General features: G+C 38.8%; 2 protein-coding genes across 12 annotated transcripts; both read right to left on the reverse strand.

Annotated features, from left to right (window-relative positions):
• Positions 1-57,011: 57,011 nt before the first annotated feature.
• Positions 57,012-87,768, reverse strand: GCNT4 (glucosaminyl (N-acetyl) transferase 4). Of its 8 annotated transcripts, none has more exons than XM_012462156.3 (3): positions 78,107-84,217; positions 62,223-62,281; positions 57,012-61,824 (listed from the first exon to the last, which is right to left on the reverse strand). In XM_012462156.3, the coding sequence occupies exon 3, from the start codon at positions 61,821-61,823 to the stop codon at positions 60,462-60,464; it is 1,362 nt and encodes a 453-aa protein (XP_012317579.2). In that variant the 5' UTR covers position 61,824; positions 62,223-62,281; positions 78,107-84,217; the 3' UTR covers positions 57,012-60,461. The 8 variants fall into 8 exon arrangements, with proteins under 8 accessions (XP_012317579.2, XP_012317577.2, XP_064232125.1 ...); XM_012462154.3 differs by lacking the exon at positions 78,107-84,217 and adding an exon at positions 68,906-75,139; XM_064376055.1 differs by lacking the exon at positions 78,107-84,217 and adding an exon at positions 69,382-75,138 and having other exon boundaries at positions 62,223-69,168.
• Positions 87,769-103,904: 16,136 nt separating this feature from the next.
• ANKRD31 (ankyrin repeat domain 31) lies at positions 103,905-243,067 on the reverse strand. 4 transcript variants are annotated; one of them, XM_064376056.1, is made up of 22 exons: positions 243,030-243,067; positions 236,998-237,041; positions 233,378-233,656; positions 230,430-230,710; positions 229,791-229,900; positions 226,652-226,807; positions 216,662-216,804; positions 183,092-183,236; positions 178,205-178,257; positions 175,634-177,155; positions 173,638-173,805; positions 168,588-168,725; positions 167,677-167,819; positions 155,972-156,131; positions 154,312-154,427; positions 152,246-152,333; positions 147,437-147,533; positions 145,152-146,142; positions 138,432-138,572; positions 126,888-126,990; positions 123,473-123,544; positions 103,905-104,265 (listed from the first exon to the last, which is right to left on the reverse strand). In XM_064376056.1, the coding sequence occupies exons 2-22, from the start codon at positions 237,004-237,006 to the stop codon at positions 104,120-104,122; spliced, it is 5,061 nt and encodes a 1,686-aa protein (XP_064232126.1). In that variant the 5' UTR covers positions 237,007-237,041; positions 243,030-243,067; the 3' UTR covers positions 103,905-104,119. The 4 variants fall into 4 exon arrangements, with proteins under 4 accessions (XP_064232126.1, XP_012317574.2, XP_021528893.2 ...); XM_012462151.2 differs by having other exon boundaries at positions 233,087-233,656; XM_021673218.2 differs by lacking the exons at positions 236,998-237,041; positions 243,030-243,067 and adding an exon at positions 233,087-233,289 and having other exon boundaries at positions 233,378-233,392.
• Positions 243,068-286,196: the final 43,129 nt, after the last annotated feature.

The following is a 286,196-nucleotide window of genomic DNA, read 5'->3' on the forward strand; positions in this document are numbered from 1 at the left end:
CCTTTCTAATAAATGTTACCACTCTAAAAACAAAAAATTAAGATAATCATTTACATAAAAATATCTTATTGTTTTAATTAGAATTTCTTTGGTTCTTGCCAAGAATGAGACCATTACGTTTATTGCACATTTGTTTTTCTTCTATACATTATCTGTGTCCTTTGCCATCTTTCTATTAGATGGAAATTTCTTATTGATTTGTATAGGCTTTTTATTTACATGGCTATTAATCCTCTATGTAATTTCTCTAGAGTGTTGTTTATCTTTTTTATTTAATTAAAATGTAAGGGTAGGTAGTATATTTTACAAGATTCAAAAGTCAAACCTACACAGAAAGGGAAACACAGAGAAGTTGCATTTTCACCTCTGTCCCTCCCCCTCCCTTACATGAAACCATTTTCCTGTGCTTCATTGTGTAGATATAAGCAAAAATGCCTGTATAGTCTTTCTCCCCTCTACTTTTACAACATAAAATGTAGCACATGATAAAAAATCTTCTGGAAGAAACCTAAGTGTCTATCAACAGATGAATGGATAAAGAAAATGTGGTACATACACATAATGGAATACTATTCAACCGTAAAAAAGAATGAGATCCTGTCATTTGCAACAGCATGGATGGAAGGGAGGTCATTACATTAAGTGAAATTAGCTAGGCACAGAAAGACAAACATCTCAAGTTCTCACTAATTTGTGGGCACTAAAAATTGAAATAATAGAGCTCATGGAGACAGACAGTAGAATGATGGTTACCAGAGGCTGGGAAGGATAGTGGGATGGTGGGGAGTGGGAATCGTTAAAGGGGACAAATATATAATTAGATAGAATAAATAAAATCTAGTCTTTGACAGTGACCACAGTCAACAATTTATTGTACATTCAAAAATAAATAAATGAGCATAATTGGATAGTTTGTAACATAAAGAAAGGATAAATGCTTGAGGAGATGGATACCCTATTTACCCTGATGCGATTATTATGCATTGTGTCTGTATCAAAATATGTACCCCATAAATATGTACCTACCATGTAGCCACAAAAATGAAAAAGTTTTAAGAAACTCTGCAAATCTAACCAAAAAAAAGGGACAGGAAAAAGATCTAGAATGTTTCAGGATCTCCTCTAAGAAAAATGTTTCTTGACTCACCCCCAACCCAAAATACCATGTATATTCACCTATCTAACAAGTGGAATTATACTTACCATGTCCAATAGAAATTTTCTGGCTTTGTTATTCATAACATCATCCCATTCTTATATTTATATCTATTATATAATTATATCTATTATAAATACATAACTCCACCAAAGCTGCAGTTTCATTAGAGTCCATCCAATATGTACTGAACTCTGTGTTTTGAGTAGTGTGTAACAGTAGCAAGTGGTGGGAGATATTTTAGTGAAAACATAAACATGGTCCCTGTGCTAATGACACTGAAAGTTTAGTAAACAAGACAGACACTAAACAAGAAAGGAAACAAAATACTATAATAATTATGAATTTCTAAATTATATATTATATTTATGTCTATTACATATTTATGTTTATTATATAAACATTATATAATATTTATATCTATTATATAATTATATAATCTTTATATCCATTATATAAATATATAATCTTTATATCTATTATGTAAATATTATATAATCTTTATATCTAATATAATTATATAATCTTTATATCTATTATAAGATAGATTCCTGAGAAGTGAAATAGATACAAAGATTATATAATAGATATATTATATCTATTATATATATCTTACATATGATAGATGTAAAGTTTTATCTATAATCTATAATCTATAATCTATTATAGATCAATTGTTTATAACATAAAGACAAATATATACAATAGATATAAATATAATTGATGCATAAAGGTGTTAATCTCGGAGTGGGCAAGATTTCAGGTGATTTCTACTTTATCAGGTACTTTTCATATTGTTTAAATGTTTACAAATTAAGAATATAAAATCTACAAAGAAAAATAAATTCACAAAAGAGAAACAAATATTCTGATATTATGTTTTTCACTTAATATTGACTTCATATAAATTACTGATATCCAGGTAATTGCTCCGTATCAGTCCATAGGGATCTTCTTCATTCTGTTTTCAGCTGCATGGTACTCTGTTGGGTGGATGTACCATACTCTATGCTGGACACTTGGTTTGTTTACAATTGTTTTATCATTATAAACAAAACAAATCAGTTTTTGCTTATTTCAATTTGTGTCTGTGCAGTATAGTCTATTTGTAGGATAGATTCCTGAGAAGTGAAATTGCTGGCTTAAAAAGTTGTCACCTTTCTTTTTACTTTGTGATGATGCCTTTTATCATCACATATAAAGAAGTTTTTAATTTTTTGTGTTAATTTTTTCTACTTATTGGTTTTGGATTTTGTAGTGCCTTCTTCAGGAAGGAAGGCCTGCTTGGACTATAAATTATAAAGGCATACTTCGCTGTTTTCTCTCAAAGGACACTCACACACACAATCTTCACTGTGTATGGATTTCATTTGTCTGTGATGTGAGAGTCTAATTATCTTCTCCCATAAGGATATTCCATAATACTTTATGCCTCATTTGAGGAACTTATCACCTTCTTCCTCTTTTATGCCTGGAAAGATAAATTTGTATCAAATATTACCTCTCCTACTAGATGGTGAGCTCCTGGAGAGCAGATATTATGCCTTACTCATCTTTATTACCTGATAGTTCCTCCCACGGTCCCGGCTTATGACAGATGTCAAATACTTCCTTCTAAATTTAGTAGAAAGTCTAGAATGCCGGCCAGCTTTCCAATTTTCAGGCATGATAGAATGATAGAAAATGAGCTTATATTGCTTTTAGAGATGATGAAAACTGTGTTGGGATAAACTTCTAAAACTCCAGTAATATGAGACATTGGTGTGATGATAAACAAGAAAGGAATTCTTGCAAGTCTCTTCCAGTCTATGCAAATTCTGGGTCAAACAAGTCAGAAATGTGCAAAGGCAGGACTTATAATACTGGCACTTGACAAAAACATAAGTATATTGAGGGGAATGTGTTTCTATGCTGTCTTTACAAATTCACCTTATGGAGTCATGTCCAGACATTTGTTATTTGTGCCCCTCTACATTTTATTTGAGAAAGTTTATTCATTTATTCAACAAATATTAGACTGGACTATATGAAACAGCTCATATTCTTTCATTTATTTATTTTTTTGAGACGGAATCTTGCTCTGTTGCCAGGCTAGAGTGCAATGGCGCGATCTCAGCTCACTGCAACCTCCACTTTCTGGGTTCAAGCAATTCTCCTGCCTCAGCCTCTCAAGTAGCTGGGACTACAGGCATGAACTACCATGCCCAGCTATTTTTGTACTTTTAGTAGAGATGGAGTTTCATCATGTTGGCCAGATGGTCTTGATCTCTTGATCTCGTGATCTGCTCGCCTCGGCCTCCCAAAGTGCTGGGATTATAGGCGTAAGCCACTGCGCCTGGCCTCATATTTAATTTTTATCCACCAGAGCTGCAATTTCATTAGGTTGCATCCAGTATGTACTGAACTCTGTGTTTTGAGTAGTGTGTAAATGTAGCAAGTGGTGGGAGATATTTTAGTTAAAAATATAAACATGGTCCCTGTCCTAATGGAACTGAAAGGTTAGTGAGCAAGACAGACACTAAACAAGAAAGGAAACAAAATACTATAATTATCAATTTCTAAATTAGCATGTTTTTCTGATACATGAATCAATAAAAATATGTTGAAGTTACTACATATAGTTAAATAAAAATGTGCTCTTTGGATTATGTTTTGCTTCACTCTTAAGTCTATATCTTTTCTAAGTGTTTTTTAATCTTATAAACATTCACTCAAATTGTTTTAAATACGTATATTAAGTCAGTTCTATGGAGGCATAACTTATATGCACAAAAAATTCATTCCTTTTAGGTGCACGGTTCAATGCATTTTGACAAATGGGTATAGCTGTATAACCACATCAAGATATAGAACATTTCTAAGTTTTCTCATGCCATTTGTAGTTGATTGTTGAACTGATTTTAACTGAACTGTTTGCTGGCGGGCTGGGCTCCTCCAGACCTCTGCCTCTTATTTTACCAAGAGCCTAGTCTTCTATGAGGACAAAAGGTCTGGCATATAGTAAGGAAGTTGCCAGGATCTTCACTGGATCTTCACCGTGCCCAGGAGATCTAGAGTTTATCTGAAGAAACAGGTTGGTCAGTTCTGCTGGAATCAACCAGCCTGCCTGCAGAACCTACAATGTACCAAACATCTCTGGGGACATTTGTTCTCAGCTAGAAAACTCAGACCACCAGCGTACATTCATCCTTTTAACTTATACCCACTCTTTTTAGTTTGTGCATTTTTCTTATCTTAGCTTTTCTGAATGACTGAGCTTCCTCTGAAGCCTTGAACTTTTTAGATCTGAAATTCATGGTCTCTGCATGTTTGTGGAGGATGGTCATGTATGCTGCAAGCTTGTCCTTCATTTGAAGGGTCTGAAATTGGAGAAAAGGAAAGATGACTCTAGCATATAAAAACCTCAGCAGAAAGAGATTCAGGGGTATTTGCTCTAATTCATGGAGAATTATAGTAAGGGACAAATCTTATGATTTAGTTGTGGACCCAGCAACTCTGCAGAGGTGGTGCTGAAACATTAGTTATAGCTTTATCTTCTTGCTAAGTATAATTGGATGAGAATAAATATTGTCATGAAGTCCTAGTCCATGTCACCAATGTGACAAAGAAATTCCAGCCACTTTAGTTTTCAGGGTTTACAGCCACACTGCAGACTATTTATTTTGAGAAATGATGTATACAAGTAAACCAAAGTAGCTATAATGTCTAAACCAAATCTTACTAATATGTATAGTATTAGATAATCAATAAATCAAGAAATAATCCCCAAACTTGATGGATTCTTAGAATTACCTTCAGAGCTTGCTGAAAATACAGATTCTCTGAAGATTCTAACTGAGTCATCTGGCAAGAGTCCAGGAGATTGCATTTTTGCCAAACTGCCCTGTTGGTTCTGATGCTGCCTATCTACGGTCTACCCTTTGAGGACATTGAATTTAAAATGAGAGGCCTGAATTTCCAGGATTCCAGGGGGGTTCCATTTCCTAGCTGTGTAGGCTTGGCTTAGATATGTCATTGCTCTGGGCCTCAGTGGCCTCATTTGGGAAATGGATAATGAGGTTTTTGAGCAGGACAGAAGCATGGGTAAGAGGCGTGCTTTTGAGAGATTCATCTGGTGGGTCTATATGGATGAGTTGATGCCTGACACATGGGAGAAGGAGGCTAATTAGAAGGTAGTTGCCACACTGCAAGCAGAGCTGTGAGGAGCAGGGAGGAAAGAAAAGGAGGGGTCAGAGGTGAGAGGCCACACAGAGTGGGAGTCACAGGATTTGGTGACTGGTTATGGAAGGTGAGGAAGAAGAGGAGGGAAACAGAGATTCACACCTGGGTGACTAGGTGAATGAAGGCGTCATTTAAAGAAATCAGAAAATCCAGAAGGGCAGATGGATAAAACACTTAATTGTCCCTGTAGAGATTCCTCCCCCTGATGGCACTGTGCTGCATTCTGGGACGTCCCCTCCTCTCTCATTTAAGAGGAGAATATACATATGGGTGACAGAGGCAGACAGCAGCACTGGGGCCACTGACTCCTCCCATCATCTTAGGCAAATCATCTCAACTCCAGGAACTTTGCTTCCTCATTGAGAACTAAAGTGGATGGACAGGGATTCTTGTGGGATCTCTGGACAACCTTCAAGAATTTCATGAATTTCCTGAAAGCATATGTAAGATTTTTATGAGTAGACCTATCTAAAATTTTCTATGAAGAGGGCCCAGAGCTGACATCAAATTCTTAAAGGAGTTCATGACCCAAGAGGAGCTGATAATGATTGCAATAGATAACTTCTTTAAAAAAAAAAAAAAATCTTACCATGGGTGTAACTAAATACCCCATGTTTCTAAAAATTATCTTTTAGCTTATCTCTTTTTCCCTATGTGCTCACCTCGTACTTAGCTCTTTAGGAATGCGGTTATAACCTCTACCTTCTCTCCTCCAGGCACTCCCTACGCTGCAAGCTTATCTAACTATGTTTCTTTCGAAATTGTAAGAACCAACTGTTGAACCAAACCAGGCCCCCTTCAGGATTCTCCTCCACCAGAAGATAGCCTTGAGGCAGCGGCAAATTTACAATCCAAGTACTGCTCCTAGGGAACTCTCCCCAGCCAGATTGCCGGTCAGTCTGCTACCTATCTCTGCCTGTGATGGCATCAGCCAGACTACCTGGCTTTGGTCCCAGTCCTTAGCAAGTTTTATACGGATAATTTGGGTCCTCTCTTTAGAATGTGTGGGTGCTAATAACCTTTGTGCTTAGTTTGTGGGCATCCATAAAAATTGAGATAATGGAGCCTGGGCACCATGACTCACGCCTGTAATCCTAGAACTTTGAGAGGCCAAGGCGGGTGGATGACCTGAGGTCAGGAGTTCCAGACCAACCTGGCCAACATGGCAAAACCCTATCTCTACTAAAAATACAAAAATCAGCCAGGCATGGTGGTGGGCACCTGTAATACCAGCTACTTGGGAAGCTGAGACAGGAGAATTGCTGGAACCCATGAGCCAGGATTGTGTCACCACACTCCAGCTTGGGCAACAGAGTGAAGAAAAAAAAAAAATCTCCCCTATTAGATAAGCCATTCAACCAGTCACTTCCTTGTCCCCTCCCCTCCGTGCCATTCATGCCAAGTTCTTCTTTAAAGCCTCTGCTTTCTGCCCTGAAAGTGTAAGCATACCCTTAGGGCAGGAGCCTGTAACTCTTCCCTCATCTAAGCTCTGGAATAAAAGCACTTTCTTTCTAGCAGACCTCAGTCTTATTAATTGGACTCTGTAAACAGTGATCATCAGGACCTGTGTTCAGTTACAGGGGGAATTTCAACCATACAAAAGAAGAGGATAAATGAGAGTTATTCACTTATTACCCAACTCTAATACTTGAAATGATTTAAGTCCTTTTTAAAGTATATTTCATTTATATGTTGGATTTTTTTTTCATGTATCACCCCTAAGTGGGTTTTACTCTTATAAAGAGAGGTGTTCAAAGAAGGAAATGGTAAAATTCACAGACCTCTATTTAGGGTACTCAGTAGATGCTGTTTCTTCTCTCTGTTAACCAGGTTGATGAATGTCCTTGCCTCTCTCTACAACACGTGAGCTGTTCTATTCCCACTTATTTAATTATACACTTACCAAAAGTCAGTTATGTCTGTTTCCAAACCTGTTTGTGCCTGTTGTACCAAGTGTTAAAATTATGTAATTTTATTAAATATGTACCTAGTGTATTGAATAAGTTGTAGGTATGTAAACTTTTTTTTTTTTAGACAGACTCTCGCTCTGTCACTCAGGCTGGAGTGCAGTGGTGCCATCTTGGCTCACTGTGACCTCTGCCTCCTGGGATCAAGCAATTCTTCTGCCTCAGCCTCCCGAAGAGCTGGGACTACAGGTGAGTGCAACCATGCCTGGCTAATTTTTGTATTTTTAGTAGAGACGAGGTTTTACCATATTGGCCAGGCTGGTTTTGAACTCCTAACCTTATGATCCACCTGCCTCAACCTCCCAAAGTGCTGGGATTACAGGCATGAGCCACTGTGCCTGGTCATAAACTTTTTTTAAAAGATCAACTTTATTCTTTTTCAAATGTGCTGCATTGTATTTTCCTTCCTACCATTGGGTGATCTTTCCAGCAGATCCCATAACATTTCCATTGAATTTCAGATCTTAATAAATGGCTTCACTTTTAATTGTTAAAAGATGGAGTCCAGTTTAATATCAAAGCTTCACCTCCTCCTCCAGGTGGGGGCCTGACTCAGGCTCAGAATCCCACTGGGGGCCTGGTCGGCTGTTTGTTATCCCTTCATCTTACTCCTAATGCCTCCTCCCCAAGGCACTGCTGTGTCCAGATATTCAGGGATGAAAGTGGGCAGTAAAAGAGAAAGGAACATATGTGACCAGTGACTTTGTAATGTGGTACCAGTGCCCTTGAGTGGCAAATGCCCTGAAGTTTGCTCTCTCTCTGGCGGGGTACTTTTGTAGGTCCTTCAGAATCCACCTGCCATCACTAACACCGCATGGACCTTCCCCTCCACCACTCCTCTATGCTGGAAATGCCCCCTCTGGTTGACTGTTATGACTCTCCTCTCCCCTCAGAGCTTTTTTTTGAGAGGGAGTCTCACTCTTGTTGGAGTGAGTATGATGGTACGATCTCAGGGTGGAGTACGATGGTACAATCTCAGCTCATGGCAATCTCTGCCTCCTGAGTTCAAGAGATTCTTCTGCCTCAGCCTCTCAAGTAGCTGAGATTACAGGCATGTGCCACCATGCCTGGCTAATTTTGTATTTTTAGTAGAGATGGGGTTTTCATCATGTTGGTCAGGCTGGTCTCAAACTCCTGATCTCACGTGATCCATCCGCCTCAGCCTCCTAAAGTGCTAGGATTGTAGGCATGAGCCACTGAGCCTGGCCATCCCCTGAGTTCTTAACCTGTGATGAGTACATTGGCCTGGCAGGCAGATCTCTTAGACAAGAGTCCTTTCAAAATGATAAAGTCCAGCTGCCTTCAGTGTCCACTCTGGCCCATGGGAAATACACATCCTTGCCCAACATTGCTGGAAGCACAATGGTGTTCTTACTGTACTACTCTCTCCTCCTCTGCAGCCAGAGGAAGCTTCTTACTTTTAAATCACTCTAGGTGCAATCCAGCTTCTAGTCTGGGTGACCTTCAACTCTAAGGACACACATTATGTTCTTCTGGCAACTCACATAAAAATCTCCCTGATCCCAACTTCAAAGAAATTCCTTTTATCAGCCTTTTTCATTGCTCTTTCTCTTATGTGGCCTGGGAGTTGGTGGCAAGCTAAATAATAAGGAAATTTTTGGTCACACTCCTTAGCAAGTTCTGTAAGGATAATCTGGGTCTTCTCTTTAGAATATGTGGGTGCTTAATAACCTTTGTGCTTAGTTTGTGGGCATCAGTCAAAATTGAGATAATGGCAGCCGGGCACTGTGGCTCCCACCTGTAATCCCAGCACTTTGGGAGGCCAAGGCAGGTAGATCACCTGAGGTCAGGAGTTCAAGACCAACCTGGCCAACATGGTGAAACCTGTCTCTACTAAAAATACAAAAATTAGCCAGGCATGGTGGTAGGCATCTATAATCCCAGCTATTTGGGAAGCTGAGGCAGGAGAATTGCTTGAACCCAGGAGGCGGAGATTGTAGTGAGCCAAGATCACATCACTGCACTCCATCCAGCCTGGGCAACAGAGCAAGACTCTGTCTCAAAAAAAAAAAAAAATTGAGATAATGGAAAAATGTTTCATTTTGACATCCACCTTAGAAATATCACTTAATTGGGAAAAATGTGAGTGTGAAAAGGAGCTATTTTTATGGAAGCTAAGTTAAATTTTAATGTTTAAAAATGACAAAAACAAATTCAACAACAAAAAAATCCCCCATAACAAAGTAATTGAAAAGATCCCATAAAATTAGGTGTAGAAGAAACAACTATAGATTTGGGGGATTGTAGAAACACTCTAAAGAGTATTTAAGGTTCTCTAAGTTCCTGCTTCTCTTTAAGGAAGCTAAAATGATGTCCATTTAGAGAATACAAGACTCCAAATGGCAGCCTCATTCTCAAAGAAAGTGATGAATGAACATACTCTGATATGTTAGAAGTTAAAACGAATATTTAAGGTTAGCATCATTAATATGTAATGTATTCTTTTGTGATTCCCTGCTTTAAAGGACATTTTAAATTATCAACCACCAGTTTTTAATAGAGTTAGCTAAGAAGTTTGCAGAGAATGCAGTTTTTCCTTCACTATCCATCCTTCTCTACTTCCATGTTAATAGAGCTGCAATTTTTAGCTGGACTCTAGTCCTCCAGAATAAAAGAAGTATTGCTTGGTCCCTTGCAACTCAGCATAATCATGTGACTAAATTCTGGTCAATATATATATCTTGAAATCCCAGCACTTCAGGAGGCTGAGGCGGGTGGATCATGAGGTCAGGAGATCAAGACCATCCTGGCTAACATGGTGAAACCCCGTCTCTACTAAAAATACAAAAAATTAGCTGGGCATGGTGGCACACTCCTGTAGTCTCAGCTACTCGGGGGGCTGAGGTGGGAGAATTGCTTGAATGCAGGAGAATCACTTGAACCTGGGAGGTGGAGGTTGCAGTGAGCAGGGATCATGCCACTGCACTCCAGCCTGGGCGAGAGAGTGAGACTCTGTCTCACCAAAAAAAAAAAAAAAAAAAAAAAAAAAAAAAATATATATATATATATATATATGTATGTATCTCTTTTGGCAGCTTCTGGGAATGCTCTTTAAGCAACAGCTACTACAATGTGCACTTTGCTCATTTCTTCTTTGCCTGTCTTGCGCCCTAGCACCTGGAATGCAGATATGACAGCTGGAACTCTAACTCTGAGCTAGAAGGAACTAAGTCTCTGAGGGCTTTGTGGAATCAAACTGCCAGAACAATATGGGAATAAATATTTGCCTTCTTTAAACTGCTTTTATCTTAGATCTTTGTGATTCAGTCAACCTAATCAAAAACTGATCCAAAGGGCTTGGACCTTCTTTGTTTCTGAACTGAAATGCAACCTGCCCTGCATATTATATTCTATTAAGAAACTTACAAACAACTATTGTCTCTGTAGACGTTATCACAATCCTCAGGAGCTTTATATAGAGGGGACACCTGAAGTAGAATCATCCTCAGTCCTTTTAGACTAAAACAAGATTCCACAGTACACTATTTCTTGAAGAATATTCTTTTAATAAAAAATTATCAGAAAGTCAATGTCTTGCCCTGAGATAATTCTAATAAAGTCAGTGATTTGACTTAATGTTTATGGTAAATATTTATATGTTCTGCAATTTCATCAGGCCATATTGATTTATTTTCCCTTGTCTAACTTGAGAGCTGGCAACAGACTTTCAGAGCCAGAACCAGCACGTTAACACATGGTGTCAGTTCCTTGACAACAGAAGTGCCACATTCCTTCAGTTCTGAGATTCTCTCTATTGAAGATACATTACTGGTTTCATAACAACTTTTTGAGAAAAAGAAAACTATATTAAATGAACCTTTTTGTCTTAGTAAATGTCAATAGTATATGCACACACACACACAAATTCAAATTTTTTTCTTTTGTACTATAAACAAGGTTTGAGTTTAAATCTACTCACATTCAGTCTAATGATTCCTTTGAATCACTTTTTGTTCCACAGCACACTGGCTCCCTGATTAACTTGACCAGTTCTTGTGCTTTTGGGGTCTTTTGCACCTGTGTTACCAGTACGAAGAATGGTTAATGCTATACACTTCGATTTAATTGTTTTCCAGTGCAATTCTTTTTATCCATGTCCCTATTTTTAGAGACAATAAAATCTTTTGGAGAAAATAAAATTGGGCTCTACAAGCCTGACTCCAAAGCTAACTAATGAAATTCTGGGACATGGCTTTAAAAATGCAAGATCTCATAAGGAACAAAAAGAGGCTCATAAAAAGATGAAGCTGTCTCTTTCCCCTGAAGCTTCAGTGGGAGAGGATCATCTATGTCACAGATAAGTTAACACAATCAGTACTGATAAGGAATTCGAATGTAAAATCTTCCAAGAACTTTTTTTTTATTGTCCTGTGCAATGTGAAGACTAATATGAAGGTGTATAATTGTAATTGGCTCTTGGAGGCATGATTTGAATAAAGGAATTTCTTACAAGACTCTAAAGACTTTAGAAATGTTTGCCATGTCCTGTGAACAATAATCTCCAAAGGAAACCTGCAAGTTTGATTGGTTGTTGTTATGGTTTGAATGTCTGTGTCCCTCGAAAATTCACATATCGAAAACTAACCACAAAATGATGGTATTAAGTGTGGGGCCTCTGGCAGGGAATTAGGTCATGAGGGGCTCTCTCCTCATGAATGACATTAGTGTCCTTATGAAACGGCTGAAGGGAGTTTGACCCTTTTAGCCCCTTCTGCCATATGAAGACACAGCAGCAAGGCACCACCCATGAGGCACAGAGCAGCCCTCGCCAGGCACTGAATCTCCTGGTGCCTTGATCTTGGACTTCCCAGCCTCTAGAACTGTGAGAAATAAATTTTTATAATATATAAGTTACCCAGTCTAAGGTATTTTGTTATAGCAGCAGGAACAGACTGAGGCAGTTGTCTTAATAATTTGCTGCCTTGGTACTAATGAATTGACATCTGTGTCCTTACCTGTATAAATACTTAAAAGATTGGTGTCAGGCCAGAGAAGCATTATTAGCACTTTTCTACCACATGCATGATAGAAATATCAAATGCTATGACTCATTTTAACAATGAGATTGAGAGTCTTAATTCATTTAAATTTATATCATAACTTCAAGGCACATTTTTAAAAATCAGGTTTCTGTATATCCTGATAAGATTTTTTTTCTTCTTTAACATATGTTGTGAGACTGAATCTGATTTCAGAAGTGCAGATATTTTCAGAAATGTAAATTTTTAAATAGATCTTAAGGAAAATTTGGCATTTAAACAAATGTAATTCTTGGCATTTCTGTGTGTCCGTGGATATTAAATTGTCAGAGTTATGTTTCTGTAATCTTGAGGCCACTCTTAACAGGGTATAAGGTTGAGAAGGAATTACATTGTACATCCCCTTCTCTCTATCCTCTAGTATTTTGTTCTGGGGAAATCTGTTTAAAATAATTATCAAGAGCAACTAAAAAGGTAAATTAAAGTACAGTGCTACAAGGAGGCAATAACCAGCATTCTGAATGGTGTATATGGAAGATACAGGAAGGCTTGATGCTTCCTGACCATAAGTCAGGTGACCCAGGACATAAGGAAATACTCTGTGTTAACTTTATGTAAACACCTTGGGTCTTTCAGAACACCATCTGCTTTCTCCTCCAGCTGGCTGGCTTCTCAAATCCTTGCAAAGCACTGGGCATCTGATTTCCTAAGCAGTTTAGGACCCCAAAAGATTGTTTCATTTTGCTCTGCCTGAGGGCAGTGTTCCTACCTTTATGGTTCAGCTATCTCTGTATTATTTACTTAATATTTTTAAGGCCTTGCTCTGTTTCCTTAAATATATTTACTTTAAAAGGACACTTTATATTATAATTTTAAATGGAAAAACTAGTGTCAGACAAAATTCCAACAAATTTAGTTATAGATCGAATTTGGCTTTTGTTTGTAATTGATGAATGGGGTGGCTTTCATTCTACAAAAATAGAATCAGAGTCCCCCATTCCCACCACCACCTCCACCCCTGGCAATGGCAGAATGGTGGGTTTTGCAAGGTGGGGACAAGAAAACAGAACAAGAAGAAAAGGTGATTGGTCAACTTCAGGTTACTTCTTTGGTAAGGGTTAAAGCAGAGGGGACTTCCTTATTATGCCGACTCAGGTAGACTGGAATCTCTCCTGTTTTCAGCAAAAATAGGTCTGTGGGGATCTATCTGTTTCCTTAAAGTTTCAGTTTGATTATGTGGCATTTAGCATGAGTGACTTCATTTTGGTTTGGTCTGGTCTGTTGGGGCCTATGCTAGAGCTCAGCCTAAAAAATGGCCTCCCATAATTTTTGCATAACATTAGGATCATACTATAAATGGAAAGCAACTTTAGGTCAGAGATGGGCTCACATCAGAAAAATCCAGAATTCAATCACATGCCCCAGTGTAAAACCAGTAATGTCTTTTGAAAGCCTTTCTGGGCTGACAAAGTTCTGTGATTGGTCTCTGACACCACTCTCTCTGAGTCACCCCTACAGTGCAGGCCTATTGACCTTGTAGGCCTTAGACTTGCCAAGCTCACTCTTCTTCTCTATTTGCTGTGACCAGCTTTTTCTTGTCATTCCAATCTCTGCTTAAATGTCGCCTCCTGGAGTGGTGACTGTTGGTGTCCTGGCCAGAAACTTAGGTACCTTTGCTAGCTCTGTTTGAACACTCCCTTTCCCCCAAAATTCTCCATGTCACCAACAGCATACTTTACATATTTTGTTCAAAAAATATTTGTTGAATAGAGGGGAAAACATAGATAAATGGCTGGATCAACACATTTGAGGAATTATAATGAATTGATTTGAATAATTAATTAATTGATAAGACAGAAAACTTGTTAATTATTGTCTACTAACCACAATAGTTTTCAGAATAACAGAGAATCAGCTGAGGGAATAAAAAGAAGACAGGATGATTTAGAGAGAATTCTCAAGACTGGGCATCATAACCAGAGGAGGTGTTCCGGTGAGTTAGCAGAGAGCAGGAGAAAGCTCTACATTTCTGGGGACTACCATAGGGACCATTAAAGACAAATGTATTTGCTGTTAGTTTCCATTAGGCAGACATAAAATACTACAGTTTGGTGTGCAAGGCAGACTGAGCCTTGAGATGACACAAAGTGCGATGCATGCCTTGGGTTACCATATTTGGCAGATTGGAAAAGGGCTGTCAATGCCACCTGAAGGGCCAATGTGACTGTTTTAAATGATAAAACTCTCACCATCCCCGATCCTTATATGACATGATTTCAGATTCCCTAGACTGATCAGAGCCTCCTAGCGTCAAAGGGATGTGAATCATTTGACTGCATGTCTTCCTGTTGCCCTCCTCCCAGCTCATTGATTGAGGTGAATGCTTAGCAGGCATATTCCCATGGAGAAAACTGCACGCATATTTACCGTTCACTCTCCTGTTCTTTCAGACACAAATGCACAGTCTTCATCAAAATAGGAGATAAGCTCCAAGAGTTGCAGCAATAATCTTATTAATGTTACTTTTCTGCTTGCCTTTTCTGAGAAGACACGTTACTGTGATGCAAGGTGTGAAAGTTGCTGATGTTTATAGGAAACAGATTGGAACAAGATGTCAGCACAGACTGAGCTACCATGTTGTGGGGAGCCTGCCACTGCTTCCCAAGCCCCCCTGCCACCACTAGCCCATTGGTGGCCTACCCATTTGGGGTTTTGGCTGGTACCAAATGTGTATTTGCTCACTGTATCACACTTAGAGTGCTTATAAAGAAACTTTGACACTGTGAGTGCCAAGGCAGGAAAGGGGAGGGAGGTGGGACTGGAGGATTTTGCTCACTTCTACATAGCCTCCATTAGCATCCCCCAAAGCTGCCTGAAATAAACATTCAATCTATATAAAGATTTGTTTCTTGATACATAAATGCAGCGAATAAGTCCCTTTCACACCTCATTAAGCCACAAGATTGTCCCTGAACCTCTTCTGGAAGGACATTTTGAACTCAGAGACAATTTGATACAGAATTCTTCTTTAAGACAAGTCTTGTGAATTAAAGTAGTATGGTCAATATCACTATATTTACCAATATCTGTTCCTTCTCCTATTCTAGGCATATGGAAGACTGTACTTCTCAGTTTCCTGGTAGTTAGATAGAGCCATGTAACTAGTTATCATGGCCAATGTAATGACACACATTATTTCCAGGTGAGACAGTGTGATTCTCCCAACTCTTTCTTCCCTGACTTAGGCAACCATGGAGAAGACCATATGCTGAGACAGAAGACTCAAAAGATTGAAGCAGCCTGGATAACTCAGGTACCACACAGAGGACAACTGCCCTAGAGAGCTGCCTTGACTTACAAAGGATATTGCATGAAGGGAAATAAATTTTTATTGTGTTAAACTTTTTTGATTTGACGCTTGTTTGTTACTGCAGCATAACTTAGCCCATTCTTACTAATATAAGAAGAAATGCCCAGTGCAGTGCCTGTCAATTATTCTCGGATCTCATCCTTCCTTTCTTCCAGCCAGATACTGTCTTCCAAGCTAGTCCTCTCTCCTCTAATACTCTTCCACAGCCAGCCCATCTTTAGCCTCTCTAATCACCCAAACCTTAGGATAGGTTTGGGTGCAGACTCAAGAATCTTTCTCAAGCCACATTTGCCTAAGCAGTACATTCTTCTGAGAATTTATCCAGTGGCTTCATGAAACAAATAAAGCCTCATGGAGAATTAGTCTGAGTATCCAGGGAAGAGAGAATATTTGTCTCTCTTCACATAATGTATTTCTATATGACTAAATTAAAAAGTAGGTCAAGTTTGTCTTTACTAGATGAAGATAAGAACTACTTTCCCCTCTTCCTGACACTTCTAAAGTTAAAATGTTGGTGTAAAAATAATTGCTTTTTCCTCTTCTGTAAAGTTAACACTTAAGTGCCTAGAGACTCTGCCAGTGACCCAAACTTAAACTCCAACCATTTGCACAGAATGATACTTCCCTGGCCAAAGAAAATGTCTCCTTGGGTCTAGAAGTCAGGCTTGCTGTCTTTGAACTGCTCCATCACTCTACGTGAAACTTTGCACTTCTCTACTATAACTGCTAAGAAGAATGCTAGAAACCACTGGATCTGTATTTTCTCCAATCACCACTTAGTGAACCCGGCAGAATAAATAAAGCAATGGACATTTAGATGTGCTTTACTGAGTTGACCTTTCAAGTTAGTGGCATAGAATTCACTTGGAGTCTATGTCCACTTGCTCTTTTAACTTTAGTTAAAAGCAAATAACAGAAAATCTAAATACAGAGGCTTAAACAATTAGTTTAATTGATTATTTCTTTTTGGTTTGATATTTTAGAGCTTCAACTCCCTGAAGGTGAGAAGTAACTTCTAGAGGGCATTAGAATGTTATCCCTAGCCCTCAGGACACAGAAACCCTTATCAAATATAGAAAGGCTGGAAAGCAGCCAACTGTCAGAAAAGCCAGAGTGGACTGTACGCCCGGCAAAAAGAGCAACTGGGGAGAGAAGCTGGTCTTACTTTCTGAAGCGGACCTGGTTGGTTGCCATGGTTACAGAGCTCCAGTATCCTGTATCCCCCACCGCCTCCTTCTCTAGTTCTTTGGGGATGGCAATATGCCAGTGTTAAATGACACTTAAACATAAACCAAGCGTGACAACACTGTTTCCTGTTTTCCCAGACTTCCTTACAGATAAGGATGGCCAAGTGACCAAGCTTTAGTGGCCAATGAGTTATATGAGCAAGTTTGTTGGTGAACATTTTGGAAAAGATTTTGCATTTATACTGACATGGACAAGCATGGTTAGCATTAAATCTGCATTAAATGTAAATATAATGCTTAGTGATATAGCAGCCATTTTGGGATTAGTTGGCTCTAAGCATGAAAGCTTCAAGAGAAGGATTAAGATGCTAGTCCCCTCAGGGACTTCTGTTTCTGGCCAAAGTGGGACTAGATTCATCCTTCTGCTTGACGTGAACATAAAAGATGACAAAATATGTGAAATGACAGATTTTTAAGACACTGGGACATCAGACAAGAAGAAGAGAGATACAAAAGAGTTGGGCGGCGGGGAATGGTGAGCCCTATGATTGCCCTGGATTACCTCCTTGAAAGAGTTTTCAGGCTGTGGAGGAGGAGGCAGAATCCAGGCAGAGCCCAGCAGGCTGAGTTGAGATGATAGAGACAAGCATCTGAGAACAACACAGCTAAAGCTTGCAGGACAGGGTACCACAGGAGAGATTGCTGTGCACAGCCAGCAACCCAAAGATCTGCAGAGCGCCCTCCTTGAGCTTCAGCCAAGTACTGATCACTGCACACATGTGAGGAAACCACCTAAGACCAGGAAGGGAACCACACAAATGGATTATGAGATGTTGCCTGACCACAATGGAATTAAAATAAAAATTAATAACAGAAAGATCTCTGAAAATTTTCCAAATATTTGGAAACTAACTATGATCGAAGAAGTCAAAAGGAAAATTACAGAGTAGTTTGAACTTAAAAAAATTAAGGAAAAAACATAATACATTTTATGATGCCACTTAAACAGTACTTAAAGAGAAAACAATAGCACTGAACATCTATATTAGCAAATAAGAAAAATCTTAAAATCAATGGTCTCAAATCAATGGTCTCAACATCCATCTTAAAACAGAACAAAACAACAAAAAAGGCCGGGCGTGATGGCTCATGCCTGTAATCCCAGCACTTTCCGAGGCCGAGATGGGTAGACTGCTTGAGGCCAGGAGTTCGAGACCAGCCTAGCCAATGGCAAAACTGCATCTCTAGTAAAAATACAAAACTCAGCCAGAAGTGGTGGCATGCACCTGTGATCCCAGCTACTCTGGAGGCTGAGGCAGGAGGACTGTTTGAACCCGGGAGGTGGAGGTTGCAGTGAGCCAGGACCGTGCCACTGCATTCCAGTCTGGGGGACAGAGCAAGACTCTGTCCCAAAACCAAAACAAAACAAATCAGAAGAAGGCCAATGAAACCCAAAGTAAGCAAAAGAAAGGAAATAATAAAGATCAGATTAGTGAAAGAAACCAAAATATTTTACCCTAAAATAGACTTCTTCAACATATTTTGAAATGCTGTTCAGAGGGCCTGCAAACAGAAGTAGCCCAGCGGAGCTGTGTTTTGTAGGGGTGATCTGCATTTGAAAAGGAAGTAAATGACAGATACAAACAGGCTTTCTCTGAAGGCCCCTTGTCCAGATCTAGGAAATATTAATGAGAGTCTGAAACCATTAAAGTTCTGATGGGAACATTTCCCACTGGCTACCATCTCTTCTTTCCGAGGGCTGCTATCTGTGAGGTTAATCTGCCTAGCAAGACTGCCCTTGCTAGCCAGGGCTTTCCTCTTCTCTCTCCTGTAACCTGTCTGGCCACCATAACCTGTTTTGCCACGCTCCAAGCCCCTATTACTTTTGTAATCTCAAGATGGTATAAAACGCCAACCATCTGGCCATTTGAGTTCTCACATTTGTATGACAACTGTGTACATTAATAAATTTGTATGCCTTTTCTCCCATTAACCTGCTTTCTGTCAGTTGATTTTCAGTGAACCTTCAGAGAAAGAAGGGAAAACCAAAACAAGGGGAAATTTTCCCTTGGCCCCTACAGTAGAAGTCAATAAAGTAGAAAACAGAAAAAAAATAGAGAAGATCAATGAAATAAAAAACCAGCTTCTTGGAAGATTAATATAATTGAAAAATCTTATCAGGAGAAAAAAAAAGATGCTGGGCTTAGTGACTCATGCCTGTAGCCCAGCACTTTGGGAGGCTGAGGTGGGCAGATTGCTTGAGCCCAGGAGTTCCAGACTAGCCTAGGCAACGTGGTGAAACGCCATCTCTACAAAACATACAAAAATTATCCAGGCATGGTGGTGTGTGCCTGTAGTCCCAGCTATTCAGGAGGCTGAGAGGTAGAAGGATTTCTTGAGCCCAGGAAGTCAACGTTGGGGTGAGTTGTGATCACGCCACTGCACTCCAGCCTGGATGACAGCATAAGACCCTGTCTACAAAAAAAAAAAAAAAAAAAAAAAAAAAGAGGCCAGGCACAGTGGCTTACGCCTGTAATCCTTTGGGAGGCTGAGGCAGGTGGATCACCTGAGGTCAGGAGTTTGAGACCAGCCTGGCCAATATAGTGAAATCCCATTTCTACTAAAAATACAAAAATTAGCTGGGTATGGTGGTATGCGCCTGTAATCCCAGCTGCTTGGGAGGCTGAGGCAGGAGAATTGCTTGAACCCGGGAGGCAGAGGTTGCAGTGAGCCAAGATTGTGCCATTGCACTCCAGCCTGGGTAACAGAACAAGAGTCAGTCTCAAAAAAAAAAAAGAAGGATGGAAGGATGGAAGGAAGGGAGGGAGGGAGAGAGGGAGGAAGGGACAGAGGGAGGGAGAGAAAGAGAGAGAGAGAAGGAAGGAAGGAAGGAAAGAAGGAAGGGAGGGAGGGAGGGAGGGAGGGAGGGGCCAATGTCAGAAATTATACAGGTTTTATCATTTCTACATGATTCTACATGTAGATTCTACAAGTTTTAAAAGGATGCAGATTCTACAAATATCACTACAGATTCTACAAATATTAAAAGGATAATGGAATATTATGAATAATTGTATGCCAATAAAATTGACAGCTGAGATGAAATGGAAAAATACCTTGAATGACACAAATTGCCAAAGTTTACTCAGAAAGACATAGATAGCCTGAATAGCCCTACATCTATTACAGAAATTGAATTTGTCATTAAACATGTTCCAGTAAATAAAACTCAAGGTCCAGATGGCTTCATTCATAAATTCTACCAAACATTCAAGGAAGAAACAATACTAATCCTATACAATCTCTTCCTAAGAAATTGAAAATGAGGAAAATACTTCCCAATTAATTCTATGAGGCCACTATTACTCATACTAAAATTAAACCAAAATATTATAAGAAAAGAAATCTATAGCCTAATGTCCCATATGAATACAGATGCAAAAATTTTAAGTGGATAATAGGAATGCAAAGTTGGTTTAACATTGAAAAATCTATCAATGTCTTTCTCCATATAAACAAACTAAAAACCAAACAACTCCACATGATCATCTCAATAAATGCAGAAAAAGCATTTAACAAATTCAGCATTAATCCTGATACTGACTCTCAGCAAACTGGAAATAGGAAGACTCCTCCATAACCTGATGAAAGGCATTTGCCAAAATGTGGTTAACAACGTATTTAATGATGAAAGACTAAATGCTTTCCTCCTAAGATCAGGAACAAGAAAAGGATAACTATTCTCAACACTTCTACTCAACATTGTCCTTGAGGTGCTAGCTAGGGTAATCAGGCAAGAAAAAGAAATATAAAGCATCCAGATTGGCAAGAAAGAAATATAACTGTCTATTCATAGACAGCATAAACTGTAGAAAATCCAGTGAAATCTACAAAAAAGCTACTATAATGCATAAGTTAGTTTGGCAATATTGTAGGACATTTGTACAACATTAAAAACTCAATTGTATTTCTACTCATTAGCATGGAAATATCAGGTATTGACATTAAAAAATATAAATTACAATAGCATAAAATACATAAAATACCTAAGCATAAATCTAACAAAAAATCTTCAATGTCCATATATTGCAAACATTATTGAAAGAAAATTTTAAAACACAAATGAACAGGTAAAATGTTTTCATGAATTTAAAAACTTAATATTGTTACAATGTCATTCCTCCCCAGTCTATAGATTTGATACAATCTAAACCAAAATCCCAAGAGGCTTTGTGTGTGTGTGCATGTGTGTAAGTTGACAAGCTAATTTAAAAATTCATATTGTAATACAAAGGATCAAGAATAGCTAGCCATCTTTAGGAAAAAAAAATATAGGGCTTACATTATTGGATTTCAAGACTTATGATAAAGCTACAATAACCAAGACAGAATACTACTGCCAAAGCTAGACAAATAGATAAATGGAACAGAATAGAGAGACTAGGAATAAACTCACACATGTATTGACAACGGATCCTTTTTACAAAATTGCAAAAGTAATTCAGTAGAGAAAGATAGTTTTCTTAACAGATGCTAGAACAATTGAATATCCATGTGGAAAAAAAAAAAAGTGAAGTTTGGTCCATACCTCACACTAGCTACAAAGTTTAATTGAAAATGGATCATAGACACACATGTAAAATCTAAAACTACGAAATTCTAGAAGATAGAGAAAACATTTGTAACTTTGGGTCACAAATACTTCTTAGATATATCTCTAAAAGCATGATCCATAAAAGAAATAATTGATACACTGAATTGTATCAAAATTAAAAACTGCAGTTTGAAAGACACAGTCAAGAGAATGAATAGATAAGCTGCATACTGGGAGATAATATTTGCAAGTCATACATCTGGTAGAAATATAACTCTCAAAACCTGGTAATAGGAAAACAAACAACTCAGTAAAGAAGTGGGCAAAATTTTGGACAGTCACCTTGCCAAGAAGCGTACTAAAACAAACACATAAAGAGAAGCTCAACATCATTAAGGAAATGCAAATTAAAACCACAATGTGCCGGGGTGGTGGCTTACGCCTGTAATCCCAGCACTTTGGGAAGCAGAGATGGGCAGCTCACATGAGGTTGGCAGTTTGAGGCCAGCCTGGCCAACATGGTGAAACCCCATCTCTACTAAAAATACAAAAAATAGCCAGGTATGGTCACCTGTAGTCCCAGCTACTCAGGTGGCTGAGGCAGGAGAATTGCTTGAACCCAGGAGGTGGAGGTTGCAGTGAGAAGATATTGCACCACTGCACTCCAGACTGGAAGACAGAGCAAGACTCCATCTCAAAACAAAACAAAACAAAACAACAACAAAAACAAACAAAATCCACAATGAGATACACGATACAACTTTTAGAATGGCTAAAAATTTTCTTTTTTAAAGACCATGCCAAATGCTGACAAGGATGTATGAGAACTGAAACTCTCATTCACTGCTGGTAGGAAAGTAACATGGTAGAACCATACTGAAAACATTTGGGATTTTTTTAAAACAAATTCAGTATTTATTTACCATATGATCCAGACATCCTACTCCTTGATATTTACCCAAGAGGAATAAAATGTAGTTCATACATAGCATTTTTGTTTGTTTGTATTTTTTTGGAGACAGAGTCTCATTCTGTCACTCAGGCTGGAGTAAGTGGCAGGATCTCAGCTCACTGCAACCTCCACCTCCTGGCTTCAAGTGATTCTCCTACCTCAGCCTCCTGAGTAGCTAGGACTACAGGCACCTGGCACCACACTCAGCTAATAGTTGTATTTTTTTAGTAGAGATGAGGTTTCACCATGTTGGCCAGGTTTGTCTCAAACACCTGACCTCAAGTGATCTGCCCATCTTGACATCCCAAAGAGCCGAGATTATAGGCATAAACCACCATGCACTGCCATACATAGACTTTCACACAGATGTTCTTAGCAGCTTAATTGTAATAATCAAAAACCGGAAACAACCCAAATGCCCTTCAGTAAGTGGGCAACATTTATGGATAAACATAATATATCCATAAATGAGATACTCTTTAGTAATAAAAAGGAGTAAGCTATAGATATACACTACAACATGGATCAACCTGAAAATAATTACGCTGAGTGAAAGAAGACAGACAGAAGAGTACATACTACTCTATAATAAATTCTAGAAAATTCGAATGAGGTTACAGTGACAGAAAGCTGGTCCACGGTCACCTGAGGCATACAGGAAGAGTTGGAGGGGGAGATTATAAAGGGGAACCAAGAAACCTTTGGGGGTGATGGACATGTTCACTATCTTGATTGTTGGGTTGGCTTCATGGGCATATACAAATGTCAAATTATCAAATTGCACACTTTATGTGGCATTTATTCCATATCAAGTATACCTCTTTAAAGTTATTTTTAAAAGAAGAAAAAAAAGATGCTATCCCTGACACTGTTGAGCCACTTAACCAATGGACTGCCTATCCCTAAATCTTTTGATTAAGAAAAAAAATGATAAATGAAGTCATAGTAAGTCAGTTTTCCTGTTACTTGCAGCTGGAAGCATAAATTACTACCATATCTATACAACACCTTGGCTTATATAATAAAAATCACAGAATATTCAAGCTTGAAGAGATCTTGGGGATCAGCCATTCAAAGCCTATTCTGCCTGCCACACTCCACCACTGCTCCCTACCCTTTCTTTATAGATTAGGAAACAAGTTCAGAAGTGTGGAGGAACTTGCCCAGACTCACACAGCAGATCTGCTAGGAGCTGCAGGATGAGAACCGCAGTGTCCCGATGTCCTGACTTGGACAGCTGGGCTCTTTCCAGCGCGCCCTACTGCAGTCTGCCTTTTCAATTTTTAATTTCTAAATTTTATTTCCTTAAAACAGCAAAGAGAAAAAATACAGAGTGGAATTTAATGCTTACAAGTAGAATTATCTAGAGGAATCATTGTATGTTTTATAAATGAGGCAACAGAGCCTTGGGGTGCAGATGAGAAAGGGATATTTTCTCTTAGTCACAAATCCAACATTAAACACTGGCCTCTTGAGACAAGTAAAGGAAAATGACACTACTTGCCTTAAATGATTCTCAAACATATGACTTATTTCTAGTAGTCAACACCTGCCTTTGTGAAATAAGCACTCCTCTATGTGTGTGTGCCTGGAATAGCAATCCTGATGTTTCTAAGGGTATTCACATTTTAAAAGTGAAGTGTAAAAATTCAGTCATTTTGTGTTAGTTCACATTTTTTAAATGGCATGTCTTTTTTTATAACTGAAAACTAAATTTGGTTTAGATTAGGCTTACACATGAAGAGCTGAAAGGTTGTTTTATTCCTTAAATGTTCCCATCTTTGAGCAGAGGCCAAATAATGAAAATTTTAGCTGGGATAGAATAAGAATGTTATTATCACCAAGTCATGGGGAACTGAAATCTTCCTGGTTCCACATGCTGTTAATATCCTATGTGTCAAACAAAAGTTAGGAACTGCTAAAGAAAAGATTATTCAATGCTTCTTATTAAAGTACAGTAAGGAAGACTTTATTGAGGCCCTCACTGTAGGTACGGTGACCACCGCAAGGAGGTTTGGAATGGGGGAGAAAGATTGAGTTCAATTCTGAATACAGCATGAGCAAGTGGAAATTTACAGCCAAGGAGGAGGGTGGGGACCAGTGGATGGAAAATTACTAAGAGAGAATATCAAGGGTAAGGGGGATTCTGACTAGACCAGCCTAACAGGATTCTTGCTGAAGACAGGCCAGAGTGATCAGACCTCACCTAGGGGATGGTGGAGGATGAGAAACCCGATCAGATATTGGAGGACATCAGATATCAAGAGTGGATGGTGGGGGGGATTCTTGTGAAACTGATTTAGCAGGGCTCTTTGGTAAAACTGGATTTTCCAAGGAAGTACATTGATAGGTTCCAAAAGGTTTAGAAGCCTAAAATTTGGCCAAGCAAAGAATCTTTGTCAGAATACAGCATCGACCTGAAGAAAGAAACTGAGGCAAATTAATATAGGTAGAGAGTTTATTTGGGCCAAGGGTGGGTACTGCAGACATGGAAACTCTTCCAAGTTGCTTTGGGGAGTGCTCCAGAGAACAAAGAGCAGGCTAGAGTTTTTAAAGAAAAAAGAACAAATCAGCAGAGGAGGTGATTATGAAAGTTGTTTTTCAGAATTTTCATTGGTTCACAGAAATAACATTCATAAGTAAGTGGCTATGTACATTGTTAAACTATAGGGTATAAGTTATCGTATTCAGAGTATGGCATTGCTAGGTTAATTTGTAGCTGTGGGTAGCAACACTCAGTTTAGAGTCCACAGGGCAGGCAGTTTCAAGAGATGATTAGTCAGCTCGAGGTGGGGAAATGGGACATGACTGATGCCTCATTCATATGCTTTGCTGGGCCTGATAATTTTAAGGGGACTGCATTACTCAGATATTTTGTTTCTTTCTTAGTCTCTCACCTGTGTGGGTTATTTCACTTTGCTTTCCTAGAGCACAGCACCAACACATGTACCTTACAGAACTTCCCAGAGGAGGGAGGCTGAGATCTATTATCCTTCCTTTATAAGAAAGGTGACTCCAAATCTGAGCTCACAAGGGATGCTGGAAAGTCAAAGTGACTTGGGGAAAAGTTATTGAAATGACTACATATTTGACAAATACGAATGAATGATGAAGAAAGATGAAAGGAATTGAAATCACTCAGCCTCAGACAAGTTAAGAAGATATTAAATCTCCACTTGATATTATTTTCAAGGCTTCCTGTCCAAGTTCTGCTGAAATTGTTCATGACATTACTTACACAGTAAGGAAGACACTGATATTTGCCTCTCTGGCATCCATTCTAGCTTCTTGTTCACAAAGCAGAAACACAGTTTTGTTTAGGAGTGGCACAACACAGTTTCGTTTAGGAGTGACAAAAATCCGCTCCCTGACCAAACTCTAGCGAGGCTCCTCTGAGCCCTCTTCTTGGCTAGGCCTCAACCTTGGCCTATAAGAATTAGACTCTTGGCACAAATGATTTCCACCCTTTGCCCTCCATGTATAGTAATATACATATATATATATATGCACATATATATAAATAATATATTTGAGACAGCATCTCACTCTGTCATCTAGGCTGGAATGCAGACGCTCAATCTCAGCTCACTGCAACCTCTACTTTCCAGGCTCAAGTGATCCTCCAGCCTCAGCTTCCCAAGTAGCTGGGACAACAGGCACGAGCAACCGATGCCCAGCTAATTTTTATATTTTTTAGAGAGAGAGGTTTTCGCCATGTTGCCCAGACTGGTCTCAAACTCCTGAGCTCAAGGCAATCTGCCTACCCTCAGCCTCCCCAAGCGCTGGCATTACAGGCATGAGCTGCTGCGCCTGGATAACCCTCCATATATTTTTTAAAAAGGATTTTACTATGTATTTTTACTTTTAATGCATAGTAGGTGCATATATTATGGGATACATGAGATATTTTGATATTGGCATACAATGCATAATAATCACATCATGGAGAATGGGACATACCCTCCATACTAAAAGACTTGAACAGATACTAGCCTTGTTTCTAACAGCTCCAGGCTGCATCCCGAGGATGACCCTAGGCCCCCTTAAAGTACCTGCCTGAGAAAAGCAAAGGCTTCGAGGAGAAGTCACTGTGTGTTTTTAGCCAGCCTCTGAGGATAAGGCCCACCACCCTCAGAGCATTTACTAAAAAGGGTTTACGACTGAGGATCCTCCTGCTGTCCCTTTGAGATGTCTAGATATCACATACAACTCAGGGATATCTTTCTCAAGCATGTGAAGGTAATTCCTTTACAATGATAACCATCAGGAAGGAAGAAGCCTCTGTTTCCCAGCCTGTGTTCCATCCCAACTTTGATAAATGCCAGCTGGAGGATACAGCTGCCTCACTGGCATTTACTTTGACCAACCCTTGTAATTTTTCACCCTAACTCTACTGAGCCCCACTCACCTCCTCCCTATGGCCTCACTCTCCCTTTATTTTTTTATGGAAACAGGGTCTTGTTTTGTTGCCCACAGCCCTGTGCCACCACACCTGGCTTTTTTTTTTTTTTTTTTTTTGATAGCAACAAGGTCTCAACTCCTCCTGCTTCCACCTCCCAAAGTGCTGGGATTACAGGCATGAGCCACAGCACCGGACTCATTCTGCCTTTAAAATACCCACTCCCTTCTGTACAAATCAGAGTTCAGTTCACACTGGACCCTCTTCCCTACTACAATTGTATATTAAGGGCTAAAAGCTGTCCTTACCACTTTAGTGTCCAGCTTTGTTTATCTTGGACTGTGCTAAGTGAAATCGCTCCCCAACCCCATACGCTGCAGCAAAGGATAGCCATGGGACACTCACCTGACCACTGAGACATACGCTGAGCTTCTGGGAGGGCGTTTTTCCCTTGTCCTCCTGCCCGCCTCCCTCACACCTTCTTTTCTGATGGCACAAGGAAAGGCAGGAAGCCTGGAGATGCAGCTGCCCCCTAGAGATATGAGGTCACAAGCATGAGGAAGACATAGCAGGTAGCCAACTGCCTCCTGAAATTCTACTAAGATGTTTCTTGGGCATTTCAGTCACAATGTGCCCAAAAGGGAACTCTAGGTCTTTCCATTTCTACCTTTCGATTTCCAATTTTGGTAAATAGCATCGCTACCCATGTGTTGCTATTGTCAGAAACTTGGCGGATGTCACTGACAGACTCTTCTCACTCCCAAGTCTCCACAATTCTGCCTACCAAATATCTCCTCACAGGCTCTTTGCATTCATTTTTTAAAAAATTGTGGCACAATACATATAACATAAAATTTACCATTTTAACCATCTTATTTTTTTTGTTTTTTGAGACAGGGTGTTGCTCTGTTGCCCAGGCTGGAGCGCAGTGGTGCAATCTCAGCTCACTGCAACCTCTGCCTCCCAGGTTCAAGAGATTCTCCTGCCTTAGCCTCCCAATCTTTTTTATTTTTCTTTTATTTTTTGTAGAGATGGGATTACAGGCATGAGATGCCACACTTGGCCATTTTAACCATTTAAAAGTATACAGTTCAGTGGGGTTTAGTACATTCACAGTGTTGTGCAAACATCACCATTATCTAGTTCTAGAATCTTTTCATCACCCCAAAAGAAAGCCCCATATTCATTAAGCAGCACTTCCTATTCCTCCCTTCCTCCAGCTCCAGGCACCAGTTTGCTTTGTGTCTCTGTGGATTTGCCTATTCTGGATATTTCATAAAAATGAAACCATATGTCACCTTTGTGTCTGACTTATTTCATTCAGGATAATATTTGCAAAGTTCATCAATGCTGTAATGTGTATCAGTACTATTCCTTTTTGTGGCCAAATAATATTCCATTGTATGGATATACCACATTTTGCTTATACATTCATCAGTTGAGGGACATTTGGGTTGTTTTAATCTTTTTTGGTATAGTGAATAATGTTGCTATGAACATTTGTGTATAAGTTTTTGTTTGACCATCTCTTTTAAATGTTCAGGGTTACATACTTGAGAGGAATTGCTGGGTTATATGGTAACCCATGTTTTTAACTTATTGAGGAATAATCAACAATTTTCCACAGTGGCTACACGATTTTACATTTCCACCAGCAACATATGAGGGTTCCAATTTTTCTGCATCCTCACTACACTTATTTTCTGGCATTGTTTTTGTTTAATTATAGCCACTGTAGTGGGCATGAAGTGGTTTCTCACTGTGGTTTTAAGTTATATTTCCCTACTGACCAATGATGTTGAGCATCTTATGTGCTTTGTTGGCCATTCTATACATTTCTTCTTTGGAGAAAAGTCTATTCCAGTCCTTTGTCCATTTTTATTTATTTTTATTTTCTTGAGACAGGGCCTTGCTCTGCCATTCAGGCTGGAATGTAGTGGTGTGATCATAGCTCACTGCAGCCTCAACCTCCTGGGCTCAAGTGCTTCTCCCGCCTCGGCCTTCCAAGTAGTTAGGGCTACAAGTGAATGCCAGCATGCCCAGCTAACTTTAAATCTTTTGTAGAGAGAGGGTCTAACTATGTTGCCCAGGCCTGTCTTGAAATCCTGGCCTCAACAGTCCTCCTGCCTCGAACTCCTGGCCTCAACAGTCCTCCTGCCTCAGCCTCCCAAAATGCTGGGATTGCAGGATGAGCCACCACACCCAGCTGCACATTTTATTTACTTTTTTAAAGATGGATTCTCACTCTGTCACCCAGGCTGAAGTGCAGTGGCATGATCTTCGCTCACTGCAACCTCCACCTCCTGGGTTCAAGTGATTCTCCTGCCTCAGCCTCCCAAGTAGCTGTGATTACAGGCATGCACCACCACACCCGGCTAATTTTTGTATTTTTAGTAGAGATGGGGTTTTACCATGTTGACCAGGATGGTCTTGAACTCCTGACCTCAAGTGATACACCCACTTGCCTCAGCCTCCCAGAGTGCTAGGATTACAGGCATGAGCCACCACGCCCAGCCTCCAGCTGCACATTTTAAATGGAATTGTTTGGGTTTTAGTTGTAAGAATCTTTTATATATTCTAGATACTAGACCCTTATCAGATGTGTGATTTGTGAATATTTTCTCCATTCTGTGAATTGTTTTTTCAGTCTCTTGGTAGTGTCCTTTGATGATGCAGGGGCCAAGGGAAAACCTCTCCTTGCCCTCAAGGTCCACTGAAAATTCAACTGACAAAAGGTGGATTAATGGGGGAAATAATATGCAAACTTATTAGCATGTGTGGGAAAAAAAATCATAGAATGATTGCCCAACCCCACAATGGGGCACAGATAGTTACATACCCTTCTTCTTAGTGCAGAAGGGAGACAAAGAATTGTGGATAATTTTAGAGGGGACAGTAAAAGATTTTCATGGGAATTCAATGGGCTTGAAGAACAAAGACTGTTGAACCCACAGAGCTGACAATGGTTTGTGACAAAAGTCTGTCTAGGTGTTTTAATAGATTTCAGTCTTTCTGCGATATGAGTTCAGTTAATGAAAACCCAAGGAAGAGACCAGAGGTAATTGCTTTCTTCTTTGGTGAGTCCAGACTTTAGGCAGATTTGAGGACTTCAGAGAACTTCATCCTGTGCTTAGGAAGAGACAAAGGATTGAGAGGCAGGAGGCAGGGGGAGGGTCAGAGAGAGCTTAAGCCTTCTTGCTCAGTTCAGCATGTCAAAGCGCCATACTTTGGGGTATTGGTTTCTGAGCCCCAACAATGTATAAAAGTTTTTCTCTGTGTTGAAGTCCAATTCATCTATTTTTTCTTCTGTTGCTTGTGCTCTAAGTGTCTTACACCCACTTGTGAGTGTTTTAATCCATGTACAGAGCATAAGGATGTTTTAAATACCTACATCTGATCATGACTCTCTTGCTTAAGACCTTCAATAGTTTCCTGTTGCCTTTAAGATATTCCCAGCTTGCGAAAGGTGGAATTTTGCAAGCCGAATGCTAAACACAGCCATTATTATAAATTAAATGGCATATATTTACAATTAAATTATAATAAAAACAAATGCAATAAACACTCAAAACTTGTCATGTTTCAATTATTTTATTATATTCTAGTTTGTGCTCCTGAGGTCACAATAGAAATAGAACGGAATGTGTGGTGGAAACAGAACAGGGCCGCCTGCCACTGTGTGTGCATCTCGTGCTAGCTAGCCCTGCTGTGGTGGCAGGAGAGCTTGACGTCAGCCACAGTGAGGATATCTGAGCAAAGACTACAAATCAGGCTGGCTTAGTGAGGCTTTTTGGAGAGCAGGGGCTAACATTTACACTGCCAGTCAGATTTCCCATTACATGCTGACATGGCATCTTGCACTTGTCTACTGGGGTCCTTTCCATGCTTGTAATCTTTCCATTTATTATTTGAAATCATATATTTAATCATGTTTCTCACAAGAATGTGAACTCTGGCAGGGAGTGCGGTATACATTGTTCCCTATTGATCTCTGTATCCCCAGCACCTAGCGCAGTTCTTGGCACTTGATAAATAATCATTTGTTGACAGAATGTCAATAAGGCCCAAGAAGCAAAGTCCAATGTTTTAAATACAGATGGGTTGATGGCAGGGATTCATCTTGGAAAGTGTAAGATTTTCCATTTCACTGATTGGCTATCTTGAGGGTTTAAATATTGATGATCATTTAATTATATTCAAAGCTCGCTAGGTTTAAACATCTCTTTGATACCTGTTTAATTAGATGATAGCTAATGATGGCCACAGGCAAGTTGACCTTGACTATGTATTAGTTTCCTATGGCTGCCATAATAAAGTAAGCCACCTAAACTGGGTAGTTGAAGGCAACAGGGACACATTCTCTCACAGATTTGGAGGCTAAAAGTCTCAGAAATCAAGGCATTCACAAGGCCATGCTCCCTCTGAGACTCTGGGTAGACACCTTCCCTGCCTCTTCCTAGCTTCTGGTGGTGGCCAGCAGCCCTTGGCATTCCTTGGCTTGCAGCCCCATCACCCCAGTCTCCACTTCCATCTTCACATGGTCTTCTCTTGTATTTTCTCAATATCTTCTTATAAAGAGTTCTTATGAAGTTTCTAAGTCAGTCTTTATAAGTTTTATATACTTTTATACTAAGCAAAACCAAACTTAGTATGTAAATAAACTAATGCTTAATCCACTGCTCTGCTAGATTGGATTAAGAGCCCTTACTCCAGCAGACCTCATCATTATAATTAATTAAATCTAATTACCCTATTTCCAAATAAGGTCACATGCTGAGGTACTGGGGGTTAGGATTTCTTTTTCTTTTTCTTTTCTTTTTTTTTTTTTTTTGAGATGGAGTCTTGCTCTGTCACCCAGGTTGGAGTGCAGTGGCATGATCTCAGTTCACTGCAACCTCTGCCTCCCAGATTCAAGTGATTCTTCTGCCTCAGCCTCCTGAGTAGCTGGGATTACAGGCACCCGACACCACACCCAGCTAATTTTTCTATTTTTAGTAGAGACGAGGTTTCACTGTATTGGCCAGGCTGGTCTTGAACTTCAGACCTTGTGATCTACCCGCATCAGCCTCCCAAAGTGCTGGGATTACAGGTGAGAGTCACCATGCCTGGCCTTGGGGGTTAGGATTTCAAGATCACTTTTTTGCAGGACATAATTCAACCCATAATACCCTACAAGTGGCCTGTTTCATACGCTGCATGCCTGGTGCATTACAATCAACTGGACCCAGCAGGTTCCAGCTCATCTACACAGCTTCATGTGATTTGTCTACGAGGCTGTTTATCTCCTCTAGCTCTAGACCTTGCCTTAGTTATGAGTGGGGAGCATCTCAGAACCTCAAAATGACCTCAAGTCCAAATATGATCATTATCTTTTGTTTTCTTTAAGGATTGAAATAAAACAACCCATAAACCATAGCTGCCAGGGAATGGAAGCTGGCATAAAAACTCAAAGACATACTTTTAGCCCCAGGCTAGGATGCCTGAGAAGAGGGAGCAATATTTGGGGCAATACTATATAAGTATTGAAATGCCAGAAGTGGTCACTACCTTCAGTACACTACCAGTGAAAGAGGCAGTCGGGGTAGAGCTGGGCCCAGCCCTTCTGAGTCATTTCTCTATAAAAGCAGATTATGTTTCTACATTTATTTTCAGTAAGAATTGATACAGACAATGTTTGTCAAGCTAGAAAGATCCAGAGAAGTTACCCAAATCACCCCTTTATTCAACAAAACCCACAAGGCCAGAGAGGGGGCCTGTCTTGCCCAGGTTAGAGAGTGGCAACACCCTGGCTAGAACCCAGGTGGTCTCCATCCTGGGTAGCTGCTGAATCCACTACTCTGCTAGTTTGTGGTGTGAAGTCCATGGCTGCAATGACCGGCATCTTTTCCTCTGGCTCAAACTTAAGGTTAAAAACCCAAGGGAAGAGTATGGTGAGTGAATCAGTACAGACACACTTCTAATATCCAGGAAAGGACATGCTTACTGTGACTTTCTAATGAGAAGACAGAAAGTTACATATTCTAATTTTTTTTTTTCTGGTCAATACAACATAGTAGGATTGCTACCATTAGTGGCATCATGGGAGAACAAAACACGCGAGTTAATGAGGCAGGCTTAACTCTTACTAACAAAATGTGATCATCTTTGCAATCAGTTCTAAAAGCACTAGATTTGGAGTTCTGCAACCCAATTTCATTTTATTTAGAGTTGTAAGATTGTGAAGTTTCTTAAGGTGGAAACTGAGAATACTAATTTTTTTACACTGTTTTCTAAAAGCAGCATTTAATGCTAAAATAATCTTAAATAACTGTTCTAGCTGCATCCCACAAATGTCGTTATGTGGGCTTTCACTTTTGTTCTGTTCAAAGTATTTCCTAATTTCTCTTGTGATTTTCTTCCTTGACTTATGGGCTATTTAGAAGTATGGTTGTTTAATTTCCAAGTACTTGGAGTTTTTCCAGATATCTTTCTGTTATTGGTTTTAAGTTTAATTCTGCTGTGGTCAGATAATATGCTTTGTGAAATTTTGATCTTTTTAAATGTATTAAGACTTGTTTTATGGCTCAGAATATGTTCTACTTTGATGAATGTTTTTTGTTCACTTAAAAAGAATGTGTATTCTGGCCGGGTGCGGTGGCTCACGCCTGTTATCCCAGCACTTTGGGAGACCGAGGCAGGCGGATCACCTGTAGTCAGGAGTTCAAGACCAGCCTAACTAACATGGTGAAACCCTGTCTCTATTTTTTTTTTTTTTTTTTTAAAAAGAATGTGTATTCTGTTGCTGGTTGGAATGTTCTGTAATTGTCAATTAGTCAAATCAGTTGAGAGTGTTACACAAATTGCCTATATCCTGACATTTTTTTGCATGTTATTATTGTCATAAATTTTACTTTATAGGTATTTTAAACCCTGCAATACTTATTTTTAAATTTAAATAATTATATTCAAAATAAAATTTAAAATAATAAAACTGTCTTCTATAATTAGCTACATATTTATAATTTTAAGCATTCTTAATTCCTTTTTGTAAATTTTATTTTTATTCATTTATTTATTTTAGAGACAGGGTCTTACTCTGTCACCTCAGCTGCAGTGCAGTGGTACAATCGTAGCTCACAGTAACATTGAACTAGACTCAAGGGATCCTCCTGCCTTAGCCTCCTAAATAGTTAAGACTATAGGTGCATGTCACCATGCCTCACTAATTTTTAAATTTTTTGTAGAGATGGGATCTGGCTATGTTTCCAGGCTGGTCTTGAATTTCATGGCCTCAAGCAATCCTCCCTCCTCAGTCTCCCAAAGTTCTGGGATTACAGACATGATCCACCATGCTTGGCCAGCATTCTTCATCCTTATGTGTAAATCCAAATTTCCATTTGGTATCGATTTGCTTCCTCTTGAAGACCTTCCTTTGTTTTCTATTGCAGGCCTGCTGGCAATGAGTTCTCTCTGCTTTTGGTTGTTTGAAAAAGCCATACAAGCAGCCAACAAACACATGAAAAAATGATCATCATCACTAATCATCAGAGAAATGCAAATCAAAACCACAATGATATACCATCTCGAACCAGTCAGAATAGCCATTATTAAAAAGTCAAGAAATAACATGCTGGCAAGTGTGGGGATCACTCCAGTGTAGAGACCCCTAAGTGTCTCCGCCATAATGGAGTTTAAGCCCAGACACGTTTCTCCCCCCTGGAAGCAGTCGAGCTAAGGGAAAGAAGGAACTGAAAGGAGTTTGATATTGCAAAAGTCTATTTCTGGTTCACTGACTTAATATTATGGCTGGGTGAAGGCTGTGTGGTTTTATTAGACATTGTGTTTCTTGAAGTTTTTGTACTGGGCTAGTTTTATCACTTTGTTTACCAAGTATTCACTGAAGCTTGTGACTATTTGCATGCCATTTGAAATTGTCCTCAAGATTTATCGCTTGCTTTGACAGTTGTAAAATATTATCTTATTCCTGTAAGTAGAAAAGGTCATCTGTTTGTTTTATGATTTTTTGGATCAATCTTTATGTACTAGTTTTATCTTGATCCCCAGGCTTGCAATGTTCTGTTCCCCTTTGTTGTAATGACTTGACATCAGCCACTGCAGGCTGAAAGATATATAATGAGACCCTGTGCATGAAATAAACTGCTGACTGGGGCATTGCCTCATCAGTCCTCCAGACCCCAGCTATCTGTCATTCTTTTCTTCTGCGCACTTTCTCTTCCAGGTATTGGGACCCTCTTGCAGGTCAAGAGACCCTGGCAGACATGCCGTTCTCACAGACCACAACAGGCAAGGCTGTGGAGACAAGGGAACACTCATACACTGCTGGTGGGAATGTAAATTAGTTCAGCCACTGTGGAAAGCAGTTTAGAGATTTCTCAAAGAACTTGACTGAGCAATCCCATTACTGAGTATATGCCCAAAGGAAAAGAAATCATTCTACAAAAAGGACACATACACTCATATGTTCATCACAGTGCTATTCACAATAGTAAAGACATGAAATCAACCTAGGTGCCCATCAACGGTAGAATGGACAAAGAAAATGAGGTGCACAAACACCAGGGAATACTACACAGTCACAAAAAAGAACAAAACCATGTCCTTTGCAGCAAGGATGCAACTGGGGGCCATTACCCTAAGCGAATTAACACAGGGACAGAAAACCAAATATTGCATGTTCTCACTTATAACTGCGAGCTTAACACTGAGTACACATGGACATAAAAATGGGAACAATAGACGCTGGGGACTACTAGAGCATGGAGGGAGGGGGATGTGGACTGAAAAACTACCTGTTGGGTACTATGGTCACCACCTGGGTTATTTTGAAGATATCACTTCAGTGTCTTATGAATTGTACAGTTTCTACTGAGGTCTATGTACATTTTTATCTTCAGTCTCTGAATGTAAATTCTGCCCCCAACCCTAGTTGCTTTTGTGATTTTCTGTTTATTATTGATTTTTGACCATTTGTGATTTTCTTTATATTTCTTCCACTTGCAATTGAGATTTTTGGATTGTATATTCATAGTTTTAATCAAATTGGGGACTTTTAAAAAAGCCATTCTTTTCTCAAATATTTTTTGTACTCCACCCACCCACTCCTGGCGTTACATGTATGTTAGAAAGCTTGCTATTTTCACACAGTTTATTGAGGCTCTATCGAATGTTTTCTGTCTTTTTGTCTCTCTGTGTTTCATTTTAGGTAGTTTCTATTGCTACACCATCAAGTTTATAGATCTTTTCTTCTGCAGTATCTAATGAGTGAATCTTATCCAGTACACTTTTCATTTCAGATATGGAACAAAATATATATGACCTGATGTTCGTAGAGCAATTTTAGGTTTACAGCAACATTAAAAGGAAAGTACAGAGACTTTTCATATACCTCCTGACCCCACACATGCACAGCCTCCCCTATTATCAACATTCCCCACCAGAATTACATTTGTTGCAATTGATGAACCAACATTGACATATCATAATCACTCAAAGTTTATAGCTCATCTTGGGTTCCCCCTTCTCCTACAGATCCAGGAAAAGCTGTTTTTTCAGCCTGCTTAGCTTTGTACTTGTTAGGACAGAGTGACAAATTCCAAGCTCTGTACATGTGGAGTGGAATGGAAACTGGAAGTATCCATTTCAGATACTTTTCATGTCTAATAATCTCCATTTGATTTTTTGTTCCTACCATTTCACTTCTCATCATGTCCATGTCCTTGGGCATAGAAAGCACATTTTTAATAGTTGCTTTCATGTTCTTGCATCATCATTATCAAGTCTTTTCTGGGTTTTAATGACAGATTTTTCCTCTTGTCATAAGCCTCTTACATTTCTGCTTCTTCGCATGGCTCATGACTTTTTACTGAATGCCAAACACTGTGAATTTTATATTGTCAAGTTCTGGGCTTTGAATTCCATTAAAGAATATCGAACTTTTCCTGGCAGGCAGTTTAAGTTACTTCTAGATTAGTTTTATCCTTTTGAGTTTTTTTGTCTCTTTTAAGACAGTTCTAGACTCTGCTGTCCTAAAGCAATTTAGTTCAACTTTTAAGTCATACCCTTCCTGGGGTCTCAGTTATTCAATAAGACCTCTCTACTCCAACTGGTGGGAACCTCAATGGTTTTCAGCCCTATGTGATATCTGCGATTCATTTGTCTCAAAGCTCCTTGCAACTGTTTTCTTCTTGGAGGCTGTTCTTGTCTAGTCTAGTGGAACTTCACCACATGCATAAACAGATTCATCTTCAACCTTAATCTCAAGAGAGTCAGTCCCCATGTAGGTTTCTAGAACTCAGTGAAACTTCTGTATTTTAGGTATTCTGCCCTGAAAATTTTAGGCACTTTGACCTCTCCAAACTACAATCTGTTTAGATTTCTCCTCTGTATTAGTCTGTTTTGTGTTGCTATAAAGGAATACCTGAGACTGAGTAATTTATAAAGAAAAGTCATGTATTTGGCTCAGAGTTTTGCAGACTGTATGAGAAGCATGGCGCCAGCATCTACTCAGCGTTGGGTGAGTAGAAGCTTTTACTCATGGAAGAAGGCAAAGAGGGAGCAAATACATCACGTGGTGAGAGAGGGAGTACGAATGAGGGGAGAAGATTCCAGGTTCCTTTAACCAACTAGCTCTCAGCGTGAACCAGCAGACTGAGAACTCACTCATCACCAACGGGATGGTACCAAGCCATTCATGAAAGGTCCACTCCCAATGACCCAAACAACTCCTGCTAGGCGCCATCTCCAACACTGGGGATCACATTTAAACATGAGATTTGGAGGGCACAAATATTTAAAGCATATCACCCTCCATGAACCTCAGTCTAGGCATTATCTCCAGGCAGAGGCCTATGTGATGGAAAGCTTACCTCACTCTTTCCCCCTTTCTTCATGATCACAGCCCTAGGCGTCCCACTGGCCTATATCCAAAAAAAGTTTCTTCCTTTTCTTCTTTCAGTTTTCTAATTGTTTATGGTGAGACGGTACTTCCATGTCATCTTACTTTCTTATCACTGGGAGAACAAGTACTTGCTTCACTCTTTCCAGCACTAGATTAGTAGATTGTGGGAGCCTCCCAAAGGAAACACAGAGACTAAAACAAAGGAGAAAAAGGAACCAAACAAAACAGGTAATACAGGGAATAGATGAAAACATTTTAAAATTTATAATTAAACAGGAGGCTGAGGCAGGAGAATTGCCTGAACCCAGGAGGCGGAGGTTGTGGTGAGCCGAGATCGCACCATTGCACTCCAGCTTGGGTAACAAGAGTGAAACTCTGTCTCCAAAAAAAAAAAAAAATTTATAATTAAAATCCTCAGAGACCTAAGAGAAAATATTGCATATCTGAAAGAAGAATAGGATGTCAACATTTTCTTTTTACATGCAGATAATGTTTTTAAATTAAAAATGTTAGCAGAAATTTAAATATCAATAGAAGGTATCAAATGTACAATTAAAAAAAATTTTCAGACACTTGAACAAAAAGACAGAGAAAATATAAAAGAGACAAAACCTTAACAGAATTCATCAAGAGAGCCCACATTTTCAATTAAAAGCGTCTCTAGGAAAAGAGAATAGAAAAAAAAATGAAGGGCAGAAACCATGTAAAAAGAAAAAAACCTCTCAAACTGAGGCTCATGGGCATCTAGATTTAAAAGGACTACTGATTGCCCAGCTCAAAGAATTTTAGAAAGATCTACACCAAGGTATTCCATGATAAAATTCCAGGATACCTGAGAAAAAGAAGATCTCAAAAGAATACAACAGATCAGAAATCAGAATGGCAAAGCAACACACGATACTAGAAGACCATGGCCTAATGCCTACAACCTCTAAGAGGACAATTTCCACCTAGAATTTCATACCCAGACAAACTATCAACCAAATATGAGGATATGATGAAGACAATTTCAAATACCCAGAGTAACAAAAATTTTACCTTCTATTCCTTCTCTCTTATGAAGCAACAGGAGAATACACTCCAACAATCAGCCTGAAACACACAGAGGAAGAAACAGGATCCAGAAAATCATAATCTTATAGCAGGAGATTGTGGGAAGACTCAAAATAATGCAGACGGGAAGCTCTAGGATTACAGCTGTGCAGAAAGCCCAGAAACAATCAGTGTAGGATGACTTCTAGGGGATGATTTCAAAAACAAAATAAATAAACTATTTTATTGTGTTACAAGTTTTGTTTAGCGTGTTACTTAGAATTATGAAGGCAGATTAAAAAAATAGTGAAAATGCTTGAAAATAGTTCCTCTGGGTAGTGAGAACTGGGGATCAGGAAGGCCATAGGGAGCTGAGTATATTTTTTGCTTCAGTCCTGTGCTTTTTGAGTTTTAAATCTTTATTCATGTATTACTTTGATTTTTTTTTCTTTTTTGAGACAAGGTCTGGCTCTACCACCCAGGCTGAAGTGCAGTGGTGTGATCTCAGCTCACTGCAACCTCCATCTCCTGGGCTCAAGCCATCCTCCCACCTCAGCCTCTCAAGTAGCTGAGACTACAGCCATACACCACCATGCCTGGCTAAGTTTTGTATTTTTGCAGAGATGGCATTTCACTATGTTGTTTAGGCTGGTCTTGAACTCATGAGCTCAAGCGATCTGCTGCCTTGGCCTCCCAAACTGCTGGGATTACAGGTGTGAACCACCATGCCCGACCAATAAATTTTTTTAAATTAAAAGAGCTAGAAATATTTTTTAAAAATGTTATCTTTTGTTTTCCTTAAAAACAAAACAAAAATCATAAGTTTAAGACTAATCCTTTGAAACATTGTACACCAAACAAAGCCACCTTACTCATGCAGCAAGTTGGTCTAAGTTCTCTCGTTTGCCAGATGATCCTCAATAATTTCTGCGAAAACAGTTTCCTCTTCAACAGATTATATGCAAGAGGTAAAAGCTGGCCAGCAACTTTATGAAACTAATGTGAGCCATAGCAAAAGAGGTCCATTTTCCCAACTCAAACCCCATTGCCATAATCAGATTCATTAGCAAACTGCACAAAAGTCATTTCCTGAATGGAAGCAAAAGCTTTTAGTCTTTCCTAATCACTTTCAGTCTCAACTATTGTCTTGCAAATTCCCTTGAGGTCAGTGGTATGAGGCCTAGAAATCTAAGTTCAAATATACCAAAGACATTCCTTGCACAAATTCTTTCCTGATCTCCCAAAGGATGCGAGTATAACTGTTACGTGAGGTCAGACCTCATCGGGCTTTGACTCCACAGGCACAGGTTTGGGGCCTGGTCTTTCAGTCCTGCAGATCTGCCCAACTGACAGCCTAATGCCAAGAGATGCTGGACTGCTGAAAACTGCAGTACCCTGTGTGAATTTATGAGACTGTACTGGAAACTCGATTTAGTCATTTACAGTGAGAAATCTAACTGTCAAGAATGATTGGAAATTCTTGTTAGTAAGTCTGCACATTCTTTTCTTAATAGGGAAGCATAGTTGAGAAACTCAAATTACATTCAGGGGTTTGCTTAATAAAAAAGGAATAAAATGGAAGAAGAGCATCATACAGTCCTCAGAAATATTTTAAGCAGACCATGGTAGCCTGATGAGTCACTTTTCTCCTTTAATAGCTATCAAAGATCAGCAACCTTTTTCTGTAAAGGATTGGATATTCCATGTTTTCAGATATTGTAAGCCATCTTTGTTGGAACTACTCAACCCTACAGTTGCAGAGAGCCATAGATGATATGTAAATGAGTGAGCATGGCTGCATTCTTACAGGACTCTCTCTGGATATCATACAGACTACAGCTTCATGGGGGTGACCAGATCTCTCTCCTGCACAGTCTGCAGATGACAAATTCTTACTCTCAGACTCTCTTTCTTCATTTCAGTAACTTTTTTATAATGCCTTTAAAATCTGAGACAAGAGAAAATGATCTGATTTTAGTGCTGAGTATCTGGGTTAGGTAAGGGAAAATATCTTAAAGTCCATAGTTAACTGGCTTCCAAATCACCCTGTATGGAAAGTTATTTGGGAGATTTTTTTTTTTTTTTTTTTTTTTTTTTGAGATGGAGTTTTGCTCTGGCCCAGACTGGAGTGTAGTAGCCTGATCTCGGCTCACTGCAACCTCTGCCTTCTGGGTTCAAGTAATTCTTCTGCCTCAGCCTCCTGAGTAGCTGGGACTACAGGTGCACATGGCCACACCCAGCTAATTTTTTGAATTTCAGTAGAGATGGAGTTTCACCATGTTGCCCACGCTGGTCACTAACTCCTAACCTCAGGTGATCCACCCACCTCGGCCTCCCAAACTGCTGGGGTTACAGGAGTGAGCCACTGCTTCCAGCCTGGGAGATTTTTTTCATAGAGGCGATGGGCATATGAATATGATTATAAGTTCTTGTGTCTTGTTAGAGTGTAGATAATGTTCCCTCCTTCATCCTTCTTCCCTCTTTCATTTCCTTTCTTTCTTCCCTAATTGTCTCCTTCTTAAGGCTCTGAATTTCTGGTCATGATTGCTAATGTCTTGTTTGTCTTTACCCTAAATGTTTTACAGACATTTTGAGATACGTTATTACAAGCACCTGGTAATATCCAGCTTTCCTTTGAAAAGTGGTTACAGAGTTTGTGATCACTGGGAGAAAAAGGCTGCCAGTATCAAGTATGCACTTGTGTTGAGCTGGGAGGGGCAACTGGGGAGCTGCCTGGTAGAGATAAATAATGTAGCCTCCATCTGTAGGGAATGCATCCTGTCCACCCTGAAGATGCCTGTGCCAACAGTTACTAAAATGCTTCCCAGACTCTGCTTTGACCCCATTAGAGGGCAAGATGCTGTTCCTATATGATAAAGTAAAATACTTTTCTTACCTGCCAGTGTCACAGAGCCCAAAACCCAAGACAAAGCAGATTTTCAGAGAAATATCGTATTGTCAGATAATTCAGGGATGGTAACTGCTCCTTTTTCTAATCCCCAGGAGTCCTCAGTATTGATTCCATAAACCTGCTTGCCTGGGATTTTTATCTTGGGATTTCCCGGGATATGTTTTTAAACTGCTTACTCCCTTTTAGAAATTCATGTCATATTGATCCAGAGGATTGGCTTCTTACAGATACCCAGCCCCAGCGAGAGTCATAAATCTGAAGGGGATTGAGACCACTCATGTTCTCATTGATGGGCCAGGTGCTCTGGACAAATGAAGTTTATTCATTGAAAAATATATATTTTATACTTGCTATGTGCCAGGTATTGTTCTAAGTGGTAGGAACCCTGCTGATAACAAAACAGCATGTTTTGCTTTAATGAAGCTAATGTTACGTGGAGTGGGAAATGAGGAATCACACAAAAATAAATATATAATGAGTCAAATGGTGATACAAGCTATGAAGAAAACTACAGCAGGACAAAGCGGGTGGCGACCATTAGAGGTAGGAGGGGTTTCTACTTAGTTAGCAGGGTGCTCGAGCTCAGGGAAGGCATCTCAGATGTGGTGATATTTGAGTGGAGACTTCAATGTACTGAGAGAAAGCTATGTGGGTACAGTGTGGATACAGGGGGAAGAGAGTCCTGGGCAGAGGAAACAGTGATCACAAGGCCGCTAAGGGCTGATCTGTCTCAACTGTACCCACAGATTTTAATTTTTGGTGACTGAGTGACAGACAACCTGGAGAGCCTACTGCCATTGAAAGAAGAATTTATTATTTATAGTTCCTGAGAGGAGGGGGCAGGCCAGGCCACACTGGGCCACATGGGGAAGCAATAGGTGTGGTCAGGAGGTAGAAGCAAGGGGAAAGCATGGTTTAGAGCCTTTACTGGTGTGTTTGCAAGCCAGGCAAGGCCGGGCTGGGGAGATTGCTTAGGAATGGCTAGTTTGAATAATGTCACTGAGCTTTGGGCTGTAAGGGTTGTCTTTAGTTGTCTGGTACCTGGCTCTGGGTGATTTAAAACAGGGGAAATCCTGGTGTGGTTTGTACAAATTAGATAAGAAGGTAGTTCAGAGTATGGGATCTGGATCACAGGGAAAATGGAAATAACTTTGGCCATTAGTCTGACACTGTTCAATGGACGCCAGACAGACAAATACTGAACCTAAAAAAGCACAGTTAGAATGTGATCATGTAGGGCCTTCCAGAGCTTGTTAAAATTCTTACTGTGTGCAAGCTGGATACACCTGGAAGGGCAGGAATATTTGCTCATCCCTGACTAGGCCACCAACCACAGTGAGTAGAGTGACAGCCAGGCAGGGGAGTGCCAACTGCTGGTGTTCAGTTTTTGTTAAAATTACTATCTGCTTCCTGACTTCTTTTATGCTCTATCCCTGTGGTAATTTGTACAATGAATTATACGTTTTATCTGAATAATTTTGGCCTCCCTTAACATGCTTTGCCTTTTAATTTATATCCTGTATATGTTATTGTTCCAACAAAAATAATACTGGGACTTGCACCAGTGAACTTTCTAGAAAAAGATGTCTGTTGACCAAGGTGTCAGGAAGAGCCTATTCATTTTGCTTTGTCATTAATCTTTCATTTCATGGAAGAATGTTTCATGAGATTGTTGCTTACTCATGCACAAGGACAATTTGAGGTTCTTTCTGTATAGTTACAGATGCTTTCTTAAACGTTGAGGGGGCTATGTCACAGCCTAGCTCTCTCTGTTTTCACGTCTTCTCACTACAATTGAAAACTACAGCAATTACTTAATGCAAGGAAACGGAACAGCAAGAACTGATGTTTGAGTCATAGAAAGTGAAAATGTTCCTTCCCACTTGTTACATTCTAGCTTATTTAGTCTGAAAGCTAAAATGGCAAAATAGACAATGTTTTCTAGGCACTGTCTCAGTTCAGATGACAAGGAAATGTCAGTTGTAGATTCAGTCACAGAAAGACTAGAATTTCATTCATTCAGCAAATATGTATTGGGTATTTGCTGTGTACCTGGCACACATAGGACATAGTGCAGAATAAAACAAACTTTGTCCTTGCCCTCATGAAACAGAAGTCTAGTGAGGGTGACTGATGTTTTAAAAAATGAAACAAAACACCTAAGCGCATATATAATTACAAGTTGTGACAAGTGTCATAAAAGAAAAGAGAGGAAAACATAATTTAGACCACAGAAGAGATATCTAAGGAGATGTCTTTGAAGACATGGTTTTTGAACTGAGCTTAAAAGAGGAATAAGAATTTCCAGTTACCTATTGTTGCATAATAAACCATCCCAAACTTAGTGGCATAAAACAATACCATTTTATTATGCTAAAACATTCTTTAGGTAAGAAATTCAATGAGACATAGTGGAAATAGCTTATCTCTGCTCTATAATGTCTAGGGTCTCAGCTAGGAAGACTTGAATGTCTAGGGGTAACTCAAACAGCTGGAGGCTGGAATCATCTCCAGGCTTCCTCACTCATAATTCAGGTGCTATAGTGGGGTAAGTAAATAGTGACTCCAAAATAATATGTTCAATTCCTAATCTCTGGTACCTGTGAATGTGAAATACTTCTTTGGAAAAAGGGTTTTTGCAGATGTAATCAAATCAAGATTCTCAAGATCATCTTGTATTAATGGTAGGCCCTAAATCCAATAACTGGTACCCTTATAAGAGAAAAGAGAGGGATATTTGAGTAGAGGAGAAATGTGGAGAAGAAGGCAATATGGAGACAGAGGTGGAGGTGGAGATTGAAGTAACATGTCTATAAGCCAAGTGTGGGGGAGGAAACACCTCTTCTACTCTCTTAGGTTCAGTAGCTGAGGCCTGCAAATCGAACTTGGAGAAGACAAGTTAACATGAGAAAAAAACCTATAGAGTTTGCTTATGTGTACAACATGCATGCATAAGGAGAACTCAGTGATAAATAACTCAAAGGGGTGATTAGAATCCCAGGCTTATATACCATTACCAACTAAACAAATGGCAATGGATTTATGGAGAAGTGACAAGACAGGAAAAGGGATTTGGGCTTCTAGGGCCAGTAATTTGTGGAAAGATAAATATACAGAGGAAACTTATGGAAGGGGAGAGCTGTGTTAGTAAAGTCTGTTTGTGCAGATGGAACTCCGTCTGATGTTCTGTCTCTGGTGATAATGGCTGTTCTCCTCCTGATACGGTGGTAGCTGTAGGGGGGAGGCGGTGCGGGTAGTAACACCTTCAGAAAGGGAAATTTATACCCTGCCTTTGGGCAGAAACAGGGAGAATAGAGAGCTCCTTTCGCATCTGTTGTGTCTCAATTGCCTCCAGCTCAAAATTATCCTTATGCCTAAGTGGCATGTTTTAGGTGGCACATTCTGATTCCCTGCTTAAGGAAAGTTAAAGATTACCAGCCACCACCAGAAGTTAGGAGGGCACAGAACCTGCTATCCCCTCCCAACACTTTGATTGCACACTGTGGCCTCCAGAACTGTAAGAGAATATTTTAAGCCACCAGGTTTGTGGTAGTTTTTATGGTAGGCCTATGCTGGGATGCAGCAACTACATGTGGTCTCCTGTGTGGCTTTGGCTGCACGCAGTGGGGTTGCTGGGTTCTGAGATGCAGCTTCTTGGGGGCAAGTGCCTCAAGAGTATGACCTTCAAGACCCCAAGGTAGAAGCTGCAAGGCTTCGTATTGCCAAGACTTGGAAGTCACGTAATGTCACTACCGCTATTCAGACCCAGATTCAAGGGGAAGGGATATAGACCCCATCTCTCAACGGGAGTCATGTCAAAGAATTTATGTTCTGATCCATAGCCACCTCAAGGAGTTAGCCATTTGGGAAAAGCAGTAGAGTAGAGCCACGTATGGCTACCTAAATTAATTAAAATAACAACTCAATGCCTCAGTCACGCTAGCCACATTTCGAGTACTCAGTAGATACATGTGTCTGTGCTGTCATGTTAGACAGCACAGACATAGAACACTTCCATCATGGCAGGCAGTTCTACAGAACATTGCTGCCCTAGACAGAGAGAACAGCACAGACGAAGGTTCTGAGTTAGAAAATAACTTGACTCGTAAGAGGAACAGAAAAAAGCTGGCTTTAGCATTATCCTGGTACCAAAATCTGACAGAGATACAAGAACAAAAAACTTTAGGCCAATATTCTTGATAAACATTGATGCAAAAATCCTCAACAAAATACTGGCAAACCCAATCCAGCAGCACATCAAAAAGCTTATCCCTCATGATCAACTAGGCTTCATCCCCATGATGCAAGGCTGGTTCAACATATGCAAATCAATAAATGTGATTCATCATGTAAACTGAACTAAAGATAAAAGCTACATGATTATCTCAATAGATGCAGAAAGGCCTTTGATAAAATTCAACATCCCTTCATGTTAAAAAACTTTCAATAAACTAGGTTTTGAAGGAACATGCCTCAGAACATAGGAGACATATATGACAAACCCACAACCAATATCACACTGAATGGGCAAAAGCTAGAAGCATTCGCCTTCAAAACCAGCACAAGACAAGGCTGCCCTCTCTCATCACTCCTATTCAACATAATATTCGAAGTTCTAACCAGGGCACTTGGGCAAACAGAAAGAAAGAAAAGATATTCAAATAGGAAGAGAGGTAGTCAAACTATCTTTTTTTGCAGAAGACATGATCCTATATCTAGAAAACCCCATTATCTCAGTCCAAAAGTTTCTTAAGCTGATAAGCAACCACAGCAAAGTCTCAGGATAGAAAATCAATGTGCAAAAATTGCTAGCATTTCTATACACCAACAATAGGCAAACCAAGAGCCAAATCACAAATGAACTCCCATTCATAACTGCCACAAAAAGAATAAAATACTTAGGAATACAGCTAACAAGGGAAGTGAAAGATCTCTTCAAGGAGAACTACAAACCACTGCTCAAAGAAATCAGACATGACATTAACAGATGGAAAGACATTCCATGCTCATGGATAGGAAGAATCGGTATCATTAAAATGGCCATGCTGCCCAAAGCAATTTATAGATTCAATGCTATTCCCATTAAACTACCATTGCCATTCTTCACAGAATTAGAAAAAAACTATTTTAAAATAGTTTTGTATGGAAATAAAATAGTTTTTTGGTTCATATGGAACCAAAAAAGGGCCCAAATAGCCAAGGCAATCCTTAGCAAAAAGAACAAAGCTGGAACCATCATTCTACCTGACTTCAAACGATACTACAAGGCTACAGTAACCAAAACAGCTTGGTACTGGTACAAAAACAGACATATAGACCAATGGAACACAATAGAGAAGCCAGAAATGATACTGCATTCCTACAACCATCTGATCTTTGACAAACCTGAAAAAAACAAGCAATGGGGAAAGAATTCCCTATTTAGTAAATAGTGCTGGGAGAACTGACTGGTCATATGCAGAAAATTGAAACTGGACCCCTTCCTTACACCATATACAAAAATCAACTCAAGATGGATTAAAGACTTAAACGTAAAACCCTAAACCATAAAAATCCTACAAGAAAACCTAGGCAATACTATTTAGGACATAGGCATGGTCAGAGATTTCATGATGGAGACGTCAAAAGCCATTGCAATAAAAGCAAAAATCGACACATTGGATCTAATTAAACTAAAGAGCTTCTGCACAGCAAAAGAAACTATCAACAGTGTAAACCCACAGCCTACAAAATGGGAGAAAAATTTTGCAATCTATTCATCTGACAAAGGTCTAATATCCAACATTTATAAGGAACTTTAACAAATTTGCAAGAAAAAACAACCCCATTAAAAAGCAGACAAAGGATATGAACAACACTTCTCAAAAGAAGACATATATGCAGCCAACAAACATATGGAAAAGAGTTCTACAACACTGATCATTAGAAAAATGCAAACCAAAACCACAATGAGATACCATCTCACACCAGTCAGAAGGGTGATTATTAAAAAGTCAAAAAACAACAGCTGCTGGCAAGGTTGTGGAGAAACAGGAATGCTTTTACACTGTTGGTAGGAGTGTAAATTAGTTCAACCATTGTGGAAGGCAGTGTGGTGATTCCTCAAAGACACAGAGGCAGAAATACCATTCAACCTAGCATTCCCATTACTGGGTATCCAAAGAAATATAAATCATTCTATTATAAAGCCACATGCATATGTATGTTCACTGCAGAACTGTTCACAATAGCAAAGACATGGAATCAATGAAAATGCCCGTCAACGATAGACTGGATAGAGAAAATGTGGTACATATGTACCATGGAATACTATGCAGTCATAAAAAGGAATGAGATCATTTCCTTTGCAAGGACACGAATGGAGCTGGAGGCCATTATCCTTAGCAAACTAATGCAGGAACAGAAAACCAAATACCGCATGTTCTCACTTATAAGTGAAAACTAAATGATGAGAATGCACGGAGGTGGGGAGGGAACAACACTGCACTGCAGGTAGGTGGGAAGAGGGAGAGGATCAGGAAGAATAGCTAATGGATGCCGGGCTTAATACCTGGGTGATGGGATGATCTGTGCAGCAAATCACCATGGCATACAATTACCTATGTAATAAACCTGCACATCCTGCACACGTATTCCTGGACTTAAAAGTTGGAAATTTAAAAAATAAATAAAATTTCGATGTGGAATCTGAAATTATATCAAAACAAAAAATTATATTTTGTTAAATTATAAAAATTTTAAAAGCTGGCTTTAAGGGCAGATTTTGTGGCTGTATTTTGCTGCTACATGCCCAGTGCCTAGTACATAAGGCCCTTATGAGACACTTGCGGAATGAAAGAATGCATGGAAAAGGCTCAAGCTATGTCTCTTTAGAGTTACATAGATGCAGGCTGGTATAGTGACTTTAAAATGATCAGAAACCCAGGCTTTTGGTTGAGGTTTCCACCTTATTATCCAAGATATTTGCTTTCCAGCCAGTGGAAAGGAGAAAAAGGAGAGCTGCCACCCTTTGTATCCAGGAGGATCCCTTCTTGAGATTATATTTAATTATATCTGCATGACCCTTTCCCCACCTAAGGTCATACCCATAGTTACCGGGATTAGCACTGGGACATCCCTTTTTTTAAGAACATGTCTCAGAAAGTTGCACAAAAAACTTCTACTAAATCCCATTGGCCAATACTTCTTACATGATGACACCTACCTTGCAAGAGAGGCAGGATATGTAATCTTTATTCTGAGAAGCGCACACTCAGCTTAAAAGGAGGGCTCTATTATTATGCGAGGAGAGATGAGACATGAGGAGCAGTAACAATTAATCTCTGACACAGTAGTTTGCACATATGCATTTCCCACTAGACTAGAGTTCCTGGAGGAGAGGAAGCCAGTCTTACTCATGCTCAATCCCCAGCATCTAGCGTGGTGCCTAGCCTCTAATAACTCACTGTCACTGATTGTGTGCTGAATTGCATGCTTGCTCAGTTTTAAGGTTGTTTTTGAATCCCAACATCTTTTTAAGAAATATTTATTTCTTGGAAGCCAAAGCTTTTTCCCCTCCCACTATTAGAAGTATGAAGAAAATTTTCTTCAATCTTCACCCTGAGAATTTGGTGGGGCCCCTAGAGATGAAACAAAAGCTGGGGTGTGTCCCCTAGAACTGGACCATCCGGAATTTTTAACTCAACTCTGCCCACAGTGAGCATCCAGGAATGTGTCAATTTCAGTTTCAGTGTCCCTACCTGTGTGCTCCAGATGTGGGCTTCCTTCCACTCTTGGTAAGCTGGGATCCTGTTTATTTGCCTGTGCTTCCAATATTCAGAGTGAGGTTTGTCCTGTGACTTCAATTTTCTGACGGATCTAAGAAAAGTATTGGTTTTCAGTTGGTCCAGCTTTTTTTATTGTTGAGAAGATGCTGTAGGAAGGGGGTGGACTGGCAAGGACGATAGAGAAAAGGGAGAGCAAAGGTGAGAGACAGCGAAGGGAGGCAGGGCATGCGGAGGAACAAAGACACTCCCGAGCCGGTACCTCCACTTTCCCGTGGCCCTTCCGCCCACCTGGGATTCATCTGCTGACCACACAATTCCTGCTGCCACTGCAGCCTCCAATGTGGTAGTTTTCACTGATTGTTCATTAGAATCTCCTGGGAACTCCTATGAATCCCTGGACCTAGGCTTTCCCTAATAAAAAGCACCTTGGGGGATGCTAATGCATAGCAGGTGCTGAGAACCAGTGATTAGATTCTTGCGTCTTAAAGAGGGATGGATCTATGGACCAGCAGAACTGACACCACCAGGAAGCTTGTTAGGGGAGGGTGGGGAGGGATAGCATGGGCAGAAATGCCAGATATAGTATGCACCTAAAGTAAAAAAATAAATAAATAAAAAAGAAATGCGGCACCTCAGGCCCTATCCCAGAACTACCAAATCAGAACCTTCATTTTAAAAGACCCGCAAGTAAGATTTCTATGCCCGTTAAAGTTTATGAAGTGCTGCCAAGATGATCCTCCTATCTCTCCAATTATGGCTGTTCTCTTGGAGCAGACAGTTCCCTCGGAACCGCTGTGTGAGCCATGTGATGACCACATGATGTAAGCAGAGAAACTCACAACCCAGCAGAGATGGTGTGCCTGCTGTGAGTCCCGGGGGTAGCATGTTTTAAGTGGAGCGAATTAGATCTTCTGACAGAGGAAGGGGATTGAATTCTTTAGTCTGAAATACTAGTACTGGGTTCATTAATCTGGACTGACCAGAGCAAAAAATGCTATAAATGAACAACCACCCAGAGTCGGAGTTAGTTTGCAGGCTAGGGTTCAGTTTAAAAAAACGAGTGGAAGAGCAGATAAAGCAAGAGGCAAAAAGGAATGAGCATTAGGAGTAAGGAAGTGAGAGGAGGAAGACCAGAGGCCAAGCCAGGTCAGGGGAAGAGGAGCACCACAGTGAGGGCTGGGGATGCAGAGGGAGGATGACGAGAGAGAGGAAGTGCAGAGCGTGGTCCTACACACTGACTTCCCAAGTCACAAGGATGCAGTTCCTCAACACTGACTTACTTTTATAAGCTCCTTTCCTACAAGATCTCAGTACTTCGTTGCTATAGACTATATGTTTGTGTCTTCCTGCCCCAAATTTATATGTTGAAATTTTAACCCCCAATGTGCTGGTAAGAGGAGATAGGGCCTTTGAGAGGTAATTAGATCATAAAGGTGGAGCCCCCATAAATGGGATTAGTGCCTTTATAAGGAGATAAAAAGCTTGCACTCAATGTCTGCTCTCAGACATATGAGGACATAATGAGAAGAGAGCCATCTGCAAACCAGAAAGAGAGCCATGACCAGCCACCAGATCTGCTGGCACCTTGATCTTAGACTTCCTGGCTTCTCACAAGTGTGAGAAATAAATATTTAAGCCATCTAGCCTCTATTTGTCATAGCTTCTTGAGCTGACTGAGATATTTGTGGAATAAAATATTAATATGCATTTGTCTGGCATATTACTGCTCACCAGGATCAGAGCAAAAAGCACAAGTAGAGCATAGCATCGAAGAGCTTGGACTTTGGAGCCACACAACTTAAATTCCAATCTCAGCTCTGACAATCATTAGCTGGTGACCTCGGCCATATCTGTTGGCTTCCCTGGGGCCCTTCCTCATCTCCTGGCATGATATTGGCAATTACTTCATAAGAGCAAATGCAGAAAACCTGTGAAGCAATAAGCACAATTCCTGGAATCTGTAAGATTATATATATCTATGTATATATAACATATTAATGTAATATATATGTATTTAGTAATATACACAAAGAGCTAAGACAGTTCTTCTAAATTTTGTTGATTGAAGATTGCCCACCATTCCATATTACCTGCCTAAGTTCCTTTTAAGTGACAGTGCTAAATGAGAGTAAGATCTCTTACAAAGTTATTTTCACCAAATTAGTGTGTAGACTTTGCTTGGATCCTGGTTTAAACAAATGGTAGATACAAAGACATATTTGATACAGTTGGAAAATTTTGAAAATGGATTCAGTGTTAGACATGAAGGAATTATTGTTAATTTTGTTAGATGTGATGACGGCTTGGTGATTATGTTAGGAAAAAAGAGTTTTGGCAGTTAAGACACTCATATTTGTAAGGTACATGGATGTGCTTTGGTCAAGGAATAGGCCAAGGCGAGCATCCAGGACAGAGTGACTCAGTGAGTTTAGGGCACAGGCACATACTCCACTTGTTATGTAACCTGTTTATGTAAGTTCATACTTGGCTCTGAGCCCCTACTGTCTGTAGAAGGTATAACTGCCCTGCTGATGCTGTACACGGGGCTCAGTTCGGCCTGGCATGGCATAGTACTACTCCGTTGGCATTCTGCTGCCCAGAGAGAGTAACCCTGCTGACCCCTGTAAGGGAGAGCCAGTCGCCTTGAAGGCAGATGGAGGGGGAGCCAGGAACCGGCTTGTGCCCATAGGGAATGAGTTAAGTTGCTGACACTGTCGCTGGCCTTGCAGGCCAGGGAATGCAGCTACAAGACTGGTGATGGTAGGAGTTGCAGAGCTGCCTGCTGGGAGGAGCTTCGGAACCAGAGCAGACAGCTCAGATAAAGGCAGACAGTGTAAGAGAGCTGCTGATGAGAGAGCTGCTGAATAAAACTACATTTCACCTGCTTACGGCCCCCCAGTGTTCTTTCCGCTATTCGCCCATCCACCCACTCGCCTCGGACCTCAGCTGGGGCTGGAACCTAACTGCAAGCAGGACATTTGGTGTGGTCATAGCCCTGGACGTGACACCATTGAAATATTAGGTCAGACCATAGAATACTGCCAATACTTGACCACTTTTGACCTATAAAAACAGCAGTTTCATATGGTTCAATCTATTATTAACGAGTGAAATAATTTGATATCTACAATTTAAAATATTTTTGGGTGAAAACGGGGTGCAGGGGTGGATAGATGAAATAGGATTGTCAAAATATTGACAATAGCGGGTCTAAATAATAAGGATTCATCATGCTGTTCTCTCTCTATGCTTGTGTTTGCTTAAAACTTTCCCATAAGTTTTGTTTGGTATCCAACTGTGTATTATGACTATGAGGTAGTTTTTAGGCCCACAAGTGAACTTTAATCTTGTGTGGACACACAAAAAGGAGAGATTTAATTGGGCTGTGTAAATGAACCTAAAGGCAGGTGGAGCTGGTGTCAGCAATGATTGATTGACTGCCTTGAGCACCTGGAGGACCCCCTCTGTCATTCTCTATTTTTTTCCTGTTCCTTTTGGAAGATTAATTCGCTGATAGAAACTTGTGCAAGTGGTGGGGTCTGGACACAGAGAGGGTTGTGCTGGGCTAGCAAGCCCACATCCTTATGTTTTGTGATTTAAAAAAAGGGACAAGAGGTTCTTATCCCCTAGCAGGAATGTGGAAAGTCCCAGGAGCCCTGATTAGCCCCGTTTAGATCAGATGCCCACTCCTTTGACCAATTACTGTGCCCGTGGCTGTGAGACACTGTAATTGGCCCAACTTGGGTCACCTGACCACCTCAGTAGCCAGGGAGGCTCCTTGTGCTCTGAAGATTCGGGGGAGAAAGAAGGTCTGAGCAGACAGAAACACTAGCCACCCTTATAAGGTTTCTGGTTGTTCGCACTAGCTATTAGATTACAAGCAGTCTGATCACAGATCACGTCTTTTTCCTTACCAGTTAATTGTTTCCCCGGTTTTTATTTCAAAGTTTAAAGAGCTAATTGCAAGGCTTGTTGCAGAACAGAATCAGCATTCCCCCTTTCCCTTCCTCGGAGGTGACTAGTTGTAACTCTCTGAAGTGGTTCTTTTGGTTCTGCTTCCACAAATTGGAGTGACACCTTTCTATCCTTCTATTTGGTAATTCACTTACAGGCACTGTCTACCTAGTCCCATCGTTTAGATGATTTTGATGTTTTTCATACCCACCCACGCTCCTTATCCAACATACTCGGCCATTTCTATCCCCTCGCGTTCCCTGTAAATTATATCAGTAGCATTGATTAGGTCAATATTTAACATTTACACGATATTTAACATTTATGTTAAATATTATAAATAAATATAAATAAATGTTAAATATTAACAATATTTAACATTTATGTAAACTGTATCTCTAGCCGAGCTATAGCTTCACAACTTTGTATTCTCCTTAGAGTTCATAGTTTTTTTTTCCCATGGAAATGTTTTCTTAGCTGGGTAGAGGCCATCTCACCAGCATACATCGTTGTTTTATAGAATTACACATAGGTCTGAACTCGGGATTTCACCCCCATGATTTCAGGTTACTCATACCCTCTAAAATTCGTTTGTTTTTATTGTATTTCATAAAATAGCATCAAGTATGGCAACAATGTGGTTGAAAACAATTTTAGGAGGACCTATAGTTAGAGAAATGCATCAACTTTGGTCATTATTTTAAAAATATAGATAGCTACCTCTTCAACAATGTAGAGAAAGCATATAAAACAGCACATAAAATGTTTCTGAACTTCTAACTATAGTGCCTTAGGATCAAGAGGTATGTATACTTATTGCAAAATTTGGTGCTTTCCAAATACTAAATCAGCCTAATGCTTGCAATGTTAAAATAATGTTCAGGAAAGATATCCTACCAGTGGTTCTGAAAGCATAGTTTAGAACAGCATCAATCTCACTTAGGAACTTGTTAGAGATGCAAATCTCCCTCCCGTTTAATGAGAAAGAAAAGGTGGGGAGCAATCTGTGTTTTAGCAAGCCCTCCAGATGATTCTGATGAGGACTGGAGTTTGAAAACCAGTGTCCTGGACAAACATTGTATAAGTTAGGGATCATGCCCAGCTGTTAGTAATAGAGACCTGAGATGACAGTGGCTTAAAGCACATATCAAGTTTTCCTTCCATAAAAGAAGACTGCAGATAGGTAGTCTTGGATGATCCAGATGTCAGATTTTCACTCTGTCCCTGCCATAAAACTCCCATCCTCATGGTTTTAAAATGGCTGCTGAAATTTCAGCTGTAACAAACATTCTAGGCAGCAGGAAAAAGCAAGGGAGGTGGGGAGAAGGCAAGCTAGGTACACTGCTTTCCAAGTGCACTGTCAGATACCCCGCCCAGTGACTTCGGCTTATAACTCATTTGCCCATCACCCCGTAGTTGAAAGGGGAGCTGAAAATTAACAGCTTGTCATAGTGTTGCTTCGAATAAAACCAGGGATGCCAGAAAGAATGGCTACTAGAAGGAACTAGCAACTTCTAGATCTTTCCTGGAACGGCATCATTCATCAAAGTTAAGCCTTTAAGAACATTATTCTGAAATAACTGTTTACTACCCATGCATTAAAACACCATCTTTTATTTCTTAGAGGAAAAACTACATCCTTGTCTTAAGGAAAAGTCTTTGCTTACTTTGAGACTCTGACTAGCTATTTATCAGAGTAAATGAATACAATTTATTTCACATAAGTAGAGGCTGTAGTTGTATACATCAACCAAGGGTCCTATACAGTTTTTGAGTGGTTGATTTATAACAAACATACATGAAAAACAATCAATTAAAAATACATTCTCTTCAGAATTGTAATTAATCTCATGGAAATGCATCATAAGGAAGTAATTCAAGGAAAAGAGAAGCTATATGTACAAAACTGTTCATAGCATCGTTATTTATGACAGTCAAAATAAAATTAGTTTACAATCCAAGGTCCTACAATAAAGGAAAGGCTGAGCAAATTGTGGTATGACCATTACATAGCCATAAAGACCATGTAGCAACATGGCAGAGTGATTGCAAAAACATTGGGAGTGGGGACGAGAGTCAAAACACGTGTATATAGATAAGAGCATTCAGGGAACTACAATGGTTTTGTCAGGATGTTAGAATTACGAATATAAGTGGTTTCTGTTTAATTTTCTTTATTGTTCTGTTGGAAACAACAAAGGACAAAACAAGAAACTGCAAGAACAAAAAAATAAATTTACCCAGGTTACTGGCCACGATTTTCCCTCAGATTCTTTTCTGGCTGTTTGTCTTATGCATGATTCAACTGAGGGCGCTCCAGGAGAGTGTGCTTTGCTGCTTTGTGGGAAGGCTGTATCTAAGACCCAGTGAAGAGTCTTCCTGTGGCTTTTGTGTGCCCACGTGGGTTGACACCCTGATCGTCTCTCTCTGAAGCCGTTTGTTTTGCATCATCATCGGAATATTTTTTTCCAGTACTGAGAACAAATTTACAATCATCTATTTATTCTCTCTTGCCACAGATGCCTCATAATCAGTTTCATGAAACTAGAAGCCAGTTGTCCCAAATTAGATGTAGATTTGTAGATGCCAAAGGGAACAAAAAAAATATGGAACTTACATAGGAATCAAATCTATCAGTCTTTAATACGACGCTGTGTATAGACCTGCCTTCCCACCACTGACACCAAAATTCCTGAAATTACTATGGATTCACATGGTTGTCCAGCTTGATAAGAGCTAGAATTAACCTTAGGTTGAGTACACTGTTAATTTTTTTCGGTTGAAGATTCTCCAAATGTCCTTACTCCTTAAGATGGATGGAGATTTATGAGTGAAATATGCAAACCCCTGGCTTATCTGCTTAGTAGGTAGGCTGGTGACTGTTAGATTTAGAAAGGGTGAAAGAAAAATGGCCAGGGAGCTTCTTGGAGGGTGTTGGTGATAACAAATGCTCAGCTCAGTAGAGCTAGGAGAACAGAGCAGAAGTTTATCAGGAATCCTCTACCAGCAAGGCCTGGGGACACTGGGGGAGCCAGGCCCCACGTGTCTGTACACTTACAACCAAGGCAGGAATCCTTCATAGAAAGGGAAGAATCTTGGCTGGGCTTGGGGGCTCACACCTATAATCCCAGCTACTTGGGAGGCTGAGGCAGGAGAATCACTTGAACCTGGGAGGCAGAGGTCGCAGTGAGCCGAGATCCTCCCATCGCACTCTAGCCTGGGTGACAGTGCGAGACTCTATCTCAAAAAGGAAAAAAAAAAAGGAAGAATCTTGATTTTCCAGGAAGTGAGAGACCTGAGATAAAGAAAACTACTTCCATAAAGTAATCAAGCAAACAAGAGTATTTATCTAATTAATCTTAGAGGAGAAACAAACCTGAAGGAGGATGAAGACCGGGGAATCCTGGAAGACTCTTTGAAATTTTACCAAACTAAATGGCTTCAGTTCATGTGCCTCTATTGTGCATAATACACATGCTGAATTTCTTTTACACTGAAGTGAAATTAACTCTGCTCCTTAAATACCGGGCAAGTGCCATAAACTGAAAGAATCTTTGTAGGGAACCAGCAAAACCAAAGAAAGGAAAGCTCATAAAGTCCAAGGGTTCAGGGTTTTGGAGCACATTTTATTTTACAATACCAGGGAGTTAACATTTAGTAGCAGCATAATACAAAATGAAACACCAATCTATTTAAAACTAATGTTACAGCAACTGTATTTTGAAAATGGTAAGGAAACAAAATAGGAGATTTACAGACCAGTCAATATAAATGCATTAAAAAAACCCAAAACTCTCATTTCATCATCAACACAAACAAAAATCATTTGTAATAACATACATAAGAATACATTCACTTACATTCACAAAGTAGATTATCATTTTTATTTTACATGAAATGTGTCAAAATATATGTAGGTATATCTTCCCATTTGGAAAGGCAAGATAAACCTTCAAATTTAAATATGTACATTTCACTTTAAATAACCAAAATATTAAAAATAGCAGCAACACTGGTCTTTAAATACATCTAATATTACAAGAGATTGTTCACATAATATAGGCTATTTGGGTAGCTCTTTCATTATTAATATTGTTTAATATCCACATACAATTTAGAAACTCTAAGGTTCTGGTCTGATCTCTGATTACTTAGAGTCTAGATTCAATAAATACTATACAAAGAATAATTATAAAACACAGACTGCAGGACATTCTCAAGAACAAGGAGGAAATCATACCCAAAGGTTTTAGGGAAGAATCAGATATGAAGGCGTACAGGAAATCTGCAGGATTTCCAAGGCAAAAAGGTGTGATCTGACAAGCTCCCTGAAATGTTAACAAACTGAGTCCAGAGAAATGTGTGAATATCTCGAAGGCACTTTCTCCTCTTCATCCTTCCATGTTCCCTTTGAATATGGCATTTAAGTGATGAACAACTTGGGAAGTTTCCCAATAAACAGGGAATAGAATAATTTCTCACCAGGAGGCAAGACACTGGATCAGGAGGTTATTTGTTTCTCAGCATTTACGTTTATTCTCATGATCAAAGGCATAAAAACCAAGATTTCATCTGGACCTCGTGTATTTCATCCTAGATGGTGGGAAAGTATTTCTAGCCCCATTCTCAATGTAAGCCACTGCACCAACCTACTGGCTTAGAAAGAAACCCCAAACGGGGTTCCAGGGATTTCCTCAGATCTGGATTTGGTTACAGAAGTTGCCCCTGTGACTGGGGCCTCTATTTATATTTCAGTGGTTTTTCAGAAAAGGTAAATGTTTAAGTCTTTATATGCAGTTGGACCTTTGTTTGCCTTATGTTACTACAGGTATCACCCTCTGACACTTCAATAGTTTGTACCTATTTTCAAACCACTTCATATACTATTTCAATCGATTCTCACAAAAAAACTTGTGAGGAAGTCAGGATAGGCATCCAAGTGCTTATTTCGAAGACCTGGAAAACTGAGGTTCATAGAGACCAAAGTGACCTACCTGTCCACAGTCATACGTGAGTGAACCGGTATGGATCTTTGGCAGAACTTAGCTCTATTCAAAGTTTACTCATTTTGAAGAATGCGGCTTGCTGATAGCTGTTTCTGAAAAATGAAGTAATTTGAAGGGGGTAAATAAAAACGAGTTCAAGAGAAGAAAGGCAGCGAGAAGTGGTGTCAGTTGGCAGTTAGTATCATGAACTTTAAAACGAGCAAAGTGCATTTCATGTTTAGAACACAGACATTTAAAAATATGTAATACTTAAATCTTCCAAATTGTCCTATGTTGGCCTTGATTTACTACATCTCTAAGTATAATACCTGAGGCTACGTCGCTATTTACTGAGGCTGCCATTGAGACATATGGTGACCAAGAAATTTTCACAAGAGTTCTACAATTTCCCAAGAGACTGGTGAAAATGTTATTGCCTATTCTCAGAACCCCATTCCTACCCCATTTCACTTCCAGAACAATTCCATTACAGATATGTGTGTGTATATCTGTGTGTGTGTATATATATACATATATACCACTGTTAGGATATCTTTCCTGAACATTATGTGTGTGTGTTTGTGTGTGTGTGTGTATATATATATACACACACACACACACAAACACAATTCCTACCCCATTTCACTTCTAGAACAATTTCATTACAGATATGTGTGTGTATATATCTGTAATGGAATTGTTCTAGAAGTGAAATGGGGTAGGAATTGTATGTATATACATATATACACACACACACATATATACACACACACACACACATAATGTTCAGGAAAGATATCCTAACAGTGGTTCTGTTTTTTATATATATACACACACACACATACACACACACACACACACATATATGACTTATTTGGTGGCTTTCTCAAATGTGAGTTTTAGAAAATATGCTTAATGAATATTCTTGCTGTGTCCTTAGGAAAATTAGCTTTTTTTCCTCTATGGAACTAAGCTGAGAAAAAGACTGCAAGAAACATACAGCTTTTATCACTTTATATCTGGATTCCAGTTGGACAGTTGCTGGAGATGAAAAAATTTTAAATGACTTTAAGAATTAATTTAGAAAGCTGTCATATTTCACACAACCTTTTCAAGAAAGTTTAGTGACTCTCAGCTTGATAGTTCCGTAAAACAAAATTATAATAATTCCATAGGGAGTATTCCATTGTAAAGAAACTTACCTAGAATGGTAACTTACGAGTTGAAGACTTAGGCTTAATGTTCTGGTGTGTGACACTTGGAGCTATTAGTTGGTTCTTATTTTTATTCAGTAAATGAATTTTAAAGAAACAGTTGAATTAAAAAGGAGGCCATTCATGATACTGTCGTGTAACATGATAAAAAATGTTATATAAATCTCTTCATCCTCTTTAGGCACTCCCTGTCCCAGCCCATATCCTCACCCCCTTCCTTAACTTTCACACACCTATAAATGCCCCCTCAACAGTCTCCTCAACCCTGAATTGACCAAGAAGTGCACCAAAAGGCAGATTATGCTTTGGCAAGCAGGAAATTGGACTATTCTTTTGAGATTTTTCTGAGGTAGTGAGTCTTTCCTCCTCTGCTCTAATGGTTAAGAAATGTTTTGGAAGCTGAGTTAAGAGACAAGTGGAGTGTTGGTCACAGTACTTAACACTACTCTGAAATGGGTGGTTTACATGATCAGATGATTACCACATACTTCAAAAGCTTCTTCAGTAGAATCCTGTTATGTGGAGAACTTAAAGATATCAAGGTTGCTATGATGAGGATAAGCCACAGTCTCTAAAAAAGTGCCTAGGTGCTCAATAATATTTGATGACTGACTGAATGTTTAAGATCTCTGACTTAGCTCAGTGAGATTACAAGCAAAAACAAACATTAAAAAAACCTAACCAACTGCGGATAATATCATCAAAGGCTAGATCACTTTCCCTTGTGCAAGGAATTCTGGACACCTTTTAAAGTCTGGGATGACTGAGTTTAAACAGTATTGGGCATAGTATAGTATTCAATTCCATACTGACTCCATTTATCAGGTACCCTCTTATTTCCATCCTGATTTTACTATCATGAGGTGATTGTGAGATTTCTATCCATAAATAACTTTTCTGAGGACAAAGTGATCCAGTCTCTCTGTTGTTCCTCTAGCTTTTCTGCCAAGCATTTAATCAAGATAGGGTCCACCTTAGAATCAAATTTATTAGCAAACCAATGTCCATCTTTGATAAGCCACCTCAATTCTGCAGCTCCATAAATACACACGCTTCGAAGGTGAGATCCGGTACAACTGGGATACAAAAAGCCTTCATAGTAATTCCACTTGACAAGGCGGGTCTTACTCTGCAGATCAGACACATCCTGGGCTGATCTGGAAATCTCCCCAGGTATTCCTGGAACCCGAATCAAGGTAGCCCAAAAGTGCTCATCAGGAGAGTATGTGTCTTTAGACCAGGCAAAAAAGTCTTGAATGATGGAGTTATTGAAGATATGTTTGACAAATGCTTGACTTAAAACAAAATAAGCACTGCCAACAAATATCTGAATGTTATGAGGGGGTGCTTCCTTGGAGATGTTTGTCCTTATTGGTAGCTTCACATATTCATAAGGCACCCGTCTGAGTTCATGATGGTAAGTGAATCTTTCCAATTTACTGTTAGGGGGTTTCACTGTCTCCAACATATTTGCCCCATTGAGTTTTTTCAACTCTGACACTAATTCAAAATTTGACTTCAGGGGAAAATCTTGCCCACACAGGTTGATAACGTATTTCCATTGGACTGAAGACTTCAGAAGGTCTGACAAGCAATTTAAATCAGCTTGGAGTCTGGAAATGTGGGCATATTCCACAGCCTCTAATTTGGAAGCAATGAAAATATTGGAGAAGCACTTAGCTAAATTGTTCATGGCAACTTTGAAGGTATCAGGTGCCTTACGATCATAATGGATGCAGTAAATATTGTGCTGGTTGTATATAGCATGAATAAGCCTTTCAACCATAATTGCATCTTTGTGGACAACCAGAGAATAGGCTATTGGGAAGCTTTTCTCCTCCTTTGAAACAAGCTTTTGAGGGTAACCTCTTAGGGTCTGATAAATGTCACAATCACTGGTTATTGCCACAACATCATCATCCTCCAAGTCAATGATGTCCCTTCTTCTTATCTCCAGACTCTTGCCAATTTCCAAAGGCTCCTGTTCATAGATACCCGAACAGTTAACTTCATACCTGACTTCATCCTTAACATGAGTGTATCTGTTTCTTACAAAAGGTGACGTACTCAGCGAGTACTCAACCAAGTAAATGTCTCTTTGCGGAAAGAGTCGTCTCACATTTAGAAGCTTTAACAGGGAGAACAGCCATAGGGTTAAAAACAGGATGAAAACTTTCTGCTGTAGGGTATGTTTAAAACAACATTTGAATATCTTCATTCTGTAAGAAAAGAAAGAAACAATCCAGTTGGAATATTAAGAGAAAATCAGGTCAGTTTATCCAAAATCTATTGAACGCCTACCACATACTACACAGAATGCTGGCCCCAAAGACGAATGAAACAAGGTTTCTATCCTTGAAAGAGTCCAGAAATAAGAAATGGAATTATGAAGAATGGTGGCATTTTGGAGTATTCCGTGTTAACTATACCTAATTTTGAGAGATGTTAGTTTCCAAATAGAATGGAAGGTAATGTAAACTTCTAAAATATAAATATAGCAGGTCTTATATTGTCTGCATTTCTGCTTAGCATATTTGAGGAGGGATTGCTCTGGTTTGGGCAGAGGTCTAGAGAACTGGATGTCATCAAGGGAGCCTCAAAGATGCAAAGGACTCACCTGAGGCCAAAGGGAACATCTGTCTTGATTCTGCCTCCAGATCCTGATTAGATCCACATCTGAAGTCAAACAAGGAAAGCCCAGTGAAACCCACCTTTAGAAAGAAGAGTGGTGGGCAGATACCCAAAGGAGCTATAGTAAGTATTAGAGATTATAAAATGTATAGATAACAAAATTGGGTAAACCTGCATATTTTCCTTATTTTTAATTTTGTTAATGCTCATTTTCACACAGGGATTAGCAATTTAGCCCTTAAAATAAAAACGGCCTGATTCTCACTGAGAATAGTAGGTGGGGGTATAATAACTACCTTGGGAGGCAATTTGGAAATAGCTGTCAGTTTTAAATGTACCCGCCCTGAAGATGCCCTGTGTTCCCTACGGTGTTTTGTATTCAACAAGGAGGTTCCCTATGTGCTTTGTATTCAGGCAAGACAGGAAATATCTCAAACATCCTTGAACAGTGCATTGATTAAATTACATTACATGTAATTTAATTACATCCATGTTATAATATGAGAAAAGGCCTGAGACCAATTTGCATGTACATGCCAATAGGGAATAATCTTTAAGATATACCATGAAATAAAAACAAGCAAAATGTAGAAGCATGTATAGTATGCCTATGTATCTACACATGCAAAAAGCATACACTACCAAACTTTTTCTTTTTTATTTTTTTGAGATAACGTCTTGCTCTGTCACCCAGACCGGAGTGCAATGGTGCAATCATGGCTCAATGCAGCCTTGAACTCCTGGGCTCAAGTGATCCTCCCACCTCAGCCTCCCAAGGAGCTGGAACCACAGGTGTGTGCCAACATGCCCAGCTAATTTTTTCTTTAGTCAGGACGGAGTCTCACTATGCTGCCCAGGCTGGTCTTGAACTCCTGGCCTCAAGTGATTCTCCCACTTCAGCCTCCCAAAGTGCGGGATCACAGGCATGAGCCACCACCCTCACCCTAAACTTTTTCTTAAAGGACCAGATAGTAAATATTTTTGGCTCTGTTGGCCATACTGTCTCAGTCACAACTACTCAACTCTGCCTGTTTTGGTGGGAAAGCAGCCACAGATTATATTTCAATGAGTGGGTGTGGCTGAGTTCCAATAAAACTTTATTTACAAACACAGGCAGCTGGCTGGATTCAGCCCACAGCTGTAGCATTTCCAAAAGGATACTGTATACACACAACACTGGTAACAGGAGTTGCTCTGCAGGGTAGAGTGGGAAAGGACTGAGGATTGGGGCCTGGGTAGGAGGAGGAATTACTTATCACTGAATATCTTTTAGTATGATTTGCATTTAGAAATGATTATACTACTTTTTCAGATGAAAACAGGCTGACTAGGAGGAGGGTATAGAGGTACTTATAGAGAGTAGCAAGAAAGTGGCCCAGGAAGTACTAGCCCAAGGCTCCAGGACAGGAAGGCTGGCAGAGCCCCTACGGCTGAGGCTCAGATACTGAGAACTGGTGGGGTCCAAGAGCCCACGTGCAATTTCCTAACACATCTTAATAAACCTTAAATGGAAGACGTAATCATTGTATCCAATTTCATTCAAGAGAATTATCAAGAAGTTGGAACCCAATTTAATTTTGTAGATTTCATCTGTACAGACCAATTGACAAAACTCTCCTCTGGGAATGACATCCCACCTTCCTCATTCACCTCCACTTAAATCCCTCTGTTTAAAGAACCGCACCTTCACCACGAACTGTACTGCAGAATCCCACGCTCCAGCCACACCTCGTCTCTCCTCTGTGGGCTACCCCAGGCGCCTATCCTCAGCTCACTTCTCTTCTTGTGCATACTTGCCCCCATCTCTGGATTCCACCTTCCACACTGATGCCTTTCCACCTTCCAACACCTTTCCCTCCAGCTCTCACCTCTTGCCTAAGCCTCAGAGGTGAACCTGCAATTGCTGGATGGACATTGCCACTTGATATCCCGCAGGCACTCAGCCTCCACGAGTCCAAGACTAAACTCGAAACTGAACTCGACATCCTCACTTCACCTGCGTTTTCTGTCTCAATGGCGAGACCATCCCTCCACTCATGCATGGCCCATGCTTGAAACCAGAGTTACCCAACTCAACCATTTCCCTCACACCCATGTTAACACACCACCTCATAAATGTGCCTCAAATCCATCCCTTCTTCTCCATCCCCACTGCCAAGTCCAGACAGCATCTTTGTTGCATCAGCACCCAGGTTAAGAGACTCCTAGTCAGGCTCATGGCCCTGGGTCCCTTGTCAGTTCTCAGCTTTCTGCTCCTCCAAAGCACACCGAACAGGGTCGCATCACTCAGGCTCAAGGCCATGAGCCAGAGTTCTTGCCAATTGTTCTAAAACCATGGAAAACTGTTCCCCCCGCCCCCTGCCCAATGCACAAGGCAACTCACTGCAACTCCAGAAGCCTGGGCATGTGTGTGGAATTGAGTGTTGTGGTACAATAGAAGACTAATCAATCACAAACATATGTGTGTGTGTGTGTGTGTGGGGGGGATCATTGTCTTAATTCATGGTCACTAGGCATAAATAGTATGTAGCTTACAGAAATGGCTAGAATTAGAACGGGTCTAACCCAAAGTAAATTTTGGCTATTTCTTTTCTCACTTTATTGGTCCATGGAATCTCTAATTAACGTTAATTAGCACTTTCCCCTGACACCACAGTGGTAAAAAGACCTCACATTTTAAAGAGATTTACCAAGTCTCCCAGAGTTGTCATATCATTTAACTATCATCTTCACACTTATATAAAAAGACAAAGGCCAGCTCCCTGCCTTCTTACTCATTTCTAGGGCCTCTTCTGCACCCAGACATCCCTGCCCTTCCTTAGAAGGCCTGGGGCACACACATCCTGACTCCGGCCTGGGTTGGGAGAGGCTGAGCTGGGCAGGAGGCCATGGTTGCCTGCCCACAGATAGACAGTCACAGGACATCCAGGGAAGGAAGAGGTTGGAGGCACCCAGTGAGAAGTCCTTTGGCATCTGGCTCTGGGGCCCACATCTGAGAGTCAGGAACAAGAGTGAATTTCAAAGGAAGAAGGGTAGGAAAATGGGACAGCCCAGGCAACTTGCTTTCTCATGCACCTTCTTGCGCCCAAGGCATCTTTAAGGGGGAGAGCTTGTCTGTCTTGGGGTCAGCCTTTGACATCCTTTGAAATGAGCAGCCTTCTCCAATGGCCAGAAATCACCCCCCTTTTTTTTTAAGTTCTGGGATACATGAGCAGAACATGCAGGTTTGTTACATAGGTATACGTGTGCCATGGTGGTTTGCTGCACCTATCAACCCGTCATCTAGGTTTTAAGCCCCGCATGCATAAGGTATTTGTCCTAATGCTCTCCCCCTTGCCCCCCACCCCCCAACAGGCCCTGGTGTGTGATGTTCCTCTCCCTGTGTCTATGTGTTCTCATTGTTCAACTCCCACTTATGAGAACATGTGGTGTTTGGTTTTCTGTCCCTGTGTTAGTTTGCTGAGAATGATAGCTTCCAGCTTTATCCATGTCCCTGCAAAGGACATGGACTCATTCTTTTTTTTTTTTTTTTTTTTTTTTTTAAATGTAGTTTAGTTCGTTACCCAGGCTGGAGTGCAATGGCGCGATCTCGGCTCACCGCAACCTCCGCCTCCTGGGTTCAGGCAATTCTCCTGTCTCAGCCTCCGGAGTAGCTGGGATTACAGGCACGCGCCACCATGCCCAGCTCATTTTTTGTATTTTTAGTAGAGATGGGGTTTCACCATGTTGACCAGGATGGTCTCGATCTCTTGACCTTGTGATCCACCCGCCTCGGCCTCCCAAAGTGCTGGGATTACAAGCGTGAGCCACCGCGCCCAGCCGAACTCATTCTTTTTTATGGCTGCACAGAAATCCCTTCAACTGAAAAGCATTCTTTTCCCCAAAGAGGTTCGTAGGTGCAAAGCCACTTGGTATGGAGTTTCTGTCAACTCCTAAAGGGGGGTGTTGGCTCCTCCCAGCTGCGGTGGGCACTAATAATAGTGAGGGGAATGGTGGCAGGAGGTTAGAGAGGCCCACAGGTCCCCAACCTTGGCTCTGCTGGCTTTGGCTTCCTCTGAAAAGAACATCTGTGTGACACCCTTGGGCCCCTCCCATCGGGCTCTGCAGGGGGTACACCCCCAGAGCAGCACAAGCCCAGGGGACACAAGTTACAGGGGGTGGGGGTAGGCTGGCAGAGGCCCCAGGCTTGGAGGAATAAGAACCAGCTCCTGAGTTCTGACCAGGTCTGACCAGAGTCAGCTGGGCTGAGGCTGGCTGTCACGTTGGCTCCTAGGAAACCAGACTAGCAATATCACCTTCTGCAAACACCACACCCAGCACTTTCTCTCTTAAAGGCTTATGGGCAGGAAGTAGGCAGGTGTTTTGCTGCCAGGAAGTTAGTCTTACAATGACATTACAAATAATGCCCCACCCATGGGAGAAGCAGTGTTTCCCCTTCTACCTGTCCAGGTAGACAGGGAGGTCCGACATGCCGTGGAGTTTATTGCCACATAGGCACAGGTTTCTAGTGATGACAGAACTGAAAAAGCTGTAGCAAGGTTTGGTGGCCATAACTCAGGTGAAGTATGGCCTATAATAAATACAGTAAAAACCTACTCCTCACTGAAGTCCCAATAGGGATGTGGAACAAAGCGTTTCCCTCAAACTATGTTCTTCTCCCAGCTCTCCCAGGCATTGTTGGAGCCTGCAAGGAAGCAGCAGGGGCACAGAGGTGGAGCCCAGCGAAGTTGATGCGACCACATTCAGGGACACCGCAGCGAAGTGGACGTGACCGCATTCAGGGACATTCCAGCTAGGTGGGCACAACCGCACTCAGGGCTAAATGGCTACAACAGTTAGCGGCTCTTCAACTAACTCTTCTTACCTTGGCAGTTTAAAAACCAGGACTGTCAAAGTACAGATGCTTCCCCTCCCAGGGTAGAAAGGGGAATGGTAAATCAAGAATGGGAGGAAGGAGACTGAGAAAAGGACTGAATAAGGTTGAGTTTAGGGACCAAGAATGCCTGCGCTTTTTTCAGTACCAGGTTGTGGGGCACTAGGGAGAGAGGAAGGAAAAAGCTGGGCTTCCGGATGCCACCAACCCTGGGCTTGAGTCCCTGGATGAACGTTTAGTAGCTGTAAGACTTTGATCCAACTATTTAAGCTCTCTGAAGGCCAGTTTTCTTGTTAAAAAGGGGGCTGGACTAGGAAATGTGGCCAGACTGCTTTTTAAAGCGGCTCCATGATCCTGTTCCTCTCACCGGGCATGACCTCCCAACCAGCGACTCCAGCTACCCTCGCGCCAATGCTTTCTGGCTGACAGAGGTTTTGAACCTCTCTGGGACGAAGCTCCCAGAGGGATGGGCAGGCTGCCAACTTTGCTGTTTCGCAGCTTCACTGTGGATACCTCCAGATACTGGAAAATCTGAGGTGATTAGGGACTCCATGGCTTCTTTAAAGACCCTGTCCAGACCTGTGGCTTACTGTCCTGTTTTTCAGTCTACCTCCTATTTCCCCACAAAGTCTCAACAAACTAAGTATTTTAGAATTAGTGCCTGAAGGCCTCCATGTAATATTCTTTATTAATTTTATGTATATTCATCCCTCAGTATATGCAGAGGATTCACTTGAAAATCTATGCACACTCAAGCCCCACAGTCAGCCCTGAGGAACCAGGTATGGGAAAAGTTGACCCTCCATACACATGGGATTTGAATCCTACAAATACATTTTCAATTTGTATTTACTTGAAAAAAAAAATCTGTGCCTAAGTGGACCCCCTGAAGTTCAAACCTGTGTCGTTCAAGGGCCATACTGTAGTTACGATTAATAGAGAATCACTCAATCAAGAGTTATCACTAGGGGCACTGTTTTAAGTACTCTAGGTTTTGGGTATAATGATTCAATCCCCTCAAGAGATCGACGAGGTAGGTACTACTGTTATCCCTCTTTTATAAGAAAGGAAACTGAGGCAATAAAAAACTGCCCAAGGTTACAGATCTAGAAAGTGCTTTAAATGGAACCTGAACCCAGAAAGTTTTGCTGCAGACTTCCACTTTTAACCCTTCGTGCATACCGTCTCTTGGACTGTAAAGAATTCTCCATATTTCCAGCAAGAGTTTTAGCCCTTGACTAAATTTTCCCATTACTGTCTTCTCCAAATGTCCTAAAACGGGAACAGAAGTCGACCCAAATTTGGTTTAACACTGTTTAAGAGATTATTTCCATGGAGATGAGCCTGGAGGAAGGCTGGGTGAGGAATCACATTCCATTTCTGTAGTCACAGGCTGGGACTGATCAATGAACTAATGAAGAGGTCAGTCTTCCAGCCCATAGAAGCAATTCAAGGAAGAGAAAGCAAGCTCGTCCTGAGGGATTCTGCCATCAGTTACTCCTGTCTCATATCCTGTCACTGAAGACTTTATCAATTCATCTGTTCTTGTAGTTATCTGTGACACAATTTAGGCACAGGGAATTACTAACTGTTTTAGAAAACTTTCTGGGTGAAATTTCAAGAATATTCCCACTTCAGGCCCACCTTAAAAGTTCTTACACTTTGTATTATTACATATCAGTTTGAAAAATAGGATATGAAGAGCTTATTGATTTAGAAATATCAGGATTTTGCTTGTCTAAAGTCTTACTAAGAAGAATCATCACCTAAGAAGATCAATATAAAGACGAACTCACTAAAAATCATCCTGATCTAGTTGAATAAGCTAACATCCTGCTACTGCAGCTCCTTGATTTCAATGAAGTCACTGATTCTCCCTTGGTGACTCGCTCATTGCCAAGCCCAGAGGATGTTCTGGAGTGAGACCATTAGGTGGGAGGATGACTCAGCCAGATGCGGTTCTTCAACACTCTTACAGCACTACAGGAGTCATGCAGAGGAGCAGAAAGACAAGTTTCTTGCCTGATGACCTTAGGTTCTTATTGTGCTAGGAGAAGGACTGCAAAGGCAAATAATGATCAGATTGTGAGAGGTAAACACAGCAACTATGCAAAACACAAGGAGGGACGTGACTAGGTCAGAAATCCCATACAAATTGAGGACAAGCATTGCTCAAATAATAATAAGATATGGTCTCTAAAAGGAAAAGAGAAAGATTTTCCATTCTCTTTTTATAAAAGTAAACACTTTCAGGCTGGGCACAGTGGCTCACGTCTATAATCCCAGCACTTTGGGAGGCCTAGGCAGATCAGCCTGGGTGCAGATATCTTGAGGTCAGGAGTTCGAGACCAGCCTGGTCAACACGGTGAAAATCCATCTCTACAAAAAAATACAGAAAATTAGTTGGGCATGGTGGTGCATGCCTGTAATCCCAGCTACTCAGGAGGCTGAAGCAGGAGAATCGCTTGAACTTGGGAAATGGAGGTTGCAGCGAGCTGAGATCATGCCACTGCACTCCAGCCTGGGCAAAGCGAGACTCAGTTTCAAAAAAACAAAACAAAAAAACAAAAAAACAGAGAAGTCCATAAATGAAGAGAAGTCCATAAATGAAGATAAGACTTACCAGTGACCCATCACCTGGCAATAACATTTTGTAGACAGTATGTCCTTCCAGAGTGGTTTTAAGAAACACATTTTTTTTGGCTTTGCTTTATAACAGTCTCACTATATAGGCACTGTCTTACCTGTTTCTTTCATTTCACAATATACTATGAACAAGTCCTAACCTAAAGTGGGTCTGTAAATTATTACAGAGTAAACAAATCCTAACAGAGGTAAACATACTTTTCTACAGGAAAAGAATCATTCAAATAATATAATTCATGTTTCTAGGTCTTCTCCACCAATGCCTAATTAATAAACCCACAGTTTCTGAAGGAGCCTAGAAGTGCAATCTCAAAACTGAAAATAATTTTAAAGGCCACTGAGCCCGTATTTCTTCTCCTCTAAATGTGCCTAGCCATCATTTAACCCCATCTCATTCCTGGGGTGCGAGAACACATTTCCCCCCTTTACATATGTGTCTTGGTTCATTTCTGCTGCTAATGAAATATCCTAGACTGAATCATTTAGAAACAATAGGCGTTTATTTCTTAGAGTTGTAGAAGCTGGGAAGTCCAAGATCAAGGAACAGATTTGGTGTCTGGTGAGGGCTGCCCTCTGCTTCCGAGATGGTGCCTTGTTGCTGTGTTCTCACATGGCAGAGGGCAGAAGGACAAAAGGGTGGGAGGGGTGAATGAGCTCCCCCAAAACATCGTTTATAAGGGCACTAATCCCATGCATTGGGGCTTTACCCTCATGATTTAATCACTGTCTAAAGGACCCACTTCTTAATACTATCACACTGGTGATTAAATTTCAACATATGAATTTTGGGGAACACATTCAGACCATAGCAATATGCGTCCATCCAACTGCTCCCCGTTGAGGGATTGGACAGAGGAGGGATGCCCAACTGCCCCTATTCAGGCCCCTCATGGTGGCATTTGATCCAGCCTGGCTCCACTCCCTACTCACTCCATGGAGCCTGCTCTGGCTAAAGTCAACACAGTCTTCATGTTGCCAGAGTCAGTGACACATACCTGTCGCTTCCTAATGATCTCTGCTGAGAGATAGCACTATTTGCATGATCTTATTCACTGCTCTTTTTTTTTAAGACAGGGTCTCACTCTGTCACCCAGGCAGAGTGCAATGGTGCAATCTCAGCTCACTGCAACCTCCACCTCCTAGGTTCAAGCGATTCTCCTGCCTCAGCCTCCCTAGTAGCTGGGATTACAGGCACCCACCACCACTCCCAGATTTTTTTGTATTTTTAGTAGATCAGTATTTCGCCATGTTGGCCAGGCTGGTCATGAACTCCTGACCTCAGGTGATCTGCCTGCCTCAGCCTTCCAAAGTTCTGGGATTACAGGAGTAGGCCACCACGCCCAGCCTCTTACTCACTGTTCTTATCTTATACTCTGTTCAATTATCCTATACACCACTCAGGATAGGTACTATCTATGAGCTAGGTACTATTATCATTATCTTCATTTTTCAGATTGAAAAATCAAGTCAGAAGATAAATAACTTATCTTAGTTCATATAGCTAGTATATTGGAGGAGCAAGGATTTTCTACTATGGTCCAATTTCAGAGCCTAAATTACTAACCACAGTTCAAGACTGCCTTTCTGATCTCCTGGCAGTAGTAGAACCCTGTTGGTTCTACATCCAAAATGTATTTCAAGTCCATCCACCTATTTCCACTCCGTGGGGACCACTGTAATCCACACTAGCATCAACTTTTGCCTAGATACAAAGTAACCTTACCTGGCTTCCCCTGCTTTCCTCTAATCCATTCTCTGTACTGTAGCCAAAATGATTTTTTAAACATACAAATCAGATCACTGCCCCTCCCTAATCCAACTCCCTACATCTAAAACCCTTCACTGAGATTTCTAAAAGTTCCTAGAACATCCCAGTCTCTTCCTTGCCTCAGGACCTTTGCACCTCCTATTCCCATGTCTAGCCTACTTTTCCTGGATCCTGGCATGACCAGCTGCTCCAGGAAAAGAAATAGTTTTTCCTCAGGTCCTCTCTGATAACCCTTCTTAAACCTCTCTCCTATCACCCTCCTCATTTTCTTCTGAGCACTTGCCACAAGGAATAGTTACTTTACGTGTTTATTATCTGTCTTGAGACAGAAGCGTAAGGTCTTTGAAGGCCCTGCTTACTACTCTACCCCCAGTACTAAAGACATCTATACCGGGTACAGGGTAGTTGCTCAATGGGATAAAGTCAGAAGACCTAAGTTCTAGTCTGGGCTCTGCCACCAAAAATTCTTCAAGTGACCCTAGCATGTCACTTAATCTTGGACAAGTCTTTCTTTCCCATGTGTTAAATGGGATAAAGCTTTTTCTTTTGTTTCTTTTTTTTTTTTTAGATGGAGTCTCACTCTGTCACCTAGGCTGGAGTGCAGTGGTGCAATCTTGGTTCACTGCAACCTTTGCTGCCTGGGAAGCGATTCTCCTGCCTCAGCCCCCCAAGTAGCTGGGATTATAGGAGGGCACCACCACGCCTGGCTAATTTTTGTAGTTTTTAGTAGAGACAGGGTTTCACCATCTTGGCTAGGCTAGTCTTGAACTCCCGGCCTTGTGATCCACCCACCTCGGCCTCCCGAAGTGCTGGGATTACAGGCGTGAGCCACCACACCTGGCCAGGATAATGGCTTTTCTATACCACAGTGCAATTGTGAAGGTCTTATGATATAATGCATGTGAAAGCCATGGGGAAAAAGACAACTCTGGTATAAAAATGTCAGGTACGAGGACCTCCACAAGAGGAATGGTTTCTTGGGAAAACTGAGAAAGAGTCAATACGTTATAAGTTGGTTTTATTTTTGTAAAACAGTACATTCATTATTCCCTTCATTCCGACATTCTAATTATTATTGGGTTTTCACTACTTGACAGCATTCTTTTTTGTTAATATCTGGAGTATAAACTGTTCTGAAACTAAAGTTTCAGAATTATGTAGACATACACCTGTCTTGAATTTTGAGAGACAGGAAGAAATGAGATGTAGTTTATCTTTAGAGTTGCTTTTTTTCCCCAGTATACTCAGTATTTTGCAAAAGATTAATAACCAAAAAATTTATTTAAAAGACAGCCAAGAGCATATGCAACCAGTTTCATGCAGAGTTATGATCGGCTAAACACTATCTGTAAGTCTATGTGTTGCAAAAGCTATAAATGTTTCCTATAAGTTCTTTATATATTATGGGCAATTCTCCTCCAGGTATTGCAAAACTACAATGACTTGTTCTTGCATTCCTGTTTGGCAACGTCATCCCTAAGGACCATGTGACACATAAAGCAGTACTGAGGATTCTGCAGCAACGTGAATACATAAACACACCCTCGCACTCGTCCTTTGCCAGTGTTCTGTCACTGAGCTCATACATCAATGAGACTGCCTCAGCTCAGTGAAGTGGGATGCCCTCCTCTAAAGGAGCTCTGTTTGAGGTCCCTGTAGAACATATGACAATTGACAGCTTTCTCTCTAGGCCTGCAATTATGAACGTCATCATGTTCCTTAAATAAAAGACTACTTAACCTGTAAGATTTGGAGAACAGAGACATAAAGGAAAACATTGAGCATGAAAATAATTCTATCAACCACCTTTATAGATTTTAATTCTTCTAGCTAGAAACTTCACTGGAGCCTCTCACATTTGGGCAGAAATAAGGGACCTACAAGATTACACGGGAAATGAGCAACTCACATCAGGACGTATATACCCAGGCACTGACTTCTCAAGGTCATCGGAAATCTGGGCTGTGGCAATGTAACGACAACAACAACAACAACGACAACAACAAGGTGGAGAATTCAGCCATGGTCACACCAAATGGGAAACAGTAGACTTGATGCTGGGCTTTATTTCAGCTGGTTCACAGGGCAAATATCAAAAGCTGATTGTGTGTGTAGCTAGCTGGGCAAAGCTACATGGCTAAAAAGTCTTTAGCAGGAAGTGTAAAGGGCCACACATGATGAAACTGAACGAAAAGTTTTTGTTTTGTAATAGATTTTGACCCTCACCAGGCAGTAAAACATTAACAGGTTTTCTCTAAAAAAATTCTTTAAAATATCAGAAGAGGGTGAATTTCAACAATACGTATGCCCTCAAATTTCAGTTTGATGAAAACAGCTCACCTGAAATGTTTGCTTCTTTTTAGATATAAAAGATTATGAAAAAGGGGTGAACGAATGCATTAGATCTTTACCTCTCAAGCCTTATCAAACAAAGAGGTATCATTCCTTCTTGGGATCCCCGTCTTCTCCACCCTTCTGACTTAGCTTGACACAACATCCAAAGCCAAACTACATTTTATGTTTCATGTTCTAAGTTAAAAAATATGGGTTGAGAATATTTTGGCTTCTTTTTCTATAAAGCAGAAAAATTGAACTGAAAAACATGTCTATTTTTGAAACTGTTATGTTTATTGCACTAGAAATAAAATAACTTTCTCCACCTAATGTCTACATGATATGCTTTTTTTCTCCCCCTCAGAAATTTCTGGAATCATTTATTTTGGTATTATATGGCTGACTCCATATTTTTTAACTGGCCAAAATTAATTCCTCAAAGATTCCAAGGCTAGCTGAAGAGGTATGGGTAACTGATCTCTACATGCGCATTTAAAGTAGAATCTCCAACGTCCACAAGTAACCACATCACAGAGGCAGCATAGGGATAAACGGACATGAATCAAGGGTATTGATGCCAGAAATGGCTTGAGGCCACACCACACTCTTCATGAATGGATTAGACACCCTGCTAAAATCATCGCCCTTAAAACCCTGAGTTTTAAATCATCAGAAGAGCCTCCTTGTTTGCTTTCTGGGTTCTTCCAATATGGTGGGGAGCTCAGCTGGGGACTTCAACATGCTTCTGCACTTCCACTGAAAAACTGGGGACTGGCAGATCTTGGCATGACTTCACCATTTAGCTAAGATCTGTGTTTCCTGGCTTAAAATGTACATATTGCTCTCAGATCTTGTGTGCATATTAGACACAAGAAAATGAAGACTCAGGAATTCAAAATTAGGTTAAAAGGATGGATGAAATAAAAATCTGCAGTGTTTGGGAAAATTCTGCCACAAGAGGAATTTCAAAAGCAGAGATTTCAAACTACCAAAATTCAAACCTAGAAATTATTCCAGAAAGCTCTCCAACTGGCATCTCCTACAAGGATATATTCTAGCAATGGTTTTAATTAAGATAACAGGTCTCTCTCAATATGTAGGTTTTATTTCAGGTTAATAAAAAGTAAAAAGATTATTTAGTTTACTAAGTATCTAAGCCAACTTACATGTCAACTGTATACAAAACAAAAGTAAAAACCAGACTCTTCAGAATTTCCAATAGATTCATGATATTGAAACAGTATGGTCTGGTGCCATACTGTTTTTTTTTTTTTTTGAGACGGAGTTTCACTCTTGTTACCCAGGCTGGAGTGCAGTGGCATGATCTCGGCTCACTGCAACCTCCGCCTCCTGGGTTCAGGCAATTCTCCTGCCTCAGTCTCCCGAGTAGCTGGGATTACAGGCACGCACCACCATGCCCAGCTCATTTTTTGTATTTTTAGTAGAGACAGGGTTTCACCATGTTGACCAGGATGGTTTCGATCTCTTGACCTCGTGATCCACCCGCCTCGGCCTCCCAAAGTGCTGGGATTACAGGCGTGAGCCACCGCGCCCGGCCCATACTGTTTTATAAACAGAGATCCGTGGGATAAAATCCAGAAACAGAGCCATAGGTAAGGATTTTATACATGGCTCTGGTAGAGAGCCAGTTGCCTTCCAACATCCATCCTCTCTTCTTTACTAAGAGAACCCTTTATGGTTGGTGGTCTCTTAAAAAGATTATTCTCTAACTTCTACTGTAGAGGAATAAAATATAATGTGAAATTCTGGGAAAGTTTTCCTAAAAGGGACTGATTCAGGTAGGAGGTATGCCATTTTGTTCTTTCTTTTCTCCTTTTTCCACTTTTCTGTCTGGAACTCCAACATGATGGCTAGACTTGTAGCACCCACCTTGAGACCATGAGGAACAGACCAAGAGAATATCAGAGACCTCAGCCCCCGCACCCTCAAACTGAACTACCACCAGCAAACACCCACTTTGAATTCTTGTTATATGAGAAAAGTAAGCCCTTGTATGTTTAAGGAACTTGTACTTTGAAAGATGACCACAGGAAAAGGAAATGCTTAACAAACATATACATACACAGGTCCGAGAGCCAAATTAAATTTAAACCAGATTAAAGTGGCTACTTATACAACAGTACATCCTTATATATAGCCAAGTGCGAAACAATGTATCTTAAATGATGCTGAACTTCTCATCCATCTATATTTAGAGGCAGATGGAGACTTTAGGTAAATATCTTAAGGAAAGCAGAAGCCAAGATTTACCAAATTAACCCTGATGTTGGCAAGAACTGTGCAGTCTGCTTGCCATGCCTCAGTTAAGCACTCTTCAGCTTAAGGCAAACCTCCTCTGCGTATGGCTTCTAGTCATAGGCAGGGGACAGGCCACATAATCCCTGAAGGTCGCCTTGCAGGTGGGCTGTCTCCTTGAGAGCTTGTTATGTAATAGGGGACTTTGGAACCAGCTTTTCAACAAATAGATATCAGTACCATGTAGCTATCAACTCAACAAGTACCACGTTGAATAGTTCTGAGCCATCCCCTGAAAGTACCCCTTTTCCCTCCCTTGCTGCCTGACCCCATTCCTCTTCTTTCTGCCCCACACTGGACCCCCTCCATGTGACCTTCCTGCTTTACTTCTGTGTACATCATACAGGTTTGCAATTTAAAGCCAATGGTTCTGAACTGAAGTCCTGAGTCTGCCGCTAGTAAGAGGTCATTAATCTAGTAGCCTTCCGCCTCCTCATCTGTGAAAGAGAAACAAGGGCACTGACTCATATGGTTAGTATGATGACTAAATGAGCTAATGCACTGGGCACACTCTGGCAGGAAAAACAGCCTGGCACAGGGCTGGATGATGGTAAGGGATCAAAAGCATTTGAACCAGCCCAGCGTCACTGACCAGTGGCCGCTCTGTAAACAAGGACTGGGCTTCAGCTTCAGCATGCTACGTGCACTCCTGCACCCAGACACCATCTCCAAAGGCAACAGCCACGGATTTCTGCTGGGCAAACTGGTGCAGAAACCACATCAAAGCCGTCCATGCTTCTCATGGTCAAGGAAGAATGGGACAAGGGCCCATTTGTTCTATTTTTACAATTTTTCTGCAGGTTTGACATTTTTCAAAATAAAAAACTGATTTTTTCAAAAAAGAGAATCATAGAGATAATGGAGAGAGGGCAGGATGAAAATGCTTTAAGTTTCTGCCTCATGTTAGGATTCAGGCAACACATTTTTAGTAGCACAGTTTTGAATATGTTTTTAAGTCTAGTGTTATTGCTTCTTCTTCCTATAACCTATACTTTCCAAGTATTATCTGGTTCACTTCTTTGTTATAAGAATAACTTTGCTTGTTTCTTATTTATGAATTAGTTGACAAACATATTCATTTTTTCTAATACGGTTGTGAAATACACATTTTATCACTTTCATCAGTTTTAAGTGTACAGTTCAGTGGCATTAAGTACATTCACACTGTTGTGCAACCAACTCCACCATCTGTCCACAGAACATGTTGATCTTCCCCAACTGAAACTCTATACCCATTAAACCCTAACCCCACAATCTCCCCTGCTTCTAGGCCCTGGAAAACAGCATCCTACTTTCCGTCTCTAAAAATTTGATTACACTAGAAATCTGTATAACAGGAATCATACAATGTTTGTCCAATATTTGACTGGACTATTTTACTTAACATGTCTTTGAGGTTCATCCACGTTATAGTGTATCAAAATTTCTTTCCTTTTTAAGACTAAATCACTTTCCATTGTATGCACACATTACATTTTGGTCATCCATTCATCTCTCAATGGATAGTTGTTCTGCTTCCACCCTTTGAGCTACTGCAAATAATGCTGCTATGAACATGGATGTACAAATACCTGTTTGAGTTCCTGCCTTCACTCTTTTGAGTATATCCTTATATAAACCTTATATTCTTAGATATCCAATTTCTGTCCTCCTTCAACTGGTTGCCCATCCACCCCACGAGCATTTACTGTGTGCCTACCATGTGCTAGGGAGGCACGGTGTTAGATTCTGGAGAGACACAACTAGAAACTCTACTGCCTGGAGGAATGCGGAGAACTGAACAGTGAGGTCCCAGGTGACTGATAACACAATCCAAGAAATGCCAGTTATTTTGTCACATTTGAATTTCTTTTCTATAGGGTAATTTTCGAGAAAAGACAAGTCACTATCTAGCTTTTGGAAATTTTTTTTTTTTATTCAGGGATTTTCTTACCATGATGTTGAATTGATGTTCAAGTCAATGTTCAACATTTGTTGAAGTGGTGATCCTCCTTTCTGAGGATCTCTTCTCCAGCTCTGCATCTCCTCTTTCAGCTTCACAATCATTCTATTAATGTTTTTTCCACATTGTGGCTTTGCAACCGAATTTGTGTCTACCTTGTGTATCATTCCATTTCTTTCCCCGACACATCTGCCATGTCTCTCTGAACTTACCAGCCTCAGAGGAGGGCAAGAGGGTTACTGGAAAGGCTGAAGGAAGAAGGAACCTGGTAGAAGGTGATGGCTGGGCAGAGTGAGCTCCTCCTTGTTCCACGAGGTGGAATGTGGGGGTGTAGAAAAAGGACACAGCATAAATACTGCAAATATGCTGCAGTGACAGAGAGCAGGAGAAGGAGCCTTGGCAAGCACAGGAAAACTCTGCTAGGTGTTGTTCCTTCTGGTCCTGGGCAGAACTGTCCACCCTCTGCTGCAGTCCAAATGAGCGGCTCTCTTGTGAACTGTCCAGATCTTGCAGATGACCATGAGAAACGCCAGGGCTTGCAGAACCTCTGGAAATGGCCTAACCTACCCAAGAGCAGACAGGCTGACTGGACAAGCCTGGGCACAGCCAAGAAGCAATTCTCCAAAGACTCATGCTCGCCAGTTCTCCCTTAACTAGATTAGAAAAAGCCCAGAAAACCAACAAGAGAAGATGGGGTTGCACAGGGGAGGGAAATACAAAGCAACAAAAGAGCTGGAAGCACAGAAGACTCTTGGGGAAGGAGTTGAGAATATGTCACTCCAAAATACGCCACTCTGATATTGACTTCCGAGTTAAGGCCACTTGAAAAATAGCAGGTACAAGACCATTCTGCCCTTTTTGCTGTTTCTTAAAATCAGGAGATGAAATCCTTATGTGAAATGAGAAAGTTAACACAGTCTAATTAACAATCTTATCAAAGAAAGTTATGCCCAAGGAAAATTTGTACAAATTTTGTTACACTAACCCTTATCATCCCAGCCACTTCTCCCAGTTAACTACCCTGGCCCAGGCTTCTTTTTGGCCTTGCTACATTTTCATAATTGACTACTCTTTGTCCAGTCCACTATATAAGTGTTCAATTCTCACTGCATCTGTGGGGCTTCATTTCCTTATGAGGGCTCCCCTGTCACATAAAACTTACATTAAATAAATGTGTGTGTGTGCTTTTCTCCTGTTGATATTTCTTATGTCAATTTAATTTGCAGGCCCAGCTAAAAAACTGTTAAGAAAGTAGAGATAAAATTTTGCCTTCCCTACAATATTTACTTGAGACTACAGAGAACTTTATTATCACCAGGTGCTTTTTCAATTTTATGTATTAATTATTGATTTGCTTACCATGACAAGGGAGCACATGGCATCAAAAGAGGTTTGGAAACATCCTGGAGCATCTTGGAAAAGGAGAGCAGGTTGGATTTTACTGAGATGTTGAGGTTTGGTTTAAGGCTGGAATTTCACTGTAGGTGGGGTTGCAGTGAGGCTTGACTAGGATTGGATAAGGATCATGATATAACAGTTTAGAATTCCAGGTACTTTTTCATGCTCTAGAAACCATGGCTAAAAGCATTCCTGCCACAACGTTTTTCTGCCTTTTAAAACAATTTTTTTTTTTTTTGAGATGGAGTTTTGCTCTTGTTGCCCAGGCTGAAGTGCAGTTGCATGATCTCAGCTCACTGAAACCTCCACCTCCTGGGTTGAAGCGATTCTTCTGCATCAGTCTCCTGAGTAGCTAGGATTACAGGCATGCGCCACCATTCCCAGCTAATTTTGTATTTTTAATAGAGATGGGGTTCCTCCATTTTGGTCAGGCTGGTCTCGAACTCCTGACCTCAGGTGATCCACCTGCCTTGGCCTCCCAAAGTGCTGGGATTATAGATGTGAGCTACCATGCCTGGCAACAATGTTTTGTAATTATATTACCTAACTGTACTCCTTTAAGAATCATGTATGGGCAATTTTTTTTTTTAATTAAATAAGCTGAATCTCTTGGTTAAATCTAGACTTTAGCACAAAACTCTTAGGTTTTAGAGCTTGGGGGAGAAGGTAAAGCAGAGAGAAATTACAAGGCACAATTTTTGCTTCCCATTGTTTGGAAACTTCTGAATCCCTCTTAATCTTACTGTCAATAAACTGAAACTTACCATTGTGTCACCTCCAAAGAAAACCCCAGGCTGATGGTAGAAACAGCATAGGGAAAGGAACATCGCCATCAGTTACTGAGGAGGTGCTATAGATGGGTGTGCTAGGACAGAGACTGAGGATGCAGTTCTAGAACACAGGCCCTATAAAGAGAAACCATGTATGGGAGGCCTTCAAAACAACAGTAATTTACATGCAAACAATGACTGGACTGGTGACAACTATTCCTGATATTAGTCCAGAAGGATTGCAAAAGATGCCAAGGTTTTGAGCCTGTTTAACTGTGAAGAAGGCCTCTAACAAAGATGCTCACGTTTTTCCTAACTCCTTAACCAGGATGTCAGCACCCAAACTGGCAAAGGACACAAAGGTGAGGCTCAGCTTATATGGAAGATAATAGAAATAGGACCCAAGAAGATGACTTAGATCTCGTAAGATGAATTTTAACAGAGAGAAGTACAAAACTAACACGTGCCAAAAATTAACATTTGTTAACGGAGAAACATGGTTTGACAGGAGCATCTGTAGAGGACAGTTCAGCGTTTTGGCTGACTGCATGTTTGGCATGAGTCACAGTTTGGTACGAGATTGCCAAAAAAAAACCAAAATGCAGCAAAACAAAAACGAAACCATCGTGGTCCTGGACAGCTTGAGAACCACAAAGCTGCAGAATGCAAAAGCCGAATGCAGAACATGAATCCCTGTTTCTATGAATAGTACCACCCAAACAGGAAAGTGTTTCCACAGTTTAGACCTTGGGACTGAGGAAGGGACCACCCCAGTCTGCTGTGTCCTGAGCAGACACCCTGAGAAATGAGTTTGTGTCTGGTTGCACCCCTCTGCTGGGATAGTAACTGATGGAAGTTAAGCAGCCTAGAGAGAAGCCAGTGACACAAGAGGGATATGGAAAGGTTAAGGCTAAAGAAGTAATGACTCAAAAGAGGAGTGAAAGCTGGCTCTAAATATTTAAAGAACTTATTAACAAATTGCTGAGTCCCACAAGTTCCCAAGTGATGCTGATGTACCTGGTCCTGAGGCCACACTTTGAGAACCGCTGCTCTAAGTAACAAAATTGTAATTGGTTTTCTTTCTTTCTTTTTTTTTTTTAGATGGAGTCTCACTCTGTTGCCCAGGCTGGAGTTCAGTGGCGCGATCTTGGCTCACTGCAACCTCCGCCTCCTGGAGTCAGACAATTCTCCTGCCTCAGCCTCCTGAGTAGCTGGCATTACAGGCGCACACCACCACACCCAGCTAATTTTTGCATTTTTAGTAGAGTCGGGGTTTCACCGTGTTGGTCAGGCTGGTCTTAAACTCCTGACCTCGTAATCCACCCCATCTCAGCCTCCCAAAATGCTGGGATTGCAGGCATGAACAACCATGTCTGGCCAGTTTGTTTTTTTTTTTTCAACTGTACTAAGTAAGATTCCACTAAGACCTGATGGCCTGTTTCTCAGTAAATCCACATTGGGAGGAATTTACTGGTTTTGAAGCCTCACACATTTGTAATTAAGATTGTTCTTTCTAAAATTTCATATCGCTTAGCAGAAATTCAATCTTTCCTTTCTGACCCTTAGTGTTTCTTATTAGTTCAGCTTCATAAAGCAGACTTCTGTTTGCACTTCATTTTCTGGCATCTTATACAGCAGACATTTTTCCTCTGGTTTTCTACCACTTTGGCTGTATTTTTTCTGTTATGTTCAGCAGATCAAGTTTCATAACATATTTAAGTCGTGAGCTACCTTTATCAAATAATATCTGGCACCCCACATCTAAAATAATACACATTGATCTAATCCTGTCCCCAAATGCCCACACTGAGCCCATCATCCCCAGAGATCTATTAGGATGAAAACAGCTGCATTCAATTCCTGATTAATTTTCTTTTCTCTTATATACTTGAAACTTCAGCCTTTAGATCCCACTAGGAAAATTACCAGCATATGGGAATGCATATAAATGACATGCAAAGCAATGCAAATTAATACAAAACATACATCTCTAAATTGCTTGAGAAAAGTCTCTAGGTCTCAACGTTGATGCTATTTGCTTTGCTTCACTACACTCTGGCAAGCAGTGACTGGATCCTTTTATTACAGTTAATTTTATACAGCATCGAGCACCTGACACTTGTTGACACATTAAGTGGAAGGTGCTTTTCCTGTGAGTCAGGCAAATGATATCCTGGCCTTAACTTTACCACTCTTTGGCTGTACAACCTTTGACAGGTTCTCAACATTCTCCAGGTTCCAGATGCTACAACCAGAAATGATAGAAATGGCATCATGATAATAAAACCACCAGCACTAAGATTTATTGAGCACTTACAATGTGCCCAGCGTAAGGCACACACTGTGCATGCATAATGCACACAGGCAGTCCTTACAACAGCCCACAAGGAGGTGCTATAGAGCATGTACCCCTAAGGTGCGGTGCCATTTCAGAGACCAGGAAACCGACAGAAAGGTCAGGAAGCTTGTATCGGGTCCTAAGCTAGAGAGTGACAGAGCCAGAACCAGAGCCTCAGCAGTCTCACTGCAGAGTCCTTGCTCTTAGCCATGCTGCTGCTCTGTTGCATGATTATCATATATTTTTCTCCTAAGCATTACATTTGTATGATCTGTGAAGTGAATCACTCAGTCATAATGTGCTTTAAAACACTGTTTCTGTAAGATGTTGACAGTTTACATTATATGAAATTGATATCAAAATAACATCACAATCCAAGGGGGTAGGATCAGACATCCTGTGTGCTCAACTTCTTCCAACTCACTCCATCGCATTCACACATGACTAAGGCTCTCGTATCTTAAATTACCTAGCCCTCTGTCCCACCTCTCACTCTGGGAGCAGCTTCCAGTCCTCAGCCACCACCGCCTCGCCCCCAACCCCATCCACCCAGGATTCAGACTCCTAGTACAGATGGCCATCTTTGGAGAGTCAGCCAGCGAACGTGCTATGCGGCCACTCAGGAACCTCGAAAGCTGCCCAGACTCAATAAAACCAAACTTGTCTTTCCTCCTCCAATGTTCCGTTTCTCTAAATAGCAGCACCCAAGCTTAGCGGGAGTCACGCTGCACTCTCACACCCTACACAAAACTCATCTGCACTCTCACACCCCACACACGACTCAGCCCCAAGTCACTCCAGAGCCGGCCCTGAATCCACCCACTATGTCATCCCTACTGCCACTACCTCAGCCTCAACCGCCAGGCCTCCTGCACCCTCTGACCCAGCCCTGTCTACTTAGGGGCTCCTCAAGTCCATTCTCCACGTGGCAGCTGGAGTTTTGTGTTTTTAATCCACATTTCATCTGCGTACTAGCAGGTGTGAAACTGTCCACTCTCTACAATGCCCCTTAGCACCACCTGGCCCTGGTACCTGCTGGCCTCCCCCGGTGCTATTCTCCATCTTCCTCTCACGTCATAGTGAACCTGTCTTTCTTCCAACTTTCAGGCTCTCCTCTCCTCTGGTCTCAGCACACACCATTCCCTGGAGTTGGAATACTTCCCATTCTCCCCATTCCCCTCCCTCATGGCTGCTTAGTTTACACAGCTCCTACTCATCCTGGAGCTCATCTTCAATCTCCTCAGCAAGGCCTCCTGCCTCAGCACAGATGCAGTGAGCTGCAGCACATCTGCGCCTCACAGCAGCCAGTGCGCCTGGTTTACAGCCAGTGCTCCACACAGGTGGACTGATGAATTCACTTTTCAGCCTTGCTTTGCTCATTTTTACTGTCTCACTGCATTCTTCCTGCCTTGTAGCCTAAGAAGGAAAGACTCTGAAGCTGACTCCGTTTTATCTCTCCTATGTGGTGCTGTGGTAAGCCCCAGGTCACCAGGTCGCGCTCCCAGCACCCGTGGCTCAAGGGTGACACAGAAACAGCACGGTCAGGTACAGAACCCCCTACCTGCCCTCTCTCCCTCTCCCTTCCTAGAAAACCACAGATCAGGCCGGGCGCGGTGGCTCAAGCCTGTAATCCCAGCACTTTGGGAGGCCGAGGCGGGTGGATCACGAGGTCAAGAGATCGAGACCATCCTGGTCAACATGGTGAAACCCCGCCTCTACTAATACAAAAAATTAGCTGGGCATGGTGGCGCGTGCCTGTAATCCCAGCTACTCAGGAGGCTGAGGCAGGAGAATTGCCTGAACCCAGGAGGCGGAGGTTGCGGTGAGCCGAGATCGCGCCATTGCACTCCAGCCTGGGTATCAAGAGCGAAACTCCGTCTCAAAAAAAAAAAAAAAAGAAAACCACAGATCATTCAAAGTCAGTTTGGGAAACACCTGTATTTATGGCCTACTTATCTTGAAGGCACTTGGTTAGGTGCCATAAAGTGCCAACTCTGACCGATTGCCCGATTATGCCATTCACCCCTACCTACCTCTGTGCAGGAGATACGACATTTAGCAAATAAGTGTAAACTTTTTCCCCCAAAGAAAAGAGTATAAACCTTCTTATCCCACCACCCCATAGCAGTTAATTCCTTTCAGTCCCCACAGAGACAATTCAGTGGACACACAATTCTTTGGCTACTGTTTCTCTCCTGATGCCAGTAAGAGACACATCAACATCTTAATTGGTCATTTCTCACACAAATTTGGATCCTTAGAAATTGCAACATAGGAAATGTCTCTATAATGATTCTCTTTTAAAGATTTTACTTCCTGAAGACACTATCAATAAAAGCTGTCAAAATGAACTGTTAGTTTCTAGAATGTCTTAAGCTGACTGATGCTTTAATAGGGACATGTTTTATGCATGCAAGATCAAAAAAGGCGACTTCGGTCTACTCACGAGACAATTAAATGCATTATATTATCCCCAAATATGTTAATTTCCTGGTTTGTTGTTCTACCATTTTTAAAGACCAAAAAAAAAAAAGGTAAAAAGTGCTCCAGGGCCAATATCGCGTCTCCGCCTGCCCAGCAAGGGGACAATTTTCCCAGGCTACATGACTTGGAAACCTCCCGGTCCGGGAAAGCTGAGTCCTTAAATTTACAAAACACCCACTCGCCCCGTTTGCCTAGCACCGTTTCCTACGTGAAGACTGCAAATGGACTCGAGCGTCCCGTTTCTCGGCTCGGATCCCAGAGGCGACACCACCTCGCAGGGGGACGATCCCGGCCCGCTCTGCGGCACGAAAACCTGACCTTAAAAAGCGCAGAAGCTGGTCACTGAGAAGGGCGCGGCCTGGGAGGCGCGGCCCGCAGCTTCCGCCGCCAAAGAACAACTCGGAGACCCCCTCTAGCCCCAGTTGCCCTAGCGCAGAAGCCCCGGGAGCAGTCCCTTCACGCGCCCAGCGTCCCTGTCCAGAAGCTCGGGGCTCGGGCAGCATCGCTCGTCCCCGCTGGTCCAGAGCTGCGGAGAAGCGGTGGGCGGCTCGGAAAGGCGAGGTCGGGAAGCTGGGCTCAGCAGCTCCTCGGGCCCCCAGGCGCCCTGCACAAGCGCGGGCCAGGCGGGGCGGCGCTGGGTCGCGAAGGGCCAGGACTGCGGGATGCCCCTGCTCCCGGAAAGGGCGCGCCCAGGAGCCGTGTTCTCGGCACTTGGGGAGAGTCCCGGGAAAGCCCGGGGCCGGCGCGCCCGCGACTCCAGCCTGGCGGCTCCGCTCCGCTCGGGAGCCCAGGAAGCCGGCGCCGTGGCCCGCGCCTGTTATCCAGGACACGGTCCTCGCCCGCCTCCCTTTCCCAGCGCTGGCTTCGGGGAACTTCTCCGCGTCTGGCCGCAGGCGGCGGCTGCCGCGGGGAGCCCCGAAGTTGCGGCGTCCACTAGGCGCGCGCCGGGGTCACCCACTCGGCCCGCGACCCTGTGTCCGCCCGCCGCGCGCCCTGATCGGCCCCCAGGACTCCCGCAGGCGCGGAGAGAGGCCGGGGTTCGGCCGGGGTTCAGCCGGGACCCCGCGCGGCTCCGGAAGGGCGCCCCCGCCCGCCGCCCGGAGAGGGACGCGGCGCTGAAGTTTTCCCCGGCGGGAAAACGAAAGTCGTGAGGAGCAGAGGGTCGGGGCGTCCCAGCCACCCCGCGAAGAAGACAGGGCTGAGACCGGGCTAACAACTCCAGCCCCGTGGCCAAGTCGACTTACGAGACGGAGCGGGGCAGCCCCGAACGCGGGGTCCGCGCGGCTGCGGAGGCCGCGCCGGCGGGGGCCGCGGGCTGAGCTCTGGGCTCCCAGGCTCTCCGCGGCGGCTCGCTCTCGCCCCGCTCCTCCGTCGCCCCTGCTAGGGAGCCGCTCTCGCCCCGCTCCTCCGTCGCCCCTGCTGGGGAGCCGCTCTCGCCCGGCCCGGGGTAGGAGAGCGCCGAGCGGCCCCCGTGACGCGCGGCGAAAGGAGGAGTGCCGCCGCCGCGCTCCCGCAGAGGGAGCTCCCCGCCCTGCGCTCCTCGTCCCAGCGCCGCGCTCCGGACAAAGTTCCCAGGCGCGCGCGCCGATCTCGACTCTCCGCTGCTGCCCCGAGCGCCATCCAGCCTCACTTCCCTCCCACATTAGACAAGAACTCTGAGGTCAGGAGAGCCAAGTGACTTGCCCGAAGTCGCTCAGAAGGCAGTGACAAAGCAAACTCAGATCCGCGGCTCCTTATTTCCCCCCGAACGCCGGGCTCTGCGGAGACTCAGGCCCTGCGGGAATCGCCCAACCAGGCAGAAGGCAGCTCGCTCTCATAGGTAAGATGAGGAATGTCCCACGCAGCCTGGAGAAATATTATCAGCAGCGTGGGAAGGTGGAGCTTTTTGCCCAATAACTAGAGTACAAAGTTGTTTTTCAATCAGCTCCCACATGCCAAATCGGCTTCCTCTTATATCCTCAAGTGAGGGAGAGCGTGGCGGCTGTGTGGACGCCATTTGGGATCACCAAATAAGTGCAGGAGAGAAAGCACACAGCTACTAAACCAATTGGCTGACACGGAGGACTGGGCCTTCGGAGCAGGTTCCTGGGAATATTCGAACTTTGTAAAGCGGGTGCGCCTCTCTGTGCTTGCTATTCACGCGCTTCCAGGAGTCTCCCGCGAAGCTCCACGCCCTTTTGGGGCCGGGGGCTTCCAGGGCTTACCTTTCAGGACAGCGAGTAACACCAGACAAGTTAATCCCAGTCGGTTTGTTCCTGACTCGAGTCCTTGCGTCAATCAGTGTTGACTGAGGGCCCCGCAATGTGCATGGCTGTTGGGTCGGGAGCTGGGTAGGACCCGTTGGGACCTAGGACCTAGGACCTGGTGACTCTCAAAGAGAGAGCGTCACATGAGACCCCATATACTTTACTCCCAGAACCTGGAGTCGGCCCCAAACAGCAGAGAGACTTTGAGTCTACCCCAGCCCCCACGCCTTTTAAAAACCATCCTGTGCTCAGAGAGCAAGTGTTTTAATATTCATTTTACAGACTTACTTTCAAGCAAATGGCCAGCTTTGCCTTCATTTCCTCCCCATGGGACCGCCTCTTTCTGGAAGAATAATTTACACTTCCTGGGTCTCCCTCATCTTTACATGATGATGACGGTAGTCATGATGATAAAAACAACTAAGGCTTCTATTATCCACCCTGGGCACTGTTCTAAGCAATTTATGCAGATTATCTATCTCTTTCAATCCTCACAACTTTATGAGGGAGGTGCTGTGCTATTGTTATTCTGATTATACAGATCATGAGAGGGAGGAAGGTGAGGTGAAATAACTTGCCGGTAAGTGGGTGGTCTGTCTGGTGTCCATGCTCTTAACCACTGAGGTCTCCAAGAATGGAATTCAAAGGGACCACCAGCCATCATTAACCACAGCTCACACATCTCAAACAAGCCATGCTAGGAAACACACACACTTCCTCCCAAAGAAGTCAATTTTACTATTTTGCATGTATCATGTCATAAAGTGGATATCCATTCACTCCCTTGCTTCTCTATTTCCAACTTCCAAATCAACTATTTTGTCCTAAAGCAAACTATTTCTTAAAAACCTATTCATCATCATAAAGTTTGCAAATTTTGTTTTGGATTGTTTTATACTCAGACCATACCCAGCTCTTTCCCTCTCTATTCACTGCCTTCAGTTACTCTCTTTCATCCCTTAAAACCTTGCTATAGGCTGGGCGCAGTGGTTCACGTGTGTAATCCCAGTACTTTGGGAGGCCAAGGTGGGCAGATCACCTGAGGTCAGGAGTTCGAGACCAGCCTGGCCAACAGGGTGAAGCTTCATCTCTACTAAAAATACAAAAATTAGCCAGGCGTGGTGGTGGGCACCTGTAAGCTCAGCTACTCAGGAGCTGAGGCAGGAGAATTGCTGGAACCTGGGAGGCCGAGGTTGCAGTGAGCTGAGATCATGCCACTGCACTCCAGCCCAGGCAACAACAGCGAGCCTCTGTCTCAAAACAAAACAAAATGAAAAACCAAACAAAAACCTTGCTGTAACCTGCTCTGCAGGTCTTCTGAAAGTGGGTTGCCCAAGGATGGTAGTGGCCTCCAGAATGGTCTCTGCCACACTGTAAGCATGCTTGTTGTGCTCAGCATTCCTGTATTAGCCTCCTAGGACTGTCTAACAAATACCATGGACTGCACCACTTAAAACAACAGAAATGTATTTCCTCACAGCTCTGGAAGCTGGAAGCCTGAAATCAATGTGTTAGCAGGGCTGTGATCCCACTGTGCCCCTTCCTAGCTTCTGGTGGTTGCTGGCAATTCTCGACATTCCTTGGCTTGTAGCTTCATCACTCCAGTCTCTGGCCTTTTCCTGTGTCTCCTCTGCAAACACATTTCCCTCTTCTTTAAGGATACCGATCATTGGACTTAGGCCCCACCCTAATCTAGTATGATCTCATTTTAACTTGATTACTTGGTAAAAACCCTATTTCCAAATAAGGTCACATTCACAGATTCCAGGTAGACATAAATTTTCAGAGAATGCTGTTTAACCCAGTGCAATCTCCAAAAGTCAAATAAAAACACACTACCTGAGCTAAGGATGCACAGCCCCTGCCCTCCAAGAAACTCTTAATTACAGAGGTAGTCCTTGCACTGAGAACATAAAGACAGGAGTCACTAAGAGCCAACTAACTGGACCCAAATGACAATCTAGGGACCAAATGGGGCACAGTTACTGAGGATATGGCTACAGGACTGCACTCCAAGGTGAGGGTGATTCAAGCACACCTGTGAGGGAGAAATAGAAAAAGCGAAGAGAAATAAAGAGAGCTTATAAGAAGCACAGCTCCAAGGGGAAGAGTGTGCCTGGCAGAATTTTACTTCTCGAGTTTCATGCAGAAATGAAAGACTGAAGGGATGCAAATACCTACCATACTGAGTATAAGAACACGGTAAATTACTTTTACTGTACTTTTACTGTACTGTAATGCCATAGCAATTACCATGCTTTAAAGTGCTCTCTTCACCGGGCATGGTGGCTCACACCTGTAATCCCAGAACTTTGGGAGGCCGAGCAGGTAGATCAGTTGAGGTCAGGAGTTTGAGATCAGCCTCGCCAACATGGCAAAACCCCATCTCTAGTAAAAATACAATAATTAGCCAGATGCGGGGGTGGGCACCTGTAATCCCAGCTACTTGGGAGGCTGAGGCAGAAGAATCACTTGAACCTGGAAGGCTGATGTTGCAGTGAGCCAAGATCACGCCACTGCACTCTAGCCTGGACGACAGACTGAGACTCCTAAAAAAAAAGTGCTCTCTCCTTTTAGGAATTTCATTGGATCTTTATGACAATCCTGAATGTCATCAGAGAAAGGGACATCCTATTTTATAACCAAGGATCCCAAGGCTCAAGGAGTCAAGTAACTTGCACAGGTCAAACAGCAAATCATTTGTAGAGTTGGTATGAAGCATATTGGCCTGGATATTCCTCAGTTAGGAATGCCCCCCTAATGTTGCCTCATGGGACAGCCTTTCAGTATTGATTGAATTGTTTTTGGTCCAAAGAAAGCATTTAAAGAAAAAGTGAATCCTGCAAGAAATCCTAAAAGCTATGTGAATCTCAAACTGGAATTGTGAAAAAACTTCCCCAAACATCTGAACTGATTTCATTGAATCTGCTGAGGATTTGCAAGTGTATTGAAGTCTCCTTTAGGCCTTCAGAGACTTAAAAGGATCTAGTGGGCTTCTGCAGAAATTCGCTGATTATCTTAAAGAAATAGGGGTTGATGGGAGGCGGAGGTTGCAGTGAGCTGAGGTCGCGCCACTGCACTCCAGCCTGGCGCCTGGTGACGGAGTGGGACTCTGTCTCAAAAAAAATAAATAAATAAATAAAAAAGAAATAGGGGTTGAATGAAACTTGGAGGGCACGAAGCTGAGTAAAAAAACAAGAAGTTCCATTACAGGATGGTATGCCAGCAGAAACTGACAATTGCAACTAAGTATCTGATCTCAGAAATGTGTAAAGTTATACACAGGTGACCAGATCTTGCCTGTTTTGAAGACTTTCTGATAAGGATCTGCAACTATGACTAGCAGCTGAAAGCAAGCAGGAAGTCTAGTGTTGGTCTGAGTATCTGATGATTTGATGTCTTTCCCTGGATTTTCCTTTGCTTAGCAAGCAGGTAACTTGCTGAAATCTTCTGCTGGCTGACTTTAAAAATATATTTAATCTTGAAATGCTTTTGATTCTAGTGTGATTCACTGAGTCTTGCTTGTGCAAAGTGCTACACTGGTTGCTATGGGAAAGTACAAAAATATAAAAGACAGTTCCTGACCATAAGAAAATCCCATCTAATTCAGGACACATGAGACATATAGAATAAAAATTATGTAAGTGTGATTGCAATGGAATTTGTAAGCAGTTATCACTCAGTTCTCTGTTCAGATGCAACTTCTTTAAAACAGGCCCTCCTTGACTACGCTTTTTAGAACAATGGCCTGTCCCACCTCCACATCACCTGTTGGCCTTTTTCCTGCTTTATGACACTTATTACAATCTGAAATTAAATTGTTGTGTGTTTACTCTGCTCTAAGACATACTATCTGTGAGGGCATGAGCTTTGTCTTATTCTCTGCTGTATTCCTCACACCTGAAGAAATGTTGGGAACATATTAGGTGCTCATTAAATAGTTGTTAAATAAATGAATAAAATACATATTAACCAACTGAAAATGGACTAAGATAACTTGGATGAATGTTCCCCACATTTGCCTGATTAGACTCACGTAGGCATTTGGAAAAAAAAAATTGCTGCAGATTCTGATTCAGTAAGCCTAGAGTGAGACTCAGGAATCTATATTTTTAAGACACATCCCAGGTGTACCTTTTAATGGGACAGTCTGGGAAATATGCATTACTACAGTAATTGAGGGTTGGTGGGAAAGAAAAGTGAGTTGATAACAGCAGGTTGCAGAAGTCAGTGGCTGCTCATTGCAATCATCTGGGGGAGATGTAAAAAATACTGATACCCACTCTGGACCAGTGAAATTAGAATCTCTTAGGTGGGGACAGACTTGGGCAGTCAGGTGATTCCACTGTGCAGCCCAGGCTGAAAAACCCTGAGGTTTACAGAAATATTTTATAAGTATCTGATAATACTGATATTAGCAATAAAATTGCTAGCAAGTAATATTGCTACATTGTATTACAGTGGCTTCCAGCTTCTTGGGTCCCACAGCAGGCATCCTTGATCTCCTATTCTGGAAGGACATGTGCAGTAACTTATACTATAACCCAATTTTAGGAAAACAGCAGAAGCTTCTTGCTATTGTGAAAAGTTGTTTAAAGCAACAACTAAGTGTAATCTCTTGTACTTTTTGGCTGAAGACACCTACAAGAATTTTTTAATGCTAAGAAAGCCAAAGCCTATATGGGCAGGGGTGAGATAGACAGCACCAAAATGCTATGGTTAAAATAAACTCAGCAGAAACAGAGAGATTCTGAATTCTTTCACAGCCTGGAGAAAGGTGATGGGTGGCCAAATAAAGAGGGAAGAATGGGAGATGGGAAGAGTCTATAGCAGTGGCTTTCAATTTGGTTTCATATTATAGTCCGCTGTTATTTTAGTTTTGTGTTGCTATAACAGAATACCTGAGACTGAGTGATTTATAAACAATGGGAGTTTATGGCTTACAATTCTGGAGGCTGGGAAGTTCAATAGCATGGTGCCAGCATCTGGCAAGCGTCTTCCTGCTGTGTCATTCCATGGTGGAAATTGGAAAGACAAGAGAGCTCAAGAGCAAGAGAGGAAGGGGGCTGAACTCATCTTTTTACTAGGAGCCCACTCCCTGATAATGGTGCTAACCCAGTCATGAGGGCAGACCCCTCATGATGTAATCACCTCTTAAAGGTTCCACCTCTCAACGCTGTTGCATTGAGGATTAAGTTTCCAATACATGAATTTGGGAACACATTCAAACCATAGTTCCTGGGAAGCTTAAACTACTGATGCTCAGACTCATTCTCAAAGATTCTGCTGTATTGGATACAAGGGAGGTGTGTTTGTGCGTGTGTTTGCGGGGTGGGGTACAGAGGAGAGAGAGACAGATGCAGCATTGTTGCTAATCAGAGATTTAGAGAGAAAGAGGAGAGCCTGGCTCACATAATCTTCATAATAACAACAGCTATCATTTATTGAGCAGTCACTATGTATCAGTGACTGTGATGCCTGCTTTGCACAGATTACCTCATTTAACCCCCACAAAAACTGTAGGAGGGAGGCACATTGGCAGCCCCATTTACAGACATAGGATGAGACTGGGGAGAATGACAAGGTTCTATGACTAGGGATTGGTAGAGGTGGGATGTCAGCCTAGAGCCTATACATATCCTCTGCCCTATGCTGCTTCCTCAGCCAAAAACAGGTCTGAAGAGAATGTCAACAAGGAGAAATTCTCTGTGGTAGAGGTCACGTCCAGTCATTTTAAGCTATTTGCTGTGCTGTGCTATTAATTCCTTCCTCTTTGCCGGCAAGCCTTAAGAGAAGCTTGGTCCACATCAACTGGGATGGATGGTGCTGTGGGGAAAAAGGAACCAGGTGGGATGAGGTTAGCATAAAGCAGAAGGATGGAGGAAGTTGTGTCAGCACTAGAGACTGACAGCAATGCCCAGGGACCAGCCTGACCGGCAGGCTGATAAAGTGTTTCATAGAAAAGCAGCCACAGTAGGAGAGTGTAAGTTCTTGGGAAAATGTAGAGAAATGGGGCAGAGGTACTAAAAGTGGGGTGTTGGTAGACTGTGAGGCTCAAGTCATCCCACAGGGCTTCTGAAGGAAAAGATGGTCCACAATTCCAGAGGGCTAGGGGCTTTACTACATATAAAGTCATTTGTGACACAGAGCTGGGCTCTTCTGAATGTGGCTATTTTTTAAAATTTATTCTGGATTTTAGGTGGTGGCTAAGATATATTTTCTTAAACCTTTTCATTTCCATCATCAGCATTTCTTTTGGAGCCATTTCTACACAAAGAAACATAGTTTCGACTTTGCTCTATTTAATTATTTCATGACAGTTACTGTGTAGGCAATAAGGAACAAAGAACAAAAAAGCTATGCTGAGATAAAGATGTGAGGTGACTGGTGAGGCTCACCCACCAGCTAGGCAACTTGCCTTACCACTTCCTTGCCTCCAGCTTTGAAGGATAAGATACAACCTCACATCTCAGCCAAACTGACATACGTCATGGAACTTTTAAGGTGTCTTGTAACAGCCAAAAACATAAATGTTAACTGCTTTTAACTTTTAGAAGTACCAGTATTGACATTACAGCTTCAAATGTTTGCATCTATCATTCTTACTTTAAAGCCTAAAAAGCATCGTAGCCCAAATGAAAAAATAGGAACTTAAAAATATGTCCAGGAATTGAGAGGTTAACCACAAATTCTGAACTAGGGGCTTAAGTCTGAGGCAAGTTGATTTGACCTCAAATTCTGTTCCTCTTATTTAGATGGTTAAAAAAAAAATAGGGACATTAAGAACATTAAAATGAAGTTTAAGCAGAAATGAACCACTTGGCTTTTACATGTTAAGAAAAATATGTCCCTGATTTCTTTAAAATAGGCTTCAAGAAAATGAGATGAGAAAAAAAAAGGAGAGGGACTCCAAAGAAACACATGTAGAGCTGATGTGCTCTTAGCCTTTAGCGAAGAAAATCCAAAGGGACTTAAAATCCAGGCCCACTGGGCACATGCATTCACTTAAAAGCAACAAGATAGTTCCCAATGCACATTGAATTTGAGAAATATCTCAAATGGAATAAGCTTTGAATAAAGCTTAATTTTTTTTTTAAGCTGGAATGCCTTAGATTGAAAAAGAGAGACTCAAGAGCAGGTACCAATGTGTTTATATTAGAACTTATCAGTGAGCCTTCTGCATTCCATTTTCTCCCAGTGAATTTATATTTATGTTTTTAGAGATAAGGTCTCACTCTGTCACCCATGCTGAAGGGTGGTGGTGCAATCACAGTTCACTGTAACCTCAAATTCCTGTGCTCAAGCAATCCTTCTGCTTTAGCCTCCTAAATGGTTGGGATAACATGTGTGAGCCATTAGGCTTTGTCCTCAATAAGTATTTCTGTCTACCCTGACTGCCTTTCATTCACCAAAGGGAGCAAATGTTGACTCCCGCAGCATGTATAAGTGGAAGGAATCAATAGGGCTACCATTACTCAGAATGATGCTGACACTGTTTTAATCACTTAACATATATTTTGAGGTAAATACTTTTGGTTGAGCAAGAGACATACATAGTGCCTAACAGCATGAGTGCTGATGCCAGATTATCATGTTTGAATCTCCGCTCTACCACTTGGTAGCTGCTATGTGACTTTGGGTCACATGATTTCATCCTACACCTGCTAACTCATGTACAAAATTGGGATGATAATAATCTCCTATGTCTTAAGTTGTGGTGAGGATTAAATGAGTTAATATATCAAAGATGCTTATAACAATGACTGGTATATATAAGTGCTCAATAAATATTAGCTCTCACCCCAATCTCCTCCTTCCACTCTCTCCCATTTTGTTTTTGCATGCTCATTTGTTTTTTTAACTGGCAGGGTCTGGAATTTGTACAGTGCACGGCTCACCTGCACATATGCACGTACTTCTCTCAACCAATTAGGGTAACACTACTTCGCTGGCTAGTGAGGAATGGTGGGTGGTACAATTCTGGCCAATGAGACACAAGTTTCCTGGGGTTAGGGTGTGTTCATGGAAGGTTTCTTTCCAAAATAAGTGTCTTGAAAAAAAATGTCTAATTCCTTATCCTAACGATGCTGTTTCTACATGTATAATGAACAATCTGTAAGAGCAGAGCCATCTTGGCACTGTGAAGGGAGCAGGAAGAACGGTGAAAACAATAATAATATTGTTAAGTTGACAAATTAATCAACCCTGCAGTTCCTGCTTCTGGATTTGTTCAATGAAATGATAAGTCTTCCTTATTGCTTAAGCCATTTCGAGTAGGGTTTTCTGTTACTGTATCTGAAAACACTAATTGGTTGATATTTCTCAAACACCTACTATGTTCAAGATATTTTATAGAGAATACAAAGTCTAAAACCCTGAACCTGATCTCAACAAGTTTTCCAGATACATGAGGTAGATAAACCATGAAAAGAAAACTAGTAATGTCAGTGATACGGTTCGGCTCTGTGTCCCCACCCAAATCTCATGTTCAGTTGTAATCCCCAGTGTTGGAGGTGGGGCCTGGTGGGAGGTGACTGGATCATGGGGTGGTTTCTAATGGTTTAGCACCATCCCCTTAGTGCTGTTCTCGTGATAGAGTTCTCATGAGATCTGGTTGTTTAAAAGTGTGTGGCACCTCCCCCAACTTCCTCCTGTTTCCACCACATAAGGCATGCCTGCTTACTCTTTGCCTTCTGCCATAATTATAAGTTTCCTGAGGCCTCCCTAGAAGCCAAGCAGATGGCCAGCATCATGCTTCCTGTACACCCTGCAGAAACATGAGCCAATTAAACCTCTTTTTTTTTATATATTACCCAGTCTTGATTATGTAATTTATGGCAATGTGAGAACAGACTAATACAGTCAGGCAGTAAATGTTAAGGGCTTGTATTGAGATGGTCTGAGAAAGCAACATAGTAGGTTTTATCTGAGGAGAGACCTCAAAGAATAAGAAAGATATAGATGGGCAGAGAGAGGAGGGAACATTCCAAGTAGGGGAAATAGTATAAACAAATGTAGGGGAGAGTTAGGGATTATATTTGTTTGCTAGGGTTGCCATAACAAAATACCACAAAATGGGTAGCTTAAAACAAGTGCAAAATCCAGGGTCAAAATGTCCACATGGTTGATTTCATTCTGAGGCCTCCTCCCTGGTTTGTAGATGGCTGCCTTTTTGCTGTGTCCTCACATCATCTTTTATCTGTGTCCATGTATCCCTGGTGTTCCTTTGTGTGTCCCAATTTTTTCTTCTTATAAGGATATCAGTCAGATTGGATTGGAGTACAATCTGACTGATACGCTTATAAGAAGAAACCTTATTATAATTTAATCATACCTTTAAAATACAGTCACAGTCTGAGGTACTGGGGGTTAGGACCTCAAAATATGAATTTTTGGGGTACACAATTCAGCCTGTAACAGAGATGAAAAGGGAGCTCAAGGTCAAAGGTCAGAGAGCATTGGGAGGTAAAGTTGAAAGGTTATGTTAGGGCCGGATGGTTAGGTAATCTTGAATACTGGGCCTAGATTTTGCTTTTTGCAGCAGCAGGGAAGCAACATAGATCTTTAAGAGGAATAATTTGGCAGCAATGTGTCACAGGTATATAATAAGGGAAAGAGTGGGAGTATGAAAAATGGGTTAGGATTGCTGTTGCATATAGTCCAGACAGGCATTGATAAGCACTGAACTCAGGAGAGGAAGTTGAAGGGACTGCATGAAAGTGAAACTGAGAAGAAAAGGACAAAATGTATGTTTTAGTCTGCTTTCTTTTGCTGTAACTGAATACATGAGAATGGGCTATTTATAAAGAAATTTGTTTCTTATCATTCTACAGGCTGGGAAATCTGTGGTGTCAGGGCCACATCTGATGAGTTCCTTCTTGCTGGTGGGGACTCTCTGGAGTCCCGAGGGAGTGCAGGGCATCATCACGGGGTGGGGAGTTCACCAGAGAGAGCCAACCTAGCTTTTTATATAGACCCGGTTTTGTGACAACTAACCCACTCTCATAATAATCTATTAATACATTAATCCATGAAAAAACTAATCAATTTATTATTCATGAGACCTCACCCTCATGACCCAGTCACTTCTGAAAGGCTCCACCTCCACCACTGCTACATTGGGGATGAAGTTTTAACATGAGTTTCAGAGCAAACCATCAAACCATAGCAAGGTATGTTTAGAATTTTCCAACAGTCAAGCCAGTGGAAGCTGTGCCATAATAATTCAGTTTGTAAAAAACAGTATTATCATTAGGGTTGTGAGGCCTGGGACATAGGGGTTCCAGCTTTCTAACACTGAGGACTACCTGTTTGAAAAGGAATAGGCTTCCTTTTTGGGTATGGAGTATTCCAGAGATATTCAAAAATCAGTTTTGTAAAAAGGACAAAAGTCCCATGTAGGAGACTGGATTATTAGATATTCTTCATCTGTGGTTTAGGGTTAGAAGCCTAAAGCTTTCGTTTAGAAACCTTTAACTACCAGAGTAGTTAAAACATGTAGCTAACATTCTAAATTGCCCAGTCTTCTCACAGAGATAACCTAGGGTAATGTAATATTCTCCGACCCTGGTTGGAGTAGACCCTTTGGTTGTTTAGTTTGCACAATACTCAGCATGCCTGAAAGGCAACTGATATTATTTCAGTCATCAGTCAGTATATAAAATAGAGTAAATGGGCTTGGAAAATTAAGAATTTGATCACCAAAATGAAAACTTAGAATTGTAAGATCTTTAGTATTAAAAACTTAGCATGTATGACTTTTGTAGATTGTAATCACTAAACAAAATGCCTGTTTTAAAATTATCTTAAAATTTTTTAATTACAAAAGAAATGTGTGCTTACTTTCTTTTTAAAGTTGGAAGTAAACTATAATAGTACCCTTTCATCCTCCTCAGTCTAGCTTCCTTAGGGACAGGCACTGCAAACAGTTTTATCTGTAGCATTCTAGACCTTTTACTGAACATACCCCACCTCCACCCCACATACATACAAACAAACACACATTTTCAGAGCTATATATTAAAAAGTATATATTACATAATATATAGAGTAGGCATATATAATAATATACTTTATCCACATATATACCAGTGTATGTGTATATATTATGCATGCAAAGGCATATGATTTTTCTTTAATAAAACCAGTATTTGCATCAAATATTGTCCAACAATTTGATTTTACTTAATTATATAGTTAGTAAATATTCTCAAATGGCCCTATTTTAAATATTTTCTTAAACAATAAAGCAAAATATGGAATAAAGTCTCATACAGACTAAGAATTAGAAAAATAGGTACTCCAAAGAAATTATAATGAAACAATACAATTTTCTGTTAGTTCTCAAATATTACGATATGTAGGGTTATTCTATCCTGAACATTTTCATTGTACTCTTAAAGGAAGAAAAATAAAATGATTTACACTTTTATTAACAGGTAAACATTTCCAGGTGTTTTCTTTTCAGATATTTAATTAAAAAAAAAAAATCTAAATAGAAAGAACACACACATAGTACCAATTTCAAATTTGCCAAATGGCACATGTAGTCAAAAGTAGGTCCTTTTCCTTTATTTCTCCAGACCCATAATTTTTTTCTCCAGAGGCCACTATTAAGCAGTTTCTTATATATTCTAAAGATGTACCTTAATATTCTACACATTTAAAATAAGAAAACATTCGAAAAGCGAAACTGTATCACCACCCACCAAAATGATTGCACTTGCATGAGTGCAGGGATACCTCATTTTACTGTACTTTGTAGATATTACTTTTTTTTTTTTAAATTGAAGGTTTGTGGCAATCCTGCATTGAGCAAGTCTATCAGCACCATTTTTCCAACAGCATGTGCTCACTTCGTGTCTGTGTCACATGTGGGTAATTCTCGAAATATTTCAAACCTTCTTGTTATTAAATATTTTATGGTAATCTGTGAGCAGTGACCTTTGATGTTATTATTATAATTGTTTTGTTCCAATAATATTGAAGTTAGGCCAACTAGTAACCCTATAATGGCCTAAGTGTTCAAGTGAAATAAAGAGTTGCACATCTTTCCCTTTAAATCAAAAGCTGGAAATGATTAAGCTTAGTGAAAAAGGCATATTGAAAGCTGGGATATGCCTAAAGCCAGGTCTCTTGTATCAAACTGTTAGGTAAATTGTGAATGCAAAGGAAGAGTTCTTGAAGGAAATTATAAGTGCTACTACGGTGAACACACAAATGATAACAAAGCAAAGCAGCCTAATTGGTGATATAGAGAAAGTTTGAGTTGTATGGATAGAAGATCAAACTGGCCACAACATTCCTTAAGCCAAGACCTAATCCAGAGCGAGGCCCTAACTCCAATTCTATGAAGGCTAAGAGAGGTGAGGAAACTGCCAAAGAAAAGTTTGAAGCTGGAAGATGCTTGTTCATGAGGTTTAAAGAAAGAAGTTGTCTCTACAACATAAATACAAGGTAAAGCAGCAAATGCTGATGTAGATGTTGTAGTAAATTATCCAGAAGACCTGGCTAGATTATTGATGAAGGTGGCTACGCTAAACAGATTTTCATTGTAGATGAATCAGCCTTCTACTGGAAGAAGATGCCATGTAGGACTCTTATAGCTAATGAGTAGAAATCAATGCCTGGCTTCAAAGCTTCAAAAGACAGGTTGCCTCTTGTTAGGGACTAATGAAACTGGTGACTTTATGTTGAAACCAATTCTCATGTAACATTCTGAAAATCCCAGCGGTCTATGCAAAACCGACTCTGTCTGTGCTCAAGAATTGGAACCATAAAGCTTCGACGACAGCACATTTGTTTACAGCATGGTTTACTGAATATTTAAATCCCACTGTTGAGACCTACTTCTCAGAATAAAAGATTTCTTTCAAAATATTACTGCTTTTGGCAATGCACCTAGTCGCCTGAGAGCTCTGATGGAGATGTACAAAGAGATTAATGTTGTTTTCATGTCTGCCAACAGTTTCTATTCTGCAGCCCATATATCAAGGAGTAGTTTTGACTTCTAAGTCTTATTATTTAAGAAATATATTTTGTAAGGCTATAGCTGCCATAGATAGTGATTCCTCTGATGGATCTGAACAAAGAAAATTGAAAACCGATTGATTTTTGAGAGAGAGATCCAAGATGGCTGATGATTAGCAGCTCGGGCACGTACCTCCCAGTGAAAGCGCAAAGAACGAGAGGACGCCACACTTTCAGACGAATATTAGTTGCTCACGGACCACGAGATTCCCAGTGGAGGAGCTCCACGGGTCGCCAGGGCGACTCTTGTGGCCGGCGTGGCGGTTTTGCTGGTGCCTTAGCACGCCAGTTCTTGGTGCAGAGTCCGGATATTCCCAGGCAGAAAAGCACCATCAATCTTAACACCGCTGTTTTGGCCGGCTCAGTGGATTGCTCAGATTTCGGCGCAGGGAATCAACAAGTTGGACGTCAGAGACCCAGTTAGAAAGTCGGTAATTATAAAGACGATAGACGGACAAATATATAATGAAGGGAAGAAACCAGCGTAAAAAGGTAGAGAATACTCAAAATCAGAATGCCTCTCCCTCTACAGGGGATTGCAATTCCTCATCAGTAACGGAACAAGGCTTAATAGATTACACGGGTGTTCCAATAACAGAAGCAGGTTTCCAAACGTGGGTGATAAGAAACTTCTGTGAATTAAAAGAACTTATTCTAACCCAATGCAAAGAAACTAAGAACCTTGAAAAAAGGTTTGATGAAATGTTAATGAGAATGGACAATTTAGAGAAGAATATAAGTGAATTGATGGAGCTGAAAAACACAACACGAGAACTTCGCGAAGCATGCACAAGTTTAAACAGTCGAATTGATCAAGCAGAAGGAAGGATATCAGAAGTCGAGGACCAGCTCAGTGAAATGAAACGAGAAGACAAGAATGCAGAAAAAAGGATGAAAAGGAATGAGCAAAGTCTCCAGGAAATATGGGACTATGTGAAAAGACCTAATTTACGTTTGATAGGTGTACCTGAATGTGATGAAGAGAATGAATCCAAGTTGGAAAATACTCTTCAGGATATCATTCAGGAAAATTTTCCCAACCTGGCAAGGCAGGGTAATATTCAACTCCAGGTAATACAGAGAACACCACAAAGATATTCTTCAAGAAGACCAACCCCAAGGCACATAATTGCCAGATTTATTAGGGTTGAAATGAAGGAGAAAATACTAAGGGCAGCTAGAGAGAAAGTTCAGGTTACCCATAAAGGGAAACCTATCAGACTTACAGCAGATCTCTCAGCAGAAACCCTACAAGCCAGAAAAGAGTGGGGACCAATATTTAACATCCTTAAAGAAAAGAACTTTCAACCCAGAATTTCCTATCCAGCCAAACTAAGCTTTATGTGCGAAGGAAAAATTAAATCTTTTGCGAACAAACAAGTACTTAGAGAGTTCACCACCACCAGGCCTGCTTTACAAGAGCTTCTGAAAGAAGCACTATACATATAAAGGAACAACCAATATCAGCCTTTCCAAAAATATATCAAAAAGCAAAGAACTTTAACACAATAAAAAATTCACATCAACTAATGGGCAAAACAGCCAGCTAGCATCAAATGCTGGTATTAAACTTATATATATTTTAATTGGATAAAAAGCCAAAACCCATCGGTATGCTGCATCCGGGCCCATCTTACATGAAACAATACGCAAAGACTCAGAGAGAAGGAGGAAGATTTACCAATTGAACAGAGAGTAAAAATAAACTAATAAACAAAAAGCAGGAGATGCAATTCTCACCTCTGATAAAGTAGACTTTAAAGCAACAAAGATCAAAAGAGGCGAGGAATGACATTACATAATGGCAAAAGGATCAATGCAACAAGAAGAGCTAACGATTCTATAGATCAACGAGATAGAAAATTAACAAGGATATTCAGAACTTGAACTCAGACCTGGAACAAGTAAACTTAATAAATATTTATAGTACTCTCCACTTAATACACAAAACATACATTACCACCTCACACCTATTCCAAAGGTGACTATATAATTGGAAGTAAATCACTCCTCAGTAATCGCATAGCATTTCATAGGTTTAAATTAAATATTGGTTGGCTGTTTGTTTGTTATCTTCTTCCCTTATTCCTTCCTGACTACATCATTAAGTATAATTATCAGTATAAAAGAGGTTTTCAATACCCATTACTAAATTGCATTCTAGCCTGGGCAAGAAAGCAATACTCCTATTCTCTCTCCCTCTTTTTTTTCCTTCTCCCTCCTCCCCATTCTCTCTCTCTCTCTTTCTCTTCCTTTTTTCTCCTTCCTATTCTTTCTCTCTCTTTCAAAAAAAAAAAAAAAAGAAAACTATTGATTTTTGTTTTCTTGTTGATTCTATCCTTCATTTAATTTGATATTAAGCAAAATATTTTTCTGTTTGTAACACAGCAAAATCCTAGGAAAACTAGGAAGTCAGGGCCACTTAAATTTATAAATGTCCTGCTGCTCTAAAAAAAAAAAAAAAAAAAAAAAAAAGAAAATTGAAAACCTTCTGGAAAGAATTCACCATGCTAGATGTCATTAAGAACATCTGTGATTCATGCGAGATCAAAATATCAACCTTAACAGGAGTTTGGAAGAAGTTGATTCCAATCTTCATGGATGACTTTGAGGGGTTTAAGACTTTAGGATAGGAAACAACTGCAGATGTGGTGGAAACAGCAAGACAACTAGAATTAGAATTGGAGCCTGAAGATGTGACTGAATAGTTGAAATCTCATGATCAAACTTGAATGGATAAGGAGTTGCTTCTTATGAATGAGCAAAGAAAGTGGTTTCTTGAGACAAAATCTACTCTAAGGATTTAGGGTATTCCATAAACTTAGTTGACAAAGCAGCAGCAGGGTGTAAGAGGGTTGACTCCAATTTTCAAAGTTTTACTGTGGCTAAAATGCTACTGAAAAGCAATGCATGCTACAGATAAATCTTTCATGAAAGAAAGAGTCTATTGATGCAGCAAATTTCATTGTTGCCTTATTTTAAGAAATTGCCACAGCAACCTTAACCTTCAGCAACCACCACCATGATTGGGCAGCAGCCATCAACATCAAGGCAAGACCCTCTACCACCAAAAAGATTACAACCTGCTGAAGGCTTAGATGGTCATATTTTTTAGCAATGAAGTATTTTTAAACTAAGGTACATACATTGATTGTTTTAAGATATAGTACTGCACACTTAATAAGAGTACGATACAGTGTAAACATACTTTGTTCCAAGACTTACCACAGCTATACTCCTATCTACACTAAATTTTATGAAACTTAAAACTCCTTCATAATTTTACATTTTGATTTTGAGAAAAACTTCAAAGGAAATGTTGAAAGGTATTAGGACTTTAAGTTCTTAAGGAATTCATTTAAACCTGGGCCTTTTAAGGACCAATTATCCATGGATTACTCTTATTTGTATCCTCATTTCCCTTAGGAACCAATTGTTACTTGTACCAAGGTAGAGGTGTTGATTGAAAAATTAGTTTTAAGTTTATGTTAGTAAAAAGAAAGCCACAGAGCCAATCAATATGGTCTAGTTCAAACATACCTTTATTTCAATGGCAAAAAACATTAATGTTACATAATTGTTAAACAGTTATATACATCTTAAGAACAGTAAACATACATCTTAAATAGCAACTTGTAAGTGTGTGTTAAAATAGGCCCACCAGATTATACAAGATGAAATATAAATGTTTGTTGATAATTTGAACAAATACCTAATAAAATATTAAGTAACCAAGGTTTTAGAGTGTTAGTTCCTCACATTCCACATAAAACTTCCAATGCTGATCCATTATATGGCATGGGAGAAATTCTTGATTACTGATTAATAGTATTTCATTTATTTGTAGATAACGTGGGATGCTTTGCATTGGCTCTCTGGAAGTTCCTGTTTAAAGAAGTATCAACAAATTAAAAACTGCCCTCTGAAATTTAAGATTTAAATTTTGCTATTACAAATCCTAGAATCCAATTGAGTCTCTGTGAAAGCACATATGAAAGGTTTTCTGATCAGGACCTTTTTCCCTCAACTTGTTTTCTGTACTCAAGACAAAGCTATGAACCAGCATTGGCTGATCTTGGGAAAGAGAGGCCTGTTTGAAGACTAAAACATCAGCAGAAAAAGGATGGTGGAAGCTTCTGAAGGTAGTTGTACAAGCTCCTCTGTGCCTCAATTTCCAATAAACTGAGAATAAAATAGTTGTATTAAGTGAGATTTTGCATGAGAAATTCTTAGCATACTGCTGGGCATATAGCAAATAATAAATACTAGATGCTACTATTATTACTAAAAAGAGTATTAAGCTGTAAGATTTCTAGTCCTGCCTCTGCCACAAACTTGGTGTGTGATCTCAAGCAAGTTATATGGCTTTTCCAGACTTCCATCTCTTGGAGATGTGAGAGGGGTGATGATCAAGAGAAGTCCTTTTGGCTCTGCTAGTCTAAGGGGCCAATGATCCTAAAACTGGTTTCTTCAAGCTCCCTGATAGTCTGAGAAACTTTTTTTCTCTGAGATTGGCTATATGAGCTGTACATCATTCAGAAAGTTGAATTTTATTGCACAGATAGCAACAATATGAGTGTGGCGTCTGTATGGCCAACCCTTTCCCAATACTTGGCCCACCCTTTCCCAATACTTGGCCCATGTGCTTCTGGTAGAGCTGTTTTCAACTCCTAATTTGCTTAGATCTATACCAATCAGTGAACAAACACTGAATCAGGAGTGAGAACACATCCCATTCAGAGGGTAGTGACATGCAATGAGTTTTTTTTTTTTTTTGAAATGGAGTTTCTCTCTGTTGCCTAGGTTGGAGTGCAACGGCCCGATCTGGGCTCACTGCAACCTCTGCCTCCCGGGCTCAAGTGATTCTCCTGTCTCAGCCTCCAGACTAGTTGGGATTACAGGCACCAACCACCATGCCTGGCTAATTTTTGTATTTTTAGTAGAGGCAGGGTTTGGCCATGTTTTTAGTAGAGGTAGGGTTTTGCCATGCTGGTGTTGAACTCCTAATATTAGGTGATTGGCCAGCCTCAGCCTCCCAAACTGCAATAAGATTTTTATTGGGTATTTTGGCAAAGAGTCACATACATAGTCTTCTTTTTTAGACTTGAACCTGGAAGCATGTAGGCCTGGGATGATGAAAAGAAAGGGTATTAGGATGGAGCCAAAATGAGGAAATGGAGCTGAGAAATGGAAAGCAAGAGAAACTGGTACATTATCATGCTCTTTGAACACTGAATGAAACCTGAAGATCTGTTCCTGGTCTTTCATGTACATGAGTCAATAAAATTCCTTTTTGAGGAGTATAAGCCAGTCTGATTTGGTTTTTAAATCATCACTTACAATCCAAAGAATTTAAACTTTTTTATACATGGTCCATATGTAAACATAGTAATTTCCTTATTAGGAGCTTTGTTTTATAGACTTCCTGAAACAAAGTATCTCATAAAAGTGAGAGAACATTTTTCTCTTAAAAAACCCAGAGAAGGCCGGGCGCGGTGGCTTAAGCCTGTAATCCCAGCACTTTGGGAGGCTGAGGCGGGTGGATCACGAGGTCAAGAGATCGAGACCATCCTGGTCAACATGGTGAAACCCTGTCTCTACTAATACAAAAAATTAGCTGGGCATGGTGGCGCGTGCCTGTAATCCCAGCTACTCAGGAGGCTGAGGCAGGAGAATTGCCTGAATCCAGGAGGCGGAGGTTGCGGTGAGCCGAGATCGCGCCATTGCACTCCAGCCTGGGTAACGAGCGAAACTCCGTCAAAAAAAAAAAAAGAAAACAAAAAAAAACCCCAGAGAAATAAATCTTTTACATATTAACGTAAATTCTTTTCATCAAAGTTAGCCTAGTTTCATCATTTAAAGACCATTTTTTACACTAGTCTTTTCCTCTATAAGATACTATCCCCCACTTTTGTTATGATTTGAAAAACTTAATGTATCTACCATAGTTTGTTTATAATTTGTAATTTATTCATCACTTTTCACTATTCAGCCATGTGCCAATACTTCTATAGAACTGATACTCAGAAGCAGACTTTAATATTTTAATATTTTATAATTTATAATGTAAAACATTTTACCTTTTAAAAGGCTCTGCCAGACAGATCCAAGATGGCCAAATAGGAACAGCTCCGGAGTGCAGTTCCCAGCCAGAGCGGTGCAGAGGGTGAGTGCTCACCGCATTTCCAAAGAAGTTTTCACTGCCCACAGACCAGGAGATTCCTGGGCTGAAAAGTGCCATGAGTTTTCAGCTCAGCAGTTTCAGACAGTGCTGCATCAGTGCACAGAAACTCACACAAGTCTGGGTTGCCTTTTTGGCTGGTGCCTGGAATGCCTGGGAGACAGAGCCACCCATTCAACTGAAAGGGAGGGGGCTAAGACAGGGAGCCAGGGGATCTGGCTCGGTGGGTACCACCCCTACAAAACAAGCAATCTCAAATGCTCTGGATTGAGAGTTTTGCAGCAAGCGCAGCTACACCCAGGACCATCCAGCTCAGTAGGGGGAAGGGTGTCCCCCACTACTGAGGCAGTCCGCCACAACCGAGGCAGTTCACACAGCAGCAGGGCAGAGCCTGCGGCAGCTCAGCAATGCCTCTGCTGGCAGACTGTGACTAGACTACTCCATGCGGGGCAGGGCATCTATAAAAAAAGGCAGCAGCACAACAGGGACTTATAAATAAAGCTGACCTTTCTAGGACAGAGCACCTGGGAAAAGAGGTGGTTATGAGTTCAGCTGCAGCAGACTTAAAGGTACCTGCCCAGCAGCTTTGCACAGAACAGCAGAGCTCCCAGCACAGCACTTGAGCTCCTATAAGGGACAGACTGTATCCTCAAGCAGCTCTCTGACCCCTGTATACCCAAAGAGACACCTCATAAAGGGGAGATCAGGCCGACATCTGGCAGGTACCCTTCAGGGACGAGGATAGCAAAGGAAGAAACCTGCAGCAACCCTTGCTGTTCTACAGCCCCCGCAGGCGATCCCTAGGTGAGCAGGGTCTGGAGTGGACCTCCAGCAGTCCTGCAGCAGAGTGGCCTGTTAGAAGGAAAGCTAAGAAGCAGAAAGAAATAGCTTCAACATCAACAAAAAGGACATCCACTAAGAGACCCCATCCAAAAGTCACCAACTACAAAGACCACAGGTAGATAAAACCATTAAGATGGGAAGAAACCAGCACAAAAAGGAGGAAAACACCAAAAACCAGAACGCCTCTCCTCCTCCAAGGGATCACAACTCCTCACCAGCTAGGGATCAAAGATGGATGGAGAATGAGTCTGATGAATTGATAGAAACAGGCTTCAGAAGATGGGTAATGACAAACTTCTCAGAGCTAAAAGAACATATTCTAACCCAATGCAAACAAACTAAGAACCTAGAAAAAAGGTTAGATGAGATGCTAACTAGGATAAACAGCTTAGAGAAGAATATAAACAACTTGACGGAGCTGAAAAACAGAGCACGAGAACTTTGCGAAGCATATACAAGTTTGAATAGCCAAATTGACCAAGCAGAAGAAAGGATATCAGAGATTGAAGATCAACTCAATGAAATAAAACGAGAAGGTAAGACAGAGAAAGAAGAGTGAAAAGAAATGAACAAAGCCTCCAAGAAATATGGGATTATGTGAAAAGACCTAATCTACATTTGATAGGTGTACCTGAATGTGACGGAGAGAATGAATCCAAGCTGGAAAATACTCTTCAGAATATTATCCAGGAGAACTTCCCCAAGCCAGCAAGGCAGGCCAACATTGAAGTCCAGGAAATACAGAGAACACCACAAAGATATTCCTCAAGAAGAGCAACCCCAAGGCACATAATCGCCAGATTCACCAGGGTTGAAATGAAGGAAAAAATGCTAAGGGCAGCCAGAGAGAAAGGTCGGGTTACCCACAAAGGGAAGCCCATTAGACTCACAGCAGATCTCTCAGCAGAAACCCTACAAGCCAGAAGAGAGTGGGGGCCAATATTCAACATCCTTAAAGAAAAGAACTTTCAACCTAGAATTTCATATCCAGCCAAACTAAGCTTCATAAGCAAAGGAGAAAGAAAATCCTTTATGGACAAGCAATTGCTGAGAGATTTTGTCACCACCAGGCCTGCCTTACAAGAGCTCCTGAAAGAAGCACTAAACAAGGAAAGGAACAATCAGTAGCAGCCACTCCAAAAATGTACCAAATGGTAAAGACCATTGACGCAATGAAGAAAATGTGCCAACTAATGGGCAGAACAACCAGCTAGCATCAAAATGGCAGGATCAAATTCACACATAACAATATTAACCTTAAATGTAAATGGACTAAATGCCCCAATCAAAAGACACAGACTGGCAAATTGTATAAGAAGTCAAAACCCATTGGTGTGCTGTATTAAAGAAACCCATCTTACATGCAAAAACACACATAGGTTAAAAATAAAGGGATGGAGGAATATTTATCAAGCAAATGGAGAGCAATGAAAAGCAGGAGTTGCAATCCTGGTCTCTGATAAAATGGACTTCAAACAAACAAAGATCAAAAGAGACAAAGAAGGGCATTACATAATGGTAAAAGGATCAATGCATCAAGAAGAGCTAATGATCCTAAATAAATACGTACCCAATACAGGAGCACCCAGTTTCATAAAGCAAGTTCTTAATGACCTACAAAGAGACTTAGACTCCCACACAATAACAGTGGGAGACTTTAACACTCCACTCTCAGTATTAGACAGATCAACGAGACAGAAAATTAACAAGAATATCCAGGATTTGAACTCAGATCTGGACCAAGTGGACCTAATAGACATCTACAGAAATCTCCACCCCAAATCCACAGAATATACATTCTTCTCAGCACCACATGGCACCCACTCTGAAATTGACCACATAATTGGAAGTAAATCACTCCTCAGCAAATGCAGAAGAACGGAAATTGTAACAGTCTCTCAGACCACAGTGCAATCAAATTAGAACTCGGAATTCAGAAACTAACTCAGAACCGCACAACCTCATGGAAACTGAACAACTGGCTCCTGAATGTCAACTGGATAAACAATGAAATGAACACAGAAATAAAGATGTTCTTCAAAACCAACGAGAACGAAGACACAACATACCAGAATCTCTGGGACACATTTAAAGCAGGGTCTAGAGGGAAATTTATAGCAATAAATGCCCACCAGAGAAGTGAGGAAAGATCTAAAATCGACATCCTATTGTCAAAATTGAAAGAGCTAGAGCAGCAAGATCAAAAAAACTCAAAAGTTAGCAGAAGACAAGAAGTAACTAAGATCAGAGCAGAAGTGAAGAAGACAGAGACACAAAAAACCCTTCAAGAAAATCAATAAATCCAGGAGCTGGTGTTTTGAAAAGATCAACAAAATAGACAGACCACTAGCCAGATTAATAAAAAAAGAAGACAGAAGAATCAAATAGATGCAATAAAAAACGATAAAGGGGATATAACCACAGATTCCACAGAAATACAAATTATCATCAGGGATTACTACAAACAACTCTATGCACATAAACCAGTAAACCTGGAAGAAATGGATAAATTCCTGGACACTCGCACCCTGCCAAGCCTAAACCAGGAAGAAGTTGAAACCTTGAACAGACCAGTAACAAGGGCTGAAGTTGAGGCCGCAATTAACAGCCTACCAACCAAAAAAAGTTCAGGTCCAGACGGGTTCACAGCTGAATTCTACCAGATGTACAAAGAGGAGCTGGTATCATTCCTTCTGAAACTATTCCAAACAATACAAAAAGAGGGAATCCTACCCAAATCATTTTATGAGACCAACATCATCCTGATACTAAAACCTGGCAGAGACTCAACAAAAAAAGAAAACTTCAGGCCAATATCCATGATGAACATAGATGCAAAAATCTTCAATAAAATACTGGCAAACCAATTTCAACAGCACATCAGAAAGCTTATTTGAATATCACCATCAAGTAGGCTTCATTCCAGGGATGCAAGGCGGGTTCAACATACGCAAGTCTATAAACATAATCCACCACATAAACAGAACTAAAGACAAAAACCACATGATTATCTCAATAGATGCAGAGAAGGCCTTCAACAAAATTCCACAGCCCTTTATGCTAAAGACTCTCAATAAACTAGGTATCGAAGGAACATATCTCAAAATAATAAAAGCTATTTATGACAAACCTACAGCCAATATCATACTGAACGGGCAAAAACTGGAAGCATTCCCTTTGAAATATGGCACTAGACAAGGATGCCCTCTCTCACCACTCCTATTCAATATAGTATTGGAAGTTCCAGCCAGAGCTATTAGGCAAGAAATAAAAAATAAAGGGTATTCAAATAGGAAAAGAGGAAGTCAAATTGTCTCTATTTGCAGATGACATGATTGTATATTTAGAAGATCCTATCATCTCAGCCCCAAATCTCCTTAAACTGGTAAGCAACTTCAGCAAAGTCTCAGGATACAAAATCAATGTGCAGAAATCACAAGCATTTCTATACACCAATAACAGACTAACAGAGAGCCAAATCATGAGTGAACTCCCATTCACAATTGCTACAAAGAGAATAAAATACCTAGGAATACAACTAACAAAGAATGTAAAGGACCTCTTCAAGGAGAACTACAAACCACTTCTCAAGGAAATAAAAGAGGACACAAACAAATGAAGAAACATTCCATGCTCATGGTTGGGAAGAATCAATATCGTGAAAATGGCCATACTGCCCAAAGTAATCTATAGATTCAATGCTATCCCCATCAAACTACCAATGACCTTTTTCGCAGAACTGAAAAAAACTACCTTAAACTTCATATGGAACCAAAAGAGAGCCCACATAGCCAAGACAATCCTAAGCAAAAAGAACAAAGCTGCAGGCATCACACTACCTGATTTCAAACTATACTACAAAGCTACAGTAATCAAAACAGCATGGTACTGGTACCAAAAGAGAGAGATAGACCAATGAAACAGAACAGAGGCCTTGGAGGCAATGCCACACATCTACAACCATCTGATTTTTGATAGACCTGACAAAAACAAGCAATGGGGAAACAATTCCTGTTTAATATATGGTGTTGAGAAAACTGGCAGCAGTGTGCAGAAAGCAGAAACTGGACCCCTTCCTGACACTTTACACTAAAATTAACTCCAGATGGATTAAAGACTTAAACATAAGACCTAACACCATAAAAACCCTAGAAGAAAACCTAGGCAAAACCATTCAGGACATAGGCATAGGCAAGGACTCCATGACTAAAACACCAAAAGCATTGGCAACAAAAGCCAAAATAGACAAATGGGACCTAATTAAACTCCAGAGCTTCTGTACAGCAAAATAAACAATCATTAGAGTGAACCAGCAACCAACAGAATGGGAAAAAATTTTTGCAATCTACCCATCTGACAAGGGGCTAATATCCAAAATCTACAAAGAACTAAAACAGATTTACAAGAAAAAAACAAACAAACCATTCAAAAGTGGGAGAAGGATACGAACGGACACTTTTCAAATGAAGACATATATGAGGCCAACAAACATATGAAAAAATGCTCATCATCACTGATTATTAGAGAAATGCAAATCAAAACCATATAGAGATACCACCTCATGCCAGTTAGAATGGCGATCATTAAAAAATCTGGAGACAACAGATGCTGGAGAGGATGTGGAGAAATAGGAACACTTTTACGCTGTTGGTAGGAATGTAAACTAGTTCAACCATTGTGGAAGACAGTGTGACGCTTCCTCAAGGACCTAGAAATAGAAATTCCATTTGACCCAGCATTCCCAATACTGGGTATATACCCAAAGGATTATAAATCATTCTATTATAAGGACACATGGACATGTATGTTCATAGCGGCACTGTTTACAATAGCAAAGACCTGGAACCAACCCAAATGCCCATTGACAATAGACTGGACAAGGAAAATGTGGCACACATACACCGTGGAATACTATGCAGCCATACGAAACGATGAGTTCATGTCCTTTGTAGGGACATGGATGAATCTGGAAACCATCATTCTCAGCAAACTGACACAAGAACAGAAAATCAAACACCACATGTTCTCACTCATAGGTGGGTGTTGAACAGTGAGAACACATGGACCATGGACACAGGGAGGGGAGCATCATACACTGGGGTCTCTTGGGGGGTGGCCAAGGGAGGGACAGCGGGTGGTGGGGGGAGGTCGGAGGGATAACATGGGGATAAAGGCCTGATGTAGGTGATGGGGTGGGGGGGATGGAGGCAGCAAACCACATGGCCATGTGTGTACCTATGCAACAATTCTGCATGATCTGCACATGTACCTCAGAACCTAAAGTACAATTAAAAAAAAAATAAAAAATAAAAGGCTTTGCCAGAATGCCCTTCAAGTGCATCCTCTTTTAGTACCACCAACAGTATTATGAGAGTTCATATGACAATATCTGTTCTTTTCTTCCACATCCTTGCCAATAGTGAATATTATCAGTCTTTTAAAGTTTTGCCACTCTGATGGTAGAAAAATTTGTCTACTACTTTCACGGGCATCTTCCTGATTACTATTTATCATAAGCATCTTTCGCATACTTAGCATCCATTAAAGGTTCTAGGACTAGGATAATGTCTATTAAAAATTTTGTCTAGGGCTGGGCATGGTGGTTCACGCCTGTAATCCCAGTACGTTGGGAGGCCAAGATGGGTGGATCATCTGAGGTCAGGAGTTCAAGATCAACCTGGGCAACATAGCGAGACCTTGTCTCTATACAAGAAAATTTGTCTGCATTGATTTGGTCAAATATTAATCAGAGCATGGAGCTAATTAGGTCAGGAATTTAATATCTGCATGCACCAAAATTCTGTTTCAAAATTGTATTCCTTAGTTCACTGGGCACCTTCAGTGGAGTGTAAATGTTTCCTTAAATCTAGTGTTCCAAGTAAAACACAGTTTAAAGCTCATGTTTTGGTAACAGTTCTGAAGTATCTATATACTTAAATATTTAACTCAGCCACTTCTTCAGAGAATCACTGCTTACAATTCTTATTCTATGAAGACTAAAATGAAGTTTTGAAGTTACTCATTTTTGTTACTTTTCAACGTATTAAATATTTTAATGATAAAATACACCATTATTTAGCAACACATTGAAATGACTGCTGGAAGTAGCTGCAATAATTCTTGTTATCACTTTCCACAATGTTATATGAAACTGCCAGGAAAATCAACAAGATCATAATGCCCAATTCAAGCACAGTTTAACTGACAACTGAGAAAAACTGTTTTTTTTTTTTGAGATGGAGTCTCGGTCTTGTCACCCTGGCTGGAGTGCAGTAGCACAATCTCGGCTAACTGCAACCTCCACCCGTCAAGGTCAAGCAATTCTCCTGCCTCAGCCTCCCGAGTAGCTGGGATTACAGGTGCCCACCACCATGCCTGGCTAAGTTTTTTGTATTTTTAGTGGAGACAGGATTTCACCATGTTGGCTAGGCTGGTCTCGAACTCCTGACCTTAGATGATCCACACACCTCGGCCTCTCAAAGTGCTGGGATTACAGGCATGAGCCACCGTGCCTGGCCAAAAAACGGTTCTTAAGAAAGCATAGCAGAGATGACTAGCAGTGGGTCAGGAAGCTATTGGCACCATGGCACTGGCAGTTCCTAGACGTGGTGCCAAAGGTGCAGAGCAGGGAGACCTCTAGCTGAGAGGGTACACACAAAGCCCCATCACTTTAAACTTGTGCTCCCTTATAGTCTTGACTCCTTCATAGTCAGCACGACTCCAACCACATTATCCTGTTGTTAATACATTGTGTGAATTTCCAAAGTGAAGTTTCCTGCAATGTGCCAAATTGCTCAATACAATTTACTATGCCTAAATTAACATTAACTATCATTTTATAGCCTCCTAAAAAGGACTTTGGCAGAAGCTGTTAGTTGCCTCCATTTTTGCCTTTTTGTTTTTCTCATTAACAGAATCACAGGCAATGTGTCATATAGAAAAACTATTTTCAGCCTTCCTTGCAGCTAGGTGTGGCCTATGACTAAACTCTGGCTAAAGAGATATAAATCAAAGCGTTGTGTTTGACTTCAGGGAAGGTTCCTTAAGGGGACAGACAGCTAGGAAGCCCATTTTTTGCCTCCTTGCTTTCCTTCTTCCTAATACCTAGAATGCAGATGTGATGGCTAGAGATTAACAACTATTTTGGACCATGAGTTTACCTCAAGATGTAAGCCAGTACTAAGGAAGATGGAGTAGAAAGCCTTGATGACTTTGTGGTGCTGCTATGCCTCATCTGGAATGTTATGGATCCAGACTTTTTAATGAAAGACTCAATCTTTGTGTGTTTAAACCACTGCTATTTGGGGTTTTCTGTTGCATGCAGCTGGACCTAATCCTGCATAATACAGAACTTTTGAACTCTAAGAAGTAGATGGAATATTTCTGCCAAGACCACTAGGTCTACCATGGGGCTTTTGGAGTCACAGAGAGATCATAAATATTTAGGTACATAGAGGATAAGATATGAAAAAATACAAGCCCACAAAATATGCCAATTTTGGTATCATTTTTACTAAAATAACTATATTATAAGAACTTCCAATACATAAGGGGAGATGAATAGATGGCTGAAAAGATGAATACACACAGGAAAAACCATACTTTAAGGTATTGGTATTAGGATGTCAGAGTGTAAGGCCTGATATGTAAATGCAGCCATCTTTATAACTGTGGTAATTCCTATTGTTCCACAGTGATTGTTTTAGGAACTTTTACATACATCATCTCATTTGATCCTCTTGAGATGATGCAGCCACATATGTGAACTTAGGGAAAGCTGGGGGAAATCAGAGCAAGGTGGACTTGTGGGCATAAAACCCTAGCATTTCTCTCCAAAAGATAAGTCTTGCTACAAAAGTTACAGGCCTAGCCAAGTACAGTGGCTCAGGCCTATAATCCCAGTTACTTGGGAGGCTGAGAGGGGAGGATCACTGGAGCCCAGGAGCTTGAGACCACAGTAAGTTATGATCCTGCCACTGCACTCTAGTCTGGGTGAGAAAGTGAGACTCCATCTCTTAAAAAAAATTAAAAATCACAGGCCTAAATAAAAGTGCTTGCTTTAAAGGAAGGGCCAGACACACTTCAAATAAGGTGAGCTTCATCTTATTTGTAATAAGAAACCATCACTATGTTGTTTACACAGATAAGATCACCGGACAGAATAGTAGGCAGTGGCTCGAGAGGCAGCAACGTGCCCATCTTCTCAAATGATATACTAAAATAAAGTGGCTTGAACTTGGGAGGCTTGAGATGATATAACAAAGTTGTTTGGAAAATAGTGCCTTTATGTGTACATTTGTTAGCTTAGTAACTTCTGGAAGTGGAGTTTTCAATTAAAAAATGCTGGGCTGGGCACGGTGGCTCACGGCCTGTAATCCCAGCACTTTGGGAGGCCGAGGTGGGTGGATCACGAGGTCAAGAGATCGAGACCATCCTGGTCAACATGGTGAAACCCCGTCTCTACTAAAAATACAAAAAATTAGCTGGGCATGGTGGCGCGTGCCTGTAATCCCAGCTACTCAGAAGGCTGAGGCAGGAGAATTGCCTGAACCCAGGAGGCGGAGGTTGCGGTGAGCCGAGATCGCGCCATTGCACTCCAGCCTGGGTAACAAGAGCGAAACTCCGTCTCAAAAAAAAAAAATGCTAATGTTAAACCTCTTCTTCCTTTTGCCTTATCATTCCCATCACTGATCTTTTTCAAATGAGAAAACACCACATAATGTGAAAGCTTTCAGTAAAAGTGTAAGGTGTTAGTCAACAATACTTTGTATTCTAAACTAGTTTTGCTTGGAGATAAACCTGGTCTCTCTCTGCCTTAAAGGCTACAATGAATTAACAGAATAGGGCCATTTTAGGCCCGCCTCCTCTTTTTTTTTTTTAAAGCAGGGTTGACTTTATTACTAAAGTCAATAGCGTATCATGGTTTTGATTTATATTTTTCTCAACAGGTTAGTTAGCCATGACTGGCTAGTACAGCCATAGGACTCCTATAGTCTATATTCCAGCTGGTTTAGTATTCTACAGGCATGGCAGTCAAAATCCCATCCCCAACTCCACTCAAGTTTGCTGTCAGCATACATATACTTCTCAATTTCCTATAATCATAGGACTTTAGGAAACTACAAGTGGCTGGCTCCTCAGTAGCAGAAGGCAGCACTTCCAGGGTAAACCCACGGAAATCAAGCTCTGAGCACATGCACGTCAGATCACAAAGCATAGTGTTAAGACTACCAATAGTTTCTTACAGAACAGTTTCCTTTCCATAGTGATAAGAATGGAAGAAAAAGAAAGATCATCCTTACAATACACTTGTTCTCATCATCTCAATCTCTTCTGCTCCTTCTCTTCTACTGCACTAGGTCTCCCTAAACTCCTTCCACCATTGCAGTCTCTGCTCATTTCATTCCAGCCAGTACTGCCCTATATTATGTACTTTAGCAGGATCTTGCACTTTTGGCTAACCACTATTTCTAGCTTCAAATTTTCTTTGTTGAGATCTACAAGAAAATACCTTATATGTCTGAGTGGAAAACCAACAAAACAAAAAACACACACATACAGAAAACTGAGCCAACTAGGGTAATCCCCAACTGAGCCAAATAGGGTAACCCCCATTTAAGTAAATGTAAGTATACAGTATCTGGTTGATGAAATAATCTGTACTACTAGTGAGGCTGAGGCAAAAGAATCGCTTGAACCTGGGAGGCAGAGCTTGCAGTGAGCCAAGACCACGCCATTGCACTCCAGCCTGGGAGACAGAGTGAGACTCTGTCTCAAAAAAAAAAAAAAAGCACAACATATATGCAGTTTACTATACCTACTTTACATAAATAAAATATATTATAAGTTCTATTATCAGTTTATTGGTAGATATATTATCTACTTTATGAGTTAGGTTAAAAGAGTGTTAATCATGATACCAGAGTGAAAAAAATTATGATTAAAAAAATAAAAAAGATTCGAGAGTTGTAAATAAGAGCTGAAATAAACACCCTATACACTGTTATCAGGTTCCCATCTTTGGGTGTTCAAGGTTTAAAAAGTTCTTAACCACATAAAACCGAAGCACCTGTGGATGTTTGTGCTCTGTTATGTATACTTTTACAGAGAAATGAACCATAATAACAGCACTGAAATGAAGAAAACTCTTGTCATTAAAATCATTTATTTACAACAGATTATTAGTAGGACTGTTTTATCAAATGGACCATTTTATTAGGAACAAAAAAGAGCCTATTTTTTTCTGGAAAAGCATGAACTATTTTCAAATGAACAAATGATCTTGGGTCCCCATGAAAGAAAATATAATTAGTAAATTATTATAATGATGGCTTGGGAAATAAAAGACTTCAGGGGATACTTTTATTCTTTTGCTTAAATGAATACATTTAGCATAATGTGTTTTGAGTGTCTTGGTACTATGGTGACAGGGAATATAAATATATAAAATTGGTTTTCCTGGTAAATAATGAAATGTGATCTATCTTAACAGAATTAAAAAGAAATAACTTTGTGAAAAATATGTCAATACATCCCTAGTGATAACAAATAACGTAGAAGTTTGGAAATGCTTATTTTTCCCTTTCCAATTTGTATTGAAATATCAGTGAAGATTCCCTCAATAACACAGAAGAGGAAATATAGCCAAAGAAGCAAAAAGGAGAGAGGCTTGGGAGGAAGTTATGACATTTCAAGGGAAAATGTGCCACGGACTCAGTTCATTTTAAAACTTAAAAAGACTTATAGAGATCATGGATGGTTCAGAGGTTTCATTAAGATTTCATTGACAGACTTTCATTTTTAAAGGCTTGTATTTTCTTTTTTTTTTTTTTTAACCATTTTATTTCTATTTTATTTTATTTATTTATTTATTTATTTTTATTTTTTTTTTATTGCATTTTAGGTTTTGGGGTACATGTGAAAAACATGCAAAGTTGTTGCATAGGTGCATTCATGGCAGTGTGATTTGCTGCCTCCCTCCCCCTCACCCATATCTGGCATTTCTCCCCTTGCTATCCCTCCCCAACTCCCCCCCCGCTGTCCCCCCCCCCCTCCCGCAACAAACCCCCGTGTATAGTGCTCCCCTCCCTGTGTCCATGTGTTCTCCTTGTTCAACACCCTCCTATGAGTGAGAACATGTGGTGTTTGGTTTTGTGTTCTTGTGTCAGTTTGCTGAGAATGATGGTTTCCAGGTTCATCCATGTCCCTACAAAGGACGCGAACTCCTCGTTTTTAATGGCTGCATAATATTCCATGGTGTATATGTGCCACATTTTCCCTGTCCAGTCTATCATCGATGGGCATTTGGGTTGGTTCCAGGTCTTTGCTATTGTAAACTGTGCTGCAATGAACATTCGTGTGCATGTGTCCTTATAGTAGAACGATTTATAATCCTTTGGATATATGCCCAGTAATGGGATTGCTGGGTCAAATGGAATTTCTATTTCTAGGTCCTTGAGGAATCGCCACACTGTTTTCCACAGTGGTTGAACTAATTTACACTCCCACCAACAGTGTAAAAGTGTTCCTATTTCTCCACATCCTCTCCAGCATCTATTTTCTCCAGATTTTTTAATGATCGCCATTCTAACTGGCGTGAAATGGTATCTCAATGTAGTTTTGATTTGCATTTCTCTAATGACCAGTGATGATGAGCATTTTTTCATATGTTTGTTGGCCTCTTGTATGTCTTCTTTTGTAAAGTATCTGTTCATATCCTTCACCCATTTTTGAATGGGCTTGTTTGTTTTTTTCTTGTAAATCTTTTTTAGCTCGTTGTAAATTCTGGATATCAGCCCTTTGTCAGATGGGTAGGCTGCAAAAATTTTTTCCCATTCTGTTGGTTGCCGATTCACTCTATTGACTGTTTCTTTTGCCGTGCAGAAGCTGTGGAGTTTGATTAGGTCCCATTTGTCTATTTTGGCTTTTGTTGCCAATGCTTTTGGTGTTTTGGTCATAAAGTCCTTGCCTACGCCTATGTCCTGAATGGTTTTGCCTAGGTTTCCTTCTAGTGATTTTATGGTGTTAGGTCTTATGTTTAAGTCTTTAATCCATCTGGAGTCAATTTTAGTGTAAGGTGTCAGGAAGGGGTCGAGTTTCTGCTTTCTGCATATGGTTAGCCAGTTTTCCCAACACCACTTATTGAACAGGGAATCCTTTCCCCATTGCTTGTTTTTATCAGGTTTGTCAAAGATCGGGTGGTTGCCAGCTAGCATCAAAATGGCAGGATCAAATTCACACATAACAATATTAACCCTAAATGTAAACGGACTAAATGCCCCAATCAAAAGACACAGATTGGCAAATTGGATAAAAAGCCAAAACCCATCAGTGTGCTGTATCCAGGAAACCCACCTCACAAGCAAGGATACACAAAGGCTCAAAATAAAGGGATGGAGGAAGATTTACCAAGCAAATGGAGAACAAAAAAAAAGCAGGAGTTGCAATTCTCATCTCTGATAAAATAGACTTTAAAGCAACAAAGATCAAAAGAGACAAAGAAGGACATTACATAATGGTAAAAGGATCAATGCAACAAGAAGAGCTAACGATCCTAAATATATATGCACCTAATACAGGAGCACCTAGATACATAAGGCAAGTTCTTAAAGACTTACAAAGAGACCTAGACTCCCACACAATAATAGTGGGAGACTTCAACACCCCATTGTCAATATTAGACAGATCAACGAGACAGAAAATTAACAAGGATATCCAGGACTTGAACTCAGACCTGGAACAAGCAAACCTAATAGACATTTGCAGAACTCTCTACCCCAAATCCACAGAATATACATTCTTCTCAGCACCACATCACACCTACTCTAAAACTGACCACATAATTGGAAGTAAATCACTCCTCAGCAAATGCAAAAGAACGGAAACCATAACAAACAGTCTCTCAGACCACAGTGCAATCAAGTTAGAACTCAGAATTCAGAAGCCAACCCAGAACCGCACAGCCTCATGGAAATTGAACAACTTTCTCCTGAATGTTGACTGGATAAATACTGAAATGAAGGCAGAAATAAAGATGTTCTTCAAAACCAACGAGAACGAAGACACCACATACCAGAATCTCTGGGACACATTTAAAGCAGTCTCTAGAGGAAAATATATAGCAATAGGTGCCCACATGAGAAGAAAGGAGAGATCTAAAATTGACACTCTATCGTCAAAATTGAAAGAGCTAGAGGAGCAAGATCAAAAAAACTCAAAACCTAGCAGAAGACAAGAAATAACTAAGATCAAAGCAGAATTGAAGGAGATAGAGACACGAAAAACCCTTCAAAAAATCAATAAATCCAGGAGCTGGTTTTTTGAAAAGATCAACAAAATAGACAGACCACTAGCCAGACTAATAAAAAAGAGAAGAGAGAATAACCAAATAGATGCAGTAAAAAATGATAAAGGGGATATCATCACAGATGCCAGAGAAATTCAAACCATCATCAGAGATTATTACAAACAACTCTATGCACATAAACTAGAAAACCTGGAAGAAATGGATAAATTCCTGGACAGTTGCCTCCTCCCAAGCCTAAACCAGGAAGAAGTCGAAACCCTGAATAGACCAATAACAAGGTCTGAAGTCGAGGCAGCAATTAAGAGCCTACCACCCAAAAAAAGCCCAGGTCCAGATGGGTTCACAGCCGAATTCTACCAGACATACAAAGAGGAACTGGTACCATTCCTACTGAAACTATTTCAAATAATCCAAAAAGAAGGAATCCTTCCCAAATCATTTTATGAGACCAACATCATCCTAATACCAAAACCCGGCAGAGACTCAACAAGAAAAGAAAATTACAGGCCAATATCCATGATGAACATAGATGCAAAAATCTTCAATAAAATACTGGCAAGCCGATTGCAACAGCACATCAAAAAGCTTATCCACCATGATCAAGTAGGATTCATCCCGGGGATGCAAGGCTGGTTCAATATACGCAAGTCTATAAATGTAATTCACCACATAAACAGAACCAAAGACAAAAACCACATGATTATCTCAATTGATGCAGAGAAGGCCTTCGACAAAATTCAACAGCCCTTTATGCTAAAAACTCTCAATAAACTAGGTATCGACGGAACGTACCTCAAAATAATAAAAGCTATTTATGACAAACCAACAGCCAATATCATACTGAATGGGCAAAAACTGGAAGCATTCCCTTTGAAATCGGGCACTAGACAAGGATGCCCTCTCTCACCACTCCTGTTCAATATAGTACTGGAAGTTCTAGCCAGAGCAATCAGACAAGAAAAAGAAATAAAGGGTATTCAATTAGGAAAGGAGGAAGTCAAATTGTCTCTATTTGCAGACGACATGATTGTATATCTAGAAGACCCCATCGTCTCAGCCCAAAATCTCCTGAAACTGATAAGCAACTTCAGCAAAGTCTCAGGATACAAAATCAATGTGCAAAAATCACAAGCATTCCTATACACCAATAATAGACTTAAAGAGAGCCAAATCAAGAACGAACTGCCATTCACAATTGCTACAAAGAGAATAAAATACCAAGGAATACAACTAACAAGGAACGTAAAGGACCTCTTCAAGGAGAACTACAAACCACTGCTCAACGAAATAAGAGAGGACACAAACAGATGGAGAAACATTCCATGTTCATGGTTAGGAAGAATTAATATCGTGAAAATGGCCATACTGCCCAAAGTAATTTACAGATTCAATGCAATCCCCATCAAGCTACCAATGACCTTCTTCACAGAACTGGAACAAACCACCTTAAACTTCATATGGAACCAAAAGAGAGCCCGCATAGCCAAGTCAATTCTAAGCAAAAAGAACAAAGCAGGAGGCATCACACTACCGGACTTCAAACTCTACTACAAGGCTACGGTAATCAAAACAGCATGGTACTGGTACCAAAACAGAGATATAGACCAATGGAACAGAACAGAGGCGTCGGAGGCGACACAACATATCTACAAGGCTTGTATTTTCATGTTTAAAGTCTTTAATCAGTAAGAATATATATCCTCAAATGTGTTAATATATCATAGTTTAACACTCTGGAGTCCATCAATGCATTGACTTAAGTTACCAATTAGTTTTTGTATAGAATTCAGAATAAAGGTCTTTCATCATCTCTGATTCACTGAAGAAAAGTTGTAAGATGGCAAGATTAAAAATAGAATTCTTTATGATTTCTCATAAAGAGGGAGAGGAAGCATGAGAGGAAAAATTTGCTTTTAAATTTCTGGCTAAGAAAATGTGAAAGGCCAGTACTCATATCTCACAATTACAAACAGTAATTTCAGGGCTGGACATGGTGGTGCATGCCTGTAATCCCAGCACTTTGGGAGGCTGAGGCGGGCAGATCACTTGAGTTCAGGAGTTTGAGACCAGCCTGGGCAACATGGTAAAACCCCCATCTCTACAAAAAATACCAAAAAACAAAACAAAACAAAACAAAAAAACACCTAGCTGGGCATGGTGGTGCATGCCTGCAGTCCCAACTACTTAGGAGGCTGAGGCAGGAGGATCACTTGAACCTGGGAGATTAAGGCTGCAATGAGCCGAGATTATGCCACCACACTCCAGCCTGTGTGACAGAGCAAGACCCTCTAAAAAAATGAAAAGAAACAGTAAGTTCAGATATAGGAGATAGTATTAACTAACCAAAATCCTATCTACCATTTGTTGAATTCTTCACCACAAATTCCATTATAGCCTATAAGATCCAGGTATGTCCTATTAAAAAAATCAACCCAAGTAAATCCAGTTTGAAAACAGCTATCTTTTGAATCATGTTCATGCTTTCATTTACTCATTCATTCATTTATTCAATAAGCATTTATTGGAAAGCTATGGTGTGCCAGGCATTGAAGAATATAAGTAAGAGTTCATAAAAGTTCTCTGAACTCAAAGATCTTCGCAGTCTATCAGGAAATAAAGATGACATAACCAGTAATTATTTATAATATGGAGTGATATGCATAAGATTTAACCATCTATTTGATCTATTTGCATAATATGTAGAATCTAAACACTTACAAAAGTAAATGGAATTGAACATTTTCTTTTTTTTTTTTTTTTACCTTGTTCAAATTTTGTTTTCTCAAACATTGATTTGCTTGGTTCCTGTACTGGTTCATCTAAACAAGCAACTTCTGAAAGTGAAACAAAATGTCAGTAATAATTTTGCTGAATTAGGGGACTGCCCTGGTCAAATCAGAATGATGATCACCCTACCTATGGGAAGTATAAATAGCTCTTTCTTGACATTTTAGGCTAGATGGTTTAAAAAATAAAATAATAAAATAAAAATAGCTTTTCCTAGTTCCCCTTATTCCCCCAAAATCATATTCTAAAAAGTATGATCATCAAAAAGCATAAGAGAACAGATTATGTTTGTGATCTGAGGTAGACTGATGAAAGCCACACAAAATTATATTATTTTAGACTTTCTGGTCTGTGCAGTGTCAGAGCCATGATTTCCATGATGATATTTTGATATGCAGAAGAGGGAGAAAGATTCTCTCCTGAACGCATTTCTTGTAATAGGGTTAAGAGAGTTTTGCGTTTTTCTAACTTGCCAGGTCTTTGGGTTTCTGTCAGGTACCACAAAACCAGCTACAGAAGAATTCTAATCAAGGAGGTTCAAACAAAACTCCAACAGCAGCCTACAGAATGCCAGGCCTAGACCAAGGTAGCAAGAAGCTGGTTGGCACACTGCTACCTCCATGGTTCTTAAATTAACATTAAAATTTTCTTTTTTTTTGAGACAGAGTTTTGCTCTTGTTGCCCAGGCTGGAGTGCAATGGCATGGTAGTATTAAAATTTTCTGTGGCGATTTCTCAAGGATCTAGAAATGGAAATACCATTTGACCCAGCAATCCCATTACTGGGTAAATACCCAAAGGATTATAAATTGATCTATTATAAAGACACATGCACATGTACATTCATTGTGGCACTGTTTACAATAGCAAAGACTTGGAACCAACTCAAATGCCCATCAAAGATAGACTGGATAAAGAAAATGTGGCACATATACACTATGCAGTCATAAAAAAGGATGAGTTCATGTCCTTTGCAGGAACGTGGATGAATCTGGAAACCATGATTCTCAGCAAACTGACACAAGAACAGAAAACCAAACACCACATGTTCTCACTCTAAGTGGGTGTTGAACAATGAGAATACATGGACACAGGGAGGGGAACATCACACACTGGGGTCTATTCTGGGGTGGGGGGCTAGGGGAGGAATAGCAGGGAGTAGGGAGATTGGGGAGGGATAACATTAGGAGAAATACCTAATGTAGGTGATGGGGGGATGGAGGCAGCAAACTACCATGGCATGTGTATATCTATGTAACAATCCTGTAAGATCTGCACATGTACCCCAGAATTTAAAGTACAATAAAAAAAAATCTGAAATATCTAATGGAAAGAAAAATCAGGATTTCTGAAAATAAATTAATAACAAGAAACTTTATATTACAGGCAGCAGAAGTAGCAGTTCAGAACCCATTTCTGATTTCATGCTTACTTAACGGGGAGATTGTGTGTCCTCTGAGGAAGGAGATGCCTGTCTAGGGTTGGAAATGCCTGTTTAGAACTAGAAAATCTGACGAGCAGATGACCTTCATGATAGAAGGAAAAACCTACTGCTCTGTTTTGACTCTTAGGTTAGAAACTAGAAGAAGAAAGCATATGCTTGGTTTTCCTTCGTGTGTGTGTGTGTGTGTGTGTGTGTCTGTGTGTGTGTGTGAGAGAGAGAGAGAGAGAGAGATGGGGCAGGAGGAGAGAGAGAGAGAGGATAGAGTACTTTAGCAATTCCAGTTCCACCCTCAGGAATCGAAGTAAAGGGATGAATACCAAGGACTGTCAAATTATTATCTGCAGAAGAAATCAAATACTATTAGTCATCCAAAGTCTATAGTCAGGTTGGCTGTGTAAGAATCACTTTTAAAATTCAGGTTACTGGGCCTTACCCTATGATTTGATTAGGTAGATTAGGTAGGTAGTCAAGTTAGGAACCAAAGGCCATGAACTACTACAAGAACTCCTTTCAATTTCTTAAGCCCTTTAACTTCCCCACAGTTATTAATGTTACCTGTTTTAATGTTACCAGTTATTAATGTTGTTTGTTTCCCAAAAATGATGAAAAACACTTTTAAGGCTATATTCAGAAAACTGTGGAGAATGCACCCTATTAATAAAGCCAGTTTTTGCGAAAGAGAAGGATCTTGAGAATTTAGGGTGCAAAAATTAGGAAAGGAATGCAGTTTGAATTATTGGGGCTTGTGATAGGAAAGGAACAATCCCGGGGAGGCTCTGGGTAGGGACTTGGTGATAGAAATCCTGTTTGGTTCTTGACCTTGGTTATCAGTGTCATCATTTTCTGTTTTGTACCTCTTCTCTTTTGTATTGTCCCCAAATGGTAAAAGATAGGGACACTAGGAAGAAAAGAGGAGATGCTGCAGCAAAGGAGGATAATATAACTGTAGCTATGGCTATTGTTCAGAAATGTGTGCTACCTTTTCCCAGATCATTTCCAAATCTGCTGCTCATTAGTGAAGACTACATGCTCTTTAATTTTCTCAGGCTAAAGGCTATTCCATTTGATAATGTGTATTAGTTTATTCTAATAAGCAAAGATTTATTTTAACGCCTGTTTTTAGAAAACATGTAAAACCAAATCACATCTTCAGACAGAATAAAATTATCCTTTTTTAGTTTTTATATGTCACTTAAAAATCTATCCAAAGTGAGTACAGCATAGATTCAGACAGAGGAATTCTGAAGGGTAAGGTCATTTCTTAAATTATCTAGAATTAACTAAGGTTAAAAATGGAGTGCTATAAAACAAACAGAAAATAACAAGTGTTGCAGCGATGTAGAAAAACTGGTAGAAATGTAAAATGATTCAGCTGCTGTGGAAAATAGTTTTGCTGTGCTTTAAAAAGTTAAACACAGAATTACTATATAATACAGATTGACTATCCCTAGTCCACAATGCTTGGGAACAGAAGTATTTTGGATTTTGGATTTTTTCAAATTTTAGAATATTTGCATATACATGAGATATCTTGGGGATTGGACAAAAGTCTAAACATGAAATTCATTTATGTTTTCATATATACCTATAAACAAATCCTGAAGGTAATTTGATCCACTATTTTTAATAATTTTGTACATGAAACAAAGTTTGAAGGCAGTCTGGTGTTTTCCAGAAATTGGGAGAAGTAGAGAATGGGGAACAACTGCTGAGTGGGTACAGGGTTTCTTTTTGGGGTGATAAAAGTGTTTTAGAATTATATAGACGTAGGTGGTTGCATGACACTGTGAATTTATTAAATGCCACTGAATTGCTCACCTCGAAATAGTTAATTATAATGATCGTTAATTTCACATCAATCGAAAAAAAGACAAAAAAAAGAGCTTTTCCAATAAGTTTTGCTGTTTTTATCCCACAACTAAGAAATGAGTGTTGGTCTGTACGTACCTGGAAGACAAGGTTGATATTGCTGAGGTACTGAGTTTGGTTCTGGAAGTAGGGATACATCCTCAGAAACATACTTTACAAGCTCCTTCCCAAGATACGTTACCTGCACATAATTAAGCACAAAATTTACAAATCATATATTCTGTAGGAAGTGAATACACCTATCTCCAGAACATTGTAATTTTTAGAAGGTTTTGATTGTTCTATGTTGTGGATTAGCAAGCTTCAGTCCATGGCCAAATCTAACCTGCAACCTTCTTTTCTGTAAGTAATGCTTTATTGGAATACAGTGATGCTCATTCATTTCCTTAACATTTATGGCTTCTTTCATGCTATAACACAATTGACACAGACCACACGTCCATGAAGCCCAAAATATTTACTATGTGGCCTTTTACAGAAAAAAATTGTTGACCCTTGTTATGTGATATTAATTCACTTACCTACCATATTTAACAACTATTAATCCAGCATCTGCTACTTTATAACTTGAAAATTTTAATGTGACATTAATAAAATTAAGCCATAAAAGTAATGGTACTTTTCAAGAAATCAGATATTTAACTGATTAAATTAATACTATTTCAGGTCTAGACATCCATTTTTTTGGTTTATTTGTGAATTTAGATATATCATTATCAGTGCAAAAGGTCAGAGCTTAAAAATACCTATACACAAATGGGCAGGGCTGAAGCAGAACTGGTAAATTCTGCCAGAAATGTTCTGGGCCCAAAGGTCTTTGGGTTCTTTACTCTTACCTCTTGCGCAATCTATTAATATACCTCCAGAGGTTAGTTCACTGTGGGCAAAGCAGCAAGATTCAACTTGAACATCCCTTCCTCCAGGATGCCTCCCTATAAGCTCTAAGTTCAAGTAATGATCCCCCTCTACCTTTCCAAAACTTCTTTGCTCATATTTCTGTCATGGTACTTATCTCATTTAAATGAAATTATGTTTTAATACGTCTGTTTCTATTAAACCATATGCTACTTGAGGAAAGGGTCTATATCATACTCATTTGTATACTCTCAGCCCTTCACAGAGTGCCTGATAATACTAGATAAAAGACTCTGAAGTCCTGACTCTTTTTTTCTCTTTTTTTATTTGAGAGACTCTCACTCTGTCACCCAGGCTGGAGTGCACTGACATGATCTTTGCTCACTACAACCTCTGCCTCCCGAGTTCAAGCAATATTTGTGCCTCAGCCTCCCATGTCTCAGCCTCTTGTGTCTTAACCTTTCTAGTAGCTGGAATTACAGGTATGCGCCACTACTCCTGGCTAATTTTTGTATTTTTGGTAGATACAGGGTTTTGCCATGTTGGCCAGGCTGGTCTTGAGCTCCTGACCTCAAGTCATCTACCTGCCTCGGCCTCCCAAAGTGCTGGGATTACAGGCATAAGCCACCACACTTGGCTGTGAAGTCCCAACTTTGAGCAAGATTCTCAAATTCTCTAAGCCTTAATTTGTGTGTTTGTAAAATGAGTGCCTCCAGCTTATTAAATTGTTGTATTAAAAGAGATAATGCATGAAAAGCATCTGGCATACTGTCTAGCACATTCAGAGTACTCAATAATTGTTAAATTGAACAGAGTGAGAAAGGTCTAGGGGATCTTAAAAGGTACAGATACGCTTTGGATTCAATCGTATCACCAAAGAAAGCCTGGCAATGAAAATGGAACAGACCTGGCCTACCCAATGTGTCAATCCCTTCTCACTTGCTGTAGAAAGAAGTAGAGGAGAGGCCCCTGAATGCCATTTGTCGGTTCTCCAAACAACCAGTTATTGGAAAAAATAGATTTTGTATGTGTTATGCCCTGACAATGTCCAGCACATCTCATATACCCATCAAAGTACAAGCTCAGTATGTTCTCACCTATATCTCAGAATTTAAAAATATTTTTATTAGTTAGTGCTGTGCAATATGACATGACTTATACATTCCACTGGGAGTAATTCAGACAAAGAACACAGTTTTAAGAAAATCCACTGAGTTAAAAATCCATTTTCCACTAGGTAGGAGTGATTTATTGAACAGGTTAATGAACAGATCTCAGAATGAACAGACACGAGATTACTTCTAGAAACTGCATTTCATATTAGTGTCTGTGAAAAACCTCCAGTTGGCTAAAGCGTAAGAGCAGTCATTACATTTGCATAATGACTCAATCTCTGAATCCTGAACTAAATCTTTCTGGATTCAAATCTAGCTCATATGCCTACACTGACAGAGGCATGGTAGGAAGAGCTGGAGGCTAAGTTCTTAGGCTTTTGGACAACATAGCCTCCAGTGATCTTAGTAACTTCACCACCCAAAACCCATTTTGATGAAGGGGAGCTGATGGGATGCCAGATGAGAACAGGTATGAGAGATGGAGCTTAGTGGAAGGCATGTTCTGTGAGGATATCTGTAGGTTGTTGTGCTCTTGCTTTGCTTAAAGGTAGAACTGGCGGGGAGGTGCTTTGTCCTAAGGCCACTGATACTTTCCCTCAAGCTCTTACAGCAAAAGCTCTATTATTTTTTAGAAATTAATCTATGCTGATTCTCCAATATTATATACTTAGGGAAAAAGTAGGGAGTGTGGAATATATGTGTGTGTGTGTATGTGTATGTGTGTGTTTGTGTATACACACACACATATATGTTTGAGGAAAACAGCCAGCCAGTATTCTGGAAATGTAGTTACTGAGCCAAGTGAAATTCTTAATCAACTTTATTTTGGTGAAGTCTTTGGAAGAAATAAAGTGCAGTATTGTCATTATTAATTGCCATAATAAATGTTTCTCTACATCTTATGTACTAATATGCATCAAAAAAGAAACATAACCTGCCTTTGCATATATATCCCTCTGGGACTCCATTTTATTTGACAGTATAAGCCCATTTTTCATACGTCTTCAGAAAAACCATTTGTTGATATTGACTAATAGAAATTTGTTCGTGGATGACAAGGCATGCTGGCTCACACCTGTAATCCCAGCACTTTGAGAGGCCAAGGCAGGCAGATCACCTGAGTTCAAGAGTTTTAGACCAGCCTGGCCAACATGGTGAAACTCCATCTCTACTAAAAATACAAAAATTATAGACTGGCAAATTTGGATAAAGAGTCAAGACCCATTGGTGTGCTATATTCAGGAGACCCATCTCACGTGCAAAGACACACATAGGCTCAAAATAAAGGGATGGAGGAATATTTACCAAGCAAATGGAAAGAAAAAAAAAAAGAAAGGCAGGAGTTGCAATTCTAGTCCCTGATAAAACAGACTTTAAACCAACAAAGATCAGAAGAGACAAAGAAGGGCATTACATAATGGTAAAGAGATCAATGCAACAACAAGAAGAGCTAATGATCCTAAATATATATGCATCCAATACAGGAGCATCCAGATTCATAAAGCAAGTTCTTAGAGAACTACAAAGAGACTTAGACTCCAACACAATAATAGTGGGAGACTTTAATACACCACTGTCAATATTAGACATCAATGAGACAGAAAATTAACAAGGATATTCAAGATTTGAACTCAGCTCTGGACCAAGCAAACCTAATAGACATCTACAGAATTCTCCACCACAAATCAACAGAATATACATTCTTCTCAGCACCACATAGCACTTATTCCAAAACTGACCACATAATTAGAAGTAAAACATTCCTCAGCACATGCAAAAGAATGGAAATCATAACAGTCTCTCAGACCACAGTGCAATCAAATTAGAACTCAGAATTAAGAAATTCACTCAAAACTGCACAACTACATGGAAACTGAACAACCTGCTCCCAAATGACTACTGGGTAAATAACAACATATTTGTTGCAGAAATAAGTAAGTTCTTTGAAACCAATTAGAACAAAGATACAATGTACCAGAATCTCTGGGACACAGCTAAAGCAGTGTTTAGAGGGAAACTGACAGCATTAAATGCCCACAGGAAAAAGCAGGAAAGATCTACAGTTGACACCCTAACATCACAATTAAAAGAACTAGAGAAGTAAGAGCACACAAATTCAAAAGCTAGCAGAAGACAAGAAATAACAGATCAGAGCAGAACTGGAGGAGATAGAGATCTGAAAAACTTGTCAAAAAAAAAAAAAAATCAATGAATCCAGGAGCTGTTTTTTTTTTTTTTAAAAAAAACAAAATAGACCGCTAGCCAGACTAATAAAGAAAAAGAGAAAGAAGAATCAAATACAAATAGACATAATAAAAAATGATAAAGGGGGTATCACCACTGATTCCACAGAAATACAAACTACCATCAGAAAAGACTATAAACACCTCTATGCAAATAAACTAGAAAATCTAGAAGAAATGGATAAATTCCTGGACACATAACACCCTTCCAAGACTAAGCCAGGAAGAAGTCAAATCCCTGAATAGACCAAAAACAAGTTCTGAAATTGAGGCAGTAATTAATAGTCTACCAACCAAAAGAAAAGCCCAGGACCAGACGGATTCATAGCCAAATTCTACCAGAGGTACAGAGGAGCTGGTATCATTCCTTCTGAAACGATTCCAAACAATAGACAAGGAGGGAATCCTCCCTAACTCATTTTATGAGGCCAGCATCATCCAGATACCAAAACCTGGCAGAGACACAACAAAAAAAGGCCAATATCCCTGATGTACCCTGATGTAAAAATCCTCAGCAAAATACTGGCAAACTGAATCCAGCAGCACATCAAAAAACTTATCCACCACGATCAAGTTGGCTTCATCCCTGGGATGCAAGGCTGGTTCTGTAAGGCCGGCTGCCTTACCGGGAGCTAAATGGACACACTTATCTCTCCCCGTGCTGGATAATGAAGTCATCATTCCAGACACCTACTCCTATCAGGCTTCTCTATGCAGGCTCCACACACCCACTCCTGCATTCCTCACTCGACCCCTTCAAAATTTAAAAAGCCCATCAAAGATTTGTCCAACAGCAGCTTAACATTGACCTCCCCAGCTGGTCAACCCACCAGTAGCCCCGCCTGGCTACCAATGACAGCTCGCCCCATTGGCACCTTAACTTCCCCTGACCAATAAAACTGTCTGCTCTTTGTTTCCCTAATAATCAATCAACACTTCCCCTGACCAATAAAACTGTCTGCTCTTTGTTTCCCTAATAATCAATCAACACTTCCCCTGACCAATAAAACTGTCTGCTCTTTGTTTCCCTAATAATCAATCAACCCCCCTCACCAATAAAACTGTTTGTTCTTTGTTTCCCTAATGACCAATCAATTACCTCCACTCCCTATAAAACCCCACGCCCTAAGAAGCCCAGCAAGACTTCTCTGGCCCCTTCCCAGACCACAGAACCTCTTCCGGGAGCTGAATAAATTGGATTCTCATTTTCTCACACTGGCCTCAGTTTCCTCATTTTGACTCGGCAATATACCTTACAGGTTCAATATATACAAATCAATAAACATAATCCATCACGTAAAATAGAACCAATGACAAAAACCACATGATAATCTCAATAGGTTCAGAAAAGGCCTTTGATAAAATTAAGCACCGCTTCATGCTAAAAACTCTAAATAAACTAGGTATTGATGGAACGAACGTATCTCAAAATAATAAGAGCTATTTATGACAAACCCATAGCCAGTATCATACTGAATGGGCAAAAGCTGAAAGCATTCCCTTTGAAAACTAGCACAAGAAAAGAATGCCCTCTCTTACCACTCCTATTCAACATAGTATTGGAAGTTCTGGCCAAGGCAATCAAGCAAGAGAAAGAAAGAAAGGGTATTCAAATAGGAAGAAAGGACGTTAAACTGTCTGTTTGCAAATGACATGACTGTATATTTAGAAAATCCCATTGTGTCAGCCCAAAATCTCCTGATAAGCAACTTCAGAAAAGTCTCAGGATACAAAATCAATGTGCAAAAATCACAAGCATTCCTACACACCAATAATAGAGGGCTAAATCATGAGTGAACTCCCATTCACAACTGCTACAAAGAGAATAAAATACATAGGTATATAACTTACAAGGGATGCAAAGTACCTCTTTAAGGATAACTACAAACCACTGCTCAAGGAAATAAGAGAGGACACAAACAAATGGAAAAACATTCCATGATCATGGTTAGGAAGAATCAATAACATCAAAATGGCCATACTGCCTAAATTAATTTATAGATTCAATGCTATCCCTATCAAGCATCATTGCCTTTCTTCACAGAATTAGAAAAAAATGACTTTAAATTTTATATGGAACCAAAAAGGGCCCATATAGCGAAGACAATCCTAAGCAAAAAGAAAAAAACTGGAAGCACCATGCTACCTGACTTCAAACTATACTACAAGGCTACAGTAACCAAAACAGCATGATACTGGTATAAAAACAGATATACAGACCAATGGAACAGAACAGAGGCCTCAGAAATAACTCCACATATCTATAACCATCTGATCTTTGAGAAACCTGACAAAAACAAGCAATGAGGAAGGGTTCTCTATCTAATAAATGGTGCTGGGAAAACTGGCTAGCCATATGCAGAAAACTGAAACTGGACCTCTTCCTTACACCTTATATAAACATTAACTCAAGATAGATTAAAGATTTAAATGTTAAGACCTAAAACCATAAAAACCTAGGCAATACCATTCAAGACATAGGCATAGGCAAGGACTTCATGACTAAAACACCAAAAGCAATGGCAACAAAAGCCAAAATTGACAAATGGGATCTAATTAAACTAAAGAACTGTACAGCAAAAGAAACTATCATCACAGTGAACAAGCAACCTACAAAATGGGAGAAAATTTTTGCAATCTATCCATCTGACAAAGGGCTAATATCCAGAATCTACAAAGAACTTAAACGAATTTACAAGAAAAAAACCAAACAACCCCATCAAAAAGTGGGCAGAGGATATAAACAGACACTTCTCAAAAGAAGACATTTATGTGGCCAATAAGCATGAAAAAAGTTCATCGTCACTGGTCATTAGATACCACAATGAGATACCATCTCACTCCAGTTAGAATGGCTATCATTAAAACTCAGGAGACAACAGATGCTGGAGAGGATGTGGAGAAATAGGGACACTTTTACAGTGTTCGTGGGATTGTAAATTAGTTCAACCATTGTGGAAGACAGTGTGGCTATTCCTCAAGAATCTAGAACCAGAAATACCATTTAACCCAGAAATCCCATTACTGGGCATATACTCAAAGCATTATAAATCAATCTACTATAAAGACACATGCATATGTATGTTTATTGCAGCACTGTTCACAATAGCAATGACTTGGAATGAACCCAAATGCTGAGAGATAAGACTGGATAAAGAAAATGTGGCACATATAAACCATGGAATACTATGCAGCCATAAAAAGGATGCGTTCATATCCTTTGCAAGGACATGGATAAAGCTACAAACCATCATTCTCAGCAAACTAACACAGGAACAGAAAACCAGACACTGCATGTTCTCACTCATAAGCGGAAGATGAACAATGAGAACACATGGACACAAGGAGGGGAATATCACACACTGGGGCCTGTCAGGAGCTGGGGAGCTAGGGCAGGGATGGCATTAGGAGAAATACCTAAGGTAGATGATGGGTTGATGGGCACAGCAAACCACCATGGCATATGTATACCTATGTAACAAACCTGCATGCTCTGCACATGTATCCCAGAATTTAAAGTATAATTAAAAAATAATAATAAAATTTAAAAAAAATTAGCTGGGCATGGTTGTGCATACCTATAGTCCCAGCTACTTGGGAGGCTGTGGCAGGAGAATCACTTGAACCTAGGAGGCAGAGGCTGCAGTGAGCCAAGACTGGGCCATTGCACTCCAGCCTGGGCAACAGGGCGAGACGCTGGCTCAAAAACAACAATAACAAATAGAAAGAAAAAAAAATCTGTTAATGGATGATCAAATGACTACTTTAATTCTATTACAAGGTTTAAAAAGTCAGTCTTAACAAAGTTTCACTGCTCCAAGAGGAGAAGGAGGAAAGAATAATTGCTTTCTATCTCAGGGTGGAAAAAGAGCAAAGAAACCAATAAAAAACTGTAGGTTTTCTTTTAAATTCATTGTAACACAAAATACATTGTGACTAAGAAAATAAAAATATTTCCCAAATAAAATATTTCTTTGTGAATTCAGAGTATAAGACAGAAAGTAGTTTCAAAGTGAAAAAACTGCCTTGGAAAAGCTGTTTCTATGGAACTGATGATGCAGGTGAAGCTCACCCTCACGGTACCAACCTCACCATTCCAGACTCTTGTTTTTTCACACTCCCAACACTCTGTGTAGCTAGAGGCAAGAAAAGGACCTTCACATTATTTATATTTTCAGGATTCAAAACTCCTGGATATTCGTTTTTTTAAAAGAGGTCCACATCTCTAACCGTTTCCTTCTTCTTTCTGTTCTAAAATGTAGCTGAGTAGAAGGTGGGTTCATAGGAGGTTTAGGACACATTGAGAGTGTAATTGACTGAATGAGGTTGTCTGTCTGTCCAGAGGAACCATTTCCAGCAGTTTCTACGCTCTCACCCCAATCTTTCCATATCTTGATATTCCTAATCATGATTGTGAGAGGAATTTTTCTTAAAAAGTATGTTGGGGGGAGGGGGTGAGTGTAACCACAGAAAAAAGTCAACACTAAATCCAAAGGAGTGGAAAGGGTGGAAATACAGTGAGGCGTCCGGATGGGAAGTATGTTTGCAGAAGAGATCTGTCTAGTGTTCCTTGAATCACTGCTGAAAATAGCAGCCTACGTTTCATCTGCAGTAATTCACTGCTGAGTATTTACAAAAATAAACCGTCATTGCCATTCTTATGATTCTTACGATTTTCATACTGTAATTGTATCACAAAAAGGCATTTTTCCTGTGGAAGTGGGCAATAGTTGCTGCACATGACTAAGGCTTTGCATACATTCATAAAGATGGCTAGATGATACTGTGTGATCTTTTGAGTTCAAGGCAACCTGTTTCTAATGAAAGGAATGTGTGCCTCTCTTGTGACATTATAGATACAGAAAATAATGTACAGGGAATCAGAAGGTCAGGTTCTAGTCCTGGTTCTTGCTGGCCTCGAGGTTAAATCAGGTCACTTAACCTCCGAAACCTTTGTTTTCACATCCATGAACAGAAATAATGGTTGATCTTTCTGTCTCATAAAGTTGTTGTGTAAAACTGATTTATAAACCATACAGTGCTATTCAAGCTCCATAATCTCTACGTTGAAAGGGTCTTTAGATACCACCTAGCTCTACTTATTTTATGTATAAGAAAGCTGAGGTTCAGAAAGGTTAAATGACTTGACCTAGATCAATCATTCTTACTGAGGCTGCACATTAGAACTGCCTGGAATGCCTTTTAAAATACTGCCACTTGGTCCCCACCTAGACTATTAGATCAGAAGCTATGGGCTTGGAGTCTACTGGCACTAGTAGTTTCTAAAGGCCCTCAAGTGATTCTAATGTTATTGAAAACCATTGCCCAGATAATATAACTTATAAAGAGCAGAACCAGGAACTAGCTTGGTCTTCTGCCTCCCACCTGCAAATCACTCTGCCACACCAGAATGTTGTCCAACAGCTGGGAGGCTGCAGAAGAGAAGTCAGTGATACCCTCTGTGAGTAAGCATCAGGATTTCCTTGGCAAAGTTGTGCATCAGCTGCTTGGGTTGGAGGTTTGAGTCATCTCTGCACCTACTGGCTCTGTCAGATGCAGGGCAACACCTAGTTTTCTAGCATTCCTTGCCTGACCACCAACCACTCCTGGTCCCATACCCCCACCACCACTCTCAGAACTAGTCAGTAGAAATGTTCACATTTGCCCACATAGCAAAAAGCTCCTTTCATCAACAAGTGACTGAATTCAGGAGTTACTCCAAGACAAGAAGAGGCAGAGGTTTCTGTGGTAAACTTTAAAAGAGCCTTTTAAATATTGCAAAGAAAATCACTAGGGTAATGTTTCTCAGCTTGGGATATTTACTAGAAGTACATCAGTGCCTGCAGTAATTTTTAAAACTCTGTTTTCATTTTTTGGACAATCTAAATAAAATAAGCCTGTTTAGATAATCTGTAAGAATATGTTATGTCTGAGAATTGACCTAATTTTAGTACCCACATTTGCATGTGGCTTCTCTATCACATAGGTGCTAAATGTACGATTCTAATTGACATGGCTATGCGAAAATACTAGCGGCAATGAGATATGTAAATGAGGTATTAGTACAGAGTAAGGCCAAATGATGTCACAGCCAGCTGTTCAAAGGCAGGAAAGAACAGTAGTTCCCATGGAGAAACAGAGTAGGCAAATGGAGTCATCAGCAGGCACACTGTAGCATAGGCAGAGTCATAGGCATGTTGAGCTCAAAAGAACCTAAGCTACAGCATTCAGTATGATACCTGTACTGTGAGCAAAGACCCAGTTTCAGCAGAGCAGTATAATCTATCATAAGTTTAAGAAACCTTGCAACAAAAAGGGATTTTCATGGGCAAGATGTTAATCACTAACAATCAGATATGAATTAAGAATCCATGGAAAAGATTGGGCAAAGGGGCTAAGAAGAACTGAAAGCATATGGCCTGATTACTCCAGGAGAGGGAAATAAAAACAAACTTTAGGAAAATAAGAAGTCAGACAGACTATACAGCAGGTAGAATCCAGAATGTGCTGACGTAAGTGAAGAAACTGAAACAGTGCTAGATGCACCTGCCAACAAAGTCTAGGAGACCAGAATGCAGAGTTGGGGTGCAGAATCTGGGACACAGAATGTAGACTTTGGGGAGCAACAGGGACTGGCAAAGAGGATGGGCAGACCTGGGTTAAACAGAAAAGAGGAGAGAAAGCTGTGCCTCCTATTACTGGTACACTGAGGTTTACTGTAATGGTTAGCAGAGGTTGAGCATATCTTCTAGTCTCTGAAACAGTTATGGCAGATGTCTGAAGATTCACACTTTTCTGAAGAATCATTTTAAGACTGTCTCTGAAGTGGTACCATGAACATCTGGAGGTGGATGAACACTAGACCTCAAGAACATGTCATTACTGGGCCTATAACTCAGAAGCCAGAACTGAGAGGGAGGCTACTAAGTCTAGGAGGTCTAAACGAAAGTAATTCATTTTGAAGAGCTAGCAATTCATGGATAAGGACATGTTCCAACATAAAAATACATGATAATTTCTGTGGGTCTTATGGCCTCTTGCCCATTTCTTTTGTATTTAGCAGATTTTTCTTTACTTCATTAGAATAATAACATATATTAACTAAGTTACCAATACACCAGTGGTTCCAAATTTTCCATATAGAGTTACAAAGACCTAAAATCCCTCAAGAGATGAAATGGGAAGATTAAAGGCACTAAAGTTCGGAGACTAGATAAGGAGTAAGAAAGGGAAGGTGCAGACAGCTATGCAACCATGCCCATGGGGAATTCTGGCAAACAGGACTTGTGGGAGAAAGTGATGTGTTCATTCTGTGATATGCATGTAGCATATACAGAATGAACATATGATGACAAAACTAGTTTGGAGATCTTTCAGATTTCCTTAAGATAAACTTAAGAATGACCTACCTTATTCCAGGCATAATTCCAGGTCACATAACTGTTGCCTCCCAGAAGATCCTTGAGCCAGGTGACTGGGTTTTTATAAATGTGACCACTTTCTACCTTAAGTTTACCATTCAATAAAATACTGGCTTTGTGGGTAGTCTCCTGAAGTGAAAAATAAAACAAAAATTTGGGTCAAAAATAGTTGAAATATGTGAACTTTTGCTTCTGTCCATGACAAAGTAACAAGGACTAGATACACCCTAACACCTGATAAATTTTTGCATATATTTTAATGTATCTAGAAATGATCATAAGGGCATGCAGCAAATGAAGAACCATCTAGTCAACAAAACCTACAAAAATCAGATTAAAAAGTTGAGAGTTGATGATATTTGAACCAAGACTGCTTTCTACCTCCCCACTCCCAGCCCTGTGAAATGGAGACTCCACTCCAGATTGCTGTAGTCAAGACTGTAGGGCTCCCTGTTATAGGGCTGTCTTCCTGGGAGGGGCATAATTTCAGCATTTCTCATCAATTGCCCTTGTTTGGCTTGTAAGGTGGTGGTTTCACATTGGGAGAGGCAAGCTGAAAAGACAGGAAGCTACTACCTCCCCTCTACTGAACGCTCAGCTCCTAAAGCAAGGGTGTCACTCGAAAAATCACCATTGTCCCCACCCTGAGCTCCAGGGCCGAGGTTCAGAAATTCTACCTGGGAAGAGAAGCAGGCCTTAAAACAGCTCCTAATCGCCTCCCTAAGGAACTAACTTCGTTTGCAACAAAGCATGAAGAAGTTCAAGCTCAAGGGCACTATCAGAACTAGAAGTTGTGGTAAAAGGCAATTGTGAGTAGACTGGTAGATTCATCTGAGACATAGGCTAAACTGTAGGCTGGCTAGTTCACAAGAGACAACTGGGAAAAGAGCTTGCAGGAGCTTTCCTAGGTTCATAATAAACTTCAAACACTGACCTCAAGAACTATCCCTTCAAAGGAGCTTACCTTTGCTTGGATTAGTCTGTAGAGCAATCTGTGCCCCTAGGACATTGTTGAAAACAATAAAACAGTCAATGGGCAGTAAGTGGAGCTTAAGAGCCATGGGTGGTCAGGGAGGTCAGGGAAAGAGGTGGCCAAGGCTTTAGTCCCTGAAGCTCAACGCTGGAAGTTTAGCACTGAAGTGGGGACTTCACTAAAACAATCTAGCCAGTAATTAAACAAACAAATAGCAATAAGAAGTCTAAGAGAAGGTAGGGTAGAGTTGCTACAATGCATTGTCTGAAATGTTCAGTTCTAATAAAAAATTATTAGACATACACAGAAACAGGAAAGTACGACACATACACTGGGGGAAAAACAGGCAAGAGAAACTGCCTATGAGAGTGACCAGGCACTGGATTTAACAAAGACTTCAAAATAATTATTATAAATATGGTCAAGAAACTAAAGAAAACCATAATTAAAGACATTAAGGAAGGAATGATGACAAGGTCATGTCGAATACAGAATATCAATAAAAAAGAAAAAAAAAATTTTTAAAGAACCAAATAGAAGTTATAAAATTGGAAAGTAAAATAACTGAAACAAAATAGTCACTTCCTCTCAACAGATTTAAACTGGCAAGAGAAATAATTAGTAAAGTTTAAGACACTGATACAGAGTATGCAAGACAAAGAAAAGAGAAAATGAAAATGCCTCAGAGAAATATGGAACACCATTAAGCATACCAATATATGCATAAGGAGAGGAAAAGCAAAATGCAGAAAAAATACTGAAGAAATAGATGCCTAAAAATTTCCCAAGCTGGCCCGGCACAGTGACTCACGCCTGTAATCCCAGCACTTTGGGAGGGAGAAGCAGGCAGATCACCTGAGGTTGGGAGTTTAAGACCAGCCTGGCCAACATGGTGAAATCTGTCTCTACTAAAAATACAAAAATTAGCCGGCGTGGTGGTGGATGCCTATAATCCCAGCTAATTGGAAGGCTGAGGCAGAAGAATCACTTGAACACTTGGGAGGTGGAGGTTGCAGTGAGCTGAGATCAAACCATTGCATTCCAGCCTGGGTAACAGAGCAAGACTCTGCTTCAACAACAATAACAATAACAACAACAACAACAACAACAACAACAACCACCACCACCACCACCACCACCACCTTCTTCCCAAACTTATTGAAAAGCATTAATCTACACATTCAGGAGGCTCAATGACTTTCTTTTTTTTTTTTTTTTTTTTTTTTTTTTTTTGAGACGGAGTTTCGCTCTTGATACCCAGGCTGGAGTGCAATGGCGCGATCTCGGCTCACCGCAACCTCCGCCTCCTGGGTTCAGGCAATTCTCCTGCCTCAGCCTCCTGAGTAGCTGGGATTACAGGCACGCGCCACCGTGCCCAGCTAATTTTTTGTATTAGTAGAGACGGGGTTTCACCATGTTGACCAGGATGGTCTCGATCTCTTGACCTCGTGATCCACCCGCCTCGGCCTCCCAAAGTGCTGGGATTACAGGCTTGAGCCACCGCGCCCGGCCGGCTCAATGACTTTCAAGTAGGATAAATGCAGAGATCCACAGATACATAGTAAAAATGCCAAAAGTCATAAGATGAGGAGAAAATATTAAAAGCAGCAGGAGAAAAATAACTCATAATTTACAAGGGAACCTCAAGAAGATTAACAGCTGTCTTATTATCAAACAAGGGAGGCCAGAGGCAGTGGGATGACATATTCCAGGTATAACAAAAAAAAACTATTAACTAAGAATCCTGTATCTAGGAAAACTATCTTTTAAAAATGAAGGCAAAATAAAGACATTCTGAGAGACTGAGAAAATTGGTTGCTAAGAGATCTACTGTCTAAGAAATAATAAAGGAATTCTACAGGTTGAAAGCCAATGACCCTATAGGCTAATATGAATCCATATCAAAAAACATATAGTACAAGTAAAAGTAATTATGTATTATAAAAACAGTATAAATGCATATTTCTTCTCCTTTTGTCTCAACAGATTTTAAAAAGCAATTATAAAAAACAATAGATACAGAAGTTAGTGCTGGGCCTATAACTAATAGAAATGTAATATGTTTGCCAATAGCAGCACAAAAGAGGTAGGTGGGAACAAAGCTATATTGGGCTAAAGAAATGACTCCACATGGTAACTCAAATCTACAAAAACAAATGCAACAATCCAGAAAGGATAAATAAGAAGGTAGGTACAACAAAAGCTATAAATATGTATTGCTTTCCTTTCTTCTATCAGCTTCTTTAAAAGTCACAACATTTTATAAAGCAATAATTATATCAATGTGTTGTTGGGTTTATAAACTTACAATATGTATACAATAATATCATAAAAAGGGGAAAAAGGAATAATGCTCTACAGAATTAACATTTATATATTTTACTAGAATTAAGTTAGTATAATAAATCTGAAGCTGATTCTGATAGCAAAAATGTTGAGTCCTAGAGCAGCTACTGCATGCACAACTCAAAAAATATGATGAAAAAAGTCATTAAAGAAATTTTATGACAATTGCAAAACAAAGCAATAAAGGAAGTACAGAGGAATAAAAAGACATGAGGTATATTGAAACAAAAAGTAAAACAGAGACATAAATCCAACAATATTAATAACAATATGAAATGTTAATGGATTAAACAACCTAATCAAAAGGCAGAGCTGATCAGACTGGATTAAAAAAATAAGATCCAACTATATAATGCATATAGGAGACAGATTTTAGATTCAAGGAGACAAGTAAATTGAAAGTAAGAGGACAGAAAAAGTATATCATGCAAACAGCAGCCACAAGAAAGCTGGAATGGCTATATAATATCAGACAAACTAGACCTTAAAAGAGAAATGTTTACAAGAGATGTTGGGGGACATTTTACAATACTAAGAGGGTCAATGCATCAGAAGATATAACAATTATAAGCACATGCACTTAAAACACAAAACAGAATGAAAATACATGAAATAAAAATGAACACAAATGAAGCAAGAAATAGTTCAACAGTAAAAGACTTCAATATTCCACTTTTAATAACGTATGGTAGTCCCCATATCTGCACTTTCACTTTCCATGGTCAACTGTGGTTCAAACATATATAATAAGAAATTCCTGAAATAATTCACAAATTTTAAATTGCATGATCTTCTCAGTAGTGTGATGAAATCTCACTCCTTCCCACTCTATCCTGCCCAAGATGTGAATCATCCTTTTGTCAAGAGTATTCACACTGTATATGCTATCTGCCCATCAGTCACTTGGTAGATATCTACGTTATTAGATTGCAAGGCTTGTGTGTGAGTAATCTTTATTTAACTTTAAAACATCCCCAAAGCTAAACAGTAGTGATGCTAGCATACTGTTATAATCATTTCTTTTATTATTAGTTATGATTAATCTGTGCCTAATTTATAAGTTAAACTTTATCATGGGTATGGATATATAGAAAAAAACATAGCATATAGGGTTTGGGACGATCTGTGGTTTCAGGCATCCACTAGGGTTCTTGGAACATAGCCCCTGCAGATAAGGGGGCACTACTATATAGACCAAACAGGCAGACGATCAATGAGGAAAAAGAAGACTTTAACAGGGCACTATAAACCAATTAGACTTAAAGGGCATCTATAGAAAACTTCACCTAACAACAGGAAAATATATATTCTTCTCAATTGTACGTGGAACATTCTCTAGGATATGAGCTAAGCCTTACAAAAAGCCTGATATTTTTAAATAACTGGAATAATTTGCATTCCCACCAACAGTGTAAAAGCATTCCTATTTTTCTCCAACCTCACCAGCATCTGTTGTTTCTTGACTTTAATAATCATCATTCTGACTAAAGTGAGATGGTATCTCATTGTGGTTTTGATTTACATTTCTCTAATGATCAGTGATGTTGAGCTTTTTTTGGTATGTTTGTTGGCCAGATGAATGTCTTCTTTTGAGAAGTGTCTGTCTGTTCATGACCTTTGCCTACTTTTTAATAGGATCATTTTTTTTCCTTGTAGATTTGTTTAAGTTCTTTGTAGATTCTGGGTATTAGACCTTTGTCAGATTGATAGATTGCAAAAATTTTCTCCCATTCTGTAGGTTGCCTGTTCACTCTAATGATAGTTTCTTTTGCAGTGCAGACGCTCTGTAGTTTAATTAGATACGATTTGTCAATTTTGGCTTTTGTTGCAATTGCTTTTGGTGATTTTGTCATAAAATCTTTACCTGTGCCTATGTCCCAAATGGTTTGCCTAGATTTTCTTCTAGGGTTTTTATATTTAAGTCTTTAATCCATCTTGAGTTAATTTTTGTATAAGGTATAAGGAAGGGATCCAGTTTCAATTGTCTGTATATGGCTAGCCAGTTCTCCCAGCACCATTCATTAAATAGGGAATTCTTTCTCCATTGCCTGTTTTTGTCAGGTTTAAAGAGGACATTGATGCGGCCAACAAATATGAAAAAAAGTTCAACATTACCGATAATTAGAGAAATGCAAATCAAAACCACAAGGAGATACCATCTCATGCCAGTCAGAATAGTGATTATTAAAAAGTCAAGGAACAATTGATGCTGGCAAGGTTGCAGAGAAATAGGAATGCTTTTATACTGTTGGTGGGAATGTAAATTAGTTCAACAATTGTGGAAGACAGTGTGGCAATTCCTCAAAGATCTAGAACCAGAAATACCATTTGACCCAGTAATCCTATTACTGGGCATATGCCCAAAGGAATATAAATTATTCTATTACAAAGATATATGCATGTGTATGGTCACTGCAGCACTATTTACAATAGCAAAGACATGGAATCAATCCAAATGCCCATCGATGATAGACCAGATAAAGAAAATGTGGTGGGCCGGGCGCAGTGGCTCACGCCTGTAATCCCAGCACTTTGGGAGGCTGAGGTGGGTGGATCATGAGGTCAAGAGATAGAGACCATCCTGGTCAACATGGTGAAACCCTGTCTCTACTAAAAGTACAAAAAATTAGCTGGGAACAGTGGCGCATGCCTGTAATCCCAGCTACTCAGGAGGCTGAGGCAGGAGAATGGCCTGAACCCAGGAGGTGGAGGTTGCGGTGAGCCGAGATCACGCCATTGCACTCCAGTCTGGGTAACAAGAGCGAAACTCCGTCTCAAAAAAAAAGAAAATGTGGTACATATACACCATGGGATACTATGCAGCCATAAAAAGGAATGAGATCATGCCCTTTTCAGGGACATAGATGAAGCTAGAAGCCATTATCCTCAGCAAACTAATGCAGGAACAGAAAACCAAATGCTGCATGTTCTCACTTATAAGTGTGAGCTGAACAATGAGAACACATGGAAACATGGAAGGCAACAACACACACTAGGCCTTTTGGGGAGTGAGGTGGGAGGAGGGAGAGCATTAGGAAAAAAAGCTAATGCATGCTGGGCTTAATATCTAGGTGATGGGTTGACAGGTGCAGCAAACCACCATGACATATGTTTACTTATGTAACAAACCTGCACATCCTGCCCATGTACCCTGAAACTTAAAATAAAAATAAAAATTAAAAAATAAATAAAGTAAAAATAAATGTATTAGGGCAATTCCAGAAACATTAATTCACTTGCTAGAATACAATGGTTGTGTCCCTCCATTCAGGAAGCCTAGCAAAACCCCATTTCTCTAATCAGAGCTAAATGTCTATACTATTTGACAGCAACATTTACTCACTTATTTACAAAATTTGCATGATTTTAGAGAAAAAAACATAGAATACCTGTGTTTTGAATTCCAGAATGTTATTTCCTGGGTTAATTCTTCCTAGTAATATCAAATCTTTTATCTGAACACATTTCTTTTTAGGAGCTGTACTGTAGCTTAAAAGCTTTTTTATAGTATATTGTTGCCCAGATCTAGAGGAAGAGGAGATCTGACTGTCATCTGCATGTGGAACAGCAGAAACTGATTTTTTAACATACGGTTTCATCTGATTCACTGTGTCACTGCCTGAGGCAGCAATCCCTTGATGTGCCAGGGATTCTGATGTCCCCCTAGGTGGTTCCTGGGAAGTTGTTTTCCTGTTTCCTCTTTTAGGGTCATAATTGGAAAGGTCCTGATCACAGATAACATTTGATGGATGAGCACCACTTTTGGCAAGGATACTTGCAGTTTCTGAAATATTTAATTTGCCAATTACTGGGGAAGGACTATAGAATTCATGGTCTTTGTCTGTAGCGTATATAAGATCATTCTCTTTCTGTGAATATTCTGTTTGACCAATAAAAGCAACAGGGTGGGATGATAATTTAATCTTCTTGGTGCCATCTGAATGTCTGGATTTTGATAAACCATCCAAGGTACAATCACTGATATTTTGTTTAGAATTCATCTCATTTCCAGAAAATTCTCCCCTTATCACTGCCTCTGAATTTAGACAAATGTTGGTATTTTGGCTGTAGTTCCAAGTTTCCAGAGACAATTGTGTTTCCTGCATGCTTCCACAAACAGGAGAAAGTGAAACTGATTGGGGATGCTCTAAATTTTCCAGACTAGTGAGCTCTTGGCTGTACTTTTCACTAAAGATTTCTGATCTGGGTGGAAGCTTCCTTAAACTAAGACAAGACAATGATGTAACATTCTTATAGTTTTGAATTTTCAGGCTTATTTTTTTCTGTTTTTTTGCCACAGCTAAAAGGCTCTTCTGTCTTGTAGCCAAGTTGGCCAACTGTTCTCTCAGGGCTCCATGCTTAAATGACTCTATGGATACCCTATAGGAAGAAACAGAAAGAGAAAAAAAATGTAGTAACAGCAGAAAACTTTTTAATGCAGTCATTTAGAGGTTAAAGATACTTTGTCTAAATTTTAATCACTTCAAAATACACAAAACTCTACCTTGCAGTTTATTGCCTTTGATTTTTTAAATCTGACCACCTGCTGCCTGTTGATGCAAAATACTTCATTTGAGAGGAATCTGATTCCTTTATTTAAGGTAAGTGTGCCTTTTCTTAAGGAGGTGACAGTAAGGTTATCCAGATTATATATATTTCTTAAGGAGGTGACAGTAAGGTTATCCAGATTATATATTAGGAATCAACCCTAAAAGACAAGCAAAACTTGGGTCATCTATCTAAATATCTATTAGTCTTTGGTTGGAAGGTAGCAATTGGTGGCTAAGGAGAGCCATCATTCTTTAAATTTGGGGCTTGCTTACCTGTTTATTAGTAAGCACAATTTGAAAGTTCTACTCAGGTTCTCTTAGCTATGGAAGAACAAGATTGTTTTGTGAATAATCATACTTCAGCTAGACCTGAGAAATGTTAGTTCCCCAAGTAATTACTGTAATTGTATTTTGAACTTATGTTAGCTATTCACTGGAGAAGAAGGCAAAATGGGGATTAAAAATAAAAATAGAAAACTGATTTTTTAAATAAGTTCAGAAAAAAATTAAATATGTAATAGACATTAAATGATTATAAGAGAAGACATATAAGGACGTATTTAGAAAATTGAATGTGAGTAAAGAATAGGGAACATAAGTAGCTAAGTTAATTAAAAACTAATAAAAAATAATGTCTAAACAAAAAAAAACAACAACATGTTTTTCACAACAAAATATGAGTACAGGTATATAACCAATATAATCAGGATAAAACTCTTTAAGGACCTTGAGATTTTAGAAATACAATAAAACACAAAATTAATCAACTGATTAACTGCTTAGGACATTTGTGACAGCAAAAAGAAACATTTTTTAATGTAGAAAATTTGAGTGTGCTAAGGAAAGAAATTTATCTGTGAGATTCATAACCAGAAAGGCTTTCATAAAATTCTCCATTGTAGACAACTTCAGATATTGAAATGTTCTTTTCTGACTATTTCAAGTAATAATGTAGAAAAATAGCTTTCTGGGAAGTATAATTTTCAGATTAGGCAACCTCATAAAGTCATTTTTTGGTCCTAAGCAATGTTTGTATTCTTAAGAATTTCTAGACAACTATTGCAGTTAAAATGGATAAATTCTAGAAACTCAAAAGCACTCTTTTTTTTTTTTTTTCTACTCACCTGTATTTTTTAGCCAGATCATCCCTTTCTGCTTTCTGCTTGGCAAGCACATTACCCATAATCTCTTTTATCTTTAACATCTTTTCAATGTATTGTTCTAGAAACATGACAATAAAAAGTTAGCTAACTAACGGACAGTGAATGTCAAATTTGGTCATACAGAAACAAGCCCTACTGTTAATTTTAAAAAGCCATTATGCCGTACCCTCTTCCCCAATATTAATGGCCCAGATATCTCCATTAAGGCTTATTTAACAATGTCAATCTATGGAAATGCCTTGAAGTGTATAAGTAAGAATACTGTAAAAGAGCAGGCCAGCCTGAGTTCTAATCCTGCTGTCCCACTAAGTTTCGTGAGCCTAGATAAGTCATGTAACTTCTATGGTCAGCTTTCTTACCTGTGAAATGAAGGTAGTAAAGGAATATATTTTGTCTGTTAAAATTATTATTTTTTTAATTTCAAAGTAATACATTAACATTGTAAAATTTTTTCAAACCATATAAATATTTACAAAGATGTAAGAGTGTCTCTACTCACCTCACTGCTTTTCCTCTAATGTATTCCACAAATGAGATTACTGTTAATACTTTAGGGTGTGTGTGTATGTGTGTGTGTAAAATGTGTGTTATATATTTATTTAAAATAATTATACTACATATAATTATACATTATATATACTTAAAAAATAGAATCATGCTATCAGTTCTTGTTCTTTGCACTTACAACAATATTTCCACTGTACTATATGAAACCTAAGGTCACCTGTAGATCTTACAAACCACCATTACAATAATTACTTAAATTTTCCTGACTTTCTTCCTTTGCTTTCCAAGTAAAGGCATAATGACCTTTCCCCCATCACAAATCCACATGTTTTATACATAAATGTGGGTTAAGTACAAATCCAGATTCCCAAGTAGGAAACTGGAAGGGTTAAATGCATATATTTTAATTCTTTTAAGCTACTTGTTATTCCTTTCACTTTTGGCTTTGTTTCTTAAAGGTTTTCCTAATTTCTTGGACCAATGCACATTTTCCTGGATAAAGTAACTTAAGAAAATCTGTGGTAGAAAATGACATAAGGTTCCGAAGTAGAATTTGTTTCAGAAATTCTCTTGGCAAATCAGACAAATGACTGGATAAGTATTGAGTCAGTGTCCCCAGAGTAGTTTCTATTGCCCTAATGCTGTGGCTAAGGACTAGTTTCACAATATTATGTATATGCTAACAAAGGGAGAAAACGTGTATAATCAATAAGAATTTAGATATAACTTTGTTCAGCAGATTTGACACTGTTTATTAAAAGTCTATATGGCCTGTCATACCAGCTTTTCCAACTGAATTTTAAACCACAGGTAAAAATAACATGGCACAGTAACTTAAAATATTCTGTATGTTTCCCTAAGAGACAACAGAAATATATTTTACATATAATTTGGTATCACACACTTCTTTATCAAAGGTGATATTAATCAATGATATATTAATAAGAATCTACAATTATCCTAATATGTATAAGATTTTAATACTTGATTAGACATTACAAAACAGTGAGGATGAGAGAAATTATTCCACAAATAGGGATGAGTAAATGGGATAGTAATACGGGATGGGGAACATATTTATCTTATAAACAAAAAAAAATTTCAGATGAATTATATATTAAAATACTTAGGGAAAAATATATAAAACATTAATGATCGCAATTTTCTGCCTCAGTTCAGTTGAAGCAGTTCAGTTGATATCTGATAGCAAAGTGAATGCAAGGCCTCTATAAGAAAAATTTTCAAAGAAATGTACAAAATGGGACTCATTATTCAGATCCCTCAGCCAGATCAAAGCTATAACAAGTGTCAGATGTGGAGGAGGGTGAGTTTGAAAAGAGATTTCTTTAGAGAACAGTTGCTTACCTGAGTGGGAATCTGCATACTCAGCAGTAAGAACAAGGGGTAAAGGGGCTTCTCTCCTTTACCGCAAGCCTAATGGGGGCTGTTCCTCATAGATTATTTAGAGAACTTAACTAAACTCTCAGCTGAGGTGACAATGAATTGGCATTTGGCTTCCTTCTTGAACACCTAGAGACCTTGAAGAATGATGAGCTACCAGAGCAAGGCCAAAAGCAAGTTGCTGCTGAGCTGAGAAGTAATTGTCTTCCCTTTAAACAGTGGGCCTGAGGTGCAAAAGACCTGAGGACTTGGTGTGAGACCTGCCCTGTGACCCTGACTATGAGGGCTTCCATCTGAAAGTGAGAGTCTGTGTAGGATGGTCCATCAGAAAAAAATAGAAGCTGAGAAAAGAATGAGACAGCACAGGGAAAGGGCAATGTGTACTGCCCACATCATAAGAGTTCCAGCATGATGGGCCATAGAGAAATTTCAGAAGAGTCTTAGAAAACTGCTCTCCAGAGACTGAGTTTTAAACACTTGCCAGAGAGTGGCAGCGCTAACCACAGTCAGTAATTAGTTACCATCAAGAACTCCAGGGTCCCATTGCCTTATCTCTCCTTCCTTAAGGGCAGTAAGACAAAAATAAAGGTATCATGATTATTCAATGTATTGGTTATAACAGAATAAAATTAAACTACAAAATCTGGGAGTGGTGGGAAGAAGTTCCTAATTTTAGAGGCATTCAAAAAAATAAAAAAAGTCTGATGAATTTTTACTATACAGAATTGAAATTGTATATATTTAAAGAAAAACTGACACACATTACAAAGAAAAAGACAAGTGGCTGAAAAAGTATTTGCAGCAGTTATGGTGGAAAGGGGGTAAATAACTGTATTATATAAATAGGATCCACTTCATGAATAAACAAAGAATAGAAACAGTCAGTTCTTAAAATAGGGAATAAAACTAATGAAAAAGTACCACTAATAAGCAACATGGCAAATGAAAATATATGGCATATTTTTCTTATTAAACTACTAAGGTTATTTAAAATGAAAATACTGGTGCTACCAGCAGTGCACACAAAAACACTAACATGTACACTGCTAGCGGCACCAGCATTTTCACTTCCAAAGTGAAAATTAGTACTACATATATAAAATATAATTTATCAATATAAATCAAGACTTTAAAATGCTTATATAATTTGATCCAATAGTTACAATTCTGTTAATCTTTTGTAAGAAGATAATAAGTCCAGAAAAAGCTACATATTGTAGAAGAACAGCAAAAACTTCGAAACCATCCAAATGTTCAACAAAAAGGGAAAAATTTAGGAAACTGTGGAACATTTATTGAACACTAAGAATGAAGACTATGGGAAAACAAGAATGCAAAAATACCATATCTAACATGATCAAAACTATGTTTTTAACAGTTTTATTGAGATCTAATTGTATTACTATGTTCTTAGACAAAAAAAAATGTGGGGAGGGGGACTTGGAAACAAAACAACAAAATATTGTGCTGGGACAGTAGCTAATTTTAGCATTTTTCTCTTTGCTATTTCTCCAAGTATATCTGTATGTCTTTCATAATGAAAAAATTATAGACTTGGAATAATCATCTCGGATGCAAAAGACATTACAAGTAGTAAATAAAATAAATATACTAACTGTACATTTTTGTTGCGGGTATGAATTATTTAATATTAGTTTCCTCAAAACATAACATATACCACATTAGGTCAGAATGAAAAGTAGAATGTGTAAAATTTTAAAAGAGATGATTTTTTTAAAGGCTATACAAACATGAGTTAGGACAAGAGATAAACAGTTATATCCTGCTACACAAAAGGCTGATGAGGTACTTTACTTTTAGCTACTACTTTTTATTTTTTTGAGACAGAGTCTTGCTCTGTCACCCAGGATGGAGTGCAGTGGCACAATTTTGGCTCACTGCAACCTCCACCTCCCAGGTTCAAGCAATTCTCCTGCCTCAGCCTCCCGAGCAGCTGGGACCACAGGCACACGCTGCCATGCCTGGCTAATTTTTTGTATTTGTTTTAGTAGAGACGGGGTTTCACCGTGTTGCCCAGGCTGGTGGCTGAGCTCAGGCAATCCGCCCACCTCAGCCTCCCAAAGTGCTAAGATTACAGGCTTGAGCCATGGCACCCAGCCTTAGCTACTACTTTTAACTAACTTTTACATTCAGATCTGAACTTATCAGGAACTACTTTCCACCTTACAAATCATAACTCAAAAAATATATAGTGAGTCATCAAGGGCTTACACATATTCACTGAAGTTTGAGAAATTAAGATTATTAGGTCAGGGATCAGAGTCTAATTTGCTATTTTGAATCTTTAGTGTTTTGAAAACAGGAAGATATCTTTGCAGTAAGACATCCACCTGTTATATGTGCTCTTCTGAAAGTATGAGGATTTGCTTTCCTTGTGTCACTGCTGCACCACCTTCCGCTGCACTATTTCTGATCTACTTTTAAGGATTACCATAGCTGGGTGAAGCTGACAAGCCACAGGGTAACATAATCTCATCTCCAGTCACAATCTTACGTTTTCTGTCATAGGATTATGTAAACATATCACTGGTAGTAGCTTATCTCTGATGATGGTTCTGAATGTCTCTCAAATTACTCATGCAACATTTGCATCTAGAAGTATTTTTATCTAACAACAAACTACTAGTTTGCATTATGATAAAATAAGTCTTTTAACTGTCATTAAAAGTCTACTTTAGACTTACTTTTTAAGTCTACTTTTAATGATATTAATAATTCCTAGCACTTTAAATCCAGAAGACCACTTTTTCAGCCATTGTGAGCTTTGAAATAAACATGTACCTTAAGAAGAAGATGACCTTGGGTATCTGAAAATATACTTGAGTATGAGTCTATATTTACCTGCATCTTCAGGGTTTCTTATTTCAAACTCTAATAAATTTTCTTGTTTTTCTTCTATATCTTGTAGAATGGCACTGAGGGTCTGATGCTATCAGATTAAAATATTTGAAACTTCATTACAAAGGGGTAGATATGCTCTCTGATATGCCATTGACAAACACAGAGTAAATAAAATACTAAAGAAAGTATTCCTAAAAATGCTCATTCCTCTTTGTGCTCAAAATGTACTCATACTTTGTATAAGCTTAACTATATAAATGTTGCAGATTTGAACAAAAGCAAACAAATATATTTTGAATTATATAGATCTCCTGGAAAATAGAATGTAAAAGTAGCAATCATATAATAAATCATAATTTCTCACTAACTTCTGTTTAAATTATAGGTGTAAGAGAAAAAGTAAACAAATCAGCACATAATATATAACAAGTTCACTTTAAGGCCATATGACTCTCATTGTGTATGATTAAAATCTTATATGTAGTCTTAGAAATACAAAACACAATGCTTTCAAAAACTCACAAAGGGGACTTAATACCACTCTTACATGCCCTTGTCAATACTAATCTTCCTGCCTGGAATGCTTTCAATTCACTCTGCCCTGATCCTTCTCTTTCTTATAAAAGTGAATTGTGGAGTGGGCTCTGGAACCACACTTCCAGGGTGTAAATCCTGGCTTCACCTCTTCCTATCTGGGTGTCTCCAGCAAGTTACTTATCCTCTCTGTGCCTGAATTGTATAACACATTAAAATACTAAGGACAATTTCAGCAAAAAGTAAGAACTCCCTAAATAGTGAATATTATCATATAAAACCCATCTCATACAGGAAATTTCTGACCTATCTAATCCATGCTGACTTCCCTTTTCTCAGAATTAAGAATTTCAGTGCTACATAATTTAACACTAATATAATAATGTCTTATACATTATATTTCCTCATCAGGACAATGAGATCTTGTAGGCAGGAGCATGCCTTTTATATTTGTATATGGTTTGACATTGTAGGATCATAGCTATCGCTCCATTAGCAATGACTGATGGATTGACTCCTATTACCTATCCTTTAATATATTCTCAATACACATTCATTTCTAGAACATGTAGGTCCTCTAAGCCTTCTGAAGTATGTTGCCCTGAAATTTTACTTTGGGGCCAACAAAAGATATAAAAAAATGTATGTAATAAAATCATCTACTTATTTGGTAAAGCAGTCTTTCTACTGTCATTTATTAAATGCATCACAGTGAAACTATAAAATACAAATATAAAAAACAAGCAAAAAAAAAAACCCCACTAAGGTATACTGCTTTATACAGTGAATGATTTATGGTTATAAAAGCAAACAAAAGCCCAGAACTTGTGCCCAGACTAAGCTGTATCCACAGAAAAGGATAAAGAAAACATCTTTTGGTGCCAACTTTCCGTTCTGCTTTGCTCATATTGTGGATGTACTCAGTCTTGGACACCATGGGCCAAGACTTATCCAAAATAATGTTGCATTGAGATGCTACCTTAGTTAAGATTTTGTGTCTATTTAAGCTCTTTGTTTTTGTCAAACTAAGAACATCCATCAATCAACATATTTTATTAAGCAACTGCTATGTTCTTTTTTCAAAAGCTACCTTCACATGGTGGGTTTTAAAGCAAATTATATTACTATAAACCATATGGCATCGAGGACAGCTAAACTATGCTGCTTAATCCTCTTCTGTTTGGATTCCAGAATCTTTTGTACATCCTGTATCTCCTAGACACTTTGGAAGTGAGTGAAGACACATTTATGACAGTGGCAGTGTCTACGGACAAGAAGTAGCCCAAGAACTCAAACTAGGTTTAAAGGACAGCAACTACTCCATAGTTCTGTATTCAAAGCAGATAATTAAAAGTTAACCACACAGCATAACTTCTGGGCCCATTCTGTTAGCTATCTTATCTTTTATGATAAAAAATTTCAATCCTTGTATCATTAAAATGGACAGTACTGCCATTACCAATAACTAACTGGCTAGCTCAAAGAATGGCATTTTCTAAGATGAAGAATGAAGTAATTTTAATTTTACTCACTGAAGAAAGGCTTTCTCTTGATCTTTCTTGGTATGAGAGGGAAGGTGAATCAACAGGTTTGCCATCATCACAAAAACACTGTTTATGTCTTTTAGACCGAACAGCAGGAATTTTTTCTTTAAAAAGTAAAATTAGAAAATATAATAAGAATGTGTAAAAACATAGCTTCATTTTTCAGTTTTAATGTGATGGGGATAGGAAAGATACATCAAGTCTACAAATATTATAATATCTTAAACAGCACTCATCATCATCATTGACTATTTATGGCTAACATTTACTGAGCACTTGTCACATGCTGGGTGCCAAAAACTTTCCATAAATCATCTTATTTAATCTTCATATGAACCTGTAAAGTAGGTAGTTTATTATATCTATTTTACAGAAGAGGAAAGTGATGTTGAGAGAGGTTCAGGAAGTTGCCCAATTTCATAGCTAGAACTGAAACCAGATCTCATCTGACTCCAAAGTCCATGTTCTTAAGCACTAAGACTTGATTAATTGCCTCTGTAAAGTTCTCTTGGACCCTACTCCTATTCTGGATTCCCTTTCTCTGTATTATCATTGTACCCTATATTCTTCATCCTTCTGGGGTACCTGATCAAGGAAACAAGAAACAATAGATATTTGAGAATAGATCTATCACTTTATAATAGATTTATCAACAACTCCAAATGCAAGGCTTCCCTGATAAGCTGAGCAATCTAAATCATGGGAACTTTCAGGTATAGCTGTGAAGAGGGAGAGCAAAATGGCTGGGCCTCTAAGAAAGGCCTTGACCCTATGGACTTACTATATGGTAACAGGCAATGAAATGACGAAATTTGTATCACTCTTGACCTTGACCTATCCATGATCTAGCCCACTGGTGAAATATAACACAACGAATATCCTTCACTCTGACCAATTATACCAGTAATTCTTTGAAAATCAACAGTTGGTAAGGATGTTGGTAGGCTAAGGGAGAAGTGTGTGACGCAGTTGCTTTCCCCAGCATTATCTCTCATGGCGAGAATATAAATATATTCCTGAGTATCTTCTTCTATGAGTCAAGGTTTGAGCATGAGGGAAAAGGAAGAACAATTCCCTCACCTCAATACTTAATAAAATATAAAGTATTGCTAAAAATGGTTCATAAAATTTTGCCTGACTGTACATTTCCTTGAAATATTCTTTTCACTGTTATATATATTATACATATACAAGTATTTTTCCTTTAACAAGTTAGTATACTAGAATACTAGATTCTTTAAAAATTGGCATTAATCCAATTGATGTATGAGTCATTACAAATTTTGAAGTGATGAAATCTTAGTCACAAAATCTTCAGCATAATGTCACCTTTTTCCAGCCCTACTACAAATAAACTGATCTGCATGGCTTCAATTACATCTCTATCTCAAACCCAATGTTAGGGAGATTTATGTTTGATTGATGAATGCTATAGGTTTCATTTCAACATCTAATAGGATCATATAATCTATAAATTAAACCATATTTTAAATACTAATTTCTAAAAATAAATAATGGCTTTTGAAGAGTTTAATGAACGTAGAACACATCTATCCCACTTATGAAACAATTTATACAACAAACCAGAAGATTTTCCTAAGCAGAGATATATCTCTATATAAAATAGCAGCAATATTGACATACATACCATTGACTATACCATCACTCTCATCTCTATTATTGGTCTGAATAGCACCATAAGATTTTAGTAATTCTTTCATTTTTTCATCATCTGCTTCATCCAAAGCACTCTTCTGTTTATCTTTTTGATTAGGGTTTGCTCCATTCTGTAGTAGAATCTCAGCTGCCTACAAAGTATTTTTTCAAAGTTATCTCTACAGACACCAAAGATGAATAATTTCTGTTTTCATCACAAAACACCATTACCAAACACTAAAAGCTATCAAAAGAAAGTTTTCAAACTCAGGTAAAGAAAATTTTATATTAAAATTGATATGGCTACTGCAAACTTATCCAATTTAAACTTATTCATCCTCACAAGAGAACTAAACACAATGACATAAAAGTACAATATGCCGCCTTCAGTGCAGTAAGAAGAAGGCATAGGGAGGTTCAGTGCTAGATCAGTACTGCCCAAAACTTTCTATGATAATAAAATGTTCTATATCTGCTCTGTCCAATAAGGTAACCATTAGTTACATGTGGCTTTTGAGCATTTGAAATGTGGCTAATGTGACTGAAGAAATTTTTAATTTTATTTAACTAATTTAAATTTAAATAGCAAAAGTAGCTAGTAGCTACCATACTGGGCAGCAGAGATCTAGATGTTGTGCAGATTAAGCCACTTTCATGTTAATGTGGAATTTCTGGCACTCGGATTTAATTTATCTCTCTAATACAGCCTCTTGTCCTTCCATAAACTGCTGGAGGATAGGGTAGAAAAGTGGGGCAAGAGTTGCTTCAGGCTATATTATAAACTATATTATAAATTGTGATTAGACATAGTTGAATAACATTCTATTTGGATTATATTTTATGTACATTACTTGTTGAGGAGCTTTTATAAACTAGCCTAGAATCCTAATACTCATTCTAATATTCTTCATATGGAAATATGTGCCCCAAATGACATACTTAAAAAAAAATAATTTCAACATTTATTTCAGTTTCAAATGACACATGTGCAGGTTTACTACATGGGTGTATTGCATGATGCTGAGATTTGGGGTATGAATCATCCCATCACCCACGTAGTAAGCACAGTATTCAACAGAGAGTTTTTCAACTCTTGCCTTCCTCCCTCTCTCCCCTGTCTAGTAGTCTCAGTATCTATTATTCCTATCTTTATGATCACATGTACCCAATGTTTCACTCCCACTTATAAGTGAGAACATGTGGTATTCGATTTTCTGTTCCTGCACTAATTTGCTAAGAATAATGGTCTCCAGCTGAATTCATGTTGCTACAAAGGACATGATTTTGTTCTTGTTTATGGCTGCATAGTATTCCATAATATATGTATACCACATCTTTATCCAATTCACCACTGATGGGCACCTTGGCTGATTTAATGTCTTTGCTATTGTGAATAGTGCTTCAATTAGCACACAAATGCATGTCTTTTTGGTAGAACAATTTATTTTCCTTTGGGTATATACCCAGTAATGGAATTGCTAGGTTGAATGGTAGTTCCAAGTACTCTGAGAAATCTCCAAACTGTTTTCCACAGTAGTTGAACTAATTTACATTCCTACCAACAGTGTATAAGTGTTCTCTTTTCTCCACAACGTTACCAGCATCTGTTATTCTTTGACTTTTAAATAACAGCCATTCTGACTGGTGTGAGATGATATGTCACTGTGGCTTTGATTTGTACTTCTCTGATGATTAGTGGTACTGAACATTTTTTCATATGTTTGTTGGCCACTTGTATACTAAATGACAATCTTCACTGAATATTAAAGATAGAGGGAAGTTTAGAAACCCCATCATTTTAGATAAAAGGAAACTAAGGTAAAAGAGCATGTGATATTTTGGGGAGAAAAAAATTCCTAATATAATTAAGGTTGCTCTGAGTAACTCTTAAATTGTGTATTAGAAATAAATTTATAATTGATCTAAGTGAATAATGGTTACTAACTAGATTCTGATATAAGTCAGCCAGAGCAGTGGTTCATGCCTTTAATCCCAGCACTTTGGGAGGCTAAGGCAGGAAATTACTTGAGCCCAGGAATTTGAGACCAGTCTGTGCAACACAGTGAGACCTCTTCTCTAAAAAAAATTAAAAAATTAGCTGGGTGTAGTGGCACACACTTCTAGTCCCAGCTACTTGGGAGGTTGAGGCTAGAGAATCACTTGAGCCCAGGAGTTCGTGGCTTCAGTGAGCCAAAATAGTGCCACTGTATACCAGTCTGGGTGATAGAACAAGACCTTGTCTCAAAAAAAATTACAGTGTAAGTCAATTAGTAAAATTAGTAAAAAACTCACTTGCAAGAGGCAAGCAAGTGACTCACCATTAAAAAATCTTCTAGTTAGGAAAAGATAGTCATGATTTTGTTAAAATGGAGATATACTATATGCCAGTGGATAATGTATTTAAAAAAAAAAAATTCTGTTTATGTCCAAGGATAAAAAGGCAAAGAAATTTAGGAGCAAATGGGCCAGTAGAAATTATTAAGGATAACCTTAGTTGTTCTACAAGTCTAGAGGTAGCATAGCATAAAGAAAAACAAAACTGAACCCAGTCACAAAGACACAGAAGAAAAAAAATGAAGCAACAAAGAATCCATAAAACAACTAGTGATAACATCATGACAGGAAGAAAATCTCATGTATCAATATTAACCTTAAATGTAAGTGAATTAAATACTCCACTTAAAAGATATAGATAGGCAGAATGGATTTTAAAAATGAACCAACTATATGCTGCCTACAAGAAACTCAACTTACTGGTAAAGACACATAGACTAAAGGTAAAGGGTGTGGTGGCTCATGCCTGTAATTCCAGCACTTTGGGAGGCTGAGGCAGGAGGATCATGAGGTCAGGAGTTCAAGACCAGCCTGACCAACATGGTAAAAACCCATCTCTACTAAAAATACAAACATTAGCCAGGTATGGTGGTGTGCACCTGTAATCCCAGCTACTCAGGAGGCTGAGGCAAGAGAATTGTTTGAACCTGGGAGGTGGAGGTTGCAGTGAGCCGAGATCATGCCACTGCACTCCAGCCTGAATGACAGAGCAAAACCCCATCTCAAAAGACAAAAAAAAAGAAAGATAAAGGGGTAGAAAATGATATTCTACGCAAATGAAAACCAAAAGCAGGCTGGGCGCGGTGGCTCACACTTATAATCCCAGCACTTTTGGAGGCTGAGGCGGGTGGATCACGAGGTCAAGAGATCAAGACCATCCTGGTCAACAAGGTGAAACCCCGTCTCTATTAAAAATACAAAAATTAGCTGGGCATGGTGGTGCGTGCCTGTAGTCCCAGCTACTCGGGAGGCTGAGGCAGGAGAATTGCTTGAACCCAGGAGATGGAGGTTGTGGTGAGCTGAGATCGCGCCATTGCACTCCAGCCTGGATAACAAGAGCAAAACTCCGTCTAAAAAAAAAAGAAAACCAAAAGCAAGTAGAAGTAGCTATACTTATAACAAATTAAACCAACTTTAAATCAAAATCAGTAAAAAACAGACAAAGGTCGTTACCTAATGATAAAGAATGATATCCATTCAACAAAATGATATAATAATATTAAATACATATGTATTCAACATTGGAGCACCCAGATTCATAAAACAAATGTTACTAAAACTAAAGAAAGATATAGACAGCAATACAATAATATTGGGAGACCACACCCCAGTCACAGCACTAGACAGATCACTGAGAGAGAAAATCAAGAAAGAAACACAGGAGATAAATTGGACTTTAGACCAAATGGACCTGACAGACACTGATAGAACATTCTATCCAACATCTTAGAATATACATTCATCTCATCAGCACATGAAACACTCTCCCAAATAGACCATATGTTAGGTCACAAAACTAGCCTCAATAAATTTGAAAAAAATTGAAATCACATCAAGTATTTTCTCAGAACACAATGGAATAAAACTAGAAATCAACATCAAGAGGAATTCTCAAAACTATACAAATACATGAAATTAACACACTCCTGAATAATCTTTGGGTCAATGACACAATTAAGAAAGAATTTTTAAAAAATGGAAACAAACGAAAATGGAGACAGAATATACCAAAACCTCTGGGATACAGCCAAAGCAGTGCTAAAAGGGAGGTTTACAGCATCAAATGCCTACATCAAAACAATGACAACAACAAAAAATAGAAAGATTACAAATTAACACCCTAACATTGTACTTCCAGGAACTAGAAAAACAAGAAAAAAACCAAACCCAAAGCTAGCAGAAGAAAGTAAATAACGAAGATTAGAGTAAAATGAAATGATATGGAGACCAAACTAAACAAAAGGATTAGTGAATTGAAAAGTCAGTTCTTTGAAAAGACAAACAAGTTGATAAATTGCTATACAGACTAACCAAAAAGGAAGAATATCTAAATAAACATAATGAGAAATGAAGAAAACATTGTATGTGATATCACAGAAATACAAAAGATCATCAGACTCTACCATACGCTCACAAACTAGAAAACCTAGAGGAAATGGATAAATTCCTGGAAATATAGAACCTCATAAGACTCAACCATGAAGAACTAGATGTCCCGAACAGACCAATAACAAAAATCCTCCATACACACAAAAGCCTAGGTCAAGATGTACTCACAAATTCTACCAAACATACAAAGAAGAACTGGTTCCAATTTTACTGAAACTGTTCCCAAAAAACTGAGCAGGAGAGAATCCTCCCTAGCTCACTCCATGAAGCCAGTATTACTCTGACACCAAAATCTGACAAGAGCACAAACAAACAAACAAACAAACAAAAACTATACACCAATATCCCTGGTGAAGATAGATGCAAAATCCTCAACAAAATCCTAGCCAACTGAATCCACCAGCACATCAAAAACATAATACACCATGACCAAGTGGGTTGTATTCCAGGGATGCAAGGATGGCTAACATATACAACATATAGAAGGATGGCTCAAATAAATGTGATTCATTACATAAACAAAATTAAAGACAAAAATTACACAATCATTTCAATAAATGTAGAAAAAGCATTTGATGAAATTGAACAACCCCTCATGATAAAAGCTCTCAATAAACTAGGATTAGTAGGAAAAACATACCTCAAAATAATAAAGGCCATATGCAACAAACCTATGGCCAATATCATATTGAATGGGGAAGAGTTGAAAACAATTCCCCTAACAACTGGAATAAGACAAGAGTACCCACTTGCACCACTCCTATTCAACTTAGTACTGGAAGTCCTAGCCAGAGCAATCAGGCAAAAGAAAGAAATAGAAGGCAACCAAGTTGGAAAAGAGGAAGTCAAATTATTTCTGTTCATTGACAATATGATCTTAAACCTAGAAAACCCTAAAGGGTCCTCCAAAAAATACTTAGGCTTGATAATTGAATTCAGTAAGGTTTCAGAATACAAAATCAACATTCAGAAATGAGTGTCATTTCTATACACCAATAACAATCAAGTTGAAAATCAAATCAAGAAGGTAATCCCATTTACAATAGCTAAAAAAATAAAACAAAATACCCAGGAATATAGTTAACCAAGGAGGTGAAAGAAGAAAAACTACAAAACACTGATGAAAGAAATTGCAAGTGACACAAACTAATCGAAAAACATTTCATGTTCATGAATCAGAAGAATTAATATAATAAAAATGAGAATACTGCTGAAACAATCTACAGATTCAATGCAATTTCTATCAAAATGCCAACATTATTTTTCACAGAATGAGAAAAAAAATCCTAAAATTCATATGGAACAACAACTACAACAACAACAACAACAGCCTGAATAGCAGAAGCAATCCTAAGCAAATAGAACAAAGCTAGAGAGAGTACATTTCTTGACCTCAAATTATACTGCAAGGCTATAATAATCAAAACAGCATGGTACTGGCATAAAAACAGACACATAGATCAATGTAAAAGAATAGAGAACCCAGAAATATATAACCCAGTTATATCTATAGCCCACTGATCTTTGACAATGCTGACAAGAACATACACTGGGGAAAAGACATCTTTTTCAATAAACAGTGTTGGGGAAATTGGATTGCCATATGTAGAAGAATGAACCCGAACCCTTGTCTCTCATCGTGTAAAAAATCAGATAAAGACAAGGACTTAAACTCGTAATCTGAAACGGTAAAAATTCTGTTAGAAAACCTAGGGAAAACTCTTCTTAACATTTGTCTAGGCAAAGAATTCATAATAAGACCTTGAAAGCATAAGCAACAAAAACAAAAACAGACATATGGAACTATATTAAACTAAAAAGCTTCCACATGGCAAAGGAAATAATCAAAAAGGTAAACAGACAACTCGCAGATTGGGGGAAAATTGTTGCAAACTATGAATCCTACAAAGACTAATATCCAGGATTTACAAGGAACTCAAACAATTCAAAAACAACAATAACAAAATACTAAATAGTCCCATTAAAAAACCGGCAAAAGACATGAATAGATATTTCTTAAAAGAAGACCCACAAATAACCAAAAAGCATATGAAAAAATGCTCAACATCATTAATCATCAGAGAAATGTAAATTAAAGTCACTACAAGATACTATCTTATGCCGATAGAATGGCTATTACTAAAAAGCCAAAAAATAATAGATGTTGATGAGTATGTGGAGAAAAGGGAATGCTTATACACTGTTGGTGGGAACGCAAATTAGTACAACCTCTATGGAAAATAGTATGGAGATTTCCCAAAGAACTAAAAATAGAACTGCCATTCAATCCAGCAATCCAACTACTGGATAAACACCCACAGGAAAAGTAATCATCATATTAAAAAGATACTTGTACTCAAATGTTTATTGTAGCACTATTCACAATAGTAAATATATGGAATCAATCTTAGCATCCATCAATGGATGACTGAATAAAATGTGGTAAATACACACATACACACACACAATGGAATACTACTCAGCCATAACAGAGAATGGAATCATGTCTTTTGCATCAACATGGATGGAACTGGAGGCCATCCATGTTGTTAAGTGAAACAACGCAGAAACAAGTCAAATACTGCATGTTCTCACTTATAAGTAAGAGCCAAATAATGTGTACATATGAACAGAGTGTGGAATAATGGTCACTGGAGACTCAGAAGGGTAGGGGATGGGAAGGAGTTGAGGGATGAGAAATTAATTAATGGGTGCCATGTATACTACTTGAGTGATGGTTACACTAAAAGCCCAGAATTTATCCCTACTCAATATATCCATTTAACAAAACTGCACTTGTATCCTTTAAATTTATACAAATATGTTAAAAAAGAAAAACACCCTTGTTTTAAAGCTAAGCACAAACCTCAGTCCTACTAATTATTAGCTACATCTTTTAAAAAGTTAGTTACCACCTCTAACCTCATTTTTATGATCCATGAGAATTAAATAGCCCTTGTAAAATGTCTGGCACATAGTAGTCTCCTAAGAAAATTAGCTCCATAATGCCCTACTTTCCTTTAGAGAGTGAAAAGATCAACTGTGGTAGTGAGAGACAGCAGATAATGGCATGTGAAAAAGTATTCTGCTAAGACTTTTGATAAAATCTGCATATGTACACCTTGGTGAAGTCTGAGTAAAGGTATGAAAAGATAAAATATTTATCTATTTATTTAGGTTTTATTAAGATTTTATCTTTTTAAAAGATGTGGTCAGAAACTACCCCAATCCAGTAGTTTCTAAGCCTGATTGATCAGTAGTCACTTGTTGAATTCTTTTCTTTTGTTTTTTTTTCTTTTTTGAATCTTTTTCTCTGATGAATACTTTACATACTCTAAGCAAACAGCTTCAAATTTCTCACAGATTTTGCAGATGAGATTCCCATTTCTCTTTTTTAATTCCTAATGACTAAAGGTATCATATCTAGGGATAGTTTACACAACGTTCTCTCGAAGTACTGTGATAGGACTTACAGCATTTCATTTTGCAGCATCTCTTTGGGTCTGTTTGCACTTGACATGGAGTTTGCTTTGAGTAATATCAGTCCTTTACTTTTTTTTTTTTTTTATTAACTTGGACAAAGAAGAGATTAGGCATGGTGAGAAATACTTCAACAGAAACAACAACAAACATTACTAGCATCCTCAAAGAAATAAGAGAAAATATTGCATCCATGAAAAAAGAACGAGATACTCTAAAAAAAGGAATAGTGAAAGAACAAACAAAAGGCTGTTGGAAATATGAAAAGATAAATTTTTGAAAAACAACAAAAAACTGTGAAGAGTTCAAGAAAATTTCCAGAATGAAGAGCAAAACAGGATTTTAAAAAACAGGTGGAAAAAAAAAAGATGTAAGAAACATAGAAAACTGGTCTGGGGGGTCAGTATTTGAATAATTAAGGAGTTCCTGAAAATAAAAATAAAATCATTACAGAGGTACTTCTTTTAAATTGTCTCCAAAATGAAGATGATTAGTTTGTTCGTAAGGACCCACTGGATGCCCAGCACAATGAATGGAAATTGATTCATTTCAAGACACACTAAGGCTAAGCAGATATAGTGGTGTAAGCCTGTAGTCCCAGCTACTCAGGAGGCTGGGACAGGAGGATCCTTGAGCTCAGGAGGTCAAGGCTAAAGTGAGTGATGATTGTGCCACTTCTTTTTTTTTTGAGACAGAGTCTTGCACTGTCACCCAGGCTGGAGTGCAGTGGTGCAATATTGGCTCACTGCGGCCTTCAAATCCTGGGTTCAAACAATTTTCCTGCCTCAGTCTCCTGAGTAGCTGGGACTATAGGTGCACGCCACCATGCCTGGCTAATTTTTGTATTTTTAGTAGAGATGGAGTTTCACCATGTTGGCCAGGATGATCTCGATCTCCTGACCTCATGATCTGCCCGCCTCAGCCTCCCAAAGGGCTGTGATTACAGGTGTGAGCCACTGCACTCGGCTGTGTTTTCTTTTAAAACACAGATTCCTGAGACTATCCCTAGATTAATTTAGCAAACTGGAGATGTAGGCTTTAATCTGAAGAAATTTATTTCAAACGTTATATGGAGGAGAGAAAAAGTGAATTTCAGAAAAGGAAACTTTTCTAGACTCTAAAAACAAATGCTATATTAATAATGACTATTCTGCCAATGTGTTAAGATGAGACCTTCTGTAGGCCTTGACTTTAATATACTAAAAAAGATTTACTTAATTTATTAGTTTGGAGAACATAGAGAACTCAGCTCAGAGAGAATGGGATCCTGAATAGTGTTTTTCAGTTCATCTTTCTCCATATTCTCACCAGCATCTGTTATTCCCTGTCTTTTGACAAAAGCTATTTTAACTGAGGTAAGATGACATCCCTTTGTGGTTTTGACTTGCATGTCTCCGATAATCAGTAATGCCGAGTATTTTTTCATATACCTGTTATCCATTTGTATGTCCTCTTTTAAGAAACATCTATTCAGATCTTTCAATTTTTTTTTTTTTTTTGAGATGGAGTTTTCACTCTTGTTGCCCAGGCTGGAGTGCAATGGCGTGATCTCAGCTCACTGCAACCTGCACCTCGTGGGTTCAAGCGATTCTCCTGCCTCAGCCTCCCTAGTAGCCAGGATTACAGGTGCCTGCCATCATGCCCAGCTAATTTTTGTATTTTCAGTAAGGACAGTGTTTTATCATGTTGGCTAGGCTGGTCTCGAACTCCTGACCTCATATGCTCCACCTGACTTGGCCTCCCAAAGTGTTGGGATTACAGGTGCAAGCCACCGTGCCTGACCCTTTTACCCATTTTTAAATCAGATTGTTTTTCATTTCTTTTGGCTGAGTTGTTTGAGCTTGTATATTCTGGTATTAATCTCTCTTCAGATAGATAGCTCGCAAATATATTCTCCCATTCTGTCAGTTGTCTTTTCCTTTTGTTGATTGTTTCATTTGCTGTCAGGTTAATAGCTTGCAAATATTTTCCCTTATTCTGTAAGGTAATTTTCTATATCTTGTAGGTGATCTTTATTCCTATTCATTATTTTTTCTCTGACTGTGTATTTTCAAGTAGCCTGTCTTTGAGCTCACTGATTCTTTCCTCTGCTTGATCTATTCTGTTGTTGAGAGTTTCTAACAAAATTTTCAGGTCAGTAAACACATTTCTCAGTTCCAAGATTTGTTTGATGTAAAAAATTACTTCAATCTTTGTCATATTTCTATATTAAATTTATGGTTTTATATTTTTAATTGCTTTTCTGTGTTATCTCAGAGATGACTGAGTTTCTTTTAAACTGCTGTTTTGAATTCTTGGTCAGAGAGTTCACATAGCACTGTCTCATTATGGTCAGTCACTGATTCCTTGCTTTGTCTGTTTAAGGAGATAATGGTTCCCTGTTTGCTGTATAGATGTATGTCTATCTTTGCATTAAAGGATTATTTATTCCAGTCTTCTCTGTCTGACTTACTTTGGTATTTATTGCATATGTTTGATTAGAGATTCTTTGTAATTTACCTGTTAATTTTCTTGGGTTGCTGCTTTCTTTTCAGCACTCAAATCTCATGTTGAATTGTAATCCCCAGTGTTGGAGGTGGGGCCTGATGGGAGGTGATTGGATCACAGGGGTGGTTTCTAATGGTTTAGCCCCATCCCACTAGTGCTGTCTCATGATAGAGTTCTCACAAAATCTGGTTGTTTAAAAGTGTGTATTATCACCCCCTTCCCTCCCTTTCTCCTGCTCCTCCATGTGAATATGTGCCTACTATGCTTCACTTCCACCATGATTTTAAATTTCCTGAGGTCTCCTCAGCCATGCTTCCTGTACTGTGGAACTGTGAGTCAATTAAACCTCTTTTCTTCATAAATTACCCATTCTCAGGCAGTTTTTTATAGCAATGCAAGAACAAACTAATACAGCTTCTTTTAGCCAAAAGAAGTCACATCGGACATTAGGCTACCCACTCTGGTATATTTTTTGATCATTAATATACATCTCTTTTCTCAGCAAATCATAAATTCAGTAATACCATCCTCCATATGGCTAGGTGTAGGCTAAAAACAGCAAGAATATACTTTCACAAAATTAAATTAAAAAGTTACCAGGCTCTTAAAATATATAGAAACAGATAAAAGGTATCAATGAGGGATCCAAGGAGTTTTTATATGGTTTTTAATGGTTTCCTTAACTATTTTTCAAACCAATAATTATTACTGAAGTCTATATTGCTTATGGATAACAATAAAAGTTTTCTCCTATGATTTGTCAAACAAAAAGATGAGCGTAAACATCTGAAGAATCTTAAGGTTGAGATTTGAAATTCAGTGTCATTGAAATAATGACCCTCTTAATCTTGTGATATTTTTACAATGGCTGCTTGATAAGAAAAACAAAGGAGAAAAAGATATAACAAATGCTCTGTAAATAAACCCACTGAGAAATTCTGAGTTAAAAAAGTCTACCTGTCACATATACCATCACTATAATCAGACAGCAAATCATCTTAGACAATTAAAAATATAAGGTATTAGATTTATAGCCTGTATTTACTTTTACTCTCTTCTGACTTACAGGAATTTTGTGATGAAGAAATAATGGAAAAATGATTCATTAAGATACATAGATTTTCTAATCCATATATAATATTGTATATTCGTTTGTAATTTTAAGCAGATTTTTAAAAATAACTTGTTTTATAGAATCATTTTAGTTCTCAGTTTAAAATATCTTCATTTTCTTCATTCATTTTCCTAAGAAGAAGTAACAAGATCCTAGTGTAATGTGCACTGTACCTTTAAATGATTGTTTGCAACAGCATCATGTAAGGGCAGAATTCCATCTATATTTTCACAATTAACATTAGCACCAGCTTTTAATAACTCTACAATTATATCAACAGATCCTTTACTAGATGCCTCATGAAGTGGCGTCCAACCTAAAAAAAGAAAAAAACAAAAACCCTTCCTCATACAGATCAATATTCATGTAATATCTGTATTACTAAAGTTTAGTTGCATTAATGGAATATCCATATTGATTCATAGTATGTACTAAGTATTGAACAAGAAATAATACTAAAAACTATGGGCTTAAAATTTATGCTTCATTTTTGAAAACAAATTGATCTCATCACAAATAATTGTTGATACAAGTACCAAAGCAAAAGACTCACAGAATGTAAAACATAATGAGAGTAAATACTACTCATTTCAATTTATTTCAACTCAGATATTAAAATGTCTGACTTACATATGTGTATCTTTGCATTGCCACATTTCTCTTTAAAATGACACCTGGTTTAATCAACCTTTGAGTTTTTCCCTGTGGAATTCTTCAGAAAAGATTCTGTTGTACTTAACAAAATAATCTTAGGAAAATGTTAGGTAAATTTTTCAGAGTTTTAGAATAAAAATAAAGAGAGAAAAAAGTTTCAGAGTTTTAGAATAAAAATAAAGAGAGAGAAAAAGGAACAGTATAAAAGGAGGAGAAAAGAGAAGAAGGGACAGGAGTGTTTGAAAGGAGAAAGGTCTTTTAACAGTGATAAATCTTAGTATCCAACTAAACATAATTTAATATAAAAAAGATTGTTCAAAGTTATCACTTACATATCAGCCAGGATCAAATTGGAAGGGGCAGGGGGTGTTGAAATGTGTACTTCAGTGAGTTCAAATTATAAAAGTAATTAAATTAAAAGGATCCAAACCTGCATTATCATTTAGATTCACATCTGCTCCAGATTCTATTAGCGCTTTCACTAGGGACAGATTTCCTCTTCTGGCAGCTAAATGAAGCCGGCTTTTCCCTCTGGCATTCCTTTTATTGATCCCACCTGTTTTCATTCCTGTAAATTTGCCAAACAAAATAGGTTTATTTTCTGCCAAATGTTGAATGTTATAAAGGATCTTAGAAAATACATGACAACTTCCTCAAAGTATCACACTACACAGAAATAAATATCAATTGTTATCATTGCTGTTATTGTTTTAATATAGAATTTGTGAAGAAATAATAGAGCATCTAAGCACATTACTTTGCATTTATTCTAGCAGTTGGTTAATCACTATCAAACATCTGATTAAAACAAATGAACTTTCTTCAGTTCTTTCTATATTCATCTCACTCTCAGTAGTCCTTCAACAATGAATGGTATTTTTCTAAGATAAACTGAGATATTATAAAAATCCTCTTTCTACAGCCATTCTATATCTCAGTGAGTGTATTCCTGATCACATAGCTGCCAAGTACCAAACTATGGCTTATTGTTTTCTATTTTTTTTCACAAAATGTGCTGTACAATATCATCTAAAGATTTTGTTTTTTAAATCTCTTCCTTGCAATACAAGTTAGACAGACTTAAGTTGGAACTAAAAGTAACGAACTGATCATACGTTTTCACCCTATGTCCTGGCAAAACCATGCTAAAATGACAGTAAAAGAAATTTTAAAGTACCATACATTAAAAAAAGAGGAAACAATAAAGGACAAAGACTTCAACAAAATTAGGGGAATTGGAAAGTCAATGACGGAGAAGAGTGAACTGATTTGGCAGAGTGGGCAACACTCCAATCCAAGTGCCTGCAAAGGGAATTGCAGAGAGAACAAGCCAATCTGAACTCAAGCACTCTACACCTGGGGACATCAGGCACTATGGAAGGCAGGTGTGTGGAACAGTGGGGGCAGGGGCAGAGCAACTGGTTAAAATCTTTTATATCAGATCTTTTACATACAAAAGTTGAGACTCCAAGTTTCCTTCCACAACCCTCAACTGACTAGCAACCATTCCTCTTATCACAGATCTCCAACCCAAAGCCAGGAACCTGAAGGTTTGTTTTCTATAGAAACTGCATCAGGGCCAGGCGTGGTGGCTCACGCCTATAATCCCAGCACTCTACTAAAAACACAAAAATTAGCTGGGCGTGGTGGTGGGTGCTTGTAATCTCAGCTACTAGGGAGGCTGAGACAGGAGATCACTTGAACCCAGGAGGTGGAGGTTGCAGTGAGCCAAGATTGTGCCACTGCCCTCCAGCATGAGTGATTGAGTCTGTCTCAAAAAAAAAAAAAAAAGAAAGAAACTGCATCAGAGAAGCTTCAGACTGAGATGCAAAGCAAAATAAAGGGTTAGGGTGATGAAACAGAAAATATTCATTAAATCAGTGGTATCAGCACCATGGAGGAAACCTGTTAGAAATGCAAATTCTCCAGACCACCCCAAACTTACTTTGGAGGACAGACTAAAATGGCTCCTAATGATCCTTACCATCTGGTATTTATGACTTTGTGTACTCTTCTTCTCTTTATAGCTTGCTTCTAACCAATAGAATTTTTCAACACTCAGGGTATTTCATTTCACTGATTAGGTTAAAAGAGATTGTAACATTTTCTGTCTTGCTAACAGACTTGCTGTATTCACTTCAGCTTGTATGCTTTGACGATGCAAGCAGACATGTTGGAGAAGCCCCCACAGCAAGAAACTGAGGATGGCCACCAGCCAATCACCTGTGAGGAACTGAGGCCCTCAGCCAACCACCTTCAAGAAATTGAATTCTGCCAACAATCACACGAGCTTAAACATGGATTCTTCCCTAGCAGAACCTTCAGATGAGCCCCCAGTCCTAACCAACACTTTGCTGCCTATCAAACAATCCTGTTAGCGGTCCCAACTAAGCCATGCCTGATTCCTGACCTACAGAAAGTAAGAGATAATAACTGTGTAACAGAGACAACTAACACACCTACTGAATCAGATTATTTGAGGGTAGGGCCCAGCAGTTTGTGTTTTAACAATCTTTTCAGGTAATTCTGATGCAAACTAAGGTTTGAGAACCACTGCATTAAACTTTGGAACTCTTCTTGCCCTATTTCCTAAATGTCATCAACTATGCATATAGTTTAGGGCAAGAGATAAAAAGATTAGAGAACTGTTCTCTAAAAAATGGATTCTTGGGTTATATGAATCACAGGGAAGAATGACAGTCTCGTATATCTCTTCCACTGGCATCCAGACAAAAACATATTGTTCTTTAGAGATTAGCAATGCAAAATTCTTTATTGAATTAAAAACATATACATATACATACACACACACACACACACACACATATATATATATATAGAGAGAGACAGAGAGAAACAGAGAGAGAGAGAGAATATATTTGAAAATTATATCTAAGGTTACAGGCCTGCAGACTGCAAGTTTGAGTTGAAAAATCTCTCCCAGCTGGGCATGGTTCCTTACACTTGTAACCCTTGCACTTTGGGAGGCTGAGGCAGGTGGAGTTTGAGACCAGCCTGGGCAACATAGGGAGACCCCATTTCTTAAAAAAATTTAAAAATTAGCTGGGTGTGGTGGCATGTGTTCGTAGTCCCAGCTACTGAGAGATGCTAGGGTGGGAGGATCACGTGAGCATGGGAGGTCAAGGATACAGTGAATTGTGATTGTGCTAGTGCTCTCTAGCCTGGGTGACAGACAAGACCCTGTCTCAAAACAACGACAACAACAACAACAACAACAACAACAAACTCTCTCAGTAATTCTTACTGTGCATGGTATAAATTATTGTTCCTGGTATGTTTGTAGCAAAGAAGGTAGACATGTAACACACATTTTAGAGCAAAAACTCAACTTCTCAATGTTACTAACATCATAAATTTATACAGCATTGACTAAAAATTTAAAATAACAAAATCAAAACTCAACTTCTCAATGTTACTAACATCATAAATTTATACAGCATTGACTAAAAATTTAAAATAACAAAATCTGACAGAAACTCAAAAGGAAACAAATAGTACTCATACTAAACCTCTTCAAAAACTCCACTGTAGTTTGGGATTTAGTGTTACTATTAATAAATATAATGCTATTAAATACTCAGATTTCTCTCCTTTTTTATGTGACCAGTTTTTTCTTCTCTGGAAGCCTTCAGGATCTTCTTTATTCCTGTTCTGAAATGTCAGTGAGGTGCCTTGTTCCCTGTACTGGACACTTAGTGGTGCTTTCAAAATGGAAATGCCTGTCTCATTTCTTACATTCTTTCTTTATTGATTTTTTCTACTGTTCACTTGCTGCTCTCCCTGGATATCCTGGAGTGATATTCTAATTTTCTTATCTTTTCTCTCTTATTTTTCAGCTTTTTCTTTTTTGGTCCTTAGTAGACTTGTAAAACTTTGCCTTATAACCCTGCTACAGATATCTATATATTATCTATTTACTTAAATTTCTGTTTTAAACAACTAAAAGCTCTGTATTGTTCTCTGATTGTTCCCTCTTTTGTATACCTTTTTGGAAAAAAAATTTAGATATTTCTTGATTCTTGTATTGTTTCTATTTCTTCTGGGTTCCTTTGGTCTGGTTAGTTTGATAGCTTTCATATTGGTGCTTTCTGCAAATACTTGTCAATCTTTGACTATCTGTTAATTAATATTTTAATGAGGAAAACTAAAATCCAAATAGGAAATCTGTGGAGGGTGAGGGGAATGTGGCATAGATGAATTCACTGTTGGGCGATCAGCAGGAGGTAAGCCTGCCTTTGTTTTAGGGAATCCCCAGATGTCAATATCTAAAATTTTTACCTTTGGAGCAGTTCAATTCTCTGCTTGAGTGGCTTACCATCTGGTGGAATAATAGACATGTTAAAAAATTACACTGAAATAATTAAGTGCTGCTAGAGAGATGTGAAGTTTCTTGTGGTAGTTGTAACAAATTTACCACAAACTAGGTGACTTAAAACAACAGAATGTATTCTCTCATAATTTAGAAACCAGAAATCCAAAATCAAAGTGTCAATGGGGCTGTACTCCCTCTGGAAGCTCTAGGGGAGTATCTTTCTGTGCCACTTCCAGCTTCCGATGGCTTCAGCATTCCTTGGCTTCCTTGGCTGTGGCTACATTGCTCCTTTGCCTTCATCTTCTCTTCATCTCCTCTGTGTGTTTCAAGTCTCCCTATCTTTCTCTCATAAGGACACAGTAATTAAATTTAGGGCTCACCTGGATCATTCAGGATGATCTCCTTATCTTAGGGTCCTTAACTGGATTACGTATGCAAAGAAGGTAATATTCATGCCTTTACTATATAAGGTAATAGTCACAAATTCCAGGGATTAGGACAGGGCATGTTTTGGGGCACCAGCATTCAATCCACTATAGAAGGTGTGTATAAGAAGGGCTTCAGTTTACATGAGAGGGGGAAAATGAAACAATGTTCACAGAGAATGCCTAATCCAGTATCCTTCCTACCTCTTAACAGACAGTATATAAATCAACATTCAGTTAATAATGTTTAACCTGAAGTGGTTCAGCCTATTGTTTATGACAGAACTATCTCCAAGAACTATCAAAGGATGCTTACCTTGTCCATACTGTGAAACACACAATTCTTCATCTGACACAAAACAAACTAATGGCTATGTTTCTTTAATTTCCCTTATGTTAAAAAGGCTAAATGAAGTATCTAAAGAATCTGACACATTTCACCCCTGCTGTCCCCACCAAATATTCTTGTTGTGTCTGCTGTTTACCTTATCTCCTCTAATATAATAAACTAGAAGTCACAGAAATATGATATGAATATTTTTCAAGATTATTGGATTCTCAAGTGGTGCCTTAACAACAAATGTAGCTGAAATAGTCATATAAGTTAATGAATAACTACAAAAAGAAACAATATATCTAAAAGTTTAGAAATTGCCTGAAGTAGAGTGAATTGCTGGGCCTGATTTTGTAAACTTTAACCCAAACAATTATAGGATACAAACCTTTGCAGGTAGTTTTTAAGAAACTTCGTCTTTTTCTGAAATTCTGAACTGTTTTGTGTTCTTGGATATTAGTAGGCATGTGAATTTCTGACTCCGTTTTTTCTTTTGTCTCTTCACAATTTCTTGCAGTTATTTCATCTCCACTGATGTTATTAGTTAATTCCTCATCTGAAACAAACATTTTATAATATCAGTGTTACTGTTCTCCTCTCTGGTTATACAACTACAAAATAAAATTTCTACCTTTTTTAAGTTTCTGTTCCACACTGGACTGTTTAAGGAAATAGAAGCTTTTAAAAATGTTTTTACGTAACAGACAAAAAGTTTGCTGGTTGCAGCTCTGATGGGAATACAGTAAATAGTTTAAGTGAAAAGATCTAACAATTTCCTGCTATGAAAATGTTGTTCATAGCAGGTGAACTGATGCTAAATAAGTATCATATTAAAAAGTACTATGTTGAAAAGCAACAAAAGAGTGATAGAAATACTGTTTATTCAAGCAATGGGGAAAGGATTCCCTATTTAATAAGTGGTGTTGGGAAAACTGGCTAGCCATATGCAGAAAACTGAAACTGGACCCCTTCCTTCCACCTTATACAAAAATTAATTCCAGATGGATTAAAGACTTAAACGTAAGACCTAAAATCATAAAAACCCTAGAAGCAAACCTAGGCAATACCATTCAGGACATAGGCATGGGCAAAGACTTCATGAATAAAACACCAAAAGCAATTGCAACAAAAGCCAAAATTGACAATTGGGATCTAATTAAGCTAAAGAGCTTCTGCACAGCAAAAGAAACTATCATCAGAGTGAACAGGTAACCTACAGAATGGGAGAAAATTTTTGCAATTTATCCATCTGACAAAGTGCTAATATCCAGAATCTACAAGAAACTTAAATAAATTTACAAGAAAAAAAACAAACAATCCCATCACAAAGTGGGTGAAGGATATGAACAGATACTTCTCAAAAGAAGACATTTATGTGGCCAAGAAACATATGAGAAAAGCTCATCATCACTGGTCATTAGGGAAATGCAAATCAAAACCACAATATGATACCCTCTCATGCCGTTTAGAATGGCTATCATTAAAAAGTCAGGGAACAACAGAAGTTGGAGAGGATGTGGAGAAATAGGAATGCTTTTACACTGTTGGTGGGAGTGTAAATTAGTTCGACCATTGTGGAAGACAGTGTGGTGATTCCTCAAGGATCTAGAACCAGAAATACCATTTGACCCAGCAATCCCATTACTGGGTATATACCTAAAGGATTATAAATCATTCTACTATAAAGACATATGCACATGTATGTTTATTGCAGCACTGTTCACAATAGCAAAGACCTGGAACCAACCTAAATGCCCATCAATGATAGACTGGATAACGAAAATGTGGCACATACATACCATAAAAAACTATGCAGTCATAAAAAAGAATGAGTTCATGTCCTTTGCAGGAACATGGATGAAGCTGGAAACCATCATTCTCAGCAAGCTAACACAGGAACAGAAAACCAAACACTGCATGTTCTCACTCATAAGTGGGAGCTGAACAATGAGAACACATGGACACAGGGAGGGAACATCACCTGTTGGGGAGTGGGGGACTAGGGGAGGGATAGCATTAGGAGAAATGCCTAATGTAGATGATGGGTTGCAAACCACCATGGCACGTGTAAACCTATGTAACAAACCTGCATATTTGGCACATGTATATCAAAATTTATAATATAATAATAAATAAAATAATAAAAAATAATTTAAAAATACTGTTATTAACTTCAGTTAATATCACCTTAGCAACTATCTTTGATAACATTGGTTTGACTTTCAAAGTAATCACTACTAGGCTTAGTGGCATCCCAAATCATGGCCCACATATCCTCATTCTTCACAGTTTGGGAATATGTTGAATAAAATTCAATCGGAAATTTCTACAAAAATAAGTAAATCTATAGGAAATGTATACAGGTTAAGCAATATTACTAATACCTGGTTTGTATGAAATTTCCTTCTTTTCTCTTTGACTAAGTTGTGAGATGTTGGTCAAGTCTTTATTCATATTGTCAGTGGAATGAGAATCTATATCACATACAGTCTCACTTTCTAGGTTTTGTCTCCTTTTTTCAGCTTTAGTTGTTTCTATTACTTGAGAATGAACAACTATAAATAAAGGCTCATTTGAATAACTTAATTTTTGTTCGCTGTCAATGTAATTCCTTTCAGTGTCACAATTCTTTGCCACTTCTTCCACAATATGTGTATCTGTTTGATTCATTAAAAAAGTCGGTGCTCTGGGAATACAATCCTGTGGCTTTTTGAATAGCTCCACATGATTAGTCAACTTTGAAACCTCCTGTGTCGAAAGTGTTCTCATACAAGCCAGGGAATTTTGCTCAGGATTGCCATGTGAGTGATCAAAAGAAGGTCCAAATATGCATTGTTCACAATTTGCAACATGTTGTTCAGAAATAACTACATTATCTGAATCAGAAAAATTAACAGCTTCCTGTTCTGGAAGTGTGGTTAGGCTGACTGCTTTTACCTCATTTTCCTGTGAAAAATGATCTTCAGAAAGTAAAAACTGTTGAAAATCCATTTCTTTTCTATTTGTTAAATTCTCCTTAAAATTATAGTGGTTTTTGCAGCCTGTAGAACACGTCACCTTTTTAGATATTACAGCCTTCTCAGAGTTGGAGAAATCATCATCATCATTATCAGAATTTCCCTTTACAAAGGATAGGAAAGCTTTTTCCCATTTGTTAAAGCTCTCATCTTTTTGGACCAATTTGCTGTTTTCATGAGATTTATAAAGGAAATGGTGTTGTTCCTGGAGAGTATGAGGCTGCTTATCCGTAGTAACAAGTGGTAAGTTGATTTCTTTGTGTAATGAAAGTCCCGGGAAAGAAACAGCTTCAGTTTGGTCAACAGATTCTAATTCCAAGCATTGAACTTCTTGACTCTCTGATAAATCCAGGTTCTGGATGTGTGTCTCTTTAGAAACTGAACAAACCTCAATATTGTTATCTAATCCATTTTTCAGGCTTGGCAGAGTTATGCTGGAAGGTTCACATGACTCTTCTGGAAGGTCACTAAGAGTTTGTGGAATATGCTGTTGATCAGTAACCAATCTGTTTATTCTCCTAGAAGGAGAGACAGCCAGTGTCTTTCTTGGATTGCAGTCTACATCATCTACTTGGGTCCTTTTACGTTGTGTGTTTCTTCTTCCTATACCTTTAGGCACGTTTGTTTTGGAATCTTTGACATTATAGATACTGCATTTTCTGAGTCCTGTAGAGTATATCTGGTTAAGAGTTGATTGTTTATGCTTGGATTTACCAAATTTTGTGTTTTTGGAATCTTTTTTGTAATATTCATATACATCTTCCTTATTTATATTTGTAAATAAACTCTCTTTGTTTTCTTTATTGACTTTTACATGTTCTTGCTTCTGTCTGTTGCAATTTTCATTACAAACATGGCAAATGTGACTTTTAGAACTGAATTTTGGTTTCTATAAAAAAAAATATAGTTAGCTTTAATTTTAAGTAGTACTATATCAACTCAATCTGAATTATTGATAATCAACCTCTTTGATTCAAACTATTATTTTAAATCCAATCTAACCACAGATCCTGCTGGGATATAACCAACTTGACATTTCAGAAATGTAGACTAATAGAAAAAAAGCAAATGTAATAAATTTAGACTCAGTATGTATACTAATCTTTATTTTCTACTGTAGATTATAATTCCTTCTTGCCAATATTTTAGCATTATTAATCTTATTAAACACAATAAAAATCTTAATCTATTTAATTTTTATAGACTTTTAAACTAATTACATCAAAGTTTCCTTTACAAGGAAACTCTGTGCTGCTGTACATCTTTTACGTCTAGTGGGTTGGTGCTATTTCTTTGAGCTACAAACAAAAAGAAAAAATAAAAAAAAACAGATTCCAGTGGTCAGACTCTAAACTTTGCAAGGAAACTTTACACAAATGCTTTAGAAACACTATCCTCTCCCAATTGTTACATAGGTAGAACTAGAATTAGGAGTTTCTTCTTCTGGTATCTGGGAGAACTATGGGATAGAAGCAGAAAAATTGACTTAAAAACAGGAAGACAGATATGTTTTTCAACTGGTCTGTATGAAAAAAATACTATGGGCTGCTAAGATTAAAATAGGAACACTGCTTCCTCTCATTCACCACAACTCAAGTACCAGATGGAGAGTAACTGCCCACCATGTAAAGTTTGAAGAGATGGGCTAATACCTTTGACTCCTGTACTATGCTTAGGCCACAGGAAATTAGACATGGTTGATAAACCATAGGCTCCATAAAGAGAAAAAGGAAGGAAATGGTTACCAATATATTCATGTGCCCAGATATGCTACAAACTAATAGCCCAGAACCCTCTAATTCTCATGCAATTATTCCAGTGTCTTAAAAGTAAATGTGAAGTCACTATTACAGCAGTTTTTCTCTTCCCTTTGATGATCCATAAAACAACAAGAAGTTACATCCCTATAAAAATGTTTATTACTAAGCATAGATATACCTTGTGTTGGTATACATCCTCTATGTCTAGTGGGTCAATGCTATTCCTTTGAGCTGTAAACAAAAAGAGAAAATCAATGAAAACAGCTTCTAGTGGTTAGACTTTAGACTTCTAAAACCCACAAGTCCTTTGTCATGAGAAAACCAAGTTAAATAAGTGTAATTATGCAAACATTTTATATTAAAATAACACACAGGTATAAATTCTGAGGTGGTGATATTTAGTGAGGTAGCTATATTATTTTCCCTTTGCCTCTGAGTTTCCATAATGTACCAGGTACTGTGTTGAGATAGTTTACATATATTAACTTCAGTCCTCACGTTAACAATCCTATAGGGAAACAGGTAGATGGGTAGATATTACAAACCCAAATTTACAGGTAAGAAAATTAGGAATGTTAATTTACCCTATAAGCTTTATAGCATGTGAGGCTATAAAGTTAGGACTGAACCCTTGTCCTACATCAAAGTAGATGTATTTTACTTTAAGATAGAAAAGCAGTCTGGGATTGTAGTCTACATCATCTACTTGGGTCCTTTTATGTTGTGTGTTTCTTCTTCCTATACCTTTAGGCACATTTGTGTTGGAATCTTTGACATTATAGAGATTGCATTTTCTGAGTCCTATAGAGTATATCTGGTTAAGAGTTGATTGTTTATGCTTGGATATATTTTATAGGAGGAAATACATTTTATAGGAGGAAAGTTCTTTATTCATCATTCCCATATTTGAAAGCTCTTCATCTGGAATTTAAAAATGAATACTCGGTTTTTATTTCTTTATTTAAGTAAACTAATATTCTTTATTTACATACAAATACTCTTTAAGTAAACTAATTTTGCATTCATATTGAAAAATAGGCTGATAATTACTGATGGAATCTGTAAGTTCACTTAAGAAATATTCAAACTATCTAGTGATGCATGATAATGCAACCCAGTTTAGTAAATTCTCTCACAAAGGAATGGGAGTTTAGTCCTATGGAGAAATGTTTGGGATTCCTTTACATGAAAGAAATTTAATTGACTAGGGATAGGTTAAAAGTGGGCACTGGTGAACAGGAGATTCTGGATTTAGAGAAAGGACTAGAATGCTGTAGAAAGCATTCCCAGAAGAGCAAAACAATGCATATTGTAATTATTTAAAATAGAGAAGTCAAGCAGCTAAGCAGATCATCAAAGCAATAATTAAAAAAAAATACTTTTGCCTCCAACTGAACAGTTTATTTGCAATTTTTCATACAGCTTAAAATGTTAATATGATTATTTTAATAATTTATCTCAATGAGCTTTTATAGATTTGTCTTCAACAAGTTACTGTCTGTCTCGCTTCTCATGCAATTTCTCCCACTAGGAAGGAAGACTTTTGCTCTAATGAACCACTAATTAATTGCCTCCTGGTGGCCTTCAATTATTAAGGAAGTTTTCTCTTTACTATAAAAGTAGAGTATTTTGATCCAGGACTTAGTTCTTAGTTAATACCATTCAGATAACTACATTTCTTGATCAAGTATATGATTTATAAAATAAGTGGCCATAAAATAATAAAATAGATCCATTAGCTCTAAAGAAAAACTAGTCTCATGACTCGTTATTGTTAGATTGCTCAATTGCACCTAATTTTCAATAACAGACACACCCAACAATAATTGGAAGAACTGTTTTATATTAAATAGAACCCAGCTGGGAAGGAGATTGATATGGTTTGGCTATGCCCCCAAACAAATCTTATCTTGAATTGTATCTCTCATAATCCCCATATGTCATGGGAAGGACCCAGTGGGAGGTAATTAAATCATGAGGGCAGATTTTTCCCATGCTGTTCTCATGATAATGAATAAGTCTCATAACATCTGATGGTTTCATAAAGGGCAGTTCCCTTGCACTTCCCCTTGCTGCTGCCATGTGAAGAAGGATGTGTTTGATTCCCCTTCCGCCATGATTGTAAGTTTCCCAAGGCCTCCCTAGTGTTGTGGAACTGTGAGTCAATTAAAACTCTTTCCTTTATAAATTACCCAGTTTCAGGTATGTCTTTATTAGCAGCATGAGAACCAACTAATACAGAGATGTACTTTAAATTTCCTTTAAAACCATTTAGATCAGGAAAAGATATTTTCTAATAGACTTATCAAAGGGTTTGTGTTGACACTTAAACATTAACCAAGATAGATATGTAGTATCCATCCTGTTATCCTCTTGGACATGAAGGAGCCTGGGTTATGTGTCTTGATGTATTCACATAGGTTCTGAGCATTCTTTTATCACATTCTTCATCGTAATTCCTTGCTATCCCTGTTTCTTATTCATTTTGTATTATTAGGCTCTAGCACTATTTAGTGTTTGACACATAGCAACTCTAATTGAATGAATGAATGAATCTCTACAGAAAATAAATTCCAGTGGAGGTGGGTTAGAGAGTATCTCTTATTTTGCCTTCCCAGCACATAACCTGATAGGAAGCTCTCTGAAGAGAGAGTCCATTGATTCCTGCTGTCTAGATCCCTGGAACTGCTTTTATTCCTGACTTTTCCAAGGTCTGAATCTTCAGCTTTTCCTTTAATTCTTGAGTTGTTCTGTCAAGAAACTCCCTTTTCTGCCCTAAGTTGATTACTTGCCACCAAAGAACTTTGAATTTATATTTGTATCAAAGAAGTGACAACAGGCACAGCTGTATTATTTGTCCCCAGGAAGACACAAAGCTTTAGCAGAGGATGGGTTTCCACTGCCAGCCTAAATTTTGTTCTGTTAAGGGAGAACTAGAGGACTTGTAGGGAGGCCCACTCACTTTATGGTTAGAAGGATTTTCAGACTACACTTTCCTGTGCACAAAAGGAGAATTGCAAATGTAGATGACTTTGTTGTTAAAGATAATAATATATAAAAACCTTTGGGAGAAAATACCTGTTGGGGAAATTTTTATTGAAATATAGTTTAATAAACAGGAATGAAGCATATATGCATCTCTTGAATGGAATTTGTTTTTGTTTTTGTTTCAGAGGACTGACACAATATTTGTTCAACAAATATTTGCTGAATGCCCACCATGTACAAGACACTTTAATATTAATCAGTAGACAAAACAAAGATCCTTTCCTTCATGGAGCTTAGATTCTGGAGGAAAAAGACAGAAAATAAAAAGTAAGTCAACTGTCTAATGTGTTAGGTGATAAGTGCTATGGGGATAGTCTTAGCAGAGCAGGGTTAAAGGGAATGGAGTGAGTGTAATGATTCTAAAAATATATCCACAGATTTTGTGAAACTCCTCCCTTTTTTTTTTTTTTTTTTTAAGAAATGGGGTCTCGCTATGTTGTCCAGACTGAAGTGTAGTGACTATTCACAGGCGCGATCCCACTACTGATCATCACGGGAGTTTTGACCTGCTCCATTTCCGACCTGGGCCAGTTCACCCCTCCTTAGGCAACCTGGTGGTCCCCCGCTCCCGGGAGGTCACCATATTGATGCCGAACTTGTGTGTACACTTGATAAGCATAGCCCACTACAGCCCAAAACTGCTGGGTTCAAGCAATCCTCCCACCTCAGCCTCCCACATAGCTGAGACTACAGGCAGGCACCACTGTGCCCAGTGAAACTCCTCCTGGTGAAACTCCTCCCTTTAAGAGGTGGAGCTTAATCCTGTTCCCTTTGAGTGTGGGTCAGACTTAGTGACTCACTTCTAACAAAGAAAATATGGTAAAGTGATGACATATCACTTTTGAGATTACGTTATGAAAAGACTGGCTTTTGTCTTACGTATACCTGCTCTGAGATAGCTGCCAGGTTGTCAGCAGCCTTATGGAGGAGCTAATGTGGCAAGTAGCTAAAGCCTTCAGCCAACAACCAGCAATGATCCGAGGCCTGCCAACAATCATTTGTGAGTTTGAAATGGGATCTTCCTGTCCTAGTTGCAACTTCAGATGACTACAACCTGTGAGAGACTCTCGTCTAGAACCACTCAGTTAAACTGCTCTCAGAATCCTGACCCTCTGAAACTGTGTGAGATAAAACATGTTTGTTGTTTTAAGCTGCTAAATATTGGGATTCATTGTTACATAGTAATAGATAACTAATACAGTGAAGGTAGGAAGGGGGCAGTTGTAGTATTAAATAGGGTGGTCTAGGCCTCGTTGAGAAGGTGACATTTGAACTAAGACTTGAAGGAGGTGGGGAGACATATCTGAGGAAAGGCAAGGAGGCCAGTATGACTGGAGTTGAGTAATGGCAGTAGAGAGTAGTAGTAAAAGGAGTTAACCAGTATGGTGGCCAGCTGATACAGGAACTTCTAGGCTATTGTAAGAACACTGGCTTTTCTTCTAGATTAAAGGAAGAGCCATTGCAGAGTTCTGAGCATATGAACGTAGAGATGTTACCAAAAAATTGAACAAATGTATTAGAGAGTATAAAGAATATGTCACGTATTTAAATTATGTTTACATAATTTTTTATTGATAACTACAGATCAAGTACTTTTGTTGTTCAATTTAATAGAGTAGTGGATGGGAGGGCAAAAGTATAGCCATAAGAAAAGATTCTTAGGGAATGAATATGAATAATCCTGAACATTTTCACTGAAAATGATAAAACCAAATTTAATTTATATCATATCATGTTATTTAGTCAAAGGATTTTGGGAAAAAGAAAATTTATAAGATTTCTTAACTGTTTACAATGTATAACCTGCAGAAAAGGATTATCTTTTTTTTCCCTTTAGAGTCTTATGTGCATTTGCAAACAAGTCAGTGTGATTTATTAAAAGAATGAAGCAAAGACACTACTCGATGGATTTTCTCAACACTCATGAGAAAAATAAATTTAATTCTTTAATTCTAAATTAAATTTCTGTAACTTTACTGATGTGACAAATAGCTATAATGGGACAGTTTATTCTTACCTAATGTAAGGCATTTTTGATGTTTAGGGATATATCTCTCAAGGAGACGCTTCATACATGAATTTTTGGCCTCATCCAAAGCACATTTTCCATCATCATTTCTAAATAACGGGTCAGCTCCATTCAAAAGAAGTAACTCTGCCACCTAGAAAAAAGTTGTTCATGTAAGGGAACCCAGATTGAAGGTATATAACCTTAAATGTGTGCTGGCAGACAGCTCTAAGAAACATCAAATACCTCTTTCAAAAACACAAAACACAGTTTGGATTTATCTATAAATCCTCGTACAATAAAAAAAGAATTAATGTAGTTGCTACTGAATTTTAATTTGTTGATACATTAGTTTCTTCTCACTATAAAAAGACTAAAAAAAGGATGAAAGGGAGAAAGAAAAAAGGAGGGAAGAGAAGAAAGGGAGAAGGAGGTAAGGGGGATGGAAGGTAGGAAAGCAGGCAAGCAGAAAGGCAGGAGGCAAGAAAGAAGTTGAGGTAGAAACGTCTGTGGCTCAGCCACTAGTGAAATGAAGTTAGCAAACACACCAAGAATTAGGACTGGGTTATGTTGTAGTAAATATAATTTTAACATGTTCCAGGAGATAATTATATCTTCCATCTATACCTGTATGCTGCTGCTCCGCCTCAGACTAGGGTTGGGGAAAAAGTGGTCAATCTGTTACTACTTCTCAAATAACCTCCCCTATGCAGCTCTCCTGAGCTCCCCCAATGCCCACCACCCACTGCTGCCCAGAGAAAAACGACTTCTCCCTCCTTTTACACACATATTACTGCCCAATATACTCTATATTATACTTATTTCTTTCATAACTGTCCTACTGTACTCTAACTTTTTTGGGAATGGGACTATGTTTTCTTTCTAAAAATAATTTATCAGTTTTCAACAGGAAATTAATGAATGTGGTTCAAAAAACAGAAGGCTCAGAAGAAAATACAATGCAAAATAAGTTTCACTCCTATACCTCTATCCTATTATTTTTTCCTGAGTCAGGAAAAAATAGTTAGCTTATTCTGAATTTTTCCAGCAATAGTCTAGTCCAACAGGTATGTATGTAGGTAGGTATGTATATATATTTTCTTACACAAGTGGTCATATAGTGTATACACTCTGTAGTTTGCCTTTTTTCCCCCACCTCCCAGCAACAGTTCTTGGAGACTGTTCCGTATCAGTGTAGACTACATTGCCTCATTCTTTTCAGCAGCTAAGTAATAGTTTACTATATGAACGTACTATAATTTATTTCACCAGTACCCTATTAATGAACGTTTAAGTTGCTTCAAAGCTTTTGCTACAGATATATGTCTTTATATTCCCAAAGACTATCTTAGTATCTTACATAAAGTAAATATTCAAAAGTATTGTTTAGTAAAAGAATGACTACAGGGCAGGAAGGATATGGTGAGTAGGCTTTAAGCAACATTACACTAAAAGAAGCCTAAATTTCCATGTTTGTTGTCTGGAATGAGAGGAAGGATATTAATTTCTATATAGTATATGTACCTAAAAATTAAAAATATATGTATATTTCCTTTTACAAGAAAGCATCCTAGCCTACTAAAACAGTTTGAATCTTTCTCTCTTACCTTTGATATTACCTAGTTTGTATTATTCACAAACACAACAGGTACACTTTCCCCATCTTCCTATAATAATAAAATGATTATCACAAATTTACATTATGTCACCTTTTTTTTGAGACAGAGTCTCACTCTGTTGCCCAGGCTGGAGTGCAGTGGCATGATCTTGGCTCACTGCAACCTCTGCCTCCCAGGTTCAATCAATACTTGTGCCTCAGCCTCTCAGGTAGCTGGGAAAAGATGTGCACCACCACGCTTGGCTAATTTTTGTATTGTTAGTAGAGATGGGGTTTCACCTTGTTGGCCAGGCTGGTCTCAAACTCCTGACCTCAAGTGATCCACTTGCCTTGGCTTCCCAAAGTGTTGAGATTATAGGTGTGAGCCACTGCACCTAGCCACTGTGTCAGGCTTTTAAAGACGATATATATCTTTCTTTCGAGACAATAACTAGGTAGTCTCAAGTATACGGCATCTCTTTTAAAACTGCTTTTTAATTACTTCATACTGAGATGTGTGTGTATGTATATGTGCATGTCCCTTTAGTGTATTAATGTTAATTCATGTTTGAAATCATAAAAGCAACATTTGCACATTGCCAAAAAAGTTAAAAATTACAGAAAGCTATTAAGTGGAAAGTAAAAGTCCCTCCTACACTTATTTTGGCAGGCTGAAAATGCCCCCTCATCCTCCCCCACCAAAAGATATCCATGTCTTCATCTCTAGAACCTGAAAATGTCAGCTTTATTTGGAAAAAAAGATCTTTGCGAATATGATTAAGGATTTTGAGATCAGGGGCTTATCTTCAATTATCTCAGTGAGGCTTAAATACCATCACAAGTATCCTTAAGAAAGAGGCTAAGCAAGATTTTATATGTACACACAGAGGAAAAGGTGATGTGAAGTCAAGGGAGAGGTTGAAGTGATGCAGGTAAAATCAAGGAAGGCCGCCAGCCACTAGAAGCTGAAAGAGGCAAGTAACAGATTATCCTCTACAGCCTCTGGAGGGAGTCAAGCCCCACTAATACCTTGATTTTAGTCCAGTGATTCTGATTCTGGATTTCTAGTCTCTAGAGCTGTGAGAGAATAAATTTCTGTTGCTTTAAGCCATCCAGTTTGTGCTAATAGGTTATAGCTGTCATAGGAAACCTATACAGATTTGGGTAGCAGAAAGTGGGGTGCTACTGTAACAAATACCTTAAAATGTGGAAGTGGCTTTGAAACTGGAAAGCCTGGATTGTCTTGAGCAGATATTAGTAGACATATTGATGTTAGGCCAGGCACGGTGGCTCACACCTGTAATCCCAGCACTTTGGGAGGCCAAGGCAGGTGGTTCACCTGAGGTCAGGAGTTCGAGACCAGCCTGGCCAACACGGCAAAACCCTGTCTTTATTGAAAAATATAAAAATTAGCCAGGCATGGTGGTGGGTGCCTGTAATCCCAGCTATTCAGGAGGCTGAGGCAGGAGAATCACTTGAACCCAGGTGGCAGAAGTTGCAGTGAGCCGAGATCAAGTCACTGCATACCAGAGTGGGACTCCATCTCGAGAAAAAAAAAAAAAAAGAAATATTGATGTTAAAGATCCTACCAGTGAGGCTCAGGAGGAGCACATTAGAGAGAACCTGTATCATCTTAGATAGTGCATATATCATCATGAACAGAATGTTGGTGAAAAAATGAACATTAAAGGCATTATTGGCAAGGGCTCAGAAGGAAATGTAGAACACGTTTTTGGAAGCTAGAGGAAAGGAGGTCTTTGCTATATAGTGCCAGAAAGCCTTGGTCCTACAAGTTGTGTGAAAAGCAGAACTTGTAAGTGATAAACTTAAATGTCTAGCTGAGGTGATTTCCAAGTGAAGCACTGAAAGTGCAACCTAGTTTCTTCTTGGGGATTATAGTACAATGTGAGGAGAAAAAGAGAAATTGTAAGAATGAACTGTTCGGCAAAAAAAGAACCAGAACTTGATGATTTGGGAACTTCTGTCCATCAAGATTGGAAATAAATGGTAAAACTTGGAGACTCCTGTAAGAAAAGTATGCTTTGTAGAAAGGCCAAGGGTGTAGCTGGAAAACCTTTGCTAATGCTGAAGACAGTAGGAATGTGACTCAAAGACCCATTTAACCATCTCAACAGAAGCCAAGAATATAGGTGGGCCTGTGGAAAGATCTGTGAAAAACAGTGTTGTCTAATGGCATGAATCCCTGTGACATACATGGAAAACTCACAAGGTTTCTTGAAAATGATCTGTCTGCAGAAACACTGCATCTTAGACTGAAAGAGACAGAATGAAATGAAGGACTGACAAATTTTAGAGACAGTAAATAGGTTAATAAAACTACTCACCTGTAAATGTATGCTACCCTTCAAAAGAAAAGAAAGGATAATACCAAGAACAGGGAGTTAGCATGGAGTGAAGAGTAGCAGATGGCTGTGGTATAATAGAGGCAGACTGGTCAGAAGCTTAGGAGATTAGGGAATAGTCAAAGAGAGCTTGGCTAAAACTATAGTCCATCTTGGTGGTTCAGAAGAATGTTGTGTATATACAAGGCAATGCCCTTTGAGGAAATGCTGGAGAGGAAACTTCTGAGTTACTGTTCCTTGGCTAAATGTAGGCCAAACTCAAAACTCCCCAAAGAATGAACACAGTCTGTAAGTCACATCAGATCCAACAGTAAAATGTAAAAATCTTTCTGATTCAGGAAGGTTAAACACAACCCCTAATCAATCAGTATTTTACTAATAAATGGTCTTGAACCAAGTTATTCTGTTGGAAACCATGATAAAGATTAAAAACAAGAAAAACACAATTTTGCAAACAGGGTTCACAAGGCTACACACTGTGAGGGAAACAGACTTCACAACTCATCAAACAAATAAAAAAGCAACTCAAGCTGGGCATGTGGGCAGCAGGTACTCAGCATCCACAGTTGCTATCACACATTATGTTAAATGTCCAGTTTTGGCTGGATGCAGTGCCTCATGCCTGTCCCAGTGCTTTGGAAGGCTAAAGCAGGAAGATGACTTGAGGCCAGCAGTTCTAAACCAGCCTGGGTAACACAGCAAGATTCCATCTCTACAAAAAATAAAAGTAAAAATAATTTTTTGAAAAGCTGGGTGTGGTGGTGGATGCCTATTGTCCCAACTACTGAGGGAAGCTAAGGCAGGAGGATCACCTGTGCCCCAAAATTTGAGGCTGTCATGAGCTATGATCACATCACTGCACTCCAGCCTGGGCAACAGAGTGAGACTCTATCAAAAGAGAGAGAGAGAAAGAGAGAGGCAGGAAGAGAGAAAGAGAGACAAAGAAAACCCATTAAAGTATGACCCATACACAGGATAAAAAGCAGCGACAGAAACTGCTTTGAGAGGGTCTATATTTGCAGAAAAATACTCTAAAACAGCTATTATAAATATGTTCAAAGAGCTGATGAAAGGCATGTTTAAAGAATTAAGAAAAAATATGGTGATAATGATTTATAAAATAAAGAATATTAGTAAACAGAAAGTATAAAAAATATCAAACAGAAATTCTGGAATTCAAAAGTATAATAACTGAAAAGAAAAATTCACCAGAGACCTCAGCAGACGGTTTAAGCCAGCAGGAAAAAAGAATCAGTGAATTTGGAGACAGATTAATAAAGATTACACAATCAGAAGAACAGATGTTTAAAAGAATGAAGAAAAATGAATAGAACATCAGAGAAATATGGGACACCATTAAGCACAACAATATACACATTACAGGAGTTCCAGAAAGACAGTGGGGAGAAAAAGGAGCAGGAAAAAAAAATCAAAGAAATAATAGCTGAAAATTTCCCAAATTTGATGTAAAGCATTAACGCACACATCTAAGAAGCACAACATACTCCAAAAAAGATAAACACAAAGGGATATGCATCTAGACATAATCAAAGGCAACATGTTAAAAGTCAAAGATAAAATGATGAAAGCAGCAAAAGAAAAAGAACTTATCATTTAGATGGGAACTCCAATAAAAGTAGCGTCTCACTTATTAGAAACAATCAGGTTCAGAGACAATGGGATAAGATAGTCAAAATGCTGAAAGGAAAAAAAACACTGTCAACCAAGAATCTTATATCTAGCAAAACTATCTTTTAAAAATGAAGGCAAAATAAAGACATTTATAGATAAATAAAAGATAAAAGCTGATAGAATTTATTGGTAGAAGACTTGCTTTAAAGGAAATACTAAAGGTAACTGGGCTGAAAGCAAGTGACAGCAACTCAAATCACATGAAAAAGCGTACAAATAATGGTAATTATACAGATAATTATGGGAGATAATATAATTGTATATTTATTTTCTCTTATTCCCTTAACTCATTTAAAAAGCAATGGCATAAAACAATATGCATATAAATGTTACATTTATAAATGTTATATACTTGACAATAATACCATAAAAGAGGCAGAACAATTCTGTGAAGAAACTCAGTGGTAGTTTGATGGGGATAGCATTGAATCTATAAATTACTTTGGTTGGTATGGCCATTTTCACAATATTGATTCTTCCTAACCATGACCATGGAATGTTTTTCCATCGTTTGTGTCCTCTCTTATTTTCGTGAGCAGTGGTTTGTAGTTCTCCTTGAAGAGGTCCTTCATGTCCCTTGCTAGTTGTATTCCTAGGTATTTTATTCTGTTTGTAGCAATTTTGAATGGGAGTTCACTCATGATTTGGCTCTCTTTATGTCCGCTGTTGGTGTATAGGTATGCTTGTGATTTTTTCACATTGATTTTGTATCCTGAGACTTTGCCAAAGTTGCTTATCAACTTAAGGAGATTTTGGGCTGAGACGATGGGGTCTTCTAAATAAACAATCATGTCATCTGCAAATAGAGACAATTTGACTTCCTCCTTTCCTAACTGAATACCCTTTATTTCTTTTTCTTGCCTGATTGCCCTGGCCAAAACTTCCAATACTATGTTGAATAGGAATGACGAGAGAGGGCATCCTTGTCTTGTGGCAGTTTTCAAAGGGAGTGTTTCCAGCTTTTGCCCATTCAGTATGACATTGGCTGTGGGTTTGTAATAAATAGCTCTTATTATTTTGAGACACATTCCATCGATACCTAGTTTATTGAGATTTAGCATAAAGGGGGGCTGAATTTTGTTGAAGGCCTTCTCTGCATCTATTGAGTTAATCACATGGTTTTTGTCTTTCATCTGTTTATGTGATGAATTACGTTTATAGATTTGTGGATGTTGAACCACCCTTGCATCCCAGGGACAAAGCCAATTTGATCATGATGGATAAGCTTTTTGATATGCTATTGGATTTGGTTTGCCAGTATTTTATTGAGGATTTTTGCATCAATGTTCATCATGGATATCGGCCTGAAATTTTCTTTTTCAGTTGTGTCTCTGCCAGGTTTTGGTAACAGGATGATGTTGGCCTCATAAAATGAGTTAGGGAGGATTCCCTCTTTTTGTCTTATTTGGAATAGTTTCAGAAAGAATGGTACCAGCTCCTCCCTATACCTCTGGTAGAATTTGGCTGTGAACCCATCTGGTCCTGGATTTTTATTGGTTGCTAGGCTATTAATTGCTGCTTCAACTTCAGACCTTGTTATTGGTCTACATAGGGATTCAACTTCTTCCTGGTTTAGTCTTGGGAGGGTGTAAGTGTCCAGGAAATTATCAATTTCTGCTAGATTTACTGTCTCATTTGCATAGAGGTGTTTGTAGTAATCTCTGATGGTAGTTTGTATTTCTATGGGATTGGTGGTGATATTCCCTTTATCATTTTTTATTGCATCTATATGATCCTTCTCTCTTTTCTTCTTTATTAGTCCGGCTAGCGGTCTATTTTGTTGATCTTTTCAAAAAACCAGTTCCTGGATTTGTTGATTTTTTTGAATTGGAAAAAACCACCTTAAACTTCATATAGTACCAAAAAAAGAGCCTGCACAGACAAGACAATCCTAAGCAAGACCGAAAAAAAACGTCTAAAGTTGGAGGCATATCACACGACCTGACTTCAAGCTCTACTACAAGGCTACAATAATCAAAACAGCATGGTACTGGTACCAAAACAGATATATAGACCAATGTAACAGAAAAGAGGCCTCAAGTAATGCCACACAACTACAACCATCTGATAGGTGACAAACCTGACAAAAACAAGCAATGGGGAAAGGATTCCCTATTTCATAAGCGGCGTTGGGAAAACTGGCTAGCCATATGCAGTAAACTGAAGCTGGACCCCTTCCTAACATCTTACACAAAAATTAACTCCAGATGGATTAAAGATTTAAACATTAGACCTAAAACCATAAAAAACCTAGAAGAAAACCTAGGCAATACCAGTCAGGACATAGGCATGGACAAGGACTTCATGACTAAAACGCTAAAAGCAATGGCAACTAAAGCCAAAATTGACAAATGGGATCTAATTAAACTAAAGAGCTTCTGCAAAGCAAAAGAAACTATCATTAGAGTGAACTGGCAACCAACAGAATGGGCAAAATTTTTTGCAATCTACCCATCTGACAAAGGGCTAGTATCCAGAATCTACAAAGAACATAAAGAAATTTACAAGAAAAAAACAAACAACCCATCAAAAAGTGGGTGAAGGATATAAACAGACACTTCCCAAAAGAAGACATTTATGTGGCCAACAAACATATGAAAAAAAGCTCATCATCACTGGTCATTAGAGAAATGCTAATCAAAACTACGGTGAGATACCATCTCATACCAGTTACAATGGCGATCATTGAAAAATCAGGAGACCACAGATGCTGGAGAGGATGTGGAGAAATAGGAACACTTTTACACTGTTGGTGGGAGTGTAAATTAGTTTAACCATTGTGGAAGACAGTGTGGTGATTCCTCAAGGATCTAGAACTAGAAATATCATTTGATCCAGCAATCCCATTACTGGGTATATATCCAAAGGATTATAAATTATTCTATTATAAAGACACATGCACATGTATGTTTACTGCAGCACTGTTCACAATAGCAAAGACTTGGAAACAACCCAAATGCCCATCAATGACAATCTGGATAAAGAAAATGTGGCACGGGCCGGGTGCGGTGGCTCATGCCTGTAATCCCAGCACTTTGGGAGGCTGAGGCAGGTGGATCACGAGGTCAAGAGATCAAGACCATCCTGGTCAACATGGTGAAACCCCATCTCTACTAAAAATACAAAAAATTAGCTGGGCATGGTGGCGTGTGCCTGTAATCCCAGCTACTCAGGAGGCTGAGGCAGGAGAATTGCCTGAACCCAGGAGGCGGAGGTTGCGGTGAGCCGAGATCGCGCCATTGCACTCCAGCCTGGGTAACAAGAGCGAAACTCCGTCTTAAAAAAAAAAAAAAAGAAAATGTGGCACATATACACCATGGAATACTATGGAGTAATAAAAAAGGATGAGTTCATGTCCTTTGCAGGGAAATGGATGAGGCTGGAAACCATCATTCTCAGCAAACTGACACAAGAACAGAAAACCAAACACTGCATGTTCTCATTCATAAGTGGGTGCTGAATAATGAGAACACATGAACACAGGGAGGGGAACATCACATACTGGGGCCTGTTGGGGGTGAGGGACTAGGGGAGTGATAGCAGGGGGTAGGGGGATGGGGGGGATAGCATTAGGAGAAACACCTAATATAGATGATGGGGTGCTGGATGCAGCACACCATCATGGCACATGTATACCTTTGTAACAAACCTGCACGTTCTGCACATGTACCCCAGAACTTAAAGTATAATAAAAAATAAAAATTAAAATAAATAATTTTAAAAATTCTGAAAATGAAAATAAAGCACAAGTTGGGACAGTTATCCTACCAAAAAAAAAAAAAAAGAAAAGAAAAGAGGCAGATCACAATTGAAGTAAAACAATGATACCAGTTGGTAACTTAAATCTACAGGAAAATATGCACAGAACCAGAAATGTAAAACAGGAAGCTTAATAAACTAAACTCTATAAATAAATGTTCTCCTTATCTCAGCTTCTTTAAGAGACATAAGATTATATAAAGTAATATTTGTAACAATATATTGTATTTATAAAATATACTAACATAATATGTATAATAGTAATAGAACAAAAATAGGGAAAAGAAATTTTGCTATATGGAAACAATGATTCCATATATCACTGGAAATATGTTGGCATAACTCTGAACTGATAACTTAAGATGTCTATTATAAGCCCTAGAGCAACCACTAAGAACATAACTCAAAAATATAGTAAAAAAAAATCATTAAAGGAATTAAATTGTTGAACTAGAAAATATTTATTTAATGTAAAACAAAGCAGTATATGTGGGAAAAAAACAAAAAGATCAGATAGACTGAAAACAAAAGGAAATGGCAGGTGTAAATTTAACCATATCAATAACAATATTAAATATGAGTGGATTAAACAACCTAATCAAAAGGCAGAGAAGGTAAGATGTGATTCTTTTTAAAAATATACTATCTGAAACACACATTAGATTCAAAGATAACAAACAAGATGAAAGTAAAAGGATAGAAATGACATACCATGCAAATGGTAAAAGAGAGCTGGAGTGATGGTCTGGTTTGGCTTTGTGTCCCCACCCAAATCTCATCTTGAATTGTACTCCCATTATTCCCATATGTTGTGGGAGGGACCCAGTTGGAGATAATTTAATCATGAGGGCATTTCTCCCATACTGTTCTCATGGAAGTGAATAAGTCTCATGATATCTCATCGTTTAATAAGGGGAAAGACGTTTCTCTTGGCTCTCATTTGCTCCCTTGCTGCTACAGTGTAAGAAGTGCCTTTCACCTTATGCCATGATTGTGAAGCCTCCCTAGCCATGTGGAACTATAAGTCCATTAAACCTCATTCTTTTGTAAATTGCCCAGTCTCTAGTATGTCTTTATCAGTAGCATAAAAACAAACTAATTCAGCAAATTGGCACCAGTAGAGTGGGATGCTGCTGAAAAGACACCAGAAAATGTGGAAGCAACTTTGGAACTGGCTAGCAGGCAGAGGTTGGAACAGTTTGGAAGGCTCAGAAGAAGACAGGAAAATGTGGGAAAGTTTGGAACTCCCTAGAGACTTGTTAAATGGCTTTGACCAAAATGCTGATAATGATATGGACAATGAAATCTAGGCTGAAATGGTCTCAGATGGAGATGAGGACCTTGTTGAGAACTGGAGCAAAGGTGACTCTTGCTATGTTTTAGCAAAGAGACTGGCAGCATTTTTGCCCCTGCCCTAGAGATTTGTGGAACTTTGAACTTGAGAGAGATAATTTAGGGTATCTGGTGGAAGAAATTTCTAAGCAGCAAAGCATTCAAGAAGTGACTTGGGTGTTGTTAAAGGAATTCAGTTTTATAACAGAAGCAGAGCATAATAGTTTGGAAAATTTGCAGCCTGACAATGTGATAGAAAAAAAAAAATTCCCATTTTCTGAGGAGAAATTCCAGTCAGCTGCAGAAATTTGCATAAGTAATGAACAGCTGAATGTTAATCCCCAAGACAATAGGGAAAATGTCTCCAAGGCATGTCAGAGGTCTTCACAGCAGCCCCTCCCATCAGAGGCCCAGAGGCCTAGGAGAAAAAAATGGTTTCATGGGCCAGGCCCAGGGTCCTGATGCTGGGTGCAGCCTAGTGACTTGGTGCCCTGCATTCCAGCTGTTCTAGCCATGGCTGCAAGGGACCTATATAGAGCTCAGGCTGTGGCTTCAGAGGGTTCAAGCCCCTAGCCTTGGTGGCTTCCAAGTGGTGTTGAGCCTGTAAGTGCACAGAAGTCAAAAACTGGGGTTTGGCAACCTTTGCCTAGATTTCAGAAGAGGTATGGCAACACCTGGATGCCCAGGCAGAACTTTGCTGCAAGCGCAGAGCCCTCATAGAGAACCTCTGCTAGGGCAATGCAGAAGGGAAATGTGGGATTGGAGCCCTCACACAGAGTTCCTACTGGGGCACTGCCTAGTGGAGCTGTGAGAAGAGGGCCACTGTCCTCCAGACCCCAGAATGGCAGATCCACTGACAGTTTGCACCATGCACCTAGAAAAGCCGCAGATACTCAATGCCAGCCCATGAAGGCAGCTGGGAGGGAGGCTGTACTCTGCAAAGCCACAGAGGCAGAGCTGCCCAAGACCATGGGAACCCACCTCTTATATCAGCATTACCTGGATATGAGACATGGAGTCAAAGGAGATGATTTTGGAGCTTTAAGATCTGACTGCCCTGCTGGATTTTGGACTTGCATGGGGCCTGTAGTGCCTTCATTTTGGCCAATTTGGAATGGCTGTATTTACCCAATGCCTGTACCCCCATTGTATCTAGGAAAAAACTAACTTGCTTTTGATTTTACAGGCTCATAGGTGGAAGGGACTTGCCTTGTCTCAGATGAGACTTTGGACTGTGGACTTTTGAGTTAATGGTGAAATGAGTTAAGACTTCGGGGGACTATTGGGAAGGCATGATTGGTGTTGAAATGTGAGGACATGAGATTTGAGAGGGATTGGAGCGGAAGTATATGGTTTGGCTCTGTGTCCCCACCATCTTGAATTGTACTCCTGTAATTCCCAAGTGTTGTGGGAGGGACCTGGTGGGAGATAACTGAATCATGGGGGCAGTTTTCTCCCATATTGTTCTCATGTTATGTTTTAATAAAAATTCTATTTAGAGACTACAGCTCAGGTGCTAGGTATGCTCATTACTATTGGATGTTATTGCTTTTAGGTATTTTCAGTGAAATATTTCCTTTTAGAAAGGAAAAAGTATCATGAGTTCATACTGATATTTTCATTTCAGACTTCATAGTACAGATTTATGCTTAACTTTGGTTCTCTACCTACTTGTATGCCTTTTTTTTAAGCCAAACATTCGTTTCTTAATACAGTAACTGAATTACTTAAAAAAGTAATATATCATCTCATATACTTACAATATTATTCTTAACAATGCCAGTATTACTACTAACAGTGAAACTACTAATGATGTTTATTTTGGTAGTTCTTTTTCTTAGAGTATATTCCATTAAGGATGAAGACTCAGAATACTGTCTTTTGAAATACAAGTTGAATATTCTTTATTTGAAATGCTTGCAACTAGCAGTGTTTAAAATTTTGAATTCTGGAATATCTGCACTACCCTATGGGTATGATGCAGGCCTTTCTGACACTTTAAATAATACATGTACACCACAGGGCAGAGAATAAGCAAAAAACCCATGGTGAGTAATGCACATAGGTCTTAGGCCCATGTGGGGCATCATGGGGAACCTGTTGTTGGTGTGTCTCGCCTGAACATGCACTATTTTATCACCCTTTGTGGATGTGCTTGCATGAGGGAATCTGGGCATGTCCAGAAAAGCTGAACTGCAGCTGAAGGGAGCTAAAAGGGTCTTTTTCCCTTAAGGTGACTGAATAAATTGTATGTTGTATGCCAGTGTTTTGCCTGTAATCATATGAAATCAGGTATGAAATTTTTCACTCATGGCATCATGTCAACACTCAAAATTGGTTTTCAGATTTTTGGATTAGGGATGCTCAACCTGTACTTGAAAGAATTGTATTCTCTATCCTACTAACTTCTTATGTAAGAAAGTCAGCTGACTCTAGAGGGAGGAAAATACTTGATTCGATAGTATGATTAAAGGTGAAAATTCATAGGCAAGCTTTAAGTATTGTTTAAGCTAAATAAGTAAAGACTGTGATACTAGCCACTTACTGAAATTTCTCTTCTTGTTCCAGTTAACAATCCATGGTGGCTTTAAAACATATCTACAAATTTAACATTCCTACCTTCAAAGGTAGCTGCCTGATTTCCCTCCTGAAGAGTGCAGGCTAGAGTTTTAGTAGCTTGCTTTTAACAAATGGAATATGGAAGAAATGACAGTATGTGACTTCTAAGGCTGTGTTAAAAAGTATTGTAGCTTCCTGCTTGTTCTTGTTCTGGTCATGATTCATTAACACTGAGGGAAGCCAGGTGTCATATGAGGACACTCAAGTAGCTCCATGTGGCAACGAACATGGCTCCTGCCTATAGCTATGTGAGTGAGCCACCTTAGAAACAGATCTTCCAGCTCCAGTCAAACTTTTAGTTGATTGTGTTCCCAATCAAAATCTTGACTACAGCCTCATGAGAGACCCTTAGGACCACTCGCCTATGCCACTCTAAAATTCCTGACTCACAGAAACTGTGGGATATAAATGTTTACTATAACTTTAAGTTTTGGGGTAATTTGTTAAGTAGCAACAGATAACTGATTCAGAACCTAAATGTAGATTTAAAGTAGGTTGAGTGGATACTCAATGGAAGTCATTTATTACTCTTTGGTAAGGAGAGAGCTTTTTAAAGGTAGAGCATACATAAGCAGGCTTCAGAATTCCAAGTATTGGGCTACAGAGGAAATTGGTAAGTGTAGATAGTTGGTTTAACAGACTGCGAAAGTATTAGTTACTGCTAAACTAATGTATTCACTCCCTTGGGATCACCAACTGGATTTCCAGAAGAGTGAGGCTCTAGCTTCTGCCTTTTCCTTTCCTCGATACCTTTTTCTCATGCTCCTTGAGTCTGAATTTGACACAAAACCTCCAGAGATAAACACCACAGCTCTTGTAGCAGCCTCCTTATAAAACTACTTTTCCTGAAAGAAACCAATGCATTCTGTATTTTCTTTGCTGAACAAAATGTGAATATCCAGGCATAAATTCTTTATGTTTTTCTTGTACATGGCTTGTATATGAATTACGGATTTAATTGTATCTTCCATTGCTTTCAATTTCCCTAGCTAGGATTAAATTCCCAATGTAAAGTAGTTTGAAAATAAGAATTTCTAGGTTGCTGCGTCTGGGTAATTTTTAAGGGATTTGGCTCATATTGTCCCTGTGATATGGCATTTTTCTCTCCTGACATTTTATACTTTTTCCCATTAGATTGTGTCCTTTGTTGTGATGCAATGTCTTTTTTTTGAGATGGAGTCTCACTCTTGTTGCCCAGGCGACCTCAGTTCACTGCAACCTCCACCTCCTGGGTTCAAGCTTCCTGAGTAGCTGGGATTACAGGTATCTACCACCACGCCTGGTTACAAGGTTTTTATGTCTCCTATTTGTAGAAGAAAGTGGCTTATTTGTCCTATAGAATTTCCCAAATTCTGGATTTGGCTCATTTTATCTTTGTTTAGCTTGTTTATTTTGTACTTTTAGTAGAGACAGGATTTCACCATGTTGGCCAGGCTGGTCTCAAACTTCTAACCTCAGGTGATCCGCCCGCCTCAGACTCCCAAAATGCTGGGATTACAGGTGTGAGCCACCACTCCCAGCTGATTCAATGTCTTGTAATTTCGGAGCTATAATTTGTTGTACCCACTTCCATGGTATGTACCATTTGATCATAAAGGTTTAAAGTACAAATATTCCAAAATAAAAATTAAAAAAAAAATCAAAATCCTAAACACTGCTAGTCCCAAGCATTTCAAATAAAGAATATTCAATTTGTACTTCAAAAGACAGTATTCTGACTTTTCATCCCTGATGGACTATACTCTAAGAAAAAGAACTACCAAAATAGTAGTTTCATTTGTTAGTAGTAATACTGGCATTGTTAATAGTAATATTGTAAGTATATTAGATGATAAAGAAATAATTCAATTGGTGTATTAAGAAACAAATGTTTAGCTTAAAAAAAGACATATGAGTAGGTAGAGAAAGTTAAGTATAAATCTATACTATGGAGTCTGAAATGAAAATATAAGTATGACCCCATGATATTTTTTTCTTTCTAAAAGGAAATATTTCACTGAAAATGCATAAAAGCAATAATATCCAATAGTAATGAGGATACCTAGCACCTGCTCTGTGGGCTCTAAGTAGATTTTCCATTAAAACATAACAATTTACAGAAAATATGTGAATAAACAAGCTAAACAATACCACAAAGATAAAATAAGCCAAATCCAGAATTTGGGAACTTCTATACAACAAATAAGCCACTTTCTTCAACAAATAGGAGACATAAAATCCTTCCTATATAAAATACAGAAAAGACTTTATAGATTAAAACACATTTAAGAGACATAACAAATACATATGATGTCTGAAGCTTGAGGTATTCTAATTCAAATTAAAACTTGTTATAAAAACACATTTTTTAGAAAACCTCAGAAATCTGAATATAGACTGGAGATTAAATGGTATAAAGAAACTTAATTCTATTAGGTGAAATAATATTGTGAGTGTGAAAAATTTTTCCTTATCTGTTAAAGGTGTAGGCTCAAGTATTTATGGGTAAAATAGTATGAAGTCAGGGATTTCTTCAAAATACTCCAAAAACAAAATCAGCCCATGTTCTAACCAAACAGTCCAGAGTTCTATCACAAAATAGAATGTATAATCAACTTTCACAAGAGAGGAGTTTACTGCAAGGCCAGGTGTGGTGGCTTATGCCTGTAATCCCACACTTTGGGAGGCCAATGTGGGTACATCACTTGAGGCCAGGAATTCAAGACCAGCTTGGTCAAACTGGTGAAACCCTATCTTTACTGAAAATACCAAAAATTAGCCAGGCATGGTGGTATATGCCTGTAAATCCCAGCTACTCAAGAGGCTGAAGCACAAGAATTGCTGGGTGAAAGAGGGAGAATCTTGTCTCAAAAAAACAAAAACAAAAACAAAAACAAAAAAGAATTCACTGTAGACACAGAAAAAATGAATAATCACCATGTCTGAGGGCTATTTTTTCAATATATTTGAATCCCAATATCAATACCAACAAACTCTCCAACTCACAGATTACAGGATACTTCAAACAAAAGCTTTGTTAAAGTTTTGATAGCTTATTTCAATGCCATTTCCTTCACCTACTACAAAGTAAACCTAATAAAAGATAAATAAAGGTTAGTCTGGCATGACTTGTTCTTAGTGATGCCTATGATTCCCAAAGATCACTACTTTCTTGCCTATGTCTTCCAACCATATATTTAATAACCTGTTGCAGATTTTCAAAGGAACAACACTGGGCTGATCATTTGTAATTCTCAAATTCCAACTTTTCCACTTTTTTAGAAGTGTATTTATTTTTTAACAGTTTTAAGATGTAATTCACATGCCACACAGTCTACCTATTTAAAGAATAGAATTCATTGTTTTTTAGTATATTAAGAGGGTTGTACAACCATCACACCATCTAATTTTGTAACATTTTCATTCCCCCTAAAAGAAACCTTTAACCATTAGTTGTCACTCACCATTCTCCACCCTCTACCTCCTATCCCTAATCTGTCTCTATAGATTTGACTATTATGGATATTTCAAATTAATTGAATCATAAGATGTGGATTTTTTTTTACTGCTTTTTCACTTTAAAAAAATAGGATGTTATCTTTTAAATCTCTCCAACATAACAATTAAGACCTATAAGATAACATATTGTAGTTCCTTCAACTCTCTGGAATGCTTAAAGCAGCTCATACTCTCCAGGTACTAGGACAAGCATTGGGTTCCCAAAGTTTTCCCATTTGACACCTTTACTCCTGTGACACCAAAGCCATTTGAGCAATCCAATACCCAGGGCCCAGGCCATTTTTCTGGTCATCTTTGCCGCATGTCACAACACCTACTGGTATTTGCTTTTAATTTTCACGACTGTTCTCTAGACTTCCACTCCTATCTTGTTATTTTCTTTTTCTCTCACCATTAGTCAGGATATGCCATGGTGCCAGGAGCATATGAACCACAGTGAGACTGGAGGATGGCAAAAAGGAATGCAGTAAGTGGAGAAACTGGATTCTGTGGATAGAGGCCTGTGCCTTTGGTTCCTTTAACATAATTGAAGGAACCGGAGATTATTGAATATATGCAAAGGCCAAACAGGAGACAGCCAATGCTAGAGTGTAAGGAATAAATGGATTGCAGCCAAGTTCAAAGTGAGGCAAAGGAACAAATAGGAAAGAAAAGAAGAAAAATTAAAATGCTCAGGGCTCACATTACTCAAAGGAAGAAAAGTCTCTTGATCAGTATAGGTCAGCCCTGAGAAGTGAGGGAACAAATGGGCTATGGGGTTAAAGAGAAGTGCTTTTTGGCATGAGGTTTCTCTGCTTTCTGACAGAGAAAGGATTCACACTGTCACATGTCTGCAGGGGTTTGGTCAGGGTGGTGGGAGAAATTATAAGAGAAAAATTATAGAGAAAAGGACACAAACCTTCTTGGAAGGCTGGGAGGTTTTTGCAAAAGCCTCAGGAAGGAATGAGCCAAAGGTAGTGGTTCTTACCCAGAGGCAATTAGGCAGAAAGGAATGTAAGGGAGTTTATCTAAAGAGCTTGTTTACTCATGTGGTCCTAAGACCAACCTTTGAACATCCACAGGTGCATGACTGCTCTCTACTGGGGGGTCAGCAATGTTATTATCCACAAACGGTGTTTGCTTCAGGCCTCTGAACCTGGCTTTTAATTATTTGTAGGACTGCTCTCTCCAGGGAAGGACATCATGTTAATTATCCACAAGTGTGTTGACTCAAAGCTTCTGTCATTAAATCTATACTGAATAAAATGCCCACAGTGCCAGTTGGTAAGGGTCACAGCTGCTGACTCTTTACAGCACCCTCCTCGATGTCTGTGAGTTGCCCAGACCCCTAAGCCTGCTCTTTCACTGGATATTTGTGTCTGAGTGCATTTGTTCATCCATCGCTGGGTCAGGGTCTGTGGGTCGAACCCAACAGTTGGTGCCCTGAGTGAGGAACACTGTAACAGATCGCAGATTGTGACAGAATCCACGAAAATGAAGGTGAAGAAGACTGTGTAGTCAGTAAGTCCATAAGTCAATAAGTCAGTAAGCCATTGGTACCCACTTGGGATTCCCAAGTTTGAGGGAATTGTTCAGGCTAGGGTTTCATCATGAGACAACAGTTATCAGCACAACAGAAGCAGTATGTAAAAGTATTGAAACAGCTGCTTAAAGCCAGTAGAGCTTCGGTTTTGGAGGCTCAATTAAGGGACCCAATGCAAACTGTTGTCTTCCATAACCCATAGTTCCTAGCAGAAGGCATGCTAGATGTAGAGCTCTGGGAACAAGTGGCGAGAAATCTTAAACAGCATCATGTGCAAGGGCAATGGGTCCCAGTAACATCTCTAATGTTACGGGTTTGGTTAGGGTGGCTCTGGCCCCGTTATACACAGAAGAGCCTAAAAAGGGGAGGGAGGAGGAACCATCACCTACCTTACTGCCTCCTTATCCCTCAGTGCTGTTATCACTGAGCCAAGATAACAAAGAAGAAACAGAGGTTTTGCTTGGCCCTCCCTCCAATACATTGGAAAAAAGACAAGGGATATGCTATAGCTATGGGACCCTGTCTTAGGCAAATGCCATTAGAATGGGAGCTCTTAGCCTGCCTAGTAGGCAATCCAGTACACGAACCCATTTATTTTAATGCTTATAAGAGCTAAGAAAAAGCATTAAAGAAAATGGAGCCACTTGCTCATTTATGAAAGAAATGATTGAAGCCATGGCAGATAACTTCCGTATGACCCCATGGGACTGGTCAATGCTAACTAAAACAACTTTGGAGCCTGGCCAATACCTCCTCTGGAGGGCAGAATATGATGAGTTGTGCAAACAACAAGCCAACCAGAATCAATTGGCTAGCAAAACACAACTGCTATGCTCCAGGGAAGGGGCACGCATGGTGATGTACAACAACAACTAAATTTTGATCCCCAGGCCTATGCACAAGTGTCTTTGTGCACTCTCAAGGCTTGGGACCAAATTCCTGAAAGTGGAGTTCAACAGGGATCTTTTATAAATGTTCAGCAAGGGCTTCAGGGACCATATGTTGAGTTTATCAATCAGTTAACCCAGGCAATTAAGGGACAGATTAGTCATGCCCAGGCACTGATATCTTATTGCTGCAGTTGACTCATGAAAACACTAATTGTGGATTGCCAGTTAGTGATACAGGCAATCAGAGGAAAGGCAGTCACAGTCAGGGAACTAATACAAGCATGTCAACTGGTAGGGACTGAAATACACAAAGCCAGAATATTGGCTATGGCACTAAGGCCTCCTAAAGCAAAAAGGGAGAGAAACCCTAATTGTTTTCTATGTGGAGAGCCAGGTCATATGAAGAGGAAATGTCCCAATAATAGAAATCAAGGTAACTCAGGGAAAGAACCCCCTTCTATATGTCCCCAGTGTAAAAAGGGTAAACACTGGGGAAATCAATGCAGGTCTAAATTTGATAAAAATGGCATCCCCACAGGTAATCAGATGGGAAACTTCATGAGGGGCTTTCTCCAGGCCCCGCTCCCAACTGGGGAAATACCAGCGGCTTTCCTTGGACAGATGGAAAGCCCACAGTCCTCTATCTCAGAGCAGCCACCACTGGGAGCACAGAACTGGACTTACTCTGCCCCAACGAATTAGTGCTAAAAGAAGGAGAAGACCCAACAGGGATCTGGGGCCCACAGCCTCTGGGAACAGTAAGATTAGTCCTAGGGCGATTGAGCCTATCTAGTAAAGGAATTAATGTGCTCACCGGGGTTACTGATAGTGATTATCAAGGTGAGATATTAGTAATGATGGAATGTAAACATCTGCATATTCTTCCCCCTGGAAAAAGATAGCACAGTTACTTCTTTTACCATACTGGATCCCCAACTCCCAGGAAAAAGAAAGGGGAAAGGGAAGTTTTGGAAGCACGGGAGCCACAGGAGTATATTGGAACCAATTAATCAGTGATAAGAGACCCATGATTACCTTAAAAATTAGAAATAGGCTGGGCACAGTGGCTCATGCCTCTAATCCCAGCACTTTGGGAGACCGAGGCAGGCAGATCATGAGGTCAGGAGTTTGAGACCAGCCTAGCTAACACAGCGAACCCCATCTCTACTAAAAACATAAAAAATTAGCTGGGTGTGGTGGTGGGGGCCTGTAATCCCACCTTCTCGGGAGGCTGAGGCAGGAGAATTGCTTGAACCCAGGAGGCGGAAGTTGCAGAGAGCCAAGAGCATGCCATTGCACTCCAGCCCTGGCAACAGTGTAAGAATCTATCTCAAAAAAAAAAAATGGAAATAAAAATTTTACTGGCTTATTGGACACAGGGGTGATATTTCAATCATTAGTGATCAAAACTGGCCAGAAACTTGGCCTTGGGTCACTCAGAAACAAAATGTTGGCATCAGGGAGGAACACACAGCCAAGTAGAGCATGTGCCCCCTAACATGCTGCAATTCAGAAGGAAGAAAGGCAGTTTTACAAACTCTGATAATGCCCATTCCTGTTAATCTTTGGGGACAGGACCTATTAGCCCAATGAAGGGGTCACTCTGTAGATCCCTTTCTAATAATGACCACTGTTATTATCCCTTGCCTACTACTAGGTGGCTTTCTCAAGATCCTATCTGAATAGAACAGTGGCCTGTGAAGGGAGAGAAATTACAGAGAGTACATGAATTAGTTGAGGAGCAAATAAAAGCTGGTCATAGAGAACCATCTAACAGCCCTTGGAATCTGCCCATTTTCATCATTCCCAAAAAGTCTGGCAAATGGAGACTTTTGCATGACTTACAGGCTATTAATGCTAATCTGCAACCTATAGGGCCCCTTCAACAGGGTCTCCCTTCTCCTGTGACAATTCCTCAAGATTGGCCTATAATTATTATTGACTTAAAAGACTGTTTTTATACTATTCCACTTGCAGAACAGGACAGAGAAAAATTTACAATACTAGCTATCAATAATGAAAGGCCAGCTTGTTGACTTCACTGGAGAGTGCTTCCTCAAGGAGTGCTGGATAGTCCCACCATGTGTCACTATCACATACATCAGGCTTTACTCCCCAGTAGAAAAGAATTTCCTAATTGCAAGATTATTCATTTTATGGATGATGTATTACTGGTGCCCCAACAGAATCGGTAATTGTATATTTATATGCCTCTGTCGTAAAGAATACACAGTTAAGAGGTTTAATCATAGCACCTGAAAAAGTACAGATGTCTTCTTCTTGGAAATATCTTGGACACATACTAACTTTCCAGTCAGTAAGACCTCAAAAGGTTAAATTAAATACTAGCAATTTACACACCTTAAATGATTATCAGAAATTGCTAGGTGATATTAACTGGCTTTGCCCTGCTTTGGATATTACAACTGATAAGCTGCAAAACCTGTTTTCTATCTTAAAAAGCAATGCAGCCTTAGATTCTCCCAGGTGTTTAATCCCTGCAGCAAAAAGGGAAATTAAGGAAATAGAACAAGGCATTTCTCACAGGCAACTAAATTGCATAGACCCACACTATTCAGTTCAATTATTTGTCTTTCCCACTAAACACTCCCCTACAGGGTTAATAGGACAGATGAACCCAGGGCTACACTTTCTAGGATGGGTTTCTTGCTCACATACTGGGACTAAAACATTCTCCCTACATCCAGCTACTTAGTAAAGTCACCTATTCAGGCTGCAGACGATGCAATCAGTTGCTAGGTTATGATATCATTAGGATTCTTTTAAGTAAAAAGCAATTGTCATTATCTATGGACCTGCAAATAGCATTCTCTGATTACACATGCCATATAGAGCATGTCCTTCCTGCTGACAAGCTCCTTCAGTTCTTATCTTGTACTTCTGTGGTTTTGCCTACAAAAATAGTTCATCCCCCCCACCCCCCACCACCCCCGGTACCTAACACTTTAACAATGTTTACTGACAGATCTGGTAAACATGGAAAAGCAGCTGTTTGGTGAAGACCACATAATTTCCTCACTCTATCTGGATTTACTAGCACTCAGAGAGCTGAGATTGGAGCTCTGATATTGGCCTTGGAAACTTTTTCTACTCAGCCCATCAATATTGTAGTCACTCTGCTTACTCTGTTTATTTATTACAAAACCTTAAGACAGCTCTAATGAAGTCTACTCTTGGGCCCACCCTGTGTGCCCTTTTTCTTTGACTTCAGCAATTGCTAGATCAATGCAAACATCCTATTTTTATCACACATATTAAAGTCCACAGTTCACTGCCTGGCCCACTGGCTTATGGTAATAATTAATCAGACCTACAAGTTATGACATCACTGCTTGATCAAGCCACCCAATCGAATCAGTTTTTCCACCAAAATCAGAGACACTTAACAATTTCAACTTACCCAAAGACTAAACAAATCACCCTGCAATGCCCAGATTGTCAGCTCACAGGCACGTTCCCTCCTTCGACAGGTGTTAACCCTAGACGACTAGAAACTAAGATATATACATGTATCCATTGTACCAACGCTCATCTAATTAGTGCATGTGCTCTTCCTGGAGAGTCCTCTCCATATGTCATTAAACATCTTCTCTTAACTTTTGCATTTAGGGGGCGGCCCACAAAAAATAAAACTGATAATGGTCCAGCTTATGCCAGCTCACAGTTTCAACAATTTTGTCACACATGGAACATCGAGGATTCCACAGGCATCCCATATAACCCCCAAGGACAGGCCATAGTAGAACATGCCCACTGCATCTTAAAAAAATATGCTCAGAAAACAAAAAAGGGGGAGTATGAGTAAGGACCCTGCAACACTACTAGCACAAGCCTTATTTATCCTTAATTTCTTAAATTTAGATGATAAATTTCAATCAGCTATAGAAAAGCACTTTGCTAAAGCTTCTTAAAACATAAAACTCACAGTTTTATGGAAGGATGTAAATAGTAATGAATGGTGTGGTCCAAATGATTTGCTAATATGGGGAAGAGGATATGCTTGTGTTTACACACCCCCTCAGGTCCTCTTTGGATTCTAGCATAATGCATCAAACCTTACCATAGCATGGCTAGGACCCTACCCGATACCAGAAATGAAGGAGATGACCCTGCAGGACTCAGCCATGGACGACGCAGCTTCCTCAGACAACACAGGACCTGGACCTCACTTTTGGGGGATCCTGAAGAAGACAGCACAGGAAGCTGAGCAAATCCTGCTCCAGACACAGACACCATTCACTCCAGATAATCTGTTCCTTGCTATGCTCTCTGTTGTACATTGCAACTTATGTAGGATATTGATCCTTTCTAGGCTCTCACTTCGCCTGCAACCAGTACCTGCGACACTCTACTGGGCTCATATCTTATATCTGCCTTTCTTTCACCCTGTCACCTGGGCAGACACCCCCTTCCCATCCTCTAATAACATAACTGCTTGGCTGGAAGGGATAGATTTAGCCCTTGTGGGGTCCCTCATTGATGACACACATTGGATTAAGGTGCCAGGTAATACTATATATCACTCCACTATCCTTCCACTATGTATAAGTTATAAAAATTCTAACTCTTAATGTGTACCTGTCCAAACACAATTATGGCTACATCATGGTAAAGGAAATGCCTGAACAGTCTTAGTTGCAGGTAGCCTCAAACCAGGCAATGCAATCAATGCCACTTTCCCAAACATTCCTTCCTGTGCTAAATAACAAAGCTGAAAAAGTAACGGATTCCACTTTAGCTGGGAGGTCTGTCATGGGGAATGGGCCTGTAGCCTCCGGTTAGGCAATTATAATATCTCAGACTGGAGCTCACAGCTGTTTGCAGGGTGATCATACTAATATCTGCGTCTATCGTGGCATCAATGACAGTTTCAAAGCCATGTCCCATTCCCCTATAATTTGGGCCAATAGGGGGATGGGATATCCCATAACACAAGTAGAGTCCATGCCACCCCAAGACACTCTAGATGCCTGGGACATCTTAGCACCCCGCCTTAACAACTGGCATGGGACATACCATAATTCCAGTCACAATTACAATATGAACTTTTTTCATAATCACACTGATCATTGCCTGATTGGCACTACCCATTCATATGTTTTCCTTGTGGGAACCGATATTTCTGTTACACCCCAGAACTCCACATTTGTGACCAAGTACAGGTACAGGCTTGGTTTGCCTCTTGTATCTCTAATTACAATATATCTAATTTAAATATTACTAGTGTCATGGTACTGAGGAGACAATCTGAGGCCTTCCTGCGAGTCAATTTAACATGCAATTGGCAAGGTTCCTCTGCCCTTGCCACCACAGAACGTGCCCTTTCCCAGGTCAGACACAAAAGATTCATAGTTACACTTATAGCCTTTATAGTCTTAGCCATAGTCATCCTAGCATCCTGCTAGTGATGCTGTAGCATCTATTACTGAATCAGTGCAAATAGCTACTCTTGTAGATAATTTGGCCAGAAATGTATCTAATGAACTTCTCTTACAGCAAGGTATAGATTAAAGATTCTTGCACTCTGCAAACCCTCAAGGCTGTTTTGGAACATGTAGGGGAGTAATAAGTTGCACTGGCATTCTGATAGCAGTTAAAATGTGACTGGGAGCATAAGCATATCTGTGTCACCTCTCTACCTTGGAATCGATCAATATATAGTTGGGATAAGGTGAAACAACACCTCAGGGGAACTTTTCATGATAATTTAACTGCAGACATAAAGTAATTTAAAACCAAAATTCTAGAATCCCTAAATGCTGCAGATCTAAATGCCCAACAAACAGCCATGTGAAAGGGTATTCAAGAACATCTCTCCTGGATTGACCCCCACTCCTGGGGGTCACTCTTTGATTGGAAAAGAATGTTACTGATTATACTCATGTTTGTCTTATGTTATTTACTAATTCTAGGATGCAAAGCCAGCATATGACCTGTGACAGTTGTGCCAGACAAAAATGCTGCTGCATACATCTGTATTATTCAATCAACAAAACCTGATACAACAAAAGATGAAGGGGTCCAGTCAGGGTGCTGGGAGAAATTATTAGAGAAAAGGACACAAACCTTCTTGGAAGGCTCGGAGGTTTTGCAAAAGCCTCAGGAAGGAATGAGCCAAAGGCGGCAGTTCTTACCCAGAGGCAATTAGGCAGAAAGGAATGTAAGGGAGTTTATCTAAAGAGCTTATTTACTCATGTGGTCCTAAGACCAATCTTTGAACATCCACAGGTGCATGACTGCTTTCTAGTGGCGAGTGGGGGGGGTGGGGTGGTTGGGGTGGAGGGGTTGTCATCAATGTTATTATCTACAAATGGTGTTTGCTTCAGGCCTCTGAACCTGGCTTTTAATCACTCGTAGGACTGCTCTCTCTGGGGAAGGCAACCATGTTAATTATCCACAAGTGTGTTGACTCAAAGCCTCTGTCATTAAATCTATACTGAATAAAATGCTCACAGTGCCAGTTGGTAAGGGTCACAGCTGCTGACTCTTTACAGCACCCTCCTCAGTGTCTGTGAGTTGCCAGGACCCCTAAGCCTGCTCTTTCACTGGATATTTGTGTCTGAATGCATTTGTTCATCCGTCGCTGGGTCAGGATCTGCGGGTCAGACCTGGCACATTTCTATACCTGCATTCTTCTGGCCATTAAACTGGATGCTGGGCATAATTCTCTCCTCCCAGTCCTCTAAACTATATCAAAAAATGACCATCCATCACCAAGATATACATTATCAACAAACAAAAAACGATAAACAAATGACAAAAAAACACTGCCTAAACCCTTCTGAAGTACTGTTCCACACTATGAAGAAATATACCTGGTTGGAAGATCCAAGATGGCTGGTTAGGAGCAGCTCAAGATTGCAGCTCCCAGTGAAAGCGCAGAAGGTGAGTGGACACCGCATTTCCAGACAGATTTTTATTGCCCACAGACCAGGAGATTCCCAGGTGGAGAAGCCCCATGGGTCGCCAGTGCAGCTGTTTTGGCTGGCGCGGCTGTTTTGGCTGGCGCGGCTGTTTTGCCGGCATGGCGGTTCCTGTAGAGTAAACGGGACTGGGTCCCCTTCTAGCTGGTGAGGGGAGCTCCGGGAAGGCAGAGTCACCCATTCATCTGATTTAAAAAAAGGGGACTGAAATAGGAAGCCTGGCCAGGAGATTCCCAGGCAAAAAAGCGCCACGAATCTCAGCGCCCCTGTTTCAGCTGGCGCAGTGGGTCCACACACGGGAAATCACACAGATCCTGGTGCCTTTTCAACAGGTGACTGGAACATCTGGGAGAGAGTCGACCCTTCAACTAAAAAAAAAAGGCTCTGAGACAGGGAGCCAGGTGATCAGGCTCGGCTGGTCCCACCCCCACAAAAAAATAAAACAGCAATTGGAAACGCTCTGGGTTGAGAGTTTCACAGCAAGCACAGCTGAACCCCAGATGGTCCAGCTCTGTGGGGGAGGGGTGTCCGCCATTACCGAGGCACTCCACCACTACGGAGGCAGTCCGCCATTGCTGAGGCAGCCTGCCGTTGCCGAGGCAACCCACCATTACAGAGAGAGTCCGCCATTACAAAGGTGGGCCACCATTGCCGAGGTAGTTCTAACTACACCGATATAAACAGGACTGCAGGGAACTTCACACGGCAGCTGGGCGGAGCCCATAGCAGCTCAGCAAAGCCTCTGCAGGCAGACAGTGACTAGGCTGCCTCCTTGCTGGGCACGGCAGCCCTGAAAGAAAAAGGCAGCAGCACAACGGAAACTCATAAATAAAGCCCTAACTCCCCCGGACAGAACACCTGGGGAAAAAAGGGGTTTATGAGTTCTGCTGCAGCAGACTTAAATGTACTTGCCCAGCAGCTCTGAATGAACAACAGAGCTCACAGCTCAGCACTTGAGCTCCTATAAAGGACAGACTCTCCTCTAGCAGATCCCTGACCCCTGTATATCCAAAGAGTCACCTCATAAAGGAGAGCTCAGACTGACATTTGGCAGGTATCCTTCTGGGACAAAAATAGCAGAAGAAGAAACTGGTAGCAACCCTTACTGTTCTGCAGCTGCTGCAGGTGATCCCTAGGCAAGCAGGGCCTGGAGTGGACCACAGCAGTCCAACAGCAGAGGGGCCAGACTGTTAGAAGGAAAACTAAGAAAGAGAAACAACTTCATCATCAACAAACAGGATGTCCACACAGAGAACCAATCTGAAAGTCAGCAACTACAAAGACCACAGGTGGATAAATCCACAAAAATGGGAAGAAACCAGTGCAAAAAGGATGAAAACACCCAAAACCAGAACACCTCTCCTCCTACAAAGGATCGCAACTCCTCACCAGCAAGGGAACAAGGCTGGACGGAGAATGAGTGTGATGAAATGACAGAATCAGGCTTCAGAAGGTGGGTAATAAGAAACTTCTGTGAGCTAAAAGAACATGTTCTAACCCAATGCAAAGAAACTAAGAACCTTGAAAAAAGATTTGACGAAATGCTAACAAGAATGGACAATGTAGAGAGGAATATAAGTGAATTGATGGAGCTGAAAAACACAACATGAGAACTTTGTGAAGCATGTATAAGTTTCAACAGCTGAATTGACCAAGCAGAAGAAAGGATATCAGAGGTCGAAGATCAACTCAATGAAATAAAATGAGAAGGCAAGATTAAAGAAAAAAGGGTAAAAAGTAATGAACAAAGTCTTCAACAAATATGGGACTATATGAAAAGACGTAATCTACATTTGATAGGTGTACATGAATGTGACGAAGAGAATGAATCCAAGCTGGAAAATACTCTTCAGGATATTATCCAGGAAAACTTCCCCAACCTAGCAAGGCAGGCCAATATTCAAGTGCAGGAAATACAGAGAACACCACAAAGATATTCCTCAAAAAAGCAACCCCAAGGCACATAATCGTCAGATTCACCAGGGTTGAAATGAAGGAGAAAATGCTAAGGACAGCCAGACAGAAAGGTCGGGTTACCCACAAAGGGAAGCCCATCAGACTCACAACAGGTCTCTCAGCAGAAACCCTACAAGCCAGAAGAGAGTAGGGGCCAATATTCAACATCCTTAAAGAAAAGAACTTTTAACCCAGAATTTCATATCCAGCCAAACTAAGCTTCATAAGTGAAGGAAAAATAAAATCCTTTGCGAACAAGCAAGTACTCAGAGATTTCGTCACCACCATGCCTGCTTTACAAGAGCTCCTGAAAGAGGCAGTACACATAGAAAGGAACAACCAGTACCAGACACTCCAAAAACATACCAAATGGTAAACAGCATCAACATAATGAAGAATCTGCATCAACTAATGGGCAAAACAGCCAGCTAGCATCAAAATGGCAGTATCAAATTCACACATAACAATATTAACCTTAAATGTAAGTGGACTAAATGCCACAATAAAAAGACACAGACTGGCAAATTGGATAAAAAGCCAAAACCCATCGGTGTGCTGTATCCAGGAAACCCATCTCACATGCAAGGATACACAAAGGCTCAAAATAAAGAGATGGAAGAAGATTTACCAAGCAAATGGAGAGCAAAAAAAAGCAGGAGTTGCAATTCTCATTTCTGATAAAATAGACGTTAAAGCAACAAAGATCAAAAGAGACAAAGAAGGACATTACATAATGGTAAAAGGATCAATGCAACAAGAAGAGCTAACGATCTTAAATATATATGCACCCAATACAGGAGCACCCAGATATAAGGCAAGTTCTTAATGACTTACAAAGAGACTTAGACTCCCACACAATAATAGTGGGAGACTTTAACACCCCATTGTCAATATTAGACAGATCAACCAGACAGAAAATTAACAAGGATATCCAGGACTTGAACTCAGACCTGGAACAAGCAAACCTAATAGACATTTACAGAACTCTCCACCCCAAATCCACAGAATATACATTCTTCTCAGCACCACATCACACCTACTCTAAAATTGACCACATAATTGGAAGTAAATCACTCCTCAGCAAATGCAAAAGAATGGAAATCATAACAAACAGTCTCTCAGACCACAGTGCAATCAAGTTAGAACTCAGAATTCAGAAACCAACCCAGAACCGCACAGCTTCATGGAAACTGAACAACTGGCTCTTGAATGTTGACTGGATAAGCAATGAAATGAAGGCAGAAATAAAGATGTTCTTCGGAACCAATGAGAACGAAGACACCACATACCAGAATCTCTGGGACACATTTAAAGCAGTCTCTAGAGGAAAATATATAGCAATAAGTGCCCACATGAGAAGAAAGGAGAGATCTAAAATTGACACCCTATCGTCAAAATTGAAAGAGCTAGAGGAGCAAGATCAAAAAAACTCAAAACCTAGCAGAAGACAAGAAATAACTAAGATCAGAACAGAACCGAAGGATATAGAAACACAAAAAACCCTTCAAAAAATCGATAAATCCAGGAGCTGGTTTTTCGAAATGATCAACAAAATAGACAGACCACTAGCCAGATTAATAAAAAAGAAAAGAGAGAATAACCAAATAGATGCAATAAAAAACAATAAAGGGGATATCACCACAGATTCCACAGAAATTCAAACCATCATCAGAGATTATTACAAACTCTATGCACATAAACTAGGAAATCTGGAAGAAATGGATAAATTCCTGGACAGTTGCCTCCTCCCAAGCCTAAACCTGGAAGAAGTCGAAACCCTGAGTAGACCAATAACAAGGTCTGAAGTCGAGGAAGCAATTAAGAGCCTACCACCCAAAAAAAGCCCAGGTCCAGATGGATTCACAGCCGAATTCTACCAGACATACAAAGAGGAGCTGGTACCACTCCTTCTGAAACTATTCCAAATAATCCAAAAAGAGGGAATCCTCCCCAAATCATGTTATGAGACCAACATCATCCTGATACTAAAACCCGGCAGAGACTCAACAAGAAAAGAAAACTACAGGCCAATATCCATGATGAACATAGAGGCAAAAATCTTCAATAAAGTACTGGCAAGCCGATTGCAACAGCACATCAAAAAGCTTATCCATCATGATCAAGTAGGATTCATCCCGGGGATGCAAGGCTGCTTCAACATACACAAGTCTATAAACATAATTCACCACATAAAGAGAACCAAAGACAAAAACCACATGATTATCTCAACTGATGCAGAGAAGGCCTTTGACTAAATTCAACAGCCCTTTATGTTAAAAACCCTCAAAAAACTAGCTATTCACAGAACGTATCTCAAAATAATAAAAGCTATTTATGACAAATCAACAGCCAGTATCATATTGAATGGACAAAAACTGGAAGCATTCCCTTTGAAACCTGGCACTAGACACGGATGCCCTCTCTTACCACTCCTATTCAATATAGTACTGGAAGTTCTAGCCAGAGCAATCAGACAAGAAAAAGAAATAAAGGGTATTCAAATAGGAAAGGAGGAAGTCAAATTGTCTCTATTTGCAGACGACATGATTGGATATCTAGAAGACCCCATCGTCTCAGCCCAAAATCTCCTGAAACTGATAAACAACTTCAGCAAAGTCTCAGGATACAAAATTAACGTGCAAAAATCACAAGCATTCCTATACACCAATAACAGACTTAAAGAGAGCAAAATCAAGAACGAACTGCCATTCACAATTGCTACAAAGAGAATAAAATACCTAGGAATACAACTAACAAGGAATGTAAAGGGCCTCTTCAAGGAGAACTACAAACCACTGCTCAACAAAATAAGAGAGGACACAAACAGATGGAGAAACATTCCATATTTATGGTTAGGAAGAATCAATATCGTGAAAATGGCCATACTGCCCAAAGTAATTTACAGATTCAACACTATCCGCATCAAGCTATCAATGACCTTCTTCACAAAACTGGAAAAAACTACCTTAAACTTCATATGGAATCAAAAGAGAGCCCGCATAGCCAAGTCAATTCTAAGCAAAAAGAACAAAGTGGAGGCATCACACTACCAGACTTCAAACTATACTACAAGGCTACAGTAATCAAAACAGCATGGTACTGGTACCAAAACAGAGATATAGACCAATGAAACAGAACAGAGGCCTCGGAGGCAACACAACATATCTACAACCATCTGATCTTTGACAAACCTGACAAAAACAAGCAATGGGGAAAGGATTCCCTGTTTAATAAATGGTGTTGGGAAAACTGGCTAGCCATGTGCAGAAAGCAGAAACTGGACCCCTTCCTGACACTTTACACTAAAATTAACTCCAGATGGATTAAAGACTTAAACATAAGACCTAACACCATAAAAACCCTAGAAGAAAACCTAGGCAAAACCATTCAGGACATAGGCGTATGCAAGGACTTCATGACCAAAACACCAAAAGCATTGGCAACAAAAGCCAAAATAGACAAATGGGACCTAATCAAACTCCACAGCTTCTGCACGGCAAAAGAAACAATCATTAGAGTGAATCGGCAACCAACAGAATGGGAAAAAATTTTTGCAGTTTACCCATCTGACAAAGGGCTGATATCCAGAATTTACAAAGAACTAAAACAGATTTACAAGAAAAAAACAAGCCCATTCAAAAGTGGGCAAAGGAGATGAACAGACACTTTACAAAAGAAGACATACATGAGGCCAACAAACATATGAAAAAATGCTCATCATCACTGGTCATTAGAGAAATGCAAATCAAAACTACATTGAGATACCATCTCATGCCAGTTAGAATGGCGATCATTAAAAAATCTGGAGACAACAGATGCTGGAGAGGATGTGGAGAAATAGGAACACTGTACACTGCTGTTGGGAGTGTAAATTAGTTCAACCATTTTGGAAGACAGTGTGGCGATTCCTCAAGGACCTAGAAATAGAAATTCCATTTGACCCAGCAATCCCATTACTGGGTATATATCCAAAGGATTATAACTCGTTCTACTATAAGGACACATGCACACGAATGTTCATTGCAGCACAGTTTACAATAGCAAAGACCTGGAACCAACCCAAATGCCCATGGACGATAGACTGGACAGGGAAAATGTGGCACATATACACCATGGAATATTATGTAGCCATCAAAAACGATGAGTTTGTGTCCTTTGTAGGGACATAGATGAACCTGGAAATCATCATTTTTGGCAAACTGACACAAGAACACAAAATCAAACGCCACATGTTCTCACTCATAGGTGGGTGTTGAACAATGAGAACACATGGACACAGGGAGGGGACCACTACACACTGCAGTCTGTTGGGGGGAAATAGGGGAGGGACAGCAGGGGGTGGGGAGTTGGGGAGAGATAGCATGGGGAGAAGTGCCAGATATAGGTGAAGGGGAGGAAAGCAGCAAATCACACTGCCATGTGTGTACCTATGCAACAATCTTGCATGTTCTTCACATGTACCCCAAAACCTAAAATGCAATTTAAAAAAATTTTGAAAAAAAAAATAATAATAATAAATAAATAAATAAAGTAACAAAAAAAAAAGAAAGAAAGAAATATACCTGATCTATTCCCATGGCTCCTAGCAGCCTTCTCCATCTCTGCCTGTGTTAGGCCTTTCTTCTGAAAATAGGCAGAACAAATCTTCCTAATCCCAGCTGGTTAATCCCCTTTCCCATTCTAGAAGTTTTTAAACCCAGAGGCAACTTCCAATGCCTGAAATAAGTCAGATATCTTTAGCGAGTGCCTCAGTCCTGCAACGTTGTTCCAGAACCAAAAAAATGTGTAGGAAGCCAATAAATATGGTTTCTGAGATAAACCATGTATACTAGAATTCATAATCTTAATGTTACCACTTATTGCAGTTACTACTAATCAACTGTCACGCAATTATAGCAGGCTCATATTTTAACCTGCAGTACAACTCTGCTGATACATCCTGGCTGATCATTAAGCTGAACTGATCAGAAACATTCTCCTGTCTTAGGTCAGTTATGAAAGTGACACTAGACTCCATAAAGCTGTAAACTTCCTATCAGAACTGGACATCATTTTGTAACACTATAAGAAGGCAACATTCTTCTAAACCCTATAAAGCACCTTTAAGAAGTTTTAAAGGAGAACAAGTTGAAAAAAAATACTGTGTAACCAAAAAGCTTGTATGGTTATTAAACACTTCAGTGTGTAAAATACTAAAAGTTATTAGTTTTAATATGTAAAATGACACCTATCATATTCCACACAACAAACCCATCACACAGTAAAATTTGATTATAAATTCTAAGTATTCATTAGCAGAATGAAATTAAACTAAAATTCTTGTATATTTTTCTATTGTGTGATCCCACAGTATTTAATATTTACAAAATGAATATTATTTGCTCTGCAAACAAAAGCATCACAGTACCTTATAATGTCCATTCATCACAGCATCATGTAGGGGAGTAATCCGGTACATTCCTTTGATATTTACATCTGCTCCACCTTTTAATAGTTCACTTGCTGTCCGATAAAATCCTCCTACACTCGCTTCATGAAGTGCTGTCCAACCTATCATACATAAAATATATGGCATTTGTTTATATTTGGCATCTTAATAATGTTTTGTACTTGCCCTTAAAAAACAACTCTGATTCTAAGTTGTTTCTTTAAAAATATTTTGATTATATGAGTCAAGATAGTATCACCCGAAAGCACACTGTATTATTTGGTAGGCTCAATAAATCTGAAGGACAAATCAAACTCCTACCCCTCAACTCTGTTGTGCAAGACTATGAAAAGAAGCAAAATATCTGAAAATAATCCTGATCTCTTCAAATAAATAGGCTGTGCAGGAGTCATTATCAACTCAAAGAGAATGCTGGCTACACGCTACTTTTCTGCAGAGATGAGGGGAGAAATGCTTTATTTCTAGTTCAAGGTACTTCCGTTAAAGTATCCAGCTGGATGGACTACATATTATTCAGTTCAAAAGTATATACTCATTTTTTCTCCTTCTTTACAAAAAGCTATTTATAGTAGTTTAACAAATCACAAACTATTCCAAGAAAACCATTCATACAGGCAAATATTCTTTTCCTTTCTTAGCCAAAGACAATGGTCTAAGTTGCAGATATTTATTAAATTCCAATAAATCTTATTACATGTAAGAAAACTTTAAAGTTGCATGTCAAAAGAGAATTTCACTAGCTCTTCTCAGAACATTCACCGTAAAACAGGGTTTCCCAATCTCAGCTTATGTTTCTTGGTTGTTATGAGTATCACAGAATGTTTACCAGCATCCCTGGCCTCAACCCACCAGATGATAGTAGAAACTCCTATCCCAGTTGTAACAATTAAATATGTTTCCAGAAACTGCCAAAAGTCCCCTGGGGGTGGGAGCAAAATCACTCCAGTTGAGAACCACTGTCATACAATGTTGTGGAAGGAGTTTCTCCTATAGTATTAATTAAAAAGTTTTGAGGAAGAAATGAAGAGACTCCAAAATTGTAAATATATAGTTATCAAAGTTTTTTCCCCTATAAATTTCCTTAAAATGAATATGGCTTGTTTAAAGCAAAAGTTATGACATTTATAATGTATGTGGATCTGACACATGTGATAGCTATAGCATAATGGATATAGGGAATAAATGGACTATATGTTTTCAGTGTCCTCACATTTCATGTAAAGTATTATAATATTAACTCTAAGATGACTGTGAAACATTAGAGGTGTATACTTAATCCCTAGAGTAACTGTGAAAAAATACTGTAGAGACAAAGAAACAAAAAGCAGATTAAGCACACATAAAACAACTAGTAAAACAGCAGACCTAAATCCAACCATTTATGTTCATGTAAATTGCCTAAGCATGCTAATTTCCAATTAAAAGATAAGATTGGCAGAATGAATAAAAAAGCAAAACTGTCTGCTATTTACAAGAAACATACTTTATTTTTGTTGCAAGTTTTATGTTAAGGTGTACACGTGCAGATTTTTTAAATAAGTAAGTTGTGTGTCACTGAGGTTTGGTGTACAAATGATCCCATCACCCAGGTAGTGTGCATAGTACCCAATAGGTAGTTTTGCAACCCATGTCCCACTCCTTTCCTCCTCCCATAAATAGTCCCCAGTGTCTACTGTTTCCATCTAAAGAAACATGCAAATGGAAAGAAAAAAAAAGCAGGGGTTACGATCCTAGTCTCTGATAAAACAGACTTTAAACCAACAAAGATCAAAAGAGAGAAAGAAGGGTATTACATAATGGTAAAGGGATCAATGTAACAAGAAGAGCTAACTATCCTAAATATATATGCACCCAATACAGGAGCACCCAGATAAATTAAGCAAGTTCTTAATGACCTACAAAGAGACTTAGACTCCCACACAATAATAGTGGGAGACTTTAATATTCCACTGTCAATATTAGACAGATCAATGAGACAGGAAATTAAAAAAGATATCCAGGACTTGAAATCAGATCTGGACCAAGTGAACCTAATAGACATCTACAGGACTCTTCACCCCAAATACACAGAATATAAAGACACATGCATACATATGTTCATTGCAGCATTGTTTACAATAGCAGACTTGAAACCACCCCAAATGCCCATCAATGATAGACTGGTTAAAGAAAATGTGGCACATATACACTGTGGAATACTATGCAGCCATCAAAAAGGATGAGTTCATGTCCTTTGCAGGGATATGGATAAAGCTGGAAACTATTATTCTCAGCAAACTGACACAAGGATAGAAAACCAAACACTGCATGTTCTCACTCATAAATGAGTGTTGGCCGGGCGTGGTGGCTCAAGCCTGTAATCCCAGCACTTTGGGAGGCCGAGGCGGGTGGATCACGAGGTCAAGAGATCGAGACCATCCTGGTCAACATGGTGAAACCCCGTCTCTACTAATACAAAAAATTAGCTGGGCATGGTGGCGCGTGCCTGTAATCCCAGCTACCCAGGAGGCTGAGGCAGGAGAATTGCCTGAACCCAGGAGGCGGAGGTTGCGGTGAGCCGAGATCGCGCCATTGCACTCCAGCCTGGGTAACAAGAGCAAAACTCCATCTCAAATAAATAAATAAATAAATAAAAATAAATGAGTGTTGAGCGATGAGAACATGGACACAGGGAGGGGAACATCACACACCGGGGCCTGTGAGGGGGTGGGGGGCTAGGGGAGGGATAGCAGGGGTGGGGAGATAGGAGAGGGACAGCATTAGGAGAAATATCTAATGTAGACGATGGGGTGATGGATGCAGCAAACCACCAAGGCACATGTATACCTATATAACAAACCCGCATGTTCTGCACATGCACCCCAGAACTTAAAGTATAATAAAAAAAGAAGAAAAAAAGAAAAAAAACTCTCAATGTTAAACAAACTAATTCAGAAAATAGAAAAGAGAAGACTTCTTAATTTATGAAGCCTGCAAAACCCTCATACCAAAACCAAAGGCATTACAAAAATATTATAAACTGATCGTTGTAAATCTATAAACATAGATTTTTAAAACTCCTTAACAAAATATTAGCAAATCTTGATAAAAATGATCCAGACAAAAGCATTAATCTCCCCCCAAAAAAATTACAGACAAAAGAATTATCCTACCCCAAAAAATTATATGTCAATTTTACTCATGAAAATATATGCAAAAATCCTTACTATAGCAAATTGAATCCAGCAATATATAAAAAGAATGATACATCATAACCAGATACAGTTTATTTTAAGAATGCAAGGTTGGTTTAACATTTGGAAAATCAATCAACCTAATCACCACAGTAGTGAAATAAGAGAGAAAAATTATATGGCCATATCAATAGATGTATCAAAAGTACACGAGAAAAGCTAGCATCTACTCTACCAAAAAAAAAAAAAAGCTCTGCAAATTAAAAATAGACTCCTCAATCTGCTCAAGAGCATCTACAAAAACCCATAGTTAAAATCATGTTTAATTATAAAATATGCTGAAATACTGAAAGAAGCAAAACTAATATACAGTGAAAAACAGAACAGTAGTGGCACCTTGAGAGTGAAGAATGACTGGAAAGAGGCATGAGGGAACTTTCTGGGATAGTGTAGTGTCAAAATTCATCAAATGGCACATTTAAGATTTGTAGTTTACTATATGAAAATGTTACCTCAGAAAACACACACACACACACACACACACACACACACACACACTACTGAACTCTAATAATATTCATGCAGAGGTGCTTAGTGATAAAACACATTGATATTTGCAATTTTTTTGAAATGCATCAAAATAAAGATGGATTGATGGATGGACAGAGAGATTTCAAGATGAATAGGTATTCAACAAAATAACTATGTAGAATCTAGATATTAGGTATATGGATAAATAAATAGGCCACGTGAACTTTTTGAATATTTTTAAACTACCTATTTTTAAGATTTATATACAAAAACAATTTCCCCCAAATACTGTTTCTTATAGAAGGTATAAATTCATTGCTGTTTAGGTTCTGAGACCTATGAACTAGTAAAAATTTGCTTATGTATACCAGTTAACTTGATTATCTATCACAGGTCCCAGTTAGATGGGATGAAAAATTAAGCATCAGAAACTCAAAATCACTAACTTTGAAATGCAGATAATGATTTTCCTCCTAGGAAACTTCCTTTCCTTATCTAGATTTTGCTCAAACTATAATAAAAGTTAGTTTCCTAAAGATGAAAATGGGCTGGGTACGGTGGCTCAGGCCTGTAATCCCAGGACTTTGGAGGACAAGGAAGCAGATCACCTGAGGTCAGGAGCTCAAGACCAGCCTGGCCAATATGGTGAAACCTCATCTCTACTAAAAATACACTAAATAGCCAGGCATCATGGCAGGCGCCTGTAATCACAGCTACTTGGGAGGCTGAGGCAGGAGAATCTCTTGAACCTGGGAGGGGAAGGTTGCAGTGAGCCGAGATCGCGATTGTACTCCACACTGGGTAACAAGAGTGACTCCATCTCCAAAAAAAAAAAAAAAACTAAAATGTCTACTATAGAAATAAGAAAATGCCCACAAACAAATTTTTTTTTTTCCCTGAGCCCATAATGACTGAAAGATAAGGTAAATATAAAAGTAAACACATGGCTTCCAAGGAAAAGTCAGTATCCTATTTTAAAGTTACTGAAGAAAATTCCCAAAGAAAACAAGATACAAGTGTGAGTGATTCAAAGTCAATGATGGAGCAGGGGGAGGAGGTGCTTAAAAATGAATCCCCAATATCCCTGATGAACACAGGGGCAAAATCTTCAACAAAATACCAGCAAACTGAATTCAACAGTACATTAAAAAGATTATTCACTATGATCAAGTGGGATTCATCTCAAGGATACAAGAGTGATTTAATATGCACAAACCAATAAATGTGATATATCACATTAACAGAAAGACAAAAACCATATGATCATTTCAAAAGATGCAGAAAAAGCATTTGATAGAATTCAACATCACTTCATGATAAAAATTCTCAACAAATTAGGTACAGAAGATATGTACATCAACACAATAAAAATCCCATATATGGGCTTTATTTTTACCCACAGCTAACTTCATATGAAGCAGGGAAAAGTTGAAAGTTTTTCCTTTAAGATCTGGAAAAAGACAAGAATGGCCACTTTCACCACTTTTAGTCAGCATTGTACTGGAAGTCCTAGCAAGAGCAATTAGGCAAAAGAAAAAAATAAAAGGCGTCCAAATGGGAAAGAAGGAAGTCAAATTGTCCCTGTTTGTAGATGACATGGTCTTATATATAGAAAACTCTAAAGACTCCCCTAAAAAACTGCAAGAACTAATAAAGTCAATAAAGTTGCAGAATACAAAATCAACATACAGAAATCAGCACGGTTTCTAATGCTAAATAGTGAACTATCAAAAAAGAAAGCAAGAAAACAATCCTCCTTGTTATAGCTACCAAAATAAATAAATAAATACTAGGAATAAATTTAACCAAGGAGGTGAAAGATCTCTACACTGAAAACTATAAAACACTGATGAAACAGATTGAAGAGAACACATATAAATATAAGTGTATTCCATGTTCATGGACTGGAATAATTAATTCTGTCACAATAATCTCCAGATTCAATATGATCTATAGATTCAATGCAATCTCTATCAAAATGCCAATGACATTTGTCATGGGAGTAAAAAACAAAACCCTAAAATTTGTATAGAACCACAAAAGACCCCCAAACAGCCAAGGCAAAATTGAGCAAAAAATTTTAAAAAAACAAAGCTGGAAGAATCATATTACCTTACTTCAAAATACACTATAAAGCTCTATTAATAAAGAGAGCATTGTATTAACATAAAAATAGACACACAGACCAATATAAAGAATACAAAGCCCAGACATAAATCTACACATCTACAGCCAACTGCTTTTCAACAAAGGTATCAAAAATACACACTGGGGAAAAGACAGTCTCTTCAAAGAATGGTGCTGGAAAAATTGGATATCCACATGCAGAAGAATAAAACTGTATCCTGGCCGGGCGCGGTGGCTCAAGCCTGTAATCCCAGCACTTTGGGAGGCCGAGGCGGGTGGATCACGAGGTCAAGAGATCGAGACCATCCTGGTCAACATTGTGAAACCCCGTCTCTACTAATACAAAAAAATTAGCTGGGCATGGTGGCGCGTGCCTGTAATCCCAGCTACTCAGGAAGCTGAGGCAGGAGAATTGCCTGAACCCAGGAGGCGGAGGTTGCGGTGAGCCGAGATCGCGCCATTGCACTCCAGCCTGGGTAACGAGAGCGAAACTCCGTCTCCAAAAAAAAAAAACAAAACTGTATCCTCATTTTCAACATACACAAAATTCAACTCAAAGTGAACTGAAACAAACGAATAATTCCATTTAAAAATGAACAAAAGACTAACAGGTATATGAAAAAAATGCTCAACATTGTTGACTACCAGGGAAAGCCAAATCAAAACCACAATGAGATATCACATCATTCCAGTCAGAATGGCTATTAATAAAAAGACAAAAGATAAGTATTGATGAGGATGTGGAGAAAAGAGAAACTTTACGCACTTTTGGTGGGAATGTAAATCAGTACAGGCATTATGAAAAATAATATGGAGATTTCTCAAAAAATTAAAATAGAACTACCATAACCAGCAATCCTACTACTGGGTATATATCTAAAGGAAATGAAATAAATATGTCAAAGAGATATCTGCATTCCCATGCTCACTGTAGCACTATTCACAACAGCCAAGATATGGACTCCACCTAAGTGTCCGTCAACAGAAGAATGGATAAAGCAAATGTGGTATATGTATACAATGGAATACTATTCAGTCATAAAATTATAAATAAAAGAATAAAATTATTTCATTTGCAACAACATGGAAAAACCTGGGGAACATCATGTTAAGTGAAATAAGCCAGACACAGGAAGATATATACTGCATGTCCTTACTTATATGCAGAATCTAAAAAGTTGATTCTAAGAAACAGTGAACAAAATAGTGGTTACTACAGACTGGAGAGAGTAGGATAGGCGGGGGAAAATCAGGAAGAGACAGTCAATGGACACAAAGTTGCAATTAGAAATGAAGAATAAGTGCTGATGTCCTATTGTACAGTTGGTTGACTAGAGTTAGCAAAGAGGTATTGTATTGCATGTCTCAAAATAGATAGAAGAGGGGATTTTTTTCATGTTCCTACCATAAAGAAACGATACATGTTTAAGGTGTTGAATATGCTAATTACTCTGCTTTGATCATTACACAATGTACACATGTATTAAAAAATCACAGTTCCCCATAAATATGTATAATTATTATTATATGCAATAATTATAGTCATTATAGTTTAATGGATACATAATAATGTATCCATTAAACATAATAATGGATCCATCAAAAGTTAAAATTAAATAGTGCCCAATTCCAGAAAAAAAATGAATGCTACCTGAAATGAGACTTAAGCAAGGATGACCCAGTAAGGAAGAATTAAATTTCAGGGTTGAAAGAAGTTCCCAGTGTCAATAAAACAGAAGGAGGTTTATTCTGCAGAGAACGCCACTGCAGACCACAGAAATCACTACAGATTACAGAAAGAATCAAATGTAACAAAGAATTTTCCTTCCCCCAAGGATCATGCCTTTTGCATTGTAAAACCACCCCTCCAAAATAAAGATGGAACACATTTTACAACAGATCTTTTATTACCTCCCAAATCTGCAGACTGGGAGAGCCCCAAGAAAACTTTTTTAAAAAAAGAAATTAACTATCTTAGAGGAACTCTCTTTTAAAATTGAATATAATCATAAATTTTCTTTAAAGAGAATATAATTTAAAGCATTTTTAAAAAAGATTTAAGATTACAATAAAATTTGTTATATGCTCTAATGTAGCCATTGTTAACACTCATAGAAGTATAAAGTGCACTCCTTTCTACATTACATAGTCCTAAACAATTTTGTCTTTCATGTTTAAAGTTATCTATTTCTTGCTTTGTTATTGACTTAAACTTCAGGCTATTATTAATACCCTGGCCTGGGCCAACCTTTCTTTTCAGTTCTAATGTGTTACAGGTATAGGAATCAGAATTCTGCATAAAATAAAGCTCAAGGCATTGATTTCAGAGGGTTTTGGCAAAAAATTTAAAATGTGATCTATTTTGAGTATTCAGAGTCTTTTTTAGCCTACTTCATGGCTGTCACCTTTGTTTTTGGAAAGAATTACTGCTCTTTCTGAGCTCCCTGCATTGGTTTTTTAATCAGACAAAAATATCATAAAACATAAATGAGGACTTATAAAATTCAAAATATTATATATAAAAGACGATTGGTCCATTATGACATTTTGTTCATTTTTCACAGGGCAGTAGGCCTATTTTTTTTAGTGTACCACAAAATAAGTATACTTAAATCTTACTATTAGAGATTATTAATTTTTTTGTTTTCACAGCATCCGGTATATAGAAGGCATACTGTAAACGCTCACTACATTGAACTGACATGTTAGAGGTCATACAGCTCTTGCCAGTCCTTGACCTTTACTGAGTAAGAGTGACTGAGAGAGAGAGAGAGAGTGTGTGTGTGTGTGTGTGTGTGTGTGTTTGGGAGGTGAAATGATGGTTGTATTTTAAACAAACATTGCAGGTGATTCTGTTGAAAATGGAAACATTGTGGAAACACTGCCCTCTGTAATTCTGCGGGATGTGGTAGCCAGAAATAAAGATAGAGCTAAGCTGCAAAGTAAGAAGGAAAAGTAGAGAACAAGAGAGTTCAAAATGCATGGAAAATATGACAAAGAATTCATGAAGGTCACAGAAGTGCATGGGACAATGAGGAAAAGGTATATATTAACTGGCTGAAGACAAGAAGGAAACAGCCATTGAGAATGTTAACAATGGCACAGAAAAAAAAAGGTTAATAAAAAGAAATACGTTATGGATGCTTGGGAAATCCATAAAGTCAAAATTAGCTACATGTAGGGCTACTCTTTAACTCAATGGGCAGGACAAAGAATACCAACAGAAAGAACCACCTACCTCTTGCAATCAAGAGAATAAGTGCTGTAGCTAGCAAATAAGGATTTAAGCTATGACCTGGGTATGACATTTAAAATAATATCCTGTTAAAATCCTGATTACAGGGTAAACACAGGCCTTGCTGAGGTAAAGTACTGGGAGTGCACTTGTAACCACCTGCTCATCCATGGATTTTACTGTGCCATCTCTGTGCACTATAAGACTCTGCACTGTTTCTAAACTAAGCAAGTTTAGAAACAATAGGAAAAGTATGGACACCCAAAGGCACCATCCAGGCTCTCCCAGTATTGTTCAGTGTATTAAGTATTTAAGTACCTTTAAGGAATCACTCCTCTCCAGGAGAGCATGTCACATTCTACCCACAGGGAAGATGATACCAGTGACCCAGTCTTGCAGAAATACTGCTCTTTCTGAGCTCCCTGTCCCAACCTCTGTACTTCATACTGCATTATTTCCATTTCCCTGGCCACTGCTCCTACTGTACATCTACCATTTCATCATGAATTTTCCCCTGTAGCTCAGTGCACCATCAGCTTCTTCTAGTGTTTGACATCATTTCTCCTTCATTCAAGGCTGAGTCTCATAGTAATAATGACCATGCAAAGCCAGCCCCAGGTACCTTCTGGATGCCACTGCACATGACCTACCTGGCATAATCTTTGAAGGAAAAACATAATGTTCTTCTCTTCCCACCCAGTCTTCTCACCCTGCCCTCTTCTCTGAAAGATAATGGTAACGAGCTACTTAAATAGGAAAATGACCTGAAAGCCTTCTGTTTGGAACTTACCTTAGGCTCACTTTCCTATACTTTCCTAAGAGTGATTCAGCTGAAACTGCAAACCACCCTTAAGATAACTGTGGGTGGTAACCCTAACTTACCAGCATAACTTGGCTGATTAACATTTCCACCTTGTTTTATATAATGACGAACAAGATCAGCATCATCGTGCAGAGCAGCCTGATATACTAAGTTCTCTCCAAAACTGTTTCTCCGGTTAATGCTAGCAATAAGTATTTTTTTCACCTTCATTTTTTCTGAAATGAGGGAATGAACAAAAGAAAAAAATCATTATTTGAATATAAAAAGGAATACAGATTACAAGCCACAGATTTCAAACTACAAACTTCACGAACATAGGTAACAGGATTAACTCAGACAACAGTCTAGAAGTGAAGTACATTATATTATGAGAATATTCATCCATTAACCCAACTACATACAAATAGGAAAAAGAGACAAATGTCACTAATTGTAAAATATTTGAAGTAAACTATAAATCATGATAAACAGTGTATGTTCATTGAAAACCCATGAAAGGTACACATATGAGAAGACTAACAGATTATCTTCTTAAAAGTTCTGGTGAAAAGGATTATCTAAACCTAGAATAATATATTATCAAATTTAATAAAATGTTATATTAACAAATGTTGTATAAGACCATGAGGAAAAAAATTTCAGAGGCATATGTGGTAAAAAAAAAACAAAAAAACAAAAAAACAATAATCCCAGCGAGACTGGAAAAGGGAATGCAAAATTTTCTTTCTTTGCTAAAAGTAGATTAATGAAATTAAGCAGAGAACCATCGCCTTGATCTTTGCAATCATTTTTATTTACTAAGCCAGAAAGGCACGATTAAAATACCTTTCCAGATAATGTATACCAAGTATCAGTTCTTCACTGTGCCTCCTAAAATACTGAAGCTCCTCATTCATATGCTCCAAATCCTGTCAATTTGGATGGCAATACTCATTTGGATTTTCTGAATTTCAGAATAGCTTGATGATAGCTTTTCCAATTTTCATCTAGCTAACCTGCCTCATCCTAAAACCTTACAAAGGTAACTGAGTACTGCAGCAGCTTTCTTAATGGACTACGTATCAATTGCCTTGCCTTTTGACTCCCTTGATTCAGCCCCACTGTGAAACAAACAAAACTCGTGAACTTTGAGTCTGCCTTCTTGTATACCAGACTACAGAGTGTTATTTTCCCCACTAGACAAACTATATGCTTACCATAATCAGAGCAGTCTTTACTTCCAAATCTGTCTGTGCCAGTTGCACTAGTTATAATTATATAATTATCTGACATGTAAAAGGGGTACTTATTTAATGTATACAATTCAATACACTTGAGGACAAGAATATACCCATGAAACCATCACCACCATCAAGGCCGTAACATATACCTCCTGTTCTTTATGCTTACTATTTCATAAAAGCTTTTTGCATACTAATACAATTAAACCCTTGTCAAATGATGCTAATATTTCTTGGCTATTTGATATTTGATTCTTCTTTAGGGTATATTTCTATACAATTTTTAAATGTATGTAGTTAATTATATCATTCTTTAAAAGAATCTTACCATTCTTTTAAATGTATGTAGTTAATTTTATGATTTTAAACTCAGAAACCAAGAGGGTTTAAAAACACTTTTTCCACACCAAAGTTAACAGCAAGATTCACTTATGTTTTCTTCTATAACTTTTATTTTTTGTTTAAATCTTTGATCAATCTGAAATTAAAGTTAGTGTAAGGAATGTTATAGGGATCCAATTTTATGTTTTTCACTATTTATTGGTTAGTCTTTCTTTTCATCACAATTTGAGATGTCATCTATATTACATATCTGTCCCACATCTCACTGTAGCTGGCATCTACATCTAAACTCTATTCTGTTTCATTGATTTATCTGTCTACTCCTGCTTCAGTGTCAAATGACTTTAATTTCTGTAGCTTTCTAACATTCTCTCATATTATGGAGAACAAGGTCCTGCCACTCTAACTTTCTGCTTTTATTTTTCAGAATTTTCTTGGCTAGTCTTTCATATTTACTTTTCTAGGTGATATTTAATATTACTTTAAAATTTTCTCATAGCTACTCTCTATCCCTGTAGAAGCAATACAAAATAAATTTTAAAATTAGCAAATAAATAAAAATCTGTTTTTGATGAGATCTCATGCATTTATAGTACAATCTAAGGAGAACCTTCTTACAATCCTGAATCTTTCTAGTCAAAAACAAGGTTCTTATTTCCATTTATTCAAGCATTTTTTATGTCCCTCAGTAGAATTTTTAAACTCTCTTCTCATAAGGATGATACATTTCTTATTGGTTATAAAAGTATTTTCTTTTTTGTGACAATAGGTGAGATAATCTCTTATATTTTCTAACAAGTTAACACATACACATATGTGAAAGGCATTAATTTTTGACTCCAGTTTATTGCATTTTTAAAACTTTTGAAATAATTTCAGACTTACAGAAAAGTTGTAAAAATAGAACAAATCACTCACCCCTTGTTAACATTTTGCCACTGACTTTAAATCATTCTTTCTTCCTGTTTATATATAGATACTTATGCTATCCAGATACATGTATACATAAAAAGTAACTTTTATACATCATGCCCTTTTCCTCACTAAATGTATATTTCTAAGGACAAGGTGTATGCTTATATAACCACAGTATCATCAAATTCAGAAAACTTATCTTTGATTCAACATTATTTTTTCATCTACAATCCATATTTCAGTTTTGCCAATTGTTCTACTATCTTATTATTTTTTAAACAGTGTTTCTAGATTCTCTTATTGCTTCTGAGAGTTTTTAGTTCAATCTTTTGGATATTACAGGAACACAGAAATGAGGTCTAAGAATAATAACAGGTGTGCCTTGTCCTTTCCTTTATTCCTCCTGATACGATTTTTCATAGCCATATCCTAGGTTAGTCACACACGTAAATTTTAAAAGAAGTATGTAACTACTCTCTCCAAAGGAGATTTATAGAAAAAAACACTAACCTATGAGTCGGAAGTTCAAGATCAATTCTCAATTATGCTACTAATGAGCTGTATGATGCTGGGAAAAATCTTTAATCTATCTGAACTTCAGTTTCGTCATTGGTAAAATTAAAACATTGAGAAAGATAATCTCTGAATCCTTTCTACCAAATTTCTGTTTCTGTAAATTACTCACTTAAACAAATAGAAAAATACTCAAAATAAGCATCACCTTTTCTTCCTGAAAATTGTTCATTTTTCCTGATCTGTTCTCCATTCTTGAACCTAGCTGAATGTATATTCTTCTCTTTACCATCAGTCATTAAAGCCGGATCCTGCAGTCTTGAAAAACAATGTATTTTTTTAAAAGGCTATAATGGTTTCTACAAACATTCACAGAGAATTATACCAAATTTTGACTATAATTTTAAAACTCCAGGGTATTTTACTGAGCTGTTCTCAAGTGGTATGGCAGTTTTAAATATGGAGATGGTTCCTGCAGGTAATTCTGCAGCAGGCATGCCGGTGATCATGGCTTCTAGCTCTCTCTTTGCACTACCTATGGGTTTCTCTTCTTTAGTATTAGGCATCTACAGGTGTAAGTATTCTGAATCTCCTGCTCTTCGCTCCCCACGTTGGCATGCTACTATCCACTCTATTCACCCTTTAAAGAAAAATATGCAGGCTCTTTGCCTTGCTTGCTGTGTGGTATGGCATTGATCAAAAACTGCAAAATAAAAAAAGCAACAACATAAAAAATAAAGCTCTTTACCCTGTGTTAACTGTACACTGACCCTAATGTCCCCAAGCATATGATTATCTATAATGTCTATAGCATACCTGGAGATAAAGACATAATTTCATAGCATACCTGAAATTCTGAGTTGAAGAATTATTATCTGTTAGGTCCTCACAGCCAAGGATTTTTGGTAAAATCTTTTCTGGCATCTTATACATGTGATCTGAGTACTTTGCATCTTTGCTTATTTTCAGTTTTTCTAGTCTGGATGATCTCCTTAACACACATGCAGTTTCCTGGTCAGAGCTATTTGTCACTGAATTTGAATTTCTATTATTACTTAGTGGTTCACAAGAAGTGATATTTTGATGAGCCAAAGTTTGCAATCCAGATGGATTTGGGTCTTGCAGAGTCTGCAAATATGTAAATACACCCACAAACAATTACAATACTGCAAAAAAATTAAAACTATAAGAAGTTAAATTTTATCTTGACTTTTGATTAAATTAAAATGCCTCTTACAGGATGCGAGTACAAGAATTCATAGACATGAACATAATGAAAGATTTTATAATAATTAATGTAATAAAGGACAATGCAGATTTAAAAGCTTAAGAGTATAAGTAAAAATGATTTGATCAATATTTATCTTGAAAATTCAAGGGCAAAACTACGGTCACTCTGGGAGCTTTAATTTTGCAAGAAATCGGGAATGTAGAATGATCAGAGATCCACAAAAACATTAACAAATGTCACACTAGGCTAGATCAGTGGTCCCTTCAGCCTAGGGTTTTGTTATCTGATAATAGCAGTAAGTGATATTTTGTGGAACAAGATAGTACATAACCTCCATTACACTGATTTTAAAAGTTTAACAGTATATCAGGGATTGTTCTAACTTTCCCTTAACAATTAATTATAGATTTCACTTTCATAAGCATATGTATTCTTTATACATATCATCTAAACCTTTCTTTAGTTTACTTGCATATCCATCTTGCAAAGCTTCTCAAGGTAACAAGTTCCACATTTTTATTATAGCTGAGTATTTTATTTGATCTGGTCTAAGTAAGTCTCCTTTCTACTTAAGAGGGTTTCTTTTTTCTTTCCTATTGAAAACTTGCTAAATTCATATTCACTTTATTAGTACCAATCATAATTTCCTACACTTTACTCATATTCCCTCTTTTCGTATTAGAACACTGGAATGTATAATCTTCATGCCCCATCTCCATAATTAGTTTCTCTTTTTCTGGATTTAAAAAAATCCTATGTCAGTTTTGAGATTTGTTAACCAGAACTTCATGCAGTATTATTCCAGGTATGTGTGCTGCAACACGAGCTCAGCATTTTGTTATATAAATCTTCGCAAGGATATTCACAGAAATATTTTGGTAATCAGAAGATAAAAAGAAAAGAAAGAAAACAATCAAAATGACCATCATTAGTGAATTAGCTAAATGAATTACAATATATTCACACAGTGGAATACTATTCAGCAAGTTAAAAGATTTAAGTAGTGCTATGTTTGCTGACATTGAAAGATAAACAAGATACATTATTAAATTTAAAAAATAAGTTCGAAGGCATTACATATAATCTTATTAGTATAAAATGAACTAATACAGAATATGACAGAAATAATTGGAGACAGATACACCAAACTGTTAACAGTAATGATCTCTAATGAGTGAAACTGTGGAGGATTTTTGTTACTGTATTATTACGTCATTCTGTAAGGTTTAAAATTTGTTTTATAATGAGGATGCATTATTATTATAATCAGGAAGAAAAAGTAAAGATTATGTTTAAAAACAAAGAAACTGTCAGCTGGGCGCGGTGGCTCACGCCTGTAATCCCAGCACTTTGGGAGGCTGAGGAGGGCAGATCACGAGGTCAGGAGATCGAGACAATTTTGGCTAACATGTTGAAACCCTCTCTCTACTAAAAAATACAAAAAATTAGCTGGGCTTGGTGGCGCACACCTGTAGTCCCAGCTACTTGGGAGGCTGAGGCAGGAGAATTGCTTGAACCCGGGAGGAGGAGGTTGCAGTGAGCTGAGATTGTGCCACTGCACTCTAGCTTGGTGCCTGGCAACAGAGCAAGACTCTGTCTCAAATTAAAAAAAAGAAAAAAAAGAAACTGTCAATATGACAAAGGGACTTTGTGAGTGATAGGCCACTACAGGGCTCCAGGCATAATACCACAAGAATTCTAAACCCCAAGAGCTATGCCACCTGGCAATATTTGCAGACATAGAAGGCAAAATTCTGCTTAAGCTAGGCATATTTTTTTTCCCTCCCCTAGCATCCCAACTGCATATATTCTATGTCGAAATGTAAATTAATGTGGGGTATCCCATCACTACTCTGCACCCAAGTAGACATAGTGATTTTTCTGAGCTAACAAAGAAAATTTTAGTAAAGAATTATTTCCTTCCTACATATAAGCATTCCTTCCTACATATAAGCAATCTAATGATATGTCTTCTAAGGCCTCTTGGGAAAAACTCTGTCTACTTTAACTTCCTAACTCCTCGGAAACTCTACCCTAGGAACTTCTAAAAAAATCACTCTATTCTTCCAAGTCACAAAGTATCTTCTGAGTGTTGATATTTGTGTACATTTGATTTTAACACAATGAAAACTTCTTGAAGTTTACTATAAAAGGCAAGATCAAAGACTCATATTTTCAGCTACTTGCTCCACTGAAAGATGCTTATCCTACAACTCAGCTAACTTGGAACCATGTTCAAATGGTGGAGTAGAACAAAGAAATTCAAAATTCACCTCTGCTATTTGTGTACAATCTTCATTGGTCTGAGACATACTGAATTCCACTTCTAAACATTCATTTCCAGCACTGAGACTGCTGCCTCCCTCTTTTCTATGACAGATGGTTTCCACCTTGGCTTCTGACAATGTGTTCAGGTCTTCCAATAATTCAGCTGGCAATGCATCATCCTTCACATTTTCTTGTAAATCTCTGTGACCTGATGACCACGCATTCAAATGTATTGATATGGAACTCAGAGAGTCACTCAATGGGTTCACCAATTCTTTAGGATCAAAATCACTTACTAATTCAAACAGTCTTTCCTCCTGGGCGCTTTCTGGTGATGTAAGTGACCTTTCTAAGGCAGACACAAAGGTTTCAAGTGAGCTTTCTTCATCCTTAGTTTCTTCAGAAGTCATGGTCAATGTGACTTCCTTTCTAGGCTCAAAAAATGTATTTGGTTCTGCTAAGGTCTTCTCTGGCTCTATTAATGATGTCTCCTTTACAGCAACCATATCAGATACTGTAATAGCAGTGCCTGAGAGAAGGCTAACTTCAGGAGAATCTCTGCCTTCACTTAGTTCCTGTGTATTACAAATAGAAATTACATCATTACAGCATATACAATAAAGTATTTAAAATGAAAACTTTATAGGTTTTATAGTTTATCTTGTTTGTAAGTTACCCTCAAAATTTATCACCAACTTTCCTTCCCTTCCATAAATAAAGAGAATTTTATTGATTTCCTTTACGAAATCACTAATTACTGAATACATGGTTAAACATTTAATAATAGACCAACAGTAAAATTGGCTGGACTATAACTATAATGGCAAATTATTCATCTAAGTTTAAATTATCTGTGCTAACAGAAGAAGCAGAGATGGCATTGACAGATGATCTCAAAGCTTCATAGCAATTAATGGTTATAAAATTCTTTCTTGCAAAAATTTCCTATTTGGTTTATAAAAATTATTAACTAAGAATAAAATTTTACCTTCTTTTTATTCCCCTACCTTTGTATGAATAACTAAATGTGGAGTAAACAGGCCAAAGTACAAGAGGTCAGAGGGAAAAGGTAGAAAAATGAGGGTACAATTCTATATAAATATTATAAGCCCTAGCTATAAATTAATGGCTCTGAGTTGTGGTTATGGTAAGCAAACAAAAAACACAAAACATTTCTAAATGACTATTATTTCTCCAAGACATCACCTTAATAGGTTATACCTGTTCTCACAATATTTCTTTTTTTTTTTTTTTTGTATTAGTAGAGACGGGGTTTCACAATGTTGACCAGGATGGTCTCGATCTCTTGACCTCGTGATCCACCCGCCTCGGCCTCCCAAAGTGCTGGGATTACAGGCTTGAGCCACCGCGCCCGGCCTGTTCTCACAATATTTCTAATACTCAAAATATTGTTAGAATCCCTCTTTTGAAATTGCTTTCAGAATGAGTTTATTAGCCATTCAAGAAAATAATGTGCTTTAAAGGCGCTGAAAATTTTTTGAACACTAAATAATTTTTATTGGCCTTAAATAACAGAATGGGTTTCAATGACTAGCTTTTTCCAAACCACCATACCTTTGACAGGATGTGCTGTAATTTGTAAGCCTTCTAATATTCTGATCTAATATGAGTGAGAGAAGCAAAACCACTTTATTCTTCCTCCTGTCCTTTTCTACCTGCCACCTTTATCTACTCTGCATATATTAATACCATACAGCACTTAAGAATGTTAACTATAATTTTCTCAGAAAGATCAAAGGAATCTGGAATAAATTCAAGAACGAGATCCTACTTACTCTCTAAGTCTCAGTTCAAGGCCTCGCACCTATTCGAAGTCCTTATGACTACTAAATTCAAAGCACCAGGTGAAATAAAGTATATACATTGGGCTCTGTCTTAAAAGAATTTACTTAAGATTCAAGACACAAATACCTCAGACATTAAATAGAAGACAAATAATGTCATAGAACACTTATGAAATCAAATGAATGGCATAAACTAGTGTATATCAAACAGTTCCATTTATAACCACAGAACTGTCCAAACTGGCCCTACTTTGTTGGTAACAGAATGTCAAGTCATCTTGCAGGTATAACAGAGCCAAAACTGCAAGTCATGTAGCACAGTCAGAACCTTGAACCAAGAAGACTGAGAAATGACTCCCTGTCCCCCCATACCAAAAAGACTGAGAAATAACTGGAACCTGACCACTGGAACTCTTTCTGAAGCAAGAAGTTTGCTCGCCCGGAAGATTTGGAGCTAAAATCTGCCTAAATATACCTTACCGTAAATGGTCAAATTTGAAGCCTTCTAATCACACTCTGCAAGCCAACATTCCTAAATCCTTTCCCTTACCTTCTGACCCCTTAAAACTTGTTCCAGACCCAAAATGGAGGAGACAAATTTGAGCTGCCTTTCCTGTCTCCTTGCTGCCCTGTCTCACAATAAAGCCTTTTTTTTTCCCCCTCAAAAGTCAGTGCCATAGCATTGGCTTTTATACACATCAGGCAGCAGGCCCAGTGTCTTGAAGAAATGAGATTTCTGGGGAAGAAAAAAGGAGGCAGTGGAGGGCTTTCATGATTGTGTGAAAAATACTTGGTTGAGCAAAGTTAAACAAGTTACTTTACAACAGAACTTTCCAAATCATGTGCAATGGGGAACTATAGGACACAGTGTTTTAAACATTTTTGTCCAAAAACATCCTTTTCCTCAGAAGGTCTATTAACATCATAGAGTACAAGTGATTTGGAAATACTGATATAGTCAGTAAATAATGAATGCTAGAGTGGGAGCAATTACTTTGGTCAAGATCACCAGAGTTATCTGAAATAGATCCACAGAAGAAAAGGTATTTGAGCCAGAAATTAAAGATTTATGAAGGAGTGAAAGAATGGAGGAACACACATTTACTGAGCACCAACTAGGTGCCAGACACCATGAACCATCATTGCTCAGTCCTCACAATACCTGTAAAACAGCTATTGCTGTCCCTATCTTACAGATATAAACAGTTATCCTTGGAACCTAGACCTTTCTGGTTTCCAAATTTTATGTTATTTTTCATCTTCTGGCTCCTGATTTGAGCAAAAGCATGAAGGCAGGAATGTGTAAGGTCCGGCTGAGATAAGGTAAGGTACAGAGACAACTCTGGGCAAGATGCTGAGACCCAGTATCTACAAAAAAATTAAAAGAAAAAAATTAGCTGGGCATGGCAGTATAGGCCTGTAGTCCCAGCTAGCTGCTCGGGAGTCTGAGGTGAGAGGATCTCTTGAGCCCAGGAGTTCAAGATGGCAGTGAACTATGATCGCACAACTGCACTCCAGCCTGGGCAACAAAGTGAGATTTTATCTTTAAATAAACAAACAAAACAAACATAAGGTATGGGTATACTGGGCTGGCCTAGGGAGGTCCTTGATTGCCCGGTATCTCTAAGGAAACTATGAGTTCATTGTGAGCAGAGCCAGTCCTATGGTCCTCTGATTCTCCATAGCTCCAAGTACAAAGCAAATCCAAAGCAGGCACTTGATACTTATTAGCAACTGGAGGATGAGGAAATAGAATTTAGCACAAAATATTAAAGGAACTAGGGTAACAGACAAACCAACAGAAGGAACTTTGCTATAGGATCTCAGGAACTAGCTTGATAACAAGTTACATATTTCTACTCTAGATAAAGAATAAGAGACTTACAGTACTAGATAAGAAACGCAGATCAAGAAAATGCTTTTATCAGCAATAAGGAAAAATAAATATGGAAGAGGTGATTAGACAAGAAAAGATTTCTATCTACTGAAATGGTTTAGTCATATTCCTGCCTAGGGGAGGGTCTAAATGAGCTTGATACCTTAATCAACATTATTTTTTTTTAAATTTAAATCCACAGTCTATGTAGTTAATTTCTGTTATACAGACCAACCTTTTCCATGTGTGGCAAAACTTCAGGACTTTCAGGTTCAGGCTCTAGAAAAGAACAATACCTTTTAAATCCAGTTTTATGAAAGCACTAAAAACATACCTTCTCAGTTGGCATTTCATAATCATATAACTTAAACTCCCTCAGTCAACTGACACATCAAATATTTCATTAATATTAATATTATATAAATTTATTGATATAAAATATTATTTTGGAAATGAAGTTATAGAATTTTTCCATTTTTTAAAGAGTATTTTATATGGATCCAAAAGATAATTCCAAAGTTATTCCCGGCCCATTCTACTTTCCTCATCAAGACGCAAGTATTCTGGCCAGACGCAGTGGCTCATGCCTGTAATCCCAGCATTTGGGAGGCTGAGGTTGGCAGATCACTTGAGGTCAGGAGTTCAAGATCAGCCTGGCTAACATGGTGAAACCCCGTCTCTACTAAAAATACAAAAACTAGCTGGGCGTGGTGGCTAAATATCCTTGCAGAGCTGCACATTCTACATAATAATAATAATAAATCTGTTTTTTTCCTCTCACTTCACCTTTGCAATTTGATGATAAAAAGCTATGAAAATCAGCTAGGAGGACTAAAATCATGGCATATTACTTGTTTACAGGATGAGAAGCAAAAAGTCATAAGAATAATTTCTTAGCCTTGGTTTAGAATTCTTCATGTCAACAAGTGATGACATATTTCATTATGTGTATATTACTTAACATTTTGCATTTCTAGTTGCCTAAAATGTTAATATTAATGAAAGAAACATTTTAAAACAATAGATATATCTTTGCAAGGAGGGGTTTTTCTTTTTTTTTTTGCTTTTTTTTTTATTTTTTTATTTTTTATTTTTTATTTATTGCATTATAGGTTTTGGGGTACATGTGAAAAACATGCAAAGTTGTTGCATAGGTGCATTCATGGCAGTGTGATTTGCTGCCTCCCTCCCCCTCACCCATATCTGGCATTTCTCCCCATGCTATCCCTCCCCAACTCCCCCCCCCCCGCTGTCCCCCCCACTCCCCCGCAACAGACCCCCATGTATAGTGCTCCCCTCCCTGTGTCCATGTAGGGACATGGATGAACCTGGAAACCATCATTCTCAGCAAACTGACACAAGAACACAAAACCAAACACCACATGTTCTCACTCATAGGAGGGTGTTGAACAAGGAGAACACATGGACACAGGAGGGGTTTTTCTAATAAAATTTCATGTCCTTGGGGGATTAGAATTCAAAAACAGAAAAAGAGATTTCACTCTTCCTCCTTTTCTGAATTGTAAAAAACAACCCTCATAGACATTTTCTCCCATGTTGTCTTTAACAACTTCATCTTCAAAACTGTAAAGCAAAAAATAAAATACAATTCTAAGGTCCCCAACTATGTGAACGAGACCTCTCTCGGCCAAGGGCATTCCAAGTTGGTTTAGGCCTTGAAGGCAAGAAAGGGTCAGACATGCCTCCTTATACCCTCCTCCCTTTTGGAATTCAGGAAAAGCCAACCAGCATTAACATCAACACAAACCTTAAGTCTGTTAAGAAACATTTACAATCTATTCTGTCTGAACCCTGCTACCTGGAAGCTTCATCTGCATGATAAAACTTTAGTCTCCACAACTCTTTATCATCACAACCCAGAGATTCCTTTCTGTTGATTCCAGGTCTTTAGATAATAACTCTTTCAATCAACCGCCAACCAGAAAATCTTTGAATTTACCTATAAACTGAAAGTCCCCCTCCCCACCTTGCTTCTGGTCGTCCCACCTTTCCAGACAGAACCAATGTACATCTTCATCTTACACATATTGATTGATGTCTCATGTCTCCCTAAAATGTATAAAACTAGCTGTGCCCTGACCACCTAGGGCACATATTCTCAGAGTCTCCTGAAGGTTGTGTCACAGGCCATGGTCACTCATATTTGGCTTATAATAAAACTCTTCAAATATTTTACAGAGTTTGACTCATTGACAAAATGATCATTCTTTCATGACAATAGTTACTATTTTAAAAGCTTAATTAATAAAATATTTTATAGTAATTTAATTACTATATTAAAAATAAACACATTTAGAGGGAATTACCTTTTCTAACCACAAATTTTACTTAAAAATTTTTACAAATACATAAAGAATTCTTGAATTCCTGTCTATCCTTTAATAAATCATTTAACAAATCATTAAATAAGAAATTTTCAAATTTTCTACTTGTCACTTTAGAGAGGCAAAACGTAATGGCATACATGAGAAATAATTCTAAAGCGTTAAATTCAAAGAAAATGGCCATAGAGGCCTGGTTGAACTTATACACAAAATTTAACTTATACACAGGCATTTTAAGGCCAAAGCAATTATATTTGCTTAAGATAGTTGGCTTATCTTTATCTTTGTACAATTTGGTTAGACTTTACCCTTTGAATTGGGACAGAGGTCTTTATTAGAACACAGTCAGCTATAAAAGCTAACAATTTAATAATTTACTTGTACATGATTTAACTTAGGTTCTGGAATTATAATAAAATGAGCTTCTTGTTCTGAATACTCTGAAAGGAGTAAAGGCAAGAGGGAACTGCAATGAAGTGCCAGAATGGAAGAGAACTACCAATTCTATGGCTCTCTAGTCATAGCAGCTTTAGGGCAGCAAGAAACATACAAAGCAATAATCCTGGTACATGTGGCACTATTTTTTCATTTTTTAGAGATGGGATCTTGTTTTGTCACCCAGGCTATGATACGGCGCCACAATCATAGCTCACTGCCACCTCAAATTTCTGGGCCCAAAAGAGCCTCCCAACTCAGCCTTCCTAGTACCTGGGACTATAATGATACACTACTTCACCTGGCCATGTGGCACTTTTAAAGGAACAGCCTCTGAGATTTATGACTTAGAATTTTAAAGAGAGTGGTGACAACAGTCCACAGATGCCAAAGGCATCACAATGCTGGCACTTAGGAGGCCAAATGGCCAGGAGGTTAGAGTTATGGGAATATAGGACATAGGGAACCCTGTTTTAAAATAAATACTAGAATTGGGTATGAGAAAAATAAAAATAAATTTTTGTGTAACTATTGATGACACCTGTTATGGTCGAAACCCAAAGGAGAGGCCGGGTGCAGTGGTTTACTGTAATCCAAGAACTTTGGGAGGCTGAGGCAGGTGGATCACATGAGGTCACGAGTTCAAGACCAGCCTAGCCAACATGGTGAAATCCTGACTCTAATAAAAATACAAAAATTAGCTGGGCATGGTGGTGTGTGCCTGTAATCCCAGCTACTCAGGAGGCTGAGGCAGGAGAATCACTTGAATCCGGGAGGTGGAGGTTGCAGTGAGCTGAGATCACACCACTGCACTCCAGCCTGGGCAACAGAGAGAAGCTCTGTCTCCAAACAAAAAACAAAAAAAACCCAAAGGAATGCCCAGGGCATGATATTATCTATGATACCTCTGTCTCAAATTGTTCAATACATCCTTAAAGAAAAAAGGACTTCAGCCTCTAAGATGACACCATATAGCTTCATAAACATGACTCTTTTTGTTTAACCTATAACTATATCCTGTAAAAAGTGCTAAATATGTTTTTACTAAATTTGGAGGGTATTTTTGGCATAGTCTGAATTATATTAGGCCATTTGATATTAATCAAACTTTTTTAAATCACAAAGTCTTTTATATTTAAAGAGGAACATTAATTATCACTTGTACTTACATTAGTTTAATGGTCAATTTATTAAACTTCTGTATCTAAGTCATGAAAATTTGAAATTACTATTTAACATTTAAACACTGCTAACAAACTTAAATTTCCTTAAACAATTTAATCTAAACATTTGACATAACTTTTTGCCACTTCAAATATACAAAAGACTACTGCTCTTAAACTAATTCTAAAATAACAGTATCACTGGTATAATTCATTCTTCTTTATTTCTGTATTTCTATACTTTTTATTATACCTTCTTAAGATTAAAGTAATACTTACTCTGATATCTTCCCCAAGTTACAGACTACCTGATTTTTTGTTGGGGTATGAGACTATTTCTCTCAAGATGATTTCAACCTGAGTAACCAATTATCCGGCTTTAACTTAAACTTAAACTTCACAAATATTATTTTTTGTAATATAATGTTTTGGCCTACAATGCTTTGTTTTACTTGGTCAGTGTTACAAAAGCTTTTGTCTTGTCATTTATTATGTACTGATCTGTTATGCAGTGTTATTAGAAACTTATGCTTGCCATTTAGTATCTTTCTTTTTTGAGATAGGGTCTCCCTCTGTTGCCCGGGCTGGAAACATGGCTCACTACAGCCTCAATCTCCTGGGCTCCTGGGCTCAAGCTATCCTGCTGCCTCAGCCTGCTGAGTAGGTGAGACTATAGGCATGAACCACCACATCTGGATTTTATTTTTTATGTGGTTATGGGGATCTTGCTGTGTTTCCCAGGCTAGCCTCGAACTCTTAGGCTCAAGCAATCATCCTGGCTCAGCTTCCCAAAGTGCTGGGATTACAGGTGTGAGCTAACACACTCAGCTCATTAAAACTCTTAAACATCCTGTTATAGTTGCTTTTCTTTTTGTATTGAGACAATCTTTTGTACACGCTTAACATTTTTTGAGTATCATTATAAACTCATAGTCTTTTCACAAACTTATTTCCATGAACTCTAAATTACTGGGTTTTTATCCCTACTTAATTTATCAGTTTGGCCAGTTTATCACAGTTTGGCCACAGCATCATTGAGCTAACCATTTATTCTTCCAGCACTGGCCCCAGACATCCTTGAAGGCATCCTTGCTTTTCAGCAATAATTGTATATTCAGACTCATCTTGATATTGTTATGCTCCAAAATGGATCAGCTACCCTTTAAGAATCCCTGGTTTATTTGGAACTCACACCCTTAGCACCCATATACCTGGTATATAGCAGTCTTTTTTTTTTTTTTTTTGAGACGGAGTTTCGCTCTTGTTACCCAGGCTGGAGTGCAATGGCGCTATCTCGGCTCACCGCAACCTCCGCCTCCTGGGTTCAGGCAATTCTCCTGCCTCAGCCTCCTGAGTAGCTGGGATTACAGGCACGCACCACCATGCCCAGCTAATTTTTTGTATTTTTAGTAGAGACGGGGTTTCACCATGTTGACCAGGATGGTCTTGATCTCTTGACCTCGTGATCCACCCACCTCGGCCTCCCAAAGTGCTGGGATTACAGGCTTGAGCCACCGCGCCCGGCCAGCAGTCTTAATACATATTTGTTAAAAGAATAAACAATATTAAAGACCAAACTCTAGACACTAAAAGTACATGTAAGAGCTAGAGGTGAGCAAAAGTGGTACTGCTTTGCTGTTGTAGCAACAGCAAAGAGAACAAGAGAAGACAGGGCTTTTTAAATTTATCTTTCCAAAATGTTACTATGTCCTTGTGTCCTTTTCTTATAATACAAGGTTTCATTGGACACTATAAATATTTGCTACACTGTGACACAAAATACCTGACATTCACTCTGGAAGAATCGTTGGTAGACACCTCAAAGAAATAGACAGCTATTCTCTAATACAGCTCAAACCAAGGCAAAACTGGCCTGTGTGACTACCAGTCAGGAAAGAAATGAAATTATTATTAAAAATGTTATGAATATAGGAAACAAACTTTGTTTTCAAATTTGAGTCCCTAAATCACATTTGGAGTAGCAGATACTAACTGCACCTGAGCTGCTACTCCCATAGGTAACTCTATGAAGCATGATCCAAGTCAATAGCAACACTGATTTCATATTTATGAATGTATAGTAAGCCAGGCTCAGTAGAGCATGCCTGTAGTCCCAACTACTCGGGAGGCTAAGGCAGGATAATTTGCCTGAGCCCAGGAGGCCAAAGCTACATAGCAAGACCCATCTCTACCAAAAATATATAGAGAGACATATACATATGTGGTTGACCAGCCTAGTTGTAAATAAATTTATATCTAACTAAGCCTTATATTTTTAGGCAAAGACTAATTTCCTTCATATGACTCTACCCATGAAAACGTACCTTCAATATTTTGGTGGTTTGATGAAAGTCCAGACTGGGGAAATGACCCGACGAACAGTGAACAATTTTTTCTAGTCCAAAAAAATCAATTAATTAATAAAAATAAATTTTAAAATGAAAGCTAAAACAGTATTTCTCATTCAAATACAATTTAATTTTTCTTTTTCACTTAAAGGGCTTTCCAAATAGGATAATTTTTTTGCTACATCATTATAATTATTTTTACAATCATTATCAATTTGTTAACATTGACATTTCAAGTAACTGGAAAAATGAAGGAGAGAGCTGAAAAAACAATGGATGAACCTAGGAGTGTATACAAGCTAAACTACATTTAGGTCTAAAAGTGACTTTGGAGGTGACTCTCTGACAAATAGGATTAGGGATGTCAGGGAGAAAATGGTCCTGAAACATGTAGTTTGTCTATCTACATCATCAAATACACTGACAGTTTGTCATTACAGTTTTAGATGTAAACTACAGTCCTTAATGATAAATTTCTCCAGGCATTATTTTACATTCTTGTATTTTACAGCAGGCAAAGAAAAGGTAGGGAATACAGAAGGCAAGATGTTAAAAGCAAAGTAAGGGTCATGCCTAATCTGCAATTTTGATCATCTGCCCTGTGATAATTAAAAGTTAATTAAAGAAAGGCAATCAGCTAACTATATTTTTTCTCAGCCTAATTTACTGCATAAATGTAATCAAGATACCTTCCTTTAAAAAAAAAAGTATTGTTTCAGCTGTTTTCGGAGCAGTTTTTAATGCAGCAGGCACAGCTACTTGAGTCCTATGCAAGAGTAATAAATTAAGCATTCTCTCCTGTACAAAAACAGAAGTGATCAATATAAGCTGTCTTCAAAATAAAAATAAAACTATTTCTATAGAATAATTTCTGAAGCAAATAGAAAAGAATGCTGATTTTTTTTTCCCTAAAATGTGATTTGATTCTTTAAAAACAAGCTGATTGAAAACAAAATAAAACCGTAGTTTGAGTTAACCACACTATTTTTCCCTCAACTGTAAAAGAGTATTTAAGATGTAAGTCTGAAAATAGAGCAAAGCTTCATCTAAATTATTACAAATAGTTATTTATGTTAGGTAAGACTACAAACAACCTAAATGTCCAGTAGTAGAGGAATAATTAAATGAATTACAGTAAAGTCAGTAATACAATAAAGTATTATAAGGTCATTAAAATTCACATTTTTAAATTAAAGACATGAGAAAATAACTTTGATAAACTATTACTTAAAATTTAAAAACAGGATACAAAACTATCTGCAGGATGATCCCAATTGAACAAAAACAAAAATATAAATAAAGCCTAAAGTAAAATGTACCAAAATGTTAACAATGGTTCTCTAGCAGTGAGAATATGGATGCAATATTAGTCTTCCTTAGTCTTTTTTCCATTTCTCTAAATGAACTTATAATGTTGGTAGTTAGGGCAAAGGGTTATTTTACAACAACAGCAGTTTTCAAATTTTTTTATTTTCAGATTCCTTTACACTCTCAAAAACTATTGGTGGCTTATACTTATTTATATTTACATGTTAGAAATAAAAAACGAAGAACAAAATTAAATATTTATTAATTTTAAATGACAGGAATAATCCAGGAACATATTAATATATTTTTATGAAAAAGTATTATCTTTTCCAAAATGAAAAAAATTAGTGAGAAAAGTTGCAATGTTTCACTTTTTAAAAAATCTCTTCAACATGTGTCTTAATAAAAGATGACTATCATCCTATATCTGCTACTGCATTCAATCTGTTGCCATATATAATTTTATTTGAAATATATATCAAAAATCTGACCTCACACAGATATGGAGTTGGAAAAGGGAGGAGTATTTTAGTAGCCTTTTTGGATAATTATCAACATTCATTGGGTACAGAAAATACCACAAAATATGGCACTATGGCATGCTGAGTACTCTGAATTTAAGAAAACTGAAAAGCCTGAGAAATAAGCTTCAGAACCAAGATCTCCATTTGACCTTCCCTCTCACCCCTTACCCCATTTATCTGATATTTTCTTTCTTGAAGCACCTGAAGGGACTCTCTCCAGAATTTCCTTATCTGACTGAGAAAACTTCTTAAAAACATAAAATAAGATGGTCTTAAAATCCCCTCCCTAGGAACCTCATTAAACAACCAGGAAAAATTAACCATCAAAGAAAAGACTAAAAGTCTCTAAGGCCAGGACAGGACACCATATCCAGACAAATTCTATTTATTTTTCTGACAGCAGCTCCAAAAGATTACCCAAGACTATATCTGCATAAGACAACCTTTATTCAGAGTGAAGTTCTGTCTCGCATCTTCCCACCAATTCCCCCAAAATTTAGAGGAACTTGTCCCAGGCCATTGTTTTTTAGGCATATTCATTTCCCCCGAAAATCATTTGCTGCTATACCCTCCATCTCCTCTTCTCCTATCAAGAATGGTATATAAACATCTGGACCTCACTGGGTTATTGGGTAATCACAGTCCTATGATTTTGCCCCATGTACATTAAATAAACTTTATATATCTTTTGATTCTATAAATCTGTCTTTATTTTCAGCAAACCTTCAGTGGGTGGAGAGGATGCTTCCCCCTTCTACCCCTAAAATATTCTTTTTCAATATTACATCAAAATTATATAATCAACAAGTTTCTTAAAAGTACTTTCCTAAAAGTTGCTTACTTAAACTGAAACAAAATTATTTTTGTATTCTGTTACATTAAAACCCATGGTCTATCTTGCACTTTGAACAGGTCTTTCACCTATACATGATTTTGCAACATCATGCATTGATCTTTAAGAAAATACTTATCCACTTATCCACTGAGTTATGCACACTTTCCTAATGCTGACACATTTCATTATAAAATATCAAAAAATCACCTCTCAAGTTAAAAAAAAAAAAGAGACCAGTTATCTTCCAATGCTTGCAACTCAAACAAGTGCACAAGTACTTTACTCAAGATAAATATCACGGTTGCATACAGTGGCTCACACTTGTAATCCTAGCACTTTGGGAGGCTGAGGCGGTTAGATCACTTGAGGCCAGGAGTTCAAGACCAGCATTGCCAACATGGCAAAACCCAGTCTCTACTAAAAATACAAAAATTAGCCAGATAATGTGGCATACACCTGTAGTCCCAGCTACTTGGGAGGCTGAGGCACAAGAATCACTTGAACCTGGAAGACGGTGGTTGCAGTGACCTGAGATCGTACCATTGCACTCCAGCATGGGTGACAGAGTGAGACTCTGGTTCAAAAAAAAAAAGATAAATATCACATATCAGTATGCACAGAAATGCTTTAAGCATACTTTTTGTTTCATCACATAGAATATTAAAGGAATATATACTCAAAGGTGGAGACTTACTAAAACTAATAACTTTCCTGCCTCCTCAAACACCAATTGTGTTAAGTGAAACTGGCTTCTTTTTATTTTTGTAACTGAGAGTACACATCAGTGAAAAAACACAATGACTACTACATTGTTTGGTGCCACTGCCTTGATTCCTAGTAAGACCTTGATTCCTAGTAAGACTCCAGCATTTTACCCACCATTACTTTAGCACTATCGTGCAAATGTAAATACCATGAAATAAACAACTAATGTGTTAGTATTATTATGAAAAATAGTTTTGACTAACAGATCCTCTAAAAGAATCTCATGGACTCCAAAGGGTTCACAGGCCATACTTTGAGAACCACTGTTTTAAAAGAACTGAAAGAATAGTTTTTTCCTTTCTTTTTATTTTTTATTATTTTTGAGACAGAGTCTCACTCTGTTGCCCAGGCTGGAGTGCAGTGGCACAATCTCAGCTCACTGTAACCTCTGCGTCCCAGGCTCAAGCAATTCTCATGCCACAGCCTCCCTGTGTAGTTGGAATTACAGGCACCCACCAACACACCAGGCTAATTTTGTATTTTTTAGTAGAGATGGGGTTTCACCATGGTGACCAAGCTGGTCTCGAACTCCTGACCTCAGGTGATCCACCTGCCTCAGCCTCCCAGAGTGCTAGGATTACAGGCATGAGCAAACACACTCGGCTAAGTTTCTTAAGGTATAATAATTGTATGAAGTCTAATTTCACTAAGTTTTACAAATTCTTCCTTCATGCTATGCTTTTATTTATTGGCAGCCCCTTCATAAATTTGCACCTTCAAGCTATGCTTTAAGTTCATTCTTAAAATAATAAAGAATCAAGTTAATCTGATTCAATGCTTCTTATGAAATAAAACTTATCTAGAATGTGTGTAAAAGAACATATATTTTTGCTACAAAATGGACAATTATTAAAAAATATACAATAATTATAAAACCCTTAAAAATGAATACTCATCTTAGATGTACAAAATGACAATAATACCTACAATATAACAAAGCCAAAAATTAGTACACTTACTGTAACAGAGCTTGATTTTGTACTGTTTCATCTTGAGACTGCTAGGAAGAAAAACATGTTTTTCCAACTGATAAATGTTAACCCAATGCAACAAGCTAAAAAAAATTAACATTTAAAGTAATTTTTGTGTTATTCTTTCTTAGCTTCTTTTTTATTGTGGTAAAATACACATAAATTTACTATCTATTTACTATCTGTACAATTGTAAGTGCACAGTTCTCTGGCATTAAGTATATTCACACTATTGTATAACCATGACCACCATTCACCTCCAGAACTTTTTCATTTTCCCAAACTGAAACTCCATACTCATTAAACACTAACTCTCCAATCCCCTCCCCACAAACCATGGCAGTCACCATTCTGCTTTCTGTCTTTATTGATTTACTACTCTGGAAACATCATATAAAACGAATCATACAATTTTAATCATTCTGAGGCTAGCTTATTTCAGTTAGTATAATGTATTCAAGGTTCATCTATGTTGTGGCATGTATCTGCATTTCCTTCCATTTTAAGGCTGAATAATATTCTACTGTATGTATGTACCACATTTGATTTATTCATCTATTGATGGACACTTCCAGTGCTTCCACCTTTTTTGACTATTGGGAATAACACTGCCATGAACATGTGTGTACAAATACATCTATTCAAGTCCCTGCTTTTACTTCTTTGGCATATACAGTCAGAAGTGAAATTGCTAAATCATTAAGGTGATTCTATGCTTAACTTTTTTAAGGAATAGCCATACCATTTTCCACAGCAGTTACATCATTCCAACTTCTCCACATTCTTGCCAACACTTGTTATTTTCTGGGTTTTGTTTTTTTTTAAATAGTCATCATAATGAATGTAAAGTGGTATTTCATTGTGATTTTGATTTGCATTTCCCTAATGATTAGCGATATTGAGCATCTGCTCACTGTCCATTTTTATATCTTTTTTGGTGAAATGTCTATTAGAGTCTTCTACTCATTTTTTAATTCAGTTGTTTTTTTTCTGCTGTGGAGTTGTAAGAATTCTTTATATATTCTGTAAACGAGACATGATTTGCAAATATTTTCTCCCATTCCATTTACATTATATATATATATTTGAGATCTTTCTAACTTTTTGATGTGGGTGTTTAGTGATATAAATCTCTCTCTTAACACTGCCTTAACTGTGTCCCAGAGATTCTGGTAATGTTGTGTCTTTGTTCTCGTTAATTTCAAAGTAAATCTTGATTTCTGCCTTAATTTCATATTTACCCAAAAGTCATTCAGGAGAAAGTTGTTTAATTTCCATGTAACTATATGGTTTTGAGCAATTTTCTTGGCCTTGATTTCTATTTTTATTGAGCTGTGGTCTGAGAGTGACGCTGGTATGATTCCAGTTTTTTGACTTTACTGAATATTGTTTCATGTCCAATTGCAGGGTCAATTTTAGAGAATGCACCATGGGGCAATGAAAAGAATGTATATTCTGCTGTTGTTGGGTGGAGAGTTCTGTAGATATCTACTAGGTCCATTTGGTCAAGTGTAGAATTCAGATCCTGAATCTCTTTGTTAATTTTCTGCCTCAGTGATCTGTCTAATATTGTCAGTGTGGTATTGAAGTCTCCCAGTATTATCGTGTGGAAGTCTAAGTCTTTTCTTAGGTCTCTAAGAACTTCCTTTATGAATGTGGATGCACCCAAGTTAGGTGCATGCAGATTTAGGACAGTTAGGTCTTCTTGCTGAATGTAACCCTTTTTTACCAGTATGCAATACCCTTCTTTCTCTTGCTGTGGACTAGGGAAGGAAATGTCCCTCTTCATCATTTTTGATCTTTGTTGGTTTAAAGGCTGTCTTGTCTGAAATTAGAATTGCAATGCCCGCTTTTTTCTGTTTTCTATTTTTAATTATTACCTTCTATTTCACAATTATTGGAGCCAGAGGAAATAAATGTTATTTTTTATGAACTCAAAAGTTACAAAATTAATTTTCAAATGAGTTATTAGAAGCCAAATATAGATCTCTCAATTTTAAGAAAAATATCTGGTGTTAATTTTTTTGCTTGGTAGATTTTTCTCCATCCTTTTATTTTGAGTCTATGGGTATCACTGCATGTGAGATGGGTCTCTTGAAGACAGCATACCACTGGGTCTGGGATCTGTATTCAGCTTGCCATTCTGTGCCTTTTAATTGGGACATTTAGCTCTTTATATTCAAGGTTAGTATTGATATGTGTGGATCTGATCCTGTCATCATGTTGTTAGCTGGTTATTATACAGATTTGTTTGTGTGGTTGCTTTATACTGTCACTGGTTGGCATACTTAAGTGTGTTTTTGTAGTGGCTAGTAACAGTATTTCCTTTCCATATTTAGTGCTTCTTTTAGAAGCTCTTGTAAGGAAGGTCTGGTGGTAATGAATTCTCTGAGCATTCGCTTGTCTCAAAAGGATCTTATTTCTCAAAATAACAAACATCACAACTAGAAAAACTGGAGAAGCAAGAGTAAAGCAACCTCAAAGCTAGCAGAAGACAGGAAATATCCAAAATCAGAGCTGAACTGGAGACAGAGACACGAAAAACCATACAAAAGATCAATAAATCCAAGAGCTGGTTCTTTGGAAAAAATTAATGAGACAGATGGAATTCTAGCTAGAATAATAAAGAAGAAAAGAGAGAAAACCCAAATAAACACAATTAGACATGACAAAGGAGAAGTTACCACTGACCCCACAGAAATGCAAATAGCAATCAGATATGACTAGCAACACCTCTATGCACATAAATCTAAAATTCTAGAAGAAATGGGTAAATTCCTGGACAAATACATCCTCCCAAAACTGAATCAGGAAGAAATTGAATACTTAAACAGACCAATAATGAGCTCTGAAATTAAATCAGTAATAAACAGCCTACCAACTAAAAAAAGCCCAGGACCAGGCAGATTCACAGCTGAATTGTAACAAATGTGCAAAGAAGAGCTGGTGCCATTCCTACTGAAGTTATTCCAAAAAATTGAGAAGGAGAGAATTATCTCCAAATCATTCTATAAGGCCAGCATCATCCTGATACTAAACCTGGTAGAGCCACAACAACAAAAAAAGAAAACTTCAGGCCAATATCTTCAGTGAACATAGATGCTCATCAAAATCCTCAACAAAATACTAACAAACCAAATGTGAATTAGCCATCAAAAAGCTAATTCACCATGATCAAGTAGGCTTTATTTCTGCAATGCTTCAACGTATTCAAATCAATAAATGTGATTCATCATGTAAAGAGAACTAAAGACAAAAACCACATGATTATCCCAATAGATGCAGAAAAGGCTTTCAACAAAATTCAAATCCCTTTATGTTAAAAACCCTCAATAACCTAGGCATTGAAGGAACATATTTCAAAATAATAAGAGCCACCTATGACAAAGCCACAGCCACCATCAAACTTCATACTGAATGGGCAAAGGTTGAAAACATTCCCCTTGAAAATCAGAACAAGACAAGGATGCCCTCTCTCACCACTCCTATTCAACATAGTATTGGAAGGCCTGGCCAGAGCAGTCAGGTAAGAGAAAGAAAAAAAAGCATCCAAATAAAAAGAGAGGAAGTCAAACCATCCCTGTTTGCAGATGACATGACTCTGTACTAGAAAACCTCAGTCTCTCCCCAAAAGCTCCTTGAGCTGAGAAGCAACTTCAGCAAAGTTTCAGAATACAAAATCAATGTACAACAATCAGTAGCATTTCTATACACCAAGAGCAGTCAAAAGAAACACAATCCGATTCACAATTGCCAAAATAATAATAATAATAACTAGGGCTCCAGCTAACCAGGGAGGTGAAAGATCTCTACAATGAGAATTACAAAACACTGCTCAAACAAATCATAGGTGACACAAATAGAACATTCCATTCTCTTGAATAGGAAGACTCAATATCACTAAAATGGCCATATCACCCAAAGCAATTTACAGATTCAATGCTATTCCTATCAAACTACCAATGACAATCTTCACGGAACTAGAAAAACTATTGTGAAATTCATATGGAGCCAAAAAAGAGCCCAAATAGCTAAGGCAATCCTAAGCAAAAAGAACAAAGCTGGAGGAATCACACTGCCCATCTTTAAACTGTACAAGGCTACAAAACCAAATCAGCATGGTACTGGTACAAAAATAGACACATAAACCAATGAAACAGAAGAGAGAGCCCAGAAATACAGCTACACACCTATAACCATCTGATCTTGGGCAAAGTTGACAAAAACAAGCAATGGGGAAAGAACTCCTTATTCAATAAATGATGCTGGGATAACTGGCTAGCTATATTCAGATGGTTTAAACTGGACCCTTTTCTTATACCATATATAAAAATCAACTCAAGATGGATTAAAGATCTAATATAAAACCTAAAACTATACAAACCCTGGAAGACAACTTAGGAAATACTTTTCTGGACATAGGAACTGGCAAACATTTGATAATGAAAATTCCAAAAGCAATCACAAGAAAAGCAAAAACTGATAAATGGAACCTAATTAAACCAAACAGCTTCTGCACAGCAAAAGAAACTATCAACAGAATAAACAGGTAACCTACAGAATAGGAGAAAATGTTTGCAAACTATACATCTGACAAAGGTCTAATATCCAGAACCTACAAGGAATTTACATAAATGTACAAGCAAAAAACAACTCCATTAAAAAGTAGGCAAAAGACATGAACAGATACTTTTCAAACGAAGACATATATGTGGTCAACAAGCATACAAAAAAATGCTCAATATCACTAATCATTCAGGAAACACAAATCAAAACCACAATGAGATACCAGCTCACGCCAGTCAAAATCACTATTCTTAAAATTAAGTTAAAGAATAACAGGCCAGGCACAGTGGCTCATGCTTGTAATCCCAGCAATTTAGGAGGCCAAAGTGGGCAGATCACTTGAGGTCAGGAGTTTGAGACCAGCCTGACCAACATGGCAAAACCCTGTCTCTACTAAAAATACAAAAATTAGCCAGATGTGGTGGCAGGTGCCTGTAGTCCCAGCTACTCAGGAGGCTGAGGCATGAGAATTACTTTAACCCAGGAGGTGGAGGTTGCAGTGAGCCGAGATTGTGCCACTGCCCTCCAGCCTGGATGACAGAGACTCTAACTCAAAAAAAAAAAAGAAAAAAAAGTCAAAAAATAGCAGATGCTGGGAGGTTGAGAAGAAAAGGGAGCATTGATACACTGCTGGTGGGAGTATAAATTAGTCCAACCATTGTGGAAAGTGGTGTGGTGACTCCTCAAAGAACTAAAAAAAGAACTACCATTCAATCCTATAATCCCACTACTAGGTATAGACCCAAAGGAATATAAATTGTTTTACCGTAAAGACACATGCACTTGTATGTTATTATAGCACTGTTCACAATAGCAAAGACATAGAATAAACCTAATTGCCCATAAATGGTAGACTGGATAAAGAAAATGTGGTAAATATACACCATGAAATACTATGCAGCCATAAAAAAAAGAATGAGATCATATCGTGTGCAGCAACATGGACGGAACTGGAGGCCATTATCCTTAGCAAACTAATGCAGAAACAGAAAACCAAATAACATATGTTCTCACTTATAAGTAGGAGCTACATTATGAGAACACATGGACAGAAAGAGGGGAACAACAGATACTGGGGCTTACTTGAGGGAGAATGGTGGGAGAAGGGAAAAAAAACTGTTCATGTACTATGCTTAGTACCCAGGTAATAATCTGTACATGCACACACACAGAAATTGATTCTCAGAAATCTACATGCAGTTTGAAATGACATAGATGTCAAAATCATATTTTAAAAAACCAAAAAAGAAATAAAAATTATTAGTGTGTGTGTGCACGCGTGCGCATACACATACATACACTCACACACATAAGATAACAAAAATGTCTTTTCAGTGGCCTATATCTCAAATTACACCATATAGGCTAGTATCTTCTTCACAAGTTTAAGAAGAATCCCTAATATAAAATGGAGATAAAAATCATAATTATTAAATCCTATTTTAACCTCTGTTCCACTCACATCTGCATCTCTACCAAAGGGCGAAAAACATAAGAAGTGTAAGAGTGGAAAAAAGAAAACACAGTTCGCCCTTGAACAACACAGGCTTGAACTGTGTGGGTTCACTTATTCATGAATTTTTTTTAAACCCCTGCAACTCCTGGGAAAGCAAGATCAATCCCACCTCTTTCCCTTTCTCTTCCCCGGTCTACTCAATGTGAAGATGATAGGATGAAGATCTTTATGATGAACCACTTGCACTTAATGAATAGTAAATGTTTTCTCTTCTTTATGATTTGCTTAACATTTTCTTTTCTCTACCTTACTGTATTGTAACAATACAGTATATAATACATGTAAAAGACAAAATATATATTGACTGTTTATATTATCAGTAAGGCTTCCAGTCAACAGTAGGCTATAAGTAGTTAAGTTTTGGGGGAATCAAAGTTATATGTGGATTTTTGACTGCACAGGAAGTCAGCATCCCTAACTCCCAAATTGTTAGGGATCAAGGGTTAACTGTATTTTAAATTATCCCTTCTAAAACAATGATTTTCAGCAAAGTTGCAGCAAAGAAATAGAATGACTGGTTAAGAGGTAAAAATTGATAAGAGAAAGGAAACAAAATAATAGACAAAAAAGAATTATCATTAGTAATTTGCTACTATGAGAGACAGCATTTTCAATTTTTAATGAGAATGTATTCAATCGACACACTACACACTGTAATATTGTATCCTTGCTAAGAACAGGCACCACCTTATTTTTATTCATTTGCTCTTGCAGATCTTCTCTGATCTTAAACCCAAGTTGAATCTCAGGAGAAGGCATACCTACAATGAAATATAATCATAAATCATTTGCAATAGTTTTATTTCTCTGCTTTGACAATAATCCAAGAATTTTATAGGCATGCAAAATGTCATTAAGAATCATCTAGCATATCATAATTTCTTTTTTTATTTCTTCTAAAAACATATGGGATACATGTGCAGAACGTGCAGGTTTGTTACATAGGTATACATATGCCATGGTGGTTTGCTGCATCTATTCACACATCCTCTAAGTTCCGTCCCCTCACCCGCTCCATGCTCCAACAGGCCCTGGTGTGTGTTCTTCCCCTCTCTGTGTCTATGTGTTCTCAATGTTCAACTCCCACTTATGAGTGAGAACATTTGGTGTTTGGTTTTCTGTTCCTGTGTTAATTTGCTGAGGATAATGGCTTCTAGCTTCATCCATATCCCTGCAAAGTACGTGATCTCATTCCTTTTTATGGCTGCATAGTATTTCATGGTATATATGTACCATATTTTCTTTAGCCAGTCTATCATTGATGGGCATTTGGGTTGGTTCCATGTGTTTGCCACTGTAAACAGTGCTGCAATAAACATATGCGTGCATATGTCTTTATAGTAGAATGATTTATATTCCTTTGGGTATACACCTAGTAACGGGACTGCTGGGTCAAATGGTATTTCTGGTTCTAGATCCTTCAGGAATTGCTGTACTGTCTTCCACAATGGTTGAACTAATTTACATTCCCACCAACAGTGTAAAAGCGTTCCTATTTCTCCACAGCCTCGCCAGTATCTATTGTTTCCTGACTTTTTAATAATCACCATTCTGACTGGCATGAGACTGGTATCTCACTGTGGTTTTAATTTGCACTTCTCTAATAATCAATGATGTTGAGCTTTTTTTCCTATGTTGGTAGTATATCATAATTTCTTAACTGCCACTTTCATGTGTTAATATTTTTAAATTATTAAGAGGAAACACATACACTACACTGAATGAAATAATATTTGATATTTCTTTGTCTCAGGATGAATAAAGGCAAACAATATGCATAGAAAGTATACAGACTTAAACACTTAAATAAATTTATATTCCTTTTAAAATTCATTTTAGGTCATTTTTTTGAAACTCATGCTAGTACATAACTCAATAAAGCCAGAGTTTTTGTTATCAAAATGGCAAATGGAGCCTATATTTTAACTTTAACCTTCTAAGTTCATAGAAAAATATCCAAAGAAATTACAAGATTTTTGGTTTTTGAAAATCTGAAGCAAAAATGGAAAGAAAAGGAATACAGATATATACCCCCTATAGATCAAAAGATGGGAATGGATTCAAGGAAACCCAAATAGTAGTAAACAGCTTGTTATAGACTGAATGTCTGTGTACGTCCACCCCAGCCAAATTCATATGCTGATGCCCTAACCCCCAATGTAATGATATTAGGAGGTAAGATCTTTGGAAGGTAGTTAGGTTTAGATGAGGTATTCAGGGAGAAGCCCTCATAATCCCTCCTGGGATTAATATCCTTATAGAAAGAGAGAGGAAAGCCAGAGCCCTCTCTCCCTGAGCACAAAAAGGAGGTCATGTGAGCACATAGCAATGTGGCAGCCATCTGCACAATCCAGGAAAAGGATCCTCGCCAAGAACCAAATCTGCCAGCACGTTGACTTTGGATTTCCCATCCTCCAGAACTGTGAAAAATAAAGGTCTGCAGTTCAAACCACCCAGTCTATAGTATTGTGTTATAGCAGCCCAAGCTGACTAACACACAGCTTATCACACAACACAGGAAAAGGAAGAGCTCTCTCAGAAACAATTTTACATATACATATCTATACACATACATATATTTCTTCCATTAGAATTCCAGAAAACCACAGTTCAGAGAAAATCCCACTAACAAAAGTTGGAAAAAGGTAAATTGGAAGACCACTGTGATTAAAGTGTCATACTGCATTGAGCTTGCTGTTTGTATCAAAGAAACTTAGGACGAATGCCATGGCCAATTACTCTGTATAACAGGATATCTTCCCTACTACATATAGAAATATATTATACTAAAGCTACGGATGATAAAATAATATAGTGATGAAATAGTCACAGAAATAGACCAATAGTCAACGAAACAAAACAATGAGTAGAAAATGAACATACATACATACATACATATATATGGAAATTTAACATATGACAATGGTATTTTAAACTGTGGCAACAAGATGGATTATTCAATAAATAATATTGGGAAAATCTGTTAACCATTTCCAAAAACAAAGTTTGAGTCCCACCTTTCCCATATGCCAAAATATTCCAAACATTAAAAATATAAAAGCTACAAATATAATCAATGGAAATAAAGATTAAAAATATATCTTTATGGTTTTGAGGTGAGTGAAGTATTTCTAAATCTAACAGAGAAACTAGAAACCTTAAAGGAGAAGACTGACAGCTTTTACTACACAAAACTTAAAATTTCTTCACTGTAAAATATATCACGAATAATATTAAAAGATAACCAGAAAACTGGGTAAAACTATTCACAATGCATATATGACAAAGATTTGCTATCTTTAATATATAAAATGCTGTTACAAATCAATAATAAAATAATAATTTGGAGACAGATGCAGGCAATTCACACACACACAAAAATTATGAATTATTGATATTAAAATAGACCTAACATTTGGTAATCCTTGAAAATGCAAACTAAATCAGATACTTTTTATTTGGCAAAGACTGAATTATGTCCTGCATTGGTTGTAGGGAGAAGGAGATATCTTTTTAAGGGGAAATATATGTTAAGAGCTGACATGTGTACACCTCTAAATAGCAAATCTACTTTTAGATAGTTATTCTAAGGAAATAATCAGAAAAGCAGGTAAAAGATAAGTATTAAGATATTCACATTTTGTAATAGTATTGAAAAACATTAAATATTATTAATTCATTAAATAAGGTACATTCATACAATGGAATAATATGTAGCAATGTAAAAGACTGAGGTAGACTCCTCCAACATGGAACTAGTACCTCTTTTGTATAGCAGCAGCTGAAGAGACTCCAATGATTGCCATGGTCAACAAAAACCCCAAGGACTTTTTGTTGACCAAGGAGTCAAAACTAAAAACAATGACCATATTAATTTGAAGGTAGCAGGCAGGATGGTCATGTGGTGCAGTTTAGGATTAAGAGTTATACACGACAGGCCGGGTGAGGTGGCTCATGCCTGTAATCCCAGCACTTTGGGAGGCCGAGGCAGGTGGATCACAAGGTCAAGACATCGAGACCATCCTGGTCAACATGGTGAAACCCCGTCTCTACTAAAAATACAAAAAATTAGCTGGGCATGGTGGCGCGTGCCTGTAATCCCAGCTACTCAGGAGGCTGAGGCAGGAGAATTGCCTGAACCCAGGAGGCGGAGGTTGCGGTGAGCCAAGATTGCACCATTGCACTCCAGCCTGGGTAACGAGTGAAACTCCGTCTCAAAAAAAAAAAAAAAGAGTTATACACGACTTAATAAACTAATTAAAGCCTATTGTGAATGACAGGGTTTGTCAATGAGACAGATCAGATTCCAACTTGACAGGCTACCAATGATACAAACACAAATGGTGGATGAAGATGAAATAGGTGTGTTCCAAGAGCAGATAAGAGGTATCTACTTAAAAGAAGACCTAAGACTCTGACGTGTGGTTTCAGGCGAAACTCAGCACATTCACAGCTGTGGTGGCTCTGGTGAGAGACTTCTGCTTGAGAAAGGCAGAGGGAAAAGTAAAGAGGACTCTGTCTTACACCTTAGGTATGAATTCAGCCACAATGGGTAGAGAACAAGGCAGGCTTTGGGATCACTGATTCAAGGCCTGGCTCTTGGACAGTATTTCTGGAACTGCCCTGAGCCAGATGGGAGCCCACTGCCCTGAAGGGTGAGTTCCAGACCTGGCTGCATTCACTACAAGCTGACTGAAGAGCCCCGAGGCCTTAAGTGAACAGTGGAGGTAGTCTGGCAGTATTCCCCTTGGCCTATGGTGGTGGTGGCCATGGGGTGAGGCCCTCCTACCTATGGAAAGGGGAAGGAAGAGTGGGATGGACTGTATCTCATGATTCGAGTGCCAGCTCAGCCACAGTAGAACAGAATACCAGGTAAATTTCTAAGGTTTTTGATTCCAGTCTCTGGCTCCCAGACAGCATCTCTAGACCTGCCCAAAGATTTGGGGAGCTCACTGCACTGAAGGGAAGGACACAAGCCTGACTGGTTTTGCTACCTGCTGATTGTAAAGCTGTAGTGAACATAGGTGGTAGCCAGGTAATGGTACAGCAGGCTTTGGTCAAGACTCAGTACCCTGCTGGCTTCAGGTCTGAACCAGTGGTGGTAGCTACAGGGGTACTCCAGGTCTGTCCCAGTGATGGTAGCCACAGGAGTACTTTATGTCTATCCCAGTGGTGGTAGCCACAGGAGTACTTTTATTACCCCATTCCTAGCTCCACACAGTTCAGCAGAGAGAGAGAAAGACTCTGTTTGTTTGGGAGGAAGTAAGGAAAGAAAACAAGAGTCTCTGCCTGGTAATCTAGAAAATTCTTCCAGATCTTATCCAAGACCACCAAGCTGGTACCTCTCTAAGTCTGCAAGAAACACAGTGTTACTAGGCTTGGGGTACCCCCTAAGGCAAATACAGCCTAGAGCACAACAACCAAGTCCTTTCGAACACCTGGAAAGCCTTCCCAAGAAGAACAGGTACAAACAAGCCCATATTGCAAAGACTACAATAAATACCTAAATTCAAGATAACACAGAGATGGAATTCAGAATCCTATCAGATAAACTTAACAAAGAGTTTGAGATCATTACAGATGCACATAGAGTACTATTCAGCCATAAAAATGAATGAGATTTGATCATTTGCAACAACATGGATAAAGTGAAAATCATTACATTAAGTGAAATAAGCCAGGCACAGAAAGACAAACATCTCATATTCTCACTTATTTGTGGTATCTAAAAATCAAAACAATTGACCTCATGGAGATAGGCAGTAGAAGGATGGTAACCAGAGGCTGGGAAGGGTAGTCGGGGACTGGAGGGAGCTGAGAATAGTTAATTAGTAAAAAAAAAAAAAAAAAAAAAAAAAATAGCTAGAAAGAATAGATAAGTCCTATTTGATACCACAACAGGGTGACTATAGTCAATAATAACTTAATTGTGTATTTCAAAGTAACTAAAATAATGCAATTGGATTCTTCATAAGACAAAAAAAAAATGTTTGAGAGGATGGATATCTCATTCTCCATGATGTGCTTATTTCACATTGCTTACTCATACCAAAAACATCTCTTGTACCCCATAAATATATGCATCTACTATGAACCCTCAAAAATTAAAAAGAGAAAAGTTTAAAAGACCTTTACACTTTAACTTCATCTCCCTGCTTTTCAACTTTTTGTTATTATATTGTATCTTATTATCCTGTGTATGTCTTGAATAGTTGTAACTATTATTTTTGATTGGTTCATCTTTTAGTCCTTCTACTCAATGTAAGAGTAGTTTATACACTACAGTTACAGTGTTATAATATTCTGTGTTTTTCTGTGTACTTATAATTACCAGTGAGTTTTGTACCTTCAGGTGATTACTTATTGCTCACTAATGTTCTTTTCTTTATGACTGAAATACACCCTTTAGCATTTCTTGTCTGACAGGTCTGGTGTTGATGAAATCCCTCAGCTTTTGCTTGGCTGGGAAATCCCTTATTTCTCCTTTTATTATCCATTAACAAACCTTCTAGCTCCATCTCTTTTTCTGCCTACTCTTTAAGGGCAATAACTCTTAAATTTGCCCTTCTGAAGCTATTTTCTAGATCCTATAGGCATACTTCATTGGTTTTTCTTTTTTCTTTTGTCTCCTCTAACTGTATATTTTCAAATAGCCTGTCTTTAAGCTCACTAATTGTTTCTTCTGTTTGATCATTTCTGCTATTAAGTGACTCTGATACATTCTTCAGTATGTCAATTGCATTATTCAACTCCAGAATTTCTGCTTGATTCTTTTAAATTATTTCAATCTCTTTGTCAAATTTATCTGATAGGATTCTGAATTCCTTCTCTGTGTTACCTCGAATTTCTTTGAGTTCCCTCAGCACAGCTATTTTGAATTCTCTGTCTGAAAGGTCACATGTCTCTGTTTCTCCAGGATTTTTCTCTGGTGCCTTATTTTGTTTGGTGAAATCATGTTTTCCTGGATGGTGTTGATGCTAGCAGATGTTCTTCGTTGTCTGGGCATTAAAGAGTTATTTATTGTAGTCTTCACTTACCTGGGTTTGGGAAGGCTTTCCAGATATTCAAAAGGATTTCGGTCTTGTGATATAGGGTGTATCTGCTTTAAGGGGCACCCTAAGCCCACCAACACTGTATTTCTTGCAGACTCATAGAGGTACTGCCTTGATGGTCTTGGACAATATCCAAGAGAATTCTCTGGATTACCAAGCAGAGATTCTTGTTCTCTTCCCTTACTTTCTTCCAAACAAATAGAGTATCTCTCTTTGCCAGCCAAAGCTGGGGGTGGAGTGACACAGCACCCTGTGACCACCATCACTATGACTGTGTGGAATCAGACCAGAAGCCAGCACAGCACTGGGTCTTGCCCAAGGCCTGCTCTAACCACTCCTTGGCTACTGCCTATGTTTGTTCAAGGCCCTGGGGCTCTATAATAAGCCTGTGGCAAAGCCAGCCAGGCCTGTGTCCTTCCCTTCAGGGTGGCAAATTTCCCCCTGGCCCCTGGTGGGTCTAGTCAGGGCCTAGAGTTAAAAACCTCAGAAATCTACCTGGTATTGTATTGTATTGCGACTGAGCTGGCACTCAAACCATAAGACATAGTCCTTCCCACTTTTATCTTCCCTTTCCAAAGGCAGAGGAGCCTCACTCAATAGCCATGGTCATGATAGGCCACAGGAACTACTGCCAGTGTTCCCTTAAGGCCTCAGGGCTCTTAAGTCAGATTGTGGTGAATGCTGCCTGGTCTAGGACTTGCCCTTCAAGGCAGTGGGCTTCCCTCTGACTCAGGACAGGTTGAGGAATGCCATCCAAGAGTCAAATCCTGGAATCAGGAACCCCAGGAGTCAGCTTGGTTGCTCTAACTGCTGTGGCCCTGTTGGTGTCTAAAGCCAGCAAGTCTCAGCATCTCAATCAAGGCCCTCGACATAGTACCCGGGTGTCACTGCTGGTTATTCGGGGTTCAAGGGCTCTTCAGTTAGCAGGTGATGAATCCTGCCACAATTGGTCTTTCCCTTCAAGGCAGCAGGTTCCATTCTCACCCAGGGTGTGTCTAGAAACATCATCTGGGAGTTAGGGCCTGAAAGTGAGGGGCCTCATAATTCTAACCAGAATCCCATCCTGCTGTGGTTGAGCTGGTATCCAAGATGTAAGACAAAGTCCTCCCCATTTTTCCTTTTCTTCTCCTCAAGTGGAAGGAAGGGGTCTTTTTTGAAGCTGTGAGCTGTGTGGCCTGGGGTTAGGGAGGGGTAATGCCAGCATTCCCTTAGTCACCCCAGCTGGTGTCTCAGTACAACACATGCCCCACCAGTCCACTGTCTCTGGGCCCGGTTCAAGACTAGGACTCATCTAAGAGTTACAGTCTTTATGGCCTAGACTGCCTTTAAAGTGTACCTAAAGACTTGGAGCACTTTAGCCCTCAGTGGCAAGGTTTGCAGGAACTTAAGTTACAACGGACAGGATTGGCGATTCCCCTCTAGCTAGAGCTGGTTTAAATGCTCCCCCCATGGGCAGGTGTCATCTAAGTTTGGTCCGATTTTCCTCTCTGTTCTAACAGGACAGCACTGAGTTCAATGCCTCACAGTTGCTGTGCTCCCCTCCCACAGTGACCAGAGAAGCTCTCTACACTACGTTGCAGCTGCTGGGGGGTTATGGAGGGGTGGCATCAGTAACTCAAAACTGTTTTTTCTGTCTCTTCACTGCCTTTTTCAGCAATACGATACTAAAATCAGGTACTATGAGGGCTCACCTGAATTTCGGTTCTTACGAAGGTGTTTTTTCTATATAGATAGTTGTTCAATTGGTGTTCTTGCTGGGGGAAAAATTGGTGGAGACTTTTATGCCATCACCTTGCTCTGTCCAAAAGTGCAGAGTTTCTATTAGCTTTCTTTTTGCTTGTTTGTTTATACAAGCAGTGTTAAGTTGTTACCAGCTTAAAATAATGGGTTATAGGACAGTATACACAAGCCTCATGGTAACCTCAAATCAAAAAACATACAACATACAACAGATACACAAAAAATAAAAAGCAAGAAATTAAATCATACCACTAGAGAAAATCACCTTCATTAAAAGGAAGACAAGAAGGAAGGAGAGAAGAGATCACAAAGTAACAGAAAACAAATAAAATGACAGGAGTAAGTCCTTACTTACCAATAACAACATTCAATGTAAATGAACTAAACTCTCCAATCAAAAGCCATACAATGGTTGAATGGATAAAAATATAAGGCCCAGATATCTGCTACCTACAAAATGCACACTTCACCTATAAAGACACACATAGACTGAAAATAAAGGAATGGGAAAAGATATTATATGACAAGGGAAACCAAAAAAGAGCAAGAATAGCTATATTAGACAAAATGTAATTCAAGATAAAAACTGTAAGAACAGACAAAGAAGGTCGTTATATAATGATAAAGGAGTCAATGTGGCAAAAGGATATAACAATTGTAAATATATATGCACCCAACACTGAAGCACCCAGATATATAAAGCAAGTATTATTAGAGCTAAAGACAGAGATACCCCAAAACAACAAGAGCTGGAGGTTACATTACCACATTTTCAAAACTGGATGTATCTTCCAGACAGAAATTCAACAAAGAAAAATCAGACTTAAGCTGTACTACAGACTAAATAAACCTAGATATTTATAGAACATTTCATCCAACAACTGCAGAAAACACATTCTTCTTCTCAGCACCTGGATCATTCTCAAGGACAGACCATATGTTAGGTGAAAAATAAGTCTTAAAACACTCAAAAAAACTGAAGTAATATCAAGCATCTTCTCTGACCACAATGGAATAAAACTAGAAATCAATAAAAAGAGGAACTGTGGAAACTATATAAACACATGGAAATTAAACAATATGCTCCTGAATGACCAGTGTGTCAGTGAAGAAATTAAGAAAATTTAAAATGTATTGAAACAAATAATAACAGAAACACAACATACCAAAACCTATGAGATAGAGTGAAAGATATACTAAAAAGGAAGTTTATAGGTATAAGAAACTATATCAAAGAAAGGAAAAAAAAAACTTTAAAACTTCAAATAAACAACCTGGTGATGCATCCTAAAGAACCAGAAAAGCAGAAGCAAACTAAACCCAAAGTTAGTAAAAGAAAAGAATAAATATCAGAACAGAAATAAATGAAATTGAAATAAACAATACAAAGATCAATAAAATAAAGTTTGTTTTCTGAAAAGATAAACAAAATAAATAAACTGTTAGCAAGATTAAGAAAAAGATTCAAATAAATAAAATCAGAGATTAAAAAGGAGACATTATAACTGATACTGCAGAAATTCAAAGAATCATTAGTTGCTACTATGAGCAACTATATGCCAATAAATTTAAAAATCTAGAAGAAATTGATATATTCCTAGACACATATAACCTACTAAGATTGAACCAGGAAGAAATCCCAAATCTGAACAGACCAATAACAAGCAATGAAATCAATGTCATAATAAAAAGTCTCCCAGCCAAGAAAAGCCTGGGACCCAGTGGCTTCACTGCTGAATTCTACCTAACATCTAAAGTAGAACTAATACCAATCCTACTCAAACTGTTGCAGAGCGAGAGAGAGAGACAGAGACAGAGAGAGACAGAGAGAAAGGAATACTTCCAAACTCACTTTATAAAGCTAGTATTACCCTGATACTACACCAGCCAAAAATAATAATTAAAAAAAAGAAAATAAGCCAATATCACTAACAATCATTGATACAAAAATCCTCAAAAAAAAATTAGCAAACCAAATTCAACAAGACATTAAAAAGATCATTCATCATGACCAAGTGGGATTTATTTCAGGGATGCAAGGATGGTTCAACATATGCAAATCAATCAATGTGATACATCATATTAGAAGAATGAAGGACAAAAACCACATGATCATTTCAACTGATGCTGAAAAGGCATTTAATAAAATTTAACATCCCTTCATGATAAAAAAATAAACTAAAAAATTATGTGTAGAAAGAATATGCTTCAACATAATAAATGCCATATAAAACAGACCCACAGCTAATACCATACTAAGTGGGGAAAAACTGAAAGCCTTTCCTCTAACACCTGGAACATGATGACAATGCTGCCTTTCACCATTATTATCCAACACAATATTAGAAGTCCTAGCTAGAGCAATCAGACAAGGGAAAGAAAATAAAGGGCAACCACATTAGAAAGGTGAAAGTCAAATTATCCTTGTTTGCAGATGATATAATCTTATATTTAGAAAAACCTAAAACACACACACACACACACACACACACACACACATACACACAAACTACTGGAACTGATAAATTCAATAAAGTTGTAGGATATAAAATCAACATACAAAAATCCATACATTTCTATATTTCTGTATTTCAACAGGAAACAAGCTGAAAAAGAAATCAAGAAAATAATCCCATTTACAATAGCTACAAATAAAATAAAATACCTAGGAATTAACTAAGAAGGTAAAAGATCTCTACAATGAAAACTATAAAGATTGATGCAAGAAACTGAAGAGGACCCACAAAAAATGGAAAGATATTCCATGTTCACGGACTATTGTTAACATATCCATCCTAACTGATGTGGTTTGGCTGTGTGCCATCCAAATCTCATCCTGAATTCCCATGTGTTGTGAGAGGGACATGGTGGGAGGTGATTGAATCATGGGGAAAGGTTTTTCCTGTGCTGTTCTCATGACAGTGAGTAAGTCTCAGATCTGACAGTTACTATAAGGGGGAGTTTTCCTGCACAAGCTGTCTTCTTGCCTGCTGCAATCCATGTAAGATATGACTTGCTGCTCCATGCCTTCCGCCATGATTGTGAAGCCTCCTCAGCCATGTGGAACTGTAAGTCCAATAAAACTTTTCCTTTTGTAAATTGCCCAGTCTCGGGTATGTCTTTATCAGCAGAATGAAAATGGACTAATACAGTAAATTGGTACAGGGAGTCGGGTGTTGCTGAAAAGACACTTGAAAATGTAGAAGTGACTTTGGAACTGGCTAACAGGCAGAGGTTGGAACAGTTTGGAGGGCCCAGAAGAAGAGAGAAATATGTGGGAAAGTTTGGAATTTCCTAGAGACTTGTTGAATGGCTTTAACCAAAAGCCTGATAGTGATATGGACAATAAGGTCCAAGCTGAGGTGGTATCAGATGGAGAAACTTGTTGGGAACTGGAGCAAAGGTGACTCCTGTTATGTTTTAGCAAAGAGACTGGCAGTATTTTGTCCCTGCCCTAGAGATTTGTGGAGCTTTGAATTTGAGAGAGATGACTTAGGGTATCTGGTGGAAAAAATTTCTAATCAGCAAAGCATTCAAGAAGTGATTTGGGAGCTGTTAAAGGCATTCAGTTTTATAAGACAAGCACAGCATAAAAGTTCAGACAATTTGCAGCCTGACAATGAGATAGAAAAGAAAAACCCATTTTCTGAGGAGAAATTGAAACTAGCTGTAGAAATATGCAAAAGTAATGAGGAGCTGAATGTAAATCCCCAAGACAATGGGCAAAATGTCTCCAAGGCATGTCAGAGGTCTTCACGGCAGCCCTTCCCATCACAGGCCTGGAGGCCTAGAAGAAAATGGTTCCATGGGACAGGCCCAGGGTCCCTGTGCTGTGTGCAGTCTAGGGACTTGGTGTCCTGCATCCCAGCTACTCCGGTCCTGACTAAAAGGGGCCAAGATACAGCTCAGGCTGTTGCTTCAGAGGGTGGAGGCCCCAAGCCTTGGCAGTTTCCACGTGGTGTCGAGCCTGTGGGTGCACAGAAGTCAAGAATTGAGGTTTGGGAACCTCCGCCTAGATTTCAGAAGGTGTATAGAAACACCTGGATGCCCAGGCAAAAGTTTGCTGCAAGGGTTGGGCCCTCACAGAGAACCTCTGCTAGGGCAGTGCAGAAGGGAAATGTGGGGTCAGAACCCCCATATAGAGTTCCTACTGGGTCACTGCCTAGTGGAGCTGTTAGAAGAGGGCCACCATCCTCCAGACCCCAGATTAGCAGATCCACTGACAGTTTGCACTGTGCCCCCGAAAAAGCCAAAGACACTTAATGCCAGCCCATGAAAGCAGCCAGGGGGGAGACTGTACCCTGCAAAGCCACAGGGGTGGAGCTGCCCAAGACCATGGGAACCCACCTCTTGCATGAGCTAGACGTGAGACATGGAGTCAAAGGAGATCATTTTGGAGCTTTAAGATTTGACTGCCCTGCTGGATTTTTGGACTTGCATGGGGCCTGTTGCCCCTCTGTTTTGGCCAATGTCTCCCATTTGGAATGGCTGTATTTATCCAATGCTTGTACCCCCACTATATCTGGAAAGTAACTAACTTACTTTTAATTTTACAGGCTCATAGACAGAAGGGACTTGGCTTGTCTCAGATGAGACTTTGAACTGTGGACTTCTGAGTTGATGCTGAAATGAATTAAGACTTTGAGGGACCATTGGGAAGGCATGATTGGTTTTGAAATGTTAGGACATGAGATATAGGAGGAGCCAGGGCAGAATGATACAGTTTGGCTATGTCCCCACCCAAATCTCATCTTGAATTCCCATGTGTTGTCCGAGGGACCCAGTGGGAGGTAAGTGAATCATGGGGAGCAATTCTTTCTCATGCTGTTCTTGTGATAGTAAGTCTCATGAGATCTGATGGTTATGATAAGTGGGCGTTTTTCTGCACAATCTCTCTTTTTGCCTGCTGCCATCCATGTAGGTTGTGACGTACTGCTCCTTGTCTTCTGCCATGATTGTGAAACCTCCCCACCCATGTGGAACCGTAAGTCCAATAAACCTCTTTCTTTTGTAAATTGCCCAGTCACAGGTATGTTTTTATCAGCAGTGTGAAAATGGACTACTACACTACCCAAAGCAATCTACCGATTCAATGCTATCCCTATCAAAATACCAATGACAATTCTTCACAGAAATTAAAAAATCAATCCTAAAATTTCAACGGAATCACAAAAGACCCAGAATAGCCTATCTCTATCCTGAGCAAAAAAAATAAAATTAGAGAAATCTCATTACCTGACTTCAAATTATACTACAGAGCTATAGTAACCAAAACTACAGGGTACTGGCATAACAACAGACATAAAAACCAATGGAACAGAATAGAGAACCCACCCAGGAAAAGCCATGCATCTACAGTGAACTTATTTTCAACAAAAGTTATAACAACATACATTGGGGAAAGGACAGTCTCTTCAACAAATAGTGCTTGGAAACTGGATATTCATATACAAAAGAATTAAACTAGATTGCTATCTCTCACCACATATAAAATTCAAATCAAAATGATTTAAGACTTAAATCTAAGACTTCAAATTATGAAACTACTATAAGAAAACATTGGGGAAACACTCTAGGACATTGGAGTGGGCAAAGATTTACTGAGTAATACCCTGCAAACACAGGCAACCAAAGTAAAAATGAAAAAATGAGATCATATCAAGTTAAAAAGCTTCTGCGCAGCAAAATAAATAATCAACAAAGAGAAAACCCACAGAATGAGAGAAAATATTTGCAAACTATCCATGTGACAAGGATTTAATAGCTGGAATATATAAGGAACTCAAACAACTCTATAGGAAAAAATATAACAATCTGATTTTAAACTGGGCAAAAGATCTGAACAGACATGTGGCAAAAGATCTGAACAGACATGTCTCAAAAGAAGACATACAAATGGCAAACAGATATATGAAAAGGTGTTCAATGTCATAGATTATCAGAGAAATGCAAATCAAAACTACATGAAATATCATCCCACCCCAGTTAAAATGGCCTTTATGCAAACAACAGGCAATAACAAATGCTGGTGAAGACTGGAGAAAAGTGAGCCATCATACATCGTTGGTGGGAATGTAAATTAGTACAATCACTGTGGAGAATAGTTTGGCAGTCCCTCACAAAGACAGAAATACAGCTACTATATAATCCAGCAGTCCCAGTCCTAGGTATTTGGGATTTTCCTTTCCAAAAGAAAGAAAATTGTTATATTGAAGAGATATCTGCACTCCCATGTTTATTGCAGCACTATTCACAATAGCCAAGATTTGCAAGCTATCTAAGTTCCATCAACAGATGAATGGATAAAGGAAATGTGATATATAAACACAGCTGAGTACCATTCAGCCATGAAAAAGAATGAGATCCTGTCATTTACAACATGGATGGAACTATACATCATTATGTTAAGTGAAATAAGCCAGGTAAGAAAATACAAACTTCACATTTTTTCATTTGTTTGTGGGAGCCAAAAATCAAAACAATTGAACTCATGGAGATAGGGAGTAGAAGGATGGTTACCAGAGGCTAGGAAAGATTTTGGGGGGTGAGGGAGAAGTAGGGATGGTTAATGGGTACAAAAAAATAGAAAGAATGAGTAAGACCTACTATTTGCCAGCACAACAGAGTGAGTATACTCAAAATTACTTAATTGTACATTTTAAAATAATAAAATAATACATTGGATTGTTTGAAACATAAAGGATAAATGCTTAAAGTGATGGATATCCCATTTACCCTGATGTGATTATTAAACCTAAATATCTCATGTACCTCATAAGTATATATACCTACTATGTGAACACAAATTTAAAAATTAAAAATTAAAAAAAAAGGAAGAAAACCTACTACTTTACTCCATAACTCTATTTTTACAGACCAGGAATACATTCTTAATTAGAAAACAATTTCATTCTACTGTATCCTAATATAGCACAGTTTTCTTCATTCTTTCATTTTCCCTTCTCTATTCCTTTACTGCAAGGGTCCCCAATCCCTGGGCCACAGGCCAGTACCCATCCATGGCCTGTTATGAACCAGGCTGCACCGCAGAAAGTAAGCAGCAGGTGAGCCAGTATTATCACCTGAGCTCCACCTCCTGTCTGATCAGCAGCAGTATTAGATTCTCAGAGGAGTACAAAACCTACTGTGAACTGCACATGCAAGGGATCTAGATTGTGCACTCCTTGTGAGACTCCAGTGCCTGATAACCTGAGATGGAACAGTTTCATCCTGAAACCATCCCCCCAATCACCATCCTTGGAAAAATTATCTTCCATGAAACTGGTCCCTGGTACCCAAAAGGTTGAGGACCACTGCTTTACTGTACATAAAGTAACTAGTGCATGTACACAAATATATTGCATTTTTTTGTTTTCCTATATGGCCAGTAGGAGGTTTTGATTGACGTCAAATGAAGTTGGGATTTAAAAAAAAACACTGGTTCTGTGAAAGTACCCACTTTCTCCATTAGGAGCATGCTCATTCAGCTTTTATTTTTATAATTCAGTAAATTATTTTGGCTCTATTTTAACACACCAAAAAAAAAAAAAAACATAGGAATTCTCGCATGCCTTGTTTGACTGGAGAATTTTAATGTTTCCATTTATCACTGCAAAACCAAGGAAAATTTTACAATTTTTTTTGTATGTAGCTATTCAATGTAGAGCAATCTATCATTTAGTAGAAACAAATGAGTCTAAAAAATAATTACTAGATAGTTTTCCTTTTGAATTATGACTCTTGTGTTTAAATAAACTTCTTTAACATGAAAGCAAACAAAAGGTTGAAGTACATAAATACAGACAAGGAAAGAAATGTATAAAGTATGATACCAATTATGAAAAAAGATATTTATAGTGTCATACAAAAGACTGGAAGGATATACAAATACTAAAGACTGGCAATCATTGGGAGTAGAATTATAGGGAAGAGTAAGGAACATGACCTTTCATTTTCTACGTGATATACTTTTATATTTTAATACTTTTAATAACCAGTAACATAGTAAAGATTTATTCATTTGAAAAAGAAAAGAAAAAAACTTGGTTGCAATATTGAAACGAACCTCTAACTCCTTTCCAGTGATACTTTATAAATCATAAGAAGGCATCCTGGAGATCAATACTACACACTGTCCCTTCCAATTACATGTGGGAAAATGCACTTCAAAATGAAACCATAACTTCCCACTAAGGTATCAGGTGAGATGATGTACAAGTGAAAAGACTATGAACCATAAATACACAAGAGTTAAAAGATCTTTGTAGGTGTTTAGAAATTTTTTTTCTATTTCACACTTATTTCCAGACATCTTCCAAAAAAAGATTTTTAAAAATGCTCACAGGAAGAAACCATAAAGAGATACAACCTATCATTTAAACAGTTACTGCAGAATTGGTCTTTCTGAACACTGCCTATCAGTGACAGATTCTTCTAGAAATGTTTATATCAACATAGAAGTGGCCTGAGAAAGTTAGGTGTATTGGTAGATGAAAGGCACATTTACAATGCATATATACAAAGGATGTGTGTGCCCTAATTTTAATCTAGAAAAATAAGACTGGTTATTAAAAAGTATTACTTACTTTTACAAATAGACAGGTCCTAGGGTTAGGCTAGAGATTTGGAAGAGGAGAAAAGCCATATGGGTAGCACTTCAATACCTCCGTTGCCCTTTCCATGAATCTTAAGCATCTTCTGGAAGCTATGATCCCCACTGCGGTCCCTAGTCTAACAGACCCTAATAAACTAAGTCTGTGTAAAATTAAAGAACAAGACTAAGGATGAAAAGATAAGTTAATGAAATGGTGATCAGCAGGTCCTTGAATAACTTCATTTCAACATTGATTTTTAAAAAATCAATTCCCAGCCAGGTGTGGTGGCTCACGCCTGTAATCCCAGCATTTTGTAAGGCTGAGGCAGGTGGATCATGAGGTCAGGAGTTCGAGACCAGCCTGGCCAATATGGTGAAACCCCGTCTCTACTAAAAACACAAAAATTAGCTGGGCATGGTGGCTCACACCTGTAGTCCCAGCTACTCAGGAGGCTGAGGCAGAAGAATCGCTTGAACCCAGAAGGTGGAGATTGTAGTGAGGTGAGATCATGCCACTGCACTCCAGCCTGGGCAACAGAGCAAGACTCCATCTCAGAAAATAAAAAAAAATCAATTCCCAGCTGGGGCCACTGTCTGTGGAATTTCCATGTGCTCCCCATATCTGTATGGGTTTCCTGCAGGTACTCCAGTTTCCTCCCACATCCCAAAGACGTGCATGTTAGGTTCACTGACATGTCTAAATGGTCCCAATACGAGAGAGAGAGTGTGTGTGTGTGTGCGCGCGCACGTTGTGTGTGTGTGTGTACACACGCACACACTCTTCAATGGAATGGCCTCCTGTCCAGGGTTGGTTCTTGCCCTGAGCCCTGAGCTGCCAGAATAGGCTTTGGTCACACTCAACCCTGAAGTGGAATAACTGGGTAAACAATTATGTTACTTGTTTGTATTAATCTTTCTTAAATATATGTATAGCTCACATTTATTTCCATGTTTAATATCAGAAGTGTTTTGGTGTTTATTTAGAAGTCTGGTGATGTTCTTATGGCCAGAAATATGCTATAGAAACTTAACTGTTATTTATATCCATTAGCTGATGGCAAAATTGGTTTCCTTATAATTAATTTTGCTTAAAGTCTCAGTTTCCAAGAACCTATCAATGATATTAAATGAGGACTTACTGGGAAACTAAAGGGACTACTTAACGAAAAGAATCATTCTCACCTTTGCACATTCCTCTTCTATCAGTATGCAGACTGAATTCAGATCTAAGAGATGTGTCTTGATCAAATAATAACCTTTCGAATACCAAAAGAGAAGGTACAAGTTGTTAATGTATCTTAAACAAAGAGTAACATTTTAACCATCATTTTTATCATACCAAAACTTGTTAAAATTCTTAGTTATAACACTATTAATGTTTCTATTTCAAAGTGTTATTTCAGAAATGTATAATTTGATTGAAAACATATCCAAGATGAAAAAGAGAAACATGTATATAGTCATGTTACTTTTACAAATATTCTGTTATCATTTTTTAATATTTGGGGATAAGGGACAAATATCACTGTCCCAAGTCTAATAAATCTTAACAACTTTTTGAAAAGAGATAAAATGAGATCATTTGAGGGACCAGTGCTGGTGGGTTTTTTTCCCCTTCACATTTCTTTATATCAGAGAACTTGAGATTAAAATCCTGGGATTATATCTGAGTTTATATTTTCATAGTATGCACTGACAGAATTCCTTTATTTATTTATTTTGAGACAGGGTCTTTCTCTGTCACCCAAGCTGTAGTGCAGTGGCATGACCTTGGGTCACTTCAAACTCCTAGGCTCAAGAGATCCTCCTGCCTCAGCTTCCCAAATAGCTGGGACTACAGGTGTATACCACTATGCCTGGCTATTTTTATTTTTTTGTAGAGACAGGGTCTTATCATGTTGCCCAGACTGTTCCTGAACTCCTGAGCTTAAGTGATCCTGCCTTGACCTTGCTAAATGCTGGGATTAAAGGAATGAGCCATTACACCTGGCCCAGAATTCCTTTAATTTTTGGATTTACTTCTTACTATGTTCAAGTGAGCATCACGATAACAAAGAGAGAAGATACATAGTCCTTGCCCCTCAGAAGCTCCAAATCTAGTAAGGAATACAGAGCTATGAAAATAACCATGATATGCCATGAGTATGCTACTAGGCAAACTTAAATATTTATCTTTTCTGTTTAAATGGGCAGAAAATGGACAAAAAAATTTGAATAGACATTTCTGCAAAGAGGAAATACAAATAGCCTACGGGTACATGAAAAGATGTTCAGCATCACTAATCATTAGGGACATGCAAATCAAAACCACACTGAGATACCACTTCATACTCATTAGGATGGCTGTTTATGAAAAATAAAAAATTAAGCCAGATACTGTCACTCATGCTTATAATCCCAGCTACACAGGAGGCTGAAGCAGGAAGACGCCTTGAGGCCAGGAGTTCAAGGCTGCAGTGAGCTATGATCAGGTCATTGCACTACAGCCTAGGTGACGAAGTAAGACACTATCTCTAAACATACACACACACACACTTTCTAATAGTTTTCAGCATCAGCAAAATTGACAATGAAAAGGACTCCAGTCCTTAACTTTCCTATTATAACACATCCTCTGTGAGGTGCTATAAGAAGGCTCCTGCTATATGAAGAAAAGAGTTTTCTTGGCTCTTTTCTACTGACCATTACTAAGAATTAAAAATCAATTATTAGAATAAAATTATATGCCATTGCTATAGTGCTTTTTTCCAAGAAGCAAAATCATCTATTAATGTTTCTCCAAGAAGTAAAATAATCTATTAATATCCCTAAAAGGGTAAGTTTACCTCTTAAGATGTTGTGAAGTTGTTCTGTTGTGTTGTTTTTCAGACACAGTCACTCTGCTGCCCAGGCTGGAATGAAGTGGCATGATCTCAGCTCACTATCACCTCCACCTCCCGGGTTCAAGCAATTCTCCTGCCTCGGCCTCCCGAGTAGCTGAGATTATGGGCGTCTGCCACTAGGCCTAGCTAATTTTTGTATTTTTAGTAGAGATGGGGTTTCGCCATGTTGGCCAGACTGGTCTAGAACTCCTGACCTTCCAGTCTCAACCTCCCAAAGCGCTGAGATTTGAGGTGTGAGCCACTGCACCCAACAAAATTTTGTGTTTTTTTTTTTTAATTAAAAAATAACACAAAAGGGGTATGGAAGAATTGGGGGGGGGGAATGACACTATTCTATATCTTGATTGTGATAGTAGTTACACAATTATGTTTGTCAAAACTCAGAACTGCACACTTAAAAAGGTGAACTTTATGTAAATTCTTCCTTGAAGGGTGACAGAATATGCCACCCCAAAATAAGCCACTGTGATATATGGATTACTCTGAGCTAAAGGAAACTTGAATAACAGCAGATGCCTCCCTTTTTCTTCTTGAAAACGGGAGATAAAAACTCCTGTGTAAAAGATGCCCTCCCTACAGAAGGAGAAAAGAAACATTTTTCAATAGCCAAGATAATTCTGTACAAACAGAACTTGTTAAAATAATTCTATCTTCCTTTAGCCTCCCTACATAATTTAGTTAGCTTTCCACAATTGCCTCTCTTTGTTGAACCTAATGCAAAAGCATACAGGCTTTGCCATTTCTTTTCTTATTTTTTTCGAGATGGGAGTCTAGCTCTGTTGCCCAGGCTAGAACGCAATGACGCGATCTCAGCTTACTGCAACCTCCACCTCCCAGATTCAAGCAATTCTCCTGCCTCAATCTCCTAAGTAGCTTGGACTACAGGCACATACCACTATGCCTGGTTAATTTTTGCATTTTTAATAGAGATGGGGTTTCATCATGTTGGCCAGGCTGGTCTCAAACTCCTGACCTCAAGTGATCTGCCCACCTTAGCCTCCCAAAGTGCTGGGATTACAGGCATGAGCTACTGTGGCTGACCAGGTTTTGCCATTTATTTGCGTCTTCATTTCCTTTCCTTCATTTCCTGTGTCACATAAAACTTATTTTAAATTTACCTAAGTTTTAATATTTAAAGTATTAAATCTATTTCATATAAATTCAATCCTTAGGCTCAACAAGGACCCTGTGAGGGGAGAGGCAGAATTTCTGCCCCTACTAAAATCTTAATTAAAAATGAAAAAAACTAATATAAATATGTTAATATTCTAATATATAAACATAAAAATTCAACATTATGCCAATAAAAGTACCAATAAGGGCCAGGTATGGTGGCTCATGCCTATAATCCGAACACTTTGGGAGGCCAAGGTGGGGAGATCTCTTGAAGTCAGGAGTTCGAGACCAGCCTGCTCAACATGGTGAAACCCCATCTCTACTAAAAATACAAAAATTAGCTGGACGTGGTCCCAGCTACTCGGCTGGCCCAGACAGGAGAATGGCTTGAACCTGAGAGATGCAGGCTGCTGTGAGCTGAGATCATGCTACTGCATTCCAGCCTGGGTGATAGAATGAGACTCCATCTAAAAAAACAAAAACAAAAACAAAAAAATAGTCCTCTTTCCTAAAGAAATTATTTTTACAAACTCCAACAATTTACGTTTAAGGAAATTATCTCAGAATTATTTACCATAACAAAAAATTAAAAACTATGTTTTGTTTTAGAATAGTATAATGCTTCAGTAAATTATGATATACCTTCATGATGGAAAACTATCAATAGTTTAGGGAAGAATTTTAATGACATTGCAAATGTTTAAATATAATGTTAAGTAAAAACTGTAAACTTGTACAAATTGATTCAAACTTTGTAAAAGAATTACAGGTGCACAGACAAACACCTACATAGAAAGCTGGAAGAAAATATACCAAAGTCTTAATATGGGTAGAATTAGATGAGATTTCTACCTCATTTATGCTTCTTTTTATTGTCCCTGTTTCCTACAGAGTTTCTGAATAGGTAATATATTTACATGGTTCAAAATTCAAAACCCAGTAGAGACTGGGCATGATGACTAGTGCTCATAGTCCTCACTACTCAGGAAACTGAGGCAGGAAGATCACTTCAGCCTACGAGTTAGAGGCTGCAGTAAGCTATGACTGCACCATTACACTCCACACTGGACAACAGTGTAAGAGTCCGTTTCCAAAACAAATAATATAATAGGGTATTTAGTAAAATATCTCCCTATCCCCCTCAAATATAAGCTTTCTTTCCCATAGGCAACCAAGGTGTTTGACTTTTTGTAATCCTTTCTAAGTGTATTTATGTTGGAGAACATAGGTTAAACTATTTTCTAAAAATAAACCCACTGTGTCAAAGAGTATATGTGTTGGTAATGTTGATAATTAAGATTTTTTTGAGTTTTGTATTATAATTAGGCCTTTCTTCCTCTACAGTTATAAAAGAACCCCTTTTTGGCTTCTTGTAATACTTTTTTTTTTTTTTTTTAACATTTACTTCTTTGATTCACATGGAATTTTTTTGAAATACAGTGTGAAGTATGGATTCAACTAAACTATTTTCTAGATATGTCCTTCATTGTCTTGTCTCAGTGTCATTTTTTGAAAAATCCCATCATTTCCTCACTGGTTTGAGATGCCACCTCTTTAATATACTAAACTCCCATCTGTATTTGATTTTATTTGGGGGCTTTTATGCTGTTTATTGATCTGTCACTTTATGTGACAGTATCATATATAAAATATTTTATATCAGAAAACATTTTAATATCCTGTAGGTCATTACTTCCTTATTGTTCTTATTTTTCAGACTTTTCCTAATTGCTCTTATTTATTTTACCATATAAACTTTGGAATCAGTTGTCTAGTTCAACAGAAAGTCTTGTTGGTTTGAACAGAAGAACAAGAACAGTCTTCTACTGTTTCTTCCAAGCTGAGGCCTCATCATCTCAACCTGTTAGTACTTTGATCCCAAATCTAACCTCTACAGCCTTGCTTTGCAAAAGACCATCCCTCCTCTAGTAGTATCAGCTTTGACCTGGAAGTTTGTTAGAAATGCAGAATCTCAGCCCTCACCCCAGAACTCCTGAATTGGCATCCACATTTTAATAGGATTCTGGAGGGATTCATAAGCATATTAGAAATTTGAAAGTCTAGTCTAGGGCATGCCAGAAGGAATGAAAATCGAATTATGGTGCTGCTCTTCCACTTGAAACCTTACAAGTACCCTACCAGGACATACACAGGATGTACGAGATCTTACACAACCTCACCCTATGTCACCGAGGCTGGAGTGTAGTGGCGTTATCTTGGCTCACTGCAACCTCTGCCTATTTCTCATTACAGCCAAAAACTCTGAATGAATATTTTTTTAAAGCTACTTGAGAACCTTGAAAAGTAAACAATAGCAGGTAGATTGGGGGCCGAAGTCGAAATCCGAATAACCTATTTATAGATAAGTTTCAGTTTGTTTTTTGTTTTGTTTTTTGGTTCTTTTTTGTCTCTCAGCTTTGAACCATTGAGTAGGCACAGGCAGTAAACCTATTTTTATCCTGAAGACCAAGGAAAAGGACCCCTGCATGCCAGGGTTTTATTGTTTTTTTCTTTCTTACCTCCTAGCCCTGCCCCAAGGCCAGCCCCAGCCTCAGAGCAGTACTGCCACCAACCATGGCAACTGGGACACTTAAAACTCAAGAGAAAATGTCTTTCTACCAGAGGAACTGGGAAAAGGGATTTGTATTGCCTGAAAACTGTGGGGAGAATCCCCCTTTCTTCTCTCTTTTCTTAACTCTGTCCTAAAGGCTGTCTCTGTTGTAAGGAACTGCTCTATAGTGAAAAGGCTCACACTCAAAGAAACTTGTCTTTCCGATCATATGAACTGGCAAGTGAGTATGATGAGGAAAGGGGACAGGAGAATCCTGGAGAAGAAAAAGAAAGAGGGATCACTTAATTCTGTGTGTGATCCAACTTAAGTCCCAGACACACCCCTGAGCTGTCCGTATATGAAGCAGACCCAAGGAAGCACAACAAAATCCTAGATAATTGAACTATGATATTAACTCTGCCCAAATCCCAAATTAATCCCCATGTGGTACGTGTGCCAGGCATACTCAAATAGTATAGTAAAGGCTCTCATGTAACTACCACACACAGAGGCAAAACAGAATGTGTAGTATGAACCTAATCAGGTTGACTGCTTGTCAAAACAAACAAAAATCAACTCTTCAGAGGGTTTTAACAGAACCAAGAATCCAATCATAATATTCAAAATGTCCAGTATACAATCCGGAATTACTCAATATGTAAAGAACCTCTAACTCATGACCCAATGTTGAAATTACAAGACAGACTTTAAAGCATTGATTTTATCCATTTCCCATGAGATAAAGGGGAACAGTCATCAAATGGATGGAAAGACTAAAGTTCTCTGCAGAAAAATAAACTAAAAAAGAGAAACAAATGAAAATTTTAGATTAAAAAAATTATAATATCTGAAATTGAAAATTTACCAGATGGACTCACCAACAGAATGGAGATGATGAATGAGTAAGTGAACCTGAAGATACAGCATTAGAAATTACAGTCTGAAGAACTGACAGAAAAAAATTTGAAAAGAGATCTGAGAAAATATCACAAGGTCCATGTCAACATCTATGACATGAAGGTACCAGGAGGGCCGGGCGCGGTGGCTCACGCCTGTAATCCCAGCACTTTGGGAGGCTGAGGTGGGCAGATCACCTGAGGTCGGGAGTTCAAGACCAGCCTGACCAATATGGAGAAAGCCTGTCTCTACTAAAAATACAAAATTAGCTGGGCATGGTGGGGCATGCCTGTAATCCCAGCTACTCGGGAGGCTGAGGCAGGAAAATTGCTTGAACCTGGGAGGTGGAGGTTGCAGTGAGCCAAGGTCACACCATTACACTACAGCCTGGGCAAACAAGAGTGAAACTCTGTCCCCCCAAAAAAAAACATATCAGAAGGAAAAGAAAAAGATTGGCACAGAAAAAAACATCACAAGGTCCATGTCAACATCTATGACATTAAAGTACCAGAAGGAAAGGAAAAAAGATTGGCACAGGAAAAAATTCAGAAGAACCATGACAGAAAACTTCCTAAATTTGGTGAAAGACATGAATTTACAGATTCAAGAGGCTCAGGAAACCCCAAACAAGAAAAACAAAAAGAAAATCATGCCAAGACACATCATAATCAAACCTCTGAGAACCAAAGATAAGAAAAAAAAATTTCAAAGCAGAGAAAAAAGTTACATTACAGTTACATTACATATGAGAGAACATATGAGGGGAAGGGAAGCCTTGACTACAAAGGGGTAGCACAGGGGTTTTCAGGGCCTGATGGAACTGTTCTGGATCTCAATTACATTAGGTATTATAAGACTCCATGCATTTGTCAAGATGCTCCTGGTATACCAACAAGAGCAAACACTAACATATGCATATATATAAAAGAACCAGAATCCTGGATACCATCCATTAGTGCTGTCCTTCCCTCACCCTCCATACCTAATCAACCACCATCTCCTGCCCAATTTACTTCCTAAAGATTTTTCAAATTTGCCCACTTCTACTGTTTCTTCTAAGCTGAGGCCTCATCATCTCAACCTGTTAGTACTTTGATCCCAAATCTAACCTCTACAGCCTTGCTTTGCGAAAGACCATCCCTCCTCTAGTAGTACGAGCTTTGACCTGGAAGTTTGTTAGAAATGCAGAATCTCAGCCCTCACCCCAGAACTCCTGAATTGGCATCCACATTTTAATAGGATTCTAGAGGGATTCATAAGCATATTAGAAATTTGAAAGTCTAGTCTAGGGCATGCCAGAAGGAATGAAAATCGAATTATGGTGTTGCTCTTCCACTTGAAACCTTACAAGTACCCTACCAGGACATATACAGGATGTACAAGATCTTACACGACCTCACCCTATTTTGCTCTGCAGGCTCATCTTTTGCATGCTCAAACTCACATTTTACACTTCAATAAAATTTAACTGTTTGTACATTCCAACACACATAACACAATGTTATGTCCCACTGCTACGCCTTTACCCATGCAGTTCCCTTGGCCTAGAATACCTCCCTCTCCTTCATCTGGCTAATTCCTAACCAACCGACCTTCAAGCCTCTATTCAGGAGTCAACTATAGCAAACTTTGATGACCACCTACTTAGGTTGAGGTAAGAGTCCCTTTGGGCTCCTAAACCACCCTGGACATACCTCCATCCTTGAATTTCCCACATTACATTGAAATTATCTGCTCAAGTGTTTTTGCTAGACTGAAGGTTTCTCAAAGGCAGTAGCCTCATCCCTGCCCTCTTTTCCCCGTCTAGCAGAGAATACGTTAGAGAAAGGCTTTGATAACCTGAAAGACTGACTTTTTTTGGATTCGTATAAAACTATTCGTTTCCAGTTTGGTAGGGACCAGTTTCCCCATCACACATTCTTTTCTTGAGAGAAATTGTTACCCAATTCCTAGAGCGGAGCTACAAGTCTCTTGAAGCAAAATGCGGTTAAGTTCAGACCTAAGTAGATCTTTTTTGCTTGTGCCGAAAGACTTAAAGCCCCCCCAAAGGAAAGGCTTTTGAAAAATGCTATAAGGCCACCTACTACAAACTTCATATTGTCCCCAGGTGGGTTGGGGGCAGGTGGGGACAAACTGTGGTTGCTTCATTACAAGCTCTCAGCTCAGGCCTGGCTGCCCCACGAGGCTCTGGTCCCGCCCACAAGCACACGTTCTGGTCGCCATCTCTCCTCAAAACTCTGACCTCCTCAGAGAGCACCTGGGTCGCCCCGGCACGAGGGTTCAGACACTGTGGCCCTAATGGTGGTCACCTTCTCCAGGGCAGCTCCTCTTCTTCCAGGTCGCTCTCCGTCACTGAATCGTCTATCACGGTTTCATCACTGTCCCAGTTTGGGGCCTGGACGCCTTCCTCCATCTTTGCCTCACATTCAACGTCTTTTTAGCCCTCCTCTAACTCCCTCTTGCCCGCAAACAAAAAGAATGCTTTGAGGGCCAGGGGAAATTGTGAGTTAAAAATAAAAAATAATAATAATATAATCGCAGCAGGAGTCGGGCCTCATCCCAAGGCTGCTGAGGAGAGTACGGCGGGATCGTCGCTTGCGAGGCAGCCCGCGGGTTCCGCCGCACGCAGCAGGCAGGGGGCAGCCGCGTCGGAGCCCTGAGACGCGCTCGGCCCCGCCCCCAGCTCGCGAAGTGGGCGGCCGCGCAAGCCGGCCTGCTCTGGGCGTGGCCCGCCCCCTGGTGTCTTTTTCGCGGTTTTCTATCCTGGTTCGCTAGACGTAGAAGGAACTGGGATTGCCGCTGCGCAGACCGGAAAGGCAGGCGTGCCGCACCCGGAACTCAGACCGAACCTGCTTAACGCCCTTGGCCGGGAGGGTGACCTGCCATGCACCTGGTGCGTGTGAGCCCCGGATACGGGAAGAGCTGTCAGCACCTGCCCGCCCCAGCAGCCCTGGCATTCTGAAGCCAGAATATAACTTTAGACCTAATGAGTGTTTTTGCAGCTTACCGAGCGCTTCCTTTCACTCTAATCCCTTGACAGCCTCTCCTCAGGTGCCCTTGAGGTAGACAAAACAGATGTTGAAGCTCATCAGCTAATCTCAGTGGTGTATTTTGTATTTGTTTTTTTCTCTCAACAACATTTTGGTCACCTGAAATACATATTATGCAGGAAAGGCAAGATGAATGCTTAATTTTTCCCCTTTTATCAATGTTAGCATAATAGTAATGCCTAGCAACCTCCAAAAGTAGTCAATTGTGTTTTATGAAGTACTAGAATTTTATGTTTTATGTGTTTCAATCTATTTGAACACTTTTAATTCAAACTGTTTGAATTTAATTCAAACTAAGTGTTTGAGTTTGAATTAAAAGTGTTAAGTGAGCTTAACCAAGCCAAGTGAGCTTTCACTTGCCAAGTGAGAAAAAGATTCAAGAAAAGATCAAGTTGTTTTCCCATAGCAAGTGTTTTTAGTATTCACCTTGGAGTCTCCAACATCTAGCACATATGAAGTCTAAGTTTTGTCATAAATGGATGGAGATAGAGTTTTCTGACTTCCCAATTCATTACCCTTTTTGCTATATGGAGTAGCTTTGCCATTACTATTATTATTATTTTGTGTTTTTTACTATTTATACTTAAGCCACTGCTATTTAAAATCATTAGTTGGTGGTTGTCTTCTAAACTTAACTTGAGGCTGAGGGTGGTGGCTTATACCTATAACCCCAATTCCTTGGAGGCCAAGGCAGGAGGATTGCTTGAGACCAGAAGTTCAAGACCAGCCTGGGCAACATAGTGAGACCCCATCTCTACCAAAAAAAAATTATTTTTAATTAGCAGGGCATGGTAGCATGGACCTGTAGTCTCCTGTACTCAGGAGGTTGAGGTGGGAGGATCGCTTGAGCCCAGGAGTTTGAGGTTACAATGAGCTATGATTGAGCAAATGCACTCCAGCCTGAGCAGCAGAGTCATATTATGTCTCAAAAAAATAAAATAAACTTACTTGAATATTCCTCACCTCAACTGTGTAATTAGGCAGAACAATAATAAATATGCAAAGAACTAGACCTCTTTCTTTTTTACAGTAGTCCATTTATATCCTCCATGTCCAAATCAGACCTAAATTTCTATCACCTTTCCTGCTTACCCACTGTTTAAGTAACTCATTAGTTCATTCTTCTATGTTGCCCAAGCTGGTCTCCAACTCCTGGGCTCAAGCTGTCCTCCCCGCTTAGCCTTCCAAATAGCTAGAACTACAGTCTCATGCCACTATGCCCACTTTACCCGCTGTTTGTAGTCGTCCAGCTCTGCTTTCACAGGAATTGGGGGATCATGCCCAGTAAATGATGGTGAGTGGCTCCATTTGCCCCAGAGCGAAAGATGACTCCACTAATAACAGCACTTGCTCCTAACAGCTGGTAACAAGCTAAGTACAATAAGTCATCACTTTATGTCCGTCAGTAGGTTCTTGGAAACTGCAACTTTAAGCAAAATGAGTTATAAGAAAACCAATTTTACCATAGTCTAATTGATACATTTGGTCACAAAAACATTACCAAACTTTTAAATAACACAAAATCCCCTTTAATATTAAACATGGAAATAAATGTGAGCTATACATATATTTAAGAAAGATTAATAAAAACAAATAAGATAATTATTTACCCAGTTATTCCAGTTCAGCATTGAGGGTGGGTGGAGCCTATCCTGGCAGCTCAGGGCTCAAGGCAGGAGCCAACCGCGCACAGGAGGCCATTCCATTGTAGAGCGCACTCACACACACACTCACTCATTCTGAGACCATTTAGACAGGCCAATGAGCCTAACATATACATCTTTGGGATGTGGGAGAAAACCAGAATACCTGGAGAAAACTCACACTGACATGGGGAGAGCATGCAAATTCCACATACACAGTGGCCCTGGCTGGGAAGTATAATAATTTTCTTTTCTCATCACTGTTGAAACACTGTTGAAAGAAATGTTATTCAAGGATCTGCTATGGAAAAGCTTCTGAGTCTGAAATTTCACATTCTTTTTAAAAATGCTAAAATCATTCATTGAAATAATGATGGGGAATTTTATAATAAATGGATCAGGTTGGCAACACTTAAACCCACTAATCAATCTTAACATCATTAAAAGTAAGACTCCCAGATATGCCCCTCCTGTCATAACACAATAGGAATACATAGCACTACCTATGAAGTATTCTAGGCCAAAAAAAAAAAAAAACTTAAAAACCTAAATTTAATCGAGCCTCTAGATCTAACTACCAGTTAAAAGGTGGGGTAGAGAAATCTGTTAAACAATATAAAAGGATAAAATTAACAGAATTCAGAATGTGGGAAACTCTATAGGAAATACACTTCCCAAAAGAATCATTATCTCAAAGACTTAGACTTTTTTTAATAAAAATAAGTTAGTCAAGGTATCCTCCTGCTTCAACCTCCCAAGTAGCTGGGACAAATGTGCACCACCACTTCTGCCCAGAACTGTAAGAGATGAGACTTTCATGGAAGACTGTATAACACAATATGAATCTCTAAGAGACTAAATCCAGCAGCCACTTTTCACCTTAGTAATATTTCTCCCCAAAATAAATCTATATGAAGTATTTCACCAAGGATTCAATGATAAGTATTTTAAAATACACTTTCCCAACAGGGCACAATGGCTTATGTTTGTAATCCCAGTACTTTGGGAGGCAGAGGTGGGAGGATCACTTGAGCTGAGGAGCCTGGGCAACATAGAGAGACCCCCATTACTACAAAAATAAAAATAAATAAGCCAGAAGTGGTGGCACGCATTTGTCCCAGCTACTCGGGAGGCTGAAGCAGGAGGATCCCTTGAGCCCAGGAGTTGCAGTGAACTATGATTGTGCCACTGCACTCCAGCCTGTGTAACAGTGAGACCCTGTGTCAAAAAAAAAAACAAAACCAAAACACTTTCCAAAACAATCATTTTCTCAAAGACTTACACTTTTTTTTTAAATAAAAATAAGTTACTGATCCATTAACCCAAGCAATTCACATGTTTAGCACAAATTGAAACTGTCATGTAAACTTTTTAAATGAATGGGAATAAATATGTAACTGAAACATCAGGATAGGTGAAATATTTTCACAAAAACTGCAAAGTTTTGGAGCACACAAAGGCAAGTTTACGTTAGGTGTTGGTTAAGTATCTAAATTTGTTTTTATTTTTATTTATTTATTTCTAAGACGGAGTTTCACTCTTATTGCCTAGGCTGGAGAGCAATCACGCCATCTTGGCTCACTGCAACCTCCGCCTCCTGGGTTCAAGCGATTCTCCTGCAAATAGCTGGGATTACAGGCATGTGTATTTTTTTTAATAGAGTTGGGGCTTCACCATGTTTGCCAGGCTGGTCTCAAACTCCTGGCCTCAGGTGACCTGCCTGCCTTGACCTCCCAAAATGTTGGGATTACAGGGGTGAGCCACTGCACCAGCTTTAAATTTGTATTTTAGCTGTCATTATAGCTAACTCATATATGTGGTTATAAGCCAGCCACAACTCCTATAGGCCATCCCTTCTTAGTGCAGAATTTAATAAGTTCAATTTTACTTTAAATGGCATAAAATAGATATAAAACACTTCAGAAAGTCAAAAGAACTGTAACCACCCAATGGGTTCTCCTTGCCTGCTGCCTAGACGGCGCCACTTTATCAAGACAGGGGAATTGCAATGGAGAAAGAGTAATTCACGCAGAGCCGGCTGTGCAGAAGACTGGAGATTATTACTCAAATCAGTCTCCCCAAGCATTCAGGGATTGGCGTTTTTAAAGATAATTTGATGGGTAGGGGCTTGGGAAGTGGGGAGTGCTGGTTGGTCAGGTTGGAGATGGAATAATTGTGGGTGGAAGTGAGGTTTTCTTGCTGTCTTCTGCTCCTGGGTGGGATGGCAGAACTGGTTGAGCCAGATTATTGGTCTGGGTGGTGTCAGCTGATCCATCAAGGGCAGGATCTGCAAAATATCTCAAGCACTGATTTTAGGTTTTACATTAGTGATGTTATCCCCAGGCTGCATGACCCCTAAATTGTAATTTCTAATCTTGTAGCTAACTTGTTAGTCCTGAAAAGACAGACTGGTCCCCAGGCAAGAAGGGGGTTTTTCAGGATAAAGGTATTTTAAATTTTGTTTCAGAGTCAAACCAGGAACTGAACTCCTTCCCAAAGTTAGTTTGGCTTACACCCAGGAATGAACAAAGACAGCTTAAAGGTTAGAAGCAAGATGGGAGTTGATTAGGTCAGATTTCTTTCACTGTCATAATTTCCTAAGTTATAATTTTGCAAAGGCGGTTTCAGTACTGTGAAATTTCAGCTGATAGCCTATATATAATCAGTATTTCCAAGATGAAAAACCTCTGAAGAATTGCTAATGGCATCTGTTACACTGGCAATTGATTAAAAGATTTATTATACTGAAGCCCATAAAATCAGCAGAGGGTGATTGAAAAAGTACTTGCATTTCACAAATGAGAATCAGAGGACTAGACACACCTAGAGGTAAATTACAACAACCCTCCCAGCCCATTGCCCCAGGATGCTTGCAAGATGTTGCTGCTGTTCTACTTAGTCTCTACTATTACAGTTATTTATTGTTCAGTCTTTTAGACTGTAAATAGTGTTTCTTTAGAAGCAGAAACACAAAGGGTACTTGTACACTGATCTTCTGTCTCAGAAGAAATACCTTACAACATTTTATAATTTATCATGATGTAAAAAAATAATATTGGAACACAGACATTAAACTACTATTATACATCATCAGGATTTTGTAAGGATTCTTACATTACTTCTCCTTATAAACA

Source organism: Aotus nancymaae, unplaced genomic scaffold (genome assembly GCF_030222135.1).
Source record: "Aotus nancymaae isolate 86718 unplaced genomic scaffold, 86718_ANA_hifiasm-v0.15.2.pri h1tg000014l, whole genome shotgun sequence".
NCBI lineage: Eukaryota > Metazoa > Chordata > Mammalia > Primates > Aotidae > Aotus > Aotus nancymaae.

Excerpts from the sequence above, each read along its gene's own strand:
- ANKRD31 (XM_012462151.2), bottom strand. Across the intron at positions 216,805-226,651 it reads TAATCAGCCAAGTTATGCTG|GTTGGACAGCACTTCATGAA; the intron begins GTAAGTTAGGGT and ends TATGTATGATAG. Across the intron at positions 167,820-168,587 it reads GAATCTAAATGATAATGCAG|GTTGGACGCCACTTCATGAG; the intron begins GTTTGGATCCTT and ends TTCTTTTTTTAG.
- GCNT4 (XM_012462158.3), bottom strand. The coding sequence starts at position 61,823 with ATGAAGATATTCAAATGTTGTTTTAAACATACCCTACAGCAGAAAGTT.